The following is a 276,136-nucleotide window of genomic DNA, read 5'->3' as shown; positions in this document are numbered from 1 at the left end:
CTGTATATTTATATTTCTCTGTCTAATGCAAGAGGGTGGAAGATTTAACACCCAGGGCAGCCAAATATACCCTTGTAAGGTATGCACGAGAAAAAGCCAGGTTTTGAGGCTGCTGGTCATTTTCTGACTTACCCCTGAACTATTCCAGGGGAGGAGGCTGGCGAAGCCTCAGCTGCTGGGCATTTGACATCTGCTGCCCGCCAGAGGAGAGCTAAGGCAGCAAGGGCAGGCCTGCCAGTGGCTGTTTGCTGTGGTACCAAGCAACAGGAGTCAAGGGTGGCATTCAGAGGAGCTGGCTCTGCCCCTCCAACCCCCAGCCCAGGACCTGGTCTTGGGCTCTCCCCAGGACTGAATTTCTGACCCCCTTCTACCCTCCTGCTCAGAGCTTCTTTAGGCTGAAACCCTGAATTCCCCAGGGTCCCAGAAACTTCCCCACCTCCAGGCCTTTGTTGTTGTTGTTGTTGTTGTTGTTGTTGTTGCTGTTGTTTCTTGCAGTCAGGGTCTCTGTCATCCAGGCAGGAGTGCAGTGGTGTGATCATGGCTCACTGCAGCCTCAACCTCCCAGGCTCAGGTGATCCTCCCATCTCAGCATCCCGAGTAGCTGGAACTACAGATACACACCACCACACCTGGATAATTTTTGTATTTTTTGTAAAGACGAGGCCTCACTGTGTTACCTAGGCTCATCTCAAACTCCGAGGCTCAAGCAGTCCTCCTGTCTCAGCCTCCTAAAGTGCTGGGGTTACAGGAGTGAGCCACCACACCCAGCCAGGCCTTTTCTGCTACTCCCTCTGCCTAGAAAACCCTTTCCAGCTCTTCCCAGCCCACCTTTTACTCTCCTTCAGGTCTCAGCTCACATCTCACAGAGCCTTCTCTGATGCCTCCCCACCCCCTGCCCATGATGTCCATCCATTTACTGTTTGTTGTGGGCTTTTTTTTGGTTTTGTTGGGTTTTGTACAATTTTATTTAATAGAGATGGGGTCTCACTATGTTGTTCAGGCTGATCTCAAACTCCTGGCCTCAAGGGACCCTCCAGACTCAGCCTCCCAAAGTGCTAGGATTACAAGCATGAGCCACCATGCCTCATCTCATTTACTGTTTATCCCCGTCACCCTGTTTATCTTCTGTGTAGCACTTATCAATCTGCAACAATACTGTTCATTTTCAATTCTTTTCTTCTCTGCTTCCCCCACTAGAATGGAAGCCCCCTGAGGGCAGAGACTTTCTGTGTCTTGTTTACTGCTGTGTCCCCAGAGCCCAGCACAAGACCTGGCGCATAGTAGGACCTTAAAAAAATTTGTTGTTTGTTTTTGTTTTTTATAACAGTAACAATCATTTATTTTACCCACAGATCTGTGATTTGGGCATGGCTTGGTGGAGGCAGCTCATTTCTGCTTCACGTGGCATCAGCTGAGGGGCTTGCCCAGAGGCTGCAGAACTTGCATCCAGGACAGCTCACTTATGTGGCTGGCAAGTTGATGCGGTCTGTCAGCTGGGAGCTCAGCAGGGAATTTGCCTGGGGGTCTTGGTTCTCCTCCACATGGGCTTTTCCACGGGTTGCTTGTGCTTCCTATGGCATGGTGGCTAAGTCCCAAGAGTAAATGTCCCAAAAGAACAAGGCAGAAGTGAAAGGCATTTTTTTGAGTTAGCCTTGGAAGCTACACACTGTCACTGCTGACCTATTCTGTTGCTCAAGGCAGTCACAAAGACCCGGGCCTCTAGCTCATGGGGAGGGGACATAGATGCCACCTTTTAATGGAAGGGTGTGTCAAAGTCACAGTATGTAAGAAGAGCTTGTGGAATAGGATATAGTATTGCCTTTATCTTGGGAAAATACAATCTACCAAAGATGCAGACTCCCATCTTGGTCTTCCACCATCTCCAGATTGTGGCCCTAAATCCACACCCGTCCAAGACCAGTCCAAGCTCCCTTCTGATGCCTCATTCTATCCAATGAAAGTAAAAAGGAAGGGTCGCTCACCTCATACCACTTATGATTGTGTCCCATGGCCAGAGCTCAGTCACATGGCCATATTTAGCTTTAGTGGCTTATTATAAAGGATATTGAAAAGGATACAGATGAAGAGATAAACAGGGCAGAGTTACGGAGGAAGGGGCATGAAGCTTCCATGCCCTCCCTGGGCACACCATCCTCCAGGAACCTCCATATGCTCAGCTATCTGGAAGCTCCAAAAAAATAGTTGAATGAATGAAGGGAAGGAGGATGGTTTTACTTAGGCTAATTTAGGTAATATTTGATGCCTGCTGTGTGCTAGGCCTGGGTCACTCACCTCTCAGGAGCCCCAGTCTACTCAGGGAGACAGACACACATGTGCCCAGATTGCATATAGCAAGGCAGAATGAGGTATATTTGAGCCCATAAGATTCAGCTCACTTGGCAAACATTGGCACCTGGGCTGTGCTGGGCCCTGTATCAGAGCAAACAGCCTTATTTGGCCCACGCCTGCAAGAAGCTTTCAGTGTAGAGGAAGCTAGAACCGTCTCCTGGGGAGAAAAACCTATGCAGAGAATACTGCCAAATCACTGGGCTGAGTGATGTGATAGACACTGAGAACCAGGGAAGCCAGGGATGCATGGGAGAAATTAACTCCAGGACTGGGGATGGCCTCTTGAACGAAGTACCTGGGCCTGGAAGGATGAGCAAAGCTGTTCTGGAATCAGGAATCAGGCACAGACTCTGCTTTGAAGGACAAGCGCAGCCACTCTTATCTCTCAACCCCTCCGCAAAGCCAAACACGGAGGAGGAGAGAGGCCCCTGGGCTGGCTACTCTTTGCCTAACCTTCCTTCTCAGAGCTGCATGTCCTGGAGCTGACTCCTACGGCCAGCCTCTCCTGGGCCCCCTTGCCTTCTGGTTTCAGGTGGGGTTTGGCCAAACTGGGGACCCTGGCAGGAGATTAGAGAGGGAGGAGAGTGAGATCAAGATATTTATTTATTTTTATTTTATTTTTTATTTTTGGTGGGACAGAGTCTCGCTCTGTCACTCAGGCTGGAATGCAGTGCCATGATCTCAGCTCACTGCAACCTCCGCCTCCTGGGTTCAAGTGATTCTCATGCCTCAGCCTCCCAAGTAGCTGGGACTACAAGCATGTGCTACCATACCCAGCTAATTTTTGTATTTTTAGTAGAGGCAGGATTTTGCCATGTTGGCCAGGCTAGTCTCAAACTCCTGACCTCAGGTGATCCACCCACTTCAGCCTCCCAACGTGCTGGGATTATAGGTGTGAGCCATCACACCTGGCCTAGATCAAGATATTTATTATGCTCTGTCCCTGCCTGTGACTTTGGCAGCAGTAACTATATTCCTCCGCCAAAAGCCATGGCTCCTGTTGGGTGGCTTGTACCCATGGGTACAGCTCGGGCCAGGTGCCTTAACAAGGCTCCCTCCCCTGCTCCTTCAGGCCCAGGGGTAATGATTCCATCCCACCATTGTGAGTCCCAGGTGCTCTGCCATTCCTGCCCACACCTCTGTGAATGGTCTCTTCATTAAATCCTCTTTTGGCAAACACTGAGTGTTTGTGCCCCTGTTTCCTGCTGAGACCCCTAAGATAAGAACTGAACCTTAGAAAGCTGGGCCTTGGACAGATAACTTAGGGAGACTGTCTTTCTGAATACCCCCCACAGCTGGGTGTAGTGGCTCACACCTCTAATCCCAGGTGTGAGGGAGGCCGAGGCAGGAATATTGCTTGGGTCCAGGACAAGGCTACAGTAAGCAATGATCACACCGCTGCATGATGCCCTACTGCCTGGGCAACAAAGTGAGACCCTGTCTCCAAAAACATACATAAATAAATCCCCACCGGCTGGGCTCCATGGCTCACGCCTGTAATGCCAGCACTTTGGGAGGCCAAGGCGGGTGGATCACCTGAGGTCAGGAGTTCAAGACCAGCCTGGCCAACATGGTGAAACCCCATCTTTACTAAAACTACAAAAACTAGGGCCAGGTGCAGTGGCTCATGCCTGTAATCCCAGCACTTTGGAAGGCTGAGACAGGTGGATCACCTGAGGTCAGGAGTTCGAGACCAGCCTGGCCAACCTGCTAAAACCCCGTCTCTACTAAAAATACAAAAATTAGCTGGGTGTGGTGGCTCATGCCTGTAATCCCAGCTACTTGGGGGGCTGAGGCAGGAGAATTGCTTGAACCTGGGAGGTAGAGGTTGCAGTGAGCTGAGATTGTGCCACTGCACTCCAGCCTGGACAACAAGAGCGAGGCTCTGTTTAAAAAAAAAAAAAAAATCCCCACCAAAAACCAGAATCAGAAAAGTTGTGAACAAATTTCATCCCAAGTGAAGACTTCTGGGCGCCACTCCAGGTAGGGTCCCCACCCAAGGGGTCCCTCTGTCTTAGGACTGTAGTTATTGTGGCTTGTAGAATGGGGCAGTCAGGGGGCTGTGAGTGAGTGGACATGTGCGTGGGAGGAATGGATGGATGAGCTGGGAAGTGGAGAGGCACCAGAGGGCAGCAGGGGAGGCATGGCCTTGGCAGCTATCTCTATCAGACCCCAGAGCAGATCCTATAGGACCCTGGGAAGTCAACCTCCCTGAACCTCAGCTCCCTCTCAGCAAAATGGGCAATTAACACCCTCTTCACAGCATTGTTGTGAAATGCAATCAGATGTGAGGCTCAACACATGAGCCACTAGAAGTGACTTTGCTCTCCACGCTGAGAGAAGCACATTCCCCATTACTACTGATGCAGGTGGAGGCCATTCTGCTCACTGTTTTTGTTTTGTTTTGTTTTGTTTTTTGAGACAGTATTCTTGCTCTTGCCACCTAGGCTGGAGTGCAATGGCACGATCTTGGCTCACTGCAACCTCTGCCTCCTGGGTTCAAGAGATTCTCCTCCCTCAGCCTCCTAAGTAGCTGGGATTACGAAACCTGCCACCACACCTGGCTAATATTTGTATTTTTAGTAGAGAAGGGGTTTCTCCATATTGGCCAGGCTGGTCTCGAACTCTTGACCTTGTGATCTGCCCTCCTGGGCCTCCCAAAGTGCTGGGATTACAGGCATGAGCCACTGTGCCTGGCCTCTGCTCACTTTCTTTGTGCCAAGAGCTCCAGCAACCCATCTAGAGGTGGGAGGAGGGTGGTACAGAGATGCCCTGGCAGGGCCCTCAGACCCACCACTTCGGTTTTTTGTTTTGAGACAGAGTCTTGCTCTTGCCCAGGCTGGAGTGCAGTGGTATGATCAGTGGGACCACAGGTGTGTGCCACCCCACTCGGCTAACTTTTTAAATTTTTTGTACAGATCAGAGCTGAATGGGGGGATATCTCACCATGTTGCCCAGGCTGGTCTTGAACTGCTGAACTCAAATGATCCTCCAGCCTCAGCCTTCCAAAGTGCTGGGATTACAGGCATGAGCCACCGCACCCGGCTTGACCTACTACTTCTAGAGAGCCAGGGTGTGAATCCAAGCTTTGGAGTGCTTACTTGCTGTGTGACCTTAGGAAAGTCACTCCACTTCATGGAAATTGTTTTCTTCTCTGTAAAATTAGATAACATGTCCAGGCACGGTGGCTCATTCCTGTAATCCCAGCACTTTGGGAGGCTGGGGTGGGTGGATCACCTGAGGTCGGCAGTTCGAGACCAGCCTGAGCAACATGGAGAAACCCCATCTCTACTAAAAATACAAAATTAGCTGGGCATGGTGGCACATGCCTGTAATCCCAGCTACTCGGGAGGCTGAAGCAGAAGAATCACTTGAACCCCGGAGGCAGAGGTGCGGTGAGCCGAGATTGCACCACTGCACTCTAGCCTGGGCAACAAGAGCGAAACTCCGTCTCAAAAAAAAAAAAAAAGAACACAAAGACAGTAAGTCATTAAAGCAAGACCTCCCTAGGTTTTCAACAAATAGTGGCCAAATGATGTGTTCACAGTATATAGTAACGAACAAGACAAATAGAAGAGAATAAAGAATGAAAAGAAAAAACAAATAGTGGCCAAATTAGTAAATGATGTTAGCTATATTCTTGAGCCCCTACTGCATGCCAGATGCTAAAGTGGCCTTTTTTTTTTTTTTTTTTTTTTTTTTTTGAGACAGAATCTCACTCTGTCACCCAGGCTGGAGTGTAGTGGCGTAATTTTGGCTCACTGCAGCCTCCACCTCCCGGGTTCAAGCAATTCTCCTGCCTCAGCCTCCCAATTAGCTGAGATTACAGGTGCCCACTACCATGGCTGGCTAATTTTTATATTTTTAATAGAGAGGAGATTTCACCATGTTGGCCAGGCTGGTCTCAGACTACTGACCTCAGGTGATCTGCCCGCCTGGGCCTCCCAAAGTGCTGGGATTACAGGCCGGAGCCACTGAACCTGGGCTAGAAGGCATTTTATCTGCTTTAATGCAATATATCTTCAGAACAGCCCTGTAACACGGGACCTGTAATAAAGCCCATTTACTAATGAGAAAACTGAGGCTTGGAGAGGTTATGCAACTTAGTTGACCAAAGTCACACAGAGAGGAAATGGTGGCACCCAAGATTCCATACACTGCCTCCACGAATAAATGATGTGTTATCTACATCATTGTCATTAACCTTGACTTCCAGAGACTTATAGTCTAGTGGGAATCTGGCAGCCTTTCCATCCTCAGACTTAGCCTCGAAGGGCCCAGGCATGGCCATAAACTTGTTTTGTGTCTCTGGGCAAATTAACCTCTCTGGTTCTGCTGCTTTTTTTTTTTTTTTTTTTTTTTTTTGAGATGGAGTCTCACTCTGTTGCCCAGGCTGGAGTGCAGTGGCGCAATCTCAGCTCACTGCAAGCTCCACCTCCCAGGTTCACGCCATTCTCCTGCCTCAGCCTCCCGAGTAGCTGGGACTACAGGCTCACACCACCACGCCTGGCTAATTTTTTGTATTTTTAGTAAAGACGGTGTTTCACCGTGTTAGCCAGGATGGTCTCCATCTCCCGACCTCGTGATCCGTCCGCCTCGGCCTCCCAAAGTGCTGGGATTACAGACGTGAGCCACCGAGCCCAACCGCTTCTTCTTCTTCTTTTTTTTTTTTTTGAGACAAAGTCTCACTCTGTCACCCAGGCTGGAGTGCAGTGGCTGGATCTCAGCCCACTGCAACCTCTGCCTCCCGGGTTCAAGCAATTCTCCTGCCTCAGCCTCCCGAGTAGCTAGGACTACAGGCACCCGCCACCACACTGGGCTAATTTTTGTATTTTTAGTAGAGACAGGGTTTCACCATGTTGGTCAGGTTGGTTCCCTGAACTCCTGTCCTCAGATGATCCACCGTCTCAGTCTCCCAAAGGGCTGGGATTATAGGCGTGAGCCACCGCGCCCGGCCCCCTGATTCTGCTTCTAGGAAATTAGATTAAGTAAGCGTTAAATGAGAAAATGTGCAGGAAACGCCCAGACCTTTGCCCAGTATACAAGATACACTTGATAAGTGTTCTCTTCATTTCCTCCTTTCTCCCTGCCTTCTGGGACCGCTATCTGGGAGACATTGGGGCCTACCCGGTGCTGACCACTGGCCACCGCTTCAGAGGACGCTGCGTTCAGGGTCGTCCCTCCCCAGGTCGGGCAATGCCGAGCACTGCCTCCAGGGGGCGCCGCCACACCGACCCCGCGCCCCAGGGGTTGTCTTTTCCGCCGCGGCCGCGCGGGGCCGCCCGGGCCCTGAGTTTTCAGGACCGACGACGCGCAGACAGTGGGGAGGTCGGCGTCCCAGCTGAATCAAGGACGTCCTTTAGCACCGCAGTGATAATTAACACACAACAACAATAATAGCCGCAGATCCACCCACAGCGAGCTGCTGGAGTTCAAAGGACGCATGCGCGTGATGGAAGGCTGTGGAACTCAGGGAAGGAGCCAGGCCTTAGATCCTGAGCTGGGTTCGAATCCAGGGCAGTGTCTCACGTTTCCGCTCTGTACCCTTGGGCTTTTCTGAGCTTCTGCTTCCTTTGTTTTAAAATGGGAAATGTATTACAGTTCTTGAGAGGAATAAATGAGCTCCTGGAGAGCTCTTTGAAGAGCAACTTAGGAGAAGTGCATGTACCATAATTCCCTCTATCCTGTGAGGGAGCTCTGATTGAATTCCTTTATCGAATGAGAACGCTGGGGACCCTTTCCCAGGCTCACGGGCCTTCATGGGTCTCTCTCTCCCCTAGCACAGCCCAGAGGCCAGTCCAGGAGCTCTTTCCCTAAACCCCCTCTTCGGAGCTTCCCCACTCCTCTCTCGAGTTGCCGGCACCTTAAGCTCCTTGGGCTCCTTTGGGCACTGCCCCTCGGTCCCCAGGTGCAGGCCCAAGCCTGCAAGCTTCCTCTGGCCAATCCCACTACATCCCTCAAACTGAAGCACCGCCCCCTCGTTCTCCTTACCTCTTCCAAAACCCCATCCAGCCACGTTCTCCAGAAAAACCTTTCCCAGTGCCCTCTCCCAGGTCCACAGGCTTTGCACATGCCACTCCCTGTATCTGGAACATCCTTTCCCCAAGCCCTAAAGCTTGTTATTCAGAGCACAGCTTAAATATCACTTCTTCCAGGACTCACTGCAGCCTCCACCTCCCGGGTTCAAGCAATTCTCCTGCCTCAGCCTCCCAATTAGCTGAGATTACAGGTGCAGCCTCCCAATTAGCTGAGATTACCCTGTGGTCTTATGGTTGCCTGAGTTTCTTCTGCATTTCGTTGTTTTTTTTTTTTTTTTTTTTTTTTTGAGAGGGAGTCTCGCTCTGTTGCCCAGGCTGGAGTACAGTGGCGCGATCTCGGCTCACTGCAAGCTCCGCCTCCTGGGTTCACACCATTCTCCTGCCTCAGCCTCCCAAGTAGCTGGGACTACAGGCGCCCGACACCACACCCAGCTAATTTTTTTTTCTTTCTTTTTTTTTTTTTTTGTATTATTTTTTTTTTTTTTGTATTTTTTTTTTTTTTTTTGAGACGGAGTCTTGCTCTGTAGCCCGGGCTGGACTGCAGTGGCCGGATCTCAGCTCACTGCAAGCTCCGCCTCCCGGGTTTACGCCATTCTCCTGCCTCAGCCTCCCGAGTAGCTGGGACTACAGGCTTGAGCCACCGCGCCCGGCCTTTTTTTTGTATTTTTAGTAGAGACGGTGTTTCACCATGTTAGCCAGGATTGCCTCGATCTCCTGACCTTGTGATCCGCCCGCTTTGGCCTCCCAAAGTGCTGGGATTACAGGCGTGAGACTGTTTTGTTTTGTTTTTGAGACGGAATTTTGCTCTCGTTGCCCAGGCAGGAGTGCAATGGTGCGATCTTGGCTCACCGCAACCTCCGCCTCCTGGTTCAAGCGATTCTCCTGCGTCAGCCTCCCCAGGAGCTGGAATTACAGGCATGCGCCACCACGCCCAGCTAATTTTGTATTTTCACTAGAGACAGGATTTCTCCATGTTGGTCAGGCTGGTCTCCAACTCCCGACCTCAGGTGATCCACCTGCCTCAGCCTCCAAAAGTGCGGGGATTACAGATGTGAGCCACCGCGCCCGGCCTTGTTTTGTTTTTGTTTTTGTTTTTGTTTTGTTTTTTTGAGACGGAGTTTCGCTCTTGTTGCCTAGGCTGGCGTGCAATGGCGCAATCTCGGCTCACCGCAACCTCCGCCTGCCAGGTTCGAGAGATTCCTCTGCCTCAGCCTCCCAAGTAGCTGGGATTACAGGCATGCACCACCACGCCTGGCTAATTTTGTGTATATATATATTTTTTCATAGAAATGGGGTTTCTCCATGCTGGTCAGGCTGGTCACCACCGCCTGCCTCGGCCTCCCAAAGTGCTGGGATTACAGGCGTGAGCCACCACGCCCAGCCTTATTTTATTTTTTAAGATGGAGTCTCACTCTGTTGCCCAGGTTGGAGTGCAGTGGTGCGATCTCGGCTCACTGCAACCTCCACCTCCTGGATTCATGCAAATCTCTTGCCTCAGCCTTCTGAGTAGCTGGGAGGGACCACAGGTGTGTGCCACCATGCCTGGTTACTTTTTGTATTTTTACAAAACTACTATATTGGCCAGTCTGGTCACTATATTGGTTTCACTATATTGGCCAGGCTGGTCTTGAACTCCTGACCTCAGGTGATCCACCCGACTCGGCCTCCCAAAATGTTGGGATTGTATGTGTGAGCCACGACGCCCAGTAGGATTTTTTGTTTAGTGCCTAATCTCCCCTCATTACAGAGTGAAGCCCTCAAAAACAAGAACTGCATCAGTCAAGGGCTCCATGTTATGTCCAGGGCCCTGCCCTGTGAATGTTCACTAAATGTGTGTCTAATGAATAAGCAATTCCACCCAACTGGGTCCACACTCACTAAGCCTTCTCAATAGCCTGGGCTCACAGGCACATACACAGTCAACACAGCCATGCACACAGGCACACACATGCACAGAGTCACAAATGCTGCACAAATAAACAACAGGCTCACACACAAAGCTAAATTCATTTGTGCTCACTACTCCTCTTTGTCCTAGGTCTCTTTTCTTTTGTGACTTAGGATCCCTGAGAACAAGAGTGTTTTTTTTTCTCTCTCTCTTTTTAGACGGAATTTCGCTCTTTCTTTTCTTTTTTTTTTTGGGGGGACGGAGTCTCGCTCTGTCACCCAGGCTGGAGTGCAGTGGCGCGATCTTGGCTCACTGCAACCACTACCTTCCAGGTTCAAGCGATTCTCTCACCTGAGTCTCCCAAGTAGCTGGGATTATAGGTGCTTGCCACCACACCTGGTTGATTTTTTTATTTTTAGTAGAGACGGGGTTTTGCCATGTTGGCCAGGCTGGTCTCAAACTCCTGACCTCAGGTGATCCGCCTGCCTCAGTCTCCCAAAGTGCTAGGATTACAGGCGTGAGCCACTGCACCCGGCCAAGTTTCACTTTCACATAGGCTGGAGTGAAGTGGCATAATCTCAGCTCACTGCAACCTCTGCTTCCCAGGTTCAAGCGATTCTCCTGCCTCAGCCTCCTGAGTAGCTGGGATAACAGGTACCCACCACCACGCCCAGCTAATTTTTGTATTTTTAGTAGAGACAGGGTTTCTTCATGTTGGCCAGGCTAGTCTTGAACTCCTGACAGGTGATCCACCTGCCTCAGCCTCCCAAAGTGCTAGAATTACAGGCATGAGCCACTCCGCCTGGCAAGAGTTATGTTTTTTGTTTTTTGTTTTTTTTCCAAGACAGAGTTTCACTCTTTTGCCCAAGCTGGAGTGCAGTGGCACAATCTCAGCTCACTGCAACCTCTGTCTTCCAGTTTCAAGCAATTCTTCTGCCTCAGCCTCCCGAGTAGCTGGAATTACAGGCGTCCGCCACCATGCCTGGCTAACTTTTGTATTTTTAGTAGAGACAGGGTTTCACCATATTGGCCAGGCTGATCTTGAACTTCTGACCTTGTGATCCACCCGCCTCAGCCTCCCAAAGTGCTGGGATTACAGGAATGAGCCACCGCGCCCAGCCATTTTTTTTTTTTTTTTTTTGAGACAGAGTTTCACTCTTGTTGCCCAGGCTGGGGTACAATGGCACAATCTCAACTCACTGCAACTTCCGCCTCCCAGGTTCAAGTGATTTTCCTGCCTTAGCCTCCTGAGTAGCTGGGATTACAGGCACGGGCCACCATGCCCGGCTAATTTTTAGTAGAGACAGGGTTTTTCCATGTTGGACAGGCTGGTCTCAAACTCCCAGCCTCAGGTGATCCGCCTGCTTTGGCCTCCCAAAGTGCTGGGATTACAGGCGTGAGCCACCGCGCCCGGCAAGAGTTGTGTTTTTTACTAGCCTAGGAGCCCCTAGGAGAGGAAATTTGCTCCCATCAGACTGGGAATCCCAGGCGAATGCTCTGTCTCCCCAACTAGTTTGGGGACCTGGGCTCAGGAGTGTCTCCCTTACCAGCCCAGGAGCTCCTGGACCAGAATGCTTCTACTTCGGGCTTTGGAGCCCTTGGGCCATGCTAGATATGTTCACTAACTAGCCTTGGAGCCACAAGAACAGAATGAGCCTTCCTTGCTTCAGCCAGGTACTCCAGGAGCAGAGTTGAGCTAGATCTCCCCCAGCAGGCTGGTGGCTCCCACAGGCATGGCTGTGTCTCCCTGACCCCTCTCCACCCCTGCCACTGTCCACCGGCCTGACCCTTCTACCTTGATACAGCAGTTAGGGCTGAGCTGGGCTGGGCTGCCCAGGTTTTGGAAGCAGTAGCAAACCACACTGTGAGACTGGTCCTCTGGGATCCCCTAGGAGGTAGTAGGATCAGCGAGGCTGCAGCAGGGGTGACCTCGCCCGCCTCAATATGTTGGGCAACTCATCCATATATCTAGTCACTCACCAAACCAGTCCAGAGTTCCTGGGCCTGGGCCTGCAGCACTCTATCTGTATTATGTAGTTAAATTGTCTCATCAATCCTGTGAGGTGGGTGTGATCACACCTCATTTACAGATGAGGAAACTGAGGCTCAGAGAACAGGAGTGACTTGCCTTAAGTCACAGAGCTGGGAAAAAGCTGGCTGGTTGCCTACTGCATCTCCTACCCAGGTTCAGGAAATGTTTAGGGATAGATTCCACAGGTAGAGAGAGGTGTGCGGCGGGATGCCCAGGTTTCTGGCTTGGGTGGCTTTCAGGAGAGTGCTGGCTCCTGAGACAGGGACTGCAAGAGGGTGGGAGTGCCTGTCAGGGAGCTGAGGAGCAGTGGGGAGGCGTAGGTTGCCAAGCAGCCAACCAGGGCAGGCAAGAGGTGGGTCTGGAACCCAGGCTTCCCCATTCCCAGCAGAAGTGTCCCCTGCCTACTCCCCACCCAGCTCTTGGCACTGGAGTCCTGGGTTCAAGTCCCATTCTCCATTTGACCCCATCTGAAAAACATGGGCACAGATCCTGTGAGGTCAACACCTGGGATTCCTGCTCCTTTAAGCCTTTCCCAGTGGAGGGTGTGGCCCTGGCTGCAGGTGAGCGCTGTTGCCACATCAGCTGGGTGAGCCCTGCCCATCCCCTCCCCCAGCTCCGGAGGGAGGCCCTAGAGGCCCCAGAGGACGGTGGGAAGTGAGTGGGGAGAAGAGGCGGAGCCTACTCAGCTGGAGGGAAGGGGACGGCCCTAGGGGTGACTGAAGGCACCTGAGTGTTGAGAACACCTGACTGTGCTAGCCTCCGTGTGTCTGTGAGGGTGTCTGTGAATGTTCCAGAGTGCACAGGAGTATGTACAAAATAAACGTGCACTTTGACTGTGAGGATACAAGGTTGTATGCGAGACTGCATGAATATCTCAAATACCTCTTTCGTGTGCCTTTCTGTGTGGCTGTCCCTGGGTGTACAGGAGTAAGTATGAATGTGTTTGTGTGTCTCCAGGGTGCCTTTGTGTAGCCAAATGTGTGTGTGACCCTCTGAGTAAGTCTCAGAATAAACCTGAGCTTTTGTGAGTACACATCTAGAAGTGCCCCTCCAAATGGCCCCAGGCTGATGGAGGCATAAAGCCTGCCCCATCCTTTAGAAAAGCCCAGCCCCTGTGCCCTGTCTCCCTTCCTGGTGACTCACGGCCCCTCCGCACCTGTCCCCAACCTCCAGAGCCTCCTGCCTTAAAGAGCAGTCCCTCTCTTGCCCAGCTTGTCCTCTCAACAATCAGGAAGTCTCAGTCCCGTCCTCTAAGTGGACTTCTGTGACCAGGGAAGGGGGGTCTAGCATTATTTGCTAGGCATCTTCTATTGTTCCCCCATTTGACAGATGATGACACACAGCCCAAAGCAATGCAGTGACCTGCTGCAGGTGGGCACCTGTGTTTGATTCCATGACTCTTTTTTTTTTTTTGAGACAGGGTCATGCTCTGTCACCTAGGCTGGAGTGCAGTGGTGCAGTGTTGGCTCATTGCAGCCTCAGCCTCCTGGGATCAAGTGCTCCTCCTGCCTCAGTCTCCCATGTAGCTGGGACCACATGTGTGCACCACCACACCCAGCTAATTTTATTTTTTTGTAGAGACAGGGTCTCACATTGTTGTCTAGGCTAGTCTCAAACTTCTGGGCTCAAGTGATCCTCCCGCCTCAGCCTCCCAAACTCCTGAGATTACAGGTGTGAGCCACAGCGCCCGGCAATTCCATGACTCTTAAAGCCCCTGGTAGGATCCCTGGTCGTGTCCAGCCCCATCAGTGTCCCCAGCTCAGGGACTTTGAACCTTGGAAACAGAAAGGAAGCTGACATTTAGTGAGCCCCTCAGCTGCTTGCTTGGCTTTTCCCATGTTGTCATTTTATTCCCTTCAGGCTTGCTCCGAGAGGAAGGCAGCTTGCCTAGGGTCACATGGTCAGAAAGTAGCCGAGCTAGGATTTGAACCCAGGTCTTTCTGGCTCTGGAGCTCATGCTATTAGGTGTAGGGGGAGGTTGGGGATGGGCTGGTCCAGGGCTGACTGACCTCTAGCTGCAGAGAGAAAAGAGGAAAGTATGACGAGACATGGGTGGAAATGCAGAGAAGGCTGAGGTGACACAGTGTCATGTGAGCCCCTCCAGCAGCCCCAGCAGGACTTCCTGTTCTAACCAGAATCCAGCTACCTGCCCATTGCCCCTCTCCCCTAGACGGAGGGGGCTAGGTTGGGGAAAAACGTGACTAAATCAGCCCAGGCTTGAACAACCTCTCTACTGGCTAGTCGCAAGTGTTTGGAATTCCACCACTCCAGTGACCTCTGTCCCCTTTCAGTCTTCTTTCAGAACCACAGGCTCCCGGGATGTGTCTAGTCCCCAGCCCTGCCTGGAGAAGTCTGGCTAGAGCAGGGGGCACCAGATTGATGGAAGTCCTGGATGCTTTTCTGGAATAAGGGTGGAGGCAGTGGCGAAGGGACAGGGTGCCAGCAGGGAGTGGGAAGGGCAGGCCTCTGGGAGGCAGATCACAGCAAAAGCAGGACTTGAATCTCACCTTTGGACTTCAGGTCCAGGGTTCTTGCTACCATATGTGGCTTCCACTGGATACCAGGGCTGACTTTGGCTGGTGGAAGAGGCCAGAGAAGCAAAGATGTGAGATCCAGCGTTCATTTGGCTCTTCTGGGTGACAAGGACAAAAGAAATGCTCATCCAAGGGCTTCGGGAGATAGGGCCTTGTTGTGAGGATGTTTGGAGGCAGGCAGGGATGGTGCCCCTCACCTCCAAGCCTCAGGGAGTCCTCATGGATGTTCACAAAACAGAATAGCTCTGCTCTACCAATCTGGATGTCTCCTCTTTGCCTCGGCTGCAGGCGCCTGATGCTCCTGAATCTGAGGATTAGCGGTCACAGAGACTGTCACGCTGAGACATTGCTTCTGTCCTTCCTGCACATCTTGCCTGACCAGCGTCCTTGCTGCCCTTGGCTCCTGCTGCCTCATGGTCCTACCCACAGCCTTCTCTGGATACTCCCTCCTTCCTGACAGAGGATCTACTGTTGGGGAGGAGGATCTACTGTTGCGGAGGAGGACCCAGTGGATCTGATTCTTAGGGGGCAACTTCAAGCCAGACCATGTCATGGGCCACTGGCCAGCTGAGAGAGGGCCAGGCCCTAGGTCAGGTCCACCTCTAGTCTAGTTAGTGGCAGGCCAGTTGGGTCACCTGGCGACCTAAGAAATCCTTAGAAAGGATGGTGGGCAAGGTGGGCACTTAGAGCAGAAACCACTCCCTTAAATCCAGACCCCGATTTCAGCCATTTCCGTGAAGTATCTTTTGGTATCTTTGCCCCTATGCCCAACACAAGGCTGGCAGAGTTAAGCATCAGTGACTGTGTTCATGAACAACCAGGTGAGTGAAGTCCGCCAAGGAGCCCTGAGGCTCTCTTGAAGGCCGAGGCTGTGCAGTGGGACCTGGGACTCCAGTGTCCTTGTCCAGGGCTCTCCAGGATCACCATCATCCTGAGCCTTTCTGCCTCCAGGCCTGTGGGCTTGGGTCCCTCACATGGGTCTGCCTCTCTGTGTCCTGGAGATGCCAGGGCACTGGAGTTCTCTGGTGCCACTCTTGCCACGCCAAACTCTGGGGTGTAAACACACAGCCTCTCTCTGTTTGCAGGTCTGACTATACTATACATCCCTGACCCTGGATCTCACAGCCTCTCTGCCTTGCTCCCTCACTGCCTGGGTGTCCTTCTATTTCTGCCCTTTATGGGTGACCCTGCCTGACCCCCTGACCCATAACCAGGCCTCAGGGGCGGGGTGGGTGGTGGAAGGAGGGTGCACAGTGCAACTCTTGTGCAGGGGATCAGGGTGGGGCCAGTCCCTGCTCTGTGTTCCAGCCTGGCTTGAGTCCTGGCAGGCCGGAGGGTGAGCTGCTGCCCGCCGCTCTGCCCATGGCATCATCTTAACATCCGTTCCGCTGAATGGGTCTGGAGCTGCTATGGAAGCTGCCCAAGAAAGCCCTTGGCTGGGCTCTCCTTCCAGGCTATTACTGATCCCTTTGCCTCTGGCTCCTCCATCTCTCAGCCTGTGCCCTGGGCCATGACAATGACAAGGATGTGACTGGTATGGCTATGGCCGGCCATACCAGCATGTGAACGCAATGCTGGTTCAGGGCTGCAGTTCAAAATGCTTCATCTGGGAACTGAGGTTAATACTAATGAGGCTTGATGAGGGAGGTGGGGAAGCAGCGTGGGGACAGGGCTAGCTGAAGGGACCAGAGTGAGTGAGGGGATTGGGGCTGAGTGAGAGGATGGGGACTCAGTGAGGAGATGGGGACCTAGTGAGGGGATGGGACTGAGTGAGGGGTTGGGGCTGAGTGAGCGGATGGGGCTCAGTGAGGCGATGGGGGTTCAGTGCAGAGTTGGAAGCTCAGTGAGGGGATAGGGGTTTGGTGAGGGGATGGGGCTCAGTGAGAGGATGGGGCTGAGTGAGGGGATGGAGCTCATTGAGGGGATGGGGCTCAGTGAGGGGATAGGGCTCAGTGAGGAGATAGGGGTTTGGTGAGGAGATGGAGGCTCGGTGAGGGGTTGGGGCTGAGTGAGGGGTTGGGGCTGAGTGAGGGGATGGGGCTCAGTGCGGAGATGGAGGCTCAGTGAGGGGATGGGGCTCAGTGAGGGGTTGGGGCTCAGTGAGGAGAGGGACTCAGTGAGGGGATGGAGCTCAGTGAAAGCTTGAATTAGAGAAGGGGTAGACAAGCCTCTGGAACTCATTACCCTAAAGATCTCTTCCTACCCCAGCTCTGGTGCTGGAGCCTACCCTAGTCTATATTCAGCTTGACCCAAGAGGGACATGGCTGTGCATCTTGGTATAAGTGACCTGTATCTGGGACCAAGACAGGCAACACCAAACAGTCCTGAGTGGCAAACTGCGAGACTTTAGGGGTTAGGGGACCAGGGCTGGGAGGGAGCCATGGAAACCAGTGAGAGGGAGGCCTGGTCTTGGGTCCTGGAGGGCAAGGAACCTCTTATTTTCCAAAAGGTTCCTCCCACCTCTAGGGTCCTGTAGGCTGGAGGCAGCTTCCAGAGAGGCATTTGGAATGCTGGGAACAGAGGTGGCCCTATCCTGGTTCTTGGGACGCCCCTTCCCTCCTCATCACTAAGCCTCCATCTCTTTTTTTTTTTTTTTTTTTTTTTGAGACAGTCTCTCTGTGTCACCCAGGCTGGAGTGCAGTGGCACGATCTCGGCTCACGTCAACCTCTGCCTCCCTGGTTCAAGTGATTCTCCTGTCTCAGCCTCTGGAGTAGCTGGGACTACAGGCAAGTGCCACCACACCTGGCAAATATATATATATATATTTTTTGTACTTTTTGTACAGACAGAGTTTCCCCATGTTGGCCAGGCTGGTCTCTAACTCCTGGCCTCAAGTGATCTGCACGCTTCAGCCTCCCAAAGTGCTGGGATTACAGAGGTGATCCACCGCACCCAGCCAGCCCCCATCTCTTTTTACTAATAACCTCCCCTTGATTGAGCCCACTCTTTACCATAGAGTCCCCATTCTCTCTGTCTTTGTCCTCTTACTGAGCCAAGGTGCCCCTCGAAGAACCCTCAGACCAGAACTGAGACTGTCTTTCAGCTGAAATGTTCAGGCACTGCTCTATCTCACCTTCAGTGAGGGCTGTCTACACTCGTCCCAGAAATTCTGACTGGGCTAAGGCCTTATTGCCCAAAGAACTCACTGCTCATTTGCATTCATTTACGTCTGATCGTTTAACATTCAAATACCCAAGCCTGGACTGGTGAGGAATGGCTGCATATATGCATGCTATTTGTATATTCCCTTTTAGTGAGAAAATACTCAAATCCTCTTCCCTCCCCAGCTCCCCAAGGTCACCCTGCTTAGAGTCTGAGTTGAGGAGATCCTTGGTTGGGCTCCGCAGAGAAAGTACAACAGTACACAATGTTACATGGGAGCTAGTTTGTGTTCAGAACCCAGAAGTGCACTGAGAACATGGTAGCTACGCAGCATATGTGTGCTACCACTACTCACTCCTGTATTCATGGCAGACAAGATTAACTGATCATGGCACTCTCTGCCTCTAACCCAGAACCATTTTAGGGGCATCAATTGGCATGTGAGATTAAATCTATTCATCTCCCCTGATTAGTCCAACCATTTCCTTTCCAGACAGGGAAACTGAGGCCCAGAGAAGCTGTAGAAAATACAGATCATATCCACCATCAATGCCACTTTCCAGCCTGGAAACATATGGGCCATTCCCTTGGAGAATGGGGGAGGGCAGTTCTACTCGGTGTAATAAAATCTCCTGCGTCAGCACAGTGGCTCATGCCTATAATCCCAGCGAGGTGGGAGGATTGCTTGAGGCCAGGAGTTCAAGGCCACAGTGAGCTATGATTGCACCACTGCACTTCTGCTTGGGTCACAGAGTGAGACACTCCTCTCAAATAAGAAGAAAGAAAGAGAGAAAGAGAGAGAGATAAAAAGAGAGAAGGAGAGAGAAAGGAAGGAAAGGAGAGAGAGAATGGAAGGAATGCAAGGAAAGGGAAGGGAAGGAGGAAGGAAGGAAGGAAGGAAGGAAGGAAGGAAGGAAGGAAGGAAGGAAGGAAGGAAGGAAGGAAGGAGAAAGGAAAGGAAGGGAAGGAAGGGAAGAAAGGGAAGAAAAAAATAAATAAATAAAATTTCTCCTAGGCTAGATGTGGTGGCTCATGCCTGTAATACCAGCACTTTAGGAGGCCAAGGTGGGCGGATTGTTTGAGCTGAGGAGTTCTAGACTAGCCTGGGCAACATGGTGTAACTTCATTTCTACAAAAGATACAAAAATTAGCTGGGCATGATGGCAGGTGTATGTAGTCCCAGCTAGCCAGGAGGCTGAGGTGGGAGGATCACCTGAACTTGGGAGGTTAAGGCTGCAGTGAGCTGTGCATGACACTGCACTCCAGCCTGGGTGACAAAACGAGGCCCTGTCTCAAATATATACATAAAAGAATGAAAGAGAAAGAGAGAGAGAGAGGGAAGGAGGGAAGGAAGGAAGGAAGGAAGGAAGGAAGGAAGGAAGGAAGGAAGGAAGGAAGGAAAGAAAGAAAGAAAAAGAAAGAAAGAAAGAAAGAAAGAAAGAAAGAAAGAAAGAAAGAAAGAAAGAAAGAAAGAAAGAAAGAAAGAAAGAGAAAGAAAGAGAAAGAAATCACAAAAAGGTACTTCTGGATGGAATTAGAGGTGACTTTTATTTATGACTTTGTGTTTGTCTGTAATCCCAGCTACTCAGGAGGATGAAGCAGGAGAACTGATTGAACCCGAGAGGCGAACTTTGCGGTGAACCAAGATCGCACCACTGCACTCTAGTCTGGGCGACAGAGCAAGACTCTGTCTCAAAAAAAAAAAAAAAAAAAAATTGTTCCAAGATCACACAGCAAGTGATAAGGCTGTGACATCAGCCACATTGCATACAATTTAAACCAGTCAAAAGTTAATATCAGGAGCTGGGTATGGTGACCTGTGACTGTAATCTCAACTACCGATGAGGCTGATGCAGGAGGATCACTTGAGCCCAAGAGTTTGAGTCCAGCCTGGGCAATATAGCAAGACCCCATCTCTAAAATAAATAAATGAATTATAAATAAAATTACAATTGGGAGGCCAGGCGTGGTGGCCCACAGATGTAATCCCAGCACTTTGGGAGGCCAAGGTGGGCAGATCACCTGAGATTGGGAGTTCGAGACCAGCCTGACCAACATGGAGAAACCCCGTCTCTACTAAAAAAAAAAAAAGAAAAAGAAAATACAAAATTAGCTGGTGTGGTGGCGCATGCCTGTAATCCCAGCTATTTAGAAGGCTGAGGCAGGATAATCACTTGAACTAGGGAGGCGGAGGTTGTAGTGAGCCGAGATTGTGCCATTGCACTGGGCAACAAGAGCAAAACTCCGTCTCAAAAAAAAAAAAAAGCAAAGCAAAATTAACTGGGCGTGGTGGTGCACACCTATAATCCCAGCTACTTGGGAGGCTGAGGCAGGAGAATCACTTGAACCTGGGAGGCAGAAGTTGCAGTGAGCTGAAATCACGCTCCAGCCTGGAGCAAAACTCCGTCTCAGAAAAAAAAAAAAAAAAAAAAAAGCCCAGGTGCCGTGGCTCATGCCTGTAATTCCAGCACTTTGGGAGGCCGAGGCGGGTGGATCACGAGGTCAGGAGTTCAAGACCAGACTGGCCAAGGTGGTGAAACCCCATCTCTACTAAAAATACAAAAATTAGCCTGGCGTGGTGGCAGGCTCCTGTAATCCTAGCTACTCGGGAGGCTGAGGCAGAGGATTGCTTGAACCTGGGAGCCAGAGGTTGCAGTGAGCCAAGATTACACCACTGCACTCCAGTCTAGGCGACAGAGTGAGACTCTGTCTAAAAAAAAAAAAAAAATTACTACTGGGGCTAGTCTGGCCTAGAGAAGAACAGTGATTTGCACGCTCTCATGTATGATGTATGTGCAATACCCCATCCTGTGGGGAGTGAAGTGACTTGCCCAACGTCACACTGTATGTTGTATGAGAAACCAGCCTGGGCCCCAGAGAAGGCTGCTTTGCAGCCTGGGAAGAGGTGACAGGCCCTGGCATGATCTGCCCTGCCCTCTCCAGGACCTGAATGCCCCTCTCCACTCAGGACAATGGGAACGCCTCCTGCCAAAGTCACTGCTATTCCTCTCAGCGGGGAGGAGTGAGGAGACAATGAAAGAGGCTGTGGAATGAGGGGTGTGGGGGACTCCAAACACAGCCAGCAACAAATGGGCAGGGCATGGAGTGGGGCGATGGTCCTCTCTCTACTGGGACTTTGAGAAGGGGCCGTTTTGGCAGGAGGATGGGCCCAGTCTGCCTACTGGTATGCATGAGCCCCCGGGCAACTTCATTCACTGTCTCTGCACATCACTCCCTCCTGTGTGCCCAGAGCATAGGATGGGGACACCAATGCACCAGCACGCCAAATCTGTGTGACCTCGTGCAAGCCACTTAGTCTCCTCACCTGTGAATTGGAGGTAATCGGCCCTACTTCCCAGGGCTGTTTGGAGCATTAAAGGCAATCACAGAAGTGAAGGACCCCAGCTGGAGTGGGCGAGGCAGTCCAGCAAAGGCTAGTTGTTACAGTGGCAGAGGTGATCCTTTCCCAGCCTGCCCTACACAGTTGGCAATGGTGGGGACTGGCCAGGAGAGCTTGTGGGGGAGGAGCCCTCTTCCTTCCTGCCCCTTCCAACTGGGTATCAAGATCTGAGACCAGATGTGTTGGTAAGTGACTCAGCGCTTTCCTGCCTGGAAACTCCTCCCTGCCTGTCTCACCAGGCTGGGCCAGGGAGGGTGAGACAGCAGACTGGGGGTGGGAGTGGCTGGTTCTGAAAAACCTCAGGGGAGTCATGGGGGCAGGAAGGGAGAAGGAAGGAGGAATGAGAATAGTGTGCCTTGGCCTGCAAGATGGGGATGGGATGAAGGAAGTGGGACACTTCCAAGGCTGTCAAGGAAAAGCTAGGTTGAGGGTGTCCTTGTCTGTCTAGTCCACCTAAAATGACCAGGTGGGAGGAGGAAAGCTCACCCCTTCCTCCTCCCACCTGCATACATCCTAGCCCCAGTATTTCCAGGCCAGCCCAAACCCATTTGTCCTGCCCTCCTGGGCCGCATACCCACATGATGCTCCCTTCCTTCCCTTTCCTCTCCTCTTCCCAGCCAACCACCTCCACTTCCCCATCTCCCACTCCATTGGACCTGTTACTAACTCCTTGGTGTCCACGCTCTGTGGAAGGTTGTCGTCTATTGCCTAATCCCTCACCCTGACAGCTAAATCTGTCAGGGACAGTAAGCATGGTTGACCTGGTCCTTCTGGACCTTCTTGAAGCTTTTTGTTTTTGAGACGGAGTCTCTCTCTGTCACCCAGGTTGGAGTGCAATGGTGTGATCTCAGCTTACTGCAACCTCCGCCTCCTAGGTTCAACTGATTCTCCTGCTTCAGCCTCCCAAGTAGCTGGGATTACAGGTACGTGTCGCCACGGCTGGCTAATTTTTGAATTTTTAGTAGAGATGGGGTTTCACCATGTTGTCTAGGCTGGTCTTGAAGTCCTGACCTCAGGTGATCTGCCTGCCTCAGCCTCCCAAAGTGCTGGGATTATAGACCCGAGGCACCATGCCTGGCATCTTCTTGGAACTCTTTTCTTCACCTCAAATATCACCCTGCTGGTTTCCCTTCTATCTCTTGGACAATTCCTTCTCTACTCTCTCCTTCCCACTCTCCCTCTTTTTTTTTTGAGATGGAGTCTCACTCTGTCGCCCAGGCTGGAGTGCTGTGGCGCGATCTCAGCTCACTGCAGCCTCCACCTCCCAGGTTCATGCCTTTCTCCTGCCTCAGCCTCCTGAGTAGCTGGGACTACAGGCGCCCGCCACCACGCCCGACTGATTTTTTGTATTTTTAGTAGAGATGGGGTTTCACTGTGTTACCCAGGATAGTCTCGATCTCCTGACCTCGTAATTTGCCCGCCTCGGCCTCCCAAAGTTCTAGGATTACAGATGTGAGCCACCGCACCTGGCCTTTCTTTTTTTTTTTTTTCTTTTCAGACAGAGCTCTCTCTTTTTTTGTTTTTTTGAGACAGAGTCTCATTCTGTCCCCCAGGCTGGAGTGTAGTGGCACAATCTCGGCTCACTGCAAGCTCCGCCTCCCGGGTTCATGCCATTCTCCTGCCTCAGCCTCCCCAGCAGCTGGGACTACAGGCGCCCACCATGCCCAGATAATTTTTTTTTTTTTTTTTTTTTTTTTTTTTTTTTTTTTTTTAGTAGAGATGGGGTTTCACCATGTTAGCCAGGATGGTCTCGATCTCCTGACCTCGTGATCCGCCTGCTTCTGCCTCCCAAAGTGCTGGGATTACAGGCGTGAGCCACTGTGCCCAGCCAAAGGTAGAGTGTTTTCTAAATTCAGTCCTTTGTTTTTCTTTTCTTTTGTTTTTTCGAGACAGAGTTTTGTTCTTGTTGCCCAGGCTGGAGTGCAATGGCATGATGTTGGCTCACTGCAACCTCCGCCTCCCGGGTTCAAGCAATTCTCCTGCTTAAGCCTCCCGAGTAGCTGGGATTACAGGCGCCCGCCACTATTCCCAGCTAATTTTTGTATTTTTTAGTAGAGACAGAGGTTTCACCATGTTGGCCAGGCTGATCTTGAACTCCTGACTTCAGGTGATCCGCCAGCCTCAACCTCCCAAGGTGCTGGGGTTACAGGCATGAGCCGCTGTGCCCGGCCCTAAATTCAGTCCTTTCTAGTCTACCATATGGAGGAAGGATTAAGTGCATGGACCTTGGCATCATATAAATTTGGGTTCAAGTCCTGGCTCTCCTTTTTACTAGCTGTGTAACCTTGGGTAACTCCTCAGCTTCCTCCTCCATTAAATGGGTTGATCCTACCTACCTCCTGGGGATCTAATGCAATAATGCACATAAAGCATTCAGCACTGGGTCTGGCGCATAGTAAGTCAGGTAATGGCACCTGTAGTTAATATCCTCTCTTTCTGGTCAATTCCCCCCACCTCCAGCTCCTACCTCCTGGGCATATTTTGCTGGATGTCCAAGTCAAATTCTAAATAGCCAAAAGCAAAATTTCATCTCTTCTTTTTCCTCCCTAAACACCAGCTTCTCTTGCTGCCCTACCTCTATTAATGCCTCACCATCTTTCACTGAGGCCTGAGGCCTAGCCCTCAGGGATGTTGTACAAACAAGTACCAAAGCTATGTGCAGGGGAGGCCTACTTGAAAAATCATTGTCTTTGCCCTTAAGGACTCACAAGTTGGTGAGAGAGTTAGACAGACAAACAAACATAATAAGGTAATTGCTCTACTAGAAGTTCATATGGAGGACTTTCCATGCTTAGAAGAAATGCTGAGCTGGGCGCAGTGGCTGACGCTCGTAATCCCAGCAATTTGGGAGGCCGAGGTGGGCAAATCACCTGAGGTTGGGAGTTCAAGACCAGCCTGACCAACATGGAGAAACCCCGTCTCTACTAAAAATACAAAATTTGCTGGGCATGGTGGTGCATGCCTGTAATCCCAGCTACTTGGGAAGCTGAGGCAGGAGAATCACTTGAACACGGGAGGCAGAGGTTGCGGTGAGCTGAGATTGCACCATTACCCTCCATCCTGGGCAACAAGTACAAAACTCCATCTCAAAAAAATAAAAAATAAAAAAAAGGAGTGCTGAAGTGTGACTGGATCAATCCAGGAAGACTTCCTGGAGATGATAGCATTTGGGTTGACACCTGTAGGCTGAGTAGGGGCTTGAGAGGCAGGCAAGTCAGGGAGAGCCAAAAAATGTACCCACAGACAAATGTGTGGCCACAAGAAGGCAGGGACCAGAAGCTTGCATGTGTTTTAGAGAGCTTCTCTGGGGCAGCATGGAGGATGCTGGAAGGGAGAAAAGCTGAGGCAGCAGACAGATCCAAGAGGAAGATTTAGGATCTGAAAGTTTACTCCTGCTTTGCTATGAAATGCTGTGCAAACTTAGGAAAGTCACTCGAGCTCACTGAGCTTCCCTCCCTCATCCGTCAAATGGAGAGAATAATAGGTACCCATGGGGATGCTGGGGAGGGCTAAGTGAGCTAATGGAAGGGAAAGTGCTGGATAAATGCAAGCTGTTGTTATTGTAGAGAATCCACCGGGGCAGGCTGTGTTTCAGCTGCAGCACCACCTCAAAAATGGCCTCCCTGAGCCTCCTCCAAGTCAAGTCCACATCCTCTCAGGCTAGGGGGTAGGGTGGGGTGCAGGATGCAGGGGAAGGATGCACACACACCTAACTATGGATCTTGGCTAACTGGCTGTGTGACCTGGGACCAGTGTCTTCCCTCTCTGAACCTCATTTCTTAGAGCTAAGAACCCAACTTACAGGGCTTCTGTGAATTCTGTGGGACCAGGTAAGTGATCATTAATTGTAGACAATTAGTTCCCTGTCCCCTGCTCTCCAATTCCCTCCTCCAGGGCCTGGCACCAAGCTGAGCAGAGTGGGAAACAGTAAAAAGGTTTTTTTTTTTTTTTTTTTTTTTGAGACGGAGTCTTACTCTGTCGCCCAGGCTGAAGTGCAGTGGAATGATCTAGGCTCACTGCAAGCTCCGCCTCCCAGGTTCACGCCATTCTTCTGCCTCAGCCTCCCAAGTAGCTGGGACTACAGGTGCCCGCCACCACACCCGGCTAACTTTTTGTATTTTTAGTAGAGATGAGGTTTCACCGTGTTAGCCAGGATGGTCTCGATCTCCTGATCTCGTGATCCACCCGCCTCGGACTCCCAAAGTGCTGGGATTACAGGCATGAGCCACTGCGACCGGCCGAAACAGTAAATATTTAATAACAGATGGGCTGAGAGCTCCTAACTGAAGGGAGATCTGGAGGAGCTGGACGACACTTGCTTCCTCAGCAGGGGCAGCTGTACAGACAGGCCGACCTGGGCTTCAGGGCTAGTGGCAGCCGGATCCTGAAGGAGCTCTTGCCTCCAGTGACTTCCTGAGGGAGCCGCATTGGTCTTCCCAGGGTACCATAGCCCCACAACACATCTCTCCTATTCTCTCATTCTGCTGCTCAGGTGAACATCAAACGGATGTGGACCCCACTCAGCAACCACCCACTGAGTCCTTCTCCACTGTGCCAAGCCTCTCCTGGCACTACAAATTCAGAGAGGAAGGAGGCCAGCCCTTGCTCTTCAGGTCCTCCCATCTAGCTGCGACAGTGATGGAAAACATGTTTGCTAAAATGTGATAGCTATCCTGTGCAACATAGGGAGACCTTGTGTCTATGAATAATTAGAAAAATTAGCCGGGAGTGATGGCACGTGCCTGTGGTCCCAGCTACTCGGGAGGCTGAGGTGGGAAGATGATCGCCTGAGCCTGGGAGGTCAAGGCTTCTGTGAGTTGTGATCATGCCACTGCACGCTATCTTGGGCAACAGAGCAAGACCCTGTCTCAAAAAAAAAAAAAAAAAAAAAAAAAAGGCTGGGTGGCCGGGCGTGGTCCTGGGGGCTGCAGCCGTGCATGTCATCACTTAGTCACTTGCCTGGTAGTCACCTATGAGTCAATGATTCAAAGGTTTCCATCCCAGGGATACGTCTGCCCCTTAGTAGGAATTTACAGCGACAACACCTTTGATCAGGGGAGCCACTAAGGGACTGAGACTTGAGTCCCAGAGCAATCAGGCAGAGAGACTGTGCAGCTTCCTTTCCCTTCCTGCCCAGAGGTGCTGCCCCTCCCTATGGTCCTGGGCCTCCCCTTTGTGAATTTATGTCTCTGTGGTTGTCTGTGGGCTGAGGCAGCAAAAAGAACATTTTGGAGTGAGCCAGAGGTAAATCCAAATCCTGGTTCTATTACTAACTAGCTGTGTGACCTTGGTCCAATTTCTTATCTGCTCTGAGTCAGTTTTGCAGAAAATGTTCAAATTTGCAGTATCTTTACGTACTTGTATGCAAATTAGTAGGAAAAGGCCAGAGGGCGGTCAGGTGTGGTGGCTCACGCCTGAAATCCCAGCACTTTGGGAGGCTGAGGTGGGCGGATCACCTGAGGTCGGGAGTTCAAGACCAGCCTGACCAACATGGAGAAACCCTGTCTCTACTAAAAATACAAAATTAGCTGGGTATGGTGGTGCATGCCTGTAATCCCAGCTACTCGGGAGGCTAAGGCAGGAGAATCACTTGAACCTGGGAGGCGGAGGTTGCAGTGAGCCGAGATTGCACTATTGCACTCCAGCCTGGGCAACAAGAGTGAAACTCTGTCTTAAAAAAACAAAAAGCAAAAAAAGGGCCAGACGTGGTGGCTCATGCCTGTAATCCCAGAACTTTGGGAGGCTGAGGCAAGCAGATCATGAGGTTAGGAGTTGGAGATCAGCCTGGCCAACATAGTGAAACCCCGTCTCTACTAAAAATACAAAAAAATTAGCCGGGCATGGTGGCAGGCGCCTGCAATCCCAGTTACTTCAGAGGCTGAGGCAGGAGAATCACTTGAACCTGGGAGGCGGAGGTTGCAGTGTGCCGAGATTGCACCACTCTTCTTCAGCCCAGGAGACAGTGCAAAAAACAAAAACAAAAACAAAAAGGCTGGAGGGGTTTATACTACCCTTCTCATTAATAGTGGTTGGGGTAGGGTGGGAAAGGGGTATGTGATAGGGAACTTTTACATTGTATCCTATTTTCTCCTGTATTATCTGGGCCTTTATAAGCATGTATATTATTGCATTTGTAAGAAGCGGGGATAATCCTACCGACTTTATAGATTATTGGAAGGATTTTGAGAAGATCCTACAGATAAAACTCTTCTCATGCTGTCTGCTGCAAAATTGGCTCTCACCAAGTATTAGTTCCCTTCTCTTCTCTTCCCCTTGCCTGGAACTGTGTTTCTATTTGTAAGTGTTTGCCTCTTTACATCTATGTTTGTTTACAGGGCCTGGTTGAATCTGTCTGTGGTTTATGGGCTGCTAAGCATCTGTGTGTATTCTGTTATTATATTGGTGAATGTCTGCACATCTGGAAATGTGTGCATTTGTGTATGTGTGTCTGTGTGTCTCTGTATAAGTGAGTATATGTTGAGTGGGCGAGGCGGCTCACGCCTGTAATCCCAGCACTTTGGGAGGCTGAGGTGGGCGGATCACGAGGTCAGGAGATGGAGACCCTCCTGGCTAACATGGTGAAACCCCATCTCTACTAAAAATACAAAAAAATTAGCCGGGCGTGGTGGCGGGCACCTGTGGTCCCAGCTACTAGGGAGGCTGAGGCAGGAGACTGGCATGAACCTGGGAGGTGGAGCTTGCAGTGAGCCGAGATCCTACCACTACACTCCAGCCTGGCGGACAGAGCGAGACTCTGTCTCAAAAAAAAAAAAAAAAAAAAAGTGAGTATATGTTTGGGTATATTGGTGGTGTGTGGGGTGTAGCTGTGTATCTCAGCTTCTGTTTGTGTCTGTTTATATGTGTTTATTTTATTTTATTTTATTTTTTTTGAGACAGAGTCTCACTCTGTCGCCCAGGCTGGAGTGCAATGGCATGGTCTCAGCTCACTGCAGCCTCCACCTTCCGGGTTCAAGTGATCTTCCTGCCTCGGCCTCCTGCATAGCTAGGATTACAGGCGCCTGCCACCACACCAGGCTAATTTTTGTATTTTTAGCAGAGACGGGGTTTTCACCGTGTTGTCCAGGCTGGTCTCTAACTCCTGACCTCGTGATCCACCCACCTCAGCCTCCCAAAGTGTTGGGATTACAGGCGCGAGCCACCGTGCACTGCCTATATGTCTTTATTATTATTATTATTATTTTGTTTTTTTGAGACAGAGTTTTACTCTTGTTGTCCAGGCTGGAGTGCAATGGTGCAATCTCGGCTCACCGCAACCTCCACCTCCCAGGTTCAAGCGATTCTCCTACCTCAGCCTCCGAGTAGCTGGGATTACAGGCGCATGCCACCAAGCCCAGCTAATTTTGTATTTTTAGTAGAGACAGGGTTTCTCTATGTTGGTCAGGCTGGTCTCGAACTCCCAACCTCAGGTAATCCACCCACCTCTGCCACACAAAGTGCTGGGATTACAGGCATAAGTCATCGCACCTAGCGTGTTTATTATATTTTTAATGCGTATATATTTTTGAGACAGGGTCTTTGTTGCTCAGGCTGCAGTGCAGTGACACAGTCATGGCAGCTTTAACCTCCTGTGCCCAAGTGATCCTCCCACCTCAGCCTCTCAAGTAGCTGGGACTACAGGCATACACCACCACACTCAGCAATTTCTTTTTTTTTTGAGATGGAGTTTAGCTCTTGTTGCCCAAGCTAGAGTGCAATGGCCCTATCTCAGCTCACTGCAACCTCTGCATCCCAGGTTAAAGCGATTCTCCTGCCTCAGCCTTCCAAGTATCTGGGACTACAGGCACGTGACCACCACACCCAGCTAATTTTTTGTATTTTTAGTAGAAATGAGGTTTCACCATGTTAGCCAGGCTGGTCTCAAACTCCTGACCTCAGGTGATCCACCCGCCTCAGCTCCCAAAGTGCTGGGATTACAGGCGTGAGCCACCGTGCCCAGTCCAGCTAATTTTTAAATTTTTGTAGAGATGGGGGTCTTCCTATGTTGCCCAGGCTGGTTTCGAACTGCTGAGCTCCAGCAATCCTCCCACTTCAGCCTCCCAAAGTGTTGCAAATACAGGCATGGGCCACTGTGGCCAGCCTATGTGTGTTTAGATGTCAGTCTGCCTCAGAATACCTGAGAATTTACGGGTATCTAGGTGTGGCAGTGTGTATGTGGGTTTGTATATGGGTATGTGTACCCACATATTTGGATGTGCCACTGTGAAGTGGTGTGTAGGTAGGTTTGCCAACCTCTGTCTGTGTCTCAGTGTGTTTGTGTCTACATCTGTGTAGATGTGGGGATGGGGGCTGGGGTCTCTAAGAGTCCACATCCAGTTGTTCTCCTGTCTGTGGGCAGAAAGCTCTGCCCGCACATTTCAATCCCTCTCCCGCTTCCAGAAGGCCCCGAGTGTGGGTGTTTCCCTCGTAGCCCCGCCCTTGGACACAGGGCTTGCTGCCCAGGACTGGTGGAGGGTGTGTCTGCAAACACCTAGAGAGGGGTTCCAGCCAGCAGCCCCTGACATGTAGCCTTCCCAGCTGGCAGACCAGACTGATCATTTTCCTATTTCTGAGAAGAACCAAGCCCCTCTCTTTGGAGAGCAGAGAGCCCTCTGTATCTTGGGGTCAGGAAATCCCTGCTCTCTCAGCCTAGGTCAGTGTCCATCTGGCTGAGCTTTTAGTGTTTGTCAGATACAGCCAGACAGTTGGGGAAACAAAACGTGTCTCCATGGCAACCCGCCTCCGCCTTCGAACTTGGGCAGTTCAGTGGTTTTGCAGGGCCCCTTTTGGGCCCAGTGCTGGGATGGGGTGGGTGAGGATGAGTTAATAAGGCTTTTGCATATGTGCACTGCATCCCCACACCCCAACATACTCAAATACCTCCACACACACTCCTTCCCTAGGTAACACTGGATGTTCAGAATGGGAAAACTGGTTCCCAGAGAGGGCAATGTCTTGTTGTCCAAGGACACTCTTAGCAAGTTAGTGGCAAGACAAAAATAATAAGAACCAGGTTAGCTGTAGGGCTCCTTTTGCTGCACGTAGTTTTCTCATTCTAGGATTCAATAATTACTTTAGAATATACATATGCATGTATGTTTTATGTATACTGTATATTTATAAAAACATTTTTTTTTTTGAGATGGAGTTTTGCTCTTATTGCCCAGGCTGAAGTGCAATGGCTCGATCTCGGCTCACTGCAATGTCCGCCTCCCAGGTTCAAGCAATTCTCCTGCCTCAGCCTCCCAAGTAGCTGGGAATCTAGGCATGTGCCATCATGCCCCGCTAATTTTGTAGTTTTAGCAGAGACAGGGTTTCCCCATGTTGGTCAGGCTGGTTTTGAACTCCCAACTGCAGGTGATCCGCCCGCCTTGGCCTCCCAAAGTGCTGAGATTACAGGCGTGAGCCACCACCGCGCTGGCCAAAAACATTTTTTTTTTTGAGACAGAGTCTTGCTCTGTCGCCCAGGCTGGAGTGCAATGGTGCAATCTCGGCTCACTGCAACCTCCACCTCCTGGGTTCAAGCGATCCTCCTGCCTCAGCCTCCAGAGTAGCTGGGATTACAGGCACATGCCACCACGCCTGGCTAAGTTTTGTATTTTTAGTAGAGATGGGGTTTCATCATGTTGGTCAGGCTGGTCTCAAACTCCTGACTTCATGATCCTTCTGCCTCGGCCTCCCAAAATGCTGGGATTACAGGCGTGAACCACAGCACCCAGTCCCCAAAACGTTTTCTAAAGTAATGAAAAACATGTACACACATACAGTTGGGTTCTACGCTAATTTTTTTATTTTTTATTTTTTTTTTTGAGGCGGGGTCTCACTCTCTCCCCAGGCTGGAGTGCAGTGGTGCAATCTCGGCTCACTGCAACCCAATCTCCGCCTCCCGGGTTCAAGCCATTCTCCTGCCTCAGCCTCCTGAGTAGCTGGGAATATAGGCATGTGCCGTGACGCCCAGCTAATTTTTGTATTTTAGTAAAGACAGGGTTTCTCCATGTTGGTCAGGCTGGTCTCGAGCTCCTGACCTCGTGATCCGCCTTCCTAGGCCTCCCAAAGTGCTGGGATTACAGGTGTGAGCCACCGGACTCGGCTGATAACTTGTTTCTTTGCAGACCTCAGAATAAAGCTTCTCCTGACATTTTTATGAAGTTGTTAAAACTCTTACTACTGGCCAGGTGTGGTGGCTCACGCCTATAATCCCAGCACTTTGGGAGGCTGAGGCAGGTGGATCACGAGGTCAGGAGTTCAAGACCAGCCTGGCCAAGATACTGAAACCTTGTCTCCACTAAAATACAAAAAATTAGCTGGGCGTGGTGGCACGCGCCTGTAATCCCAGCTATTCGGGAGGTTGAGGCAGAGAATTTCTTAAACCCGGGAGGTAGAGGTTGCAGTGAGCCAAGATTGCGCCACTACACTGCAGCCTGAGCACAGAGTGAGACTCCGCCTCAAAAAAACAAACAAGGGCCAGGTGTGGTGGCTGATACCTGTAATGCCAGCCCTTTGGGAGGCCGAGGTGGGCGGATCACGAGGTCAGGCGATCGAGACCATTCTGGCTAACACGGTGAAACCCCATCTGTACTAAAAATACAAAAAAATAGCCGGGCGTGGAGGCGGGCGCCTGTAGTCCCAGCTACTCAGAAGACTGAGGCAGGAGAATGGCGTGAACCCGGGAGGCAGAGCTTGCAGCCAGCTGAGATCGTGCCAATGCACTCCAGCCTGGGTGACAGAGGGAGACTCTGTCTCAAAACAAACACACAAACAAAAAGTCTTACTACTTACTCCTGCTTACCTATGAGACAGTATTTTCTAAATACCCACTAACTAAAACAAACTGCTGCAGGAGTAAATTGAATGCTGGCATTCAGATAAAACAATTACCACCCCCATAACTTAGGGTTTCAAATTTTTAGCCCATTAAAAATGTCATCATAGGCCAGGCGCAGTGGCTCACACCTGTAATCCCCTCACTTTGGGAGGCCAAGGATGTGGATAACATGAGCTCAGGGGTTCAAGACCAGCCTGGCCAACATGGTGAAACCCCATCTCTACTAAAAATACAAAAATTAGTTGGGCATGATGGCGGGCACCTGTAATCCCAGCTACTCAGGAGGCTGAGGCACCAGAACTGCTTGAACCTAGGAGGTGGAGGTTGCAGTGAGCCGCGATCACGCCACTGCATTCCAGCCTGGGCAACACAGTGAGAATCAGTCTCCAAAAAAAAAAAAAAAAAAAAGTCATCACTGCTCTCACTGATTTACTTTATTTTTATTATTTAATTTAATTAATATATTTATTTTTGAGACAGAGTCTCACTCTGTCGCCCAGGCCAGAGTACAGTGGCTCAATCTCCGCTCACTGCAAGCTCCGCCTCCCAGGTTCACACCATTCTCCTGCCTCAGCCTCCGGAATAGTTGGGACTACAGGCACCCGCCACCACGGCCGGTTAATTTTTTGTATTTTTTTTTAGTAGAGATGAGGTTTTACCGTGTTAGCCAGGATGGTCTCGATCTCCTGATTTCGTGATCCTCCTGCTTCAGCCTTCCAAAGTGCTGGGATTACAGGCGTGAGCCACTGTACCTGGCCTTTATTTTATTTTTATTTATTTATTTTTTTGAGATGGAGTTTTGCTCTTGTTGCCCAGGCTGGAGTGCAATGGCACGATCTCTGGCTCACTGCAAACTCTGCCTCCTGGGTTCAAGCGATTCTCCTGCCTCAGCCTCCTGAGTAGCTGGGATTACAGGCATGTGCCACCACACCTGGCTAATTTTGTATTTTTAGCAGAGATGGGGTTTCTCTATGTTGCTCAGGGTGGTCTTGAACTCCCAGCCTCAGTTGATTCACCTGCCTCGGCCTCCCAAAGTGCTGGGATTACAGGTGCAAGCCACCACGCCTGGCGTATTTTTATTTTTATTTTATTTATTTATTTTGAGACAGAGTCTCACTCTGTCACCCAGGCTGGAATGCAGTGGCACCATCTCTGCTCACTGTAAGCTCCACTTCCCGGGTTCAAGTGATTCTCCTGCCTCAGCCTCTCGAGTAGCTGGGATTACAGGGGTGTGCCACTACGCTCAGCCAAATTTTGTCTCAAACTCCTGACTTTGTAATCCGCCTGCCTCGGCCTTCCAAAATGCTGGGATTACAGGCGTGAGCCACTGTACCTGGCGTGATTTACTTTATTTATGTATTTTTAATTTTTTTTTCCTTTTTCTTTTTCTTTTTGAGACGGAGTCTTGCTCTGTCGCGAAGGCTGGAATGCAATGTTGCGATCTCAGCTCACTGCAACCTCTACCTCCCGGGTTGAAGCGATTCTCTTGCCTCAGCCTCTCGAGTAGCTGGGACTACAGGCGCACACCACTACACCTGGCTAATTTTTGTATTTTTAGTAGAGATGAGGTTTCACCATGTTGGCCAGGCTGGTCTCAAACTCCTGACATCAGGGGATCCGCTTGCCTCAGCTTCCCAAAGTGCAGGGATTACAGGTGTGAGCCACCATGCCTGGCCCCACTGATTTACTTTATGGTATGTAAAAGTTATAAGTTTTGATTTACAAAATTTATACTTATATTGCTTTTATTCACCAGAATTTGGATGGATTTTTATCTGAGGGAGAAAAAAGTTCCACTGCTAAAATAAAAAGTTTGAAAACCACTTTTCTACACTGTGGACAGCTAAGAGAGGGACAATCTGATCACTGAATATCTGTGGTCAATCTCTGGAAGCTGGAACACAGAACTGGTGCTCAGGAGATACTTGTTGAAAGAACGAAGGGAAACACAACCCGTTGCACACTAGAGACTGGGTGGTGGCAAAAACTACCTCTCTGCTCTCTCCCTTCTCTCTTCTTTCCTCCCCCTGCACCCTCACCTCTCCTCTCCCCCCTCCTCTCTTTTCTTAGGAGCTGGCATCAACTTCAAGTTGGGAACCCATAAGACTCCATTTGTTCTGGCCACACACCACTAACACCCTACGCAACCCATTTCTCTTCTCAACTCAGCGGGAGGAAAAATGGGTGGAATTAGGCTTGGGGCTTGATTCTAAGAGATGCCTAGAGGATCAAAGAAGACCTCAGCAGGGAGGTTGTTTGAAATGTTAAGACGGCTGCCACAGATGCCAAGAGCCACGGATTAGGGGACAGAAGAATGCTGGCTGGGATCTAAATCTCCCCCCTCCCAACTTTCAACTATGCAGGACTGCTCTGCCCTCTGGTACAATTCTGGCCCCTGCAATTGGTCTAAGAACTGAGGGAAGCCACAGGTGCTCCCATCCTGAGGCTGTCTGTCCCTTCCTGGTCTTCCCTGTAAAATGTAAGAGGTTCAGCCACAACTTTTGGCTTGGCTGCCCAGTCTGGAGTGAGGAGTCTTTGTGGTAGGAGGCCAGGCCCAGCAGAGGACAAAGCTGGGTCCTGTGGAAGGCAGGTCTCCCAAGTGGAAAGGGGGATTGGTGTGTGTGAGGGCAACATCAGGGTGGTCCTGGGCTTTCCCCAAACAGAGGGGCAAAGCTGGAGGGCCCTTGGGATGCTGCCTTAAGCCTGGTTTTTTTGCTGTTTCCTTCCTGGGGACAGGTTGGAAGTTTTCTTCCTGGTCAGGTGACAGCCTGGCTCCAGGTTGAACTTTGGGCCCTATCCACAGGGACTGCTGGGAAATCAGCTCCCTCAGCTGCCTGAAAGGCCAGCAAAGACATGTAGCTGAGCTGAGCAATCATTAATCCAGGGAGCAGGATTCAGCTATAGCTGAGACACAGGCTAGCTCTTCCTAGGCTAGCTCTCCCTGGGTGGCTCAGAAGCATGTCTGTCCATTAGGCCAGGAAGCAAGAGGGAAAGCTGAACTGCTGGTCTGAGCGTAGTCCAGACTAGGGATGAGAAGTGAGAATCTCTGGGTGCTGGAGTCAGGAGCAGTGAAGGGAATAAAACTCTGACCTCTCCTCATTTCCCTTCTTCCTCTCCCTACCTCCAAATCAGAGGATCCAATCTGTGGGTTGATTCCCGGAAATTCTAGCTTGAGGGGAATTTCCCTGAGGAATTATATGAGACACTGGCAGGGCTATCTTCAGAGGCATGCAAACTGTATTTACACATAGCCCATGCTCAGAAAGGCTCTGTGATTGGTTGAATGTTTTGCTGTTGCCCCCCCCCCCCCTTTTTTTTTTTGAGACAGACGCTTGCTCTGTCACCCAGGCTGGAGTGCAGTGGCGCAATCTCGGCTCATTGCAACCTCTGCCTCCCAGGTTCAAGTAATTCTCTGCCTCAGCCTCCCAAGTAGCTGGGATTACAGGCACCTTCCACTATGCCCGGCTAATTTTTTTTTTTTTTTTTTTTTTTTTTTTGTGTATATATATATATATATATATATATATATATATATTTTTTTTTTTTTTCTGAGATGGAGTTTCGCTCTTGTGGCCCAGGCTGGAGTGCAATGGCACAATCTACACTCACTGCAACCTCCACCTCCCGGGTTCAAGCAACTCTCCTGCCTCAGCCTCCAGAGTAGCTGGGACTACAGACATGCACCACCACGACCGGCTAATTTTTGTATTTTTAGTAGACACAGGGTTTCTCCATGTTGGTCAGGCTGGTCTCAAACTCCCGACCAACCTCAGCCTGCCTCAGTCTCCCAGAGTGCTGGGATTACAGGTGTGAGCCACTGCATCTGGCTGAATTTTTGTGTTTTTAGTAGAGATGGGATTTCACCGTCTTGGCCAGGCTGGTCTTGAACTCCTGACCGTGTGATCTACCCGCCTCAGTCTCCCAAAGTGCTGGGATTATACAGGTGTGAGCCACTGCACCCAACCTGTTTTTTTTTTTTGGGAGACAGTCTCGCTCTGTCACCCAGGCTGGAGTGCAGTGGCAGGATCTCAGCTTACTGTAACCTCTGCCTTCTGGGTTCAAGCAATTCTCCTGCCTCAGCCTCCCGAGCAGCTGGGACCACAGACAAGCACCACCATGCCCTGCTAATTTTTTTGTACTTTATTTATTTATTTATTTATCTATTTTATTTTATTTTATTTTTCTGAGACAGAGTTTCGCTCTTGTCACCCAGGCTGGAGTGCAATGGCATGATCTCGGCTCACTGCAACCTCCGCCTCCCGGGTTCAAGTTATTCTCGTGCCACAGCTTCCTGAGTAGCTGGGATTATAGGCACCCTCCACCATGCCTGTCTTTTTTTTTTTTTTTGAGATGGAGTCTCACACTGTCGCCCTGGCTGGAGTGCAATGGCATGATCTTGGCTCACTGCAACCACTGCCTCCTGGGTTCAAGTGATTCTCCTGCCTCAGCCTCTCAAGTATCTGGGATTACAGGTGCCTGCCACCACACCTGGCTAATTTTTGTGTTTTTAGTAGAGACGGGTTTCACTATGTTGGCCAGGCTGGTCTCGAACTCTTGACCTTGTGATCCGCCAGCCTCGTCCTCCCAAAGTGCTGGGATTACACGCATGAGTCACCTTGCGCAGCCTGCTATTGCCTCTTGAAATTCTTTTTTTATTTTTTATTTTTTTATTTTTATTTTTTTGAGATGGAGTCTCGCCCTGTTGCCCAGGCTGGAGTGCAGTGACCGGATCTCAGCTCACTGCAAGCTCCGCCTCCCGGGTTCACGCTATGCTCCTGCCTCAGCCTCCTGAGTACCTGGGACTACAGGCGCCCGCCACTTCGCCCAGCTAGTTTTTTGCAGTTTTTAGTAGAGACGGGGTTTCACCATGTTAGCCAGGATGGTCTCGATCTCCTGACCTCGTGATCTGGCCATCTCGGCCTCCCAAAGTGCTGGGAATACAGGCTTGAGCCACCGCGCCCGGCCAAAATTCTTTTTTTAAAAGACAAAGTCAGGCCAGGCGTGGTGGCTCATGCCTGTAATCCCAGCACTTTGGGAGGCCGAGGCGTGTGGGTCATCTGAGGTCAGGAGTTCGAGACCAGCCTGACCAATATGGTGAAACCCCATCTCTACTAAAAATACAAAAATTAGCCAGGAGTGGTGGCGGGTGCCTGTAGTCCCAGCTACTCGGGAGGCTGAGGCAGGAGAATCGCTTGAAACCGGGAGGCAGAGGTTATAGTGAGCCGAGATCATGACACTGCACTCCAGCCTGGATGACAGAGCGAGACTCTGTCTCAACAAAACAAACAACAACAACAACAAAGACAAGGTCTCACTCTGTTTTGCAGGCTGGGGTGCAGTGGCGCGAACATGGCTCACTATAGCCTTGACCTCCTGGGCTCAAGGGGATCCTCCCACCTCAGCCTCCCGAGTGAGTAGCTAGGACCACAGGCACGTGCCACCACACCTGGCTAATGAAAATTAGTTTTTTTTTTCTTGTTTTTTTTTTTGAGAGAGGAGCTGTCACCATGTTGCCCAAGGCTGGTCTCGAACTAGGCTCAAGCAATCCTCCCACCTCGGCCTTCCAAAGTGTTGGGGATTACAGACATGAGCCACTGTGGCAGGCAGGCCTTGAAATGCTTAATAAGCTTTTTTTTTTTTTTAAGACAGAGTCTCGCTCTGTTGCCCAGGCTGGAGTGCAATGGCGCAATCTCGGCTCACTGTAACCTCTGCCTACCCGGTTCAAGCGATTCTCCTGCCTTAGTCTCCCAAGTAGCTGGGACTATAGGCATGCACCACCAAACCCAGTTAAGTTTTTGTATTTAGTAGAGATGGGGTTTCACCATGTTGGTCTGGCTGGTCTTGAACTCCTGATCTCAGGTGATCCACTTGCGTGGGCCTCCCAAAGTGCTGGGAATACAGGCCTGAGCCACTGTGCCTGGCACCTGTAACACTTTTCCCTTGAAAACTGCCTTCCCTACATTCCCTTTCCTCACCAACTAACAGAGGAAGAGGCTAGGTTCTTAGGATTAGTGCTAGGCTGGGCCAAGAGCACTCAGAGTACACGCTGGTTCCGGATCCAGAACGGGTGCTCTGGGATTGTGGGCTGGATCTGAATGAATGGTGGTTAGACAAGAAACGGAGGCCCAGCATGGACACGGGGGTGGTCTGTCCCAGAGCCCCCAGGTTCACCACAGCTGAGCCCCTGGGGACTCAGGGAGATCCCACTGCACTCTAGTGCAATCCTGCAATGTCACGGTGAGTGCTATCTACAGTGTGCTGGGGCTGACTGCGCTGGGTGACCCAGACAAATGGGTCCCTGCCCTCGTGGAGACCAGGACCAAGAGAAAGCCGTGTGACCACAGTCAGATTAGGTGATTCTGGTCACCCCACCGGTATGGACATCACAAGGCTCTTCTGGGGACTGAGGGAGGGGGTTCAAGGGTACTGAACCTACAGCTGGCCCTCAGTGCAATTTCTGGCCCTTCGGGTTTGAAGCCTCGGACCAGGCTGAGACAAGACCCAGATGCCCATCTTGGCTCCTCTGCCGCTGACCACCTGTGTTCTTGGGCAATCACTGTCCCCTTCTGGCCTCCATTTCTCTTGTTGTGGGATCAGACGATATAAAAGGGCTTGGTCAGCTGTAATAGAGGCAGAGGCCTGAAGGCAATGAGCACAGCAATTTCAGGATTCTTCAAGGCTTTCTTTCCTACCAGCCTCCCAGTCACGCCTCTCACCTGCCCAGAGTTCAACCCTAATTAGTGTTGAGCATCTCAGTGGGAACTCCTGGTCCAGGCAGGAGTGCCCTGGGGCCTCAAAGCCTAGTCCAAGGGTAAACGGAGGAAGGACTATCCTCATCCCTGCTACCAAAGGGTGAGGCAGGAATACCGGGCGCCTGGGCCCCCGCTGCACACCGAAGATGGTTGGAGCCTGGGGGGAAGGTGTAGTAAAGAGAGAGGAGGCCACTCTAGTCAGCAGATGTGAGGGAAATGCCCACTACGGGTCACACGTCTTGGACGTGTCGGAAGCCTCTACTCTTGGCGCAAGCCCCCCAACACTGTCGGGGCTTGGAAGGAGTTCTCCAAATTCCCTTATTCCAGGAAAAAATATTCCAGAATCCCCTGTCTGTTCCCAGTCCAAACTTGGGATACCAAGGCTCCTGGGGTCCGACCCCAGCCTCTCACTCCCCCTTTTCTGCGCCCTTCCCCTTCCCGTCCCCACCCCATACCACCCTCTTCCGAACGGACCTCCCGCGGTGCCCCCTGCGGGACTGAACCTCAGTGCCGCCCTCTCCCGGGCAGCCCCACGACCCGCCCTCTCGGGCCCCGGCGGGGGGCACGACCCCGGGCTCCCGGGACCCTCTCCTCGCGGGACCAGACCTCGCCCTCCGCCGGGCCAGGGGGAGGCGGGGAGGGGCCGCAGGCAGCGCCGCTCCCGCCCCGCGGCCGCTCCCGCCCCGCTTCTTCCCTCCCCGCCGGCCTGCGCCCCGCCCGCCGCCCGGCCGGCCCCTCCCGCGCCGCTCTCGCCGCCCGCTCTCCGCGCCCGCTCGGCCTCCGCCGCCCAAACTTTTCTCCGGGCGCGCATCCCCGGCGGCCGCCCCCGGCATGGGCGCCGCGCCGCAGGGGGCCTGACCCGCCGCCCGCTCCGCCCCCGCCTGCCATGGCGGCCCGCGCGCCCCCCGCCGCACCTGCGGCCGAGGAGCCGGGGAACCCGGGCGGCCCCCCGCGCAGGAAGAAGTCCCGCTCCGGCGCGTCCGGCCTCCGCCGCGCCTTCAGCTGGCTGCGGGGCAAGCGGCGCAAGAAGAAGGCGGCGGGGGCCGAGGGCGCCGAACCGGCCGCCCCCCGGGCCAAGAAGGCGGAGGACAAGGCCAAGAGGGCCAAGGGCAAAGGCCGAGGTAAGGCGGTCGGCACCTGGGCTGAGCGCGGGGGGGCGCCGAGGGTGCGGCCGCGGGGGCTCTGCCGGGGGTCCGCGCGCGGCGTGTTGGAGGGGGGTGATCCCCAGGAACTGGTGCTGGGGAGCTAAGAGGCCAGGGCTGAGTCCGAGCACCTCCACCCTGCGCTGCCTTCCGCACTTTCCAGACCCAGTCTTGCCTCGCTCTGAGGGGAAGGGACCCCCGGCCGGGCCAGGGATCTCCTGGCAAAGCAGGAAGTGCTGGCAGCCCGACTCCAGGGCGGTGAGGCGATTCCCCCTCCCCCAGGCTCACCCAGGTTCTGCCCTCTGCTGAGTCAGGGGGTCAGACTTAACGCTGGCCTGTGGCCAATGGGAGAGACAGGTGGCCTTGGGTCTCTGGTGGGGACCCTCTGGGTCTGGAAAGTCAACCGCACTCACAAAGAGTTTCAGCTCCAGCTGGATCCGGATTTCCAGCCCCACAAAGGACCCCGCATGGAGCACAGTGTGCCCTGCCTTAGCTTCTTAACAGTGCTGGCTTTTCCCACCCAGGCCAGTTTCCTCATGCTCACCTGGGCCAGGCCACAAACATCACCTCCTGGGGTAGTGAGCTCTCAAGGTGAACCAACCCGTCCCTCACCATCACTCCTTCTTCCAGCCCTGGAGAAACATGCCAGTGTCAGAAGTGTGCTTACAGATGGGGGAAACTGAGGCCCAAGCTCAATGGAGAGGCTGTACCTGGGCTGGGGTGGGTACTTAAAATTCAACAGCTAGTTCTCAGTCTTTCTGAATTTGAGCCCCTGGGCTCCTCTGGCCTTAATGGGCAGCCTGAAAGGCGGGGAAGCCGACCTGGCCCATCCCTGCTGGGGTCACTTTCCGCTCCTTTCTTGGGCCTTCCCTCATTTCCCTGTTTCTGTCTTCCTTTTGGTGGGGAGGGCTTGAGTCTTTGCAAGAGGGTGGAGCTCCCTTGGGGTTTGCCGTCCTGGGAAGTCCATCTTTCCTAGACTGCTGCTGCAGTGCTGGAGGTGAGGAAATGGCCGGGTGTGCGGGCCCATCCCATTCTGCCTGTGTTTATCCTCCCAGTGTCCTTTAACCACCTCTTCTGGGAGAGTTAGAAGGAACACTTTAGGGGTCAGGAAGAGGGTGGAAAGCCTCTTGTGTGATTGTATCCGGCCTGATCTTCCTTTTGGATAAGGGCCCTGCTTCCCTGCGGCACAGCCACAAATAGAAGTGAGGGTGCTGAGGCTGGGGTGACTCGGCCAAACCCTGAGGGAGGATTGGATTTGGGTGAGAGATGTTTCCAAAGGCTCTGCAGTCCCAACAGGACATGGAGTCTGTCCCAGGGCTGCCCCACTGGGATTCAGTCTGAAGTCATCCCCATCTCATTCAAGAGGGCATTGCAGCAGGATGGATTGTGGTCAGACTGTCAGAATTGGCAGGCAGAAGCCTAGTGGACTAGCAGTGTATACTCCAGGGCAGTGGACCTTTTTCCTCTGGGAGACCAGCCTGGGAGGCAGGGGGCCGGAAAAGCTGAGCTTGTAGGTCACTGCTCCAACAACCTGGGTTTGGGGTCATTGGGTCAGTGGCCAGGCCTCCCTCTTGCCTTGTGTTTAGTATCAGGTGGCTCTGGGCTTTCTGGGCAGCATGTTGGCCTGATTTGAGCCCACGTGCATGGGCAACACCTCCTTGCCCCTGGCTGTTGTTTCCCCAGGTCTGGAGGTGGCCCCCGGTACAACTGGAGGAAGTCCTGTTCCCTTTTACTCCAGCCTCCTATTATTGCAATTGTTTCCTTGTCACCTGCCTGGCCCAACTTCTTTTCTGTTTATTAAGAGAAATAAATCTGATCCCTCTAATCTCCACTGGCAACGCTGGCCAGGAAGGGGAAGCCTGCAGAAGGCTTAACTCTTTCACGGAAAATGTTCAGAATGGAGATTGGGAGAGGTGGGGAGGAGGGATACATAGGAGATTCCTAGGAGGTCAGGGATTTTGCTGGGGAAGTAATTATTTCCTCCATTCTAATCTCTGGCTCAAAGACCTACAAGAGGCAGGTCTTGATTCCTCTAATCTGACTCTCCTACTATAAGATGGAAAAACTGAGCTTGTCATGGAGTTTTACCAGTCTTCCACGATTCCCTTGCTGACCTCACTACCCTGCACAGACTTAGAAGAAGAGAGGAAGTCTGACATTTATTGATCAGTCTGAATATGTCAAGATCTCACTTGCCGATGAAAAAATTGAGGCTCAGGGACAGTGAGTGACTGATTTGACCAAACTGGGATTTAAACTCAAATCATCTGCCTCAAAAATGGGGACTGTTTTCATGACTCTCCCAAGGACATAGAACAGCAGGTAAGACTGGAAGATCTTCTCGTTCAACTCACTTTACAGATGGGAAATGGCCCAGAGAGAAGTGAGGGAACTTGATAGAGTGGGGAGAGTATCAGAGTCAGGCCGATGAGAGTTTAAATCCTGGCTCAGCTACTATCAAGCCCCATGATGTAGGATGAGCAACTTCTCTGTGGGCTCCCTGACTCCACCACTGTCTTGTGGGGAAGAAAGGGGGAATCCTCTGGCTGGACATTGCCTTGATGGGGCTGTGACCTTTCTGTCTCACCCAGATTCTCCCAAGAGAGCATATTAAAATTATATTAAAGCCTGGGTGTGGTGGCTTACGCCTCTAATCCTAGTATTTTGGGAGACCAAGGCGGGCAGATTGCCTGAGCTCAGGAGTTTGAGACTAGCCTGGGCAACACGGTGAAACCCCATCTGTACTAAAATACAAAAAATTAGCCGGGCGTGGCGGCATGCACCTGTACTCCCAGCTACCTGGAAGGCTGAGGCAGAAGAATTGCTTGAACCCGGGAGGCGGAGGTTGCAGTGAGCCAAGATTGCACCACTGCACTCCAGCCTGGGCAACAGAGCGAGACTCCAAAAAAAAAAGAAAGAAAATTATATTAAAGAGAAGTCACCAAAGAAATGCAAGGGGTTGCTATGACTATGTTATAAGTTTAGTCACCTGAGCTCTAAGGACCCAGTCTGGAAGGAATGGGCTCTGGGCCTAAGAACAACTTTGCTTGGCTGGGCGCAGTGGCTCTCGCCTGTAATCCCAGCAGTTTGGGAGTTCAAGGTGGGTGGATCACAAGGTCGGGAGCTTGAGACCAGCCTGACCAACATGGTGAAACCTTGTCTCTACTAAAAATACAAAAATTAGCCAGGCGTCGTGGCGTGTGCCTGTAATCTCGGCTACTCAGGAGGCTGAGGCAGGAGAATCGCCTGAACCTGGGAGGCGGAGGTTGCAGTGAGGCGAGATTGCACCACTGCACTCCGGCCTGGCAACAGAGTGAGACTAGGTCTCAAAAAAAAAAAAAAGAAAGGACAACTCTGCTGCCTGGTCTGCCCCTCTCAAGCTACAAGATGCTGGCAGGTTATTCTCCCCTCCAAGCCTCAGTTTCCTTATCTGTAAAATAGGCATAATAAATCCTGGCTTTATAGGGGCCTTTCCAGGATCAAATAACCTAACAGACATGCAACTGCGTTGTGAACTGTGGAGCATGGTGCAGCTGGCAGCAGGTTTCTGCTGTTGTTATGCTGCTGAGGACTTGGGCATTAGTTAAGTTCACCGTGATCCATGTTTGGAAAACAGCCCGTGATGATGATGATGATTGAGGGGGATTCGTAGAGGGTAGAGTCTCACCCTTGTCCCACAGGAGGACTCAGACATAAGAAAAAGTTCAAAAAAAACAAAAACAAGAATCCATATCTTCCAGAAATATCACCTGGACTCTAGACAAGTGTGTGGGTAGGAAGTGTTTCTGGGACAGATGCCAGGACTGGAGCCCAGCAGATAATCAGGGGAGGCTTTCTGGAGGAGGCATGCAGCCTATGGAAGGAGGGCAGGGTCCTGGCTAATCTGAATGGGAAGAGAAGTAATAGGAAGGCTGCTATGTGCTATATATACCCTAGACAGGCATTTTCATCAAAGTCTTCCTATGTCCTTACAGCTACCTGGGAGGTGGACAGTTATTACCATTTGTAGGTGAGAAAAAAGGGGTGAGAATAAGTAGCCCAAGGTCACTCAGCTTCATTTATTTGAAGAAGGCATATTCTTTACTCTGTAGTGTCAGGCACTGTTCCAGGTGATGCGAATGCCGGAGGACCAGTCGGGCAAGGTCCCCATCTATGTGGAAGTGAAGTTCACAGTGTTACAATGACGGAGCCACTCAGTCTGCCTCCAGAGGCCACGCTCTACAAAGAAAATTATACGATGATGGCTGTGTTTCTGACTCTGGAGGGGGGTGACCTCTCTAGAGTCTTAGACAAAACCAGTTTTGGGGAAAGGGGTATATAGTCCTCTTGAGGGTTTCTCTTGTGCAGTGGGCAGCGGCTGAAGGGTGGGAGTGGGCATGGCTCTGATACTGAGAATTTGAGAGCCACCCTGCCAGACCTAGCTGACTTAGCCCTATGTTAACTCCAGTCAGTTCACTGTGGCCTCTCCAAGTTCCCTCTGGCCACTCAGGGAGGACGGTTCTTTCATGGCGTGGAGTTGTGGAGAGAACCCTCAGTTTGAGTTCTGCTCTGTTGTATGACCTTGGGTAAGTCCTGCCCCTCTTTGGACCAGACATGCCCTGTCTTGACAAAGATAGTTTTTTGTTTATTTGTTTGTTCGTTTGTTTTTGCGAGACGGAGTCTCGCTCTGTTGCCCAGGCTGGAGTGCAGTGGCAAGATTGCGGCTCATTGCAACCTCTGCCTCCCAGGTTCAAGTGATTCTTCTGCTTCAGCCTGGGACCACAGGCGCGTACCACCATGCCTGGCTTTTTGTATTTTTAGTAGAGACAGGGTTTCACCATATTGGCCAGGCTGTGGTTTCACCATATTGGCCAGGCTGGTCTCAAACTCCTGACCTTGTGATCCGCCCGCCTTGGCCTCCCAAAGTGCTGGGATTGCAGGCGTGAGCTACCGCATCTGGCCAACAAAGTTGGGGTTTAATGGCCTCTGAGACTCTTGCTAGTTCTAGGATTCTGTGGGTTTGAGAATGGGCTGAGGGAGTAAGCCTGTAGGGGCTGGGGGCTAGGCATGGGGATGGGAGCTGTGTCCCTGTGTCCAGGAAAGGAGAGCTGACCTCCAGCCAGCCAGATAAGACACTGAGACCCAGTGGCCTGGATGTAATAGGAAGGTGGGTAAGGTGACCGGTGCAATGGCTCACACCTGTAATCCCAGCACTTTGGGAGGCTGAGGCGGGTGGATCACTTGAGGTCAGGAGTTCAAAAACAGCCTAGCCAACATGGCGAAACCCTGTCTCTACTAAAAATACAAAAATTATGGCCGGGCACAGTGGCTCACACCTGTAATCCCAGTGCTTTGGGGGGCCGAGGCGGGCAGGGATCACCTAATGTCAGGAGTTCGAGACTAGCCTGGCCAACATGGCAAAACCCCATCTGTACTAAAAATGCAAAAATTAGCTGGGTATGGTGACACGCACCTGTATTCCCAGCTACTCGGGAGGCTGAGGCAGGAGAATAGCTTGAACCCAGGAGGCGGAGGTTGCAGTGAGCTGTGATCATGCCATTGCACTTCAGCCTAGGCAACAAGAGCAGAAAGCTCCGTCTCAAAACAAAAAACAAAAATTAGCTGGGCGTAGTGGCAGGCGCCTTTGGGAGGCTGAGATAGGAGAATCACTTGAACCCAAGAGGCAGAGGCTGCAGTGAGCTGAGATCACGCCACTGTACTCCAGCCTGGGCAACAGGAGTTCAACTGGGCGACAGTTTCATTCAAAACTCAAAAGGAAGGTGGGTAAGAAGAGTCCATTATGAACAATGTCATTTCTGTCTGCTGAGGAAGGGGCCTAGATAGTTCCAAAGCAAAGTGAGAGTCAGGTCTCTGGGGTCGTGGGCACCTTGCCCTTCTGAGGTCAGGATGGTGTCTGTTTGCCCGTCAGTCAACACTCCATGTGTTTTCCCCTTCTGTGTCAGTGCCCGTGCTGCTTCTCCTGCCTGGGATATGCTCCCCTTCAGTTTGCTATCCAGTGAACTCCTATTCAGCCCTCAGGGCCTGGTGTCAGTGTCATCTCTGTGATACTCCCAGGGGAAATTATTGTCCCCAGACCCTAGAGCAAGGTGCTTAGGAGAGTTGGGGTTGGGCAATATATGCTTTTCCAGCCACTTTCTTCTTGGGTAAAGGGCACCTCAGTGTCCTTACCTGGGGCCTGGACCGATGTAATAGGGGCTGAGTTCCCTCTGCTATGGGATACCTCCGATAGGGGAGTGGTTTCCCCAGAGGAGTTTGGGGTTTCTCAAGAATGTGACATTTTGGCTTCCCAGAAATGTGAAAAATAAAGAGTGTGACAGGGTGGCTGCTCTGTCTCCCTCGGACCCCTGTGAGAGGATAGACATTGTTTTCTTAGAGTCCAGACGGGAGAGGGAGCCTCACTTACTTATTTCACAAATATTTCCTAAGTGTTATATACCAGGCACTGTCCTAGGGATGAATAAGAGACAAAGTCCTGGGCCTCATGAACCTCACGGGTGTGTGTGTAGGGGGAAAAATATGCCGAACAAGTAATTAAGGGTTAAAAAGTGTGATAAGAGGAAGCACAGCAATCTCTAAGGGAGGTCAATGATGGCTTCCCCAGGGAGGTGGCACTTGAGCTAAAATGGAAGGATGAAAGGAAGCTGGGATTGAAGGGTTTGTGGCACTGGCGTCAGGCAAGGCACATGCTAGGGGCTTGGGACCAGCTGGCTATCTGGGGTTCCATGGGATCCAGGGATTGCTGTACCTCACTATTTTGAATACCCGAAGGGCAAAGACTGGGTTGACAGACACTTCCCTCTGCCCTGGCCAGCACAAGGCCTGGCTAAGTGGCCTTGGGTGATAGGTAATGCTCCAGTATGGGCCCCCAGAGATGGGCATCTCTGGATCCTAGACTCTCAGAGCTCATGGCCCGAGATGTCATAGGGAGCCCTCATGGTACGTACAGATGGGGCAGCTGAGGCCCAGAGGAGGAAGTGACTTGCTCAAGTTCACATGGCCATCTAGTGTCAGAGGCAGAAGAAAAGCCCACACTGTCAGGCCTTCAGCTTCCTCACTCCTTTGTTCAGAGTTCAAATGGAAAATCCCATCCCATAGAGGTGCCTCTGCCAGGGGTGGGAAGAGTTGAGAAGGAAGCAAGGCCAAGGGAGTCTCCCCTGCCCTCCCCTCAACATCTTCAGGGGCTCCTTCCAGCTGTCTCGCCCTCACCCTTCTCTTGGAAATTCCCCTTGGGCCTGAAAGGGGCTCTCAGTCAGTGTGCTCTCTCCACACTGTACCCTCCCTGCAGTCCCTGAAGCATGGCTCCTAGCCAGGGTTGAACTGTGGTGGCCAAGCCCTGTGACCCCAGAAATCTGCATTCTCTTGTCAGCAGAGGGCAGAGTGAGAGCCTCCCCTCAGCACCTGCTCCTTGGAAATCTCTCTCTCTCCAGACCCTCAAAGCTGTTTCAGCTGCTCATGGCCTGTCACATGCTAAAGAAAACGAATAAGAGGGAGCATTGTATGTTATTTGGGCCACAGTGAACATGGCGGGGTTAGAGGAACAGGGACACACACCTTCCTTGTGCAGACCCCAAGGCCACCTCCAGCCCGTTGGCAGACTTGGGGAAGTCAGCCAAGTTCCTGCAGCTTCCTTGGGCAGGAGGAGTGAAATCTCTGTCCGCCTCCCCCCTCATTAGTTATACCCCACTGTACTCTATGCCCTTGTACTCTACTGTCCTGAGGGGCTGATTCATTAAAGGACTGTCAGCCCACTCACAGGGTGCCCAACTCTGTGCTTGGCATGGAAGGGGCGATAGAGACAGCTCAGCCCACAAAGGATTTAAACCCTGAATCTTGTAGCAAAGTGCGTGATTCCCAGGAGGCTCCTGGTGGGGAGAATACTAAGTGAGGCCTCCTGTCTGCTTAGGACACCCCGTCCTCCAAGTCTAGCCAAGTAAGGTCTTCCCCAGCATTTTCTTTTTTGTTTTTTGAGACGGAGTTTCGCTCTTGTTTCCCAGGCTGGAGTGCAGTGGTGCAATCTCTGCTCACTGCAACCTCCACCTCCTGGGTTCAAGCGATTCTCCTGCCTGAGCCTCCCGAGTAGCTGGGATTACGGGCGCCTGCCACCATGCCCAGCTAATTTTTGTATTTTTTTCTTTTTTTTTTTTTTGAGACAGAGTCTCGCTCTGTCGCCCAGGCTGGAGTGCAGTGGTGCGATCTCGGCTCACTGCAAGCTCCGTCTCCCGGGTGCATGCCATTCTCCTGCCTCAGCCTCCCTAGTAGCTTGGACCACAGGTGCCTGCCACCACGCCCGGCTAATTTTTTGTGTTTTTAGTAGAGACGGGGTGTCACTGTGTTAGTCAGGATGATCTCGATCTCCTGACCTCGTGATCTGCCCACCTTGGCCTCCCAAAGTGCTGGGATTACAGGCGTGAGCCACCGCGCCCGGCTTAATTTTTGTATTTTTAGTAGAGATGGGGTTTCACCATGTTGGCCAGGCTGGTCTTAAACTGCTGACCTTGTGATCTGCCCGTCTCAGCCTTCCAAAGTGCTGGGATTATAGGCATGAGCCACTGCGTCCGGCCCCTTTTATTTATTTATTTTTTTGAGACACTCTTGCTGTGTCGCCCATGCTGGAGTGCAGTAGTGTGATCTCGGCTCACTGCAACTTGCGACTCCCAGGTTCAAGCAATTCTCCTGCATCAGCCTCCCAAGTAGCTGGGACAACAGGCACCCGCCACCATGCCTGGCTAATTTTGTATTTTTAGTAGAGATGGGGTTTCACCATGTTGGTCAGGCTGGTCTTGAACTTCCGACCTCAGGTGATCCGCCCGCCTCTGCCTCCCAAAGTGCTGGGATTACAGGCGTGAGCCACTGCGCCCAGCCTTCCCCACCATTTTCTAAGAGGGTCACGAGGCATTCCAGCTCATTCTTGTGGTTCCTGGAGTTCTGGTCCATATGTCTTCCATACCACCTACTTCTTCCCACCAGTCCTAGCCTAGCCTCTCCTGTGTTCTTGGCAGTGGGCAGTACTCCTCCCACAGGATCCTGGAGCTAGCACTGACTGCAGTGAAAGTGTTTATGCGCTATCATCACTACCTCCGTCAGTATGCAAGCGTCACTGTTGCTACTACAGCTAATCTACAAGCCCCACCATCTCCACCTCCACCAGTTTCTATTAAACACATAGGTGCACCTACTATGTGCTGAGCCTGGGGTTACTAAGAGGAGTCAGACAATCCCTGCTCTTGAGGAAACTGTTCTGGTTGGAAAGGCAGATACTGAAACTCTTGTCTGAAGGCAAGTGCCGGGATGGTGAACATGGGGTGCAGGGGAGCCCTGGGGTGTGATCAGTACTGTATCAGAAGGCAGCACTAATGTCTGTGGGGCCTTCAGTACGGAATCACTGAGCTGGGGGAAGAAGGGGTACAAGGAAGACTTCATGGAGGAGCAGGGCATTGAGAATGAAAAGGCACCTTTCAGGCCAAGGTGGAAGAGGGGATGGCAGATGTGAAGGCCTGGAGTTGTGTGCTGGAGGGTGACAAGCAGTTTTGTGTGGTTGTAGCTCTGAGAAGGAGGAGATTCTCATCTCAGAGATGAGGTCCGAGATGAGGCTGAACTGGTAGGCGGGGGCAGCTCCTCCAAGGCTTCCTGTGAAGGCCAAGGTACCTGCCACACTTCAGACATCCTTTGAGCCTCTTCACATACCTGTCCTCACTTAATTCATGCCAAGAAATTTAGACTTTACCGTGGGGTATTCCCTCTGTGCCCCCTTACTAACCGTCCTTTTTATGGGCTCCAGTTTCCCTATCTATATAAATTCAGGGAATTGGCTAGCAGATAGCTTTGACACTAGAACAGTTTCCTCTGTGCAGAGTACACGCAGCTTGGTACACATTGTATGCTCAATGAATATTTTCTATGGGTGAATAACTTGCCAGCCTTTCAAGGACTGCACTGTTGTCAACCTGAGACTCTAGCAAGAGAAGGGCCTCAGAGAGAGTTGGGTTTAGCTTTCATTCTCCCACTTTGCAGGGAGGGAAGAGGGTGTGCTGGAGCCATAAGAGGCAGCACAGTGTAGTGGAGGGGCTTGTTCCAGTGGCAGGAAGGATAAGCCAGTGGCAGGAAGGATAAGCCATGTGGGGCCTACAATGGAGGGCTCTAGACTTCCAGCCCAGTGCTCTCTCTGCTGTACCATGCTGCCTCTAGTTGGAGAGACAGGGCAGAAGTTATGGTAAAGAAGAGTCATAGCCCAGGCAGTGGGGCCCTGGGCAGGTCCCTCAGCACAAGGACACCTGTGATGAGGACACAGAGGTGGGAGCCCCAGGCAGTCTAGAAGGTTTTTCATCTCTCTGTTTTTAATTTTTCACCCTGTCGCCCAGGCTGGAGTACAGTGGCGCAATCTTGGCTCACCGCAACCTCTGCCTCCCAGGTTCAAGCAATCCTTCCACCTCAGCCTCCCAAGTAGCTGGGATTACAAGCATGAGCCACCATGCCTGGCTAATTTTTTGTGTTTTTAGCAGAGATGAAGTTTCACCATGTTGTCCAGGCTAGTCTCAAACTCCTGACCTGAAGTGATCTGCCTGCCTTGGCCTCCCAAAGTGCTGGGATTACAGGTGTGAGCCACAACACCTGGCCTTTTTAAAGAAACACACACACACACACACATACACACCCACACACACACATATTTTGAGACAGAGTCTTGCTCTATCTCCCAGGCTGGTGTGCAGTGGTGTGATCTTGGCTCACCGCAACCTTCACCTCCTGGGTTCAAGCGATTCTCCTGCCTCAGCCTTCTGAGTAGGTGGGATTACAGGTGTGTGCCACCATGCCTGGCTAATTTTTGTATTTTTAGTAGAGATGGGGTTTCACCGTGTTGGCCAGGCTGGTTAAAAAAATATTTAACAGGCCGGGTGGGGTGCTCACACCTGTAATCCCAGCACTTTGGGAGGCCAAAGCAGGCAGATCACCTGAGGTCAGGAGTTCGAGACCAGCCTGACCAACATGGTGAAACCCCATCTCTACTAAAATTACAAAAATTAGCTGGGCGTGGTGGCGCGCGCCTGTAGTCCCAGCTACTTGGGAGGCTGAGGCAGGAGAATCGCTTGAACCCGGCAGGCGGAGGTTGCAGTGAGTCGAGATCGTGCCACTGCATTCCAGCCTGGGCGAGAGTGAGACTTGGTCTAAAAAAAAAAAGACCTACCTTACACAATTGTCTTGTGGATAAAATGAAGTAATGCACGAAAGCGGTTAGCACAGAGCCTGGCACATAGTAAACACTAAGTAAAAGGGTGCTACTATTTTGAACACTGTAACTGCAGAAATACAGTCAGTTTGATACATTTGTACACACAGGCACGTGACACTCATGGGGAGGTGGCTCGTGGACTCTAACTGCAGCAGGGCTCCGGATCGGCGTTGTCCCAGCTCCATTGCACTCCTCAGAGCGGTAGCCTCTGGGCTGAGAGAGCGGGCAACCCACCTGCCCCACCTGGACTGGCCCGGCTTTCCCTTGTGCGCCCTAGGCTGGGCGGCTCAGCAGGTCTCCCAGGTCCTGGGAGGGCGGAGCCAACGGGATGCGCGCCAGGCCCCGCCCCTCCTCCGGTCCCGCCCCCTGTCTGGCCATTGGCCGCAGAGCTCGGGGGCGTGGTCGCGCTGGGGCTGGGGGCGCCCGCGGTGCCCGCCCGCGAGCCTCGCTGCCTCCCTCCCGGGGCTGCGGGCCCGGCGGCCGGGCTGGCTGGGCCGCGCTTGGGTTCCCGCGCCGGCTCCCGCGCCCGCCATGGGCAACTCACACCACAAGAGGAAGGCCCCCAGCGGTCCCCGGGTCCGCAGCTTCTGGCGGTTCGGGCGGTCGGCGAAGAGGCCGGCAGGTAGGGGCCGGGGTGGGGGCGGGGCAGGCAGGGAGGAGGGTCCCTGCTGCGGCCGTCGCCACCGCCGCTGCCCTCTCCCGGGGCCTAGAGTGAGTGTGGGGGGTTCGGGAATCCCCGCGCAGACCCCACCCCTCACAGGCACACGGAGATACACGTACACGGTAATACCCACCGGCGGGCACACGTACATGTTCGCAGTTTACACAGTCACACGCACAACACCCACTCAGATGTACGGACACGCAGACACAGGATCACATACACCATCACACCCACACCCTCGTACCATCGCAGTAGGACGCACAGAGCCTAAGACACAGGTACATGTATACCTATGCATGCGGTTTACACAGCCACACGAGCTACACCCACGCGCAGATCCAGACACAGGCACAGTCGTTCACACACATCGGTCATGTGGGTACAGTTGCCCAGCGTCTTAGGCACACAGATGTACACACAGATTCGTAACTGCACAACCAACCGGACTCGCACTCAGGCTCACAGCAGACCCTAAGGCACTCGAACACACACGCTTATTCCCCAGATCTTAGCCCCCAACAGGCTGAAGGCTGAAAGTTTGTAGGAGGGAGGGGAGACAAAGGTGGAAGGGAGAAGCTGGAAACCCAGGGCTGGAGGCTCGGGACCGCCTCCATCTGGCGCGATCGGGAGTCGGACTGGTTTTCTTGGCTCCCTCCCTGCCCCCACCCGCGCCACCGCGATTTCTCCCCGCCTCCCCCGCCCCCCGTCCCCGCAGTCCCCGAGGTCGCCGCCGCATCTCCCCCTTTCAATGCAGCCACCCAGCTGGAACGCAGCCCTTGCCGGCTGCTGCGGGATCCCTCCGCGGGTCACATTCCAGGCTCCAAGGGGGAGGGGAGGGAATGGGGAAGGCCTCCAACCCCAGGAGATGGGATTCCTGTTTCCCCCAAGTGCGGCAGTTCAGGGTATCCCCGAGGGGTGCTGAAGGAGGGGCTATCGAGAGTGCCTAGTTTTCTTACTGGTGAATCCAGAGATGGGGGAAGGGCAGTGTGATGGTTCCATTCCCCTCTCCCCGAGATAGAGGGTCTTCAACATAGGCAGGCACCTGAGGGATACCTGTTGGTCTGGGGGAGTGAGGAAATCCCAGAGGAGGTGGGGTGAAGGGGGCCCTGCTGTGGTGGGAGAATCTAGGGGTGTATTCCCAGGATGGCCCACATTCCTAGAGATTCCGAACCGGAGCTTGATGATCTCATCGCTCCATGGAGGGGGTGGTGGAAAGAGCCTGGGCTGGGAAGTGGGGGACCTCTCCTCTCAATGAGGCTCTGGAATAGGCCCTGGTGACCTTGAGCAGATTCCTTTCACTTCTCTTGATCACCCTGGCTCCTACAGGGGCCCTGTCTATGAAATCAGGGGCCCTAGGTGACTTCTTGGGACCTTTACCGTTCTGGCTATCCATTTCCTGGATGAAGAGACTGAGGTCCAGGAAAGAGGGACTTGTCCAAGGTCATTTGCCTATGGTGGTTTGAGGTAGTAATGTAATCAAAATGACAATAAGAAAACGGTTAACTAAGTTCAGTTAGGCTCTTTGAGGATTTCTCAGAAGGTAGAATCTCTAGGACCTTCCAGCACTCTTCCTGCCCCAGCAGTCCTGAAAGTCCTAACTGTGCCTACCTGTCTCATAGAATCTGCACTGAGGGGGCAGGACTGGGGCTCTTCATCTGTCCTCTGATGGTGGCTCCGATCTGATGGTTTCCTAGGAACTAACTGTGGGCCCAGACTTGTGACCATTTGTGATGGAGGAGAGAGAAGATAAGAAGGCTGTGTTTATAGTCTCTTGCCTACTGGCCCTTGAGGAAGTGGCCTGGGGCTTCCAGCAACACTTGTGAGCTTCTAGCTCCTGCTGAAACTCATGGCTCAACTCAGGCTTTAAGGCGTTCTGAAAAAAATTAGAAAGCAATGTCAAGACAACACAGAAATTAAGTGTGGGGGCTAGGAAATATTCTAGGCTATATATCAAAAGCCTCTGGGTTGGGGTCAGCTTTAGAAAACTGAGGAGATGGCCAGGCGCGGTGGCTCAAGCCTGTAATTCCAGCACTTTGGGAGGCCGAGACGGGCGGATCACGAGGTTAGGAGATCGAGACCATCCTGGCTAACCTGGTGAAACCCCGTCTCTACTAAAAAATACAAAAAACTAGCCAGGCGAGGTGGTGGGCGCCTGTAATCCCAGCTACTTGGGAGGCTGAGGCAGGAGAATGGTGTAAACCCGGGACGCGGAGCTTGCAGTGAGCCGAGATCCGGCCACTGCACTCCAGCCTGAGCGACAGAGTGAGACTCCGTCTCAAAAAAAAAAAAAAAAAAGAAAAAAGAAAACTGAGGAGATGGTCCTAATTGGTATTTGAAGTAACCACAGGATTGAAATTAGTCCTAAATTGTTGGTTAAATGAGATAACCAGGGATTTGTTTCAGCTGTGGGGTATGGTTGTGAGCAAAGGCATGGAGTTGAGGTCAGGTGAGGTGGCTCATGCCTGTAATCCCAGCATTTTGGGAGGCTGAGGTGGGAGGATTACTTGAACCCAGGAGTTCGAGAGTAGCTTGGGGCAACATGACGAGACCCCCCCCCCCCATTTCTACAAGAAATAAAACATTATCTGGGCATGGTGGCACGTGTGCCTTTGGTCCCTGTAGTTTGAGAGGCTGAGGTGAGGGGATTATGTGAGCCTGGGAGGTCAAAGCTGCAGTGAACCGATCGTGCCACTGCACTCCTGTCTGGGTGACAGAGTGAGACCCTGTCTCAAAAAAAAAAAAAAAAAATGAATGGGCTGGATGCTCACACCTGTAATCCCAGCACTTTAGGAGGTTGAGGTGGGTGGATCACCTGAGGTCAGGAGTTTGAGACCAGCCCAGCCAACATGGTGAAACCTTGTCTCTACTAAAAATACAAAAACTAGCCAGGCATGGTGGCAGGCACCTGTAATCTCAGCTACTTGGGAGGCTGAGGCAGGAGAATCGCTTGAACCCAGGAGGTGAAGGTTGCAGCGAGCCGAGATTGTGCCACTGCACTCCAGCCTGGGTGACAAGAACACGACTCCATTTCAAAAACAAAAAACAAATGGAGTTGAGACTGAACATGGAGGTGGGAGGGAAAAGTAGCCGAGGGTCCTTTTCTTGAGGTTCCATTGGGAATGTAGACCTCAGTACCTTTGGTTTTACTTGTGCTGAGGATCCTAAGTCATCCTCGGCGTCAGCCTCTGCTGTGACAGGCCTAGGTGGGGACTGGAGCTTGAGTATAAGTACTCAAGTGCCAGTATAAGTAATCATTTCATTAGTCTGTGAGAGAAGGAGGGAGAGAGTACAAGGCAGGGAGAGAGGTCTGGAGTCTGCAGGCCATAGGGAGCCAGTGAAGGTGTTTGAGCAAGGGGGAGGAGTCTACAAAAATGGGGTGTTAGGAAGATGGCTCTAGGGTGGGGGCAGGTGCAGGCAAGACAGGTTGAGGGGTGGGGTGCTGAGAGTGGAGGCTGAGAGACTGTTGCAGTAATCCAGGGGAGAGGTGATGAGGTGAGGGCTGGGGACAGGGTGTGGGCTGTGGGAGTGGAGAGGAGTGGCAGCTGCAGAGACTTCGGAGTGAAGTGACTGAATTGATAAGACCTGGGATTAACCAGATGTTGAGAGTAAGGGCCAGAGGGAGCTGTGTGGGCTTCTGTGCTTGAGGCTGCTTGGCTGGGAGATGGTAGCAAAGATAAAAATAAGGCCCTATGCTGTCCCTTTACATCAGTTAGTTCATTTGTCCTTTGTCCTCCAACAGTCCCACAAGCGACAGGCTATTCTCCCATTTTAGAGATGAGGAGGCTGGAGTTCAGAGAAGTGAAGTCACTTTCTCAAGGCAACAGCAAGGAGATGGCTGAATCTGGATTCAAACTCAAGCCTGTCACATTACAAAGCCTATGCCCTTCATCCGTTTAGGAATAGAAGGGTGTCATCTTATGATGGAGGTGCCTGCACGTCCTCTGGGCAGAGAAAGCCTGCAGCCCCCAGGGATTAGGACTATGTAGAGAGGACTAGTGGAGGAAGCACTGTGGGGAGGGTTATGGGTTGAGGACTAAGCATTAAAACCTCCAAGCGCTTAGAGAGGGAGCAAGTGGGAAGGGGAAATCAAGACTCAAGGAAGGATTAATCCCTCGGATCAGATGCCCTTGGAAGGTAGAGAAGGGTGAAGGTGTATGAGGTGAGGCCTCCTGACTGCTGGAAAGACACTGTAACCTGCCAGGAGTGTTTGGTCTTGGCATTCAGGGATCCACCCAATTCTCCCCTCCGAAGGCTAGCTGGGCACTTGGTTCTGGGCGGGTTGGGAAATGGTGGTGGGTGTGAATTGGTAGTCTAGGAAGACCTGCCCTCTTCCTGTTCCCACGCATTGCACGGTCAAGCTTACACACGTGGCACTCCTTCTGGTTGGATTTATTGTTCGCATCGTGCACATGGGGAGTGAAGGGACTGCTGGAGTCAGAACATCTGGAATTCTTTTCATCCCTCCCCTTGCCTGTAGACCTGGAGGTTTAACTTCTTGGAGTCTGGGGTCTTTGGTAGGTTCCACAGCTGGAGAAGGCTCCCTCCTCCATTCCCCCCATGTCTCCTCCCCTTTCTTGTGGGGAGACTTGTGACCAACTGCTTGGGTGACTTGCTTGTGGGAGCCCTGGGCTTCCAGATAAGAGGCTGGTCCAGCTGTCTTTGATCTGAGGGATCTGAGATAAGCAGAATCTCCTTGCTGCCCCAGGCCCCAACTCAAAGCAGGGAACCACTGACCCCCCATCCTTCTAGGGGCAGAGTCATCCATGGTGAGAGCTCTTTGGAGATCATCTCTCCAACCCCCACCACATCTCAGATGAAGAAACTGAGGCCCAGAAAAGCACAGTGCCTGGCTCGGGATCATGTTGCAATTAAGGGGAAATGCAAGCTCCAACCTAGGACTCCTCACTTGAGGGCAGTGAGATCTGGTCTGGGCCTGGAATTCCCTTCCCTCCCAAACTGAGGGGTTAGGGCTGCCAGATGGAGGGGTATCACTAAGGAGAGATAGGGAGCTGATGTCAAGTCTTCCTTATCAGACCTTATCTTAATGGCCCTTAACCCTACTTGAGATTTGAAGAGAGTTGGAGTAGAGGGGAGAGGAGGCTGCTGGTGGCATGGGAAGAACATGAGTCAGAGTTGGGCTCACATCCTGCCTTTGCCATTACTGGCAGTGTGACCTTGGGCAAGTCTCTGACCCTTGGGGTCAGGGTTTACACTAGATTGTGTGGCTTTCTTTAAGGTTCCCAGGCACTCTGTGAGGTGGGTATTAGTCCCACATTACAGATGAGGGGACTGAGGCCCAGAGAGGCCAATTCATTCATCCAAGGCCTGGAATCCAGACCTCCTGATTCCCGCTCTTTCTTCTCCCTACTCTGTGGTGGCTGCCTCTGGCATCCATAAGATGGGGATAATCATGCCTTGAGGGAACTAAGGAAAGGGCTATGGAAAGTTAGAATTGTGCCTTGGCTGAAAGGGATTATTATGTCATTGCTGGGAGCAAATACTAGCCCAGAAACTCATTAGGACATTCATTAATATTATTGTAGCTAATTCCTCCGTGCACTACTGCCTGTTCCCCCAGGGCACCCCGTGGGATACGCTCCTCCCCTCCCTGCTCTGGGCACTCCCTGCCCCCCATTATTTACCTTAGAACCGGCCTGTCAGCTCTGTCCCTGCTGGGGTGGGGCTGGACACCAAGGGAAGGAAGGAGGGGGATTCCCGCACAGGTGGGGTACAGTGCCCCCACTTTCTTTGGGCAGGGATTGAGGTCGTGCCCCCACCACTCAACCTCCCTTACCCATTAACTTTCTCAAACTTAGGATCACTAAGGTTGTTGGAGTGAGACCCAGGTTCAGCCACTCCCTGGTTGGATGACCTTGAGCAAGTTAGTCACTTTCCCTTGAGCGTCCTGGTGCTCATTTGTAAAAAGGAAACTACTCCTGCCTTTTAACTTTCTTGTTAGGTGTTCTGTGATACAGTAGAAGAGAAAGTGTTTTGAGAACCATAAAGCGCCTCCACCTGAAAGTTTGTTATGCTCGTTTTCCTTTATCTTGCCTCTTTGGGAATAAAATCTACAAACATTCTGGCTTCTGCTTCTGCTTCTAGAATGTGTAACAGCGGGGGGGCAGGGACCCTTCATTTGTCCACCTGTACAGTGAGGGGTTGAGGCTAGGGGCCTCTGAACACCCAGGATTCTGGCTCCTGGGCTGGCCAGGGACAGTTCGGACAGGAGTAGGGAGTTGGGGGCTGGGTTGGCTTTGGAGGGTTCAGCCTCCTGAGCAAGGCCACCTGGACAGCTGTGCCCTCCCCCCTCATTCCTCTCCCCTGAGTCAGGCCTGCCTGGCTGTGGGCGCGCCACCACCCCCGCCCCTTGCTCTGGAATGGGGCAGGTTGAGGCCTCACCCCATGGAGGATGTTGCCAAGACAGTGTGTGCGCATGTGCATGGCCTTGGGAGGCAGGGGCTCCCTCCCCATTCTGCCCTTTCCCCAGGCTTTGGAAAGCCCCTGAGTAGGGGCTACACACACCTGTTTTTCTGTACACACAGCCCCTTGGCAGGCCCTGTGTGGGTCTGTGCAGTCACTCATGGGTGAGGAAGGCAGGGACTAGGGTGGCTTAGGTGTGCTTTATGGGTGTTTATTATTGTTTGTTTGAGATGGAGTCTTACTCTGTCACCCAGGCTGGAGTGCAATGGCGTGGTCTTGGCTCACTGTAACCTTCACCTCCCGGGTTCAAGCAGTTCTCCCGCCTCAGCTGGGATTTCAGGAGCTTGACACCACACCTGGCTAATTTTTGTATTTTTAGTAGAGTCGGGGTTTCACTATGTTGGTCAGGCTGGTCTTGAACTCCTAACCTTGTGATCTGCCCGCCTTGGCCTCCCAAAGTGCTGGAATTACAGGTGTGAGCTACGGTGCCCGGCCATGTGGGTGTGGTTTTGAGAGTGCCCACCTGTGCAGGGCACCCGGCTAAGTTTTTTTTTTTTTCAAGATGGAGTCTTGCTCTGTCACCCAGGCTGGAGTGCAGTGGCATGATCTAAGCTCACTGCAACCTCTGCCTCCCGGGTTCAGTGGGACGCTGCCTGCTGCCCGAGTCTCTGCCCTGGTAAACTGTCTGAGTTGAGGAGCCCGCAAGTGTGCTTCCCGGTGTGCCCTGCGTGCTGGGGACGTGGCCACCAGAAGCAGTGTCTTCTCAGATCCAGGAAGCCTCCTCCCCCAGGCAGGTTGGGGATGGAGGTGCTATATGGGGTGCTTCCCTCATGGCCTCAGCCCTAGGCTGCACCTCTGGATTGCCAGGACAGAAAGCCCTGGAACAAGGACTCTAAGCGTGGCTGTGGGCAAGGTCTTCCCACTCTCCGGACCTCAGTTTCTTTGTGAAGTACCCTTCCCAGTCACCTGAGACTCAGGTTGTTGAGCCCCTCCCCAACCAAGCCACAGGTGTATATATCTGGGGTGACTCGGAGAGGCTGCGGGCTCTGACTTGGGTGGGGAGGGGGAGGGGTGTTGCAGGGGCAACCAGATGTTATCGAATGTAAGCCCTTGGATTTCTGGGAATTTGCAGCTGTGGCCCTGACTGCCAGCTGTGGGCTTGGGACCTTGATGAGCTGATGTTCCTCTACCCCTGTCTTGACAGGAACTCAGCCCTTAGTTTCCCTGCTTAGAGGGTAGCTGAGGATGACTGTCCTGTGTGGTGAAAGGCTCCAGTTTTAGAGCCAGCCAGAGTTTGGGAAGTCACCTAGCTCTCTGAGCCTCATAGGCCCATGATCAATTACTAGGAAAGTACCTTCCAGTACCTGCCTCGAAGAACTTTTGTAAGACCCATGAGGACAGAGACTGCATTTTGCCTTTCACCAGGACCTGGCATGGTGCCTGGCATGAATTAATCACCCTGCAAATGTCGGTCTACTGGTCTTTTCTGTTTGTGTGAGACTGATAAGAAAGGTGGGTGGGTGGGTGGATCTGGCCTAAGAGGGGAAGAGTGGGGACAGTAGGTGGTCAAGAAACCTCCAATTTGTAGAGTCCCATGACCCTTTTTCAGAGGGGAGATCAGGTTTGTAGCTGGCACAGCGCACAGAACATGACTTTTGGATTCAAGTTGTTCTGAGTGAGAATACTGATTTGCCATTTATACCGTGGAGGCCAGAGAGGGCAGCTTTATAATGCTTGCTCCCTCTGGTCTCCATTCCCTCTTCTATAAAATGGGAATAAAAGTGCCTACTTCTTAGGATTGTTGTTTAGATCTCATTGATTTGTTGATGTGACGATTCAGCTCCACAAATGTTTGTTCTCTGGAGAGCAAGACCTCAGCTTGTACTTGAGTAGTCTCAGAGGCCAGTGCTAGGGTGGCAGCAAATGGGGAAGGAACTGCAGGGGGGTTATGTTGCTTGGGAGCCTCTGTGAATTTTTAGTTCCCTAGAGACTCAGAGAGAAAGGTGCTATGACAGGGGGGTGTCCTTAGGCACGGCTGGTGGGATACTGCACAGATACATATATATAGTTCACAGATTCTCTTTCACAGTCTCTGCTGTGCTTTTTAGAGTTACCAGGGGAATCTTTTTTTTTTAAGTTTTATTTTTATATATTTACTCTTTTTTTTAAGAGACAGGGACTTACTCTGTTGCCCAGGCTGTAGTGCAGTGGCACAATTATAGCTCACTGTAACCTCGAACTCCTGGGCTTAAGCCCAGCCTCCCAGGAAACCTTTTTTTTTTTTTTTTTTGAGATGGAATTTTTTTGCTGTCTTGCCCAGGCTGGAGTTCAGTGGTTGTGATCTTGGCTCACTGCAATCTCTGCCTCCTGGATTCAAGAGATTCTCCTGCCTCAGCCTCTGGAGTAGCTGGGATTACAGGCGCCTGCCACCACACCTGGCTAATTTTTTTTTTTTTTCCCCCAAAATGGGAGTCTTGCTCTGTTACCCAGGTTGAGTGCAGTGGCATGATCTCAGCTTACTGCAACCTCCGCCTCCTGGGTTCAAGCAATTCTCCTGCCTCAGCCTCCTGAGTAGCTAGGATTACAGGCGCCCGCCACTGCGCCTGGCTAATTTTTGTATTTTTAGTAGGGATGGGCTTTCACCACGTTGACCAGGCTGGTCTCAAACTCCTGACCTCGTGATCCACCCACCTTGGCCTCCCAAAGTGCTGGGATTACAGGCGTGAGCCACCACACCTGGCCTTTGTGTATTTTTTTTAGTGGAGATGAGGTTTCACTGTGTTGGCCAGGCTGGTCTCAAACTCGAGCTCTTTTTTTTTTTTTTTTTTTTTTTTGAGACGGAGTTTCACTCTTCTTACCCAGGCTGGAGTGCAATGGCGTGATCTTGGCTCGCCGCAACCTCTACCTCCTGGGTTCAAGTGATTCTCCTGCCTCAGCCTCTCCAGTAGCTGAGATTACAGGCATGCGCCACCATGCCTGGCTAATTTTGTATTTTTAGTAGAGACAGGGTTACTCCATGTTGGTTGGGGGGCTGGTCTCGAACTTCCGAGCTCAAGTGATCCACCCACCTCGGCCTCCCAAAGTGCTGGGATTACAGGCGTGAGCCACCACGCCTGGCCCGGTCTCGAACTCTTGATCTCAGGTGATCTATCCGCCTCAGCCTCCCAAAGTGCTAGGATTACAGGTGTGAGCCACAGTGCTAGCCCAGATTTTTTTTTTTTTTTTTTTTTTTTTTTTGAGATGGAGTCTCGCTCTGACCCAGGCTGGAGTGCAATGGTGTGATCTCAGCTTACTGCAACTTCTGCCTCCTGGGTTTAAGCAATTCTGTCACCTCTGCCTCCTGAGTAGCTGAGACTATAGGTACACACCGCCACCACACCCAGCTCATTTTTGTGTTTTTAGTAGAGACGGGGTTTCACCATGTTGGTCAGGCTGGTCTTAAACTCCTGACCTTAAGTGATCCACCTGCCTCAGCCTCCCAAAGTGCTGGGTTACAGACGTGAGCTACCGTGCATGGCCGGAATGTTATTGTTATTATTATTTTTTGAGATGGAGTCTCGCTCTGTCGCCCAGGCTGGAGTGCAGTGGCTGGATCTCAGCTCACTGCAAGCTCCACCTCCCGGGTTTACGCCATTCTCCTGCCTCAGCCTCCTGAGTAACTGGGACTACAGGCACCCGCCACCACGCCCGGCTAGTTTTTTGTATTTTTTTAGTAGAGACAGGGTTTTACCGTGTTAGCCAGGATGGTCTCGATCTCCCGACCTCGTGATCCACCCGTCTTGGCCTCCCAAAGTGCTGGGACTACAGGCTTGAGCTGCTGCGCCCGGCCTGGAATATTTTTTAAGTGTCACTACCCAGCTGAAACCCTCAAGGTCTATGGGGCCTAGCCTGACCTGGCACCTGCTCTCCTCTGATTCTGTCTCCTACCATTCTTTCCATTGCTCAATCCTCCAGCCATACTGGCCTCCTCTGTCTTCCCTGAAACCCACCACTCCTGCCTCAAGGCCTTTCCACTTGCTGTAGCCTGTCTAGAAGACTCTCCCCCAGGTACCTGCCCTGACTGACTCCTCAGTATTCAAGTCTCAGTTCCAATGTCCTTTTCTGTTTATTTTATTGTATTTATTTATTTTTGAGACAGAGTCTCACTCTTGCCCAGACTGCAGTGCAGTGGCGGGATCTTGGCTTACTGCAACCTCTGCCTCCTGGGTTCAAGTGATTCTCCTGCCTCAGCCTCCTGAGTAGCTGGAATTACAGGTGTGCACCACCACACCCGGCTAATTTTTTTGTCCTTTTAGTAGAGACAGGGTTTCACCATGTTGGCCAGGCTGGTCTCAAATTCCTGAGCTCAGTTGATCTGCCCGCCTCGGCCTCCCACAGTGCTGGGATTACAGGCGTGAGCCACCACACCTGGCCAATTTTATTTTTTTTGTTGTTGTTGTTGAGAGGGAACCTCGCTCTGTCGCCCAGGCTCCATTGAGTGCAGTGGTGCGATCTCAGCTCACTGCAAGCTCCGCCTCCCGGGTTCACACCATTCTCCTGTCTCAGCCTCCTGAGTAGCTGGGACTACAGGCGCCTAGCACCACGCCCGGCTAATATTTTTGTATTTTAGTAGAGACGGGGTTTCACCATATTAGCGAGGATGGTCTGGACCTCCTGACCTCGTGATCCGCCTGCCTGGGCCTCCCAAAGTGCTGGGATTACAGGCGTGAGCCACCGCGCCCGGCCTGATTTTATTTTTTAAAGATGCCTGTCACCAAGGCTGGAGTGCAGTGGCTGGAACATGGCTCACTGCAGCCTCAACCTCCTAGGCTTAAGCAATCCTCCTGTCTTAGCCTCACAATAGCTGGGACCCCAGGTGTGTGTCACCATGCCTGGGTAATTTTCGAAGTTTTTTGTAGAGATGGGATCTTGCCTTGTTGCCCAGGTTGATCCTGAATTCCTGACCACAAGCCATCTTCCTGCCTCCCATAGTGCTGGGATTACAGGTGTGAGCCACTGTGCCCAGCCTATTCTTTTCTTAGAGGGACTTTTCTTGACAACCTAACTAAACCACTCTCCCCTCCGGCCCCACCAAACCTTCCTGTCACGGCTCTGGAGTCTTCACTTCCCAAAATTACATTGTTAGTTTACCTCATCCATGTATTCATCAAATATTTTTTGAAGTCAACTCATAACATGTTCCATGGCCGGGCGTGGTGGCTCAAGCCTGTAATCCCAGCACTTTGGGAGGCCGAGACGGGCGGATCACAAGGTCAGAAGATCAAGACCATCCTGGCTAACACAGTGAAACCCCGTCTCTACTAAAAAATACAAAAAACTAGCCAGAAGAGGTGGCGGGCACCTGTAGTCCCAGCTACTCGGGAGGCTGAGGCAGGAGAATGGCGTAAACCCGGGACGCAGAGCTTGCGGTCAGCTAAGATCCGGCCACTGCACTCCAGCCTGGGCGACAGAGCAAGACTCCGTCTCAAAAAACAACAACAACAACAAAAAATAAAACCTGTTCCAGGCACTGATTTTGACTCTGGGGATAAACTGGTGAGCAAGATAAAGTTCTTCTCCATTAACTATAGTCCCTAGTACTAGGTTAATACATGTTTGCTAATCAAATGAATGGATACAACCATCTTTTTTTTTTTTTTTTTTTTTTCCTGAGATGGAGTCTCGCTCTGTCATTCAGGCTGGTGTGCAATGGTGGGATCTTGGCTCACTGCAACTTCCGGCTCCCGGGTTCAAGAGATTCTCCTGCCTCAGCCTCCCGAGTAGCTGAGATTACAGGCATGCACCACCACACCAAGCTAATTTTTAATTTTAATTTTAATAGAGACAAGGTTTCACCATGTTGGCAAGGCTGATCTCGAACTCCTGACCTCAAGTGATCTGCCCGCCTTGGCCTCCCAAAGTGCTGGGATTACAGGTGTGAGCCACAGCAATCTTAAAAAGAGGAGTTATTGGCCTTGTTTTCATATGAGGTCATGACTTGTGTGATGGAGCTGGATTTGAACCTGGACCTGACTTCCTTCCCAGTACTTCTCCACCTCACCTCCAGTTTACTGCCTTCACTCATAGGCTGTTTCTTGGCTAATTCTGTTCTCCCTGCCTGGTGATCCAGGACAGAATCACTGACAGAGTGGGGCCAATGTGAAGAATTCCAGGCTAGGGGAGAAGGAGGTCTGCTTTGAAGTCCAGCCTCTGCAAGATTAAGTGTGATCTTGGAGAGTTCACTGTGTTTCTCTGGGCTTCTGATGTCACATTGCCAAAGTAGGAAGAAAGTCCTGTGGAAAGTGTGGGGCTGAACATATGTATGAGGGGCTGTACCTCCAGCCACTGTGGTTCTGCTCTGGGCATCTCCCTGGCTTCCCAGGACTGTGTCCTGGGACTGACCCCTGCCCCTCTGGGGGCCTCTGCCCACAGCCTTGCCATCCCACTAGCAGCTCTGGGCTCCTGCCTGGCTGCTACAGGCTCTGAGCTCTTTCCCCAGGGAATTACTCTAGCCAGCCAGGAGGCTTACAGGTGGGCACTCTGCCAAGTCTAGTCTGGTGGCCCCTCCACCTACCATCTGGCAGCTGGGACCCCTGCCTTAACTCTGGACTTGGGGGCAGGGTGAGTGATCCGCTACTGGATTGAGTATCTTCGGTTCTCCTAATCATACTCTACTGGAGCAGAACACCCACGGACTTCTGGCCGCAGTTTCCTTTCTGTGCCTCTGCACCCCATTTGAGGGGCGGGGTCGGCAGATGGGCGGGATCAGTGGCGAAGGTGGGAGGAGGACCTGGAGAGCAGCCCCTCCCCCTCCTCTGCCTGGAGCCGGCGCTCTGCGGCTGGGCGGGAGGGCTCACATCCCCATAGTGCTGGGTTACAGTGAAGGCACGCCCCGCGCTCTGCTCTGGAGACGCTGGGTGGGATAGGGAACATCCCGAGTGGCGCCCGCAGTCATGGTGGTGTTCGTGGGCCGCCACCTCCCGGCGCTCCTAGGGCTGTTTAAGAAGAAGGGTGAGTGGGTGTGGCTTGGGGGGAGGGGAGGGATTCTCGATGCCTCCTTTTGCCAGACCCTTATGTAGAATGGGGGAATCAAGACTGGGCAAGAGTAATGGGGTGGGGGCTGGGGGCTGATAATGAGGTCAGAATCTCCCGTCCGGCTGTGCTTTTGTCCAGCCGCTTTGTTGCTGCCTTTGTCTGGGCCCTGCTTGTGGCTTGGGAGGATGGATCCAGGTGTCTCTGACCTTGAAGCCTGCAGCCCTCCCGCTAGACTTGCCTTCCTGCCGGGGTACCCACACTTTACTGGGTACAGCCTCCCAGTCAAGATGTACTAGCCTTTTCTAGTGTGCTGGGGAGGACGGGACGTGGACAGCCCAGAAGAGAGGAGAGTAGTACCACTGCAAGTTGGGGAGCCTGCTCAGTGAAATCTTGTTTAGAGGCCTGGGAATGGAGAAGTTTTGGAGGGAGGGGCCTGTTCCTCCTTCCTTCTCCTAGGAATTGGGCTTTCAGTCCTGGATTAAGACATAGGGATCAGAGTTTATTGGACTTTTGAGGGTTGGGGGCCCCCAGTCTGAGTGTGATCCATGAGTCCCCTCTGGAAACCTGGAGTTGAGTCCAGGGTCTGACTCCTATTGCTGGGTGACCCTAGGCAAGGCCTTGCCCCTTTGAACCACTTCCCCACTGGCAAAATCTGGGGATCTAGGACACTGCTCTGGTCAGATCTGTTGGGGGCCTCCTAGCTCTGACCTGTGGGATTTCTGCAGACTCCCTGGGGCAGGAGCTGTGGCTGTTGATGAATGGGCTGAGGGAGGATGAAAGGCAGGTTTCTAAACTGAGGACCCTGCTCCTGGGGCATGGCCCTTTAAAGGGCTTGTTTTGTTCCTGTCGCTTTATAAGGTGCTACCAAGGTCACATGACCCTTCCAGTGCTTTTGCTTATGTTGTGGGTTTCATTTAAAGGGGGGCTGGGGCTGCAAAGTGCTGACACAGCCCCCCATCCCCAGGATTAGATGGCCAGCCCCTCCACAGGCGGGGCTTGTAACAGGATCCTTTGTAATGGATCCCTGGCTCCTCTGCAGCAGGGGCCAGGGCCAGGGCCAGGGCCTCCAGGAGAGGGGGATACCTGGGACTATTTCCCCAAGAGAGACTGGAGCTCCCTTGGGCGGGTGGAGGGGCCTGGGTCTTTCTTCTCCCCTCCCCTGCCCATCTTTCCACTAAGGGGCAGATACATGGGTGAGTAGGGGACCCAGGAAGTTATCTCCCTGGTCTGCATCCCCCCTAGGATTTTCTGGGAATCTGGTTGTAACTCATGCCAGCTCTCTCTCCCTCCTGATTTCCCATGGTGTCTTCTTCCTGGACCTGGGTCAAGCGGTGGCATGAAAAGGGTGGTTTGTTTTCCTGTGAAGTGGGGTTTTGGGTATGGAGGTGAGAGCAATGTATTTGCTATGGGCTGTGTGTATACTCGGGATGTCTTTTGTGGGGCCCTGAGTGATGTGTGAGTACACAGTCGTGTATATACTTGGTTACTGTTTGTGTATATATAGAGCAGGGACTGTGGGTGTTGTGTTTATGTGTGGGCTGCGTGTGCTCAGTGTGCGTACCTACGTGTGTTTATACTCAGATGCCCTTTGTTTATATACATGAACGACGTCTGTGGGTGCTGTGTACATACACAGTAGACCTGTGTACCTGTGTGCCCTGTGTGTGGTGCCTTATATGGGGCCCTTTGTGTGGTATGGGTACTTAGATTTATGTACACTTGGGTGTAGTTTGTGTATATGGGGGCTGTGTGTGTTGAGTGTTTACTGCAGAACTGTGGGTTATGTGTCCAGACTGGGGGAAGGGGGCATTGCTTGTATATGCAAGGGCTGTGTGCAGTCTGGGGACCATGGGTGCCCTTGCCATGGTACCTGTGCACCTGCAGGGCCCAGATGCCTTTGCCTCATTTCCCTTCCTCCTCCCTCCCACTAGGCTCTGCCAAGGCTGAGAATGACAAACGTCTAAGTGTAGGGCCCAGCCAGGGGCCAGGGTCTGTAGTGGATGAGCACCAGGACAACGTCTTCTTCCCCAGTGGGCGACCCCCACACCTGGAAGAGCTGCACACTCAGGCCCAGGAGGGGCTCCGCTCCCTACAACACCAAGGTAACCTTCCTCTCCACTCCACTCCCCTCTCCTCCCTCCAGTGCTGCATTGTCAGCTCTCAAGGTCGGGGGCCTAACTCAACAAACCCTTCTGGTGTCTTCCAGAGAAACAGAAACTGAACAAGGGCGGCTGGGACCATGGAGACACCCAGAGTATCCAGGTGAGCCCTGTCTCCAACTCAGTCCTGACTCTTCTCTAGCTGCTTGACCCCTGGCAAGGATATCTTGGAACATTTCTGGGTCTCAGTTTCTTTCCTCTATCACAAAAGGCTACACTAAATGACCCCTGAGGGCCAGTCCAGGGTTTCTCAGTGCTAGGTGATGCTGGAGGGGATCTGTGACTCAAAAGTTCGAGTGGGAGGCTAGACATGGTGACTCACACCTGTAACCCCAGCACTTTGGGACACCAAGGTGGGTGGATCACTTGAGGTCAGGAGTTCGAGACCAGCCTGGCCAAAATGGTGAAACCCTGTCTCTACCCAAAATACAAAAATTAGCCCGGCATGGTGGGAGGTACCTATAATCCCAGCTGCTTGAGAGGCTGAGGCAGGATAATCGCTTGAACTCAGGAGGCGGAGGTTGCGGTGAGCCAAGATTTCGCTACTGCACTCCAGCCTGGGCGACAGATTCGTCTCAAAAATAAAAAAAGTTCCACTGGGGAGCCTTGAGGAGGCAGCCCCACCCAGATCAGGGCCTGATCTCCTTCTACCCTGATAGTCCTCACGGACGGGGCCGGATGAAGACAACATCTCCTTCTGCAGCCAGACCACCTCCTATGTGGCTGAGAGCTCCACAGCAGAGGACGCGCTGTCCATCCGCTCGGAGATGATCCAGCGCAAAGGTGGATTCACGGGCAGGGGAGAGGGACGGGGGGCACCACTGGGTCCCAGCATCTGTAGCTTCTTTTCCTCCTTATCCAGTGTTTCGCCAGGCTCTCTGATTCAATGAATTCGGGAAACACGGTACCCTGTGTCCTCTTGCACATTCATGATATACACTAACTATAAAGCAGTTTAAGAGTTAGAAAATCTTAACTGTTGGAGGCCTGGTGTAACTACATGCCAGCTGTGTGACCTTGGGAAAACCCTTAACCTCTCTGAACTTCTGTTTGATATTCTCTAAAAATGAGGATAAGTACCTTATTGGAATGAATGCCAAATGTTTAGCATGCTGACTAACACATAATAATATGTTTACTAAATAATAAGCTATCACTAAAGGGAAATTACCATCGTTGACTTAGTAGCCTTCCAGACGTCTTACAGAAAAGAAGCCTCTAGCTTTGTTTTACCTAGCCTTGCCCATACCTACTTGACTGCGGAAACCATTTCTCGCAGAGCTCTTACTACAAAAGTAGTGCCCTGCAGAATGTGCCCTGAGTCCTTTGCTGTAACAGTTTTTCTCCCCCGACCGGCCCCCAGGCTCCACCTTCCGACCCCATGACTCATTTCCCAAATCTGGAAAGTCAGGGCGGCGTCGGCGGGAGCGGCGGAGCACTGTGCTGGGACTCCCGCAGCATGTGCAGAAGGAGCTTGGTGAGGCCTGGTTTAGGAGGGCAGTGGTGGTGGGTGGGGAGCCTTGGTCATCCCTCTCTGCTGACCCCACCTCCTCCCTGTCCCTTCCAGGCCTGCGGAACGAGCGTGAGGCACCAGGCACGCCCCGGGCTCCTGGTGCACTGGATGCTGTACGCATCCCCACAGTGGACGGCCGCCCCCGAGGCACCTCAGGGATGGGGGCCCGGGTGTCCCTGCAGGCGCTGGAGGCAGAGGCGGAGGCTGGTGCTGAGACAGAGGCCATGCTGCAGCGCCACATTGACCGTGTCTACCGGGATGACACCTTTGTTGGCCGGTCCACGGGCGCCCGGCCCCCACCACTGACCCGGCCCATGTCCTTAGCAGTGCCTGGATTGACAGGAGGGGCAGGGCCTGCAGAGTCCCTGAGCCCGGCCATGTCCATCTCCCCCCAGGCCACCTATCTGTCGAAGTTGATTCCACATGCTGTGCTGCCGCCCACAGTGGATGTGGTGGCCCTGGGCCGCTGCAGCCTGCGCACACTAAGCCGCTGCAGCCTGCACTCGGCCAGCCCAGCCTCAGTCCGCTCGCTGGGACGCTTCTCCTCGGTCTCCAGCCCACAGCCCCGCAGCCGCCACCCGTCCTCCTCCAGTGACACCTGGAGCCACTCTCAATCCTCCGACACCATTGTGTCTGACGGTTCCACCCTCTCCTCTAAGGGTGGCTCTGAGGGCCAGCCGGAGGGCTCTATGGCTAGCAATAGCATGGCACCCCCCTCCCCAGGGAGGCAGTGGGAGGGGCTCCCCCAGTGGGGGCAGCACCGCTGAGGCCTCAGACACACTCAGCATTCGGAGCAGTGGGCAGTTGTCTGGCCGGAGTGTGTCCCTACGTAAGCTGAAGCGGCCTCCACCCCCCTCCCCGCCGGACCCACTCCCTCCATCAGCGGGGCTTAGCAGTGCCTGATGGGCCCTTAGGGTTGCCCCCTAAGCCTGAGCGTAAGCAGCAGCCCCAGCCACCTCGGCCACCCACCACTGGTGGCTCAGAAGGGGCGGGGGCAGCACCCTGTCCACCCAACCCAGCAAACAACTGGGTACCTGGCTTGTCTCCGGGTGGCTCCCAGCGCCCCCCACGCTCCCCAGAACGGACGCTTTCACCTTCCAGTGGATACTCGAGCCAAAGTGGTACTCCCACCCTCCCTCCCAAGGTCCTGGCAGGTCCCCCTGCTTCCCCAGGCAAGGCCCAGCCCCCTAAACCAGAGCGTGTCACGTCCCTTCGCTCCCCTGGGGCCTCCGTCTCCTCTTCCCTCACGTCTCTATGTTCCTCCTCCTCTGACCCAGCCCCCTCAGACCGCTCTGGGCCACAGATGTTGACCCCCCTGGGTGACAGGTTTGTCATACCTCCTCACCCCAAGGTGCCTGCCCCCTTCTCTCCACCTCCCTCCAAGCCCAAGAGCCCTAACCCAGCTGCCTCTGCTCCAGCTGCCCCTGCTATGGTTCCTGGGCCTGTTTCTACCACTGATGCCAGTCCCCAGTCCCCTCCCACTTCCCAGACAACCTTGACCCCACTGCAGGAGTCTCCTGTCATCTCCAAAGACCAGTCACCCCCACCATCCCCACCCCCATCTTATCATCCACCCCCACCACCCACTAAGAAGCCAGAGGTGGTTGTGGAGGCACCATCTGCCCCAGAGACTGCTGAGGAGCCCCTCCAAGATCCCAACTGGCCCCCACCCCCACCCCCTGCCCCTGAGGAGCAGGACCTGTCCATGGCTGACTTCCCCCCACCTGAGGAGGCCTTTTTCTCTGTGGCCAGCCCTGAGCCTGCAGGCCTTTCAGGCTCCCCAGAGCTTGTCAGCTCCCCGGCTGCTTCGTCCTCCTCAGCTACTGCTTCGCAGAGTCAGCCCCAGGGTAGCCCAGACCCTCCTCCAGCTCCGCCAGCCCCAGCTCCTGCTAGTTCTGCCCCAGGGCATGTGGCCAGGCTCCCTCAGAAGGAACCGGTGGGCTGCAGCAAAGGCGGTGGGCCTCCCAGGGAGGACGTAGGTGCGCCCCTGGTCACGCCTTCGCTCCTGCAGATGGTGCGGCTGCGCTCTGTGGGTGCTCCAGCAGGGGCTTCCACCCCAGCACTGGGGCCATTGGCCCCCCAGAAACCACTACGAAGGGCCCTGTCAGGGCGGGCCAGCCCAGTGCCTGCCCCCTCCACAGGGCTCCATGCTGCCGTCCGACTCAAGGCCTGCAGCCTGGCCACCAACGAAGGCCTCTCAAGTGCCCAGCCCAACGGACCGCCTGAGGCAGAACCACGGCCTCCCCAGTCCCCTGCCTCGACGGCCAGCTTCATCTTCTCCAAGGGCACTAGGAAGCTGCAGCTGGAGCGGCCCATGTTCCCTGAGACCCAGGCTGACCTCCAGCGGAATCTGGTGGCAGAACTCCGGAGCATCTCAGAGCAGCGGCCACCCCAGGCCCCAAAGAAGTCACCTAAGGCTCCCCCGCCTGTGGCCCGCAAGCCATCTGTGGGAGTCCCCCCACCCGCCTCCCCCAGTTACCCTCGAGCTGAACCCCTTACTGCTCCTCCCACCAATGGGCTCCCTCACACCCAGGACAGGACTAAGGGGGAGCTGGCGGAAAATGGAGGTGTCGTGCAGCTGGTGGGTCCAGAGGAGAAGATGGGCCTCCCGGGCTCAGGTACAGTGGGCAGTGCTAGGGTGGGGTCCCATTGCTGATGATAGGAAGTGGGAATCTGAAGTCCCGTCATGGGGTATTTGCTCTTGGATCTTTAATTTTATGGTCTGAGAATGCCTGGGAAGGGCAAGCTATCACCCTTGCTGGGCCCCAGAGGAGGAGAATGGTGTGTGAGTGTCAGGCCTACTGTGTCTGAATTCCAAGGTTCAATAGCCAAATTCCTGGCTAATTTTGTATCTTTCCCTGCCCTTCCTAGCTACATTGTAAAGTGTGGGCCAGTGACACCTACATTATAGTGTCTGAACATTTGTAGGGTGTCCAGCCCAGTGCTGCAGGCATAGTAAGTCAAAGGGGTAACAAGGTTGGGTGAGGGTATGCCTTGTTGGGCTCTTAGTGCCAGAACTAAGCCAGGAGGCCCCTTGCTAAGTGTCCCTTCTTTTTCTCCCCTAGACTTACAGAAAGAGCTGGCCTGACCACCAGGCACCTCACTGGCACTGCTGACCCATCCCAGAAACACAATCTCAGGGACCCGAGCAGCTCCAAGGACGAGAGGATACAGCAGACACAACCTAATAGAGAGGGCGCCTGCAGCCTTAACCTCCATGGCCTTCGATATTTATGCAAGCCTGGTGTTGCTCCTGTCCTCCGAACCATTCCGCGCTCATGCCTTTTCCCGAATGGGGTCACCTCCGGCAGTTGCCGCTTCAGTCTTGGCCTTAGCCTCATCTTGAAGGAGGTAGCTGGCGGGAGAGGGTGGCTGCGCCCCCTGCTGGCCCTGAAGCCGCAGAGTTGGGAGCAGGACACCTCATCTGAGTTTCTTTTTTTTTCATGTCCAAACCATGCACACACTATAGTCCAGAATCAAAGCACTTTTGAAAAGTGGCTGCATGGCCATCCTCCAGGGCCCAGGAAGTTGCATTCCAAGGGCCTGTTTACATGGCAGCAGAATCCATCCCCAGCAGCCAGCCCATAGCTTGAGACCAGTCTGTGCCCTCCTGCCCAATCCAGTTTACTCCTTCTCTTGCTTGGTTCCTGGAGGTGGCCAAGTTATTTTGTTCCCACAGGCTTCTCTAGGCTGGGGGCAGGGGTGGGGCTGTGGAATTCCAAAGCACAAAAGGTGCAGAGAGGATTAGCCTTCCTGTGCCTCAACTCACCAACCACCCTCCTGCCTTCCAGTTCTGCCAGGTGCTCCATGCTGGGGACAAGTAGGAGACTGCCAGGGCCCAAAGAGATGGGTGAGCAGAAGAGCAGTAGAGTCATCTCGGGGCACTTGGCAGTGTCAAGCACCTGCCCCTTGCCTCCTTGACCACACTGGGGTGGGTGGGCACCCAGCACTTCAGAGGCAGGAGCCTTTGGGCTGAGCAAGCACCGAGGAGGTGGATGGAAGGGAGCATCTGGAGGGGGAGAGCTTCCTTGAGCAGTAGGCCCAGGCCTGGCCCTCCACACTTCATTCTCTGACCTTTCTCTCTACTCGTGTCGGTGGATGTCCTTTCTGCAGCTGCTTTTCAGCACAGGTGGTTCCACTGGGAGGAGCTAATGCCGAGTGACAAGGATGGGAAGCCACAGGTGCATACTCAAGTCTTCCCTAGTCGGTGAGGGACATCTAGTGCTCCTAGGGCAGGCTGGGTCGTGGTCCCCTAGGTATCAGCCTTTCTTACTGCACTCTCCTCCAGGAATGTTAACCTTTCTATTTTCAGCCTGTGCCACCTGTCTAGGCAAGCTGGCTTCCCCACTGGCCCCTGTGGGTCCATAGCAGCGTGGCTGCCCCCCAGGGCCACCCCTTCCTTCTTGATCCTCTTTCCTCAACAGTGACTTGGGCTTGAGTCTGGCAAGGAACCTTGCTTTTAGCTTCACCACTAAACAGAGAGGTTGACATGACCTCCCCGCCCCCTCACCAAGGCTGGGAACAGAGGGGATGTGGTGAGAGCCAGGTTCTCCTCTGGCCCTCTCCAGGGTGTTTTCCGCTGGTCACTACCATCTTCTCCTCGTAGCTAATCAATCAATATTCTTCCCTTGCCTGTGGGCAGTGGAGAGTGCTGCTGGGTGTACGCTGCACCTGCCCACTGAGTTAGTAAAGAGGATAATCGGTGAGCACTGTTCTGCTCAGAGCTCCTGATCTACCCCACCCCCTAGGATCCAGGACTGGGTCAAAGCTGCATGAAACCAGGCCCTGGCAGCAGCAACCTGGGAATGGCTGGAGGTGGGAGGGAGCCTGACTTCTCTTTCCCTCTGCTTCCTCCAACGTTACTGGAACTCTTCATCCTGTTAGATCTTCTGAGCTTGTTTCCCTGCTGGGTAGGACAGAGGACACAAGGAGAAGGGAGGGTCTAGAAGAGGCAACCCTTCTTTGTCCTCTGAGGTAAATGAGCTTGACCTAGAACAAATGGAGAGACCAAAAGCCTCTGATTTTTAATTTCCATAAAATGTTAGAAGTATATATATACATATATATATTTCTTTAAATTTTTGAGTCTTTGATATGTCTAAAAAAATCCATTCCCTCTGCCCTGAAGCCTGAGTGAGACACATGAAAAAAACTGTGTTTCACTTAAAGGGGTTAATTAAATGATTGAAACTTGGCTGTGCCTATTGCTTCTTAATGCGGGGGGGACAGGACAGTGGCCTGGGCCCACATTTAGAAGGGAAAATGTTTTGCCTGCTGCACACATTGGACCCAAGTATGGGCCTCTTCTGCCTAGTACTGCCAAAGGGACTGTCAAGGTCCATCTTATACCCCCCACCCCCCCATTACAGGGTAAAGGAACCCCAGACTAGGTGAGGGGCCATCAGCTGCCTCACACTTGTGTTCTCTCCTGAGATGGTACAGCTTACATCCAGACACCCTTGTTCAGACATTTTATTTGAATTTATGACAATGATGGGGATTGAACTGAGATGCCTTATGGAGAAGTACCCCACCCTCTCTGAAGACAGAATCACTCCCTGCCATTCATTCTGCCTGATGCTAACACGCAGCTGGTTTAGGGAATGTCCCAGGCTAGCTGGATCAAGGGAAATTCCAAGAGCCCTGGGGCAGGCCCTGCCCCCCAGTGCCAAGCCTCAGTGTAAGCAGACGTTGGGAAAGCTGCCAACCACTTGGTAGACCACTAGGTTCTCTGTTTTCCCTTCCCTTTCCTTTTCAAATCCCACAGTTTCCTGTTGGGGAGAAGCTGTAATTAGCCCAGTCCAGGTACTAGATCCCAGCTAGAGGCACAGCTGCTGGGATAACTCCAAGAAAACCTGGGCACCAGTATTTTTCCAATTACAAGGACTGTGGCATAGATTTTTAAGTGAGTTATACTGAAACCAGATTTCTCCAGCTGCCAAGGGAAGAAGGTAGGGCTGGACTCCCTGCTGCGGCCCAGCCCTTGTTAGGGGTCGGTCTCTCACTGTAGCCAGACAGGATGATCCTGGGTTCCGGGGAGGGTGAGCTGCCCATTGCTGATTTCTGCACCGAATAAAGAGTCCAAACCCGCTGCTTCCATGTCCTAAGAGATGGGCAGATGGGTGATGGATGGAGCAGACTGCAGAGAGCAGATGACACGGTGGTGGAAGAAGGGAGGAAGATGCTGGGCTGGCTAGCTAATGTTCCCCCCTTTCAGCGATTTACAGGAAATGGACCCCAGCTTGGTCATGAAGTTGGTTTGCTTCCACTGTGCGATGCACTCCTCAGAAATTTTAAAGTCAGCCTGGACAAGATAGATAAAAATGATTTTAATGATGGTGGTGGGACTGCAAGAAAACCCTTTTTTTTTTTTTTTTTTTTGAGGCAGAGTTTTGCTCTTATTGCCCAGGCTGGAGTGCAATGGCATGATCTCGGCTCACCACAACCTCTGCCTCCCAGGTTCAAGTGATTCTCCTGCCTCAACCTCCTGAGTAGCTGGCACTACAGGCAGACACCACCACACCCAGCTAATTTTGTATTTTTACTAGACATGGGGTTTCTCCATGTTGGTCAGGCTGGTCTTGAACTCCCGACCTCAGGTGATCCACCTGCCTTGGCCTCCCAAAGTGCTGGGATTACAGGCGTGAGCCACCGCGCCCAGCCTGAAAACTCTCTTATATACCAGTAGGGTAAGCTGGCTCAGCTTTTCTAAGAGATGTTTGTCAAAAGCTTTCACATTCATCTTTTGACTCAAGTAAGTTCATTTTAGGGAGTTAGTTTAAGAAAATAAACCTAAGTGCAAAGGCCTATGCACCAAGACATCTGTCACAGTCACATCATTCTAACAGTGAAAAACAGAACAACCTCAATGTCTAGTAAGAGTTTAGATTTTGATAATTATGGTAGAATACTATACAGTGCAACCCCTCGATTTTTTTTTTTTTTTTTTTTTTTGAGATGGAGTTTTGCTCCTATTGCCCAGGCTGGAGTGCAATAGCATGATCTCGGCTCACCACAACCTCTACTTCCCAGGTTCAAGCGATTCTCCTGCCTAAGCCTCCTAAGTAGCTGGGATTACAGGCATATGCCACCATGCCTGGCTAATTTTGTATTTTTAGTAGAGATGGAGTTTCTCCATGTTGGTCAGGTTGGTCTCGAACTCCCGCCCTCAGGCGATCTGCCTTCCTCAGCCTCCCAAAGTGCTAGGATTAGAGGCGTGAAAGAAATCATGGCCAGGAGGCTCGGCGCAGTGGCTCATGCCTGTAATCCCAGCGCTTTGGGAGGCCCAGGTGGGTGGATCACGAGGTCAGGAACTTGAAACCAGCCTGGCCAACATGATGAAACCCCATCTCTACTAAAAATACAAAAATCAGCTGGATGTGGTGGCAGGCACCTGTAATCCCAGCTACTTAGGAGGCTGAGGCAGGAGAATTGCTTGAACCTGGGAGGCGGAGGTTGCAGTGAGCTGAGATTGTGCCACTGCACTCCAGTTTGGGCGACAGAGCAAGACTCCATCTAGGAAAAATAAATAAATAAAATAAAATAAAAATCATGGCCAGGTACAGTAGCTCATGCCTATAATTCCAGTGCTTTGCAAGGCTGAGGCGGGAGAATCACTTGAGTCCAGGAGGTTTACAGGCTTGAGGTTACAGGGAGCTATGATGGTACCACTGTAATCCAGCTTGGGTGAGAGTGAGACCCTGTTTCTAATTAATAAACAGCATTTAGTATGACAAACTGTAAACGTATTATCACTCCAAGCATAGCAAAAGACCAGAAGGAAATAATCACTAATGACATTCTTTAGTATCTCTAGGTGGCAGGACTAGGATATTGTGGTTTTTCTGTTTGTTTTTCTCCTATATTTTAGATGTTTTCTACCATGAAAATTTATTTTATAGCCAGAAAAAAGAGATTCACAAAGTCAGCCTAGAAAACCAGGAAAGGAGGGAGTAGGCAAAGCAAATGGCCTCGTGCAAGAGGATGGAGAGTAGAAACGACTCTCAGTGTCCTCCAGAAGTACTTACCTATCTCACTGAAGAAACACGGTATTAACTAGAAAGAGTCACCCATAAGTGTTAGTTCCATGAGGAGAGTCAACTCCTACTGCTTTATTCATTGAGGTAGGCCAAGCACCCAGAATACTGCCTGACACCTACATTATGGACTCGGTATTCGTTAAATGAATGAATGAATAAATTCAAGGATCACTGGGGCAGGCCAGATCTTCATTGTCCAGAAAGCAAGGAGACGACGAGTGCTCTAAACTCAAGGTGGGCAGGAGGGACCCTGGGAAGGTTTTGATCCAGGCCTTATCATTTCTTTTCTTTTTTTTTTTTTGAGACGGAGTTTCACTCTTGTTGCCCAGGCTGGAGTGCAATGGCATGATCTTGGCTCACTGCAACCTCTGCCTCCCAGGTTCAAGCAATTCTCCTGCCTCGGCCTCCGGAGTAACTGGGATTATAGGCGCCCACCACCAGGCCCGGCTAATTTTTTGTATTTTTAGTAGAGACAGGGTTTCACCACGTTGGCCAGGCTAGTCTTGAATTCCTGACCTCAGGTGATCTGCCTGCCTTGGCCTTCCAACGTGCTGGGATTATAGGAGTGAGCCACCGCACCTGGCCCTGCCCTCATTATTTCTGGTGACCCTATGTGGCCTTGTCAGGTAACCTGCCAGGTAAAATGGGGATAATCTCCTATCACAGACTGAAGATCAAATGAAGAAATGTCTGAAGTCCCTCACACAGGGCCTCAAATGATCTGTCGGAGATGTAATGCAAGGTCCTAAGACCCCCATGCTCCTCAGGCACCTTGAATTCAGAAAGATCTGGAAAGGAGGAGGAAGAGAGGGACTCAAATGCAGGAAGTCCCAACAGAGAGGGGCAGCTATGGCTTCAGTAACAGGACAGTCTGGAGACACAGTCCAGGCAGCCCAGCCAAGAAGAACAATTACAGCTTTTTACCTGCAACTTCTCGAAGACTTTCTTCTTGGGCTTGAGCTCCTCATCTGGTTGGCCCTTTTCATAGCCCTTCACAAACACGCGCTCACCAGGAGCAGAGCCTGCCGGAGGGTCCAGAGGTTCAACCTGGCGGTTTATCCCTTCTCTGGGAAGACACACAGGACAAGGGAAGGGTGAGGTTATGGATGGGTTCCAGTGACTGTGGAGGCCAAAGCAATCTGGGCCTTTACACAGGGGCCTGATGGGATTTAGGGCATCCTCAGTACCAGAGCCCCAGGAGGTCCTCTTATCTTGCTACATCTCTGCACATCACCAGGGTTAGATTAACCCAGGCTATACCAAAATTGTGTGTCAGGAGAGATACCAAAATCTGTGTTTCTAGGGGAGGAAGTATAAAATAACATAGCAAGGACTTTATATAGACATCAAAACTGGGATTTGAATCCCTGCACCACTCCTTACTAGTAGTAAGACTTGGACATGTACTGGTTTGAGCCCTCCATTTCTATTTTAACAAAATTAACTGTAGGTAAAATGCTTCATTCACAGTACTTGTACAGTAAGTCCTTCATGCATCAACTTTTGGCATCAGCGAGGAAGAGGCACGTGTTCTCACAGCTTCCACCTGGTGTGTGGAAGGACTTCATATGGGCTGATTCCCCACTCTTCCTGGCCTCCCCAGGTCCTGTGCCCCACCCCAAGTCCTCACTCACATAGAAGCACACAGAAGCATGCCTTGGGACTCGACTCCTCTCATCTTCTGGGGTTTCAGGTTGCAGAGCACCACTACCAGCCTGTCCTGAAGTTCCTCTTTGGGCACGAACTGTACCAGGCCGCTCACCACAGTCCGTGGTTCAGCTTCCCCCACGTCAATCTTCTCCACATATAGGCTGTCTGCATCTGGGTGCTGCCAGGGAGATGTCAGGAGGAAGAGCATCATTATCCATTAGAAAAGCAGCCTGGTGAACTCTTGGATTCCAGAAAGGAGCACCCACTCCTTACAGAGGCCCTGGAAGGACCCCCTAGAGCTAACTTTCTTTCTGGGTCCCAGACAGCAGACAGGAGAATGGGCTCTGAAGGTATATTCTGCTCTCAACCGAGGCCAGATTTGAGTAAAATGGACCTAGATGCTCGTGTTAAGAGGTGGAAGGATCTCTAATAGAGATTAAACGACCCAGACTGTCTAGATGGCTACCATTATGGTGCACGTGCTGCACCAGACAGGTCCTAGGTGGGCTGGGAGATGGGAGGGGGACAATTGCTGGCCTTGCCATCTGATGCAGGAGCACCAGAATTGATCTCAGGGTGGTTTTGGTGGCTGGGGTACACAGTGAGAAGCAAATCAATGCTGAAGGGAAAAAAAGCCCAGAACAATGGTCCCAGGCCACTGGGTGCATAACCTTCTGTCTCTGGGAAAAAGGAAGTCGTCTTCCCTCTACCACTTTCTGAAGGGGGCAAAGTGGCCCATCCAAGATGAGGCCTGTAGCTAGTCCAGGCAAGCTGATGGGGATCAGATGAGTCCATCAGACCAGATTTAACAGATAAACAAGTTCCCTCTGACTAACATCCGTCCCCCATGCCGAGTTCCTGGCTGTGTTTGGTTGCGTAATGTCCACAGGCAACAATCGCAACAGAAAGCCTGATGCCTGGAATTAGACACCTGCACTCTGACTTGCAATATGACCTCAGGATGTTACTTCCCATCTCCAGGCCACATTTCCTCCGGATGGAAACAGACAAACCTGACCCCATCTCCCTCTCTGAGATGTGGTGAAAAATGAGTACCTTCTCCACAGTGATGATTTTCCCCACACGGATATCCAGCCGGGATGGGATGACCTCCTCTGGTTCTGAATTCTTGGCAGGGCCTTTGGCCATTGGCTCTAGGAATGAGAAGAACCCCATGAGGTAGAATTCTTCCCTGTGGCAGATCAGCTGCTGATCCCACCACGTGAAGACACTGATATTAGGTAAGATTTAGTGTAGAATCCCCAGAGTCTACTGAGTTATAACTTCTTTAATACTGGGTTGGCAACCTTTCAGACATGACAAACCTGATTTTCATCTGTTCTCTCCCTCAATTATTAGACTAGAGGGGAGGGAGCAGTAGTAACTTTGCCTCCTTTAGGTATTTCCATTCATGCATTCTATATAGAATTTGCTGAGTCTTGGCCAGGTGTGGTGGCTCACACTTGTAATTCTAGCACTTTGGGAGGCCAAGGCGGGAGGATTGCTTAAGCCCAGGAGCTAAAGACCAGCCTGGGCAACAGAGCCAGACCGTCTCTTTTTGAAAAATTTAAAAAAAAAAAAAAAAAAAAAAAAAAAAAAATTTTACTCAGTTACTTAGTTTTTTTCTAGAAGGGTCGCATAAAGCTATCAATGCCAGTATCTCAGCATTTTGCATAAGTGGATGGCCAACTAAGAGCTAGGCCTATGCACATAGAAGGAAACTGGGAGAATCTAAAGATAAGCTTCTCTAAGCTCTGCAGGCTCTGCCCAACAGCTGTATAAGAGATTGTCGATACCCTATATACCAGTTGGGTATAATAGGTCTAACCTAATTTCTATCATTTTTCCTTTTTTGAGACATAGAGTCTCAAAACAGAGTCTCAACTCTGTTGCCCAGGGTGGAGTGCAGTGGTGCAATCATGGTTCAGTGCAGTGTCAACTTCCCCATGCTCAGGTGATCCTCTCACCTCAGCCTCCCAAGTAGCTGGGACTACAGGCATGTGCTACTATGCCCGGCTAATTTTTTTTTTTTTTGGGGGGGCGGGTAGAGACTGGGTTTTGATCTCTAACTTTTGGGCTCAAGTGATCCACCTGCCTCAGCCTTCCAAAGTGTTAAGATTACAGGTGTGAGCAACTGTGTCTGGCCCCAGTCACTATCTTTAATGAAGAGGCAGATAATGAAGAGGCAGATTTAGCCAACAGACTAGAAGAACCAAAGTATGCATCTTACACCAGCAGCTCTCAGCAATGCTGGTACAAAAGGATGTGATCACTTCCTGGTGTTCACCAAACCCAAATCAAAATGACTCAAGTTCCATTCTAGGAGCCAGTAGGACGTGACATTCCTGCACTCAGACCCCCTGGGTTGTTTTGCCTTCAACTGAAGACAGGCATTTTTCCAAGGCTCATTGACAAGTTCCCTCTCCTGATGACATCGGCCCCTTTCCGGCTGGCCTTACTCTGCTTCGAGGGATCTGGGTAGGCAGCGCTGGCCAGTTTCTTCAGGGCAGGGGTATTAAACTTTTCCCGGATTGGATCCAGCAACTTGTTCAGCGCGACTTCAACAGAATTCTTCAGGTCTCCAGGATGTACAACCTGCAGAATCAAACAAGACCTAGTGAGATAAGGTCTAGAACAGGGCACAGGACACCTGAATCCAAGAAAGTAGGATCAAGGGAGTTTTTCCCAACAGTCTTATTTGATCCTTGTGATAATCTTGTGAGGCAGGTAGAAGAGAGAAGGGAAAACACATTCAGAAAGACTAACGTGTCCGAAATCCAAGTCTTTTGATTCTGAAATCTATACTAACTTGAGGGTGTTTAGGAGCTGAATGTATTTGTTAGTCTAATTCTTCTAGTCCCTCCATTTATGCTTAGAGTAGGGTCACAGACCAAGTGGTATTTACAAGCAGAGAAACATTCACATAGGTAATCCAAGGCCTAAAGATAACCTGAGGGAGAGAGCTGAGTAAGAAGAAAGAGCAAGGGCTTTGGAGTTCGACAGACCCAGATTAGATTCCCAGCTAGCTGTGTGTGACTCCAAACTAGGCACATAACCCCTCTAAGCTTTGGCTGATTCTTTTTTTCTTTTCTTTTTGTAGAGACAGGATCTCGCTATGTTACCCAGGCTGGTCTTGAACTCCTGGGTTCAGGCAATCTGCCTGCCTCTGCCTCCCAAAGTGCTGGGATTACAGGCACGAGCCAATGCACTCGGCCAGTGTTGGCTTTGTTACTTATAAAGTGAGGCTAATAATAGCTGTATCTCACAGGATGGGGATGAGGGTTAAATCACTGAATGTGGGTGAAAATGATAACACTGCTGGTACATGGTAATAGTTCAGTAATTCCATTTTGTTCCTTGTGTCCTGTGACTGCCCTTTTTTTGAGTCTTGCTCCGTTGCCCAGGCTGGGGTGCAGTGGCGCAATTTCAACTCACTGCAACCTCCGCCTCCCGGGTTCAAGCGATTCTCCTGCCTCAGCCTCCTGAGTAGCTGGGACTACAGTCGCATGCAGCCATGCCGAGCTAATTTTTTGTATTTTAGTACAGACAGGGTTTCACCGTGTTGCCCAGACTGGTCTTGAACTCCTGACCTCGTGATCCACCTGCCTCAGCCCCCCAAAGTGCTGGGATTACAGGTGTGAGCCACCGTACTTGGTTGACTGCCTTTTTAATATCTCAAATCTGGTCTGAAAGAATCTTCTAGATATTCTGAGGGGACATCCCTTAGGAATGAACACTTTTAATACAACAATGCAAACATTTTTGTTTCTGATGCTACTTCTTCATTTCCTTGGGAATATTTAAGTTTAATAAAAAGCTCTAGGGCTGCCGCTGTCCAATATGGTGGTTACTAGCCTTGTGTGGGTATTTAAATGTAAACTGAAATTCCCTTCTTCAGCTGCGCCTGCCACATTGCAAGTGCTCAACAGCCACATGTGGCCTCTGTATCAGGCAGTACAGATAGGGCATATCCACCACCACAGAAAGTACTATTGGATAACGTGGCTGCAGGCCTTTTTTCTGAGGCATTTCATCTATTCCTAATTCCCACAAAAGACTTTTTTTCTGAGACATGGTCACGCTGTTACCCAGCTGGAGTGCAGTGATGCAATCATGGCTCACTGCAGCTTTGATCTCCTTCCTGGGCTCAAGCGATCCTCCCACCTCAGCCTTCCCAGTAGCTGTGACTATAGGCATGCGCCATCATGGCTGGCCAGTATTTTGATTTTTTTTTTTGTAGAGACAGAGTCTTACTATGTTGCCCAGGGTAGTCTTCAACTCCTGAGCTCAAGCCAATTCTCCTGCCTTGGCCTCCCAAAGTGCTGAGATTCACCGCACCTGGCATATATTAACATTTCTAACAGCCCCAATAAATTGATTGGACCTGAATTCAGAATCAATCACAACACCTCCCATTTCTTTTTTTTTTTTTTTTTTGAGACGGAGTCTTGCTCTGTCGCCCAGGCTGGAGTGCGGTGGCCAGATCTCAGCTCACTGCAAGCTCCACCTCCCGGGTTTACACCATTCTCCTGCCTCAGCCTCCCGAGTAGCTGGACTACAGGCGCCTGCCACCTCGCCTGGCTAGTTTTTTTTTGTTTGTTTTAGTAGAGACAGGGTTTCGCCATGTTAGCCAGGATGGTCTTGATCTCCTCACCTTGTGATCCGCCCGTCTCGGCCTCCCAAAGTGCTGGGATTACAGGCTTGAGCCACCGCGCCCGGCCAACACCTCCCATTTCATTCCCTATATATGGTATTATGTCTTCCCTTTGTGACCTGGCCCTGCCTCTCTATCCCACAATACCCCCCCTCACCTTTTAGACTCTAGTCAGATCAAACCACCTGCAATTCCTCATACATCATGCTGTTTCATCCTACCATGTCTTTGTACAATTTATTCCCTCACAGATTTCCTTGTGAACTCCTATTCCTCAAGCAAAATAGTGCTCGGATAGTGTCTCCTCCACAAGCTTTTCTAGAGAGTCAGTTAATCATTTCCTCCTATATTATTTCTGGTATATATATATATATATTCTTTTCATTATATATATTCACATGTAATATATATTTTCACACCTTATATTCACATATATACACACGTTAAAATATATATATATAGATACATATGTAAAATGCAGCCAATGAAATATTTACAAGTCTGCCTCTCCTACTGGACTGAGCTTTAGGAGGACTGAACCCTCTGTGTAATACTAGTCCCTAGCATAGTGCCTAACACATGGGCACCTAGTAAGTCTTTTGTTAAAGTGTCTGTTGAAATGAATAGGAGCCTCTATTCTGTCCTTTTATAATTATCTCTTATTTTTGAACCCTGATTTTGCACCTGTTCCTGAAATACTTCATCTTTGCTGAGTTCAGTCCCTTATTCCAGCCTGCTAAGTCCTTTGGAGAGTGATTAAAGCACCAGTATGTTAGCTTTGTACCATTTGCCCCTCGAATCTGGGAACCACCTGAATCCTCATCGAAGCCATTAACAAAATATGCAGCCCTGGAGAGCACAGACAGAGCCCTGGCTGGGCGCGGGGGCTCACACCTGTAATCCCAGCAATTTGGGAGGCCGAGGTGGGCAGATTACCTGAGGTCAGGAGTTCAAGACCAGTCCAGCCAATATGGTGAAACCCCATCTCTACTAAAAAATACAAAAATTAGCCGGTGTGGTGGCAGGCACCTGTAATCCCAAGTACTCGGGAGGCTCAGGCAGGAGAATCGCTTGAACCTGGGAGGCAGAGGTTGCAGTGAGCCAAGATTGTGCCACTGCACTCCAGCCTAGGCAACGGAGTGAGACTCCATCTCCAAAAAAAAAAAAACAACCCGCAAAAACACAGAAAAAAACCCCTGTAGCATATAACTACAAACTTGGCAGGCCGAGATGGAGAGGTCTGGCAGAGTTCCGTGGGGATTATCTTTCTTTCTTTTCTTTTTGAAACAGAGTTTCACTCCTGTTGCCCAGGCTGGAGTGCAATGGCATGATCTCAGCTCACCACAACCTCCGCCTCCCAGGTTCAAGCAATTCTCCTGCCTCAGCCTCCGGAGTAGCTGGGATTACAGACGCGCGCCACCATGCCTGGCTAATTTTTTGTATTTTTAGTAAAGACGGGGTTTCTCCATGTTAGGCTGGTCTTGAACTCCCGACCTTAGGTGATCCGCCCACCTCAGCCTCTCAAAGTGCTGGGATTATAGGCATGAGCCACTGTGCCCAGTACATTCTTTTCTTTTCTCTCTTTCTTTTTTTTTTTTTTTTTTAAGTATCTCATGTAATTTATTGAATATGGTACAGAAAGTGAAAAATAGAAAGGTTGAATGGTTGTATGGGTACTTGAAGAAGTACGGTTTCTACTGAATGAGTACTGCTTTTGTACATCCTAAAGGGACCACCCGTGTGCATAAAATTACAGACATTTACTGATGAAAAATGTTTCCTGAGAAGAGGTGAGAGAGAGTCCCTGCCAGGTAAGGCCTTAAAGGGCCCTGAGGGATAGAAATCCATCTGCATTAACGAAATTCCTAAATCAGAAAAGCTAACTGACAAGAAACTTTAACCAAAACTGCAGTTTTGAAGGAAAATAGACACTGGTGAGATTACCAAAAGTAGAGAAAAAATACCAGGCAGCTTACTTCTACACAGAACAAGTTGTTCTAAAGTTCTAACAGTCAGCAAAAAATAAAATACAGATCTTCAGGAAAGGATTCCTTTTCCTTTCATATTACCTCAGCAGCAAAGTCCTTTTCCAGGTCCGTGTAAGCTGTGTAGGTTTTGTTTCCACCCCATTTCTCATCTCGTAGGATCACAAACTCTGTAAGGAAAAGGATCCATGTCAGCAAACTCATTGACAGTGGCAGAATCGGCATTCCTAACCCACATGCATGACTATTTGTAGTTTTTGCCATATATTCTGAACTTTATGGTATGGTATTTTATTATTCTTAGATTGGATGAATGGCACTATTGTATACCCAGCTAGCATCTCAGCTGCTTCAGGGGAAGGCTTGTGGCTTATATCTGTTTTGTTGTATTCCTCTAGTTCAACATGTCTGCCCCTACCCTTACTTCTAACACCTCTGCCCACTCCAATATTCCCTCAGAACCTAGCCTGGTAACGAATATATGAACAATTAAATTACACCCCAACATCATTCATACTTTAATATATAAGAAATCAGAGCAGAGAATCAGGGCAGCCAGTCCCTGGAGGAACGGTCTGTGACAAATCACAAGTATGATCACAGCACGAATTTTTCTATTCTAGCTTGGCCTCTAGGAAGAAAACAGAGAGTGTTACCGGACTTAAGGGGAAAAAGGACATGCTTGATGAAGGACAGAACCCCATTGTTCTCCACATTTCCTGGCTCACAGAAGGCCTTCTTCAGTTTTTTCTTCACGTCCTCCTTCCGATCAAGGAGATCAATCTTGGACTCCTAGAAGTCATGGAAGGGAAAAGGACCTCTTGTGGTTGAAAATGAGAATATGCTCAACTGATATGAGCTAAATTTTGTTTTTTTCTTCTCTGTCGCCCAGGCTGGAGTGCAGTGGCACAATCCTGACTCACCGCAGCCTCAACCTCCTGGGCTCAAGAGATTCTCCCATCTCAGCGTCCTGGAAAGCTGGGACTACAGGAATGTGTCACCACGCTCAGTTAATTCTTCTATTTTTTGTAGAGACAGGGTTTCATCATGTGGCCCAGGCAGGTCTCAAACTTCTGGGCTCAAGCAATTCTCCTGCCTTGGCCTCCCAAAGTGATGGGATTAAGGGTGTGAGCCACTGTGCCCAGCTAAAAAAAATTTTTTTACAAAGATTTTAACATTAGGTGCTTGCAGATATTTTCCTGTGGACATGGTAAAAATAAATAAAAAAATATATATGTACATATTTTTGAGACGGAGTCTCACTCTGTCGCCCAGGCTGGAGTGCAGTGGTGTGATCTTTGCTCACTGCAAGCTCCGCCTCCTGGGTTCATGCCATTCTCCTGCCTCAGCCTCCTGAATAGCTGGGACTACAGGCGCCCATCACCACACTCAGCTAATTTTGTTTTTGCATTTTTAGTAGAGACGGGGTTTCACGGTGGTAGCCAGGATGGTCTCGATCTCCCGACCTAGTGATCCGCCCGCCTTGGTCTCTCAAAGTGCTGGGATTACAGGCGTAAGCCACCACGCCCCGGCAATAAAAATATTTTAACATTAGGCTGGGCACAGTGGCTCACGCCTGTAGTCTTATTACTTTGGGAGGCTGGAGGGACGCTTGAGCCCAGGAGTTCAAGACCAGCATGGGCAAGATAGTAAGACCTCATCTCTACTGAAAACAAAAAAATAGCTGGGTGTGGTGGTATGCACCTGTGGTCCCAGCTACTCGGGAGGCTGAGGCAGGAGGATCACTTGAGCCCAGGAGGTTGAAACTGCAAGGCATGATCATGCCACTACACTCCAGCCTGGGCAACAGAGTGAAAAACCACTCAAAATCCTGCCATCTAACAAATTAAACTATTTTATTTTTTGTGTTCTTCTCAGGCTGTTTATAGCACACAAAATTGTTATGAATTTGTAGTTGGAGAATAAATGTCTATCTTTTAAGTATTTCTGAGTGGCTACCTGGTCCTCCCTTATAATTTTTTTTTCTTTTGAGATGGTCTCGCTCTGTTGCTCAGGATGGAGTACAGTGGTGCACTTATAGTCAGTCCACTGTAACCTCAAACTCCTGCCATTAAGTGATCCTCTGACCTCAGCCTCATGAGGAGCTAGGACTACAGGTGTACACAACCATGCCTGGCTAATTTTTTTTTTTTTGAGACAGAGTTTTGCTTTTGTTGTCCAGGCTGGAGTGCAATGGCGTGATCTCTGCTCACCGCAACCTCCGCCTCCCGGGTTCAAGCGGTTCTCCTGCCTCAGCCTCCCAAGTAGCTGGGATTACAGGCATGTACCACCATGCCCGGCTAATTTTGTATTTTTAGTAGAGACGGAGTTTCTCCATGTTGGTCAGGCTGGTGTCAAACTCTCGACCTTAGGTGATCCACCTGCCTTGGTCTCCCAAAGTGCTGGGATTACAGGCGTGAGCCACTGTGCCTGGCATGCCTAGCAAATTTTTATTTTTGTTAAAATGGGGTCTCACTGTGTTGCCAAGGACAGTCTCAAACTCCTGGCCTCTAGCAATCCTCCTGCCTCAGCTTCCCAAAGTGTTGGGATTGATAGGATCTTACTTGCTTTGCCACCCAGGCTGGAGTGTGGTGGCATGATCATGGCCCACTGCAACCTTTGCCTCCCAGGCTCAAGTAGTCCTCCTACCTCAGTCTCCCATGTAGCTGGAACTATTGGTGCATGCCACCATGCCTAGCTAATTGTTAACATTTTTTGTAGTGATGGGGTTTTATCATGTTGCCAAGGCTGGTCTTGAACCCCTGGACTTGAGTTAGCTGCCTACTTTGGCTTCCCAAAGTGCTAGGATTACAGGTGTGAACCACAATGTATGGCCTACTTACAGTTTTTATGCTGTATTATATTCCCAATAATTAGTGGAAACATAATTTAACAAACTCCAAACTCTTAGATTCTATCCTAATTTTTACAAATTACATATAATGCTACATTGGACATCTTTGCAGAGTTTTTTTGCCTTCTCTAGATTCATTTCATTAAGCTGCCCAAAATTGCTAGGTTCAAAATTGGTTTTTGAAAAGTATCCTAATTAACACTGCTGTCAACAATGTGTGAGGCTACTGGTTCACAGCAATCAGCCACATTAGGTATTATATATTATCTACAGTCATTTTTCCTTTTTAGGTAATAGGCTTTGTTTCTTATTTGGAAAGAGTGAGTTCATGGTCATTTGAGTTCAGTGGTTACCAAATTCTAGCTCACATGTGACAGTATATGAATCACCTTTTACTGGGTTCCACCCAAACCTAATGAGTCAAAATCTCGTGGGATTGGGCCAGGCAATCTTTTTTTTTTTTTTTTTTTTTTGAGATGGAGTCTCACTCTGTGGCCTAGGCTGGAGTGCAGTGACACAATCTTGACTCAGTGCAACCTCTGCCTCCTGGGTTCAAGTGATTCTCCTGCCCAGCCTCCTGAGTAGCTGGGATTACAGGTGCATGCCACCACACCCAGCTGAATTTTGCACTTTTAGTAGAGAAGGGGTTTCACCATGTTGGCCAGGCTGGTCTGGAACTCCTGACCTCAGGTGATCCACCCGCCTTGGCCTCACAAAGTGCTGGGATTACAGGTGTGAGCCACTGTCCCTGGCCTGTTTTTTTTTTTTGAGAGGGAGTCTCGCTCTTGTTGCCCAGGCTGGAGTGCAATGGCATGATCTTGGCTCACTGCAACCTCCGGCTCCTGGGTTCAAGCAGTTATTATCCTGCCTAAGCCTCCCGAGTAGCTGGGATTACAGGCACCTGCCACCACGCCTGGCTAATTTTTGTACTTTTAGCAGAAATGGGGTTTCACCATGTTGGACAGGTTGGTCTCGAACTCCTGACCTCAGGTGATTCGTCTGCCTTGGCCTCCCAAGGTGCTGGGATTACAGGCATGAGCCACCACGCCGGTCTTTTTTTAAAAAAATTTGTTTATTCTATTCTATTTATTTTATTTTATTTTTTTCTTGAGATGGAGTCTTGCTCTGTCGCCCAGGCTGGAGGGTAGTGGCGCCATCTCGGTTCACTGCAAGCTCCACCTCCCGGGTTCACGCCATTCTCCTGCCTCGGCCTCTGGAGTAGCTGGGACTACCGGCGCCTGCCACCACGCCCGGCTAATTTTTTGTATTTTTAGTAGAGATGGGGTTTCACCGTGTTAGCCAGGATTGTCTTGATCTCCTGACCTCGTGATCCGTCTGCCTCGGTCTCCCAAAGTGCTGCGATTACAGGCGTGAGCCACCAGGCCCGGCTTAAATTTGTATTTTAAAAAAACTTTTTGGCCGGGTTTATTATTAATATATAATATGTATTTATTATATAATATATATTTACTTTAATATATATTATATATTGTATATATCATATATTATATATATATAATTTTTAAAAAAGGCCGGTGCAGTGGCCTATAATCACGCCTATAATCCCAGCACCTTGGGAAGCCAAGGCAGACGGATCACCTGAGGTCAGGAGTTCGAAACCAGCCTGTCCAACATGGTGAAACACATATATATATAAACTTCTCCATGTGATTCTGATTTGGGAACTACTGCTAGGCCTGATTACCAGGGTGAAGAAACAGCAAATGTCACCAAACAGGATGCGTGATATGATATTTGTCAGAGTAATAAGTGACACAAGGAGCATTTTAATGTGAGAGAAAAGGGAATGAGTATATTCTTTTAAAATATGGTAACAGGGAGGTCAGACGCAGTGGCTCACACCTGGAATCCCAGCACTTTGGGAGGCCGAGGAGCATGGATCATGAGGTTAGGAGTTCAAGACCAGCCTGGCCAAGATGGTGAAACCCCTTTTCTACTAAAAACACAAAAATTAGCCAGGTGTGGTGGCACGTGCCTGTAATCCCAGCTACTCAGGAGGCTGAGGCAGAAGAATTGCTTGAACCCAGGAAGCAGAGGCTGCAGTGAGCTGAGATCATGCCACTGCACTCCAGCCTGGGCGACAGAGCAAGACTCTGTCTAAAAAAAAAAAAGAAAACAAAATGGTAATGGGTTGAGGTTGGAAAACAACAACAAAAACAAAAAAATACAACAGTATACATGCATATAATCACCCATGTCTGATCAAAGTTTGAGATGTCATATTTAAAGAACTAGATGAGTGTCCAGATGTGACTTAAACCAGAATCACCTAGTAGGACTTCAAAGAAAATACAGATTCCTGGTCAGGCACGGTGAGTCACACCCATAATCCCAGCACTTTGGGAGGCCAAGGAGGGCAGATCACTTGAGGTTAGGAGTTTGAGACCAGCCTGGCCAACATGGCGAAACCCAGTCTCTACTAAAAAATACAAAAATTAGCTAAGCGTGTTGGTAGGCACCTGTAGTCCCAAGCTACTCAGGAGGCTGAGGCAGGAGAATTGCTTGAACCCGGGAGGCGGAGGTTGCAGTAAGCTGAGATCGCACCACCGCACTCCAGCCTGGGTAACACAGAAACTATCTCAGAAAAAGGAAAAAAAAAAAAAAAAAAAAAAAGGGAGAGGAAGGAAGGAAGGAAGGAAGGAAGGAAGGAAGGAAGGAAGGAAGGAAATACAGATTCCTGAGTTCCTCCCAGAACTACTTTATCAGAATCTCTGTGGACAAGGTCTAATCAACACTTTTTTTTGTTTTTTGTTTTTTTAATTCCCTAGATGATTCTGAAGATAAGCCATGTTTGGGAACCCAGAACTCAACCTTTCACATCTTTGGATTTCCACGCTCTAATGATCAGAATCAAAGTGAACTTTCCCTCAAGTACATGAGCTCAAGAGGGACTCTTGAATATTAAAAGATATCATAATATTAGTGATATCAAGTATTACCCTAGGAATCAAAATGCTAATTAGTGAAATGCAACCATAGTGCTCTCATTAATAAGGCTGAATTTTATCACAGTTCTATGAACAAAGATATTACTTTTGCTTATATATTTTTTTTATCAGCAGCAAAAACCATTAAGTTATGATTAGATCTCATCAGGACTGCTTTAGGATTGCATTTAGGATCCTTCGATACTAAAGAACCACTGAAAGAATTGAATGGTGTAAGGCACCTTCTAACTCAAATATTGGAGAATTCTAGTTAGCCAGGTCACTGTTCTTTTCAGTCCTCCATCTGTCCATTGAGGCTGAAGATTTCTAAATTCAAGTCTCAGCTGACAACTTACCTCTTCTGAAGAGCTCATTTTGCTGCCTGTTAATCCTGGAACCATAGGATTCATCAGATGGACCCGTTTTGAATAGCCAAGTGCAGGGAGGTACTGAGAGATTAGAGAAACACACAAAAGCAGGTATTAGTCTAAGTTCCTCCTCGGTGCCCTGATCTCATCTAACTTGGCCAGCAACTGAGTAGCTGTTATATTGCTTCCAATCTTCTTATACCAAATATAAAGATTTAGTTTTTGATAGTGATTGTAATTCAAGCAAAGTTTTTTTCCCTACTGCTTTTCTATCGTATTACATTGTGAGGCTATTGGATTTACGTCACCGTAAACAACAATAAAAGATGGAAATACATAAAACAACAGGGCAAGCTGGGCGCGGTGGCTCACACCTGTAATCCCAGCACTTTGGGAGGCTGAGGTGGGTGGATCACCTAAGGTTAGGAGTTCGAGATAAGCCTGGCCAACATGGTGAAACCCCATCTCTACTAAGAATACAAAAATTAGCCGAGCGTAGTGGCAGGCACCTGTAATTAATCCCAGCTACTCGGGAGGCTGAGGCAGTAGGATTGCTTGAACCTGGGAGGCAGAGGTTGCAGTGAGCCGAGATCGTGCCACTGCACTGCAGCCTGGACAACAAGAGCGAGACTCCACCTCAGAAAACAAAAACAAAAAACAAAACAAAAAAACCCAACAGGGCAGCAAATCTTGAGCGAAGGGAAGTAAGGTGACTACACACTCGCCTTGGCTTTCTCACTGAGGGTATTTTTTTGCAAACCAGGTGCTGAGAAAAAGAGACCAAGCAGACAGTAAGAGACTAAGCAGGGGAAATGGCTATTGGAGTTCAGGGCTGCAGGAGGCTAGGGATTGGGATGGGCTCCTCAGCCTATGTCAAAATTCCCCACTGACTTCTTGGCTGACTCATAGCTGTGTATGCACATAGTGAGATACCAGGAAGTCTGGCAGAGAACAGGCTCCGGGAGGCTGGAGACCTCGGCAGAGATTTTGGAGGCTGCACAGTATCGGGGAGACAGAGATGAAAGTTTAGGTGCAATCAAAGTAGAGAGGGCTTTCTGAACACCCTGATATTTCAGTTTGAGTCTCTAGAAAGGCCATGTTCTAGGAACAAGGACCACACCACAGGAGTAAAGGCCAAGCTGAAGTAGATGTGTTCTAACAAAGCCTAAAACCAACCCCTGACAGAACCCAGGTGATAAGTCAGTAATTTAGCAATCTACAGAAAACATAGCATCCTATAAACATAATCCAGAGGGTCTACAATGCATCTATAATCCCTTTGATACTATATATATATATATATACACACACACACACACACACACAAGAAATGGGAAGCAGAGAAAAGTGGTTGACAGTCAAGGGAAAATAGTCAATAGAAACAGATTCAGAAACAATCCAGATATTGCAGTAAACAGGCCATGATGCCAAAATAACTTTGATTGGTATGTTAAAGAAAATAAGAGTACATAGGCAGAATAGGCAGGAAAAACAAACCAAAAAGGAAATAAGAAAAGACAGACAAAAATGGATGAAAGAGAACTGTAAAAGACAATTGGAATCTATAACAAGAATCAAATGGAAGTTCTAAAATGTCACAATGTAATACTGGATTTAACAGAAGACAGGATTGATAAACTTGAAGAAAGTTCAATAGAACATATCCAAACTAAAGCACAGAGGGAACAAGGAAAGGAAAACAACAGAACAGAATATGAAACATGAGTTTTATAAAGTCCCTAGAGGAGAAAGAGAGAAAGAGAGAAGCAGTATTTGAGGAAATCATGGCAGACAATTACCCAAATTTGATGAAAACAAATCCACTGGTTCAAGAAGCTCAGCAAAATCTAAGCAGGATAAATACAAAGAAAACTATAGCTGAAAACATCATTGCTGGTCAGGCACAGCGGTTCACACCTGTAATTCTAGCAATTTGGGAGGCCAAGGCAGGCAAATCATTTGAGCTCAGGAGTATGAGACTAGCCTGGCCAACATGGTGAAACTCCATCTCCATAAAAAAATACAAAAATTAGCCAGGCGTGGTGGCTCACATCCATAGTCCCAGCTACTTGGGAGGCTGAGGTGGCAGGATCACCTGCGCCCAGGAAGTCGAGGCTGCAGTGAGCCAAGATCAATCACTCTAGCCTGGGCAATGCAAGCAAGACCCTGTCTCAAAGAAAACAATAACAAAAACATCACAGTCAAATTGCTGAAAATCAGAAACAAGAAAAAATCTTAAAAGCAGTCAGAGAAAAAACATATTATCTGTAAAGGAGAAACAATAATACTTACAGGTGATTTTTCAGTGGAAACTATGGAAGTCAGAAGCCAATGCAATGATTCTTTAAAGGTGCCAAAAGAAAAATAATTCCAAACTTCAAATTTCATACCCAGTGAAAGAAATAGATGTTTTCAGATAAAAGAAAGCTGAAAGAACTCATTACTGAAAGAACTGCACTACAAACACAAAATACTAAGTGGGGGCTCTTTAGGTTGAAGGAAAATGAACTCACACAGAAGCAAAGAACTGCAGGCAAGAATCAAGAGTATTAGAAAGGGGAAGTAGGGGTAGATATAGATGAAAAGTGACTTAAAAAACAATTATAGGCTGGGTGCAGTGGCTCACGCCTGTAATCCCAGCACTTTGGGAGGACAAGATGGGCGGATCGCTTGAGGTCAGGAGTTCAAGACCAGCCTGGCCAACATGGTGAAACCCCGTCTCTACTAAAAATACAAAAATTTGCCGGGCGTGGTGGCAGGCACCTGTAATCCCAGCTACTCAGTAGGCTGAGGCATGAGAATCCCATGACAGGCAGGCTGATGTTGCAGTGAGCCGAGATCACGCCATTGCACTTCAGCCTGGGCAATGGAGTCTCAGTCTCAGGAAAAAAAAAAAAAAAATTGTAATAATGTCTTTAAGATTTATTTTATTTTTGAGATAAAGTCTCTTTCTGTTGCCCAGCCTAGAGTGCAATGGTGCAATCTTGGCTTACTGCGACCTCTGCTTCCCAGGCTCCAAGAATTCTCCTGTGTCAGCCTCTTGAAGAGCTGAGATTATAGGTGCACACCACCGTGTCCGGCTAATTTTTGTATTTTTACTAGCAATGGGGTTTCATGATGTTGGCCAGGCTGGTCTCAAACTTCTGACCCCAGGTGATCTGCCTGTCTTGGCCTCCCAAAGTGCTGGGATTACAGGGGTGACCCACTGCACCCAGCCAAGGATTTAAAATTTAGGTAAAAAATGAGTTTTGAGGCCGGGCGCAGTGACTCATGCCTGTAATCCCAGCACTCTGGGAGGCTGAGGCGGGCGGATCACGAGGTCAGGGGATCAAGACCATCCTGGCCAATATGGTGAAACCCCGTCTCTACTAAAAATACAAAAATTAGCTGGGCATGGTGGTGGGAGCCTGTAATCCCAGCTACTCAGGAGGCTGAGGCAGGAGAATGGCTTGAACCCAGGAAGCAGAGGTTGCAGTGAGTCAAGATCACGTCGCTGTACTCCAGCCTGGTGACAGAGCAAGACTGTGTCTCAAAAAAAAAAAAAAAAAAAAAAGTTTTGCCGGGCACGGTGGCTCACACCTGTAATCTCAGCACTTTGGGAGGCCAAGGTGGGAAGATCACGAGGTCAGGAGATCGAGACCACCCTGGCTAACACGGTGAAACCCCATCTCTACTAAAAATGCAAAAAATTAGCCTGTAGTCCCAGCTACTTGGGAGGCTGAGGCAGAAGAATGGCTTGAACCCAGGAGGCGGAGCTTGCAGTGAGCCAAGATCGCACTACTGCACTCTACTCTGGGCAACAGAGTAAGACTCTGTCTCAAAAAATGAAAACAAACAAACAAACAAAAAAGAGTTTTACTCCTACTGTTGTTGGAGCAAAAATGTAGTAAAAATGTTTCTTGCATTATTGGACAGTGGTAAAAATATCTAACTTAAACTGTAGTAAGTTGCAAGGCTACATGTTGTAATCTCTAGGGCAGGAATGGGCATACTGTTTTAGAAAGAGATAGTTAATAAAGATTTTAGGGGCTGGGCATGGTGGCTCATGCCTGTAATCCTAGCATTTTGGGAGGCTAGGGCAGGTTGATCATGAGGTCAAGAGATCAAGACCATCCTGGCCAACATGGTGAAACCCTGTCTCTACTAAAAATACAAAAATTAGCAGGATGTGGTGGCGTATGCCTGTAGTCCCAGCTGCTTGGGAGGCTGAGGCAGGAGAACCGGAACCCAGGAGGCAGAGGCTGCAGTGAGCCAAGATCATGCCACTGCACTCCAGCATGGGCGACAAAGTGAGACTCCCTCTCAAAAAAAAACAAAAAAAAAAGAAAAAGAAAAAAAAAAGACTTTAGGCTTTCTAGTCCACATATGCTCTCTACTGCATATTCATCATCTTTTTTCACAATCCTTAAACAATGTAAAAACCATTCTTAGCTCATAAGTCATACAAAAACAAGGTATGGGCCAAATCTCTGCTGTAATAATAAAAGAAGGTCCAACTAAAAAGTTAATCGTGCAGATAAAATGAAATAACAGGCCAGGCCCAGTGGCTCACGCTTGTAATCTCAGTACTTTGAGAGGCTGAGGCAGGTGGATCACGAAGTCAGGAGTTCGAGATCAGCCTGGCCAACATAGTGAAACCCTGTGTCTACTAAAAATACAAAAAAATTAGCCGGGTGTGGTGGCGGGCGCCTGTAATCCCAGCTACTTGGGAGGCTTAGGCAAAGAGTCGCTTGAACCTGGGAGGCAGAGGTTGCAGTGAGCCGAGATTGCACCACTGCACTCCAGCCAGGGAACAGTGCGAGACTCTGTCTCAAAAAATAAAAAATAAAAATAAAAAATAAAAACAATTTATCAAAAAATGTATTTATTTTATTCTTTTTTTTTTTTTCAGAGACAAGGTCTTGCTTTGTCACCCAGTTTGGAGTGTGATGGTGTGATCATGGCTCACTGCAGCCTTAAACTCCTGGGCTCAAGCAATCATTTTGCCTCGGTTTCCTGAGTACCTGGGACTACAGGGACGTGCCTGGCTAATTTTTTATTTTATTGTGGAGACAGGGTCTTGCTATGTGGCCCAGCCTTGTCTCAAACTCCCGGGCTCAAATGATCCTCCTGCCTCAGCCTCCCAATGTGCTGGGATTACAGGCATGAGCCACAGCACCTGGTCCTCAAAAAATTTATATTGTGGCTGGGTGCAGTGGATCACACCTGTAATCCCAGTGCTTTGGGAGGCTGAGATGGGTGGATCACCTGAGGTCAGAAGTTTGAAACCAGCCTGGCCAACACGGTGAAACCCCATCTCTACTTAAAAATATAAAAATTACCTAGGCATGGTGGCAGGCGCCTGTAATCCCAGCTACTCAGGAGGCTGAGGCAGGAGAATCGCTTGAACCCGGGACGGGGAGATTGCAGTGAGCCGAGATCGAGCCATTGCTCTCCTCCAGCCTGGGTGACAAGATCGAAACTCTGTCTCAAAAAAAAAAAAAAAAAAAAAAAAAAAATATATATATATATATATATATATATATATATAGAGAGAGAGAGAGAGAGAGAGAGAGAGAGAGAGAGAAAGCATTTCTGCATTCATTAAATATATCAAAAAACTAAGCCAGGCACAGTGGATCTCACCTATAATCCCAGCACTTTGTGAGGTCAAGGCAGGAAGACTGCTTGAACCCAGGGGTTTGAGACCTGCCTGGGCAATACAGGGACGCCTCGTCTCTGCAAGCAATTTTAAAACTAGCCGAGTGTTGTGGCATGCACTTGTGGTCCCAGCTACTTGGGAGGCTGAGGTGGGAGAACTGCTTGAGCCCAGGCCCACACCACTGCAGTCTGGCCTGGGCGAGAGATCGAGAACTTGTCTCAAAAAAAAGACAAAACAAAGAAAAAGATGCTGGGAAATGCGAACCAAATGCTCTGTGAAAGGACAGTAGTTCCATCTGGTAATGCCTCTCCTTGGAAACTGGGCTATTAGGAAAGGAGTAAATCCAACAGGTGTGGGAGCAGCTTCCTGGTTGTCACCAGGCACATGGGCTTTGGAGTTTGAAAGATTTGGGTACTAATAATTCCTGCTCAGTTACTAACTGTGTGATATTGGACAACTTCTTATTCTTCTATCCTCAGTTTTCTCATCTGCAAAACAAGGAGAATATTTACCATACACTATGACTAGTGGGACTGACCATCATAGTTCAATAAACATAGTTGCATACCGCTGAGGCGCAAGTGAAAAAAGACAGGAAAGCGGACACTCACCTTCTCTGCAAAGGTGAAAATCTTTCTCTGATCAACGCCTCCAAATTGGGCATCTACTTTTAAATACTCTTCATCCAAAGCCTGTGGAAAGAAACACATGAACATAAACATCTACTTTATTTTTTTGAGATAGAATCTCACTCTGTCGCCCAGGCTGGAGTGCTGTGGTATGATCTCGGCTCACTGCCACCTCTGCTTCCTGGGTTCAAGTGAGTCTCCTGACTTAGCCTCCTGAATAGTTAGGATTATAGGCATGCACCACCACGTCCGGCTAATGTTTTGTACTTTTAGTAGAGACGGGGTTTTGCCATGTTGTCCAGGCTGGCCTTAAACTCCTGAGCTCAGGTGATCTACCCGCCTTGGCCTCCCAAAGTGCAGGGATGACAGGCAAGAGCCACTATGTCCAGCCTAAACATCTACTTTATTTCTTCTATATAGGTCTGAGAAAACAGAAACTTTAGGAAATTACTAGATTTTTCAGAAGGTAAAGCCAAGAAGAAAATAAAACAGCAGTCAGCCTCCCTCTTGGTCTCAAAAGGTGCAAAGACAGTTGGTGAGTGCTTGTGGTGAACATTACTCCATGTGGATGTCACGGGATAAAAAAAGTAAGAGTAGTCTCTGCCCTCAGGATATGCAGAATCCTGCAGGGAGGGAGAGAAGAAGGAAACAAACCGTAGTCATGCCAAAAGCATCCTACTGAATAAGGTGGCCTATGACAAATGACATATAGGGGGTAGCATAAAGAAGTCCTATGAGAATTCGGGAAAAAGGTAAGACTGAACTAGAAAATAGTGACTGTCCGGGTGCGATGGCTCACGTCTGTAATCCCAGCACTTTGGGAGGCTGAGGTGGAAAGATCACTTGAGCCCAGGTGTCTCTACAAAAACAAACAAACAAACAAACAAACAAAAATTAGCCAAGTGTGATGGCATGCATCTACAGTCCCAGCTACTCAGGAGGCTGAGGTAGGAGGATCACTTAAGCCCAGAGAGCTCGTGGCTGCAGTGAGCCATGATTGTGCCACTGCATCCCAGCCTGGGAGACAGAAGGAGACCCTGTCTCAAAAAATAAAATAAAATAAATAAATAAAACAGTGACTGTCACTTATGACATGCCAGGCCTGCTGCCAGCTCCGTGGATGGTGAGGTAAATCAGACCCAGACTCTCCCTTCAAGAAGCCCAATTATCCAGCTGGGGAGAGACATGTAACAGATCATTTCAACTCAGTGTGCTAAGGGCTAACCTAGATGTTCATATAAGGAACAGTGTTGACATAAAAGAAGAAATTATCTCTATCTAGTTAGACGGGTGTGGGGAGGGCTTCCTAATATCAGACTGTGGGCTAAGCTTGGTTTTGAAGAACATATAGATGTTTTTCATCATGTAGAGGAAACAGAATGTGAGAAGGCACAGAGGTGTGAAGTGTTTAGGGAAATTCTGAGTGATTCAGTCTGCAAAAGTACAAACTTCAAGGAAGGTGGGAAGTAGTGACTGATAAGGTTAGAAAAGTAGGTAAGGACCATGAAATGTCATGCTAGGGTGCCTAGTGTTATCTTAACCAGTGAAAGGTTTTAAGGAGAGGAGAAATATGACTAGCACTGTAGGAAGATGGCAACAGTAACAGGGCAGGGTAGACTTGAGACCCATGGGTCGGAGACAAAGTGAATGGCTCAAGGGCTATTGTGAAAGTCTAAGTGAGAAATATTGATGAGCAAAAGACGATGAGGACGCAGAGCAAGAATGAATTTAAGACATTTTAAAAAAGTAGAATTGATAAAATTTAGTGCATGATTGGCTGAAAGGAAGAGGAAGAAAAGGCTGAACAAGCAGGAATAATCTAGAACAGCATTATCCAACACAATCTTCTGTAGTGATGAATATGTTATATGTCTGTGCTGTCCAATACAGTAGCTAACCAAGAACTTGATATATAGCCAATGCGACTAGAGAATAAAAATTCCCATTTTATTTAATTTTAATAGCCACTAGCCACATATGACTAGGACTAGAGGCTACCGCATTAGACAGTACAGACCTAGTTCTTTCTTTCCTTTTTCCCTCCCTCCCTGCTTGCTTTCTTTCTTTTTTTCTTTTCTTTTCTTTCAAGAGATGGAGTCTCACACATACAGAATAAGAGAGAGATAGAGTCTTGCTATGTTGCCTAGGCTGGTCTTGAACTCCTGGCCTCAAGTGATCCCCCCTCCTCAGCCTCCCAAGTACTTGGGATTATAGGCATAAACCATGGCACCCAGTCAACAGTGCAGAACTAGCATGTCTCCGGGTTTTCTTTTTTTTTTTTTTTTTTAGATAGGGTCTCACTCTGTCACCCAGGCTGGAGGGCAGTGGTTTGATCTCGGCTCACTGCAACCTTGACCTCCTGGGTTCAAGCAATTCTCCCACCTCAGTTTCACAAGTAGCTGGGACTACAGGAGCATGCCACTAAACCTGGCTAATTTTTGTATTATTTGGTAGAGATGGGGTTTCACCATATTGGTCAGGCTGGTCTTGAACTCCCCACCTCAAGTGATCCGCCTGTCTTGGCCTCCCAAAGTGTTGGGATTACAGGTGCCAGCCACTGCACCCAGCTCCAGGTTTAACCTTGGAAAATGTCTCTTTGAGGTGACAAGGGAAATTTTTATTTTCTCATATCAAACATTATAGAGGGCTAGATGTGTTGGCTCATGCCTGCAATTTCAGCACTTTGGGAAACTAAGGCAGGAGGATCACTTGAGGCCAGGAGTTCAAGACCAGCCTAGGCAACATAGTGAGACCCTGTCTCTACAAAAAATTTAAGAAAATTATACAGATATACAAAGAAAAAGTTAAGTCTATCCATATTTTCATCTTGCCTTCACAAGGTAACCAGTATCAACAGCTTGGTTTGTATTTTTCTTTCTTTTTTTTTTTTTGAGATGGAGTCTCGAAGCATCTGTCACCCAGGCTGGAGTGCAGTAGCGTGATCTTGCCTCACTGCAAGCTCTGCCTCCTGGGTTCACACCATTCTCCTGCCTCAGCCTCCTGAGTAGCTGGGACTACAGGCGCCTGCCACCACGCCCAGCTGATTTTTTGTATTTTTAGTAGAGACGGGGTTTCACCGTGTTAGCCAGGATGGTCTCGATCTCCTGACCTCGTGATCCGCCTGCCTCAGCCTCTCAAAGTGCTGGGATTACAGGCGTGAGCCATTGCGCCGGTCTGGTTTGTATTTTTCTATCCTTTTCCTTGCTCATACAAATATACGTGCACACAAAGGAAACAGAAGGATGTTTCTTTTAAACAAAACATGTATTTGTTTTGTTTAACAGAAAATAGGATCATGCTCAAATTTATTTTCACATATCACTCTGAAGTTTATTTCCTTAAGATTATGATAAAAAGGATTATGATTAACATAAAGGTGTATGAGATAAACAATGTCTTAAAGGACAGACAGACAGCGAAGAAATTATAATGGAAGAAGTAAGAGTATCCCAGGAAGCAGGGGAGGAATAGGAGAGACACACAGGAAGGCCTATAGGTTGGAGAAGAACAGCAAATGCATGTATTTAACTGGTGCCAGGAGAGAGGTTTGTGTACAGTATAGGCATACCTCAGAGACACTCTGGGTTCAGTTCCAGACAGCCACAATAAAGTGAGTCGCTTGGATTTTTTTGTTTCCCAGTGCATATAAAAGTTGTGGTTACACTATACTGTAGTCTATTTAAAGTGTGTAATAGCGTTATGTCTACAAAAATGTACATACTTTAATTTGGTTAAGGTATGGCCAAAAATGCCAACCATCATCTGAGCCTTCAGCAAGTCATAATCTTGCCGGTGAAGGTCTTGCCTCCATGTCTGATGGCTGCTGGCTGATCAGGGTGATGGCTGCTGAAGGCTGCGGTGGCTGTGGCAATTCCTTAAAATAAGACAACAATGAAGTTTGCCACATCAATTGACTCTCCCTTTCATGAAAGCTTTATCTGGTGCAGGTGATGCTGTTTGATAGTGTTCTGTCCACAATAGAACTTCTTTCAATACTGGAGTCCATCCTCTCAAACCCTGCTGCTGCTTTATCAACTAAGTTTATGTAATATTCAAAATTCTTTGTTGCCATTTCAACAATGTTCGCAGAATCCTCACCAGTAGTTTCCATTTCAAGAAACCACTTTCTTTGCTCATCCATAAGAAGCAATTCCTCATCTGTTCAAAATTTATCATGAGATTGCAGCAATTCAGTCACATCTTCAGGCTCCACTCCTAATTGTAGTTCTCTTGTTATTTCTACTCCATCTACAGTGACTTCCCTCACTGAAGTCTTGAACCCCTCAAAGTCGCCCATGACAGTTACCATCCACTTCTTCCAAACTCCTGTTAATATGGATATTTTTACTTCCTCCCATGAATCACGGATATTCTTAATAACACCTAGAATGCTGGATCCTTTTCAGAGGTTTTCAGTTCACTTTGCCCAGATCCATCACAGGAATCATTATCTATGGCAGCTATAGCCTTTTGAAATGTATTTCTTTTTTTTTTTTTTTTTTTTTTTTTTTTGTATTTTTTTAGTAGAGATGGAGTTTCACCGGGTTAGCCAGGATGGTCTCGATCTCCTGACTTCGTGATCCGCCCGTCTCGGCCTCCCAAAGTGCTGGGATTACAGGCTTGAGCCACCGCGCCCGGCCCTGAAATGTATTTCTTTTTTTTTTTTTTTTTTTTTTTGAGACGGAGTCTAGCTCTGTCGCCCAGGCTGGAGTGCAGTGGCGCAATCTCGGCTCACTGCAAGCTCCGCCTCCCGGGTTCACGCCATTCTCCTGCCTCAGCCTCCCAAGTAGCTGGGACTACAGGCGCCTGCCACCGCGCCCGGCTAATTTTTTCTATTTTTTGTAGAGACGGGGTTTCACCATGGTCTCGATCTCCTGACCTTGTGATCCGCCCGCCTCGGCCTCCCAAAGTGCTGGGATTACAGGCGTGAGCCACCGCGCCCGGCCCTGAAATGTATTTCTTAAATAGTAGGACTTGAAAGTTGAAATCACTCTTTGATCCACGGGCTACAGAATGGATGTTATGTTAGCAGGCATGAAAATAACGTTCAACTCCTGAACATCTCAAGCTCTACAGAAGCTCTCCATCAGAGCTCTTAGGTGACCAGGTGCACTGTCAATGAGCAGTAATGTTTTGAAAAGAATCTTTCTTTCTGAGGAGTAGGTCTCAAAAGTGGGCTTAAAATGCTTAGTAAATCATACTGTTAACAGATGTGCTACTATCCAGACTTTGTTGTTCCATTTATAGAGCACAGGCAGAGTAGACTTAGCATAACTCTTTTTTGAGATCGAGTCTCACTCTGTTACCCAGGCTGGAGTGCAGTGGTGTGATCTCGGCTCACTGCAACCTCCGCCTCCCGGGTTTAAGTGATTCTCCTGCCTCAGCCTCCCGACTATAGCTGGGACTACAGACGCGTGCCACAACGCCTGGCTAATTTTTTTTTTTTTTGAGATGGAGTCTTGCATTGTCGTCCGGGTTGGAGTGAATGGCGCGATCTCAGCTCACTGCGACCTCTGTCTCCCAGGTTCAAGCAATTGTCCTGCCTCAGTCTCCCGAGTAGCTGGGACTACAGGTGTGTGCCACCACACCCAGCTAATTTTTATATTTTTAGTAGAGACACAGTTTTACTATGATAGCCAGGCTAGTCTCGAACTCCTGACCTCGTGATTCGTCTGCCTCAGCCTCCCAAAGTGCTGAGTTACAGGTGTGAGCCGCCACAACTGGCCTAATTTTTCTTTTTCTTTTCTTTTCTTTTTTTTTTTTTTGTAGTTTTAGTAGAGACAGGGTTTCACCATGTTGGCTAGGCTGGTCTTGAACTCCTGGCCTCAAGTGATCTGCTCACCTCGGCCTCCAAAAGTGCTGGGATTATAGGCATGAGCCACCATGCCTGGCCTATATAGCCTAATTCTTAAAGGCACTAGGATTTTTGGAATGTAAATGAGCATTGGCTTCAACTTCAAGTCATCAGCTGCATTGGCTTCTAACAAGAGATTCAACCTGTCCTTTGAAGATTTGAAGCCAGGAATCAAGTTCTCTCTAGCTACGAAAGTCCTAGATGGCATCTTCTTCCGATAAAAGGCTATTTCATCTACCTTGAAAATCCATTGTTTAGTGTAGCCACCTTCATCAATGATCTTATCTAGATCTTCCGGGTAACTTGCTGCAACTTCTACATCAGCGCTTGGTGCTTCACCTTGCACTTTGACATTATGAAGATGGCTTTTTTCCCTTTAAACATCATGAACCAATCTCTGCTAGCTTCAAACTTTTCTTGTGCATCTTCCTCACTTCTCTCAGCCTTCATAAAACTGAAGACAATTAAGACCTTTCTCTGGAGTAGGCTTTAGCTTAAGGTAATATTGTGGCTGGTTTGCTCTTCCATCCAGACTATTACAATTTTCTCCATATCAGCGTAAGTGAAAATTATGTCTGTTTCACTTCCTGTTTTTCAGGTATTCACTGGAGTAGCACTTGAATTTCCTTCAAGAATCTTCCCTTTGGAGTCACAACTTGGCTATTTGGTGCAAAAGGCCCAGCTTTCCGCCTGCCTCGGCTTTTAACATTCCTTCCTCACTAAGTTTAATCATTTCTAGGTGTAGATTTAAAGTGAGCGATGTGCGGCTGGGCGCGGTAGCTCAAGCCTACAATCCCAGCACTGTGGTAGGCCAAGGTGGGTAGATCACAAGGTCAGGAGTTCAAGACCAGCCTGGCTAAGACGCTGAAACCCTGTCTCTACTAAAAATACAGAAAAATCAGCTGGGCGTGGTGGCAGGCGCCTGTAATCCCAGCTACTCGGGAGGCTGAGGCAGAGAATTGCTTGAACCGGGGAGGCGGAGGTTGCAGTGAGCCAAGATCGCGCCACTGCACTCCAGCCTGGGTGACAGAGCGAGACTCTGTCTCAAAAATAAATAAATAAATAAAGTGAGAGATGTGTGACTCTCCCTTTCACATCAACACTTACAGTCCATTGTAGGGTTATTGATTAGCCTTATTTCAATATTGTCCTGTTTCAGGAAATAAGGAGGCCAGGAGAGTGGCAAAATGACTGGATGGTAGAAGAGTCAGAACACACACAATATTTGTTAAGTTCGTTGTCTCATATGGGCACAGTTTGTGGTGCCCCAAAACAATTACAATATTAACATCAAAGGTCACAGATCGCATATAACCATGCAGATATGATAATAATGAAAAAGCTTGAAATATTGTGAGAATTACTAAAATGTGGCACAGAGACACGAAGTGAGCACATGCTGTTGGAAAAATGGTGCTGGTGGACTTGCCGGACACAGGGTTGCCACACACCTTCCATTTGTAAAAAACACACTATCTGTGTAGTGCAGTAAAGCAAAGCGCAATGAGATATGCCTGTCATCAAACCAGAGCAGAAAAGGCCATCGGGCCATTCCATCCCACTTAAGTACCTGCAGTCCAGGGTACAAGAGGCCACTCAGCAAAGGGTGCTCCACTTGCTTTACCACCTCAGCTCCAGCCTTCTTGGAATCATGCTGTGTGACTACAGAGGAGAGTCTGTACACATCGAGTGTGTACTCTCTGAAGAGGAAAGGAAGAGAGGACAGCTGTAAACCTGGGCCTAGGCCTCAGTTTCCTAGGGCAATCTAAAGCACATTAATTTACTTCCCTAACCTTAGCGTAACCAGGGATCTCAGTTTTAAAAATATATTTTAATCACCAACTTTCTTCTTCTTCTTTCCCTCCCTTCTGGCAATGCATGCTTATGTAATTATGTTCTTGCTTAAGAAATTCCAGAGAGGGCCGGGCGCGGTGGCTCAAGCCTGTAATCCCAGCACTTTGGGAGGTCGAGACGGGCGGATCACGAGGTCAGGAGATCGAGACCAGCCTGGCTAACATGGTGAAACCCCGTCTCTACTAAAAAATACAAAAAAACTAGCCGGGCGAGGTGGCAGGCGCCTGTAGTCCCAGCTACTCGGGAGGCTGAGGCAGGAGAATGGCGTAAACCCGGGAGGCGGAGCTTGCAGTGAGCTGAGATCCGGCCACTGCACTCCAGCCTGGGCCACAGAGCCAGACTCAGACTCCCTCTCAAAAAAAAAAAAAAAAAAAAAAAAAAAAAAAAAAAAAAAAAAGAAATTCCAGAGAGGAGGGTGAGGATTCAAAAACTACCTACTGGGTATTGTGCTGATTACCTGGGTGACAAAATTGTCTGTACACCAAACTCCTGTCACATGTAATTTACCCAAATCTGCACATGCAACCCTTGAATCTAAAATAAAAGTTGGAAAAAAAGAAAGAGATTCCAGAAGCCAATCTTGAAACAAACTAGGCATGGAGCCCAGACTGCAGAATCCTCCTGCTCAGAGGGAGGCTGGAACAATTAGTCCATCACCATCAGTCTGAAGTCAAGATAACACCAACCATACCTCCTGACAGGCAATTATGCAAGACAGCCATCAGAACAAAGACACACAGACCCTGCATTCTCACCACTCCTGCGTGCCTCCCATACCAAGCCTCCCTTTAAAAACACCATGGTAAAATTTAGAATTTAAGGTAGTACTTTAGTACACTAGTTCACCATCTTCTCAGTTTGTTGGTTCCCTGATTAAACCTGCTTTTCCTCCCACCAACCCTTGTCTCTTGTGTCTGGCTTTCAAGTGTCTGGGCAGCCAAACCTGAGTCCAGTTACATTAGGACATTCAAACAGAGCACTGCCTGGTAGCTTCTAAAATGGGACGGACCTATCCTCTCAACTAAAATACTACTTTATTTATTTATTTCTTTATTTATTTAGAGAGACGGAGTCTCGCTCTGTCGCCCAGACTGGAGTGCAGTGGCATGATCTGGGCTCACTGCAAGCTCTGCCTCCCGGGTTCACGCCATTCTCCTGCCTCAGCCTCCTGAGTGGCTGGGACTACAGGCGCCCGCCACCATGCCCGGCTAATTTTTTGTGTGTTTTTAGTAGACACGGAGTTTCACTGTGTTAGCCAGGATGGTGTCAATCTTCTGATCTCGTGATCCGCCCGTCTTGGTCTCCCAAAGTGCTGGGATTACGGGTGTGAACCACTGCATCCGGCCAATATTACTTTATTTTTATGTTTTTCCTTTAATCTTTTTTTTTTTTTTTTTTTTTTTGAGACAGGGTCTCACTCTGTTGTTGGGCTGGAACACAGTGGTGTGATCAGAGCTCACTGCAGCCTCAATCTCCCTGGGCTCAGGTGATCCTCCCATCTCAGCCTCCAGAGGAACTAGAACTACAGACATGTGCCACCACACATGGCTAATTTTTCTATTTTTTGTAGAGACGTGGTTTCCCCACATTGCCCAGGCTGGTCTGGAACTGCTGGGCTCAAGCAATCTACCCACCCCAGCCTGCCAAAGTGCTGGGATTACAGGTATGAGCCACAGTACCAGGCTTCTTTTTCCTTTTAAAAAGAGGGCTTTAATTAGTATTTTTCTTCACTTCTGGAAAATGTTCTGCCATTATCTCTTGAAATACTGCTTCTCTGCCATTCTCCTTCAGTCTCTTCATTTGGAATGCCTTTTCAACCGATATCAAAATTTCCCAGTCTATTTCCATGTTTTTTTTGTTTTTGAGACAGAATCTTGCTCTATTGCCCAGGCTGCAGTATAATGGAACAGTCAGTCACTGCAGCTTCCATCTCAGCTCAAGTGATCCTCCCACCTCAGCCTCTTAAGTAGCTGGGATTACAGGTGCATGCCATGATGCCTAGCTAATTTTTTTGATTTTTAGTAGAGATGAGGTCTCACTATGTTGCCCACTCTGGTCTCAAATTCCTGAGCTCAAGTGATTCTCCTGCCTTGGCCTCGCATAGTGCTGGGATTACAGGCATGAGTCACTGCATCCAGCGCCCCCACCCCCTGCCAATTTTTTTTTTTTTTTGAGACAGAGTCTTGCTCTGTTGCCCAGGCTGGAGTGCAGTAGTGTGATCCTGGCTCACTGCAACCTCTGCCTTGTGGTTTCAAGCAATTCTCCTGCCTCAGCCTCCCGAGTACTGGGATTACAGGCATGCACCACCATGCCTGGCTAATTTTTGTATTTTTAGTAGAGACAGGGTTTCACCATGTTGGCCAGGCTGGTCTTGAACTCCTGACCTCAGGTGATCCACCTGCCTCAGCCTCCCAAAGTGCTGGGATTACAGGCGTGAGCCACCATGCCTGGCCCTAAAGTCATTTTTGTATATAGAAAAATATCAAGTGACTTTAAAGAAAGATAGCTTTATTTATCCCAGCTTCCCATATCCCAAATTCTCTTAAGTTCTTGGAGAATAAAAATCGTGCCTGTGTTCTTCACAGGTATAACCCCAGTGCCTAGACTAGTGTCTCGCACATAGCAAGAATTCAATACATATTTGCAAGACTCACTCCCTCACCTTATTCAGGTTTCTGCCTAATGTCATTTTAGTAGAGGGTTTCCCTAACCATCTCATTCAAATTGAAACTCCCCGTTTCCCGAAAACTTTCTCTACCCTGGGCTGCCTGCTTTGTTTTAGCTATTGCCATCTGATACACATATAACTTATTATTTACTGTCTGTATTTCCTTGCTGGAATGTAAGCCCCATTAGGATAGGGACTTTTGTTTTGGCTTACTTTTGCATATCCAGTATCTAGAACAGTGCTTATCATACACCAAGGGCTCCATAAAGATCTGTAGATTAAATGTAAAAATGAATAAAATTTCAGGTACTCTACAAAGGCTGTAGATTCAAAGATGTTCATATGCTTTATTTAGTCATTTCTTTTTCTTTCTTCTCTTTTGAGATGGAGTCTCACTCTGTTGCCCAGGCTGGAGTGCAGTGGTATGATCTCCACTCACTGCAATCTCCACCTCCTGGGTTCAAGTGATTCTCCTGCCTCAGCCTCCCGACTAGCTGGGACTACAGACGTGCGCCACAATGCCTGGCTAATTTTTTTTCTTTTTTGAGACGGAGTCTTGCATTGTCGCCCGGGCTAGAGTGCAATGGCGCGATCTCAACTCACTGCGACCTCTGCCTCCCGGGTTCAAGCAATTGTCCTGCCTCAGCCTCCTGAGTAGCTGGGACCAGAGGTACGTGCCACCACACCCAGCTAATTTTTATATTTTTAGTAGAGATACAGTTTCACTACGATGGCCAGGCTAGTTTTGAACTCCTGACCTCGTGATTCGCCTGCCTCAGCCTCCCAAAGTGCTGAGTTACAGGTGTGAGCCACCATGCCTGGTCTAATTTTTTGTACTTTTTAGTAGAGATGGGGTTTTGCTGTGTTGGCTAGACTGGTCTCAAACTCCTGGCCTCAAGTAATCTGCCCATCTCAGCCTTCCAAAGCACTGGGATTACAGGTGTGAGCCACCATTGTCTGGTCCTATTTTTCTTTCTTTCTTTTCTTTTTTTGAGAGATGGGGACTTGCTATGTTGGCCAGGGTAGTCTTGAACTCTTGGCCTCAAGCAATTCTCCTAGCTTGGCCTCCTAAAGTGCTCAGATTATAGACAAGAGCCACCCTGCCCAGCCTATATGCTTTATTTAAAGCCCTAAATGTATCAATAGTGAGGAATGGTAAAGAAAATTATATTAGATGCAGTAAAAAGAGAAATATACTAGTAAGCAAGAGATCTGGGTTCACATCCTGATTCATTTACTTACTAGATATATAAACTTGGGAAAGTTAAATCTGAATTAATTTCCTTATTTGTGAAATAGGACAAAATAATGCTCATTTTAAAAAGTTGTTCTAAGGGTTAAAATGCAAAAGTGACTAATAGAGTGCTATGTACTTATACATGCATATCTGAGGTTTTAAAATTTTTTAAATGTGAAGACAATGAGGTAGCATGCGGGAATTACTTAAGAAACAGTAAGTTAGGCCGGGCATGGTGGCTCACACCTGTAATCCCAGCACTTTGGGAGGCCGAGGCAGGCGGATCACAAGGTCAGAAGATCGAGACCATCCTGGCTAACATGGTGAAACCCCGTCTCTACTAAAAATACAAAAAAATTAACCAAGCAAGGTGGTGGGTGCCTGTAGTCCCAGCTACTTGGGAGGTTGAGGCAGGAGAATGGTGTGAAGTCGGGAAGCGGAGCTTGCAGTGAGGTTAGATCACGCCACTGTACTCCAGCCTGGGTGACAGAGCAAGATTCCATCTCAAAAAATATAAATAAAAATAAAAAAAAAGAAAGAGTAAGTTAGGTCGGGGGCAATGGCTCATGCCTGTAATCCCAGCACTTTGAGAGACCGAGGCGGCAGGGTCACCTGAGGCTGGGAGTTCAGTACCAGCTTGACCAACATGGAGAAACCCTGCCTCTACTAAAAATACAAAATTAGTTGGGTGTGGTTGTGCATGCCTGTAATCCCAGCTACTTGGGAGGCTGAGGGAGGAGAATCACTTGAACCCAGGAGGCGGAGGTTGCAGTGAGTCAAGACTGCGCCATTGCACTCCAGCCTGGGCAACAAGAGTGAAACTCCATCTCAAAAAAAAAAGAAAGTGGCCGGGCGCGGTGGCTCAAGCCTGTAATCTCAGCACTTTGGGAGGCTGAGACGGGTGGATCACGAGGTCAGGAGATCGAGACCATCCTGGCTAACACAGTGAAACCCCATCTCTACTAAAAAATACAAAAAAAACTAGCCAGGCGAGGTGGCGGGCGCCTGTAGTCCCAGCTACTCGGGAGGCTGAGGCAGGAGAATGGCGTGAACCCAGGAGGCAGAGCTTGCAGTGAGCTGAGATCCGGCCACTGCACTCCAGCCTGGGCGACAGGCAAGACTCCGTCTCAAAAAAACAAACAAACAAACAAACAAAAAAGAAAGTAAGTTAAACATCAGAACATGAAATATGTATGCTAACATTCCAAATATGAACAAAACTCACAAAGATAAAAAGCAATAACAATTGTTGGGGTGGTGAAAAACAAGTGAAATATTTTTCTTTTTTTTTTTTTTTTTTTTTTTTTTTTTTTTTTTTTTTTTGAGACGGAGTCTGGCTCTGTCGCCCAGGCTGGAGTGCAGTGGCCGGATCTCAGCTCACTGCAAGCTCCGCCTCCCGGGTTTACGCCATTCTCCTGCCTCAGCCTCCGGAGTAGCTGGGACTACAGGCGCCCGCCACCTCGCCCGGCTAGTTTTTTGTATTTTTAGTAGAGACGGGGTTTCACCGTGTTCGCCAGGATGGTCTCGATCTCCTGACCTGGTGATCCGCCCGTCTCGGCCTCCCAAAGTGCTGGGATTACAGGCTTGAGCCACCGCGCCCGGCTAAATATTTTTCTTTCACTTTTCTTTTCTTATTATTTGCTGAGGCTGGAAGAGAAAGGGAGGCTGAATTGTTCACAATCACTCTCCCATATGCTATGAGTTCTGCAAGGCCAAGGACTTTGTTATGGTTATGTTTGTATTTCCAGCAAATACGACAGTATTAAGGCATTTACTAGTCAGTATACTTCTGATGGATGAATTACAAGGACAATGAGTATAAAGTTTTAAACGGTTCTTAATAGGTCATGCCAGACAGCTTCTAATTTAAATGTAAAGAATGCCTGGACTCCACAGGCCTGTAATTAGCTAGTAGCACCAGAGCCACAAGGAGGGTGGATGATCAAGCACTTACTTGCTGAGCTGGTAATCAGTGCCTTTGATGAACTTGAGCTTCTCCAAGGGCACACCAATGCTCTCCAGCATTGCTTTGATCACATTCTCATAGTAACTGACTCGGAGTTCTAGAAGTTCCCATGGGGCTTTCATGTTATCCAGGTATGCGTGAAGGTCCGCAAACAGAATTGTTACCTGGATAAGAGATAAGGGGCTACCAAAATGTGAATTTGTCCAATTACCTCCAACCTATCTCCTCCAGCCCCACCCTGTCCTTGTTAAGTCTCTCTTGGGTCTCCTTTGGGTCATTCCCCAAGGGCTTATAGCATTAGTTCTTACCTCACATCCTGCCTTCAAGAAGTCTGCAATCTTTGACATGGGCACAAAGTAAGCCACATGTGGTTTGCCCGTGGTTGCTGTTCCCCAGTAAATTTTAAGTTCCCGCTCCTTCAGTATCTCCTTCAGCTTATCTTCCCCCAGAACCTCCTGTTGTGGAAGCAGAAGAGTTAGTTTAATGTCGGTGTCCCACCTTGCTCATCCTTTACCGTGTGACAAGGAAAACAAAAGGATGTGTCACTGGAGATCCAGGCTCAGAGCCATCAAGGAGGTCCAGCCATGCTCTCAGTGTGGATGTGATACCCTACCTTGTTTTAACTCGAATTGACTCTCCCTTCGCTGAGAGAGCCAGACAAACTCCATTTTGGCTCCTTCACTTGCAGCCCCTTGCAGCCTCTTACCACCCCCCTCCTCAAGGACTTAACTTGTGCAAGTTGATTCCCAGCACATCAAAGAACGCAATTAACTGATAAGATATTGTGGCAAGCTATATCGCAGTTCCCAGGAATTCACCCGGTTGATAGTACCCTAAGCCCCCACATTTGTGTCTGGCTGATGGTACCCAAAGCCTCCGCGTCTATCACTTGTGATGGATTTAAAGCCCCTGCACCTGGAACTGTTTGTTTTCCCATAACCATTTGTCTTTTTAACTTTTTTGCCTGTTTTACTCCTGTAAGATTACTTCAGCTAGGCTCCCCCTCCCCTTTTTAAACCAAAGTATAAACCCTTTGTCTTTTTAACTTTTTTGCCTATTTTACTTCTGTAAGATTACTTCAGCTAGGCTCCCCCTCTCCTTTCTAAACCAAAGTATAAACCATTTGTCTTTTTAACTTTTTTTTGCCTGTTTTACTCCTGTAAGATTACTTCAGCTAGGCTCCCCCTCCCCTTTCTAAACCAAAGTATAAAAGAAAATCTAGCCCCTTCTTCAGGGCCGAGAGAATTTTGAGCACTAGCCGTCTCTCGGTCGCAGGCTAATAAAGGACTCCTGAATTCATCTCAGAGCGTGGCATTTCTATATAACTCGCTCAGTTACAACAAAGAGAGCCAATGTAAAGTTGATGCTGCTCCTAGTATCACCCCCGATGCCGGGGAGTGGGGACATGCCCCTAACTGCATCTTTGCCTGTAGCTACCTGTAAACCAAAACTAAACTCTAAGCCCCCCAACTGATGGAATGGACCCCACATTTTGGCCAACGGGATCCCAAAGAAATCTAAAAAACTAGTTCAGGCCAACGCAGGAAGGAAGGGTCTGATTTGCCTCATTATACCCTTCCCCCTTTGGAGTATATTTATTCACTTATTTTTTTGAGACAAGATCTTGCTATGCTGCCCTGGCTGGAGTCCAGTTGTGCAAACACAGCTCACTGCAGCCTCGACCTCCAGGCTCAACAATCCTCCCACTTCAGCCTTCCTAGCAGCTTGGGGCTACCAGCGGGTGTACGCCTGGCTAGTTTTTTTGGTTTAGTAGAGAAGTCTCACTATGTTGCCCAGGCTGGTCTCGAATTCTTGGACTCAAGTGATCTTCTGGCCTCAGTCTCCCAAAGTGCTGGGATTATAGGCGTGAGCCACCCCACCTGGTGATCCTCTGGGGTTTAGACACAATTGACCAGCATGAACATTAAAACACAGATAGTAAGATTGACAAAACAAACTCTCTGTAGCAATAAGATACCAAATTCCAACCTGATTCTGGTATAGCACCACAAGACAGATAGCAGACCCTAAAGGAAATCAAAGTATTTTACCCCAAAAGATATTTATTTGACATATTTTGAAATGACCCTGCAAAACTGTCTCTTGTGGGGGGAAATGTGCGTTCTGTAGAGAAATCTCCTACCCATACTAAGTCTTTTCTGGAGAGTCTGACACCTTTTAAGGTCAGATAACAGACATTCACCATCAATTCTCTCTGAAGCCAGCTACCTGGAGGCTTCATCTATATGACAAGAACCTTGGCTTCAGCTGGGTACAGTGGCTCAGGCCTGTAAATCTCAGCACTTTGGGAGGCCAAGGCGGGCGGATCACGAGGTCAGGAGTTCGAGACCAGCCTGACCAACATGGCGAAACCCTGTCTCTACTAAACATACAAAAATTAGCAGAGCATGGTGGCAGGCGCTTGTAACCCCAGCTACTCAGGAGGCTGAGACAGGAGAATCGCTTGAACCTGGAAGGCGGAGGTTGCAGTGAGCCAATATTGCACCATTGCACTCCAGCCTGGGCAACAAGAACAAGACTATGTCTCAAAAACAAAACAAAACAAAACAAACAAACAAACAAAAAAAAACAAACCAACCTTGGCTTCCACAACCCTCCTTATCTTAACTCAGCTGACTTCAACTCTTCAGGCAAAGTTTAACTCTTTCAATCAATTGCCAATCAGGAAATCTTTGAATCCACCTATAACCTAGAACTCCTACCCACTTTCTGGGTAAACCAATGTATACCTTACTTGTATTGATTTATGTTTTTGCCTGTAACTTCTGTCTCCCCAAAATGTATAAAACGAAACTGTAACCTAACCACCTTGGACACAAGTTCTCAGAACTTACTGAGGCTGTGTCAGGTGCCATGGTCTTTCAACTTAGCAAAATAAACCTCTAAATTCATTGAGACTTGTCTCAGATACTTTGTTTTTTTAAGATGGAGTCTCACTCTGTCGCCCAGGCTGGAGCGCAGTGCTGTGATCTCTGCTCACTGCAACCTCCGCCTCCGGGGTTCAAGTGATTCTTCCGCCTCAGCTTCCAGAGTAGCTGATGTTACAGGCACGCACCACCACACTCAGCTAATTGTTTGTATTTTTAGTAGAGATGGGGTTTCACCATGTTGGTCAGGTTGGTCTCAACTTCTGACCTCAAATGATCCACCTGCCTCAGCCTCCCAAAGTGCTGGGATTATAGGTGAGCCACCACACCTGGCCTCAGATACTTTTTGGTTTACATACCTCTAACTCACTCTCCTTCCTTTCATAGCCAATTTCTTGAAACAGTTGTCTCTTCTTTTGGTCTCCATTTCCTAATCTCCCATTCCAATTTGAATTCCATATCACATCACAAATAAACTTGCTAAGATCACAGAGGACCTTCATGTTGCTAAATTCAATGAGTATTTTTTAGTCCTCACTCCCTCCCAGAAGCACTCTCCTCTTTTGGTCTCCTTTATTTTATTCTCTTAGTTTTCCTCTTCTCTGCCTGCTTAGATTTCTTTGCAACTGTTCTTATTTTTCCTAGTCAATAAATATTAGCAATCCTTGGGGCTCTGGTCTTTTATCTTCTTACTCTACAGTCTCCTTAACTGATCCCCTTCAGTTGCTTCAATTACTACTGTGAGCCAGTAACTCCCAAATCTCCTGCTCACGCCCATATACAGAACGGTGTTCTTGTTATCAATCCAATCATTCAAACTCAACGTGTTCAAAATAAAACTCATGCTCTTGACTTCTTACTTCACTCCCCAACCATCTTTTTCACTGGTAGTTTCACTCCTAGTTCAGTAAATGGTACCATCACTTAGAGTTGTTCAAGGACTCCAAAACTGCTCTTCAACTCTCCTATTTCTCTCTGCCTCTACATCACCACCCAAATCCAGGCCCCATCAGATCACACCAGGATTACTGTAATATTCTCCTAACAGGTCTCCCAAATCTACTCTTACTCCTTCCAATCCATGTTCTTTTTTTCATTTTTTTGAGACGGAGTCTTGCTCTGTCACCCAAGCTGGAGGGCAGTGATGCAATCTTGAGTCACTGCAACCTCTGCTCCCGGGTTCAAACTATTCTCCTGCCTCAGTCTCCCAAGTAGCTGGAATTACAGGTGCCTGCCACCATGCCCGAGAAATTTTTCTATTTTTAGTAGAGATGGGGTTTCACTATGTTGGCCAGGTTGGTCTTCAACTCCTGACCTCAAGTGATCTGCCCGCGTGGGCCTCCCAAAGTGTTGGGATTACAGGCATGAGCCATTGTGCCTGGCCACTCCAATCCATGTTCTAAAAGGTAGCCAGAGATAGTCTTTAAAACTCAAAAACTTCTTTAAAACTCATTTTCCTTTTTACAAACCTTTAATGATTTCTTTTTGTCCTATGACAGTATTGAAAAAATTCTAAGAGGCCAGTGTACCCCTGATAAGAGGCTGTAGTGTTTCCTCAAGTTACAGTTTTGGAGGCTGTTAGAAACTATGATAGACTGCTAGTTTGAATCATGTATTACCAGGACTTGTTAAAATCCTGTGCTCCAAGTCTTTCGGTAGCTGATCCCGCATGCTCAAGAGCACCCCAACTATGTGGACACTTGGAGGGTTCTCACCATCCAGGAAGATGTCACATTACTTAGCCTTTAAAACCTGAGTGAGGCTGGGTGCCATGGCTCACGCCTGTTAATCCCAGCACTTTGGGAAGCCGAGTTTGGCGGATAACTTGAGGTCAGGAATTTGAGACCAGCCTGGCCAACATGGTGAAACCCCGTCTCTACTAAAAATACAAAAACTAGCCCGGCGTGTTGGCACATATCTGTAATTCCAGCTACTCAGGAGGCTGAGGCAGGAGAATCGCTTGAGCCCAGGAGGTAGAGGTTGCAGTGAGCTAAGATTGTGCCATTGCACTCCAGCCTGGGCAACAAGAGCGAAACTCCGTTTCAAAAAAAAAAAAAAAAACACCCCAAAACGAAAAACCCAATTGAGTAAATTCTAATAGTTTTGTGTATTTTTAGTCTCCAACCAGCACTATTTTATGGAGAGAGAATAGGAAACAAAGAATCTAGCTAGGGGAAGCATGCAAAAACCTTTGGATAAGACTAAGTTGTGAATGGAATAACCCAAATGTCCATCAACTGATGAACGGAAAAACAAAATGTATACCCATACATCAGAGTATCATTCAACTATAAAAAGGAATGACGTTCGGCCGGGCGCGGTGGCTCACGCCTGTAATCCCAGCACTTTGGAAGGCCGAAGCGGGTGGATCACGAGGTCAGGAGATGGAGACCATCCTGGCTAACACGGTGAAACCCCGTCTACTAAAAATACAAAACGTTAGCCGGGCGTGGTGGCTGGCGCCTGTAGTCCCAGCTACTCGGGAGGCTGAGGCAGGAGAATGGCGTGGACCCCAGCAGGCGGAGCTTGCAGTGAGCTGAGATCGCGCCACTGCACTCCAGCCTGGGCGACCGAGGAGACTCTGTCTCAAAAACAAAACAAAACTAAAAAAGGAATGAGGTTCTGTTAGGTGCAAATACATGCATGAACTCTGAAAACATTATGCTAAGTGCAAAAAATCAGCCGCAACAAGACACATATTGTAAGATTCTACTTACAGGAAATGCCCAGAATAGGCAAACACCTGGAGACAGAGAGTAGATTAGTGTTTCCCTAAAGCTAGGAGTAGTGGGTAATAGGTAGTGTCTGCTAATGGGTGCAAGTTTTATTAGATTAGTGTGATGGTTGCACAACCTTGTAAACATACTGAAACCCAATGAATTGTACACTTTAAAAGGGTGAATTTTATAGTATGTGAATTACATCTCAAAAAAGAAAAAACAGAGCAGGCTGTGGCCCAACTGATGTATCACTGCTCTTTGAAGAAAGCACAATTTAAAATTGAACAGAATAAGGCCTGCAAGGCCCCCGTGACTTGGACCCTGCCTACCTCTCCTAAACAAATAAACAAATAAAATGTATAGCATGTAGAAATAATAACAGAAAAAAAAGGCAGAGCAAGGGATGGGGCAGTTCTGGTGCCAGAGGGTTTGTTATTTAAATAAAGTGGTCGGAAATCATGCCTCCCTGATAAGGTGACAACAGAAGCCTGAAAAAGTTAAGGGAATAAGCAATACAAATATTTAAGTGCTTCCGCATAACTTTGCTCACTCCACTCCAGCTAAATTAGCCACAATTTCTGTTCCCTCCATCTGAAATGCTCTCCCTCGTCATTCTTCCATTCTTCCTCTGGTTAACTTCTACTCCCGTATTTCTTGGTAACAATCGGAACATATAAGGAGCGGGGGATCCACTACCTTCAAGGTGCAGTTTAGAGGTCACTTCCTCAGGGAAGGCTTCCCTTCTCTTTTTCCTCTTAAAGCTCCCAGTATAGAATCTTCCAGTACTTACTTGAACCGTAATGGGTCATTTTTAACGTCTGATCCCCTTCAGACAAGCTCTGGCAGGCCCTTGACGTATCCCCAGCGACTAAGCACCAGGTCTGGCACTTAATAGGGCGGTGGAGTGGGAGTCCTGGATTCAAAGCTTGGCTCCAACACAAGGTAACTGGACGGAAGAGATGAGCCCGCTGTGCTTTCTGTGGTACTCAGGGAAGGGCTGCTTGATTGACTGACCGACCAGCAGTGAGATCTACAGCCTCTCTCAGAGCTGCCCCAGCGCCGAGACCCCGGCCCCACATACTTAGAACCCCGTAATGGGGCTCAAAATCACTGAACCTCGGGCTCCTAGTCCCCAACGGCGCATTTCCAACCCCCAGGCCTGACCTGCAGGTTCCGGGTGATAAGGTGCAGTTTCTCTTCAGGGCCGGGAGCGTCCCCCATGGCTCCGCTACCCCTGCTTCCCCTGCTCAGCCCGGCACCAGAGCCCCTTCCTGGGTCACCGTCGCCGCCGCGTACCGGGAACTGTCACGCGAGTCCAGCCAGGTTGCATCAGCTGGGCTCGGCGCTCCGCTTGCTCGGCCTGGACCCCTCCCCGCCCGGCAGTAGCCGGAAAAAGTGAGGAGCAGCGGAGAGTCGAGCAGGTCGATGAGACGGGAAAAGGTGGAGCCGGCGGGCACGGTAGGCGGTGCGGAGGGCGGAGCTGAAGCGCCTGCGCGGGGCACAACCCTCCTAGAGGCGGGACGGTTTCCTGCCAATCACTGCTGGTTTGCCCTCCCCCTGGCGTTGGCCCGGCTGACTCGGGGTGGGGGAGGTCGGGGAGGGGGCGATAAAATGGCGCAGGGGGCGGAGTGAGGCGCAGTCGTTCGCCCAGGCTTTGGCCCGGCTTCCGGAGGTGAAGAGCGGGAGGGAAGAGGGGGTCGGCGTTACCCGGCTTGGAGGGGGATGGGGGCGCCTGTTGCTTCTCCAGGGGGTTGCGCACGCCGTCCGCCCTTTGGAGGGATTGGGAGGCCCACGCCCTGCGGCGAGAAGCATTCTAGCTCCTGAGGTGATGGCGAGGGAATGTCCCTGCCCCCCACCTCCAAGTCGGCAGGCGACAGATGCCCCTCACCCCGCTGAGGAAAAGGGAAGCTCCCTGGTCGTCTGAGAGTCGGGGAGCGCCGTCTGCAGTCCCTGCCCAGTGGGGGTGGGGGCCGCCTCTGTCCCGACCGGCTCGGCGGGAGGCTGTTGCTGGCGGGAAGATAGCCGCGGGCTTTTCTGCCGCGTCTCGCGGGTGGGGGCAGGAAGAGGACGGCCCACTCCCCGGGGAGATCTGAGGACGGTGGTTCCCGGGAGAGGAGCGCAAAGCCCAGGCCTGCTGAGGGGCGGGTGTGCCCCTACTGGGGGAGGGGCGGGGAGAAAACCCTCGCTTCTCCCGCTTTCCGCCGGGAGGCGGGAATTCGCGGTGTCTCCGGGGGAGGGAGATGCAAAGGGCCTTCCTGGAGGGCGACACCGTCCTGGGCCGTTGCATTTGTGAGAGAGAGCCAAGGCAGTATCCTCCAAAGGTTGGGCCTGGGCCATCCTTTCTCCGGGTCCTCAAGGGCTGGAGGCGGCGTCACCAGTTACTTCTAGGGCAAGAGGGAAAGCAGCACCTCGGTGGGTCCTGGAAAGGTCCTAGAAGTGGTTGAATTGCCCACCGCCTGCCCTAACCTGATCTCCAGTGTTTTGTGTATTAGGGACTCCAAGCTCTAGCAGACCTGCCTGAAGTGTTTTAAAGCACATTTTCTTTTTTAAAAGAAACCTGTTGCTGCAGCTTAGCAAATCTGTTCTCTGTGCCCATGTGGGAGGAGAATCCTGGCACCCTCATCTAGTGAAATGTTACCTAAAACAAAGATTTGCAGCCCTGGGTTGTTTTTTCCGTCCTGCGGTGTTTTTAATTACTTCGAAGGAATTTGCAAAACTGTTACAGATAATTTGAGTTCATTTTGATTTTTTGTAAATGTTGTGTGTATTTTATGGAGTGATAACAAAGCTTGCTGAGTGCGTTTTGTGCTGTGTGCTTCGCATGTATTGCATTTGGGAAAGGTTGGAAATCAAAGGCCAGCGGGAGGTCTTGTCCGTTGGAAATAGTCTCTGCCCTTGGCTGTACCTGTCAGACTCTGCTTGGTAATGGTCTTGACTTTAGAGCTTGAAAGAGGATGTGGGTTTGCATCTGGTGTTGCAGTTTTAGTGGCCTCAATAAAGTAAGGCTTTGTGCTCGAAGGCAGTAGGTTTTCTGAGGTGAGATAAAAATAGAAAGGGAACCAGTTTCTAAGGTTGCAACCAGGAGGTTCGAGAACAGAGAGGAGGGGGTGGTAAACTGAAGTGTGAAGAAGGGGGTGGACAGGTGAGAGAGATGTGGAAGGACAGAATGGGGTCACAGAAAGGATGGGGTGTAGAGGAACTAAGAGATAGAATTAGGAGATCGGAAAAATATTCTTCCCTTAAAAATAAAGGGATATGGCCAGGAATGCTGGCTTACGCCTGTAATCCCAGCCCTTGGGGAGGCCGAGGCCGGAGGATTGCTTGAGGCCAGGAGTTCAAGACCCGACTGACCAACATAGCAAAACCCCATCTCTACTGAAAATACAAAAATTAGCTCAGCATGGTGGACGCCTGTAATCCCAGCTACTGGGAGGCTGACATATGAGAATCGCTTGAACCTGGGAGGCAGAGGTTGCAGTGAGCCCAGATCATGCCACTGCATTCCAGCCTGGGTGATTGAGTGAGACCCTGTCTCAAAAATAAAAATAAAATAAAGGGATCCCCATATTTTAAGTGGAGGTTACCAGACAAGTGCCAAGAATGGTAGGCAGAGAAGTAAACAAGCCATCTTTTGACAGAGAAGTAATAAGTAAGGCTGTCTTTGGAATTTCACTGAAGAACTTCAGTTTTATCTGAGGATTTCCCCCCTTGCACATTCATTAAATACCAGGTTTTTTTGGTATAGAACTTTTAGGTTTATAGGACTTTCATAAACATCCTCTTTTTTCTCATGATAATCTGTTTGAAGTTAACAGTATTTACCCCTTTTTAGATGTGTGTTCTCATCTGTGTTGAGGTTCAGAGATTTGAAGTGAATTGCTGAGGTCCAGTACCTCTGTAAAAGATAGTTCAGTGAACGTTAATTTGCATAATTTGCCTGATATTTCAGATGTCTACCTAGTCTGGTCTTTAGTGACAATATGATTGCTGAATTAAACTAGATGAGAGTAGAGTATATTTGATAATTTCAGGCAAGGTCTAGGGGAAGTTCCCTACCGGTTTAGCACTCTTTTTTCCTACCGTTCGTATGCTTTTTTTTTTTTTTTTTTTTGAGATGGAGTCTCCCTCTGTCACCCAGGCAGGAGTGCAGTGGCGCGATCTCAGCTCACTGCAACCTCTGTCTCCTGTGTTCCAGCGATTCTGCTGCCTCAGCCTCCCGAGTGGCTGGGATTATGGTCATGCACAACACGCCTGGCCAATTTTTGTATTTTTAGTAGATATGGGGTTTCACCATGTTGGCCAGGCAGGTCTCGAACTCCTGACCTCACCTCAGGTTATCCGCCCACCTCGGCCTCCCAAAGTGCTAGGATTACAGGCGTGAGCCTCCACACCTGGCCTTATGCTTCTCTTAAGACACCAGGGGTCAGGGCAATGATGGTGGTGGGGTGAAATAATAACTATGGCCGCCAGTTATTTGTCTCTTATATCATGCCTCTAGTGTGCTAAATTTATGTTCATGATCTCATTTAATTCTTGCCACAACCCTATCAGGTAGGTACTGTGATATTTGAGGACATTTGATACTTCACAGAGTATAATCATTGTATCTTTCCCATTGACTTCATAATTTTAAAATGTTTTTATTGTTTCAAGCATATCAAAAAGTATAGTGGCTGGATATGGTGGCTCAATGCCTGTAATCCCAGCACTTTGGAAAACCTATGCAGAAGAATTGCTCGACTCCAGGAGTTCCAGACCAGCCTGGGCAACATAATAAGACTATGTCTCTACAAAAAATAAAAATAAAAAATTAGCCGGGTATAGTGGCATGCACCTGTAGTCCCAGCAGCCCTGGGGTTTAAGGCTGCAGTGAGCTATGATCACGCCACTGTTTTCTGCCTGAGCAACAAAACTGAGACCCTGTGTGAAAAAAATAACAATAATTTAACAGTATAAAAGTAACATAATAGTGAACATTATTATACCTACCATACTGCTTTATCTTAGGTTGCCATCTTTGTTTCAGGTCTCTTCTTGCTATTTTTTTTTCCTTATTTATCGTCATGTAGCCTAAGATGAGATATTGTTTTCTTAAGAAATAAAACGTTGGTGGAGCGTGGTGGTTCACGCCTATAATCCCAGCACTTTGGAAGGCTGAGGTGGGCGGATCACAAGGTCAGGAGATCGAGACCATCCTGAACTCTGGCCTTTCATGCATATTATAAAATTTTGTGATAAATGTATCCATACATAATACCATAAATAATACGTGGTATTGTGATTTTTTTGTTGTTGTTGTTTTTTGAGACTGACTCTTGCTGTGTTGCCCAGGCTGGAGTGCAGTGGCGTGATCTAGGCTCACTACACCCTCCGCCTCCCAGGTTCAAGCAGTTCCCCTGCCTCAGCCTCCCGAGTAGCTGGGATTATAGGCTCACGCCACCAAGCCCAGCTAATTTTTGTATTTTTAGTAGAGATGGGATTTCACCATGTTGGTCCAGATGGTCTCGAACTCCTGACCTCGTGATCCGCCCTCCTTGGCCTCCCAAAGTGCTAGGATTACAGGTGTGAGCCACCACGCCTGGCCTGTTTCTTTTTTCTTTTCTTTTATTTTGAGATAGAGTTTCACTCTGTCACCCAGGCTGGAGTGTAGTGGTGCGATCTTTGCCCATTGCAACCTCCACCTCCTGGGTTTCAGCAATTCTCCCGCCTCAGCCTTCTGAATAGCCGGGACTACAGGCCCATGCCACTATGCCCAGCCAAATTTTCTTTGTAGTTTTAGTAGAAATGGGGTTCCGCCATGTTGGTCAGGCTGGTCTCGAACTCCTGGCCTCAAGTGATCTGCCCAACTTAGCCTCCCAAAGTGCTGGGATTACAGGCGTAAGCCATCTCACGTATTGTTTCTTTAATAAAGTAATTGCAGGGGGAAAAGATCTGAAATCTTTAGATTAAAATACACATAAGACATTATCAGCCAGTCACATTGTATGGACCTTATTTGGATAGTGATTATTTTTTAGCCTTAAAAAAAATATGACATAAGATAATTGGAAATCTGAACTGTTTATTTTATGATAAGGGGTTCTTGTTATTTACAGATAAAATGATATAATGCCTGGGATTTGCTTCAAAATAATCTGGTAAAGGTGGGAAGTGGATGGGGCAAGATTAGCTATGAGTTAATAGTCGTTGGGGTTGAGTGGTGGGTATGTGGGGTTTATTATACAATTGTGTTACTTATGTATATGTTTTACATTCTTCATAATAAATACTTTTGAAAATGAGGAAATGGCTGGGCGCGGTGGCTCACGCCTGTAATCCCAGCACTTTGGGAGGCCGGCGCGGGCAGATCACGAGGTCAGGAGATCAAGACCATCCTGGCTAACACGGTGAAACCCCGTCTCTACTAAAAATACAAAAATTAGCCAGGCGTGGTGGTGGGCACCTGCAGTCCCAGCTACTTGGGAGGCTGAGGCAGGAGAATGACCTGAACCCAGGAGGTGGAGCTTGCAGTGAGCCGAGAGCACACCACTGCACTCCAGCCTGGGCGACAGAGCTAGACTCCGCCTCAAAAAAAAAAAAAAAGGAAATAACATCAGAAAGAGAATGATTTGTAAAAATTAAAATTATCTCTTCCTCTCTCTATATACCTTATATATGGTGGTGTTTTGTATGCTTTTGTTCCCAGATCTGTTGGAACATAAGCTCAGAAAAGCCCATCTTTTTACATCTGGATGTCATGTCGTGTAGGAATTTATTATTGCAATGGTTATGAAAGATATTGGTCCTATTAAGGTGGCTTAAAATATTTTTTCCAAGAGACCAAAAACCCTCTTTAGTCTTTACTCTTGCACAGTTTGTTATAGATTATACTGAATTTCGAAAGCCTGAGTTTGGATTCTAGCTCTGCCATTTGTTGACCAATCCTGTGCAAGTCTGTCACAGACGTAGTGGGAAAAACATTGCATTTGGAATTAGACCTGGGTTTCAATCCCTGTTCTAACATTATTAGCTATATGTACTTGGTTAAGTTACTTCATACTTCTGAATTTTAATTTCCCAAGAGGGAAAATCTATTGAACTCTCCATTTGGCCAACCAAGGGCTTGAACTAGACATTTTGTAAGGAGTCAGAATTGGGGGCAGTGGCTCAGAAAGGGCATCTAAGAAATGTCGCTGCTTAACCCCAGTGCCTGTGATACCTGTGCCTGACAACCATAAACTTTAAGTCAAAGAACGTTTTCCAAAAGTAAACTTTTTTCCTAACTGCTTCCTAAAGAAATAAAATAAATAAAATAACTCAGTCACTAATGCAGAGAAATTACTTTTCATAGAGGCAGCTGCTTCAACACCTAGAACTCTCACAATTGCTGGAATACAGTATTGGTAAAATAAAATAAGTTTTAGCAGCTCTGAGTTTAAATACAACAGAAAATGGTTTATTTGATAAGATTAACTTTACAGAGTTGTGTTGAGAGGTTAAAGAGTTATAGAATGTGTCTCAGAGCACCTGTTTTATAATAGGTATTTAATATTTATTTTTCTCCCATTTCATTTCTGATATGAGTACGTTTAACTAGGTCCCTTCTAGTTCTAAAATTCTGTAATCCCTCCCTTCTCTTTCTTTAGTACTTTACTGTCCATACCATTTTATATTATCTCATATTGGTGCTTAATTTTCAGTGTTATTTCCCTAGCAAGATTATACATTACATATTATACATTATGAGAGTGGGAGCTATATCTTGATTTCTTGGAAATCATAAAGAGACATATCATGCAGCTTGTGCTGTGTGATGATTGTACCTCAAAAAATATCTTCTAAAAGAATGCGTGAACTAGGCTGGGTGCGGTGGCTCACGCCTATAATCGCAAGTACTTTGGGAGGCCGAGCGGGTGGATCACAAGGTCAGGAGATCGAGACCATCTCTACTAAAAATACAACAGATTAGCCGGGTGTGGTGGCGAGCGCTTGTAGTCTCAGCTACTTGGGAGGCTGAGTCAGGAGAATGGCATGAACTCGGGAGGCCGAGCTTACAGTGAGCCGAGATTGTGCCACTGCACTCTAGCCTGGGCAACAGAGCGAGGCTCCGTCTCAGAAAAAAAAAAAGAATGCATGAACTAAAGTTAAAACTCAGGGTGTGGCGTGGAGGGTCAAGGAGTAGGGGAAATTTTACAGTTAACAAGGCTACAAATACTTTTCCAAATTATTGAGTTCAGTATTTAAGCATTTCTTATACTTCTCAGATATGTGAAATACTAGCATTTTATCACCTTTCCCATCTGGAAAATAATTATAGATTAGGTCTATCATTAGCTGTTTAAAAACTAGGTTTTTTTTTGTTTTTTTGAGATGGAGTCTCGCTCTGTCGCCCGGGCTGGAGTGCGGGGCTGGAGTGCCGTGGCCGCATCTCAGCTCACTGCAAGCTCCTCTTCCCGGGTTTACGCCATTCTCCTGCCTCAGCCTCCCGAGTAGCTGGGACTACAGGCGCCCGCCAACTCACCCGGCTAGTTTTTTGTATTTTTTAGTAGAAACGGGGTTTCACCGTGTTAGCCAGGATGGTCTTGATCTCCTGACCTCGTGATCCACCCGTCTCGGCCTCCCAAAGTGCTGGGATTACAGGCTTGAGCCACCGCACCTGGCTAAAAACTAGGTTTTAATTGTACAACTAACTAACTATTCAAGTAGAAAAGTAAAATGATACAAAGTCTGACCTTGACCTACCTTTATGGTCCCTGCAAGTTATAGTAGTCATCAATTTTTGTTTGTATCTTTTTTTTATTTTTCTTTTGAGACAGGGCCTTGCTGTGTCACCCTGACTGGAGTGCAGCAGCACGATGACTGCTGTCTGCAGCCTCAACCGCCCATCCTCAAGTGATCCTCTCACCTCAGCCCCATGAGTAGCTGGAACTACAGGCATGTGCCCCCATGCCCCGCCGATTTTTCTGTTTTTTTGTAAAGACAGCATTTCACCTTGCTGCCCAGGCTTGTGTTTGTGTCTTTAATGACCTTTTTTTTTTTTTTTTTTTTTTTGGCGTTTTTTCTATATATATATTTGAAGAATTGTGTGTGTGAGGTCATGATTAAGTTTTAGATTTTGGTGGAAACTTAGACATTGCCTAGCACTCCTTTTCCATCCCTTTCCCATTTTGTAAATGAGGAAACAAGTCTAAATGGTCAAGTGGCATACCCAAGTTATTGGAGCTGGCTAGTGATACAACCAGGACTACACCCCAGGTCTTTGGACTCCCACACCAGTATTCATCCTACTAAAGTAGATGATAGTCTTAAAAAAGTACAAATTGTTGGGAGGAACAAAACTAGTTCTCTTAGTTGCATAATTTTTTTTTCTTTGAAGATTTTTTTCTTTGGTGTTCTTGACTCAGAAAATCCAACTTTCTGGTATTACAAAAAAATCAAGATTAAAATTAATACATCGAGCACCTTAAAGCATAATACAGTTGACTTTGTAATTAGCAGAGTTGAAAGTGATGAGAAGATCCTCTAATTTTCTTTTTGCCTGCAGGAAGGTGGGAGTCAATCATTTTGACAAGTCTCCTGAAAGGAACAGCTAGCAGGAACTGAAACCTTTTTCCATTTGGTCTCGTGGCAAAGGCAGAGACTGCTCCAGCAGCTCCACACAGTATGGAAGACAGTTATTTACCTTCTTGTGTTCTCGAATTTTGTTTTATTTCAAAAGTAATACATATTTGTTTTGTGTTAAAGTGTAAACTGAATATTCAGACATTTTACATAATATACATTTATTTTGTTTGTATGTTGTAGATATCATTCCATGATAGTACATACAGGTCTACTTCATTGTATTTTTAAATAATTGAAAAGTACTCCATAGCACAAACATACCATGATTTACTGAACAGTTCTCTTGGTAATGGACATTTAGGTTGCCTCCAGGATTTGGCTACTTTGAACATCCATGTATATATATATATGAAAGACAGATTTCTAGAAGTGAAATTGCCAGGTCAAATGGTATAGTCAAATTACTCTTCACAAAATACCATACTGACTTACGCTTTTACTGATAGTGTGTGAATGCTTGTTTCTCCACATCCTCACCAATCCAGATTATCATGGCATCTTAATTATTGCCATTTTGATAGGCAAAAAGTATCTCATTGTTCTAACATGTATTTCCATGTTTCTGCTAAGGTTAAATATCTTAAAATTATTTCTTGGCCAGGCGCGGTGGCTCAAGCCTGTAATCCCAGCACTTTGGGAGGCCGAGACGGGCAGATTAGGAGGTCAGGAGATCAAGACCATCCTGGCTAACCTGGTGAAACCCCATCTCTACTAAAAAATACAAAAAACTAGCCAGGTGAGTTGGCGGGTGCCTGTAGTCCCAGCTACTCGGGAGGCTGAGGCAGGAGAATGGCGTAAACCCGGGAGGCGGAACTTGCAGTGAACTGAGATCCAGCCACTGCACTCCAGCCTGGGTGACAGCACGAGACTCCGTCTCAAAAAAAAAAAAAAAAAAAAAAAAAAAAATTATTTCTTATGCTACAAGTCACAGTGCAAAGATTTTGAAATACTAGAATATTACCCACATATAGTGGACTGGAGTTGGTATAAGGTTATTTTCTCTTCCTCAGTGAAACTGTCTTATTTATTTCTCCAGAAATGATGTGCTCACGGGTGCCCTCTGAACAGTCTTCTGGTACCGCTCTGTTGCCTAAAGACAGTGCCCCATTTTCTTGGGGTTCCTTGGATGAGGATGGATTGGATGACTCCTTGCTGGAGCTGTCAGAGGGAGAAGAAGATGATGGTGATGTAAATTACACAGAGGAAGAGATTGATGCACTGTTGAAGGAAGATGACCCATCATATGAGCAGTCTTCTGGGGAAGATGACGGTGGGCATGTTGAGAAGGGAGAAAGAGGGAGTCAAATTCTACTTGATACCCCCCAAGAGAAAAACTCATCCTACAGCTTGGGACCAGTAGCTGAGACTCCTGACCTCTTCAAACTACCTCAGCTAAGTACATCAAGTGGTCATGGACCAACTCCCACTAAACCATTAAACAGACGCTCTGTACTAGAAAAGAATCTTATAAAAGTAACTGTTGCACCATTTAATCCAACAGTTTGTGATTCTTTGCTTGATAAGGACGAGACTGATTCATCCAAAGATACTGAAAAACTCTCTTCCCTTGGAGAAGAGATGAGAGAAGATGGTCTTAGCCCAAGTGAAAGCAAACTTTGTACTGAATCTGAAGGGGTCAGCCCCAATAACTCTGCCTGGGATGGGCCCCAGCTCTCTTCTTCAAACAATAACTTTTCACAAGCTGTCTCTGATAAAAATATGCCTGACAGTGAGAACCCTACGTCTGTATTCTCTCGGATCTCAGACCATTCAGAGACTCCTTCTAATATGGAGTCATCCTGCAGAAGTGGTGGTTCACACAAGTCAAGTTGTGAGATGAGATCTCCAGTTGTTTCCAGCTCATCGAACAAAGTAAGTACATTTTTTTCAAGGTGAAGAGAAAAATGAAATTATTTTTATTCAGATGTATAGTAGAGTTTCCATATACCCGCTATCTCCACACATACACAACTTCCCCTGCTGTGGGCATCCTACTCCACAGTGGTACATTTGTTATAATCTGGCAGAGCTTTGTATTCAGACAAATTGGGGTTTTAATCCTGACTAGCACTGTGACCCTGGGCTAATTATTTAGCCTCTATGTTTCCCCACATTTCTTATCTAAATTGCAGTAAATAATACTTCATAGTATAATAAGGATTAATGAAATAATGTATTTATATCACCTAGTACATAGTATTAAATTACCCTCTGTTGAATAATTACTAAGATGGTAATTCTATTATTTTTCCTGTCTTTGGGTTTCAGCCTATGTCTCAATCTTTATTGCCATGCTATATATTAAGATACAGCACTATCTCTGAGTCAGCCATGAAAGAGCTGAAAAATCTTGGGCAATTTACCTAACTTTTTTGAACCTGATTCCCTATCTGCCAAATGGGTGTAATAATCCCTGCCACATACTGTTTCTTTTTTTTTTTTTTTTTTTTTTTTTTTTTGAGATAGAGTCTCACTCTGTCCCTCAGGTTGCAGTACAGTGGCATGATCTCAGCTCACTGCAACTTCCGCCTCCCGGGTTCAAGCAATTCTCCTGTCTCAGCCTCTTGAGTAGCTGGGATTACAGATGTGCACCACCATGCCCAGCTAATTTTTGTATTTTAGTAGAGACTGGATTTCACCATGTTGGCCAGAGTGGTCTCAAACTCCTGACCTCAGGTGATCCACCTGCCTTGGCCTCCCAAAGTTTTGGGATTATAGGTGTGAGCCACTGCACCTGGCCAGGGTTTCTTTTTTCTTTTTCTTTTTTTTTTTTTTTTTTTTTAAGATTACAGTTGTTATTTAAAGCACTGCTGTCATACGTGGTGCACAAGTAGTGTTCATGAATATGCTTTTGTAAGCTTTGGTTAAAAAATATTTCCATAAATAGTCTTGTTTTCAGTGGTTTTCTTATAACTGAGAATCACCTTTCCTTTTGCATTCCTTTTCCTCAAAAAAGCAGGATATTCTTAACAAGGATTTTGGGAAGATAAAAGGCCATGAGAGAAGACTAGGCAAAGTCATTCCTGTTCTACAAACCAAGACCAGGTAATGTAAATTATAATTAAATATTCTGACTTCTTTTGATTCTCTTCAATTTCTTTCTTCCCCTCCTGTTTCCTCTTAGTGTAGGGGAAAAAACCCTGCTCCAGGAGTAAGCAAACTTGAAGTTTCAGCACTATCAACTATGTGACTTTTGGCAAGTCAGTTAATCTCTTACCTCAGTGTTTATGTATAAAATAAGGCTAATGATACCTCCTCTACAGGGTTATTTTGAAAGCAAAATAGACATATTAGTGAAAACACTACAAATGTAAGATATCTTCTCCTATGCATGGGGCAGCCTGGTCACATATATGATAAGAGGTTAGAATAATTTTAACCAAAATGTTAAAATACGACTAGTAGAAAATCATTTTGTCGTCTCTCTCAAGTCGCATACAACTGCCCTCGCAAAAAAATTCTAGTAGGGGTTGCAAATTTGTGTCATCTTTTCAATTTATTCTCTTGTTACCAGGAGATGGCAGTGTCTCTGCATGGTCCTTTTAAACTGAATCTACTAGAGAAGCTTTTTTTTTTTATGTTGAATCAGATTAGCTTCCTTACAGTGAGATTTAAAAAAATTCTTTTGCTTATACATTTATTATATTTATTTTGCTTATACATTTATTATATTTATTTTGCTTAAAAAATTTAATTAGGCCGGGTGCAGCGACTCACACCTGTAATCCCAGTACTTTGGGAGGCTGATGTGGGCCAATTGCTAGAACTCAGGAGTTCAGTACCAATCTGGGCAACATGGCGAGACCCCACCTCTACTAAAAATAAAAAAAAATACCCAAGTGTGGTGGCACACACCTGTGGTCCCAGCTACTAGGGAGACCGAGGTGGGAAGATTGCTTGAGCCCAGGGGACAGAGGTTGCAGTGAGCCGAGATCATGCCACTGCACACCAGCCTGGGAGACAGACCTTATATAAAAAATAAAATAAATATTTAAATTGTTACAAATAAGGCTAAAGTTTCCTTTGACTACGACCCTGAATCCCAGTTTCCTGGTTTTTTATTTTGTTCACATAATTGAGAGAAATCTTGTGAATTGCTTACAATGTAAGTGATATCAAAAACTCACAACTCAGGCTACTTGGGACAGTAATAAATTTGCAATCTCAATATTCTTATCCACTGACTCTTTAGTACAGTCAGTCAGTATGAGTATGGGCCAGAAATTGCTTTCACCAAGGTCACCGTTGCTGATTGCCAGATATGGTGATTCTTTTCAGTCTTTATCCCATTTAACTTTTCAATTTCACTCTAGAAAGTTAGCTATTTTCTGACTAACCTTGAATTACTCAACAAATACTTTCTTTCTCTAGGGACTAGGTAATCTTCACCTTTCTATTCCTTGTTAGCAGGAGGTTGTATCTATTTCCTTCAAGCTGGAATGCAGTGGTGTGATCATAGCTCACAGCAGCTTGAACTCGTGAACTCAAGTCATCCTCCCTCCTCAGCCTCCTGAGTAGCTCGGACTATAGGCACATGCAGCCATGTCCAGCTCATTTAAAAAAAAAATTTATTGAGTTTCGCTGTGTTGCCCTGGCGGGTCTCAAATTCCTGGCCTCAAGCAGTCCTCCTGCCTGAGACTCCCAGAGTGCTGGGATTACATGTGTTAGCCACCACACCCAGCTTCTCTTCTTTTTTCTCGATTCCATACTCCATTTAAGTTGTTTTGTTTTTTTTTTTTTTTTTTTTGGCAATACTGTCCTCTGTCTCTTGATCATAAAGATAATTTTGCCTGTGAAACTTAGTTCTAATCAATCAGCAGTATATCACTTCTCTCTACAAAGCTCTATATTCCTGTTTCTAATGGGCTGTTTTTCTTTTTTCTGGTTTGCTTTATTCAAGGACTAATGTTCCGACGTTTTCACAATCAAATCTAGAACAGCAGAAGCAGCTTTATCTCAGGAGTGTCATTGCTCATATAGAAGACCCAGAGGACACTAACCAAGGTAACATGGTAACCAAAGAAAGGCATAAAAACATGTGATGCAACTTTCTCTTTCCATTGTAACAGCTTAAACTGACTGGGAAATTGTTTAGAATTTTCTTAAAATCTTGAGAAAGATAACTTCCTTACTCAAAGATTTTCGTTTAAAGGGATTGCCTAAATAGATAATTCTCAAAGTGGTTAGGTTAACCAGTATTAGAGAGGGGTCTAAGCATGCTTACAACAGTACATGAAAGGTGCCTCCCTCATGGCTGAGGGCTTTAACCCAGACCTGTACATTTTTGCTAGGGATTTTTTGTCTGAAAAATGATGGAAGTGGATGACCAGGTGCTGCTTACTAATCAGTGGTTTTTTAAATTTGCAATATTTTATTTTCCCTGTTACCTTCAAGCATTTAAATGTAAAAGCAGGCATTTCAAATACCATTCTGCATTTTGGCTTCTGAATAAAAGCTCTTGAAAGGTTTGGCTACCTTCCAGATCCTTCAAGTTGTGTTCTCCCCTCTTCATTAGAAGATAATTGCAAACCAAAGTGATTAGATTCTTTCTCCAGCTCTCAAGAGACTACAGTCTATGTTATCATTCAGCCTGAACTGTTGGCTGATGGGAAAGCTCCTAAAGGGGAGACTTGTGGGAAGAACTGAAGGTGAAGGGGTTAGAGAGGTTTTATACTGATAAAAGAATCACTTCTTAAAAAGATCACTCCAGGCTAGGCGTGGTGGCTCATGCCTGTAATCTCAGCACTTCTGGAGGCAGAGGCAGGCAGGTCACTTGAGGCCAGGAGTTTAAGACCAGCCTGGCCAGCATGGCAAAACCCCATCTCTACTAAAACTATAAAAATTAGCTGAATTGTATTCTTTTGGGGAAAAAAAAAATTAGCCAGGTGTGGTGGCACATGCCTATAATCCTAGCTACTCGTGTGGCTGAGGCACAACGATCACTTGAATCCGGGAGGCAGAGGTTGCAGTGAGCCAAGATCATGCCATTGCACTTTAACATGGGTGACAGAATGAGACTCTGTCTCAAAAAAAAAAAAAAAATCCATGTTCTGTCATCTTTATTCATTCTGCAAACTTTTCTCGAGTATTTCAGTGGTGGTAGGTAGGAAGAAAAGGAATTAGAAATGTAAAGAGGAGTAAGATAGGGTCTTGGCCCTCTGGGAATTCATAGCCCAGAGAAGAAGATAATTACACTGCAGTATTGATTAGTGTTCTGATAGAATTACATATAAAGTACAGTAGAAGCAGGGAAGGAGCCCTTCTGCTTGTGTTTGGGAAAAGTGGAAGATGAGGAAGGAGGATGCCCTAGGTGAGCTCCACAGAGAAGATAATTAGTTTAATTACTCTAAAATCTATTGTAAATCACTAGGGAGCATTTTAGGAGAATTTTTGGTCCTTTTGCAGACGAGACTCTTCTTTCTTTTGACAAATCCTGAATTATATAGTAGTTTTTCTTGTTTGTTTTATAAGACTATGAGTGAAAGGTTTAGAACTCAGAGACATCAGTCAGAAGAATTTTTTATCCCCTATCCTTTTTTCACTGAATATTTCATAAGCAACCAAATATTATACTGATTTATTAGCCCTCTGCTTGTGAGATCCCTTTGCTAGAACTATTTTAGGTCTGGTAGAAGTAGAGAAACCTCTCCTCTCCACCTCTCCCCCCACCATTGAAGGGGCAAATTTAAAAGAAATCTGTCGAGGCCGGGTGCGGTGGCTCAAGCCTGTAATCCCAGCACTTTGGGAGGCCGAGACGGGTGGATCACGAGGTCAGGAGATCGAGACCATCCTGGCTAACATGGTGAAACCCCGTCTCTGCTAAAAAATACAAAAAACTAGCCGGGCGAGGTGGCAGGCGCCTGTAGTCCCAGCTACTCGGGAGGCTGAGGCAGGAGAATGGTGGGAACCCGGGAGGCGGAGCTTGCAGTGAGCCGAGATCCAGCCACTGCACTCCAGCCTGGGAGACAGGGCGAGACTCCGTCTCAAAAAAAAAAAAAAAGAAATCTGTCTATATTCAAGCTCTGTGGAAGAGGCCTAGTCATGTCATTGCTTTTCCCTCTGTGAGCTGACTCCTTTTTTTATATCCTAGGCAGTTGACACTGATGAAATCCAGTTACGTTTTCTCTCTCATTTGGAGCATTTAAAGAAAATTTCCCAAGAAAAGCAAAGAGCAGCTGTTCACACTATAACATCATTTTTAGTCTTTTTCCCCATTCAGCAGTTCCTCTCCCAGTATTACCACAACAATCTATATCGCATAAAGAATAGCTAGAATAACTATAGTGAATAGGCAGCATACTTCAGTGGTTGAGAAAATAAAGCCTAGTCTAGAGTTAACATCTGGGTTCACATCTTGGCACCACTGCTTACTGGCTGGGTGAGCCATTAAAAACTCATTTGTAAAACGGGGATAATATCAAATCTTAGCTTACATGAAAATTGTACGGGTATAAGGCATAGAACAGTACCTAGCTCTAGCAACTAACATTTATTGAATAGTTGCTGTTATCAGCAAGAAAGGATATTTTTTCATACTGAATTTTTTATAGGTAAAATAGCCTTAAATCTAGTGTTTGTTTTTAAATCACAGACAAAAAATACTGGAAATAGCTTTGATAAAATGTTGATAAATGAAGGTGAGTGGTGAGTCCACTTTCTACTTTTGTGTATATTTGACAATTTCCATAATTAAAAAGTTGTTTTTTAAGCACGTCTTTTAGGGCATTCATTTTTTTCAACATTACAAATTACTCTAAAAATTTCACAGACCTCTGGCACTTCCTTCTGCCTTCCAGGAACCCAGTATAATAAGTTTTTCTGTCACTTCCATTGCCCAGTGTTCCTACATCCAAAAGCGTAAGATTTTTATATACCATATTGCAAGGGTAGGAGTGCTGTATTCTTCACCTTTCCTCCATTTGTATGTGAATTATAGTGCAGCCAGAAGCACAAAAGGGGAGCATAGTACTTCCTGTCCTCCTTTTTGAGATGTTTATTGTATTTAACCTTAAAAAGTATAATTCTTCAGGTTCTTATCAGACACAGAGAAATTAGTAAGGAGTAGATTCAAATGTAGTTCTTGCCAGTTCAGTTTGAATCCTCTCCATGGGATTAGTTATCTCTTTTCACTTTATCAATAATGTATATGTTATTGATGTAGAATGTAACAAAGTAAATCATCCTTCAATTCCATTATTCTAATGTAAGTATAATGTCTTTAGTGCCGCATTTTTTTTTTTTTAAATAATAACACTTAAAAAGAAATACCACTTCCTTTCTGGTATCCTTGCAAGTGGAAAACTTTCTGTGAAACTATATGTACTTAAAGTAGAAAAGGACAATTAAGAGCTTCTCTTTAATCTCCTAAAACATAAATCTGTTCTGTGTATCTTTGCCAAGTGACCATTTAGCCTTTGTTTAGAGTTCTAATAATGCAAAACACATTACCTCATAAGGCAGGTCATTCATTGCTTAGAAAATTCTAGTTGTTAGAAAGTTATTCCTTACGTTGAGTCAAATGTGGCTTCCCTGTAACTTCTAGTGGTAGTTTCTAGTTCTGCCCTCTAGCATTATGAAAAATAACTTCGTTCTGTCTTTCATTTTTTATTCTTTTCTTTTTTTTTTTGGAGACAGAGTCTTATTCTGTTGCCCAGACTGGAGTGCAGTGGTGTGACCTCAGCTCACTGCAGCCTCTGCCTCCCGGGTTCAAGCAATTGTCCTGCCTCAGCCTCCCAAGTAGCTGGGACCACAGGTGTGGGCAGCCACACCTGGTTAATTTTTGTATTTTTAGTAGAGACAGCGTTTCACAATTTTGGCCAGACTGGTCTCGAACTCATGGCCGCAAGTGATCCACCCACCTTGGCCTCCCAAAGTGCTGGAATTACAGGCATGAGCCACAGCACCTGGCCCATTTTTTATTTTCAGACGTTAGAAATAATGAGTCTCTCTCCTACAAAGAAAAAAACTTAAAATCACCTATAAATCCATCCTGCCACCTAGAAATAACAAAATTAACATTTTGATAATTATCTTTCCTGTAAGGTAGAATATATACAGGGAAATTACATATTAATAGTTTATAATCTGCTTTCTTTGTACTTAATATGTTAAGGAACTTTTCATGTTAAATATTTGAAATTAAGATTTTTAATGATTACAAAGTATTTTATTATATAATTTATTTCATCTTGGTAAATTAGATTGTGTCCATTTTCACTAGTAATGCTGCAGTGAACATTCTGGTCAATAAATGTTTATGTACAACTCTTATTTCTATAGGATGAATCCCTAGAAGTGGAATTGCTGGGTAAAGTATATAAACATTTAAAAAACTGTTACATGTTACCAGATGGTCCTGCCCCAAAAAATTGTATTAGTTTTTAGTGTCACCAATTTGATAGGTAAATTTTAACATATTTTGTTTTAATAATTGGTAAGGTTAAACTTTTTTGTTTATTGGTAATTTATATTTAATCATAACTTTTAAAAAATCATCTAATATATATTCCATATTCCAATTTCCATAGTTGTCCCAAAAATGTATTTTTGTAACTTTGGTGAAATAGCATCTAATCAGAGTTCACATGTTTAGTTTTTGTCTCCTTACTCTCTTTTAATTTAGGTCACTTGTTTTATAGATTGTCCCACTTTCTGAATTTTGTCTGTTTCTTAATTTGTTCCTCCATTCTCTGTATTTCCTGTAAACTAGAAGCTGGGTCCAGAGGTGGGATTAGATTCGAATTAAGTGTTTTTGGCAGAAATAATTCCTAGGTGCTATCGTGTATTCATCCTACACTATATCCTCCTAACCAAATTAGGAGGCATATATGACACTTAATGACAGGTTGTTCCACAAATAGTAATACTAAGTTTGTTAAGGTGTAAACTGCCATATCTATCCATTGTAAAGTACATTTACTCCTTTGTAATTAGTAAATTAAATGTGGGGTGATGCTTTGGTACCATGTGAATATCCTATTCCCCAACAACTAACTCTTCACCTGATTGCTTGAGCATTTATTGATGATCCTTGCTTGAATGAGCTATTGCACTGGGAGTTACATAGAAAATGTTCTTTTTTGGCTGGGTGTGGTGGCTCGTGCCTGTAATCCCAGCACTTTGGGAGGCCGAGGCAGGTGGATCATCTGAGGTCAGGAGTTCGAGAACAGCCTGACTGACATGATGAAACCTGTCTCTACTAAAAATATAAAAATTAGCTGGGCGTGGTCGTGGGCACCTGTAATCCCAGCTGCTCGGTAGGCTGAGGCAGGAGAATCTCTTGAGCCCAGGAGGCAGAAGTTGCAGCAAGTGAAGATCACGCCATTGCACTCCAGCCTGGGCAACAAGAGCAAAGTTCTATCTCAAAAGAATGTTCATTTTCTAAATGTATAACTTCTACAGTTATTAACTAGCATTCTTTTATAAAGATTTTCTATTATTTTAGTATTACTATAACCTCATGGATTTTTTTAAAGAATCAATGTGTTGTAATCAATTATAGCTACTGTTCTTTTTTCTTTTTGATGCTCAGTTTGTCTCAAATTTGATAAATGGGAGCTCCTTCAAGATGATTCTTGTTCCTATTGACATGATCCCATTAATCTTTTTTTAATTGTAAAAAAATAACATAAAATTTACCATCTTAACCATTTTTAAGTGCACAATTCAGTAATGTTACATATATTCACATTGTTGTGAAACATATCTCCAGAACCTCTTCATCTTGCAAATCTAAAACTCTATACCTACACAACAGTTCCCCTTCTCTCCCCTCAGTCTCTGGTAACCACCATTCTACTTTCTTTTCTTTTTTTTTTTTAATATGACTACTTTAGATACCTTTTATAAGTGGAATCATACAATATTTATCTTTTTGTGACTGGTTTATTTCATTTAGTATAATGTCTTCAAGGTTCACCCGTTGTGGCATGTGACAGGATTTCCTTCCTTTTTTAAAATTTTTATTTTTATTTTTTTCTATTTTTCTCACCACTCAATTTCCTTCCTTTCTAAGGCTGAATAATATTCCATTGTATATATACACACCATTTTGTCTGATCCATTCATCTGTCAGTGGACATTAGGGTTGCTTCCACTTCTTGGCTATTGTGAATAGTGCCACTATGAACATGGGTCTACAACTATCTCTTTAAGACCCTATTTTTAATTCTTTTGGATATATATGCAGAAGTGGCATTGCTGGACCATATGGTAGGTCTGTTTTTAATTTTTTGAGAAACTTTCATACTGTTTTTCACAGCAGTTGCACCATTTTGCAGTCCTACCAACAGTGCACGAGAGTTTTAATTTTTCCCCATCCTTGCCAGCACTGGTTTTTTTGTGTTTTGTTTTTTTTTTTTTTTTTTTGTAGTCTGGAGTCTCGCTCTGTCACCCAGGCTGGAGTGCAGTGGTACAGTCTTGGCTCACTGCAACCTCTGCCTCCCACGTTCAAGCCATTCTCGTGCCTTAGCCTCCCAAGTAGCTGGGACTACAGGCGCACTCCACCACGTCTGGCTAATTTTTGTATTTTAGTAGAGATGGGGTTTTGCCATGTTGGTCAGGCTGGTTTTGAACTCCTGAGCTCAAGTGATCTCCCCATCTTGACCTCCCAAAGTGCTGGGATTGCAGGTGTGAGCCACTGCACCTGGCTTGTGTTTTTGTTTTTGTTTTGTTTTGTTTTTTTTATAGTAGCTTCCTAAAGGGTGTTAAATCAGTATTCATTGTGTTTGTGTCACAACTAAGTATTGTTCACTGAAAAGCCAAGTAGTATATTATGGTTTCATTTTCTTTCTTGAATTGTTTATTTTTGTAGAGTTGTTAATTGCTTCACTTTCTTTCATTGAATTTTTTTTTCAGGAGAGCTTTTTCCTAGAGCCTTCTGTTCTACTGCTCCAATTTGTACTGCTTGTTCTTTAGCCCTGCAACAGAGCTGTCATCCCAGGATTTTCCTCTGCTGCCCTCCTGGGTTGAATCCTGTTTCTTGGATCCTGTATCTTCCTCTTTCTTATTTTTGGTTTTAGTAGAGGACATCCTCTGAGAATATCTAAGAAAGGATGCATAGATTTTTTTTTGTCTCTGCATATCTGAGCATGTCTTTATTCTATCCTTATACTGGATTGATAGTTTGATACAGAATTCTAAATTTAAAATCAATTTTTGCTCAGAAATTTGAAGACATGGCTGGGCGCGGTGACTCACACCTGTAATCCCAGCACTTTGGGAGGCTGAGGCAGGTGGATCACAAGGTCAGGAGTTTGAGACCAGCTTGGTCAATATGGTGAAACCCCATCTCTACTAAAAAAAAAAAAACATACAAAAATTAGCTGGGTGTGGTGGCGGGCGCCTGTAGTCCAGCCTGGTTGACAGAGCAAGACTCTGTCTCAAAAAAAAAAAAAGGAAATTTGAAGACATTCAGTACTGCTCTTAAGAAGTCTGTTATCAGGCCAGGCGCGGTGGCTCAAGCCTGTAATCCCAGCACTTTGGGAGGCCGAGACGGGCGGATCACGAGGTCACGAGATCGAGACCATCCTGGCTAACACTGTGAAACCCCGTCTCTACTGAAAAATACAAAAAAACTAGCCGGGCGTGGTGGCGGGCGCCTGTAGTCCCAGCTGCTCCGGAGGCTGAGGCAGGACAATGGCGTAAACCCGGGAGGCGGAGCTTGCAGTGAGCCGAGATCCGGCCACTGCACTCCAGCCTGGGACAGAGCAAGACTCCGTCTCAAAAAAAAAAAAAAAAAAGTCTGTTATCAGTTTAACTTTTATTTATTTGTATGTGATCTGTCTTTTTCTCTCTGGAAGTTCTTTTTTTTGTTTGTTTGTGACAGAGTCTCACTCTGTTGTCCAGGCTGGAGTGCAGTGACATGATCTGAGCTCACTGCAGCCTCTACCTCCTGCGTTCAAGCAGTTCTTCTGCCTCAGCCTCCCAAGTAGCTGGGATTATAGGCACCCACCACCTGCCTGTAATCCCAGCTACTCGGGAGGCTGAGGCAGGAGAATCGCTCGAACCCAGGAGGCGGAGGTGGCGGTGAGCCAAGATCGCGCCATTGCACTCCAGCCTGGGCAACAAGAGCGAAACTCCGTCTCAAAAAAAAAAAAAAAAAAGATAATAACCATATTGGACTAAAAACTTTCTTTGTGCACCTTTGTAATTCCTCCCTTCTGCCTTTCTCTGCCTCCTCTAATCCCCAGGCAAGATTTACCACTGATCCAGTGTCTACTGCCGTTAGTTTGCATTTTCTAAAGTTTTATGTGATGGAATCATATGCTATGTAGTCTTTTGAGTCTGGCTTCTTTGTCTCAACATGTTTGTTTATTTTTATTGCTGAGTAGTATTCCATTAAATAGATTTATCCCTAAGTGAATGTTTACCCATTCACTTAGATGGGCATTTGGCTTCTGTTCAATTTTTGGCTATTACAGCTAAAGCTGTTAGGAACATTCATGCACAGATCTTTGTATATTGACTGGGTCATATGGTAGGTGTGTGTTTAACTTTTTTTTTTTTTTTTTTTTTGAGACGGAGTCTTGCTCTGTGCTTTAACTTTTTAAGAAACTGCCAAACTGTGTTCCAAAGTAGTTGTACCATTTTTTATTTCTATTAGCAGTTGTATGAATTCCAGTTGTTCCCAGCCTTACCAGTAGTTGGGTGTGGTCACTATTTTTAACTTTTTTGCCAAGTTTTTAATTGTAAAAAACACATAATATACACATAACCATCTTTTTAAAACCTTTTTATAGAAACCTTTTGGCTGGGTGCAGTGGCTCACGCCTGTAATCCTAACACTTTGGGAGGCTGGGGTGGGCGGATTACCTGAGGACAGGAGTTCGAGACCAGACTGGCCAATTTGGTGAAACCCCGTCTCTACTAAAAATACAAAAATTAGCCAGGCGTGGTGGCGGATGCCTGCAATCCCAGCTACTCGGGAGGCTGAGGCAGGAGAATCGCTTGAACCCAGGAGGCAGAGGTTGCAGTGAGCCGAGATCATGCCATTGCACTTTAGCCTGGGCGACAAGCAAAACTCCGTCTCAAAAAAGAAAAAGTTGTAAGTGTACAGTTCAGTGGTATTAAGTATATTCATATTGTTGTACAGCCATCACCATATCCATTTCAATAATTTTTTAGTCTTGTACATCTGAAGCTTTGTTTTTTATTTTTTTAAAGATGGAGGTCTTGCTACATTTCCCAGGTTAGGCTCAAATTCCTAGGCTTAAGCAATCCTCCTCCTCAGCCTCCCGAGTGTCTGAGACTATAGGCACACATCGCTATACCCACTACAAATCCAAAGCTCTATACCCATTAAACAATAACTCCCCATTCCCATCTCCCTTTAGCCCCTGATAACCACCATTCCACTTTATGTGTTTATGAATTTGACTACTGTAACAGGAACCTCACATAAGTGGAGTCAGACAAAGTGGTATTTGTCTTTTTGTGACTGGCTTATTTCATTTGCCATAATGTCCTCAAGGTTCATGTTTGTTGTAGCATGTGTCAGAATCTCCTTCCTTTTTAAGACTTAGTAATATTACAGTGTATGGATGCCACATTTTGATTATCCATTTATACATCAATGGACACTTGGTTTTCTTCCACCTTTTAGCTATTGTGAATAATGCTGCTATGCATATGCGTCTACAGATATCTTTTTGAGACCCTGCTTGCAATTCTTACGTACTGAGAAGAGGAATTGCTAGATCATATGCTAATTATATTTTTATTTTTATTTTATTTATTTTATTTATTTTATTTATTTTTTTGACATGGAATCTAGCTCTGTCACCCAGGCTGGAGTGCAGTGGCACAACCATAGTGCAGTGCAGCCTCAAACTCCTGGCATCAGTCTCTTGAATAAGGTTAAACTACAGGTGCACACCACCATGCCTGGCTAATTTTTTTTTTTTTTTTTTAATTTTTAGAGACAGGGTCTCACTGTGTTGCTCAGGCTGGTTGTAAACTCCTGGTCTCAAACTGTCTTCCCACTCCACCTCTTTAGTAGCTGGGATTATAGGTACATATCACTGCACCCAGACTATTTTCTTTTACTTATTTGTTTTTTGAGACAAAGTCTCAGTCTGCCACTGAGGTTGGAGTACAGTGGTGTGATCTCAGTTCACTGCAACTTCTGCCTCCCAGGCTCGAGCAGTCCTCCCACCTCAGCCTCCCAAGTGGCTGGGACTACAGGCTTACCACCACACCTGACTAATTTTTTGTTTTTTGTTTTTTGTTTTGTTTTAAGATAGTCTTGCTCTGTTGCTGAGGCTGGAGTGCAGTGGTGCAATCTCAGTTCACTGCAACCTCTGCCTCCCAGGTTCAAGCAATTCTCCTGTCTCAGCCTCCTGAGTAGCTGGGATTACAGGCCTGCGTCCACCACACCTGGCTAATTTTTGTATTTTTAGTAGAGATGGGGTTTCACCATGTTGGCCAGGCTGGTCTTGAACTTCTGACCTCAAGTTATCTGCCCACCTTGGCCTCCCAAAGCACTGGGATTACAGGCTTGAGCCACCGCACTCGGCCTAAGTTTTTGTATTTTTGGTAGAGACCATGTTTTACCATGCCACTGCACCTGGCCACCTATTTTCTGTTTGTTAGTTTAGTTTAGTTTAGTAGTTTAGTTTAGTTTACTTTAGTTTACTTTAGTTTGAGACAGAATCTTGCTCTGTTGCCCAGGCTGGAATGCAATGGCGTGATCTTGGCTCGCTACAACCTCTGCCTCCTGGATTCAAGCAGTTCTTCCTGCCTCAGCCTCCCAAGTAGCTGGGATTCACCCACCACCACGCCTGGCTAATTTTTGTATTTTTAGTAGAGGCGGGGTTTCGCCATGTTGGCCAGGCTGGTTTCTAACTCCTGACCTCAGGTGATCTGCCTTCCTTGGCTTCCCAAAGTGTTGGATTACAGGTGTGAGCCACCACGCCCAGCCTATTTTCTGTTTTTTAATGGGAGTCATCCTAATGGCTGTGAAGTGGTCAGTTTTTATAATTTTAGACATTCTAATGTATGTGTAGTGATATCTCATTGTAGTTTTCATTGTAGTTTTCGTTTGCATTTTCCTAATGAGTAATAATGTTGTGCTTATTCGCCATCTGTATATCTTTTTTGTGAAGTATTTTTTGCTCATTTAAAAAATTGGATTATTTTCTTATTATTGAGTTTTGAGAGTTCTTTAAATATATATTCCAAATGCAAGTCTCTTTGCCAGATAAGTAATTTGGAAATATTTTCTCCCAGTGTATGCTTTGTCTTTTCATTCCCACGAGTGTCTTCTAAAGAACAGAAATTCTGTCGGGTGCAGTGGCTAATGCCTGCAATCCCAGCACTTTGGGAGGCCGAGGTGGGCAGATCACAAGGTCAGGAGATGGAGACCATCCTGGCTAACATGGCAAAACCCCATCTCTACTAAAAATACAAAAAAAGCTGGGCGTGGTGGTGGGCGCCTGTAGTCCCAGCTACTCAAGAGGCTGAGGCAGAAGGATGGCATGAAACCGGGAGGCGGAGATTGCAGTGAGCCGAGATCACACCACTGCACTCCAGCCTGGGTGACAGAGTGAGACTCTTTCTCAAAAAAAAAAAAAAAATTCTTAGTTTTGATGAAGTTTGTTTGTTTATTTTTATTTATTTATTTTTCTTTGTAGTCACTGGTTATAGCAGATGAGGTAAGTTTTAATCAGGTTTTTAAAAATTTCGTGGGTCAGGAGCGGTGGCTTACACCTTAATCCAGCACTTTGGGAGGCTGAGGCAAGCGGATCACCTGAGGTCAGGAGTTCGAGACCAGCCTGACCAGCATGGAGAAAGCCCATCTCTACTAAAAATATAAAATTAGCTGGGCGTAGTGGTGCAAGCCTGTAATTCCAGCTACTCAGGAGGCTGAGGCAGGAGAATTGCTTGAACCTGGGAAGCGGAGGTTGTGGTGGGCCGAGATCATGCCACTGCACTCCAGTCTGGGCAACAAGAGCAAAATTCTGTCTCAAAATATATATATATATATGGATTATGCTTTCATGTGGTATCTAAGAAATCTTTGCCTGAAAGAAAAGGCCCCCAAAATTTTCTCCTATGTTTTTTTTCTAGAGATTTTATAACTTTAGGGATTACATTTAGATCTGTGATCGTTTTAAAATATATTCTGTATGTAGTGCAAGATATGGATTAAAACATGTAATCCCAGCACTTTGGGAGGCTCAGATAGGAAGATTGCTTGAGCCCAAGAGTTCGAGACCAGCCTGGGCAATGTGGTGAAACCTTGCCTCTACCAAAAAAAATTAAAAAGTTAGCCGGGTGTGGTGACACACACCTGTAGTCCTAGCTACTCAGAAGGGTGAGGCAGGAGGATTGCTTGAGCCCAGGAGAGGGAGGTTGCATTGATGCACCACAGCACTCCAGTCTGGGTGACAGAGTGTAAGACTGTCTCAAAAAAATACATATATATATATAGAGAGAGAGAGAGAGGAATGTAAGGCTTATCTTCTTGGCACATGGATATTCAGTTGCTTCTTTACCATTTATTAAAAAGACTGTCCATTCTGCATTGGATTGCCTTTGTACCTTTGTCAAAAATCAGTTGTCTCTAGAAAAATCAGGTTTCCAGGAAAAAAAAAAGACTAACGTGTTTCCACTAGTGTTCTTATTTTTCAGTTGTGTTGGCTTTTGTAGATTCTTTGCATTTCCATATAAATTTTAGGATCAGTATATCAATTTCTTAAAAAAGGCCTGCTGGGATTTTGATTGGGATTGTATTGAGTCTATATAAATAAATAAAACAGAGAGAGAATTAACATTTTATTTTATTTTTTTGAGATGGAGTCTCGCTCTGTTCCCTAGGCTGTCGTGCAGTAGTGCGATCTCAGCTCACTGCAACCTCTGCCTCCAAGATTCAAGCAATTCTCCCGCCTCAGTCTCCCAAGTAGCTGGGTTTACAAGTGCCTGCCACTACACTCAGCTTAATTTTTTTATTTTTAATACAGACAGGGTTTCACCATGTTGGCCAGGCTGTTCTCAAACTCTTGACTTCAAGTGATCAGCCCTCCTCAGCCTCCCGAAGTGCTGAGATTACAGGTGTAAGCCACCATGCCTGGCTGAGAATTAAAACATTTTAATATTAAGTGTTTCGATTAAAGTCTTCTTTAATTTCCTTCGGAAATGTTTTGTAGCTTTTGTACAGTCTTGCACATCTTTTATCCAATTTATCCCTGAGTGTTTCATATTGTGATTATTTCATAAAATGATTTAGTTTTTAAAATTTCAGTATCTGTTCATTGCTATTATATAGAAATGTAATTGATTTTTGTGTCTTGATCTTATTTTCTATAACCTTCCTAAATTCTTTTATTAGTTTGATAACTGTTTAATAGATTTTATCAGGTTTTCTCTATAAGTTATATTGTCAGCAAATAAAGAAATTTTTCCTTGTTTCTTTCTGACTTGGATGCCTTTTATTTACTTTTCTTGTGCTGCCTAGAACCTCCAGTTAAGTGCAAATGAGATCTTTTCTTTTTGTTGTTGTTGTTGTTGTTGTTGTTGTTATTGTTGAGACAGTGTCTCACTCTGTTGCCCTGGCTGGAGCGCAGTGGCATGATCTCGGCTCCCTGCAACCTCGGCCTCCTGAGTAGCTGGGATTACAAGCGTGAGCCACTGCACACGACCTAATTTTTTGTATTTTTAGTAGAGACAGGGTTTCACCATGTTAGCCAGGATGGTCTCAATCTCCTGACCTCATGATCTGCCCGCCTTGGCCTCCCAAAGTGGTGGGATTACAGGCATGAGCCACCATGCCCGGCTGAGATATTTTCCTGTTGTTGACTTCTTTTTTTTTTTTTTTTTTTTGGGATGGAGTCTCGCCCTGTCACCCAGACTGGAGTGCAGTGGCTCGATCTCAGCTCACTGCAATCTCTGCCTTCCAGTTTCCAGCAATTCTCCAGCCTCAGACCCCCGAGTAACCGGGACTACAGGCACTCACCACCATGCCTGGCTAGTTCTTGTACCGGGTTTCACCATGTTGGCCAGGCTGATCTTGGACGCCTGACCTTAGGTGATCCGCCCACCTTGGCCTCTGAAATTGCTGGGATTACAGGTGTGAGCCACTGCACCCAGCCAATTTTTTGTATTTTATCAGAGGTGGGATTTTGCTATATTGGCCAGGCTGGTCTCAAATTTCTGACCTCAAGTATCTGCCTACCTCTGCCTCCCAAAATGTTGGGGTAACAGGCATGAGCCATTGTGCCCGACCCTGTTACTGATTTTAGAAAAACATTTAGAACTGGGCACGGTGGCTCATGCCTGTAATTCCAGTGCTTTGGGAAGCCAGTGTGGGAGGATCACTTGTGCCCAACCTAGGTGACAGAGCGAACCCTGTTTTGTTACTAATTTTTTTGAGATGGGGTCTGGTTGTGTCCCGCAGGCTAGAGTGCAGTGGGGCCATCACAGCTCACTGCAGCCTCAACCTCCTTAGCTCAAGTAATCCTCTTACCTTGACCTCCAGAGCAGCTGGGACTATAGGCATGTGTCACTATGCCTATCTAATTGTTAAATTTTTTTGTAGAGATGGTTTCCAGCTTTGGCCTCCCAAAGTACTGGGATTATGAGCATGAGCCACCATGCCCAGCCTGTGTTCTGATTTCTATTCCGAGATAGATAGATACATAGATAGATTGATCGAATTTTTTTTTTTTTTTTTTTAAAAGACGAAATCTCGCTCTGTCACCCAGGCTGGAGTGCAGTGGCATGATCTCGGCTCACTGCAAACTCCGCCTCCTGGGTTCCCGCCATTCTCCTGCCTCAGCCTCCCAAGTAGGTGAGACTCCAGGCACCCGCCACCACGCCCAGCTAATTTTTTTGTATTTTTAGTAGAGACGGGGTTTCACCATGTTATCCGTGTTAGCCAGGATGGTCTCCATCTCCTGACGTTTCTTTTTTAAAAAATAGAGACAGTAGCCAAGCATTGTGGTGGCACATACTTGTAGTCCCAGCTACTTGGGAGACTGAAGTGGGAGGAACCCTTGAGCCCAAGAGGCTGAGTGAACCAATGTCGTGTCACGGCACTCCAGCCTAGGTGATGGAGTGAGACCCTCTCTCTAAAAAGTTAAATAGAGATGGCGTCTTGCTGTTACCCAGGCTAGTCTCAAACTCTTGGCCTCCCAAAGTGCCACAATTACAGGCATGAGTTACCATGCCTGGCCTTGTTTTCTAGCTTTTTAATGTGGAAGATCAGATCATTGATCTGAGAACTTCCTATTTTCTCTAAGCGTTTTAAGCCATAGGCTCCCCTTTAGGCACTGCTAGCTGCATCCCACACATTTTGATATGTTTTCATTTTCTTTTTCTTTTTTTCTTTTTCTTTTCTTTTTTTTTTTTTTTTTTTTTTTTTTTTTTGGTTGTTTTTTGAGATAAAGCCTTGCTGTGTACCCAGCCTGAGTGCAGTGGTACAATCACGGCTGACTGTAACATCAACCTCCTGGGCTCGTGATCCTCCTACCTCAGCCTCCCAAGTGGCTGGGACTATAGGTGTGTGCCGCCCAGCCTGGCTAATTTTTTGTATTTTTTGTAGAGATGGGGTTTTGCCATATTGCCCACACTGGTCTCAAACTCCTGGGCTCAAGTGATCTACCCACCTGGGCCTCCCAAAGTGCTAGGATTACAGTATGTGAGCCACTGGGCCTTGCCTTAATTAATTAATTTAAAAAAATTTTTTTTGAAACGGATTCTCACTCTGTCACCCAGGCTGGAGTGCAGTGGTGTGGTCTCGGCTCACTGCTATCCACACTTCCTGGGTTCAAGCAATTCTCCTGCCTCAGCCTCCTAAGTAGCTGGAATTTCAGGTGCATGCCACCACACCCAGCTTATTTTTGTAGTTTTTTAGTAGAGATGGGGGTTTCACTGTGTTGGCCAGGCTGGTCTCGAACTCCTGACCTCGTGATCTGCCTGCCTCGGCCTCCCAAAGTGCTGGGATTATAGGCATGAGCCACCGCTCCTGGCCTCCTTAACTAACTTTTATGTTTAAAGTAGATGTCTTATAGACAGCATTTAATTGGTGGCTGGGTCTTGCTTTTTTTTTTTTCCCCCCAGTCTCACAATCTCAGTCTTTAATTGGAGCATTAATCCATTTACATTTAATATACAATCCCATATGGCTGTATTAAAATCTACCATCTTGTTACTTGTTTTCTATTTGTTTTCTGTTTCCTCTTTCATCTTTTCCTGACTCATTTAATTTTTGTAGTATTTTTTAGTATTCCATTTTATCTCCATACTTACTGCCTATACTTATTTGTTGTATTTTTGTTATTTTATTAAATTTATTATTGTTATTATGGAGATGGGATCTTACTCTGTTGCCTAGGCTAGAGTGCAGTAACGTGATTAGAGCTCACTGTAGTCTTGACTTCCTGGCCTCAAGCAATCCTCCCACCTCATCCTTCAAAATGCTGGGATTACAGGCATGAGCCACCATTCCCGGCATGTTATTTTTACGTTAAACAGTAAGTTACCTTTTTTTTTTTTTTTGAGACGGAGTTTCACTCTTGTTGCCCAGGCTGGAGTGCAATCTTGGCTCACCGCAACCTCTGCCTCCCAGGTTCAAGCAATTCTTCTGCCTTAGCCTCCCTAGTAGCTGGGATTACAGGCATGTGCTACCACACCCAGCTATTTGTATTTTTAGTAGAGACAGGGTTTCTTCATGTTGGTCAGGCTGGTCTTGAACTCCCGACCTCAGGTGATCCGCCCACCTCTGCCTCCCAAAGTGCTGGGATTACAGGCATGAGCCACTGCGCCAGGCCATAACAGTAAATTATCTTTTAAAGACATCATCTAAATGGGAAAAATAGCCTTTTATATGTACTCACATACTTACCATTTTCAGTGCTTTTGATTATTTTCTATAGATCCAAGTTTCGATCTGGTATTATTTTCCTTTTTCCTAATGAACAACTTTTAACGTTTGTTGTAGTGCACATCTACTGATGATGAAGTCTCTCTGCTTTTATTTAGAACGTGTTTATTTTGCCTTCATTTAAAAAGCTTTTTATTTTGAAAAATTATAGACTTATAAGAAGTTTCAAGGCTCACGTCAGTTGTTTCTCTTCCCTCAGGGATCGCAATTCTCAGTAGTCTGAAAGCGCTTGTTTGATATATTTTGCCTAGTTTCTAGTAGCTTATAATGAGAGGTTAAGTCCCCCATTCATCTTAGCTAAAAGTGGAAATATCTGCTTTGGTTTTTATTGAAGATCATAAACAGCAATGGTTATATAAATTGTGATTCTGAATTTCCCAGTACTGTTGAAGACATTCATATATCATTCAGTATCCCCTGTATCACTTCATAAATGAGTTATATAATAACTCCTGTTTCTTTTACTTTTTGCCTTGCCTGAAAGGAAAATCAGTCAAGATTTCTACTAGATCATCGCAGTTTTGTTGACCTAGAGGTGACACATTTGCATTCTTGCCTTCTACTTATTTTTTTCTTTTCATTTATATTTTATTAATCTATTTATAAAAGCAGTAGCCCATGTCCCCTGTAGCACATTTTTTCTTTCCTTCTCTCTCCATTCCCTCCCCTGTACTAAATACTTTACATTGCATGGAATAGAGACATTATGATTGCCTTTAAGTAACTAAGCTTAAGGATTTACAGGAAAAGATAATTAGATGAGACTCTTTTCACCAGGCCTCGTAGTGAAAAGATTTAACCATAGAGCTGAATTACACGCTCCATCAGAAATGTGTGCCTCTGACCAGGTGGGACAGCTCATACCTGTAATCCCAGCGCTTTGGGAGGCCCAGGCGGGCGGATCATGAGGTCAGGAGTTCGAGACCAGCCTCGCCAAGATGGTGAAACCCCATCTCTACTAAAAATACAAGAATCAGCCGGGCATGGTGGTGGGCACCTGTAATCCCAACTACTCGGGAGGCTGAGGCAGGAAAATCGCTTGAAACTGGAAGGCGGAGGTTGCAGTGAGCCAGTATTGAGCCACTGCACTCCAGCCTGGGCTAAAGAGTGAAACTCCATCTCAAAAAAAAGAAAGAAAGAAAAAAGAAATGTGTGCCTCTGTTCCCTATTGGGATTTTCCCTAATCTAATCTGTTTCTGTGACCAGTACTTTTGCTGCTATTTAGCTATCTCAAGTAACTGTTTTTCCTTCTTAGAGCCCTGCGAGTGTGCCGTTCTCTCTATTGTTCTCATTACTAAAGCTCACATTAACATTTCAAAGAAGAGTATTTGACTGGTTTACTTAATGACTGCTGGTACCAGGCAGCCTTCTAGGTCATTAGGTCATTGGCCAGCTGAGAGAGTCTCTGTTCTTTGGTCATGTGCCACACTTGATTGAGTTAGAGTCATGTGGGTGGTAAAAAGTGTTATGTCCTATAAAACCTGTCAGAATTGGCATAGCAGGTACTCAGCATTATCCATCCTCTTCCATTATGATATAAAAATTGATTCACTTTAAACTTATTAAGAACAGTTATTAAACTGGATGTTTCCCCAAAACCATTCACCTTCATATTTATAGATTAAGATTTAGATGAATTGTTGACTTCATTCCTGAAATATTGGGGGTTTTTCCCTTCTTTATTTCATTCATAGTCACAAAACAAAGGACAGTCTTTACCACCTTTTAGCCACAACTTAAAATAAAACCATGGTACTGATTGTTGGTCCAAGAAAGTCCATCTGTTAGAGACTATGAAGAGAAGAGAAAATTCAAATGTTCCCATTCTTGTTAGCATCTCTAAATTTGGAGGAAGATGAGGTTGAAACTATAAGCTAAAATGAGGCTTTTGGATTATTAGCCCCACCTGGGTTTGAATCCTGGCTTTTCTGATTTACTAGATGATAGATGAGTTTTGTTTTTTTTGTTTTGTTTTTGTTTTGTTTTGTTTTGTTTTGAGACAGTGTCTTGCTCTGTCACCCAGGTTAGAGTACAGTGGTATGATCATGGATCACTGCAGCCTCCACCTCTTGGGCTCAGGTGGATCCTCCCACCTCAGCCCCCTGGAGTAGATGGGACTACAGGTGTGTACTACCACACCCGGGTACTTTTGTAGAGACGGGATTTCACCATGTTGCCCAGGCTGGTCTTGAACTCCTGGGCTCAAGCCATCCGCCTGCCTTGGCCTCCCAAAGTGCTGGGAAAGAGTATTTTTTTATAAGCTTCAGTTTACTTGTGAATAAAATGGAGGTTATATAGTTTACCATCTGTGACTGTTAGAATTAAATTATAGGATACATGCAAAGCAGTTAGCAAAGTGCCTAGCACGTAAGAAGTACTTGATAAATGTTAGCTCCCATTATCTCTAAATCATTAAGTCTTACTAATAATAAGAGTTAGACTAGTCTAACAATAAGTTAGTTACTAGTGCTAGGGAAAATTAAAATTTTTTGGTACATAAGCTGAGATCTGATTATTAAGCCCTTAGACATATGGCTATATGATTTTTACTTTCTAATCTCAGCTATGAAATGTTGGTCCCAGAAAATGTTTTAAGGAAAGTCAGTCCTGTGATAGTTTTATATTGTTGGAATTCTGGCTTTGTCACTAGATATGTGACCTTGGGCAAATTAGTTAACTTTTCTGTGCCTCAGTTTCTTTGCAGTTTTATATACTTTTGTCTGTAAAATGGGGAAAATACCTTAGAGGATTGTTATAAAGAATAAATGAGTTGATATATATAAACTAGCACTTAGGACAGTGCCTTTATTTATTTATGTAAACAGGCTCAATATATAGTGTTATATAAATTGCTGCTGCTGGATTTGACGCCTAGAAGTTAAATATTTGAATATTAGGCCCCTTTGGCCTAACTGGCTATTCTTCTCATCATTTAATGTGAATAGATATGTTTGCAGGAGATTTGTTATCTTTAGTTTCCATTGCCAGATTAACTTTCTAAAATGCAGGTGATAAGAGATGAGTGAGCTGAAGGACATGTTCTATAGATAATCTTGTGGTTCCATTTTGATGGACACAGAATTTCCATATATTGCTAGTCCTCCTTTGTGAAGCTTTTGTAGGGAAAATGTATCTTGAAATTTTTATAAAGCTGATTCTCCCCTCCGCTGCCTCCCATTGAAATGTCCTTTTTGGGTGATCACAGGGAGTGGAGTCCTAGCAAGGTGAAAGTGGGGTATTGGAAAGGCAATTTGAATTGAGACCTTTGATTTTAGCTTTACAAATCCAGCAAGTAAGAAATTTTCTAATCAAGAGTTACTTCCCTTCACGAGGAAACTCATTTCTGATTTATATTTCCTTCTCAAGGAGTGACAGTAATGCCTTTTCTTTCCATATGAGTAAGATTGAACATTGTTTTTGTCATGTTTATTGATCATTTGCGAGTTGTATATTCATGCGCTTGACCTTTTTTTTTTAAATAAAGAGACTGTAGATAAAGGACATTAAACTTTTGCCAAGTATGTTTCAAATATATTTTTCATTTTGTCAGTTATCTTTCATTTGGTCGTGCTTTTTTAACAGTAGAGAAACTTAATGAAATCTATAAATTTTTCCTAAAAAGTGTTATGGTTAGAAAAATATTTGAGTGCCACAAAATGTCATAGTTTGTGTGTGGATGGATCCATTTAATAAAAGTTTTTCCTTAAAATTTCACAGGATTCAGAGACTTTGCAAGCTAACATAGGCCTGAGGCGCTAACATCATAATAGCTAGCATTCACTGCACACATGCTGTGTGCCATAGCAGTGTGCAAGGTCTTGTATGTACAATATTCCTAAAACTCAGCTTCAAGGTAAATTGTATTATCTGCTTTTCATAGATGAGTAGTGAGCCCTGAAGAAGTGAAATAATTTGCCCAGGGTCACAGAGCTAATTGATGGATTGGAATTTTAACTCAACTCTGCCTAACTCCAAAGTATATAGTATACTTTTTCTACAAAGCTTTACTTTTTGAGGCTTCGGATAAATTATATTTATCCTAAAAGTTACATTACTTTTACTAGAACTTGAAAATATGAGTCTATAGCCTACTGAGACTGCTCTTGATTCCCGAAAGCACAGTAGATAAAGTAATGAAAAACATGTAAACTAGCTGAAAAGTCTCCACTGTCTAGGGCTTTGATTTTCAAAGTGTGGTTCTCAGCCACACTTAGTGACTCACACCTGTGATCCCAGCACTTTGGGAGGCCAAGGCAGTGGATCACTTGAGGTCAGGAGTTCAAGAACAGCCTGGCCAACATGGTGAAATCCTGTCTCTACTAAAAATATAAAAATTAGCCAGGCGTGGTGGCAGGCAGGATCCCAGCTACTTAGGAGGCTGAGGCAGGAGAATCACTTGAACCTGGGAGGAGGAGGTTGCAGTGAGCCGAGATCACACCACTGCACTCCAGTCTGAGTGACAGAGTGAGACTCCATCTCCTACCCCCCACCACCCCCACAAAAAAAAAAAAAAATGTGGTTCTCAGACCACCATCATCAGCATCACTTGGGAATTTGCTTGAAATGTGAATTCTCAGGCCCTACCCAGATCTGCAGTTTTCTGATTATGTATAATCAGAAAGTCTGTAGGCTAGGCCCAGCAATCTGTTTTATAATACCTCCATTTGGTTATAATGTATGTTAAAATTTGCGAACCACTGATCTAGGGAAATTGTTTCCTAACTAGTGTTTTATTTCTGCTTCTATTGAGTTTTAGCCTAAGTCTCAACGGTTGAGTGCAAAATTAGCATTATTGCATAGTGGCAAGGACATGGAGTCACACAGGAGCTAGTTGAATCCTGGGTCATCAAGAATTTCAGGGCCGTGCATGGTGGCTCATGCCTGTAATCTCAGTACTTTGGGAGGCCGTGGTGGGTGGATCATTTGAGGTCAGGAGTTGGAGACCAGCCTGGCCAACATGGTGAAACCCCATCTCTACTAAAAATACAAAAATTAGCTGGGCATGGTGGCAGGCACCTGTAGTCCCAGCTACCCAGGAGGCTGAGGTAGGAGAATCGCTTGAACCCAGGAGGCAGAGGTTGCGGTGAACCGAAATCACGCCATTGCACTCCAGCCTGGATGACAGAGCAAGACTCTCTCAAAAAAAAAAAAAAAAAAAAAAATTTTCAGGCAAGTTCACCTCCCTGAGCCATAGTTTCCCATCTTTGAAATGATATTAATAACATCTATCTCCATATAAGATTTTTTTTAGAATTAAGTAAGATAATATGTAAAGTGTCTAGTACATTGCCAGGATCCCAGGTGTTTGAGAAATTGCATCTAGCAATTTTTCTTGTTAGCAAAGAGCGCCCACCTCCATCTGTTCTAAACTCCTCTTGTTTCTTGAATGTATTTACTGTCTTTTGTCTCTGGGGCTTTGTATTAACTTATCTCTTGGACATCTAACCTCCTACCCCTCTTTGCCTCACTAATTTTATACATCCTTTAGATCCCTGCTATAGTTACTCCCCTTGGAGGGGGCTTTCCCTAACCCCTATCCCCCAGTCTCTATAGCAGTCTGTATTTCTATCACTGCATTTATCACACCACTTTGGAATCATCTGTCTCCTGTATAAACTTCATTGAGGCAGTGTCTTGTTCACTGCCATATTCCTAGGGACAAGTAAAGTTCCCTGTATATTGTAGGAGCTAAGTGTTGAATGAATGAATGGTGGCTGCCATTATTGCTTCACCTTCACCCTCCAAGAGCAATCTCCCCATTCTGGTTTATAGTTTCTGTGCTCACTGCTTGTGATAATCATAAGTATATATTGTTGAGAACAGTGCCTTTTTTCTCTTTCCCTGAAAGCACATACTTTGATGTTGGCTAACATAGTAGTTCACTCAGCTGTTTCCTAACCACTGATCCCTCTGTATCACAGGTATCTCCGGGGAGCTTTGTGCCTTGATGGATCAAGTTCATCACATGCAGCACTCAAAATGGCAGCATCCTTCGGACCTCACCACACGGTGAGTGGGTGATTAGAAGAAGATGGAAAAGGGTAGAATGGCTGGGCACGGTGGCTCACGTCTGTAATCCTAGCACTTTGGATGGCCAAGGTGGGTGGGTCACTTGAGGTCAGGAGTTTGAGACCAGCCTGGCCAACATAGCGAAACCCCATAACTACCAAAAATACAAAAATTAGCCGGGCGTGGTGGCGAGTGTCTGTAGTCCCAGCTACTTAGGAGGCTGAGGCAGGACAATTGCTTGAATCCCGGTGGCAGAGGTTGCAGTGAACCAAAATGGTGCCACTGCACTCAAGCCTGGGTGGCAGAGCGAGACTCTGTCTAAAAACAAAAGGGTGAAATTTGGCTGCAGGAGAAACATAGTAGGGAGTAGGGGTTGGAATTGCTTAATTCAAGAGGCGGGGTGAATACAGTGATGCAGTATAATGGAATAAGAACTGGACCAAGGCTGAGCACAGTAGCTCACGCCTGTAATTCCAGCACTTTGGGAGGCCAAGGCGGGAGGATTGCTTGAGCCCAGGAGTTCGAGACCAGCCTGGCCAGTGTGAGACCCCATCACTACAAAAAATACAGAAACTTAACGGGGCATGGTGGTATGTGTCTGTAGTCCCTGAGAGTACCTGAGAGAGGAGGATTGCTTGAAGCCCAGGAGCTTGAGGCTGTGATGAGCAGTGATTGTGCCACTGCACTCCAGCCTGGGCAACGGGGCAAGACCCTGTCTCAAAAAACAAAACAAAAACTGGACTGAAATTCAGGAAACCTGAGTTCTAATACTAGCTTTGCAACTTGGTGTCAAAGGACCTTCCTAATTCTGAAATCTTCTGGAATTTTTTTTTTAAGACTCAGATTTAGTATTACAGTTCTCTGGATTCTTGATGCAGTGTGGCTGTACAAATTTATTCAGTTACTTTGATTCAGATACTCAGAAACCTTGGAATCATCTTTTACTCTTTTCTCTCTCACCCCATATTCAGTCTACCAGCAAATCCCATAGGCTCTGCATATACAGTTGTCCTTGGTATTCCAGGACCCTCTTTGGATACCAAAATCCCCAGATGCTCACATTCCTTATATAAAATGCCATAGTGTTTGCATAACCTGTGCACATCCTTCCATATACTTTAAATCATCTCTAGATTACTTATGATAACTAATACAGTATAAATGCTATGCAAATAGTTGTTATACTGTATTGTTTAGGAAATAATGACAAGGAAAAAATGTCTGTACATGTTCAGTACAGATGGAAGCATCCATTTTTTTTCTTTGACTATTTTTGACCCATGGTTGGTTAAATCCATGGATGTAGAACCCATGGATATGGAGGGTCAGCTGTATATCCAAAGCCTAACTATTTCTCATCATTTGAGCTGGATTGTTGCAAGTCTTCTAAATGCCCTCCTTGCCAGTGCACTGGTCACAACTCAGCAGCCAAAGAAAGAGATTCTTTTAAAGCATCAGTCAGATTTGCTCAATATTTCCCAGTGGCTTCCCATCTCACATCTTCCCATTCTCGTAAACCCCTACAAAAGCCTATATGCTTTGGCCTATGCTCACCAACCTCATCTCCTAATACTCTTCCTCTTGCTTTAGGGCCTTTACGGTCATGTTCCCTCTGTAGTTGTCAAAATTATATCATTTCTCAGAAGGAAAGGCAGTATAGTGTAATTGTTATTAGATAAATTCTGGAGTCAGATGTGAATTCAAATCTAGGCCCTTCTACTTACTTTACTGTATGACCTTGGGTAAGTTATTAACCTGAGGTTCAATTTCCTTACCTATACAAGGACTTAATGAAAATACTAGTAGGATTGTCACAGTATTAAGTGAGGAGAGGTATTTAAAGAATTCAGCAAGTACTTGCATATAGGGATAGATAAATGTCAGGTACTGTTACAGTTATTTTCAACCCTGGCTACTACTCATAATCACCTGCGGAGATATCTAAAAATAAAGATGTTCGTATCCTGATTCCAGGTATTCTAAGTCATAAAGTCTGGGAGGAGGGAGAGGCCAAGAATCCATATCTGTATTTGTTTGTTTTTTCTTTTTCTTGTTTTAAATTTTAGAATCCATATCTTCAGAAAGTTTCCTAGATTGTTATTAGGAGCACTTTTAGTCGAAAATGCAATCAAATTATCTTAGAGTGTCTTGCTCAGAACCCCAGCCCAGCACATAACTAAGAAACTTTACTTTGAGTCTGTGCTGTTAATTTTTCAGTCTCAACTTGCAATGTGATACTCACATGATGACTTACCTTTCTGGGAATTTATTCTAATTTTAACTGCCGTGTCCTGAGCAACCTTGAGCTATGTCAGACAATGAGGTCCTTCTGGAGGTACAGGTCTGATGCAAACAATGAAATATAGATCCTATCCTAAATTCTTCTGGAGGAAGAAAATGTTTTTGTTTTTTTTTCCTCCCCTACTTAAACATTATTCTACATTAGTTTTCCTTAGAGCATTGTGTATATGGCACCTATCACCATACTGCCTATGGGAATTAGGTGGCTTTGGGAGTTGCAAAGAAATAGCACTTATGGTGTGGTGTTCATATAAATAAAATAGTATAAAATTTCTAAAATTGCGAGAATTGAAATATAAAATTAATATCTGATTTCCAGAAGTAAAGATTTTCTTAAAATTGTTGTGCTGGCCTTTTTTTTGTGCACAAATAGCCATTCTAGTTGAAATAGCCTTCCTGTTTGTACTCTCCCTCTCTTGATAGAAACTACGCCCGCCGACAGAAACATCTGCAAAGATACAGTCTGACTCAGTGGGTTGACAGGAACATGCGAAGCCACCATCGGTTCCAGCGTCTCCCAGACTTCTCGTACAGTTAATTTGTCTCATCCCATCAGCAACGAAGGTCCCTATCCAGGGTCCTACTTGGAGCAGCATTTCATGTTCTTTTGCTGTTTTGTGCTTTGCCGATTTTGAATTTTATTTTTCACAGATTTTTATTTAAAAAACTTGTCACCTTTTGGAAATGCCCATTGCTGACTTGAATTTTTTTGTATGAAGTCCCTCCTGATATTTTGTGTGTGTGTGTGTGTGTGTGTGTGTCTGTGTTTAAGCAAATGTTTGGTTGGTATAGTTTTTTTGTTTTTTTAATTTAAATTGAAGGTAGCTGCCTCCTGAAAGCCAGCATTAAGCCAGAACACCCAGGCTCAAGCAAAAGACCCACCTCTCTGCAAAGGCAAAGTGGCAAAGTCTACTTCTGATACCTCAAAGAAATCATTGTTCAGTCTCCCATAAGGAAGAGATTCTTTACCAGGCTGTGAGCCAGTGTTACATGACTTGTGAATGGATATAAGTTACTTTTAACAACCCCTCTTACTTTTTTATTTGAATCCTCTGAATACCTGTCAGTATTTTAAAGTTGGCAATCCAGGACATTATAAGTAGGATGGAGCAGGAGAAAAATCCTATTGAAAGGACAAATTAAAATAGTAAATCCTCTCCTCTCCCTTCTGTATGTACTAGCTGCCTTGATTTTTTTTGGCGGGGGGGGTATTTTTTTCATTCTTTATTGAACTTATTTTGCACAATAGTGTTTACAAATCTTATACCTCTTACTTTGACAGAAGACTTATAATACCTTGTGGTTTTGAGACTGGTTGTCTCCTTTGCCTTTCTTCAAGGATTTTCCTTTTTCTTTTTACCCCACAGTGACCACTCTGCTCGTTAGGATTCTAGTGGCAGTATTTTTGTAACCTGTTAGACATGGATATGCCTCTTCACGATGGCCTTGCTCTCTTTAGAGCTGCCCACCCAGAGTCTTGACTCTAGGGCAGGCTAGTGCTATTGTGGTATCAGTTGGTATTTAGTTTCATTTGCTGAACCCCAACTTTAAGTATGAGTGTTAGTTAGGGAGCCTCCATTCTGTGGGAGAGTGTGGAAAGGCACTCTTTTGTCTCCATTATTAGTTAACAAGAGGTGTCTTTAGACCCTAGATGTTACCATCTCATTTGGTCAAGCCCCTGATACCTAGTTTCACATAGATGCTAACGTGGATGTAATATAGTTGTGACTAAGCCTATGCACAAAAAGCATTACCTGATCTTAAGGTTTGGTATTCTAACCAAAGTTGACAGACTGCATCTGTCTTAATGGATATCTTAGGAGTTGGTTATTCTTTTTCTTTTCTTTTTTTTCTTTTTTTTTGAGACGGAGTTTTGCTTTTGTTGCCCAGGCTGGAGTGCAATGGCGCGATTTGCACTCACCAAAACCTCTGCCTCCTGGGTTCAAGGGATTCTCCTGTCTTAGCTGGGATTACATGCATGTGCCACCATGCCTGGCTAATTTTGTATTTTTTAGTAGAGACGGGGTTTCTCCATGTTGGTCAGACTGGTCTCAAACTCCTGACCTCAGGTTATCCGCCCACCTCGGCCCCTAAAGTGCTAGGATTACAGGCATGAACCACCGTACCTGGCTGGTTATTCTCTACAGATAGCTGTAGACATCATTTTGGGAAGTTTTGCAGTCTGGCATTTGTGCTGTTGTTCATTCTCTGTGGAGGTTGTTCATAGTTGCTGTAGCCTCTGTCTGGTTTTGTGGTTTCATCAATCCCATCTTTCTGTGTGAGTAACGCATTCTAAACATCCTACCCCACTTTAGAAACTGACTTGGGGAAAGCTTGGTCATTTAAGCCAACAATAAATTTGGGTGAATGTCCCTAAGTGTTTACTGTTTTTATCCAGTCAAGGATTTGCTTTTCCTTGAACATTTGGTTTAAATTCTGGGGCCAAAATGCAAAGGAGAAGTTCTATTCAAAGGCAGTTGTCGAAATCTATTATTTTAGTTAGCCTACTTGGCATTTACTACATCGGTCACTTCTCCAGGCTGTCCTAAATTAGGTTGGTGGAGTGAGACATGCCAAACATCCACCTTTGGGACCACAGCATAGTTAAAATTAAATGTAGTTGGAATAGCTAGCATTGCAGCTGTCTAGTTCCCTACAGAAAACCCAAGGAATGAAGGGACAGGATTTTGCTTAGGCAAAAATCTAAGACTCATGTTCTTACCCTCCTGGTACATGTGGTTTTGAGACTGAATGTGTAATAGGAGCACTGCCTTTGCCAAATCAAATGAGTGACAGGTTAACTAGAAAATGTGACAATCACATTTCCTCTTAGCTCAAATAATTCTGTTTTTCCAAAGCTTTAGCAGCTTAATTAAATCTGTTGGACTGGGGGAGGAGAGAGCTGTTCTCTAGTGGTTAACATGGTATTCTTTAAGAAGAAAAAACAAAGCCAAAGAAAACTTATTATCTGGCATGTTCGCCTTAAAGATGGTAGTGGGTAGAATCTGGAGTTTTCATCTCTTTTCAAAACTGGATATCTCTTACATTTGGTGTTGGCCTCTAAGTCTAATATTACAGTTGGAATTCTTGCTGTATTATTTTTTAAGTAAGTGTTATGTGCATTTAACTGCTTTCTTCATCCATGATGACATTCCCACCATGGGGGTCTTGACAAAGCAGAGTAAAAATATGCTGTTTACATTGTTTACTTATAAGTAAGGAGCCTGAAATAACCTGTAGTTTCTAATGCAGGCCCTGATTTACTTGCGTTGTCAGTTTCAATTATGAAACTGAAGTTTGGTGCCTCCTCTTTATCATGTTTTTTCTCTTGTAGCAGTTGTGTTTAATGTCATTAAAAAGAAATAAAAGTTCTTCGTCAGTGACATATGTACTGTGGCGGTCTGTCGTAGGCTTCGATGGAGGGTTATTTGCCTTCTTCCTTTGCGTAGGTAGGTTAGTGGGGTGGGGAGGGGGGCGGCAGTTAGTAGAATGTGGTACTGGGAAGGCGAGGGTGCTTGCTCCCTATTCTTTTGAAGGTAAATTACAGTGTTGAGAAAGGTGTTCTAGCAGTTAAGAAGTGTTGAAATTGATTGGGATTTGCAGCTACATATGGTGCATGTCAGGAACCTGACATAGGGAGAGCCTGAAATATCATTATGCCTCAGTTTTTGCAGAGGGGGAAGATGGCTCAGCCCTGATCAGGCAGGCATTGCCTTTTATTCCTTCCCATGGCTGTGTGGTTGGCCTCCCTATTTCTGCTGCTTCAGAGCTAGCACTGATTAGGGAAGAAGCCATGCTATCCCAGAGCATTATCTCTTTGAAGGGGATGTAAGAAACCAGAATCAGTGATACAGAATTGATGGTTGTTCATAACCCAGTTTCTCAAGAAACTGCGGCTCCTAAAAACTGGGTGAAGGTTGGATAAGTGTGGGTAGATGTGGGAGACATAGTGTTCCTTAGATCCTTTTCGTGAACCAAAGCTTCTTAGACTTACCCCCAGAAGCAAGGAGAAAAGGGAAGGTAATAATAACTTGTCACCTATGTTAGCCAGTGCTTTAAAAATCTGAGTTCATGCTGACAGAACAAGTAACAACATGTTTAGCCATGCTGTCTGGCCTGCTGTGCTATAAGTTTTGTCTATAAATTCTAGGTAAAATATAGTATTGAGTCCATGCAAAAGACTCAATATAAGTTTGCTAAGTACTCAGCAACTTGACATTCTTGTCTCAATCTGAGGTACTCTCCTTAACCTATGCATATCTGTTTTGTTCCTATCAGGTGTAGATAGGATCTTTTGTTCATTTTACATTATGGAAAAGTGAAGAGGAAAAGGAGAAATGGACCTTCTCCAAGAGGAAGGGGGTCGTTCTCTGATTAGCCTATTTTGAGCTTTTATTGGAAGAAAAAACCCAACCACCTAAAGCTAGAAAGTGGAGTTCCCTGCTTCTCTTAGTATTCTGCTTTTCTAAGAGAAAACAATTATTCCTAAGCTGATTTTAGTGTATGCTTGGTTTGTATGCCAGAGCACCTGTCTGGAAAAAAAAAAAAAATTCCACTTGTCACAGGAAGTATCAGCTGGTCAGTGGTGGAATTCCTAAATGAACAGGCTCCCGCCTTGTCCTTCCTCCCCACCTGTCTTCCCCCTGTGACAACTGGGACATGCCATAGATGGAAAATCTGGCCCTCCCCAGCACCCATTGAGAAGGGGGTGGAATATAATATTTTGGATAACCTTTAAAGCAGTCTAAGTGATAGTCCTGAAATATATCACTAAGGAACTATTTGTTTTGAAAAAGCGCCTCGTTCTGTTGCCCAGGCTGGAGCACAGTGGCGCGATCTTGACTCACTGCAACCTCCGCCTCCTGGGTTCAAGTGGTTCTCATGTCTCAGCCTCCTGAGTAGCTGGAATTACAGGTGTGCGCCAACACTCCTGGTTAATTTTTGTATTTTTAGTAGAGACAGGGTTTCACCATGTTGACCAGGCTGGTCTTGAACTCCTGGCCTCAAGTGATCTGCCCCACCTTGGCCTCCCAAAGTGTTGGGATTACAGGCGTGAGCCACTGCACCTGACTAGGAACTATTTGTATACAAAGTTTTCCTTCAACTTCAAGTCACATTTGAAGGTTTGGTAATATTTTGTACCGATGGAGCTTGATGGAGCTGGGCAAGGGAGGAAGGTGAGTAGGGTGTCCCATTTATAGAAGCAATTTGTTCTTGGAGGCTACTTCTTAAATGCAAATTCCAGTAACCGTCACATAGGTTTAAAGAGAGTCAGAAATAAATCAAAAGCATCATATTAATGGGTTGGTGAGATTTTGCACATTTTTGTTAAGGGTTGAACCAAAACTCTTAAAAATGGATTCTTGAGAAGGCCCATTCTGAAAAACTAGGGGACAAGAGTAGGAGGAGAAAAGGACTCTTGCCTCATAGAAACACTCACCAGTCTATCTTCCTCCCCTCAGACCCTGAGGTTTCCCTCATGCTCCTAGGAGGATGCACCTTGGCTCCTATTGTAGGAAGTAGGTAGAGTCTGGGAATCTTCTAAATTCTCTGTTTTTGGCAGATAAGGACACCAAGACCTAACCTCAGAGAATTAACTTGCCTGAGGTGTTAGGTGATTACAAGGCAGGGTCTCCTGCTTCTCAGACCAACATTTCTCCCACAGGCCTGCTGTAGTCTGCAAGTGAGGTCTCTTGGTCTCAGAGACCTGCCTGTGCCTTTCCACAGTTATGAGAAAATGTCCGTGGATCTAGTGATGGTGGTGAAAGGATCACATCCCAAGTCTAGCTGTGTAGGATTCGACTTTGCAACTACAGTGATTCAGGGAAGGCTCAATTGTTACACAATTGGGAGTTTAGGGAGGTAATTAAAGGTAATGGAGTTTTATCTAAGCCAAGAGTGTTACCTCTTTTTCTGTCATACCCTTTATGATGTACCACAGGCACAGATTAAGTTGAAGACAGGAAACCCCCATTAGCAGAGCTCCCTGAGCCCCACTGACTATACTATACCTAGTGCTGACTTCGGGGCTTTTCCATCATTTGGCACTAGATGGGTACAGAGGGCCTAGGAAATACCTCTTTGAGGTTTGGCTTAGAGTTTGGTGTGCAACTCAGTTTCCTACTTTGCTGTGCAGCCTCTAAAACCTTTTTTCCCTCTGCTTTCAGAACCTTCTAAAAGTCAACTCCAAGCCCTGCTCACCGGACATTTTCTCTCCAAGCTCTTCCTGGCTCTGGACAGGATATGTTCGAGGTGCCCCATTTACTGGTTTTTGCTCCTTGGCTAATATCATCATTACTCTTTCAGTCTGCTGTTGGGATCATAATGGTGTTCCTTTAACAGCCTAGAACAGCAGGCTGTGAATACTGAGCTGCAGAAAGCAGCTTTTGCTATTCCCCTTCACTCCTTCCTTACCCTAGGGAGAAACAAGAATTGCATTCCTTTGGCCAGGAAAAGCACCCAGCCCCATCCAGTGGGGAAAACCCTTTGTTTTAAAAACTGAGTACCAGCCTGCATACCTATCTAGTGAGGCAGCCCAAGCTTGGTTTGGGGGAGCCTCAGTCATAGGATGATGGAGCAGCTATTTTCTTCTCCTACACGTGCACCCCCATCTGTTTGAGATTTCCCTTCCAACTCCAGCTTGGCTGGCAGGCATGTCCCTAAGAAGCTGCAGGCCAAAATGGAGAGAGAGAACTGACTCCCTCCTCCACACATCCTGACTTGCTGCCAATTGCCAGAAAAAGAGGGCAACATTTGGGCATTTACCAGAAGACAAGGATGTGCCTTTTCATTTGTCTTTTTATTTTACATTTAAAAAGTGGTTATTGCTCTAAGTGGATCAGAGGTAAGGACCTCTCCCCTAAGGAGCCTTGGCCTTGCAGCCCCATTCAGCAGGGATGGAAGTCACAAGACAATGAGTGGAGCCTCATGCCCTCCCATGAGGAAGCCCTTAGTATTGCTGACATCTGCCCTTTATCCTGTCTCTCCTCCCCAGTGCTGCCACACTTGGGCAAAGCAGAGTGGTGGCAGACCCAGCCTTGAGAGCTCTTGTAGACCGGAAGGAAGGGGCGGTCATTGGGTGATGGCTTCTGGCGCTCTGGCTTGGGGACCGATGCTCTTACTCATTTCAACAAATATTTACTGAGTACCAGGCTTGTGCTAGGTGTGGTTCACCCACACCCATCCTTGGCCGCCAGTGGAAGATGCAGAGGTCCACCTCTTCCCATGCAGGTATCTGGCAGCCATAACTCGTCAGTCCTAGGGAAGAGTCTACCTTCCCTCATCAAGCACCATTTTTTTAAGCCAGAAAGGGGCAGTGGGGAGAGAGACCTGTCACCTCACACCACTCAGGCTCTAAGGAAGGACATGAGGACCCTGGGTAACTTTCACAGAACCCTGGATGAGATGGCAAGATATGAAGACCCCAGAGGCCAGTGGTGATAGCCAGGGCTGCTCTTCCTGTCTGTGGTGAATGGCTCAGGCCTGCCTTCCAGCAGCTTCCACTCCAGAAGGGGTGTTTTAGTAACCCCCAGAATGCCAGATGTGATGTGACTTTTCAGTTGTCCAAGCTAGCATTTCTCAAATTCCAAGAGATACTTCCTAAATAAATTAGACCAGTACCTTCCAGGTCTTCCTAAGATCCCAAACTGATGATCTTACAGTCATAAGGGTCAAAGAAGATAGAGGATGCAGGCAACCAGCTCAGTCTTCGGGGGAATCTCTCTGCCCTCTAGAGTGCGGCCTTCTGATTTTTGTTTTCCAAAAGAGACAAACCAGGTAACATCTTACACACTTGCAAAGGTGTGTATCACACCACAAACATGTCCTTGATGGCTGGATCCAGAAAAGGCTTGATGGCAGCCATGATCCTGCATGGCAGGCAGCCCCACAGCTTCTCTGATGTTCCTTGGTCTGAAAGACACAGCTTGCGTCAGTCCTCGTGCTTGTCATCTCCCAGGGCTTTGTGCATTTTCTCAAAGAGGAAGCCAGTCCAGGAGAGGCGAGGAGGCAGAAGGCTGTGTCTCATGCAGCTTTGCCTTTTCCAGAATGGGGCCAGGCCTTTTAGTTTGGTGGCTTATTTTTATTTTATTTTATTTTATTTTTTTTTGCAGAATTTGGGTTTGTAGTTCAGCCTCCTTCATCTGACTAGGGCAAGGAGAAAAGAAAACTGCAGCTAGCTGTGCCTCCCTGCTGCTGCAGTCGTCCTGCTCCCTGTGCCCGTGGGCCCGGGGACCAGCTGAGAAGAAAAATGGAATCCTTCTCTCTGCAGACAGGCAGTCACGCTTCAATGATGTTCACTGAGGGCTTGTTTGGAAACTGGGAGGAAAAAAATGAGAGAAGCGGCCAGGACTAATTGAATAGACTTCTTGCAAGGCTGGAAACAGAGGACAGAAGAAGGAAGGGAGGAGCAGCAGGGCTGCAGCCTAAATAAGCCAGGCTCTTGTCCCTTGTGGAAAGAAAAGAGAAGCCCTGCCTGGATGTCTTGTCTTTCTGCCTTTTCAAACCCAGCCTTCAGCCTCACTCAACTGAATGGCCAAGACTGGGTCCTGGGCCCATGGCCCCTGGCACCCAGTTTACCCCCAGCAGTCATCCCTCTGAGTGCAGCCTCAGCCACTGACATTGTTGAGGTGCTTCTGGAGATGGGGGTTAATAAAAGGCTTCAGGAAAGTGCTCCAGAGAGAGGACAGTAAGCCAGAGGGTACAAGGAGATGGAGGGAAGAGGAGATGTAGAGAGGGCCAGATGTTTGTTGGATAATCATCATCAGAACCATGAGATCATGAGATCCTCTCACATTCTCTACTGTCTGTCTTCTTAGCTGCTCAGGGCAAGCACTGAAAAGGTTTTCATATCTGTTTTACAGAAGAGGAAATGAAGGTACAGCAGTAAAGCACCTGCCCAAGGTCACAAGGCACAGCAGGAGCAGGAATGAGCCAGACACCCCATTCCTGTTGTCCCACGCCAACCAAGAATTCTGCCCTCCCCATTCACTGCTTTTTTTTTTTTTTTTTTTTTTTCCAAAATCACCACTGGCCCCTGGCACCCTGCAAAAGGAGAGGATCCAAAATCAACTTGCAGTGTCCCTGTGTCACACAGGCAGCAGCCAAGTCTGGCTCTGCCCAGCTGTCGCCATGCCAGGCCCTGAGCTGACCCCCTCTTCAGTCCAGGGATTACCAGAGCACAAGGCACAGGGTGGCCCACCCAGGCCCAGGTCTTGCCCTCACCTTGCTGCGGAGAAGCCCCCCGCCCTGGTGCTCTGGTGTGCTGGTTTCTGATGCACTCTTGGTTTTTTCCTTGTTGTTATTGGGTTCATTGTCCTTGATGATGTCATACTGGCGGCAGAAGAGGGCGATGACACCTGAGGGGGACAAGTGAGCAGTCAGAGGCCAGGGCCTGGGTTCCTGCCTCCCCTGCTTCTTTCCCACTAGTGCTTGCCAGTGGTCTCTCCTGATTGTGCCTCACCTGCACTACTGTAGCACCCTCCCTCTGCCCTCTGGCTCCTGTTTTCACCTGTGCCCTCATGAGCCACCCCTTTCACTGCTGCTAGGCTGATCTTCCTACAATATGCGTCTGATCATATCTCCTCCCCTCCTTTCCTTTAAACCTCTGACAACGGCCAGGCGCGGTGGCTCACGCCTGTAATCCCAGCACTTTGGTTTTGTTTTTTATTTTGAGATGGAGTTTCACTCTTGTTGCCCAGGCTGGAGTGCAATGGCGCCATCTCGGCTCACTGCAACCTCCGCCTTCCAGGTTCAAGTGATTCTCCTGCTTCAGCCTCCAAAGTAACTGGGATTACAGGCATGAACCACCACGCCTGGCTAATTTTGTATTTTTAGTAGAGATAGGGTTCCTCCATGTTGGTCAGACTGGTCTCAAACTCCCGACCTCAGGTGATCCACTCACCTTGGCCTCCCAAAGTGCTGAGATTACAGGCATGAGCCACAGTGCCCGGCAATCCCAGCACTTTGGGAAGCTAAGGTGGGCGGATCACGAGGTCAGGAAATAGAGACCAGCCTGGCCAACACGGTGAAACCCCGTCTACTAAACACACAAAAAATTAGTTGGGCATGGTGGCAGGTGCCTGTAATCCCAGCTACTCAGGAGGCTGAGGCAGGAGAATAGCTTGAACCTGGGAGGCAGAGGTTGCAGTGAGCCGAGATCACAGCACTGCACTCCAGCCTGGGCAACAGAGTGAGACTCTGTCTCAGAGAAAAACAAACAAACAAACAAAATCTCTTAACAGCTCTGGTTTTCCTTGAGGGGAAAATAGAAACAATAATAGCATTTGTTGAGCTTGTGCCAGGCCCTGTGCTGTGCCCTGACATATTCTATCTCACTTAATCCTCACAACTCTGTGAGGATACCTATTATTATCATTCCCAGGGTACAAGTGAGGACACTGATATAGAGAGAGTTTCACTAACTTAACTCAAGGTCACACAGTGGCAGAACTAGGACATAAACTCCAGGGCCTGCAGTCTGTTAAATGCTTAGTTTTATCAAACTAATAATACATGAACAGAATGTTTTTTGAAAGTCAGACAGTATTAAGGCAGCCAACTCCAGTCCTTCTAGGTGTTTTCCCAATTTTACCTCTATATTTAGAATGTTATTTCTTGATCTATTTTAGAAATCTGTTGACTTCCAACCAGGGCAGATAAAGCATCACAACTTCCTCTACTTCCCTCCCTATTATCCTAACAAAATTACATCACAATTTTGGGTTAATTCACTATGTTTATATTGTTATGATTATATAAATACTGTCTGTGCCAAATCTAATAACGCACCATAAGCAAACCTCCTCTTTTGTACAACCCTTTGTTTTTGCCTCATTTTTCCAAGTGCCTGTTATTCTGTGTGCCTAAGGAACATTTTTTTCCAAATGCTTCTACAATACAGCCTGCCTTTTCAACCACCATGCTAATAAAGCTTTAGCATAGTATTCAAATCCCTCAAAAGACTCCAGTCTACAGCCTCGCCATCCTTTACTCCCCCACGTTCCACCTTCTCTCTTGGACTGCAGCTGCCCTGAACCAAACTGAACTTACTTTATTTCTTGAACATACCATGCCCTGAACACTATTCTTCTTTTGGCTGCCTGGTGAACTCCTATTTATCCTTCAAAGCTCAATTCCCATGTTATCTCGTCTGTGTTTTTCCTGATTTCTAACCCACAGTTATTCCCTCTGCTCTCCTACACGATACTATCATAGCATTCATCACATTGGATTATAGTTAAATTCAGCCCAAGAAAATGAAAAAGAAAAATTTACAAGAGTAAACGAGAAGAAAAGAAGTAAGTTCGGGCCTAACTTCGCCCAGACAGTTCTTTGCAGGCACAGGGGTCTTCTTAGTCATGATTGTAGCACTACTGTTTGGGCTAGAGTGATTGTTCAGTAAATGCTGGTTGAATTGAGTACAAAGATGAATTAAACTTGGCCTTTACCAGCCTGGGCAACATAGCAAGGCAAGATCCCATCTCTACAAAAAATAAAAATTTAGCCAGGCATGGTGGCACATGTCTGTAGTCCCAGCTACTCAGGAGGCTAAGGCATGACGATCACTTGAGCCCAAGAGGTCAAGTCTGCAGTGAGCTGTGATTGCACCACTGCACTCCAACCTGGGTCTCAAAAAACAAAACAAAACAAACAGAAAGCTTGGTCTTCATTCTCAGGGAGCTCACAGACCACAGGTAAAGGAAAGAGACAAGAGCCCAACTAACTTAACATATGAAAGGCTAAAGAGAGGAGTGAACAGTATGCCGTGGGGGTGTAGAAGCAGGAGGGCCATTCTAATGGACGGATTGAGGGAGTTTTTACCGTGGCTGTCTTGCAGCCATGATGCCTGGGTCTAGAAGGGTAAGTAGGTTAGGAGAATGTCCCAAGGCCAGGCAATGACTTCCCCTGAGCTTCCCAGGCCTGGACCCCTTGGAGGCACAGCACCCCAGAAGAGGAAAAAAGGGCTGTGGCCATTACCAGAGGTAAAGGGCCTGTGGAAGTGTCCAGCCCCAAGAAGCTGAACCTCTTCTGAGGGAGGGCAAAGGCAAGTACTCATTTAATCCTATAAGGCAGCTAACAATATGCTGGTTTTTTGGTGAAGAGTGAGGTAGAGGAGGGGTCAGATCTGGTTCCCAGAACTGTCGTTGGCAGGACTTGGAGACTTTTCATCTTAGAGATGTCCAAACCCCTTACCTTTTGTATTCATGAGAGAAGGGGCTGGTCAGAGTTTTCCATTTCTCAGAGGCTGAGGGAAGAAAAAGGGCCCGGGGACCAGACTCACCTGCCCACATGAAGAGGACCACGACAATGATCAGCACCTCGCCTGTCCGCAGCTGTTGGTTCCTCCCCATCTCTTTCATGGTTACCTCATCTGTCGGGAGAGACACTAGGTCCAGTGCTCCTTTCCTCCCTCAGCCACTCCTCTAGGGCCAAGCCCAAGACAACAGTGCTGATTTCTACAGGTGCCCACACATCTAATGTACATTCCAGAATGCACTGATGGCTAATTGGGGTGGCAGTGATAGGACCGAGTCTAAAGGGAGTTTATATGCCCAGCATCTTGTTGGGGACTAGTGTGAACCCTCTCTCTCTCAGGTACTGCTTTACTTGCCAGCAGGGGGTAAGGGGAAGGAGACAGAGCTTTCCTCAAGCCACCCACTGGTCTGGTCCTGACCACCCCTCACCCCACCCCATCCCTCTTAACAGTGACCCAGGCCTGCCTTTGTTCTTGGAGGCCATCTTCTCAGCCTCACGCGGGGTCTTGAAGAGCACAGGCTCACTGGCTGGGCTTTGGCCCTGAATGGAGATGGCCTGCACATGCACTATGTACTCCGTATCCTCCTCCAGGTCCCAGAGGGCACACGAGCGGGTGGTGGTGTTCACCTCCTGGATGAAGCGCAGCATCCGCACATCCTTCTTCTGCAGACAAGCGCCGGTCACTGCTGTCAACACTCGGTGACCAGCCCCGCTCCTGCCCACCTCCCAGTGGTGACAAAGCCTTTACATATACAATCTTCATTCCATCACCTCCGCTATCAATATCTCCATTTTACAGGGAAGGAAACAGGTTCAGAGAGGTTAGGGAAGTTGCCCAAGGCCACGTATCTAGTAAGCACTGGAGCTAGGTCCTAAACGCAGATGTCTCCGAGATCAAAACCATGCCCTTAATTTCTGTGTTCCACTTGAAAGTTCTCGAACCCTCCCTCACTGACTGATTCTCTTCTAGAGAATTTTCAGACATATGTCTGAATGGGGCCCCAATTTTCAGACATATGTCCAAATTGTTCATCTTCCTTGCCCCAAGTTCCTATTTCCTTTCTGTTTCTCCATCACCACCACTGCCACACTCCTACCCCCATCTGCCACTACTATCCCGATGTGTCCTTCCCCCCGAGGACAGTGGAGCATTACCTGCTGGGAGATGGCAAATCCGATGACAACTTCATCCTCCAGAACATCCCAGCTCACCACTGCAGAGTTGGCCTTGAGGTGCCTGACGGTGACGTTCACTGGGGCTGAGGGACTGTCTGGGGGATGGGGAGGCACCTAAGCCTGAACATCCCCTGTCGTGAGGCCCAGACCCACTGTCTCATAAGTAAGAAAGGGAAACCTGGGGAAGGCCTTGCAGGAGGGGAAGGAAGAAACTAAGGCCTCAATTGGGTCCAGTGACATGGCTCTCAGCTCTTCAGTGGGTTGAAGAACCAAGCCCAAGAGGCCCCAGGCTCCTCATGACTGGGATGGAAGCCCCTGCTGGCCACAGGCCGGCCCCACCAGGGGTCCAAGGCTCAAAGTGATGGGCCTGGGCCGGGGCCCTATCTAAGGGATGGGCGGTTAGAGTTGAGAGAGTCATGGAGGGGACATAGGTGGACAGAAACTGAAGGTTAGCTGATGAAAAGCAGACCAAAGGACTCCCAGTCCAGTGCTCTTTTAACAATACTGCCCTGTCCAATGAGTGACCTTGAGCGAAGGAGAAAGACCCAGAGATCAAGAAGTGTCAGGCTGGGGTGAGCCCTCGGCTGGGAATGAGGAGAACAGAAGTATCCCCAGAATTGTGGTGGCCCAGGCAGAATGAAGCCTGGGGAAGTCTGTGTGAGCCTCTTCTCCACTCCCTTCCAGCCCCAAGAGGCAGGTGAGAGGTGGCAGGAGAAGATGGGGTCACTCAGAGCAGTGACCCTCCATGGAGAGTGGAGAGGAGAGAACAGGTAGGGGAAGAGAATCACTCCAAGAGACAGGAGGTAAGTGGGGGTGAGAGTGATGGGAATAGTGGGGGTCAGTGAGGAAAACCATCCAGGAGAGGGGCAGTGCAGTCACATAAGCCTCTATCTTCCAAGGGGCAGGTGCAGCATGGGGCAGAGCTGGGCCTGAGCAGTACCCCTCGCCCCACAGAGAGTGAACTTGAGGCCCAGGGAGCTGGGCCTAGCACCTGAGGGAGACAGAGCCAGACATGGAGAGGGAGGTGGAGAGACAGGACACAGACAGGTGGCGGCAGACACAGAACCAGAGGACAGAGAAGTGGGGCATCTGAGAAAGACAGATGCGAGAGAGCGCGCCCCGAACCACGGAGGGAGAGATGAGCCGGGCAGCGGCAGCCAGGAGGGACAAAGACAGAGTGGTAGGAGAGGCTGGGCAAGGACGTGCCGGCCCCATGGGGCAGGTCAGACACTGCACCAGCTCGGGTGCTGGGGCCCACCCCACGCCCTGCACTGCGCCCTCAGGTGCCAGCCCCCATCCCCTTCACACGTGCTCCTGCACAGCGGGACCCCATCTGCCCCTGCAGAGTTGGCCAGCAGGGCTTTGAGAGATCTTGGGGACACGGAGAGAGGCCCAAGGTGGGAGAACTGGTGTCCTCAGCTGCTCCCTGGGCCAAAGAAGGGAGCTAGGGAAGCTGAGGCAAAGACCTGGGGCTAAGGGAATGGGATTAGGGGACTGGGGACCACAAGACCCTAAGAAGCCCAGGGCTGAGGTGACAGGGGAGGTTAGGAAACTGAAGGACAGGTCTGGGGGTCAAGGAGGTAGGGAGATGCTGGGGGTTGGGTTAGGGGAGCAGTGTTTCGGCGGAGACAGGAGATCCCTAGGGGGCAGGGAAAGGACCAGGGGACTCCCAGGTAGAGGAGTCTGCCCCGGCGCCGGCCCGCCGGCCCCCCGCCCCGGGCCCCCTTACCCGCCTGCACCAGCGCGAAGCAGACGCAGCCCAGCCACAGGCGGAGCGCGGCGCGGGCGCGGGGCGGCCAGGCGCTCGGCGGCCCGGGGTGCATGGTGGCTCCTCCGGCCGGCAGGCCCGGGGCGGCGCAGGGGGACGTGGCTCCGGCGCCCGGCGGCCGCTCGCGCTCGCGCTCCGGCCCGCGGCCCGGCCGCCCCGGCCGCCCCGCGCCGCCCCGCGCCGCCTGCATGTCGGCTCCGCGGACAGCAACTCCCGCGCGGCGGCGGTGGCGGCGGCCGCGTCCACGTCGGGCGCCCGGGGGGCGGGGCGCCCCCGCTGCGGGGAGAGGCGCGGGGGCGGGGTGAGGACCGGAGGGCGCCCTCACTCCCGCCCCCGCTGCCTATTCGGTCCGCTACAGGGGAGATACGGGCTTCGTGGACCCGCGGCTCCCACCCGCTCACCGAGCGGGAGCCCAGCTGGGTTCTCCGCGCTCCCGCCGCGGTCACTCTCTCGCCTGCACACAGCCCTGACTCGGCTGCCGCTTTCTGCCCTTTCCCAGGGTAGAGGGAGGGCAAGTGCCACGGAGATGCCCGTTTGTGCCCCCACCCCGAAGCGCGCCTCCCATTCCTGGGCCTAGGGATCCCTTCACTCCACTCTAGACCCGAGGCCTATGCAGCTGGGGTAGACGGGAGCAGAGGGGAGAGATCACAGTAAGACTAGGTTAAGCAAAGAGTGCTAAGTGGACACTAGGGCTTCGTGTTCCAGTGGGGTTGGGAAGAGGCTGCTCTGACTCACTGGACTCAACTCTGTGACCCCAGGCCAGTCCTTTTCCTTCATTTTCATCCCCATAGTGAGGGCAGTAATGAGCGTCTACCAGGGGCCAGATACTATGCTGAGCTTTCTTTGCATTATGTGGCTTAATTCTCAGGGCAACTCTGTAAAGTCATACTCTATGCACACTTTGCACAAGAGGATCCTGCAGCTTGGACAGGGACTTGTCCAGGGACCCACAGCAGAGCCAGGATTTGCGCACAGGCTGATCTGACTCCCAAAGCTGTGCTTAACTGAACTGTCTCCCCACCCAGAGTGACTTCACCCATCCGGAGATTCCTGAGATTCTAGAATTGGCCGGGGTCAGCTCCTCCCCAGGCAGAAAAGAGTCTGCAGCAATCTCTCTAAGAGCATCTCTGAGAGGGGGAGTGGCTGCAGCCCCCCTCCCTCATCCCAGCCAGAGAAACAAAGTGGAGGAGAGGCATGGACCAGGGCTCAGGGCCTTTTGTCTCAACAAGAACCCCTGAGCCCCCTCCCACGACTATCCGAAATTCCACCATTAGTGGGACTTTCCTTTGGGTCTTAAAGGTTTTCAAGAAGCCCTGGAAGGGCTAATTTTCTTTGGAAAGGGGACATCTTGCAAAGTTCTGCCATAGAAACCTCTCCATCCACCTGGTTTTACATTAAGGAAGTGGGGTCTTGCGATGGGAAGAGCTTGGTGAAAATTCACACAGTGGGTCAAGAGCAGCGATAGACAACCCTCCTCTCCTAATGCCCACCCAGGACTCCTTCGCTGGCCCTGTGTTCCTCCTTGGTCACCTTGGCAGGGGTGAGATGGAAGCGAGCTTAGGGGCTCTTGTTGAGCAGCAGAATTTTCCTGCCCATCCCCTCAGTGCCCCCAGGCCTGCCCCACTGGGCAGGGTGACACTGCCCAGCCCCATCATTTCCTCCACCACATACCTTGTCCTGGGAGAGCCTCAGCTGGGACCTCGACCCGTTTGGGAGAGGAGCCCCGGAGCCAGAGCACCTCTCTCTCTCTCTTTTCTCTTTGCTCTCTCCTTATTATCTTCTCTTTCTCTCTCCCCGCAGCAGCTGCCTGCCCCACCCCACCCGGCACCGCCCCGCCCCACCAGCTGCAGCTTAGCCCCTAGGGACCCCCCACCCCCCATCCATCAGACGAAGACATCCAGGAGGCCCGCAGGAGCAACTGGAGCCTCTTCAGGCCTCCATCGCAGGAACCAGCAGGAAGAAGAGGGTTCAGTTAGAGGACACAGAATCTACTCCCGTCCCTGCAGGGCAGAAAAGGAGGGAGGGTCCTGGTGGGATCTTGGCCTCCAGTCCAGCGCTGGGGAAAGGGGGGCCTTGGCGCCATCTGCTGGCCACTTTGGGTAAAACCTGGATAGATGTAGGGCGCTGGGAGGGAGGAGATGGCAGTGCCTGAGGGCTGGAGAGAGAAGGCGGCAGAAGGAAGGGGCTTGGAGGACTGGGAGGATTTGGAGAGCTGTGGATATGGGGATACAGCCTTCCCAGGCCTCATGATGCATGGGGTGCTTGGGCCTTAATTCTGGGGAAAGTCCTGGTGCCTGGAACCTGGCAGCCAGTGGGAGCTGGCTGGGAGGATTTAGTGGAGCCCTGGGTGAGCTTGGGAGGGAGCTCTCAGAAGTAGCCACTGCAGGCTGGGGCGCTGGCTCACGCCTGTAATCCCAGCACTGTGGGAGGCCGAGGTGGGTGGATCGCCTGAGGTCAGGAGTTCGAGACCAGCCTGGCCAACATGGTGAAACCCCATCTCTACTAAAAACACAAAATTAGCCGGGCATGGTGGTGCACACCTGTAATCCCAGCTACTCGGGAGGCTGAGGCATGAGAAGCATTTGAACCCGGGATGCAGAGGTTGCAGTGAGCTGAGATTGTGCCACTGCACTCCAGCCTGGGCAACAGAGAAAGACTCTGTCTCAAAAAACCCAGCCACTTTATGTATCCCATCCCTTAGCACAAGGCTTACAATGCAGTAGGGGCTCATTAAATGATTGTTGACTGTATGGAAAAAAATCATTCTTCCATCGTATGTTTATTGAGCACCTATTATGGACCAGGCCCTGTATAATATTCTGGAAACACAGCAGTGAAAGAATGAATGAAACCATAAATGAGGATCTAGGTAGGGACTAAGGGTTGGCCTCTGTCCTCCCAAGTTGCACTCACTGGGCTTCATGTGGAGGACTCCACAGACATACCCTTGAGGGCTGGCTGGTCACTTACACATTGACACCTAATGGAGTCACCAGCATTGGGACCCTCCTGCATGTCCAGTCTCAGCACCTAACTCAGGCTGCAGGTACCCAAGCCAGTCCAGGTACCCATTTAGAATAAGAAGGTTCCTATTCATAGCCTAGGATGGTCATGGCCCCAGTCAAGGGTGGTCGCTAGACACCCCTTCACCTGCCCTGCAAATCACAGGAAGAATCAGGAGGTCAGGAGTTGCTTTGGGGATATAATAATTGAGCACCTACTTTATCCATATTATTATTTTATTTTATTTAGACGGAGTCTCGCTCTGTCGCCCAGGCTGGAGTGCAGTGGCACAATCTCGGCTCACTGCAAGCTCCGCCTCCCAGGCTCACGCCATTCTCCTACCTCAGCCTCCCAAGTAGCTGGGACTACAGGTGCCCGCCACCACGCCTGATTAAATTTTTGTATTTTTAGTAGAGACAGGGTTTCACAGTGTTAGCCAGGATGGTCTTGATCTCCTGACCTTGTGATCCGCCCGCCTCGGCCTCCCAAAGTGCTGGGATTACAGGTGTGAGCCACCGCGCCTGGCCTATTTTATTTTATTTTATTTTAAGACGGAGTTTTGCTCTTCTGCCCAGGTTGGAGTGCAGTGGCGTGATCTTGGCTCACTGCAATCTCCACTTCCCAGGTTCAAGCGATTGTCCTGCCTCAGCCTCCCGAGTAGCTGGGACTACAGGTAGCCACCACCACGCCTGGTTAATTTTTGTATTTTTAGTAGAGACAGGGTTTCATCATGTTGGCCAGGCTGGTCTCGAACTCCTGATCTCAGGTGATCCACCCGCCTCGGCCTCCTAAAGTGCTGGGATTACAGGTGTGAGCCACTGCGCCCAGCCTTAATCCATGTTATTTTGAGTCTTAGGCTGGTATGTGTCATTAGCTTCCACTCCACATCAGGAAGCTGAGGATCAGAGAGGTAAGGGGACTTGCCCTGTGTCACACAGCCAGTGAACTATAGAGACATGTCTCAAATTAAATTATGTGGCTGCAAGTTGAGAGCTTGATCCAGTCTGCCTACCACCTCCCCTTACCTCTAAGGACCTCTGAGGACAAGGATCCAGGGCTCAGGGCTCACCACAGGACATCACATCAATCTGCTTCCCTGAAGGGCTCAAGGGGACTTATTGCTCACAGAGGCAGTCACTAAGCCCAGGGCCAAGACAAGGGACCCCTCACTCACCCAACACTTTACCCGTGCTGACACATTATGTCCATAAGGGAAGCCTCTTTGAATCCTCAGAGGAGTTGGAATTATACCCATTTTACAGATGAGGAAACTAAGGCTTGAAGAGAAGAAGGGGCTTGCCATGGGTCATACAACTGGGAGACACTGATCTAGCCTCTCTAATCCTCAAAATTCCCATCATGGCAATGATGAAGTCAGGCCAGTTTAGTATTTCCTGAGTGCTGGTGGTGCTGAGGACATAGTGATGAACCAGACTGGTCCTAGTCCTTAAAGAGTCCTTATGGTTGGGGAAAAGGAGAGAGATGCTCTTAAAATACAAAGAGGGGACTGCCTTCTGGAATAGGAGGCACCTGGGGCCTCCAGGGACAGAAAAGGTAATTAACTTGAGAGGAAAGCAGGAAGGGCTTCTGGGAAGAGGTGATGCTTGAGCTTAATAAGTACTGACAGCCAGGTGGAAATTAGCCAAGTGAGAGGAAAGAGGCAGAGGGAAAGAGGAATCATTAGCTCTGAGGTCTGGAAAAGCAGAGTGTTTCTGTGGAGGGAAAGCAGGAGAGGCAGCATGTTTATGTGGGCATTTGCTATAGGCTCTGAGCTGTGACACTGGGAGCAGGAAAAGTAGAACTAGATTGGAAAGATTGTTCCAAGCTTGCAAGAGTAGCTGGGGCTAGGAAGGGCTTTATTTATTCAACAAACATTTATTGAGCACCTACTAAGTGCCAGCAGCATCACAGCTGTGACCAAGACAACAGGGTCCCTGCTCCATGTGAATCTCATATTCCAGGGGGAGAGATAAGCAATAAACAAGTGAGCTGCTGACCAAATAAAATATCTTTGGAGACCGAGAGTGGCTATGAAAACAAGGAAGCCATGTGGTGGAGAGTGTCTGGGTGGGGTGACATTACGTGGTTTGGGTTGAGGGGGAGTCATCTGAACTGACACCTGAAGGCAAAGGAAGCAGTAGCACACAGCACAGGACGGGAGATCCGGCCCCAGTACAGCATGTGCCAAGGCCCTGGGGCAGGAGCAAGCTTGGCATGTTGGGGAAACAGAAAGAAGCCGGTGAGTCTGGAACTTTATAAGCAAGAAGGAGGCAGTGAGGGCAGGTGGGATTGGATAGCACATGGCCTCCAGGTGTGGAAGGGAGGTTAGGTTGATCCCATTCACAATGGGAAGCTTCGAGGGGAGATGAGATGGGATGTGATTTGCATTTTAAAAGGCTCACTTTGCCCACTCCAGTGTGCAGGCTGGATGGCAGAGAACAGGAGTGGGGGGCCAGGTGCCCTGTGAGGAAGCAAGGAGGGTGCTGCGGTCTCACAGCCAGAAAGGATGCGGTGTTGGCCCGGTTGGTGGCAGGCGACAGAGAAGTTGATGGAGGATTTTGGATGTTTTTCTTTTTTGTAGGAGGAGCTGATGGATCAGACATATAGGAGGAGATGAAAAGGAAGCAGGGCAGAGGTCAGCCCTCCAAAGTCCAGATTCTGAAGCCAGAAACCCCTGGCTGGGTGACATACGGCCAAGTAATTCCAGCTTTCTGAGCCTAAAATGCCTCCTCTGGTCAGGGGAGGAGAAGAGGCAGAGAGAAAGAAAGAGGGAGGAGGATGGAGAGGAGGAGGAGGAAGGGGAGGGGAGGGAGGAGGAGGAGTGGTGGAATAGAGCCTTCTAATCAGGTAAAGGAGACCTCCTCAAATCTCTTCAGTTCTTCAGAGTCTACACAGGAAGGCTGCCATCCAACAGCACTCAGAGAGATTGAGAATCTCCCCCAGTATCACAAAGCCAGTCAGTGGCAGCTCTAGGCCCCAAACCCTGGACCCTGGCTTTGCCTTTGGAGGCAGATTATCAGCTGCACACCAGTCACCCAGATTCCTCAAAAACAGTGGGACAGAGGCCCTATTTTAGGGGCCCAGACTGGAAGGAAGGAGGTGGAGGCAGCTAGGGGAAGACAAGGGAGGGGTAGAAGGACAAAAGCCTGGGAGTGAAGACTGCCTTTACATTCACTCCTCAGCTCAGCCCCAGACTGCCGGAGTGACCTTGGCATCTGTTCTCACTGGCGAATGGCTGCCATCTGCAGTGAAGGTCTGACCCTGAGGCTCCAGGGTCAGTTCACCTCCCACAACTCAAGTCCACGGAGGGCCTCCCTCGTGGCTCTGCACAGCCTGGGCACAGCCAGCAGAGGGCGCCACCTCAGCCACCGTGAAGCCCGCGTTGCCCCAGTGCAGGAACAGTCCGAGGAGGAGACCCCACCTGGCAGAGGCTGCCTTGCCTGCTGCTTAGGTCTCAGGAGGCCAACTCCCAGGTGAGCCGACCACAGACGCAGCAGCCAGGTAGAGCCTGCATCTTGCTGCCCCTGCTTGTAAACATGTCTCTGAATCGCTCTGAGCCTCAGTTTCCCTATCTATAAATGGGTCTAACAATAGTGCCTGCCTCACAGGATTCTGTGAGGAGTCAATGAAGATCAACCACATAAGCGCTGAGTTCCTAGTAGCTGCCATTTTTATTAGCAGTAGTGGAAGTTGTATCCAGGCTGGAGTGCAGTGGCACAATCTCGGCTCACTGCAAGCTCTGCCTCCCAGGTTCACTCCATTCTCCTGCCTCAGCCTCCCGAATAGCTGGGACTACAGGTGCCCGCCATCACACCCAGCTAATTTTTTGTATTTTTAGTAGAGACGGGGTTTCACCGTGTTAGCCAGGATGGTCTTGATCTCCTGACCTCGTGATCCGCCCGCCTCGGCCTCCCAAAGTGCTGGGATTACAGGCGTGAGCCACCGCGCCCGGCCAGTTGTATCATAGCTTGAAGTGCCTGACACAAAGGGTGTCCAATCAGTGGTAGCTATGATGATGACAAAGATGACGACGAGGATGTTGCAGGGACTTGGTCATTGCTTGTCTCAAATTTCCTCACCAGGTGTATCCAGTCTCTACCAACCCGGATGCCTCTAGTGAGGGGCATCGCTGCCTTCCTGGCAACACTGCCAGACCATCCTTTTCCTGAAAACTGCCTCCTGGAAGCCATCCCCCCATCTGGCCCACCCAACTCCCTGCTCAGGGTGACCCAGCTGGCCCAGCCTCTGGCCTCCGGCCCCTTTGTTAAAAGTCTGCATGAGAGGTCTCAGAGAAGGCTGGAGGCCAGATCCAGCTGCTGGACTTCTCCCTTTGCCAGAAGGGAAGGGAACCTGGGTGGCTTCCTAGGCAGGAGATTCTCAGTGAGTCTTGTTCTTGCTGCTCAAAGTTCCTTTTCTGCACACTGAGAAGAAATAAGTGGAAGAAAAAATCCCTGTGTTGTCTAAACCTCCCCTCATACCTCTGACACAGGAATGGCTGGAGGCTGAAGAGGGAATATGATGGCCCAGAGTGACAAGCCCAGGAATCCTGGCATTCTAGTTGACTCTGGTCCCACCTACTGCCAGGCACGCCCATCTGTGTTTGTGGGCCCCAGGGTGAGTGCTTGTGGGTCTGGCATCAAGGGGTCTGGTGAGGAAGGCAAGAGTCCAAGGCTTGGAGCCAAACAGTTTGGGCTCACACACTGGCTCAGCCCCGCACTACAGTGTGACCTCTGGCAAATCACTCTGCCTCTCTGAGCATGTTCACCCTCCTGGCATCCATCCCAGAGTGGTGTTGTGGAGAACACAGGAGCTGTTACATGTGAAGAGGAAAGCGCAGGACCTGGCACGTGCTAAGTATCTATAAATGTTGCAGTGGGTATTATTATAAAGCGCAAGTCCCTCATTTCCCCGAGATGCTCTCTGCATCTGAGTGGGCCAGGGTGGCTGTGGGAGTGGGTTATGTCAGGCAGGATGACGTTCTGACCCACTTCTGGGTCAGCAGGCCAGGGCTTGAAGCTCCATGCCGATGCCTGCATTTGCAAGGGTGTGCGTGTGTTTGGGAGGAGGAAAGGGTGTGCACTGGGTGTGCATGTGTGCAAAGGTGTGCATATGCTTGTGTGCATGCACCAAAGGCTGCCCCCATCCCAGGCATTCCCAGGGCAAATGCATACTTGCAGGTACCAGTGCAGTCTCCCTGTAGTGATTCAGGAGGCCCTGCTGTTCACTGTTACTATGGAAACAATGAGGCAATCCTCAGCCTCCAGGAGATCCTAAGGTGCCAGGAATGAGAGCTGGCCTGGTCTTCCCAGGGAGGGAGACAAATTGGGAGCACAGGGTTCCTGGCATAGGGCAACCTCGGCCTCTGGGGTGGGGTTCTGGAACTCTGGGTACCCCTGGACCCTCTGGGAAGTCTCCTCACTCCTCCAAGGAAGCCTGGCCCACTGGAAAGAGCTCAGAGGCAGAGCTAGGTTCTAGTTTGCCTCTGGCTCTAACCCTATGCATAGTCTCAGGGAGGTAACGGGTGCCAGCAGCAGTCTAGAGCTGGGGTGTGACCTTTCCTCTCACTAGGGCACCTGCCGGCAAGGCTGTGTGAATGTGTATCCCGGAGCCCGGAAGTGTCACGGAGCAGCCTCCTTCATGTGCACTACCCTCCACAGTGTCTTGTAGGTTCCCACAGCAGCTCTGCAAGGGAGGCAGGGCTCAGCTACATGCACAGTCCCTCCGCTCCCAGAGCCACACCACACGGGTCGCTGGGAATTCCCACCACTTTTTTGGGTTATCAGGAGCAGGCTGGGAGGAGAATCCCCCAGGGCTATAGGCACTGAATGCGGCGTTCAGCCTGGACCACCCAAGCAGAGCTGGGCTGCTGGAAGGCTTCTGGGAGGCAGATCCCAGTTTAGGGGGCACTTTTTAAAATTTTTATTTCACTTATTTATTTAGAGACAGGGTCTCGCTCACTGCAACCTCCACTTCCTGGGCTCAACAATCCTCTTGACTCAGCCTCCTGATTCCACACCCAGCTAATTAACAAATTTTTTTTTGTGGAGATGGGGTCTTACCATGTTGCCCAGGCTGGTCTCAAACTCCTGGACTCCAGCAATCCTCCTGCCTCGGCCTCCCCAAGTGCTGGGATTACAGGCATGAGCCACCATGCCCACCAGGATGTTTCTTTTTTTCTTTTTTTTTTGAGATGGAGTTTCGCTCTGTCACCCAGGCTGGAGTGCAGTGGTGCAATCTCGGCTCACTGCAAGCTCCGCCTCCCAGGTTCACGCCATTCTCCTGCCTCAGCCTCCTGAGTAGCTGGGACTGCAGGCGCCCGCCACCAGGCCTGGCTAATTTTTTGTATTTTTAATAGAGATGGGGTTTCACCGTGTTAGCCAGGACGGTCTCGATCTCCTGACCTCATGATCTGCCCTCCTCGGCCTCCCAAAGTGCTGGGATTACAGGCGTGAGCCACTGTGCCTGACCCCAGGAAGCTTCTTTTAAACTCTTAATTTTGGGCTGGGCTTGGTGGCTCACGCCTGTAATCCCAACACTTTGGGAGGCCAAGGCGGGTGGATCACGAGGTCAGGCGATTGAGACCTGCCTGGCCATCACAGTGAAACCCCGTCTCTATTAAAAATACAAAAAATTAGGCCAGGCATGGTGGCTCACACCTGTAATCCCAGCACTTTGGGAGGCCGAGGCGGGCGGATCACCTGAGGTCAGGAGTTTGAGACTAGCCTGACCAACATGGAGAAACACTGTCTCTACTCAAAGTACAAAATTAGCCAGGCGTGGTGGCGCATGCCTGTAATCCCAGATAATCAGGAGGCTGAGGCAGGAGAATCGCTTGAACCTGGGAGGCAGAGGTTGCAGTGAGCCGAGACCACACCATCTCCAGCCTGGGCAACAAGAGCAAAACTCCATCTCAACAAACAAACAAAAACTAAAAAGCCAGGCATGGTGGCGCATGCCTGTAATCCCAGCTATTTGGGAGGCTGAGGCAGGAGAATCACTTGAATCTGGAAGGCGGAGGTTGCAGTGAGCTGAGATCGCGTCACTGGGCTCCAGCCCGGGCAACAGTGCCAGACTCCATGCCAAAAAAAAAAAAAAAAATTGGCCGGGTGCAGTGGCTCACGCCTGTAATCCCAACACTTTGGGAGGCCGAGGCGGGCGGATCACGAGGTTAGGAGATTGAGACCATCCTGGCTAACACGGTGAAACCCCGTCTCTATTAAAAAAAAAAAAAAAAATTAGCCGGGCGTGATGGCGGGTGCCTGTAGTCCCAGTTACTCGGGAGGCTGAGGCAGAAGAATGGCGGGAACCCCGGAGGCAGAGCTTACAGAGAGCTGAGATCAAGCCACTGCACTCCAGCCTGGGTGACAGAGCGAGACTCCATCTCAAAAAAAAAAAAAAAAAAAAAAAAATCTTAATTTTGACTCAAGTCTCAAATATCCTCCATATCCAGGTTTTAATACATTCAGACAGAAGGGAATATAAAGTTGCAAGTGAAGACTCAGCCTCCTGCCCTCCGCTCCACTTCTAAGAAGTGACTGGTCCCTTTGCCATAACCCAGGAATGATTTTCAAATGGTCCCGTCCAAGCTAGACCAAGAGAAGTGGCAGGATTGAGTTCCCCAGCAATGGACCTGTGGAAGAAAGATCTCAATGTTTTGATTATAGAGGCTCTGAAGGGGCCAGTTCTGATTGAGGGGAGCAGAAACAGGGCAGGCCTGGCTGGGTGATCTCAGGCAAGTCACTGTCCCTCTCTGGTCAACACCTGAGGCCCTTCCAGCTATGAGCTGCTTTCACCAGCAAAAGGAAAAGCGATTACTCTCCTGGGCAAGTGTGGCCTGGATGTGACCCCAGATGCTGGCATTACTTCACCCATCCACCAAAGCCAACTCCCATATGGGAGAGATTAGGGTTGGGAGACGGTCACGGAGCCCCTTCATCTGGTGTGGGGAAGATCCTGGTCATCTGGGGCAGGGGTTGCTGGGCTGGTGGGACATTATTAGGGGAAAGGAAGATGGAGGGAGAAGAGCTGGGGTGGGAGGGGAGAGTTCAGGCTTGTCTCAGAGAGTCTCTGGTAGGCAGTGGGGAGCATGGAAAGTTATTAAGCAGGGAGGAAGGTAATCAGATTTAGAGAAATTGATCAGAGCAGGGAAGCTGTGGGAAGGCCAGAGCCGTAATACTGGGCAGATATGACCAGGAAGTGAGTGGCACTGGGGAGAAGAGGGCAGGTCTGAGACCTCCTCTGCCACAATGGAAGAAAGCAGGTGTAGGAGTGAGGAAAAGGGAGGGGTCCCAGATGGGGTGGGGCCTCGGCCTCCTTTGGTGGGTGGAGGGCACCCAAGGGCAGGACAGGCTGAGGGAGAAGGTGATGGGGTGACCATTGGCAGGCTTACATCAGGGTGTCTGCGGGCTTCTGGCAGCAGGTCCCGGAAGTGGCCAGCAAGGCAGGTTTTACAGAAAATGGACCAGAGGGGTTGTTTTTGCCAACTTTCCCCAAAAGAAAAAAGGCCATGCCAGGATTTGAACCTGGATCTGTCACCCTGGGAAATCTGTACTCTCATATTGAGGAACCAGCTAAGATGCAGCACTTTCTCTATCTCTTGGGCTCCCTGACACTGGACTTGGCATGCAGCTCAGTGCTTTTACCCAGGAGTCGGGGCTCTTCTTGGGGACCCATTGCAGCCATCTCCATCTTGCAGAGCTCAGCAGTCTCAGGGGTTCTGCCAGCAGGATCTTCAAGCCCAAACTTCTGTTTGGAGAAGGGCCATCTCAAGCAGCCCCAGCCTTCCTGGTCTCCCAACACCAGGGGTTGCCTAGAAGCCACGCGGAGCCCTGTGAGTACTGACAGCCAACATTAGCTGGGCACTGACTGGGCGCAGGCGCTACGCCAGGCACCTCGCAGGCTCCCTCCCTCTTAATCCTCACAGCAGCCCTTCCAGTGCTATTATTATTGTTTCCATTTACAGACCAGGGAACCAACTGAAGCTTCCAGAGGTCAAGGGCCTTGTCCCGCTCCACCGTGGGGCGGGTAACGCTGCTGTGTGACCTGGGCCCCACATATAAAGTGAGGGACTTTGCTTGAGGGCCCCCAGAACCTCACACCCCATCCCTGACTTTGGGTCTGCAGTTCCAGCTCCCAGGACTTTCCCACCCCTTGCCCCAGCATGCTGTTCCTCAGGGCCCAGCTCCCTTGGGAACAGCCAGGCCCACCCCCTCCCCCTCCCGGGCTGTGCTCCTGGCAGCTCTGCCGCCCTAGGCTTTGGTCCGGGGGTGGTCCCTGGCAGAGAGGGGGCCGGGCAGAAGATGGGATGCTGGGGCTGAGATGCAGGGTATTCGGAGACCCCCAGGCCCCCACCTCAGAGTCCACTGTGCTCTAGGCTGGGGTGGGCAGGGCCTTTTGGAAAGGGGTGGCTTGGGGTTTTAATCACTTTTTCAATGTTTGTTTGTGTAATTCAGCCCCGAAATGCTTTTCCCTCCATCTGTCCCACCATCTGCTCCCGTCAGGATTTTCCAAACCGTTTGGGACCAAAGAGGCAACAAGGTGGGGGATGGGGGGTGGGGGGTAGGGTGGCTGGGCATCTGAGGGGGCTGGGGAGGGGCCACCTTCACCCACTTCATTGAGAGGTTTCCAGAGAGGGCCTGGGCTCCTGAGTCACACAGAACTGGGTCTAGTTTTTTCTTTTTTTAGAGACAGGGTCTTGCTTCGTTGCCCAGGCTGGAGTGCAGTGGTGCAATCACAGCTCAAATTCCTCAAAATTCCTGGGCTCAAGCAATCCTCCCACCTTAGCCTCCCAAGTAGCTCAGACTACAGGTGCCTGTCACCATGCCCAACTAATTTTTGCATTTTTTTTTTCTTTTTTTTTTTTTTTGAGAAGGAGTCTCGCTCTGTCACCCAGGCTGGAGTGCGGTGGTGTGATCTCGGCTCACTTCAAGCTCTGCCTCCCGGGTTCACACCATTCTTCTGCCTCAGCCTCCTGAGTAGCTGGGACTACAGGTACCCATCACCACACCCGGCAAATTTTTTTCTATTTTTAGTAGAGACAGGGTCTCATCATGTTAGCCAGGATGATCTCAATCTCCTGACCTCGTGATCTGCCCACCTCGGCCTCCCAAAGTGCTGGGATTACAGGTGTGAGCCACGGTGCCTGGCCAATTTTTGCATTTTTTGTAGAGACGGGATCTCGCTACATTGCCCAGGCTGACCTCAAACTTCTGGCCTTAAGTGATCCTCCCTCCTCAGCCTCCCAAAGTGCTGGGGGTACAGATGTGAACCACCACACCTGGCCAGACCTGGGTTCAAATTCTGACACTGTTGCTTTCTTGCTGTGTTACCTCAGACAGGTGACTTTACTTCTCTGAGCCCCAGTTTTCCTATCTGTAAAATGGCAGTTAACATTATTGATTCCTGGGGATCACTGCAGATCCAGTGAGGTGACATGTGCAGAGCGCTCTGCACACTGTAGGCGCTTGAGATATTGCGTCTGTCTCTCTGGTATCCCAGGAGCAGTTCTGTCCCTCCCTTGTTAGTGGTAGAGGAGGGTAGTCGGCCCTGATTTATGTGCCCCTCTCCTCCCTCCTCAGATGCTGGGGAAGTCCCCTCCCCTGGAACTTGCTCGCCCTTCCATGGACCCTGCTACTGCCTGGCTCTCTCAATTACCTGCCTCTGCTTCTACCCCACCCCTGCCTCTCCCTCCTCCTGGGTGCCTCAGTCTGAGGTAGGAGGGACTAAGTATAACCCGCAAGGACACCGCCCCACACACAAGAGGCTTCCAGGGTCAGGAGGCCTCATCCATTCATGCTTACATCACCTGTCTGACCTCTCTGCTCAGAAAGGGGAAGAGACTTGCTCCAGGTTGTCCAGAGCGAGGGACCCAGGGCTGCTGCCCGGCTGCCTCTCGGCCCCCCTTTTCATGGCCATATCTTAGGGCACTAGGGCTTGGACCAAGTGCCGTGTTGTGCAGTGTGGGGATCCCTGAACCTTTTTCGGCTGTTGGGGGGTGGGCTTCCAATGCTTCTTGGTCCCCCTGGAAGGTGCAGGTGGCTGATGGGAAGTAGCAGCAGAACCCACTAGGGTCCACACTCTGCCTCCAGAACCACTCTACACAGTTTAGGCGCAGGGAAAGACAAAGGCAGGAGGGGGTTCGTGGGGAGGCGAGACATGGCCTTGCCTTCCAAAACCCCTATCTACCGGGGAGACAGAATGCAGACTGGGGGTCCTGAAGGCAGGGCACCAGAGTCACCCTCAAAGGAGAAAGGTGGTTGGTGGTGGGGGTGCTGGTGGTGGGAAGAAGTCAGCCCCTGAGGCGGTGAGCCTACAGGAGACTGAGATGGGAAAGTGGGGAGAAGGCAGAGAGGGAGCTGAGCAGCCCAAGATGGGGATAAAACGAGTCCCCCAAGGTTAAAGGATCCAGACCACTCAGGAGAGAGAGGAAGGGGTGATTGGGGAGGGGGTGAGGCAGGGCAGGACAGTCTCCCTGACCCCAGCACAGCTGGCCCCCCACGCCTGGTGGGGAAACAGGAGGGAGCTTGCCACTGGAGGGCCCTGGGGTGGGGGCTGAGCAGTGAGTCTCTCCCAGCCCCCGGGTCCTCACGCAGGAGGCAGCTGGGAACCACCCACGCTCATCTGGCGTCTCTCACGCCTCCACTGGGGGTCCCAACATCAGAGCCAAGGCACACAGTGGAGCCGGTGTTCCGGAGAGCCCAGCTGTCCCCACCCCACCCCAGCCTGGCTCCTCAGTTCCTCCAGCTGAGACCTCCCCGCCTGCCTCCAAGCAGAAGGGACTAAGGCTAGACTCTGAGGACTTGAGAGGCTTGGTGTGGGAGCCTGGAGGCGGAGCCCTGGGGAGCCAGAAGGGGCTGAGCTGTGGATGCTGAAGAAACTCCGGGCTGGGAAGGGCCCTCCGGGCAGATGGCTAATGCTGCCGGCTTTACCTGCAAAGTAAATCCAGAAACCAGACTCACCCCAGCCATCTCTCAACCTGAGATGGCCCCCTGCTCCCACCTTGCCCCCAACTCTTCAAAGTCTGTTCTTGACATAATAGCCCAAGGAAGCTGACCACATAGAGGTCACACCCTCTCACTCTGCTCAAAGCCTCCAGGACTTCCCATCTCATCTGGAATAAAAAGCCTAAAGTCATTATCATAGACCCCTAGGCTCTAGATGGCCCCAATGGCAGTTACCATTCTAACTGCCACACCCCAATCCCAACGTTTAAAAACACATGTCTAATATCGACATGAATATTGTGTCCATTGTTTGTCTGTGTTTGTAGTCCCATTACCTAGATAGAACAATGCTGGCTGCAGAACTAGTGTTTTATACGTATTTGTGGAATGAATGGATGAGGGTGCACACATTGGAAAAATTACTTAAACCCTCTGAGCCCATTTCGTCATGGGGACAATAAGGACCAACCTCTAGAAATGGAAAAAGGACAAAATCTCAGTCCAGCATGCGGAGATTGTTGCTGAGGCTGGGGGCAGGAGGAGCTGGGCTGCGGGTCATCGACTCTGGAGAGGAGCTGTGCGCTCGGCAGGCAGTGGGCAGGTGCCACAGGATCCCCAGGCAGAAGATGTTCTGCTCTCCTGTCATGGCCTGCATAGTCAGAGGCTGGGGAGGGAGGAAGGGAGGGGGTTTCCTTGATTGGAGGGGGGAGTGGGAGGAGCAGCTGATACCAAAGTTGGGAGGTGGGATTAATTCTGAGAGGGGGTCGGGGTGAGGTCTGGAGTGGTCCAAGGTGGAGGTGGGGAAGGGGGCGTGTCTGGCCCTCTACCCCGAAGACCTCAGTAGCTGGAGGAATGGGCGCTCCACCCTTCCCGAAGAGCTCCCAGCTCCCTTAGTTGAGAGTTGAGGCGCAGGAGCAGGGAGGGTGCCCAGGGTGCCGATTCGGCCCTCGAAGCGACGTGCGGCTCAGAGCCCAGGTGGGCATGGGGAAGGAAGCGGGGGCAGAGTGGCCGGGGATCGCCCCCGGCTCAGTAGAGAGGCCTCTTGGCACTACCCTGTCCCTCCGTTCCGGCCACCAGAGCTGAGGTGCCGAGAGGGGCGCCGTGGTCCTCCTCCCCGGGCAGGCTGCTCCCTCGAGGGGGGCCGGGGAACCGAGGGCGTCCCCTTCTCTCTCCGGGGCGGGGGGGGGGCGGAGCCTAGCGCGCCGCTCCCCCACCCCCAGGGCTGGCGGGGACCCCCTCAGGGGAGGGGCTCCGGGTGAGCGCTGCGGGGCGTCTCCCTCGCAGTCCCGCCCGCCCCTCCGGCCGCCCCTGCCGCGCGCGCCGCAGCAGCGCCGCCTTCCCTGCGCAGTCGGTGTCTCCGCGTCGCTGGGTGAGTGGGGGCAGCTCCAGCCGGGGCCAGGGGATGAGGGCAGGGGGTTCCCGGAGCCGGGGGCCCACGTCCAGGGCTTCCCAACACCGCCGCTCCCGGGCTTCCCGGGAATCCTTGTCCCGGGGTGCCGGGGGGCGCAGGGGACCGGGGAGCGCGTGGTGCTCTCCAGGGTCCTGAACGCCGAGTGGCCGGCCCCGAGGAGCCCCGTTCGACCGCCCGGGAGCGCCCCCTCCAGGAGGGGCCACGCGCCGGGCGCTGTCCTAGTGCTGAGCGGATGGAGGCGGGGGCTGGGGGCCAGAGCTGAGGGAGGTTTGGAGCTGGTCCCCGGGCTGGCTTCTCAGGTCGAGCTGAGGGGGGTCTTTCCATATGGGGGACTTGAGGTCTTTGCAGATAGCTGAATCTTCTTCCAACCGGGGGGGGGGGGCAACTCCGAGAGTGGCAGGGCCGAGGGGGCACTGGAGGAGCTCTCCTGCTCTGCGCATCTCTCTGCCCCCACCCCGGTGACCCAGTTCCTTGGACCTTGAGGAGGGCAGTGAGGGACATGCCCCAGCCCTTCTCATTTCCTCAGCCCTTTCCCACTCGCTTGTCTGGTGGGTCCTTAGCCTGGGCCATAGAGGCTGGTCTAGAAAGGAGGGGGACCAACTTACAGAAACATGCATGTGACACACCGCCGAGGACACACACAGGTCCTCCAAATGACCACACGGGCTCATTCCCTCACGCTGTGACGGGTGCATACCTGATCACATGCACATCTGAGGCACATGCAGGGACATAGATGGAAAGACACAGCAGGCGAATGCAATACAAAAACCAGCGGCACACATTATGCATGAGCATATGCACTCACAACACACCCATTCACATGTGTGCAGAGCTTCATGCACATGTATGCACAAATAATCCCCTCCTTGCCCCAAGTGGGTGGGGGTCACCTGCACACACCCCTGCATTCCTGTGCAGAACTGGCTGGCTGTTTCCTCTTCATTGCCTTCTACTCAGTCTCCACAATCTAACCTGCACTCAGGGGGCCTTTCAGGACTAGATGAAAGGTAAGTGTTGGGGAGGCTTGGATGGGCTTGGGGGGTCTCCTTGGAAAAGGGGCCCCCAGCAGGTCTGGGAAGGTTTGCAGTTCCCTCTCCTGGGACCTGGCAGCACCCCTGGGAAAACTGAAGGAAAACAAAGAAAAATGGCAAGGGTGCCTGAAGGTCCCACGTGCAGCTGGCCATGTGAGAGGTGTCGGCATGCGAGTTGGCGTGTGATGGCATGTGTGAGACATGTGGGGTCGTGGGCTGGTGTGTCTTGATGCACAGGGTATGGGAGTTGTGCGTGGTGCCATGTGTCGATTCGTGTGAGTTGCGGAGCAGAGGGAATGTCGTCATGTGTGGAGGCATGCTGACCCATGGGTGGGCGTGGGCTGGTACGTGAGTGGCATGGGATCCAGGGTGTGGATCTGGTGAGCTATGAAGCATATAGTTATCGGTATATGTTTGTTTGCACAGTTTTTGCATGAGTTTTGTGGCACCTGGGTATATGTAAGTCATTTTTATTTATTTAACACTTATCTAGCACTTATCTGTGCAGCCATGGTTCTAAGTGCTTCCCACTTATTAACTAATTTAATCCCCACAACTATCCTCTTAGGTAAGTACTGTTATTACCCCACTTTAAAGATGAGGCAGAGAGAGTTTAAGGAACTTGCCCAAGGTCACATAGCTGGTAAGAGGAGGAGCTGGGATTCAAACCTAGGTGATCTGACTCTGGAGCCCACAGTAACACCTCCCTCTGCTGCCTCTTGTTGGGCACACCTGTCAGAGGGAGAACAGGGCAGTGTCTGGGCTGCGGGTATGTTTTGTGCTGAGCAGGCACATATGAAGCAATGAGAAGGCAGTGGGTAGGACGGAGGAGGATCAGAAGGTTTTTCTGCACCTCTGTGGGCAACTCTAGGAGTCAGCCTTATCATGCCATGGCTGTGTGACCTGAAGCAGCCACCTCACGTCTGTAAGCCTGCCTTCTCATCTGTAAAATGGGGAAAGTCCCCATACCACCTGTTGTGAGGGTGAAATGGTGTGCATTTGTGAAGGCTTAGTGGCTGGCACCGAGAAGGGCCTCAGTAAATGTGAACCCCCCCTTCCCTTCCTCCCTCTCCCAGGAAAGTGTATGATCCAGGGAGATGGTGTGGAGCATGGCACAGATACAGGATGCCTGGGTCTAGGCTGTGTGACCTTGGGCCAGTTCCTCTTTTTCCCTGGGTCAAACAAGAGGTGGGGATGGCTGTTGGCAGGGGGAGCCATCTGGAGCAGTGTCTAGTATCCAGGAGGGCCTGATCACTCCTCTCTGCCCTTGACCCCCTTGGGGACCCAGGTGGGACTTGGCTCGGCGGCCATGGGCAAGCAGAACAGCAAGCTGCGGCCCGAGATGTTGCAGGACCTGCGGGAGAACACGGAGTTCTCAGAGCTGGAGCTGCAGGAGTGGTACAAGGGCTTCCTCAAGGACTGCCCCACAGGAATCCTCAACGTGGATGAGTTCAAGAAGATCTACGCCAACTTCTTTCCCTATGGTGACGCCTCCAAGTTTGCCGAGCACGTCTTCCGCACCTTTGACACCAACAGCGATGGCACCATAGACTTTCGGGAGTTCATCATTGCGCTGAGCGTGACCTCACGCGGCCGCCTGGAGCAGAAGCTCATGTGGGCCTTCAGCATGTATGACCTGGACGGCAATGGCTACATCAGCCGGGAGGAGATGCTGGAGATCGTGCAGGTGGGCCCCTGGGCCCCTCAGAATGCCAGGCACAGGGCCCGGCAGCTTGCACCCACCACCCCTTTTGATCCTCTCAGCAGGCCTTGTAGGCAAGTGGTGGCAGGGGCTATTCTTGCAATCCCATTTAAAAAATTGTTTATTAGAAAATATTTCCCATTTAAAGAAAAGTTGAGAAAACTCCCCTATACCCTCTACCCAGATTCGCCAATTAACATTTTGCCACAGTTGCTGCATCATTATCTGTGTGCGTATGCATGTGTGCACACTAGTGTGTAACATTTCTTGTTGTTCTGAACATTGGCCCTTTACCCCGGATACATTAGGATATATTTCCTAAAAATAAGGACATTCTCTTATATAACCCATAATATGATTACCAAAGCCAGGATATTTAACATAGAAACAATGCTATTATCTAATCTACCAACCATATTCCAATTTTGCCAACTGTCTCCATAATGTTCTTTATAGCATTTTTGGCCCTGACCTGGGGTCATGCATTGCATCTAGTTCTCATGTCTCTTTAGCCCCCTTTAATCTGGAACAGCTCCTCATCCTTTCTTTATCTTTAATGAGTTGACATTTCCGCAGAGCACAGTCCAGTTATGTCTAATTGATCTTCATTTACACCAAAGGAAACAGATGCTCAGAGAGATAAAGGCACTTGCTTGAGGCCACACAGCCTGTGTGAGAGGGCCATCTGGCACTACTGTCCACATTCCATCTGGATACCCAGCTATCTTCTAATTGATTGAGGGCCCACTATGAGCTTAGCATTGAGTGAGGTGCTTATGAGTTCAGTGCATGCTTACAGCAGCCCCATGAGGCTCGGAGAGGTGAAGTGATATACCCAAAGTCACCCAGCAAATAAGTGGAGACAAGCTCTGGCTGGCCACTACTCAGAGCTGTCTACTGAGAGGGCTCTGGACTCATAGCCAGGAGGTCTAGCTTCCAATTCTGGACGTGGCCTTCACTCTTAGGCTGCTCATCTGTATGGTGATACTGACTTCACAAGGACATTTAAGGACCACATATAAAAGCCCTTTGTTAGTACAAGTTTAAGTGTGCTACATGTTAGCTTTATTTCAGAAACCTCCCAGAGCACCCATCCCCTCAGACCAGCGTTGAAGATGGCCAGGGTTCTGGTTCTATTTTACCAGTCCACTTCCTTGCCTGCCTTTTTCCTAAGCCTTTATGGGTTTTATTCACCTGTAAAGTGCGGGTGTTAAGCCCCTGCCTCACAAGGCTATTGCAGGGATAGAGTGAGATAAGGACTTGAGCAGAGGGCTTGGCATATAATTGGTACTTGGTAGACATTAGCAATTGTCTGTTATTATTTTCTCCTCTGTACATCCTCTGCTCTAGCCAGAAGGGCCTTTTCAGCATCTTTGAAATGTGCCCTGACTAATCCTGTCACGCAGCTTTGCACAAGCTCTAGCCCCCTTTCCTTCTGCATCTCTGAATCCTTTCCCTTCTGGTCCCTCAGCTCCACAGACTGCTGCCCCAGCCACTGCTGGACTCTTGACTTTGGCTTCTCCTCTTGCTAAGGTCTGGGCCTGCTCTCTAGGTGGAGATGTGAAGCGCTCCCCATACCTATGGCTAGAAGGGGGAAGCCTTAATGTTTGCCATGGACTCCTGTGGGTCAGACATTTGACTCTTTAGTTGCTTGATGGTAGGGGGTTCTGGGGGTTCTGAGGGTAGGGTCAGGTGGCCAGGATGGTGAAGGATCACCCGGACATGGACAGCAGCTGGGTACTGACCAATCTGGAGGGACGTTTGCATTTTACCACTTAGTGTGTTGCAGTGGTATGTACTGGTAAACCCCAGTCCTGCTGGAGTACCATGCCCAGGGCATCAGTCAAGCTAGACCCATTCCCTGGGCATCCTCAGGACCCCTTTCTGGTGGCCTCTGCTATCCAGGCCCTGGCTTCTCTTCTGGTAGCCCAGTGGTCCCAGATGGTTGGTACCCACAGAGCTCTGCAAGCCCCAGTACCTGATTAATAACAAGTCGGCTCCCATGAAACCATGAGTGAGCAGCAATTCCAGACAATTAGTTAGCAGGCCCAGGAGAAGGCTGTCACAGAGGTAGTGGTCACTGGCCCAGTTCTTCTCTAGACACAGCCCTGTGCCAGCTAGTGGACACACTGGAGAGGAAGAGACTGCGCCCCTTGGGGCTCCCACTCTGGTGGGGGAGACAGATGTGTAGGTCACACTGACAAGCTCAGTGACAGGGGTTTAAAGGTGTCATCTGGGAGCCAGGGGACTGAGTGGCAGGGAAGACTTGAGGATGTAGAGGATGAATAATGACTGTAATATAAGCTATTTACTGACCACCCACTCTAGCCAGCCACAGTTCCTCACACATAATCTCATTTAATCTGAGGAAACTGAGGCTCACAGAAAAGTATGTGTCCAAGGCTACACAGTTAGTGAGTAGTGGAACCAGGACACCACTCCAGGTCCATCTAACTTTAGAAACTTGAAACTACCAGACCCCTCTATTCATGTGCTCATCAGACAGGTACTGATATCCAGTCACAACTGTGGCTACCATTCATTGAGCAGTTACTACAGACTGGGTCTAACGCTACAGGCCCTGCTGACTGTCACCACCCCACACTGCCCAAGCATCCCTCCAGCAGCTAAGAGGGAACAGGTACAAATTGAGTCTCCGCCATCAATTTCCTTTCTGAGCCAGTTTCTTATCCGGAAAACAGGGATCATGATACCTGTTTTTCAGGGCTTGTGCGAGGTTTAGAAATAGTGCGTGTAAAGTGCCTGGCACAGAGCAGGTCTCTGATAAGTGGTAGTTAGTATTGTTATTCCAGGCAAAGACTGTAAATGCTGCAGAATCTGAAGGGTCAGGGGTGTTTGGCTGTTGGCAGGATCACCCAGCCAGGGGAGGCCTGATGGAGGAGGGTAAGCAGTGGACAGATTGTAAAGCATCTTAAATCCCAAAGGCCGAATGGTTTGAACTTGGAACAGAGGGCAGTGGGAAGTGCCAATGGCTTTTAAACAGGGAAGTCCCTGCCTGGCGCCAGGTTCTGGGGATATGGACATTAGCTAGACGTCCACGTTTGCAGGAACAACCCTGCAAAGACAGAATTTCTTCTGGAGAGATGTTTGCAAAGGAAAAGTCCACCAGGCTCTGGGCCCATATGCACCCTGACCTAGCCTGGGTTGGAGAAGACTTCGCTAAGAAAACAGCTTGTAAACTGAGTCCCAAGGAGGAGTGGGAGGCAGCAGAAGGAGCTGGGTGCAAGGCGAGCCTAAGGGGAGCCCTATGTGTGACGGGAGTGAGGGAGTGGTGTGCGGGCTGGGGACGTAACAGTGGAGATCTGTGTTTGGAAAGAGTTTTCAGAGGCAGCATAGGGGACAGACCCGAGGGACAGGCTGGAAGAGACCAGTGTGGAGGCTGAAGCTGGATCTGAGACAGCAGAAGTTTATGGGAAGGGAGAAGGGAGGCTTCTTGCAGGAAGTGTCGGCCGGGTAAAGCTGGAAGATTGGGGAGACTGGTTCGGTCCTTGAGCTCCGGGGCACTGTGACCCAGGCTACAGGCCAAGCCCTACGTGCTTGCTCTGTACATTTAGCGCAAGAACTCTCTTTCATGTCACCTCGGGAGCTACTGCACGTGGCGGCTGCCGCCCTCTGCCCAGCCCAGCCCAGCCAAGCCTGGCGGTCCCTGCCCGCTGCAGATGCACATTTGCATTCATTTGCATACTGTTCCCCGCCCCTCTGGCCCTCCAGCCCGCGCCGCGCCCCCTGCCGGCCGCAGACCGCCCGGCAGCGCAGTGACGCCCCCTTGGCCCGGCGCCCCCTTTCGACCACCGAGCGCCGGCCGCCCTGGGCCCGGGTGCCAGCCCGGTACTTACCGCCGACTCGCGTCCCGGGCACGCGCTCCTAAGCCCGCCGCTCCAGGCCCTTCACTGTAGGGCCCCGGTGTCCTCCAACATCTCTCCTGACCCCCTGCGCCCCCAAATTCCCGGCGCCCGCTCGGAGCTTTCACCTGCGGCGTCTTTGCGCCTTTCCCACCCAGCCCTCCAAGGGAGCGCGGCAGGGCCCGCCCGACAGCCCCCTCTTCTGGGAAGTCTTCCCAGACACGCCTTCCCGAAGCCCCCGGCTCCCCACGCCTCCGTAATTCCCCACTCCACCTTGCCCAGGCGGGGGCAGCAAACGTCAGCGAGCCCGGGGGCGCCTCTGAATCTTGCGGGTGGGGGCTCGGGCAGGCTCCTCTCACTCCCCGCCTCCCCTCCCGCCCCCAGGCCATTTACAAGATGGTTTCGTCCGTGATGAAGATGCCGGAGGACGAGTCGACCCCGGAAAAGAGGACTGAGAAAATCTTCCGCCAAATGGACACAAACAACGACGGTGAGGGGCAGGGGCGGGACGGGGTGGACGGGGCGGGCGCCTCTCCCTCCCTCCCTTTCCGCTCCGCCTCCCCTCGCTTGGCTGCCGCCTCCTCCCCCATCACCGCTCCCCTCGCCCTGCAGGCAAGCTGTCCCTGGAGGAGTTCATCCGCGGAGCCAAAAGCGACCCGTCCATCGTGCGCCTGCTGCAGTGCGACCCCAGCAGCGCCTCCCAGTTCTGAGAGGAGCCAGTTCCCCCTTCCTCCTTCCCTTCACCGTCTCCCTCCCGGCTCTTAGCTTCCTCTCCCTTGTGTGTATTCTGGCTGGGGGCCAGATTGGGGAAGCCCTTCTCCCCGGGTCTGCTCTGTGGGGGGCTTCCGGAAAAGGGAACCCTGCGGTACCCCCAGGCCAAAGCAAGTAAGCAGTTAGCACCCCCCAATCCCAGAGGCAACAATAGAGACACAGGCTGGGTTGGTCTGCCCCTCAGTCAGGTCCCCTTACCCACCCACCAGCCCCGAGGCCAGACACCTCTCCCAAAGGGGCAGTCTCCTCGTCTTGCAGATCTCAGCTTGGGGGATGGGGGGAGTCATGCCCAGGGGAGGAGCCTTTTTATCTGGAGGGGAGAGAAGGATTCTAGGGGTGTGGAGTTGGAGAAAGAGGGTTCCTTGAGCCACCCTTTCCACCCCAGCCCTTGCTGGTCCCCAGGCCAAGCCACCAAGTGAAACCTTCCAGGATACTAGCCCCGCCAGCTGTGGGTCCCAGAAAGCCCGCCTGCCTTTTAGCACTTGGATACACACAGACCCACGGAGCTCTCTGTGTTTTGCCTCTCACACACATACAGGCCCACAGACAGATGGGCAGATGCACCCAGAGCCCCATGCACAGCGTCCTGCGTGAGAAAGAGACACGGCCCCCTGGCTGAGCCCCTGTCCTCCCCTCTGTCCCCCCAATCGCCCCCCCCCCCCCCGCATGCAGCCAAATGGAGCATCTCTGTTCTTTTTAATAATTTCAGAATAAAGTCTCATTTCAGTGCAGTGGGCTGGATGGTGGGGGAAGGGGTTGAAAGCCCCACTTGGGTCCCCGAGGGTCCATTGAGCCCTCTCAGGCCAGCTCCAGGAATCCTGGCCTGGTCACAGAGCAGAGTTGCTTGCAGGGTCCTAGTGGCCATGGGGCCTGGGCAGGACATCATCTCTCAGAGGGTCAGAGGCTCAGAGCTGGTGCAGCTCAGCAGGTCACGGCCCTCCACCAGCTCTGGGTTCTCCCGCATCTGCAGAGACACAGGAGACTGCCAGACCCACTGGTTCTCAGCCTGGGTCTCCCCCTCCAGGACATCCGGGAAATGGAAGGAGGGGAGGGCTGGAAGGCTCTCTGGGGGCAAAGGGGCATCACTACCCACTCCACTGCAAGAGCCAGGCCAGACCCTTGGAATACCCCCAGTGTGAGCCCAGACACCCCTGCCCCTCCCTCAAGACTCATCCTGGGCCCTAGGAGAGCCAGGTGTCAGCTGTGTGACTCTGCTGGGAGATCTCACCTCTCTGAGCCTCCAAGCCTCCCCCTTTGCTCCTGGGAAGAAAACTTTTGCCCCATTTCTCAAGGTGGGGGCCCCTACATAGGGGTGGGGCAGAGCAGCTTTGGTACCCTGGCAGGGGATCCCAGGAAATTCGGGGAGTCAGGGCTGTGGAGGGAACTTACCACGTGGTGGCTGCTTTTCCCCCACCAGGGCCTCAGCTCCAGCAACTGGTGGGTGAGCTGAGTGCAGCGCACAGCAAACACATTCTCCACCACGCAGAGCACTAGGGCGATGCCCCAGAGGCACAGGCTGGAGCTCTGTGGGGCATGGGGCAGAGATGGCTGGCTGGAGTTGGGGGTGGAGGGTGGACTCCAAGAACCTTTCCCACCCCTGCGAGGGCCTGGTGCCCCACCTCAGGCCTAGATACTCACATAAATGCGTGTGGGGTCGAAGGGACAGTCAGGTGCGAGGGCCAGTAGTTCAGAGCTCCCAAAAGTGCAGGCAGCCAGCAGTGCCTTGCCCTGGGTGGCAAAGGTCACGGCGATGGAGGCCAAGAGGCCAAGGGCACAGGTCAGAGAGAGGAGAGCACAGGCCACGCTTGAGCTAAACACTGTCCAGCGCTGGATGGGGGAGGCCACTGGTCAACAGGTGTTGTGCTTGGCCCCCATGGGCAGCTCTGACCTCCCTGAGGGTCAGCCTTACCCCTTCAAGGAGGCCAGGCCCTTGGTGGGTGGCTGCTGCCCCTACCCTTCCCTCAAAGCCCTATCCCAGGAGGCAACACGTACCAGGGGGATGCTGGGGAGGTAGCGTGATAACACGATGGCTGCGATGCCTGAGGTGATGACCTGTAGGGAAGGCCCAAGTCAGCCTTGACTCCTTGGCTGGAGGAGCAGGGGCAGGGGATCAGGGCCACTCTGGGATAATGATCTCACCGGCGCCAACCATTGCCCTCCAGACTCCCCCACCCCTCACCCACTGCTTAGCCTGGGCTTCACATCTCCATCTGCCTCCTCATAGTCCAGCCTGACATGATGTTTCTAAAACTGTCACTCCCTCTCTACAACCTTCCACGAGTCCCCACTGCCTACGGCTGTGTCTCAAGCAGGTTCACGTATCCTGGGGCCACCAGGGCCTGCCAGGGTATGAATGGGACATATCTTTCTGGAATGGAAAAGATTGTGGAAGAAACTAACCCAGTTAGCAAGGAACTAAAATCAAAATTGTTATATTGAAACAAACCAAGACATGTTATAGAGTAGAATTTTAAATCCCTGGGGGTATTTTCAATGATTCCAGGTTCTCAGTGACTAGACCCCAGCCCCAACCCTGTTGGCTTCTCAGCCCCACCTGGGGTACTGTCCTCCCTCACTGCTCTGGATGTGGATGCCTATACACAGCCTGCTCAGGACGCTGCCCACGCACCCTCTCACCAGGAACACCCTTCCTGCTCCTCTGTCCCTGCGGATCCTGCAAGCCCTGCTCAGGTTTGCACACGTTTCCCTAACCAGCCTTGATGCCAAGGGGTGGGGCTACCCCACAGTTCAGCCCAACAGCCGCCCTCTGGATCTTTGGGGTCCACCCATCCAGTCTTCCTCCTGATGTTCCTCACTGGACCAGGCTTGGGCTGGACCCATCTGAGGCAGGTGGTATGACGGGGTCCTGGGTTCCAGGCCCAGCATGTCTTTAGTTTACATGAGAGCCACAACACAGTACCTCAATCTCTGTGGGCTTAGCCCCGCTCTGCAGGATGAGCTGACAGAAAGGACACTGGCTTTGGTGTCAGACACAAATAGGTTCCAATCTGGGTTGACTTCTGTGTATCAGCAGGAAGTTGGGTGAATCCCTGAGTCTTGGTTTCCTCTTTTGTGAAATGGGGATAATAATGGCCCCCAGTTGCTGGGAGCAGTGAGGATTAACTAAGTGAGGGGAAGGCTGAAGTGGTCCAGCTCAAAGCCCATTCTGGTGGACCTCCTCACCCTGAGCCCACTGCCTTCCCTGACTTCCTCACAACAGTATTAGTCAGAGGAACTCCAAGGACCCTGCACACATCCGCCCAGCCCAGCCCTGTCCCACCAACAGAGCCTCTCCTTCTTGCTGGGACCTATGACCCCCATTCTCCCAAGCCTTGAGGCCAGCAGGCTGTCTGAGCTTTATTTTGCAAGGGAGGAACAGGCCTAGAGACAGAAATAAGTCTCTTAGCCAGGAGGAGGCAGGGATGGAACTCAGACACTGATGTGCGGGAAGATCTTCCCCCGAGGCTGTGGCCACTTCTGCTGACCGGCAGGAAAGAGCTTTAGAAACTCGAGACTACCTGACCCCTCCATTCATGTACTAGTCAAACAGGTACTGATATCCAGTCACAACCATGGCTACCATTCACTGAGCAGTTGCTACAGACCAGGCCTAATGCTAAGCTCCTGCCAAATTGGTTTTCTTAGAATCTCCAGAACAGATCTTAGCCATTTCCACCTCCAGCCTTCCCGTCTCCCGTTCTCTGTACTTGGAATGCCATCTCAGCTTCCCTTCCTGCCTCTGCTAGCCTCAACATGCCACATACATAGGTTCTGGTCATGGCAGCCTGTCTGTGAACTCCTGCTCATCCATCAATACCCAGGTCAGCGGCCGGCACTCCGTGCAACCCTCCAGCACCCTCCCAAGCTCAACTCCTGCTCCTTTCTTCTGTCCAGTGGTGCTGTGGATATTTCTCGATGTAATAATCATCTTAGCTCACAGTAGCGGGCGCTAACAACATGCCAGACACTGTGCTAAGCACTTTCTGTGGATTACCTCATCAGTACCCATCAGGACCCTCAGAGGTAAACACTGTTACCATCTCCATTTTATAGATGAAGAAGTTGAGTGACTTGGGCAAGTGGTAAGTGGCAGACAAAGGGTTAGTCCTTGAGGTTCTCTGCTTACCACCACAGGCTCTGGGTGGGGACCTGTTGAAGACCCTTCAAGCCCCCTCCAGCCTCCTCCCACCAACCACCCTCCCAGCCTGGCCATACCACGATAGCACAAGTGACAGAGAGGATGTTGACCACGCAGTACTGCAGCGCCACAGCATCTTGGGGGGTGCCCACATAGCGCAGCACTGTGCCATGGAGCAGTGCGGCCGTGATGAAGCTCACATGGCCCAGCACCACCAGCACCAGGCCTGTCTTCATCAGCACCTTCCGAAAGTCGCCCACACTCAGGCCTCCTGTTGGGGACAGCTATGTCAGGGCTGTGCGTGGGGCTTATCCTGCTGGGCAGAAGGGGAAGCCAAGGCCCTGGCCCTAATGATGCACACTGGGTTCTAAATGTATTTCTGGATGACTTGGAGCCAGTAACTTGTCTTCTCTGAGCCTTGGTCTCCTCATCCATAAAAGGGGTTCAGGATGCCTTTGCGAGAATCCTCGGGACTCTGAGGCTGGACAGGCATACAGGTGACTCTTAGCAGTAGCGCTTGTTAGTGCTCAAGGTCATGAGTGGGGGGGCGCTAGCTCAGTTTTCTAGCTCTAGACTTTGAGATCCTTCCACTAAGCTCCCCATTCACTGATTCATGTGTTCATTACACATGTTCACGGAGTGTCTGCTCTGTGCCAGGCCCTGGGGTACCACGGTGAGCTCCACAGTCACTCTCCAGGCCACAAGGAGCCAGAGTTCATTGGGCAGGAAGTGGGCCCTGCTTGGTACTCAGTTTGGTGGATAGGGCCTGGTACACAGCAGATGCTGACACTGCTGCTGAACTGAACTGCCCAGAGCCAGGTGACTTGCGGCAGGGAACTCAAGGCTCTGAGTCTCCATGTCCCTGTCTGCAAAATGGGAAGAAGAACCTTGCCTCTCAGTGGGTCCATGAGGAAGTGGATGGGAAATTGTGGCATACCCTGAGGGTACTGGGAAAAGCAAGCTCTCAGTGCAGGGGGAACTGGGCAGGATGGAATGAGTAGGGGAAGCTGGGATCAAAAGAACTTTGGGACTCATTCAGGTGCTCTCAGTGGCCAAGTGGCTGCCCAGCCCTACCTGCACATGCCGGCTCCCAACCTGCTTTCTGAAATTTGCCCATAAGTCCTAGCTCTGCCCTCAAGGAGACACACCACACCAGCCCCCCGGCCCTGCCAGCCCCTCACTAGGGCCAGTTCTGAGACTTGAAGACTGTGGTTAGGCCCCAGAACTAAACATTTCCTTCTTTAGCTGCTTCTGATGGGATGTGACTGAGTCCTTTCCTAGACCTCTGTCTCCCCATCTGTGGTAGAGCGGTTTGGTCATATTTAATATATGGGAGCTCTGCAGCTGGAAAAAAAAAAAAAAAAAGAGGCTAGGCACAGTGGTCATGCCTCTAATCCCAGCACTTTAGGAGGGCAAGGTGGGAGAATCACTTGAAGCCAGGAGTTCAAGACCAGTCTGATCAACATAGCAAGACCCCATCTTTACCAAAAGGATAAAAATAAAAAATTAGCCAGGCATGGTGGTGCATGCCTCTAGTCCCAGTTATTCAGGAGGCTGAGGCAGAAGGATCTTTTGAGCCCAGGAGGTGGAGGCCACAGTGAGCTATAATCATGCCATTGCACTCATGCCTGGGCTATAGAGCCAGAGACCCCATCTAAAAAAAATGAAATCTCTACACTGGACGTTCTCTGGGATATCTGTCTGAAGCTGTGCCAAGAGACAGTCCTCAGGGAGCAGGAAGGGATGGGGCTGTTCAGTCACAGACTTGCTGTGTGACCAGGCACCAGTCCCTCCCCTCTCTGGGCCCCAAGTTCCACATCTATAAAATGGGGAGGCATTGGTCCAGCCGGTCTCTGAGAACCCTGGAGCCTGCAGGACCCTCTGGAGCTGAACCAGGTCTAGGAGAAGCAGAGGGCAGATGATGGGCTGGACAGGCACCATGAGACTAGAATAGCATTGTGAAGATGGAATGCCAGCCAAGCAGGAAGGGGCACGGCAGCTTCAGCGCAGGAGCCTGACCCACCTCACCCCATCCACCCACCTACCTGGGAGCTCAGTGTCTACCTTCCAGCTCAGGGCTGGGCTCAATAACAAGGGCATCCCAGGACCAAGACTTTGGTCAAAGAGGAGGCACGGTGCCAGCATGGGGCTGTGCCTGGAGCACTGGACTGAGTCTGGAGCAGTCCTTGACTTTTTATTTATTTATTTATTTGTTATTTTATTTTATTTGAGATGGAGTCTCGCTCAGTCGCGCAGGCTGGAGTCCAGTGGCGTGATCTCGGCTCACTGCAAGCTCCCCCTCCGGGGTTCATCCCATTCTCCTGCCTCAACCTCCCAAGTAGCTGAGACTACAGGTGCCTGCCACCATACCCGACTAATTTTTGTATTTTTAGTAGAGACGGGGTTTCACCGTGTTAGCCAGGATGGTCTCGATCTCTGACCTCGTGATCTGCCCCTCTCGGCCTCCCAAAGTGCTGAGATTACAAACCTGAGCCACTGCAGCGGGCTGACTTTTTAAATTAAATTAATTGAGACAGGGTCTCATTGTGTAGCCCAGGCTGGAGTGCACTGGCCTGATGAAACCTCCTGAAACCTCCTGAAACCTCCGCCTCCCGGGCTCAGGTGATCCTCCCACCTCAGCCTCCTGAGAAGGCGGGCTAATTTTTTTTTCTTCTTCTTTTTTTAAATATTTTGTAGAGACGGATTTCACCATGTCGGCCAGGCTAGTCTCTAACTCTTGGACTCAAGCGATCCGCCTGCCTCGGCCTCCCAAAGTGCTGCCTCCCAGATGAAGCCCAGCCGGCTTCATTTCTAACTTACCACTGTGGGAGCGCTAAGCAGCGCAGCTGGCAAGGTGCTAAGCGCTTTACTCTTAGAAGCTGCCCTCATCCTCATAGTAGTCCTAGGAGGTGGGAACTACTGTCCCCCTCTTACAGACAAGGAAACTGAGGCTCACAAGGTCTCTCGGCTAGACAGCAGGGATGCTCCAGGACTCTGCTGCCCACGAGCGGCATCACCGTGCCCAGGCAGTGGAGGGAGGGGGCACATTAGTCCCGCTCCCTCGCTGCTGATCCTTTTTGCCCATGGCTTTCCTTTCTGGCCTCAGGAGAGTGGAGAGTATGTAAGACGGAGCCCCTTGCAAGGCTGGGGAAGCTGAGGCCTGGCCTCGGGGTCCCTTCTGGGTAAGTGTGGGGCTGCTCTCTACAGCGTCTCCTCTGCCGCCCACCCGGGGATCCCCGAGGGCAGTCGTGTGCCTCGGCAGGAAAGGCAAGAAAGGGCGAGGGGAAGAGAAGCTACAGCCACATCGAGAAGACACCCGCAGCACTCCTCCCTCCATTTCACTGCTGGGGAAACTGAGGCCCAGAGAGGAAAGTGACCCGCTCCCGGCCGCGTAGTAAGTTAGAGGCAGAGCGGGCGCCCTGGCCCCCTGGGGTCTCGGGCTCCAGGCTCAGTGCTCCGCTCCCGTAGGAGGGTTGGGGTGGTTCGGGGCCTCCCGCGCGCCCCCCGCTGCTCACCAAGGCGCAGACACATGTCGACTCCGCGCTGGTCCCGCCCCCGACTTCAGCTTGGCTCCCGAGGCTGCGGGCCGCGGAGGGGCCCCGCTCCCATCCCGCTGGCCAGTCGCCCGCGCGCCCCGCACCACCGCGCTCGCCCACTTCCCGCCCGGAGCCCGGGGCTGGGCGGCGCCGGGCCGGCCTCCCTTCCCGTCACCCCCCGGGCCGCCCGGCCCCGCAGCGCCCCAGCGGCTCGTGCGCCTCCCGGCCGGTTGGACCGGCTGAGCAGCCCGTGGCCCGCCCGCTGAGTCAGGCGCCTCCCCGCCCGGCCCGCCCGGCGCCACCCGCGGCGGCGGGCCCGCTCTACAAAGGGAAACTGAGGCTCTGAGGAGCCGCCCGCCCGGGCCCGCGGGCAAGCTGGGGACTGCACGCGTAGCTGTGGTTACCGTGACCTGGGTGTGGCGCTTGGGCGGAAAGCCCCCGGGCCCAAGGCTGGGACGGAGAGGGGCTGCAGGGGCGGTGAAAGAGCTGCTGGGGACTGGGGACTGGGGTCTGCCCCTACCTGCTGTGTGACCTCAGCCAAATCGCCTCTCCTCTCTGCGCTTACCTTTACCTCCTGCTAGTCTTGTCTTCTACGCCGAAAAAGGAGCTTTACGGCTCCTTCTTGGTCGGGAGGGCCTCAGTTCCCTCCTTGGAAAATCAGGGATAATAATTCCTGTCCCCTAGGGTCGTGTGACACAAGATAGGATACAAAAATGAGGTAAGAAGCTCTTTCGGCCAGGCGCGGCGGCTCATACCTGTAATCTCAGCACTTTGGAAGGCCTAGGCAGGCGGATCACCTGAGGTCAGGAGTTGAGACCTGTCTGGCCAACATGGTGAACCCCCCGTCTCTATTAAAAATACAAAAATTAGCCGGGTGTGGTGGGGCACGCCTGTAATCCTAGCTACTCTGGAGGCTGAGGCAGGAGAATCGCTTGAACCTGGAAGGCAGAGGTTGCAGTGAGCTGAGTTCTGCCACTCCATCTCAAAACAACAAAACAACAACACACTTTGGAAACTCTCCAAACTGTCTTTATGGACAAAGTGTAGACCTAGCAAGAGCACATAGTAGGAGCTTTATTAGTACTTCTCTGGGTTATGGAACCCTTTAATGTGCCAGGATGGACCCCAGTGAAGTCCCTTGTTAGTCTCAGCATCCTTTGGGGGAGGTACCATTCCTGCACCTTTGGGTTCAGAGACCACAGACCACTCACCCAAGACCACCAGCTGGAAGTGGTGGAGTAGGCAGGAGCCTGGAATCCCCCTGGGTCTCTGTGCCCAAGTTCTGTAGAGTGGCCGCACTGTGGCCACCTCCCTGGACTCTCTCAGTCCTTGGAGCGGGCCCATGAGAGGCACTTACTGTGGGATCTGGGCAACATCTGTTGATAGCTTGCCCCACTTACCCCCCTGGGCAGTGGCCCAGAGGCTAGGGGCTGGCCGACTGTCTCTGGGTACTTGGTTGGAGCCTGGCCTGGGGGCTGTCCACTGACTGTGTGTCTTTCTGCACACCTGTGCTGACACCTGCGGCGCTGTGCATGTTGGGCAGTTGGGTCAGATGTAGAGCCTCTGGAGTTTGGAGAACACATTAACACCATGGGAGGGAGTGGAGCCATTTCTCCTAGGAAGCCCCCCAGGGCATCCCATCTGGTAACCCCCCAGTAGGACTGCTTCCCTGTCACCTGCTGTCTGAAGGGGGATAATGTGCAGGGGATTTGGGTGGGGAGACAGATTTGTCAGGCGGAAGGGAAGATGGGGGCAGTTGATGAAGGCATCAGGCTGGCATCGGAATGTTGATGTCCTCAGACAATCTTTTATTAGGGCAATTGGGTAGTACTTACTCATATTAGAAATGTTCAGACACTTGTGGCCAGGCACGGTGGCTCACACCTGTAATCTCAGCACTTTGGGAGGCCAAGGCGGGCAGATCACGAGATCAGGAGATTGAGACCATCCTGGCTAACATGGTGAAACCCCGTCTCTACTAAAAATACAAAAAAAATTAGCCAGCATGGTGGCGTGCGCCTGTAGTCCCAGCTACTCAGGAGGCTGAGGCAGGAGAATGGCGTGAACCCGAGAGGTGGAGCTTGCAGTGAGCTGAGATTGGGCCACTGTACTCCAGCCTGGGTGACAGAGCGAGACTCTGTCTCAAAAAAAAAAAAAAAAAAAGTTCAGACGCTTGTAACTGTGGCCCAGAAATTCCATTTGTAGATCTTTATCCTATGCACCAGAGTGCAAAGATATGCATGCATTTAATGGTGTTTGTGGACAAACTGTTCCTAATAGCAAGCAATGGCGCCAAAGTGATAACCAAGATTGGTGCAGGAGAGTCAGGGGAAGGATTTTGCTTTTTATTTTACATGTGGCTGTGTGGCTGAAGTTGGAGTCTTACAATGAATTCATGCCTTGTTTTGGTGAAAAGACAGGAAGGGCCAGCCCCGCACAGTGGTTCATGCCTGTAATCCCAGCACTTTGGGAGGCCAAGGCGGGTGGATCACTTGAGGCCAGGAGTTCAAGACCTGCCTGGCCAACATAGCAAAACCACCATCTCTACTAAAAACACAAAAATTAGCTGGGCGTGGTGGCGGGCGCCTGTAGTCCCAGCTCCTTGGGAGGCTGAGGGAGGAGAATCCCCTGAATCTGGAAGGCGGAGGTTGCAATGAGCCGAGATTGCTCCACTGCACTCTAGCCTGGGCAACAGAGCGAGACTCTGTCTCAAAAAAAAAAAGAAAAAGAAAGGAAGGGCCCCTTCACCACCACTGCCCTGCCCCCATTCCACCAACAGCTTGTGATGCCAATGCCCATCTCCCAGGGACTGCCCTGGAGAGCACAGGTGGTCACTGCAAAGCCAGTGTCAAACCTCGTGTGTGCATAGATGTGGCTTCTCTATCAGTCAGTGTCAGGCAGTCCACTTGACTCACCCCTGCTGGAGCCTTCTGGAATTAGGTTGGGGACCTTGTAATGCTTTTGCTTCCAGATGCATAGATGATGATTCTCTTTTATCCTTGGAACTACACAGAATTAAAGATAATCACTCCATTTTACAGATGAGAAAATTGAGGCCTAGAGAGGTAAAGGACTTTTTAAAGACCCTACAACATATATCAGAGGTAAAGCTGAGACTTGAACCTGGACCTGTCTGACTGTGAGGCTGCTCCTGACTTCTGAGTGTGTATGTGTTGGGGGTGGGGAGAGTCACAGTCCCCAGGAGCATGCCTGCCCTCTGGGACCTCTGAAGAGGGAAAACTTGCCACCTGCTTCTCTCCAGACCATAATTTCCCAGCCATCAGCCAACCTCAGTGGTCTGAAGTTATTGCAACTTCTTTTCCTTATTGCCATGTGGCCAAAGTCCATCAGAAAACCTTGGCCTCTGCCCCACCCCTCTGCACACTGGCCTGAGGTTCTAGAAAGAACTCCAGGTCTGAGCTCTAGTTCCTTATCCTGCATCAACTCACTGTGATATCCTGGCAGCTCACTGCCATTTCCTGGACCTCAGTTTCCCTATCTGTCAAATGGGGATAATGATTTTCTTTCCAGGCTTCTCAGATTTTTTGAGCCATAAATGACTTGTGAGATATGAAAGTGCATGGAACCTAGCCAGAGAAATACAAATAGCAGTTATCTTCCTGGTACATTTAACAACCAGGTGTGGCCCGTGCACTTAGCTGGGAGCTGGATCTCCCCAGGGCATGGGCTCCCATGGGACTGCTTAGCTGGGGAGGTGGGTTCAGGCTGCCAGTCCCTGTGCATCCCCTCCTCAATTTAAAGAAGGTTGCCATCCCTTCCTGATTTTAAGAACCGTTCCTCCATGTAAGTAAAGCCATCACACACAACTGTACCAGATTCTAGTTTATGTATATACCTGTGTAAAACTAAAAACCAACTGACCATGCTTGTCCAAGAGAAGAAGAGGCAGTTAAAGGAGACTTTCACTATAGCTCTAAAGTTGTTTTTTTTTTTAAAGCAAATATGACATATTTACAATTATGGGTTCTAGATGGTGTGAATAGGACTGTTTGTTACATTAACTTTTGTATTCTTTTACATGTCTAAAAAAAAAAAACTCATTGTAGAAAAATTGAGAGAAAAACAAAAAGTATAAAGCAGAAATCAGGCCGGGCACGGTGGCTCATGCCTGTAATCCCAGCACTTTGGGAGGCTGAGGCAGGTGGATCACTTGAGGTCAGGAGTTTGAGACCAGCCTGGCCAACAAGGGGAAACCCCATCTCTACTAAAAATACTAAAATTAGCCGGCATGATGGTGCATGCCTGTAGTCCCAGCTACTTGGGAGGCTGAGGCAGGAGAGTCGCTTGAACCTGGGAGGCAGAGGTTGCAGTGAGCTGAGATCGTGCCACTGCGCTCCAGCCTAGGTGTCAGAGCGAGACTCCGTACCTCCATTCACAGTTTGGAAGTTTTTTGTGCCTTTCTTTCTTTCTTTTCCCCCTCCCTCCCTCCCTCCCTTCCTCCCTTCCTTCCTTGCTTTCTTTTCTTTCTTTCTTTCCAGAAGGAGTCTTGCTGTATCACCCAGGATGGAGGGCAGGTGCCATCTTGGCTCACTGCAACCTCTGCCTCCTGGATTCAAGTGTTTCTCCTGCCTCAGCCTCCCAAATAGCTGGGACTACAGGCATGAGCCACCATGTCCGGCTAATTTTTGTATTTTCTAGTAGAGACGGGGTTTCACCACGTTGGCCAGGCTGGTCTTGAACTCCTGACCTCAGGTGATCTGCCCGCCTTGGCCTCCTAAAGTGCTGGGATTACAGGCATGAGCCACCATGCCCCCCAACCCTTTTTTATTTTATTTTTTTGAGACAGGGTCTCACTCCATCACCCAGGCTGGAATTCAGTGGCTCAGTGTCAGCTCACTGCAACCTCTACCTCCCAGGCTCAAGCAATCCTCCCACCTCAGTCTCCCAAGTAGCCGGGACCACAGGCATACACCACCACACCCACCTAATTTTTTTTTTTTTTTTCTTTTTGAGAAGGAGTCTTGCTCAGTCGCCCAGGCTGGAGTACAGTGGCGCGATCTCTGCTCACTGCAAGCTCCGCCTCCCGGGTTCACGCCATTCTCCTGCCTGAGCCTCCCGAGTAGCTGGGACTACAGGCGCCTGCCACCATGCCTGGCTAAATTTTTTTTGTATTTTCAGTAGAGACGGGGTTTCACCGTGTTAGCCAGGATGGTCTCGATCTCCTGACCTCATGATCTACCTGCTTTGGCCTCCCAAAGTGCTGGGATTACAGGCGTGAGCCACCATGCCCGGCTTCACCTGGCTAATTTTTTTATTTTTAATATTTTTTGTAGAGACAAGATCTTACTATATTGCCCAGGCTGGTCTGGAACTCCTGGCCTCAAGCAGTCCTCCCACCTCAGCCTCCCAAAGTGCTGGGATTATAGGGATGTGCCCGGCTTTCTGTTTTGTTTTGTTTTTGTTTTTTCTATGTGCATATGTTATCTTTTTCTTTCTCCTCCGAGACTTCTGCTGCCTGGCTCTACTCTGATGTGCCTCCCATCACCTTTTTCATCTTCACTGCATCTTCCATCTTCCCTGTCACCTCCCTTCATCCATCCAGGACTTGGGTTTCTGTCCTAATGTTGTGCTCATCCATGTGAATGTCCTCCGGGGCCCTTCCTTGCCATCCTCAGTGGCCTTCATCATGACTCTAGCTATTCTCTCCAGAGCCACGCCTGGAACAGCCTTCTCTGAAATCCCAACCTCAAGCATCACCAAGTCCTGCCCAGCAGCATGCTCGTAATCGGACTCCTCGCGCCAGCTCCTTCTGTTTTCTTCCATTCAGTTAACCCTGTCCTGGCCTCTTCACCACCAAGCCTAAACCACAGGGCTGAGCATCTGAAGTCAAGCTCAGTTGTCCCAGTGAGAGATGAGGCCTGTAGGGGGACTTGGACATAGACCAGAATGGTCTAAAAAAAAAAAATTTTTTTTTTTTTTTCTATGAGATGGTGCAGTGGCACCATCTCAGCTCACTGCAACATCCACCTCCCGGGTCTAAGCAATTCTCCTGTCTCAGCCTCCCAAGTAGCTGGGATTACAGGTGCCGGCTACCATGCCTGGCTAATTTTTGTATTTTTAGTAGAGATGGGGTTTTGCCATGTTGGCCAGGCTGGTCTTGAACTCCTGACCTCAGGTGATCCACCCACCTTGGACTCCCCAAGTGCTGGGATTACAGGTGCGGGCTGCTGCACCCGGCCCATATAAAAAATTTTTAAAAATCAGTATAGAATCAAGCAGGGTTACAAGAAAAATAAAATCGATCCTCTCCCTCCTTCCTCTTCCCAGTTCTACAAGGACTCTCCATCCCTCATCCTCTCCCTTTCATCTGCTTTCGTTCCTCAGCCTATAAACTCACCCAAGTCTCTTGTCCTAAAAAGCGTGACCTCCTCTTGACCCTCTTTACATTCCCAGTTGCTGCTTTTTCACTTCTTTTCCTTTGCCCCTGCAAAGCAAGGAATGAGTTCTCTTTATTTGCTGTCTCCACCTTCCCAACTCCCACTTCCTCTTCAGTTCACAGCAGCGTGGCTTCAGCTTCAGCAAAAGAGTCGTTGCCAGGATCACCAGTGACTTCTAATTTGGCTAGTTCCGATGGAAGCATTTCAGTCCTTAAGTTGTTATTATTAGCCACTCTCCCTGCATCTCTTTCTGGAGCTTCCTCCTGCCTCTCTGGTTGTTTCTTCTCAGTCTCCTTTTGTGGACTTTCTGTCATCAGCTCAACCTTGGAATTCCTAGTTTTTCTGTGCATCCTTTCTGCTTCCTTTACTTTTCCCATCCGTTGGCTTGTGCCCTCTCACGGCTCTCCTTTTATATGATGAGTCTCAAATCACTATTCCCAGACTAGATTCTCCTCTTAGCATTGGACTCGGATATCCAACTACCTTACCTTTGCGCCTGGGTGTCCCATCACCACCTGAAGCTCAGCAGGCATTAACTGATCACTTCATCTTTCCCCCAAAACTATATTTTCCTATCTCAATTGGTGGTGTCGTGATGTACCCAAGCCAAAACCTGGGAGTTGTTCTTTACTCTTCCCTTGCTTTCTACATAAAGTCAATCACCAAGTCCTGTCCATCTATGCCCATAAATATTTATGTAATGAGTGACTTCCTCTTTGTCTCTGCCCTTGTTCATGTAGCATCTCTTTGCCTACCAATTATTTTTCCATATTACTGAGTAATCTTCCCTTTTTTCTTTTTTCTTTTTTTTTTTTTTGAGACGGACTCTTGCTCTGTCACCCAGGCTGGAGTGCAATGGCATGATCTCGGCTCACTGCAACCTCCACCTCCCGGGTTCAAGTGATTCTCCTGCCTCAGCCTCCTGAGTAGCTGGGATTACAGGTGTCCGCCACCACGCCCAACTAATTTTTGTAGTTTTAGTAGAGACGGGGTTTCACCATGTTGGCCAGGCTGGTCTCGAACTGCTGACCTCATGATCTGCCCGCCTCAGCCTCCCAAACTGCTGGGATTACAAGTGTGAGCCACTGTGCCCAGCCAGTACTGAGTAATCTTCTTAAAGTATAAATCAAATCATGATATTCTTCTGCTTAAAATGAGTAACATGAAAGAAATGAAAGGCCAGGCACACTGCCTCGTGCCTGAAATCCCAGCACTGTGGGAGGCCAAGGTGGGAGGATCATTTGAGTTCAGGAGTTTGAAACCACCCAGGGCAACATAGCGAGACCCCATCTCTACCCTCCCTCCCTCCCTCGCAAATTAGCTGGGTGTGGTGGCACCTGTGGTCCTAGCTACTTGGGAGGCTGAAGTGGAAGGACCGCTTGAGCCCAGGAGTTCACAGGGAGAAACAGAGTGAGATCTTGTCTCTTAAAAAAAAAAAAGAAATTAAAGAAGACCTAAGTAAACAGAAAGATATCCTAAGTTCATAAATTGGAAGACTTAATATCATTAAGATGGCAGTTCTCCCCAGATTGATTTACAGATTCAATGTAATCCCTGTCGAAATCCAAGCTGCTCTGGAGGGAGGTTGAGAGAGGGGTGAGAGTTGAAAAATGACCTATCAGGTACAATGTTCACTATTTGGACACTGGATACAATAGAAGCCTGATCCCCATCAGTATGTAACATACCCACGTAACTACAAGCACATGCACCCCCTGAATCGAAAATAAACTAGTTTAAAAAAATAAAAACTGCCTTTTTTTGCAGAAATTGGTATACTGATCCTAAATTTATATGGAAATACAGAAGATACAGAATAGCCAAAACAATCCTGAGAAAGAAAATAAGTTGAAGAACTCACACTTCCCAATTCTAATTTACAATAAAGTTAAAATAATCAAGACAATGTGGTACTGACATAAGGATGGACATATGGATCAATGGAATAGAACTGAGAGTCCAAAAATAAAGAAACTAGAAATAAACGAGGAATAAAAATACACATATAGTCAATTGATCTTTTTCTTTTCTTTTCCGTTTTTTGGAGACAGGGTTGCTCTGTTGCCCAGGCTGGAGTGCTGTGGCTTGATGATAGGTCACTATAGCCTTGAATTCCTGGGCTCAAGCAAGCCTCCTGCCTCAGCCTCTCAAGTGCCTAAGACTACATTTGCATACTACTGCGCTCAGCTAATTTAAGCAATTTTTTTTTTTTTTTTCTAGAGACAAGGTCTCATTATGTTGCCCAAGCTGGTCTCAAACTCCTGGCTTCAAGTGATCCTCTTTCCTTGGCCTTTCAAAGTGCTGGGATTACAGGTGTGAGCCACCACACCCAGGCTTGGTTAATTGAGTTTTGACAAGGATGCCAAGATGATTCAAGGGAGAAATAATAGTCTTTCAACAAATGGAGCTGGGACAATTGAGTATCCCATGCAAAAGGACCCCTAACTCATATCATGTACAAAAATTCACTCAAACTGAATCAAAGACCTAAATGTAAGAGCTAAAACTATAAAACTCTTTTAAGAAAACATAGACATGGCTGGGCGTGGTGACTCATGCCTGTAATCCCAGCACTTTGGGAGGCTGAGGTGGGTGGATCACGAGGTCAGGGTCAGGAGATCGAGACCATCCTGGCTAACACAGTGAAACCCTGTCTCTACTAAAAATACAAAAAATTAGCTGGGCATGGTGGCGGGTGCCTGTAGTCCCAGCTACTTGGGAGGCTGAGGCAGGAGAACGGCGTGAACCCGGGAGGTGGAGCTTGCAGTGAGCCGAGATCACGCCACTGCACTCCAGCCTGGGCAACAGAGCGAGACTCCGTCTCGAAAAAAAAAAAAAAACAAAACAGAAAACGTAGACATACATCTTTGTGACCTTGGATTAGACAATGATTTCTTACTTATGACAATAAAAGCGCAAACAACCAAAGAAAAATAGGTAATTATGATTTCTTTGAAATTAAAAACCTTTGTGCTTCAAAGGACACTATCAGGAAAGTGAAAAGATAACCCATCAAAAATACTTGCAAGTCATACATCTGATAGAGGTCTAGTATCCAAAATGTATAAAAAAGTCTTACGATTCAACAAAAAAAGGACAAATAACCCAACTGAAAAAGAGGCAAAGGATTTTAATAAACATTTCTCCACACAAGAAACATAGATGGCTAGTAAGTACAGGAAAAGATGCTCAACATCATTAGTCAATAGGGGAATACAAATAAAAACTACATTAAGATACCACTTCATATCCACTAGCATGACTATAACCAGAAAGACAGATAATAACAAGTGTTGGTGAAGATGTGGAGAAATTGGAACCCTCATGTACTACTGATGAGAATGTAAAATGGTGCAAGCACTTTGGAAAACCATATGGCAGTTCCTCAAAAAATTAAACATAAATATGGACAACGTAGTGGACACCCCATCTCTACAAAAAATTAAAAAATTAGCCAGGCATGGTGATATGCACCTGTGGTCCCAACTACTTGGGAGGCTGAGGTGGAAGGATCACTTGAGCCCAGGAGATCAAGGCTGTAGTAAGCCGTGATCACACCACTGCACTCCAGCCTAGGCGACAGAGTGACCCTGTCTCCAAAAAAAAAAAAAAAAAAGAAAAAGAAAAAACGAACAAACAGAGTTATCATATGACCCAGCAATTTCGCAATTTCATTCCTAGGTATATTCTCAAGAGAACTGAAGATATATTCATACAAAAACTTGTATATGAATGTTCGGAGCAGCATTTTTTACAATTGTATTACCACAACCAGACAGGAACCCACACTCTCTGCCTTCTTCCCTGTTACCATAAATGAAGTCCTCTTGCTACTTTCTAAGGCTAACTCTCACCTTGTCAAGGGCTTTGCTTTTGCAATTACATGCTTTTTCTCCTGCAACACCAGATAATCTCTCTCTCCAACAGAGCATTCTAATCAACACAGAAACATGTTATATATTTACATCTTAACTACACAGCACTAAACAACAAAACCTCCCTTGACTCTACTTGCCCTCCAGCTACTACTCGTTTTCCCCCCTTCATTCCTACTTCCTTAAATCTCATCACTCATCAACTCACTCTCTTTAAGCTCCCAACCTTACCACTCCACTGAAACTGCTGTTATCAAGAATGCCAACATCTTTCATGCTGCCAAATCCAGTGGGCACACTAGTCTGTTGTCACCTTAACCTGTCAGCAATGGTCAACCAAAACGACCACTTTCTCCTGCTTAAAACATGCTTCTTTTGGTTCTATGACCCCACACCCGTCAGGTTTCCTCCTACCTTTGTAACCATTCATTCTCAGTCCCTCTAAGTTGATTTCTCCCTCCTGGACCTCTAAGTCCAGTCCTCAGCGGCCCATTCTAAGGTCAAATCTTTGACCTCATTATCATCAATAACTATACTACTTCTAAGACCTTACATTTCAGCACCCTACTCTCCAACATCCATCTTCTATCTTTCCAGACCACTTACTCTAGTATCTTAACCATTCTTCGGCTTCTTGACATCTCTACTCTTCGACCCTTCATGATGGCACACTTGAGAATTTGGTCAAAGTCCTCTTCTTTTCTCATCTATACCCGCGTTCTCAGTGATCTCATCCACACTCTTGGTTTTTATATTATCAACGTGTCAGTGATTCTGATATACAGTCGCCTCTCAGCATCTGTAGGGGATTGGTTCCAGGAACCCTTCAGATGCCAAAATTTTTGGATGTTCAAGTCCCTTGTATGAAATGCCATAGTATTTGCATATAACCTATGCACATCCTTCCATATACTTTAAATCATCTCTAGATTACTTGTAATACTTATTACAACATAATGCTATTTAAATTGTTATACTGTATATTAAAACTGGTATTTTTTTATTGCTGTATTGTTATTTCAAAAAATATTTTTGGGCTGGGTGCAGTGACTCACACCTGTAATCTTAGCACTTTGAGAGGCTGATGCGGGCAGATCACTTGAGGTCAGGAGTTCGAGACCAGCCTGGCCTACATGATGAAACCTCATCTCCACTAAAAATACAAAAATTAGTTGGGCCTGGTGGCTTGCACCCGTAATCCCAGCTACTCAAGAGGCTGAGGCAGGAGAATCGCTTGAACCTGGGAGGTGGAGGTTGCATTGAGCTGAGATGGCGCCACTGCACTCCAGCCTGGGCCACAGAGCGAGACTGTGTCTTTAAAAATATATGTATGTATGGATAGATAGATAGATAGATAGATAGATAGATAGATAGATAGATATAGATTTTTTTTTGTATCCACAGTTGGTTGAATCCACAGATATGGAGGGCCAACTGTATGTATCTCCAGCTCTGACTTCTGTGTTCCAAATGTGTGTACCCAACTGCCTACTTGTCATCTTTACTTGAATGCCTGATGGCCACCTAAATGTAAAACCCCCAAGAAGAGCTCTTAGTTCCATGCCCCTGAATTCATTCTTCCTCTTTTCATTAAATGGCACTATCATCTATTTAGTTGCTCAAGCCAAAGGCCTAAAGGCCATTAGTGATTCCTCCCTTTTTCTCATTCTTTACATTCTATCCACCTGCAAGTCCTGCTGTTCTAGTTCCAAAATACCTATGAAATCAAACAGCTTCTCTCCATTTCCATCATCACTCTCTTCATCCAGCAGCCTCCTGACTGGTCCCTCTGCTTCCACCTCTGCAATTCATTTTCCATGTAGCAGCCAGAGTTCACCTTTTATTGGGCTCTGTAAGTGTTCACCAAGGCCCACAATTTCCAGCATGCCCTGGCTCCCACTCACCTCTCTAATATCGTAGCCCTCCTGTTCCCTCTTTTATTACCACACTTCGGCCACACTGTCTCTCTTTTTCTTTCAACACATCCACGTGGTTTCCATCTTAGGATTTTTGCCCTTGCATCCCTCTGCCTTCAATACTCTGCCCTCAATCCTCACTGAGTTTTTTGTCTCACACAGACTCAATCAGTGCTGTTCAACAGAACTTTCTGTAATGAGGGAAGTGTCCTTTATCTGCACTGTACAGTATGGTAGCCACTAGCCACATACGGTTATTGAGCACTTGAAATGTTGCTAGTGTGACTCAGAAACTGAATTATTTGATTTAATTTAAATTTAAATAGGCACAAGGGAGAGTAGATATCTTATTGAACAATTGAAGATAAATTGCCCACAAGTCATTCTCTATTAAATTATCCTGTTTTATTTTCTTCAAGGCACATTTCTACAGATGAAATAATCTTATTCATTTATTTATTCATTTTCTGCTTCTATCTACAAGAATTTTTGGTTCTCTGAGAGCAGAGGCCTTATGGATCTTGTGTACAGTGCATTACCCAATACTCAGAGCCTGGAACAGTGTCAGGAATGAGGTAGATGCTTGATAAATAAACAATAAATTAGCAGATGAATAAAGCATTACATCAGCAGTTCTCCACATGTGATCTGTAAATTCCTGAAGGTTCCAGGACCTCCAGAGGGTCTGTGAACTCAGTTTTTTTCATAATAATACTAAGACCTTATTTTGTCTTTTTTATTTTTTTTAAGGGATGGAGTATCGCTCTATCACCCAGGCTGGAGTGCAGTGGCGCGATCTCAGCTCACTGCAAGCTCCGCCTCCCGGGTTTACACCATTCTCCTGCCTCAGCCTCCTGAGTAGCTGGGACTACAGGTGCCTGCCACCACGCCTGGCTAATTTTTGTATTTTTAGTAGAGACAGGGTTTCACTGTATTAGCCAGGATGGTCTCAATCTCCTGACCTCGTGATCCGCCCGCCTCGGCCTCCCAAAGTGCTGGGATTACAGGCGTGAGCCACTGCGCTAGGCCTTTTTTTTTTTTTTTTTTTTTTTTTTTTTTTTTTTTTTTTGAGAGAGAGAGTCTGGTTCTGTCGCCCAGGCTGAAGTGCAGTGGAGTGATCTCAGGTCACTACTGCCTCCACTTCCCCAATTCAAGTGATTATCTATTTATTTATTTATTTATTTATTTATTTATTTTTTTGAGATGGAGTCTCACTCTGTCACCAGGTTGGAGTGCAATGGTGCAATCTCGGCTCACTGCAACCTCCGCCTCCCAGGTTCAAGCGATTCTCCTGCCTCAGCTTCCTGAGTAGCTGGGATGACAGGCGCGTGACACCATGCCTGGCTAATTTTTGTATTTTTAGTAGAGACGGGGTTTTACCATGTTGGTCAGGCTAGTCTCGAACTCCTGACCTCATGATCCACCTGCCTCTACCTCCCAAAGTTCTGGGATTACAGGCGTGAGCCACCACACCTGGCCCCATTTAAGTTTTAATCATGAGACTGAAGCAATTCGGTTGCATCTCAGTCCCTGCTTCTGGTTGTCTTGCTATTTCCACTCCATCTGCAGTGATTCCTTCCTCTGAAGTCTTTTTTTTTTTTTTTTGAGATAGAGTCTTCCTCTGTCACCAGGCTGGAGTGCAGTGGCATGATCTTGGCTCACTGTAACTTCTGCCTCCTGGGTTCAAGCCATTCTCCTTTTTCAGTCTCTCAAGTAGCTGGGATTACAGGCACCCATCGCCATGCCCAGCTAATTTTTGTATTTTTAGTAGAGACAGTGTTTCACCATGTTGGCCAGGATGGTCTCAATCTCCTGACCTTGTGATCCGCCCGCCTTGGCCTCCCCAAGTGCTGGGATTACAGACGTGAGCCACCGAGCCCGGCCACCTTCCTCTGAAGTCCTGAACCCACAAAGTCATCATGACAGTTGTCATCAACTTCTTCCAAACTCCTGTTAATGTGGATTTTTTTTTTTTTTGAGAAGGAGTTTCACTCTTGTTGCCCAGGCAGGAGTGCAATGGCACGATCTCGGCTCACTGCAACCTCCACCTCCAGGGTTCAAGCAATTTTCCTGCCTCAGCCTCTTGAGTGGCTAGGATTACAGGCATGCACCACCACGCCCAGCTACTTTTTGTATTTTTAGTAGAGATGGGGTTTCTCCATGCTTGTCAGGCTGGTCTTGAACTCCCGACCTCAGGTGATCTGTTCACCTCAGCCTCCAAAGTACTGGGATTACAGGCGTGAGCCACTGTGCCCGGCCAATATGGATATTTTGACCTCCTCCCATGAATGATGAATGTTCTTAGTAGCATCTAGAATGGCGAATCTTTTCCAGAAGATTTTCAATTTACTTTGCCCAGATCCATCAGAGGAATCAACATCTATGGCAGCTATAGCCTTTTGAAATACATTTGTTAAATAATGAGACTTTCAAGTCTTATTTGATTTTCAAATTTGATTTTCAAATCAAAATTACTCCTTGATCCATGGGCTGTAGAATGGATGTTGTGTTAGCAGGCATGAAAACAACATTACTCTCCTCGCACCTTTCCATCAGAACTACTGGGAGACCAGGTACATTGTCAATAAGCTGTAATAGTTTGAAATGAATTTTTTTTTTCTTTCTGAGCAGGAGGTCTCAACAGGGGGTTAAAATACTCAGTAAACAATGCTGTAAACGGATGTGCTGTCACCAGGCTTTGTCATTCCATTTATAGAGCACAGGCAGAGTAGATTTAGCATAATTTTTAAAGATCCTAGGATTTTTGTAATGGTAAATGAGCACTGACTTCAGCTTAAAGTCACCAGCTGCATTAGCCTCCAATAAGATAGTGTGTCCTTTGAAGGTCTGAAGCCAGGCATTGACTTCTCCTCTCCAGCTATGAAAGTCCTATATGGCATCTCCTTCCAATAAAAGGCTGTTTGTCTACACCAAAATCTGTTGTTTAGTGTAGTCACATTCATCAATGATCTTAGCTAGATCTTCTGGATAACTTGCTGCAGCTTCTATATCAACACTTGCTGCTTCACCTGCACTTCTATGTTATGAAGACGGCTTTTTCCCTTAAACCTCATGAGCCATTCTCTGCTAGCTTCAAACTTTTCTTCTGCAGCTTCCATACCTCTCTCGGGCTTCATAGAATTGAAGAGAGTTAGGGCCTTTCTCTGGATTAGGCACTGGTTTAAGGGAATGTTTTGGCTGGTTTGATCTACCCAGTCCACTCAAACTTTCTCCATATTAGCAACAAGCCTGTTTCACTTTCTTATCATTCATGTGTTCATTGGAGTAGCCCTTTGAATTTCCTTCAAGAACGTTTGCTGTGTATTCACAGTGGGGCTGTTTGACGCAAGGGGCTTGCCTACCTTTTGGCCTGTCTCGGCTTTCAACATGCCTTCCTCAGTAAGCTTAATCATTGCTAGTTGTGTTTTTTTTTTGAGACAGAGTCTCCCTCTGTCGCCCAGGCTGGGGTGCAGTGATGCGATCTCGGCCCACTGCAGGCTCTGCCTCCTGCGTTCAGGCCATTCTCCTGCCTCAGCCTCCCGAGTAGCTGGTACTACAGGAGCCCACCACCACGCCCGGCTAATTTTTTGTATTTTTAGTAGAGACAGGGTTTCACCGTGTTAGCCAGGATGGTCTCGATCCACCCTCTTCGGCCTCCCAAAGTGCTGGGATTACAGGTGTGAGCCACCACACCTGGCCAATCATTGCTAGTTTTTGATTTAAAGTGAGAGAAGTGGCCGGGCGCGGTGGCTCAAGCCTGTAATCCCAGCACTTTGGGAGGCCAAGACGGGTGGATCACGAGGTCAGGAGATCGAGACCATCCTGGCTAACACGGTGAAACCCCGTCTCTACTAAAAAATACAAAAAAATAGCTGGGCGAGCTGGCAGGCGCCTGTAGTCCCAGCTACTCGAGAGGCTGAGGCAGGAGAATGGCGTAAACCCAGGAGGCAGAGCTTGCAGTGAGCTGAGATCTGGCCACTGCACTCCAGCCTGGGCGACAGAGCGAGACTCCATCTCAAAAAAAATAAAAAATAAATTAAAAAAAAATAAAAAATAAAGTGAGAGAAGTGTGATTCTTCCTTTCACTTAAACACTTAGAGGCCAGTGCAAGGTTATTAATTGACCTAATTTCAATATTGTTGTGACTCAGGGAATAGGGGGGCTCAAGGAGAGGAAGAGAGCTGGGGGGACGCTGGTCAGTGGAGCAGTCAGAACACACACGATATGTATCAGTCAAGTTCTCTATCTTATATGTGAGTGGTTCATGGCCCCCAAATGGTTACAGTTATGTGCTGTGTAATGATGTTTCAGGGAACAATGGACCACATAGTGGTCCCGTGAGATTCTAACACTGTGTTTTTACTGTACCTTTTCTATGTTTAGACAGGCAAATTCTTACCATTGTATTACAACTGTCCACAGTATTCAGAACAGTAACATGATGTGCAGGTTTGCAACCTAGGCACAATGGGCCATACCATACAGCCTAGGTGTGTAATAGGCTCTACCACCTAGGTTTGTCTCTATGATGTTGGCACAACAACAAAGTTGCCTAATGATGCATTTCTCAGAATATATGACCATTGTGAAGCAACACATAACTGCACGATAGTGACGTCAAAGCTCACCGATCACAGATCACCATAAGAGATACAATAATAATGAAAAAATTTGAAATATTGTAAGAATTACCAAAATGTGACACAGAGAGACATGAAGTGAGCATGTGCTGTTGGAAACATGGCTCAGGTAGGTTTGCTTGATGAAGTCGCCACAAACCTTCAGTTTGTAAGAAATGCAATATCCGTGAATAAAAAAATAAAGTGGAATGCAATCAAAGGGCATTAGCCTGTGTGCCCGCCTTTCCAGTTATCCGCGTGAGACTGAATCTTCCTCATACACTTCAACCAAACACCACATTTCAACAGATCAAATGAAGAAGCAGATATGGAAATGTAGCTGCATTTCATTAACCCAGAATTAAAGAGATTTGCAAAAATGTAAAACGATGCCATTTTTCTCACTAATTATTTTGTTGGGAAATGTAGTTTTTTTTTTAAATTTAACAATGCTTTATTTATGTTAACATGAATTTAATGGGTCTTTTTATTTTAAAATAAATATTTTAAAAATTCTTTTTTTGTTTTTTGTTTTTTGTTTGTTTGTTTTAATGAGTGGAGAGTTTAACAGGCAAGAAGGAAGAAGGCAGAAGGAAGAAGCTCCCCCATACAGAGACAGGGAGAGGAGGGCTCCAAAGCTGAGAGAGGGAACCCCTAAAAATTCTTAATTTTAACTTTTTTCTTTTTAAGACAGGGTTTCACTTTGTTGTCCAAGCTGGAATGCAGTGGTGAAATCATGATTTACTGCAGCCTTGACCTCCTGGACTCAAGAGATCCTCCCACCTCAGCCTCCTGAGTAGCTGGGACTACAGGTGTGCACAACCACGCCCAGCTAATTTTTATATTTCTTGTAGGGACAGGGTTTCATCATGTTGCCCATCCTGGTCTCAAACTCCTGGTCTCAAGTGATCTGCCCACCTCAGCCTCCCAAAGTGTTGGGATTATAGGTGTGAGTCACCATGCCCAGCCAATTTTAATTTATAATATGGCAAATATCAATAATAAAACCCACATAAACAAAAGCTCTTTTAAGTCTTCAATAATTTTGTTTTGTTTTGTTTTGAGACGGAGTTTCTCTCTTGTCGCCCTGGCTGGAGTGCAATGGCATGATCTCAGCTCACTGCAACCTCTGCCTCCTGGGTTAAAGCAATTCTCCTGCCTCAGCCTACTGAGTAGCTGGGCTTACAGGTGCCCGCCATCACGCCCAGCTAATTTTTTGTATTTTTAGTAGAAACGGGGTTTCACCATGTTAGCCAGGCTGGTCATGAACTCCTGACCTCAAGTTTTCTGCCCACCTCGGCCTTCCAAAGTGCTGGGATTACAGGCGTGAGCCACTGTGCCTGGCCTTCAGTAATTTTTAACAGCATAATAGGGTCCTGAGATCAAGAAGTTTGGGAGACACTGCTATAGATAAATACTAAAGTTAATCAGCTTAAAATACCTCGGTGCATTGGTGGGGGGAAAACAAGTTAACTACAAATAAGCAACCCCATTTGGAAAATGGTTGAAGGAGAACACTCAGTGGCCCATGGTGTGCATTACATCAAGAACAGCAAGGATTTCCTGCCACAGTACAGCAGGGCCAATCTGGCTGCTCTACCTTGGTGGAGGAACTCCCCTACCCATTGTAACCCTGTGGCCACACCTTAGAAGGATTTTGAGGATTTCCTGTGGGTACTTTTTGGGGCCAAGACATTGCCTTAGCAGTTGATCAGTCACAGGCTTCCACTTGCCAGGATTGGGGTTTCTCTGGCATATCACTCTATTAAAAGATGTGTAAATTTAGCCGGGCACAGTGGATCACACCTGTAATCCCAACACTTTAGGAGGCTGAGGCAGGAAGATCTCTTGAGGCCAGGAGTTCAAGATCAGCCTGGACAACGTAGTGAGACCCTGTGTCTACAAAAAGTAAAAAAAAATCTGGCGTGCTGGCACACACCTGTAGTCCTAGATACTCAGGAGGTCAAGGCAGGAAGATTGCTTAAAGCTAGAGGTCAAGGCCGCAGTGAGCCATGATTGTACCACTGTACCCAGCCTGGGTGGTAGAGCGAGACCCTGTCTCTAAAAAATTTTTTTAAATAAAAATAATAATAAAATAAAATAAAAAGACATGTAAGGTTTCTGACTTCTTTGCATTTGGATAAGACCATGGGCTAATAACTGAGTCAGAAGAATTGTAAATTATGGTCCCTGAATCTAGACTTTGATCTTGATTTGCTAGGGAGAGGGAGGACGTCTCTCTTAGCAACGGAAACCTCCCAGTACTCAGATCCCTAAGGTCTCTGTCTTCACCTCTGCCTTGGAGCAATGTGAATACCAGGCATGGGGGTGGGGGCACAACTGGCCTGCCTCACTATGTGGAAGGCTCTTTACATAAGGATCATTGTCCTCTTAGTGGGACAGGTCAGAAGGGGTTGGGAGGGGTGTGGTTCCTGCCTCCCTGCCTTTGTTCCCATTCACTTTAACTTTGACTTAAAGAGATGAGCAGTTTTTTTTTTTTTTTTCAAGACAGAGTCTCCCTCTGTCACCCAGGCTGGAGTGCAGTGGCACGATCTCGGCTCACTGCAACCTCCACCTCTCAGGATCAAGCAATTCCCCTGCCTCAGCCTCCCGAGTAGCTGGGATTACAGACAACTGCCATCATGCCCAGCTAATTTTTCTATTTTCAGTAGAGACGGAGTTTCACCGTGTTGGCCAGGCTGGTCTCAAACTCCTGACCTGGTGATCTGCCCACATTGGCCTCCGAAAGTGCTGAGATTACAGGCATGAGCCACTGTGCCTGGCCAAGATGAGCATTTTCAATCCTACAAAGCACATGACCATCTGACACTGAATCGGCTTGGATTGTTGGCTATGGGCAGCCTCTCTGAGTAGAGCTGTGGGAGCACAAGCTGAGGGGCCAGGCTGCCTGGGTTCAAGTTCGTAGCTCAACTGCCATCTAGCTGTTAAGACTTTGGGCAATTATTCTGTGCTTCAGTTCCTCAAATGTAAAATGGGAAATAAAATAGTACCCACTTATTTATGTTATTTTAAAGATTAAATGGCCCGGGTATGGTGGCTCATGCCTGTAATCCCAGCACTTTGGGAGGCCAAGGTGGGAGGATCACTTGAGCTCAGGAGTTTGAGACCAGCCTGGCCAATACAGCGAGACCCCCATCTCATTTTGTTTAAAAAGAAAAGAAAAATAATTAACGAATTAATATGTGTAAAGCTCTTAATACAGTGTCTGGCACATAGTGAATGTCTCATAAATGTTAGGTTTGTTTTTTTGTTTTTTTGTTTTTTTGTTTTTTGTTTTTTGTTTTTTTTTTAGATGGAGTCTTGCTCTGTCGCCAGGCTGCTGGAGTGCAGTGGTGCAATCTTGGCTCACTGCAACCTCGGCCTCCTGGGTTCTAGCGATTCTCCCACCTCAGCCTCCTGAGTAGCTGGGACTACAGGCACGCACCACTACGCCCAGCTAATTTTTTGTATTTTTAGTAGAGACAGGGTTTCACCATGTTGGCCAGGATAGTCTTGATCTCCTGACCTCGTGATCCACCCACCTCACCTCCCGAAGTGCTGGGATTACAGGCGTGAGCCACCATGCCCGGCCAAAGGTTAGCTTTTATTATTCATTATTTTGTCTGCAAAATTTGTCTATTTCTGGACTCTGAATTGAAGATTTGGGAAAATAGCCAGCACATCGACATATTTCTATGAAGCCCTCTGAAGTTCTCACCTCTGTTGGGTGCATGATCTGAGTTTCAGGACCCTCTGGCTATGCAGCTGCATCTCAGGGTACACCTGCCTCCCAGCCTGGGACTGGGAAATCCTCACCATTCTACAACCCACCTCAACTTAGCCGACTCCAAGTGTGAGGGGCAGGCGCTAGGAATATCCCACTTCCTGTATTAGTCAGAACTTCTTCAGTACGGATGACAGAATTTTAACTGAAATGGGCTTTGGATAAGGGGAAAGACATTTGTTGGATTACATTACTGAAAAGTTCAGGGGCTTTAGGCATGGTTAGTTCCTGGCATTAAAATGATGTCATTTAGTGTAATCAAATGATGTTTCTTTCTCTTTCTCTTTCAATTCCTCAGCTCCGCCTTCCTCTGTGAGTTGCAATATGAGGTAGTCTCTGTTCTCTGGAAGATCCAGGCTTACATCTGCTCAGCTTAGGAACCCCAGGAGAAAGCCGCCTCTACTCATTCGGAATTCCAGGCAATTCAGGTTTGCTTTGATTGTGTTCTTTAGCCTTATAACATCTCAGAGTGATGTTACATGTGGCCTCAAAGGACTGAAACTGCATAGCAAGGAAGAGGAGGAGAAGATTGATATTTATCAGCCATCTGTTTTGGAACAGGCATTTTATATCTTCTCATTCTGAAGACCATCCCTTTTTGAGAAGGAAACTCATTCTTTTGTTTGTTTGAGACAGAGTCTCACTCTGTTGCCCAGGTTGGAGTACAGTGCCTCAATCTCAGCTCACTGCAACCTCCGGGTTCAAGCAATTCTCCTGCCTCAGCCTCCCGAGTAGCTGGGATTACAGGCGTGCACCACCAAACCCGGCTAATTTTTGTATTTTTAGTAGAGGCGGGGTTTCACCACGTTGGTCAGCCTGGTCTCGAACTCCTGATCTCCAAGGCCCGCCTCAACCTCCCAAAATGCTGGGATTATAGGCATGAGCCACTGTGCCGGCTGCTTCTTCTTTTGATCCAGCTATGTGATTCCCAGAAAAATCAAGGGCCATGTTTGGTTATGTTCTTGAGCTCCTTTAGGTATGCAAGGAAGAGGCAGGCTGGGAGGACTTTCAGTAATGGGGGCTACAATAAGGAGACAGAGGAAGTGAGGTTATTGGGGAAGCCCTCTCAGCAGCGTCCAGCCGGTCCCTGGAGAACAGGAACTGGGATAGGCTTGTTCTCTGGCGCCATGCCCTCTGGGCATGTTCCCAGCATTGATGTCTCCCATACCAGACAGTCTCACACAGGCATTGGCCTCCATCACATCCAGCTTGTCCATGGCAGCAAATGGCTCAGGCCCAAATCCTGTGTCCAATCAGCTACAGTGAGTTTGGCAGGGCTGGCCTCATTGGATTTACGTGACCTAGATCACAGCGATTTCATGAAGCAAGGTCAGCTCAGGTCCACTTGCCTCAGGAGGAGGCTGAGGGAGCTGTAGGCAATCAACCTTATGGTTTTTATGTCTTCCTCCTTGTGCCTTTGTTTCCTTCTTTGTCGAATGAAGGCGTTGGACTGGTAAAGCTCAAAGGTGCTTTCAATTCTGGCTTTCCAGGAGTGTATTATTATTTTAGTTTGGCTGCACATCAGCTCTAGCAAAATGACATGCCATAGCCTCTCTTCGAGGACACTGCATCACATGGTGCTGTTTATCATCAGGGATCAGTCACAGGAAACAGAAGTCACTCTAATCGAGCAGAAAGGGATTAAATACAGGGAACTAGATGCTTAAAAAAATGGGGCCAGGCGCAGTGGCTCATATGCCTGTAATCCCAACACTTTGGGAGGCTGAGGTGGGCAGATCACCTGAGGTCAGAAGTTCAAGACCAGCCTGGCCAACATGGTGAAACCCCATCTCTACAAAAATACAAAAATTATCTGGGCATGATGGTGGGTACCTGTAATCCTAGCTACTCAGGAGGCTGAGGTGGGAGAATCACTTGAGCCTGGGAGGTGGAGGTTGCAGTGAGCTGAGATCACGCCATTGCACTCAAGCCTGGGCAACAGAGCAAGACTCTGTCTCAAAAAAAAAAAAAAGTTGGGCTGGGCATGGTGGCTGACAACTGTAATCCCAGCACTTTGGGAGGCTGAGGTGGGCAGATCACTTGAGGTCAGGAGTTTGAGACCAGCCTGGCCAACACGGTGAAACACTGTCTCTACTGAAAATACAAAAATTAGCCGAGTGTGGTGGTGGGCGCCTGTAGTCCAAGCTACTTGGGAGGCTGAGTCAGGAGAATCGCTTGAACCAGGGAGGCAGAGGTTGTAGTGAGCTGAGACTGTACCACTACACTCCAGCAAGACTCCATTTCAAAAAACAAACAAAAAAGAAACCAACTTGGAAGGACTGGAGGAGTGGGCTCTAGAACGTTTTCAGGAATCAGACTCTGGAAATTGGGCCCCAGAATAGCTACTAACTCTGGCACAATCGGGAAGGTGATGAGTCAGGAAGTGACTACTAGAATTGTTGCACTGAAGAACACACCAGGTAAAAAGATGGACCACAGATGGGAGAAAATATTTGCAAATTATATATTTGTTCAGGGACTTACATCCAGAATATGTAAAGTCTTAAAACTCAACAACAAAGACAAATAACCCAGTTAAAAAGTGAGGAAAGGAGGCCAGGTGTGGTGGCTCACGCCTGTAATCCCAGCACTTTGGGAGGCCAAGGTGTGCGGATCACAAGGTCAGGAGATCGATACCATCCTGGCTAACATGGTGAAACCCTGTCTCTACTAAAAATACAACAAATTAGCTGGGCGTGGTGGCAGGTGCCTGTAGTCCCAGCTACTCGGGAGGCTGAGGCAGGAGAATGGTGTCAACCAGGGAGGCGGAGCTTGCAGTGAGCCAAGATCACACCACCGCACTACAGCCTGGGCGACAGAGCGAGACTCCGTCTAAAAAAAAAACAGTGGGGAAAGGATTCAAAGAGACATTTCTTCTAAGAAGACATATAAATGGCCAATGAACACAGGAAAAGATGCCCACCAACATGTCGTAAGGGAAACATGAATCAAAACCACAATGAAATATCACTTCATACCTACTAGGATGGCTACAATAAAACAGACAAAAACAAATATCCATGCTTACATCTTCTCAGCTTAGGAACCCCAGGAGAAAGCAGGGGTTGGAGGATGTGGAGAAACTGGAACCCTTATATGTTGCCGGTAGGTAAAATGGTGCAGCCGCTGTGGAAAACAGTGTGGCAACTCCTCAAAAAGCTAAACATAGAATTAACACAGGATCCAGCAATCCCATTTCTGGGTATATTCCCAAAAGAATTGAAAACAAGGATTTGAACACCAATATTTATAGCAGCATTATGTACAACAGCCAAAAAGTGGAAACAACCTAAATGTCCATGAACTGAGGAATAAACAAAATGTGGTATATCCATACAATATCCATGCAATATACAATGAAATATTATTCAGGCAGGCACAGTGGCTCTCGCCTGTAATCCAAGCACTTTGGGAGGCCGAAGCAGGTGGGTCACGTGAAGTCAGGTATTTGAGACCAGACTGGCCAACATGGTGAAACCCCGTGTCTACTAAAAATACAAATATTAGTTGGGCGTGGTGGCATGCACCTGTAGTCCCAGCTACTCAGGAAGCTGAGGCAGGAGAATCACTTGAACTGGGAGGACGAAGTTGCAGTGAGTAGAGATGGTGCCACTGCACTCCAGCCTGGACAACAGAGCGAGATTCCGGCTCAAAAAACAAAAACAAAAACAATACAATGAAATATTATTCAGCCGCAAAAGGAAATACTGATACATGCTACGACATGAACTTTGAAAAACACTTGCTAAATAGAAACCAGACACAAAAGGCTACACATTGTATGATTCCATTTATACAAAATGTCCAGAATAGGGAGATTTATAGAGACAGAAAGTATTAGATTAGTGGTTCTGCGGCTGGGGAGAAGGGGTAGTTAGGACTGATTGCCAGTAGGTTTCTTTTTGGAGTAATGGAAGTGTTCTGGAATTAGATAGTGGTGACAGTCGCACAACTTTGTGAATAACTAAAATCTACTAAATTTTACAGTTTAAAATGGTAAATTTTCTGTTTTACAATTTTTTTTTTTTTGAGACAGGGTCTCACTCTGAATAAACAAACAAATCCAGAATCACTGTGTCTAGCACTGGTTCCACAAACAGATAAAACTTTGAGCCCTTTCCTATAACTTACTCCCTCCTCACAATTGTTTTCTTTTTTTTTTTTTAGAGACAAGGTCTTTGTCACCCCAGCCAGAGTGCAGTGGTGCTATTAGAGCTCACTGTAGCCTCGACCTCCTGGGTTCAAGTGATCCTCCTGTCTCAGCCTCCTGAGTAGCTGGGACTACAGGCACACACCATCCCACCCAGCTAATTAAAAAAAAAATTTAGTAGAGACAAGGTCTTGCTATGTTGGCCAGGCTGATCTCAAGCTCTTGGCCTCAAGTAATGGAACCCCCACCTCAACCTCCCAAAGTGCTGGGATTATGGGTATGAATGAACCACCTCACCTGGCCCGTCATACAAACTTTATCTCAATTTTAAACACTAGTTTGGTTAAACACACACACACACGCCCCACTTTGCCTGCAATCTAAGGATCAGAAAGTCACCCTTGCTGCTGCCAGCCCTGCTTTTCAGCCTCCACGAAGCTAGTGAATGGACGCTAGAATTCGTAGCTCAACTACTGCTGCTATTGCACCTGCCTCTTGACACCCACAAAACCAGTGAGTGGACACTGAGCTACGGCTGAAGAGTAACCTAAGGTTGTCACAAACCTGCAGCAACAACCGCACAGCTGAGAGAGATGTCTTTGCTCTCACTTTCTCTTCCCAACTTTTATATAAATGGATGCAGTTGGTCAAGCTTAATTTTTTTAGGTTTAATTAAATTAATTAATTAGGTCAGGTGTAGTGGCTTGCACCTGTAATCCCAGCACTTTGGAAGGCTGAGGCAGGCAGATCACTTGAGCTCAGGAGTTCAAGACCAGCCTAGGCAACATGGCAAAACCTTGTCTCTACAAAAAAAAAAAAAAAAAAAATTAGCCAGGTATGGTGACATGTGCCTGTAGTCCCAGCTACTTGGGAGGCTAAGATGGGAGGATCACTTTGAGTCCATAAGCTGAGTTTGCAACCCTGGCCCTCTGGCCTGGGCAATAGAATGTTAAACCATCTCAAAAAATAATGATTTAAAATTTTCATTGTGAATAGACAAATTATAGTTGTATACATTTATGGAGCATAAAGTGATGCTACAATTTTGAATACAATGTGGAATAATTAAATCAAGTTGATTAATATATCACCTAAATACTTATCATTTTTGTGGTGAGAACATTTGAAATTTATTCTCAGTGATTTTGAAATGTACAATCATATACTATTGTATTAGGCCATTCTCAAATTGCTATAAAGGAATACCTGAGACTGGATAATTTATAAAGAAAACAGGTTTAATTGGCTCATGGTTCTGTAGGCTGTGCATGCATGGTACCTGACATCTGCTGGGCTTCTGGGGAGGCCTCAGGGAGCTTTTATTCATGGCAGAAGGCAGAGCACTTAAGAGCAGTGAAAGCAGGAGCAATAGAGAGGTGGGGGAGGTGCCACACCCTTCAATCAACCAGATCTCCAGACTCACTATTGTGAGGACAACATCAATCCGTGAAAGATCCACTCCCATGATCCAATCACTTCCCACCAGGCCCCATCTCCAGCACTGGGGATTACAGTTTAACCTGAGATTTAGGTGAGGACAAATATCCAAACTCTATCAACTATTATTAACTATATTCAGCATGCTATGCAATAGATCTCAAAACAAACAAACAAACAAACAAATGTATTCCTCCTGAGGCCTTGTACCCTTTGACTATCATTTCCCCTATTTCCCTCAGCTCTCAGCCTCTGGTAACCACCATTCTACTTTCTGCTTCTATGGATTCAATTGTTTTAGATTCTACATGCAAGTGATAACATGTGGTATTTGTCTGTGCCTGGCTTATTTCACTCAGCATCATGTTCTCCAGCTCCTTCCATGTTGTTGCAAATAACAGAATTTCTTTCTTTTTCAAGGTTGAATAGTATTCCATTGTTTATAGATAAATTTTCTTTATTTGTTCATCTGTCAATGGGGTAGACTCCAACTTGTATGTGGAATGTTAGCTGCATGGGAATCTGGGAAATAGAGTGCTTATCTCTGCAGCCTCTGCAATATGAGGAAGTGTTTGGAATGGATGCTGAAAGTCAGTTCACCATGTCTACACCAGTCTATCTTTTTGGACTTTTAGGGACCTAAATCCGCTCCTTAAAATAAGAGACCCCAAATCCCATTAGTCACACAACTGATCCACCCTGGGTGATTATCATTCTAGTTCAGTTACAATTCTACCTTAACAGCATATAATCTAAACACTAAATTAACAAGTTACCAACAAGAATACATCTCATTATACTAGGGAAAATATGGGAGGGGAAAATGAGTTAATATCTGTAAATTAACACAATAGAGCAAGGAAGAAAATATGAAATGCTAATATAACGCCCATTTCTCAGCTTTTCATGAGTTAGTTGTTTATATTTATATATTTCTTTCTCCACTATCCAGTCCATGATCTTTCTTCCTCAGCCAGTACATGAACTAGATTAAGTTCTTTTTTTTTTGTTTTCGAGACAGACTCCCTCACTCGCCCAGGCTGGACTGCGGTGGTGTGATCTCTGCTCACTGCAAGCTCCACCTCCTGGGTTCACGCCATTCTCCTGCCTCAGCCTCCCAAGTAGCTGGGACTACAGTCGCCTGCCACCACGCCCAGCTGATTTTTTGTACTTTTAGTAGAGACAGGGTTTCACCGTGTTAGCTAGGATGGTCTCGATATCCTGATCTCATGATCCACCCGTCTCAGCCTCCCAAAGTGCTGGGATTACAGGCGTGAGCCACTGCGCCCATCCAGGTTAAGTTCTTTTTCTGGTGGGGTGACCCAAATCACAGAGGTAGACATTCTCTTAATTTCCACAGGGATTATCTCCTATCTTTAGAACACATGTTTTTCCAGGGCATTTGAATAACCTGCTACTTCTTGCTTACGAGGTTCCAGAACATGTAGAAAAATGTTCCGGGAGATGTGAGATCATTAAAGTGCCTGCAGATTAGATTGCGACAGAGCTGCAAGGGTGGTATAACCCAGACGCAGGGCAGTGTAATGGACTGTTGACCCTGACAAGTGAAAGCAATCTGTTTTTGATGCTTTCTGCTATTTGGGCTAGAGAAAAAAGCATATTCCAGGTCAGTACTCATATTGTTGCCTGACTGCAGGTGCCAGGGGCAGGTGTTGATTTGCTTCATAAAGAGATTATATCTAAAATCACAGCTACAAATCAAGTCCTGCATAGGCCAAACAAGTAAATTAAATGTGGATATGATAGGAACCATCATTCCTGAAATTTCTGTCTTTGATGCGGACACTAATATCCATCATTCCCTTAGGGATGCACTATCACTTTTGGTTTATGTTTTTGGTGGGAAAGGGCAATTCCAAGGGTTCCCTTTGATCTTCTTACCACAATAGCTTTCAATCCATGAGTCACTCAATGTGCAGATTCTATCAGTCGCCGAGTGCGTCTACTACAACTGTGCCTACAGGAACTGGGAATGAGTATGTGAGATTGATGCAGGCCAGAACTCCTTTTTATCACCTGACCCCCATATATTAGTTTGCTAGGGCTCTCATAAACTGTACCATAAAACTGGGTGCCTTAAGTAACGAAATTTATTATCTCACAGTTCAGGAAACTAGAAGTCCTAGATTTTGGCAGAGTTGGTTCCTTCCGTGGGTGTTGGGGAGGATCTGTTCCTTGCTGCTCCCAGCTTCTGATGGTTTGCTGGCAATCCTTGGCGTCCCTTGGCCTCTGCTGTATCACCCCAGTCTCTCCCTTCATCTTCACGTGGTGCTTAGGCTACGTACATGTCTTTGTGTTCAGATTTCCCCTTTTTATATGTACAACAATCGGATTAGGGGGCCACCCTTCTTCAACATGACCTCATCTTAATTATATCTGCAACAACCCCATTTTCCAAATAAGGGTGCATTTTGAGGTACTAGGGGCTAGGACTTCAGCATATGATTTTTGGTGGAGGGGACACAATTCGACCCATACCACCACGACAGCCTCTATTCTAACTAGTGGACCACAAAGGCTTTTTAGGTCTTGGGATTTGTGCTGGCTTAGGGCCAATCTCCAAGTAATCCCTGAAGGCCTGGGTATTTCCATTTCCCTAAACACACGTGGGTAGTTAAATGGCTTGAGATCCCTTTGGGAAAGCTAGAAGATTTATGGTATAGTTACGGTGGTGCTGCTGGGTGCTTCCTCCAGGGTATCCTGCATCCCCTTTTTCAAGGGCTTCAGCTCTGAGAATTGTGTGTAAATCTTCATTTTGGTGACTCAAAACAGGCCTCTATTTGCCAGACCTGAAGCTTTGTTTTGTGTTCTATAAGCCAAATAGAACCTTGGTAGGTAACCCATATATTTCATCACTCTAGCTTTGTTGCCTTGGTACTAGCCCTTGGCCCCTGGCACTGCAGGATTCCATCATCCCTACTGATATCAGGGATTCCTTCACAATGGTAACATCTCTTAGCTTCATTTCCAGCCTAGGGAAGGTATACACTACACACTTTTCAAGATAAGGTGTTTCCCTTATTTAATGTAGTTTTCAATTCCTTGCTGAAAGGAATAACCTCTTGGCAACGCTGAAGGGCAAAATTAGGACGTAAGCGTATCACACCTATGATAAATCTACAAATCAGTGTTTTCAGCATCATATTTTGAAATTAATTAATTTATTTATTTGAGAGAGTCTTGCTCTGTCACCCAGGTTGGAGTATAGTGGTGCGATCTCGGCTCACTGCAACCTCTGCCTCCCGGGTTCAAGAGATTCTCATGCCTCAGCCTTCTGAGTAGCTGGGACTACAGATGCGCACCACCACGCCCGGCTAGTTTTTGTATTTTTAGTAGAGATAGGACTTCACCATATTGGCCAGGCTGGTCTGGAACTCCTGGCCTCAAGTGATCCACCCACCTCAGCCTCCCAAAGTTCTGGGATTACAGGCATGAGCCACCATGCCCAGCTGATTCTCTTTTTTGAGATGGGGTCTAGCTCTGTTGCCCAGGCTGGAGTGCAGTGGCACGATCATAGTTCATTGCAGCCTCAAATCCCTGAGTTCAAGGATCTTCCCACTTCAGCCTCCTGAGTAGCTGGAACTATGCAGGTACACACTACCATGCCCAGCTAATTTTTAAACTTTTTGTAGAGATGGGGTCGGGTCTCGCTATATTGCCCAGGCTAGTTTCAAACTCCTGGCCTCAAACAATCCTCCCACCTCAGCCTCCCAGAGTGCTGGGATTACAAGCATGAGCCACAATGCCTGGCCTTGATTCTTCTTCTAATGCTACACTAAGGAATTTTTGCCATCTCTGTATAGGCCACTTTTAAGTCCAGGTTTCATCCAACAACCTGTTAAGAGCCATTCTTGGCTGGTCGCAGTGGCTCACGCCTGTAATCCCAGCACTTTGGGAGGCCGAGGTGGGCAGATCACCTGAGGTCAGGAGTTCAAGACCAGCCTGGCCAACATGGTAAAACCCTGCCTCTAGTAAAAATACAAAAAGTAGTCAGGTGTGCTGGCATGTGTCTGTAAATCTAGCTACTAGGGAGGCTGAGGTGGGAGGATTGCTTGAACTTGGGAGGCAGAGGTTGCAGTGAGCTGAGATTGCGCCTCTGCACTCCAGCCTGGGTGACAGAGCAAGACTCTGTCTCAAAAAAAAAAAAAAAAAAAAAAAAAATTCTTAGCTGCTAAGGCCAATATGCTGAGTCCAGAACCTCTAGTATCCCCATATTGATAAATTCAACTCAAGTGAAAATAAATGTATATTCCTACCTTCCTGGTCCAACATCTTTGGAATACACTCTACACATTTTCCTCTTGTTTCTGCTGATACAAATTAGCAAAGTCCTACAACTCTTCTGTAAGTCTTCTCTCAGATCAGACTTTGGGTTTGCCTTCCAGAAGCATACTGGGATCTGACTCTAGTTAGAGCTGGTAGCAAGGAGCGGTAGGGGGTGGGACATAAGTAGTATTAGTATTCCCTTTTAGGACAACTACCCCAAGATCTTCAAGCGGCAGAACCAGCCATATGTATGAGGGGAAGAAGGGCTGCTTCTGCTGCTTAAGAGAAGTGGAGTCTGTGAGTTGACAGCACTCGAATTTATCCAAATCCACTCAAGGGTCCCCATTGCTCATTTCAGGGCCCCACTTTCACATAAGAGGCCTGGTAAAGCTACGAATTCAACTTATGTTGTATGTAATTCAGTGATCCAGAATCTCCCTTTGATTTTGATGTGCATGAGCCTTGCAGCTACAAAAGATAAAATTCTTTTGGGTCTCTCCCATACTATGCCTTGAGCTGAAAATGTCAAACTTTTGAGCTTTTCATCTTTTTCCTCTAACCCCTCTAGTGTAGTCACCATCATTTGTCCCCATTTCTTACATGATGATCTATTATGGCAGCCCTTTGAGATGCCAATGTCTTTTCTTCAAAAGACATTTCATTTCAGGTGACCACAGGTGTAAGCAATTTGCCTACCAGTTTATCATTTTCCAGTGGCGACTAGATCTACATTTCCTTCAAATGCAGCTTAGTCATAACTATTCTAAGAGGCCCATCTTTGAGGTCCTGTTGCTAGTAACCACTTTTGGAACCAAATATATTAGCCAGGATTCAGTAACTGCAGAAAACAATACCCCTTTACCAATTTTAAGTAGAAAAGGATTCAATACAGGTCAATTAGGTGCTTACAAAAGCGTTGGAAAGCCTGGGGAACATGGCCTCCAGGAGATTCCCAGACCCGGAATTAGCCTTCCATGTGAGCTGCTACCTCTGCCACCAAAGGGGAGATGAGGAATTAGGAGGCCACTACAGGTTGACTACAAGAAAACATCACAAACTGCTATCTATGCATCCAGACACCCTTCAACACCCACAAAGCTACTGATGGATATTAGAATGCAGTTAAAGAGAAACCTACATCTTGCAGGAGCAATAGCCAAAGTAGCTAAATATAACCCCTGAATCACTCCTTCTTCCACATCTTGTTTGTGCATCTAATTGGCAAAACTCAACCTTAGGTTACCTTCAGAACCTTGGTTTCAAGGAAATCTAAGACATGAAGGTTTCAGTTTTCCAGCCTCTGCAGCATAAGAAAGTACCTTAGGTGAAAATAAATAAGTATTCATTTACCATATCCACAAGCTTCTTCACATTGGCCTGTCCAAGTAGTACTAGTGATCAGACATGCCCCCTCCCAGTTTCAGCCCCTTTGAAAGCTGGCTGCAAGCACTGCATCTGTCTGGCGTTGAAGACTACCTCTTCCTGGCCCAGAGAAATCTAAAATTTCCTTGTCTTCAGAGTTGTTTGGCTAATCTACACAATCTTGCCCCAGCCACATCTTTGACCTAATCCACTCCTCTCCCCATCTTGGTCCACTTTGTTCCAGCCATATAGGCCTCTATACTGTGCTTTTTTGGAAACAGACAAAGGATGCTCTACCAAAGGGCCTTTGTACTTTATTCCTCATGTCTGGTATGTGCTTCCCCTAGATATTCACATAGTTGTATCTTCCTTGCTCCATTAAAGGCTCTAATAATAACGGAACCTTATCAAGGAGGCCCAACCTGGTCATGTCAAGTAGCACTATCTACCACTCTGTCTTCCGTTTTTCTTCAGAGTACTTATCCTCAATCCAGATTATATATCTGATTGCTTTCCCCCACTAGAGTCTAAGTTCCATGGGGACAGGAACTTGGAATTTTAGTCATTGCTACATCTTATACCTGAAATGCCGTAGGTATTTCAGAATGAATGCAGGCTGTATGAAGAGGAAATTAAACTTTCCCCATTTTGTAAGCTACTATAACTTTTCTAATGCATTACTTGTGTTCGCCTCTAGGTGGTGATGATGGGCCTTTTCTTCTACTAATGTGTTGCTAAGGATTAGAATGAATTTAAATGTTTTATAGCCTCTGGCCTAGAGGTCTAGGCTTCCTTTCTTATTTGATATCTAAAATCTCCTTTAACTCATTTCTTCTTATTCCTGCAGGAGGAAAAAACATGGGCCTTTACCAAAACATTTTCAGTATACCATCTCAGTCTTCACAACCCCATAACTAGGATCATCACCTCCATTTTGGCTAATTGAAAACAGACTGAGAGTAAACTGCCCAAATCTCACAGCCGTAGTAAGTGGAACCCAGATAAGAAATACAGGTTTGGCCATAAACTACTGCCCCTCCAACAGACTTCTTTGATTTATCAAAGAAGTGAATTGTTCTCTTGAGGCTTCAAGAGAATTCCAAGTTTTGAGTTGATAATTTGCGTTTCAGAGATCTCCAGGCTGTCTGCCTCTTTTTCCAACAAGTTCTCTTTTTCACACAAGTACACGCCCCCTTCAAGGAACATTCTTCCAGAAATCCAAAGTCCACTAACAGCATTTCCTGTCCTAGGTGCAGGGAAACGTGTGAAGTCTGGCTGCAGTGCCCAAGAGATAAGAATCTTCCAAGCTGGCTGTTGTCCAGACTTGCCCTCCTCATTGTAGTAAAACACTGGCCAGGAAGACAAAAGTGCATCTGTGAAAGGAAACAGAAAGCCATCTGGTCCTCAGGGAAAGGAGGGTTTCAATTTTTCCTCTGGGCCCAGGGCTAAGGTGATAGAGGTCTGACACTGGAAGCTCTTTAAATGCAATCTGAGGGCTGGGTGAGGTGGCTCATGCCTGTAACCCCAGCACTTTAGGAGGCCGAGGGCAGGGGAATCACTTGAGGTCAGGAGTTCCAGACCAGCCTGGCTAAAATGGCAAAACCCCGTATCTACTAAAAATACAAAAATTAGCCGGGCGTGGTGGCACGCACTGGTAATCCCAGCTACTCGGGAGTCTGAGACTTGAGAATCACTTGAACCCAGGAGGCAGAGGTTGCAGTGTGCCAAAATCATGCCACTGCACTCCACCCTGGGGGACAGGGCCAGACTCCGTCTCTAAATACATAAATAAGATCTAAAAGTTGGGGAAGTTAGGGGCATGAAACGGACTCATATAGTCAAAGTAAGTCACTGCAAGATTTGGAATCTGACATCAGGTTTCACGAGTCTTCTAATTTTCTTGCTATAGTGTATATAAGCTTTAATTTCTAAGGACATTATTTTATTTTTTCAGATGGAGTCTCACTCTGTCGCCCAGGCTGGAGTGCAATGGTGCGATCTTGGCTCACTGCAACCTCTGCTTCCTGAGTTCAAGTGATTCTCCTGCCTCAGCCTCCTGAGTAGCTGGACTACAGGCACCTGCCACCATGCCCAGCTTATTTTTGTATTTTTAGTGGAGATAGGGTTTCACCATGTTGGCCAGGATGGTCTTGATCTCCTGACCTTGTGATTCACCCGCCTCAGCCTCCCAAAGTGCTGGGATTGCCCGCATGAGCCACTGCTCCTGGCTCATTATTTTTGTATTTTATTTTATTTTTGAGATGGAGTCTCCCTCTGCCGCCCAGGCTGCAGTGCAGTAGGTGATCTCAGCTCACTGCAACCAGCACCTCCCAGGTTCAAGCGATTTTCCTGCCTCAGCCTCCCGAGTGGCTGGAGTTACAGACACATGCCACCAGGCCTGGCTAACTTTTGTATTTTTAGTAGAAATGGGGGTTTCACCATGTTGACCAGGCTGGTCTCGAACTCCTGACCTCAAGTAATCTGCTTGCCTCGGCCTCCCAAAGTGCTGGGATTACAGGCGTGAGCCACTGTGCTTGGCCAGGACATTATTTTATACAGAGCCAAAACTCCTCGTAGTACAAACTTAGCTCAATTTTGACAAATTTGTAAGATCAGATAAATATGTTTAGAGATTTTGAGGGCATATCCCCTCCTTTCATTACAAATTTCACATTCCTTAGTCCCTTTTATTTAAACCAGATTAGAAAACCTGAGAAAGGTTTTTAGAACATGGAGTGGTATACCTGAGAGCACAGCAAACACCTATGTCATTGCTTTGTGATTATGTGCATCAGTATATTTCTTCCTCCAATAACAGAATATTCTGTTCTCCAACTTGTAACCATGCAACATTCACTGAGAACTCTTTTTTTATGAGACAGGGTCTCCGTGTCACCCAGTCTGGAGTTGCAGGGATCTCAGCTCCCTGCAACCTCTGCCTCCCCAGGCTCAAGCAATTCTCCTGCCACAGCCTCCTGAGTAGCTGGGATTACAGGCGTGCACAATGACTGCCTGGCTAATTTTTGTACTTTTAGCAGAGGCGTGGTTTCACCATGTTGGCCAGGCAGGTTTCAAACACCTGACCTCAAATGATCCACCTGCCTTGGCCTCCCACAGTGCTCGGATTATAGGCGTGAGCCACCGTGCCTGGCCACTGAGAATTCTCTTAAGAGCTACCTGGACTGCCACTCCTTCCCCCCTCTGAAGCATATGACTAATAGTGACTATAATGAAGAAAAGGGTAGATAAAGCTTTAAGAGTAAATTGCACAGTTGCCTCTAGAGGGCAAACAAGGTTAGTTTTAATCTACTGCTTCCCTATTCAGCTGACTCGGCTAATAATTCTTCAGTCTGACTACAAAGTCCAAAACAAGCCTAGCTTTGCTTCCTGTCATGCTAGGAGTCAGGTTTATAGATGACTACTGTGGTTGGATTTGAATACAATCCTTCTTCCCTGGGATTAGAAAAATTCAGGTCTAGAGACTGTCAAAGATGGTGCTCTGTTTCAATCAAACACTTGGCTCTGTGGGACTATCCAAGCCAAGGAAAATGAGTTAAGTTGAATTATGACAGAAATCTTTATTAAAATGTGTCTTTCAGTAATATGTTTAGCATTCAATATACACACATACATATGTACACTCTTTGACACACCTCACGGATTGCTGCCATCAGTTTAACCAATAAATTAAAACTAAAAAGAGGGAGGGGAGGGGAGGGGGACTAACGCCAAACTTTTCATGTTTTAACTGGTAAGAAATTGTGAATTTCTCAGAATTTCCCTGGGTGAAAACCTGTGACCAGAGAATCTTTGAAATTAAATACATAAATCCCTACCCCTTGCAAAAAATAAAATAAAATAAAAAATAAAAAAAAAAAAATCCAAAAGATGCAGTTACAAGTGTGCTTCTCAGAACAGGAGCATACATTCCACTTCATACTCTGGCTTCTCCACCTTCTGGCTTCAAGACAGTTTGTCCCTCGGCTAGGGCAGAGAGGTTCATATGGGCACTTGGGCTTGGTGCACCTTGGGCTCTGGGGGTTGAGGGGCAGGCTGCAGTATGGGAGCGGGGGGAGCCACACTCATCTGAGGTGATGTCTGGCACATCGTCTGACTGTGTATCAGAGCTCTCTAGGTCACTGCGGATGCTTTCAGGCTGGGCCAGGCTGATGTCCCAAGGTTTGCTGGCCAGGCAGTCTTTCTGTTCACAGCTTTGGTGTCTGCAGGGGGGATCCTCTTCACTGCCTCCGCCACCACTACCTTCTTCTTCATTCTCTGCCATCTGAGCATGAACATGGAGCGAGTCCTCTGTGCTGCTTCCACTCACCAGCTGATAGTGGCTTGGTTTGGCTTCAATGTCCACTTGGATTTCCATATTGTTGCATTCTCTGTGGAGACAAAATCCACTTTGCTGAGTCATGCATGGGTCATGCTAAACCTGTTGGTAAAAGCAGTTTGTGGGTTCAGGATTAGGAATTTCAAAAAGATAGGTAAACAGTGAGCTAGAGCTCACTTTTAACAAAAATAACATTTTAATCTAACACTCAAATGAAATGGAGGCTGGATGCGGTGGCTCATGCCTATAACCCCAGTGCTTTGGGAGGTCGAGGTGGGAGGATCGCCTGAGTCCAGGAGTTTGAGACCAGCTGGGGCAACAAAGTCAGACCCTGTTTCTAAAATGAAAAAACATTAACTGGGCATGGAGGCACATCCTGTAGTCCCAGCTACTTGGGAGGCTGAGTGGGAAGATCACTTGAGCCCAGGAGTTCAAGGCTGCAGTGAGCTATGATTGTGCCACTATACTCCAGCCTGGTTGACAGAGCAAGACCCTGTCTCTAAAAAAATAAAAATAAAAATAAATTACATGGAGAAGAGGAATTAGGTCCTTTTTGCTGATTTAACTATATATGCACACGTGTACTCAGATGCACACATACATATATCTCAGCCAATCTCTTTTAACATATAGAAAGAGCTGCCAAAATTCAACTAAGGGTCAGAGCCCCACGCTGGCTTACTCAAAATAGAAAAGTAAAAGTTTTTTACTACCATGCCACAAGTAGAAGAAGCCAGAATACCTACCAGTGGGAGTACCACAATCACACCATCCCAGATACACTAGTTTCTCAAAATGAAAGAGAAAGAAGCTATGGGAACCCTATCAAGCAAAGGGCAAGCAGAAACCCTAGACTCGAAGACATCAATGAACCCCAATCTAGCTCTTTAAGTTCCATGTAATTATACACTGTTGCAATAGCCAAAAACGACAAAAAAAAAAAAAAAAAAAAGAATGAAAAAAATATATAAAAGGAAGAAAGAAATCTCTAAAAATCAAGTACTAACAAGAAGGATCAAGAGATGCCAAACACTCTAGTACCAAGAACTTGCTCAAATGAATTCACAGGTTACACTATATATCCCACGATATGGTACACAGAACTCTAACATGAGGCATTGAACTTCTAAAGACCTAGTACCCAACCAAAAAATGCAACCTCTCCTGGACATCTGACTGTTCACATACCTGTCCTGTGGATTGTAGGAACTGATTATGGAACCGGCCATAGCACGAGTGCTTGCGTTGTCACTAATTGCACCAAGACTGGCTGTGTCTTTGGGGAAAATTTCCTTTTGGACATCGGCTTGAACTTCTAACCTGTGTAAAGACGGGACGTTCAAGTTAATATGAGACCTGAGTATTCCAAGACAGTCTGCTTCCTGGCACACATCTCTTCCATTACTCTCTTGCAAACTCTGGTTGTCTGATCTCCAATTGTCAAACAGCGCAAATAGATGCCCATACATTTTTTCTCTTAAATATCTATTGAAATCGTCCCCTCCTTTCTATCCCCACAGCTACTGCTTAACTTCAGGTTTTCATCATCTCCTGCCTGGATGACTACAATTGGGCTCCCTCTCCAGTAACCCTTAAGTCCAAGTCAAACAACCTCTAGAACAGTGCCAGTGTGAATAAAGAACCAATCACTCTAACAATTCTCTAACTCTTGGCTCCCTACTGCCAACAGGCATTTAAGATCTTCCTGATCTGCCAGGAAGCTCTCTGTCCAGTTCTATTACTCCCTATAGATCCGAAATCATAGTCACTCTGAATTTTTTCTTTCTTTAAATACCTATACATTTTATACTTCCATGACTTTGCACACACTATTCCGTCTCTCTAGACATTTCCTTTCTCTACCAGACAAACTTATACTCAGTCCTTAACAACAAAGAAAACATCACTTCCCCTTTCATCCCAGCAAACCATTCACTTCTTGCCAAGTACTCCCACAGCACCTGCCTACTTACTATTTTTTTTAGAGGGAATCTCACTCTGTCACCCAGGCTGGAGTGCAGTGGCACGACCTCGGCTCACTGCAACCTCTGCCTCCCAGGTTCAACCGATTCTCCTGCCTCAGCCTCCCAAGTAGCTGGGATTACAGGTTCCCACCACCACACCCAGCTAATTTTTGTATTTTTAGTAGAGATGGGGTTTTACCATGTTGGCCGGGCTGGTCTTGAACTCCTAACCTCAGGTGATCGCCCACCTAAAAAAGGTGCTGGGATTACAGGCATGAGCAGGCCCTGCCTACTCATTATTATGCATCTCTCACTCCTCTGTTAACTCCACAAAAGGAGAAACCACAACTCATTCATACTTTACCTTCCCTGCCTTGCACATAATAGCAAATCAAACATTTAACAATCAAATTACCGCCAGGGAATGAGACTGAAGGACATATAGGAGCCAACCTCTTCCCTCCTCTTGGAGCAGCAAACTTTCCCAGTAGTATCTCAGAGCCCATAACTATTTCCTTTCTTGGCTCCAACACCACTTTGTTGCACACTTAAGTATTTCCTCATAATGGGTTTCACAGTCAAACCCATCTGACTCATTCATTTCCTATAAAATAAAGGCTTTCACAGAACTAGAACAGCTGGACTGGCTAAGCTGCAGTTTCAGCAAGTCAGTCTCCAATTATGTCTGTCTGCTTATTTACAGGGGTGTTGGTTTTAAGAAAGCACAGCAGTGAATACGCCAGCATGTGGGGGCGGGATCCCCTGACAAGAGACAACCAGAGTCATGAGATGCACAGACGGGTCAGTAGCAGCCTGCAGCTGCACATTCAAGCAGCTTCCATCCTACTGCCTGAGCCTTTGCTCTGCTGCTCCAGCCTCAGGTGCCCTTCAAAAATGTGCCAAGGCCCAGGGAAATGAGGGAATGCATGGAAAGTGCATAGTGTCAGAGACCTGGGGTCTAGTTTCAGGTCTGCCACAGAATCACTCTGAGTTGGAAGAGTCTTTCAGAAAGGCCTCCTACTTACATGGTTCTCAGATGCTGGTTCATGCAACGGCTGTGCTAGAATTACCTGGGGAGCTTTTTCAAAACACAGATCACCCTCTAGGTGCCACTCCAGGAAATTCTAAGTTATTAATTCTGGGATGGGGCCCTGAAGTCTATTTTTAAGAGGCTCCCAGGTGACTGACAGGCACTCAGGTGTGAGATCCAGTCCACCTGCCATCTGTTGCTTGAATCCTTCTTATAGCCAAATGGCCATCTGGTCTCACTGTAAACACTTCCAGGGATAGGCAGCTCAGTATCTACTAAGGTAGCCTTTTTCCTCTTTGGGCTTTCTTTTTTTTTTTTTTTTTTTTGAGACGGAGTCTCGCTCTGTCGCCCAGGTTGGAGTGCAGTGGCCGGATCTCAGCTCACTGCAAGCTCCGCTTCCCGGGTTTACGCCATTCTCCTGCCTCAGCCTCCCGAGTAGCTGGGACTACAGGCGCCCGCCACCTCGCCCGGCTATTTTTTTGTATTTTTTAGTAGAGACGGGGTTTCACCGTGTTAGCCAGGATGGTCTCGATCTCCTGACCTTGTGATCCGCCCGTCTCGGCCTCCCAAAGTGCTGGGATTACAGGCTTGAGCCACCGCGCCCGGCACTCTTTGGGCTTTCATGTTGCTTTTCCCTATATTCATTATACTGAACAAAAATTAGTTTCCCTTTAGCTTCTGTCAAGTCATAAATATACATGACTATAATCTACCTTTTGGTATGAGGCATAGAAGTCTAATCCTTTTCACAGTTGAAGGTCCTTCAGATAGCTGAAGGCAACCATCTCCCTCTTCCTATCCTGCTTTGTTCTACCTTTACCCCCACCAGGCCTTTCTTCTCCATTGCATTCAACTAACTGCTTCTCAGGCAACATGTTATACTCCTCTGAAAATATATACTCTGGTCTGCCTAACTAGTGAAATAACCAAGCAAGTCACAACCTTTTTAGTTACAAAGCTTTACATATTTTCAACACAAGTACATAGAATTGATTTCCCTTACCTAGCAAATGGAAACAGAAAGGTAATAAGGATTGCAATATCAATAAACCAGCTGGGCGCAATGGTTCATGCCTATAATCCTAGCACTTTGGGAAGCCGAGTTGGGAGGATGGCTTGAGGCCAGGAGTTCAAGACCAGCCTGGGCAACAGAGCAAGACCCCATCTCCACAAAAAATTTAAAACATTAGCTGGGTGTGCTGTGTGCACTTGTAGTCCTAGCTACTCAGGAGGCTGAGGTGGTAGGATTGTTTGAGTCCAGAAGGTTGAGGCTGCAGTGAGCCATGATTGTGCCACTGCACTCCAGCCTGGATTACAGAGTGAGAAAAAAAACAAAAAAATACCCCCAAAGCCCACTATCAATAAACCACGATGGGCTGGGCACACTGGCTCACGCTTGTAATCCAAGTACTCTGGGAGGCTGAGACAGGTGGATCACAAGGTCAGGAGCTTGAGACCAGCCTGGCCAACGTGGTGAAACCCTGTCTCTACTAAAAATACAAAAATTAGCCGGGCATGGTGGTGCGTGCCTGTAGTCCCAGCCTCTCGGGAAGCTGAGGCAGGACAATCACTTGAACCCAGGAGGTGGAGGCTGCAGTGAGCCAAGATCGCGCCACTGCACTCCAGCGACAGAGCAAGACTCCGTCTCAAAAAATAAAATAAAATAAATAAGCCACGATACAGCATAAATGCTACTGAAAGTGAATGACAAGCCTAATGGAATTCTATAAAATTCCAAAATTCCACAGCTTTAGGAATTCTATAAAAATGCCTACTCTCCCTTCCTGAAGCAGTCAGCCTCGGGCAGTCAAGGGAGAATCCGAAGTCAGGATTATTCTTTATACAGAGGCAGCTATGGTGCAATGGAAAGAAAATTGAACTTTGCATAACTGACGTAACCTTTTTTTCTAAGCTTGTTTCCTATTTGCAAAAGTAAAAAAAAAGGCTGAGTGCGGTGGCTCACGCCTGTAATTCCAGTGCTTTGGGAGGCAGAGGCTGGTGGATCACGAGGTCAGGAGTTCAAGACCAGCCTGGTCAAGATAGTGAAACCCTGTCTCTACTAAAAATACAAAAAATTAGCTGGGCGTGGTGGCGGGCGCCTGTAATCCCAGCTACTCAGGAGGCTGAGGCAGGAGAACCGCTTGAACCCAGGAGGCAGAGCGTGAGGTGAGCTGAGATCGCGCCACGGCACTCCAGCCTGGGCGACAGGGCGAGACTCCGTCTTAAAAAAAAAAAAAAAAGTAAAAACAAAACAAAACAAAACCCATCAACAATGAAATCAAAATAAGATGATATATGGCACAAGCCTGGCACAGAGAAATGGCTCAATGCATTACTTCTTATAATTCTAACCATTTCTGTCAGAAATTATCTATTTGTTTACCTGCTATATTTTCCCTTGCCACTGGAGAGAATGCCGCCACTTAGCGTGCCCCCTGAGAGGGCTGCAAAGCTGGCTGTTTCGCTGTAAGGACCTTGCATAACACTGAGTCCATCTGTAGGGCTTCCACTAGTGCTCAACACACTAGTCAGGCCTTCAATGCTGCTTTCCCCAATGCTGGGATTCTTGAGGGCTCTCCAGGCATCTGCCACTGGGGATAGAACCAGACATCTCAAATCAAGACAGCAGAGCATCCAAACAGTGGGCATTTTCCTGCAATGACTTTTCAGAGTACTAATGTATTCACTTAATGAACAGGTACTGTGTGCAGTCGCCACATATCGAGTGTTTTAACATATGTTCATATTTAATCCTCCAAATAACTAGGCATTAGTAGCCTCAATTTTAGATGAGAAAACTAAAATTTAAAACTAAATGACTTGTCCAAGGCCATGGCAGTTACACGAAACTATAACTCTGATTCTGAGTCCACTATTCTTTCCACTACACTGTTGCTTCCATGTAACCAAATGTGAAGATTTAAAAAATATGTTTGGGTCATATGCTGATTTTAATAGGATGCTTCCAGTAGAAAGCTAGAAGAACCTTTGGGGATCTCTGTGCCCTACGTTAGTTACTACGGTAAGTAGAAACCACGTTAAAGTAAAAGTCAGTCAAGCCTGTAATCCTAGCACTTTGGGAGGCCGAGATGGGCAGATCGCAAGGTCAGGAGATCGAGACCTGGCTAACACGGTGAAACCCCGTCTCTACTAAAAAACACAAAAACTAGCCGGGCGAGGTGACGGGCGCCTGTAGTCCCAGCTACTCGGGAGGCTGAGGCAGGAGAATGGCGTAAACCTGGGAGGCGGAGCTTGCAGTGAGCTGAGATCCGGCCACTGCCCTCCAGCCTGGGTGACAGTGCGAGATTCCGTCTCAAAAAAAAAAAAAAAAATTATAATAATAAAGTAGAAGTCAGAAGACTTGCTCTAGTCTCAGCTCTGTGAAGCTCTTAACAGATAGTGAGACAAAAGCTTAAAAAAATTCCCATTTAGGCCAGGTGTGGTGGCTCACGCCTGTAATCCAGCACTTTGGAAGGCCAATGTGGGCGGATCATGGGGTCAGGAGATTGAGACCATCCTGGCTTAACACGGTGAAACCCCAAACCCTGTCTCTACTAAAAAAAAAAATTGGCCAGGCATGGTGGCACATGCCTGTAGTCCCAGTGACTTGGGAGGCTAGGGCAGGAGAATCGCTTGAACCTGGGAGGCGGAGGTTGCAGTGAACAGAGATCGTGTCACCGTACTCCAGCCTGGGTGACAGAGACTCTGTCTCAAAAAAAAAAAAAAAAAAAAAAGAAATTTCCATTTAAATGGGGATAATAGTCCCATCCTCCCTAGTCAGAGAGCTGTTTGTTGTAAAAAGCAAGTGAGATAATTGTGTAAAATACTCTGAAAATTATCAAATACTGCGCAGATATAGAGACGTTATTATAATCACTACTACTACCAGCATACTTGGAGTTACTTGGAATCCTACTAGTTTGTACCTGCCACACAGAGGCAAGTACCAGGGGAATTAACCTAATAACTTTGGAACAAAGAAATGAAAAGCTAAAAATACTTTACCCCCTATAAAGCTCATTATCCAAAGTAATCCAATGACAATCTCCCTGTAAAATGTGCTGAATTTTACTGATTTTTATCTTGTATATCATAAATTCAAATGACAATAAACATCCTGCTTTTTACCTGTGATTGGACCATCATCTTCATCAAATTCAATTTTCACTCCTTTTCCGTTGGCTGTGCTAACTCCACAGCCACCTCCACGACAAAGAGAAATGGGCACAACCCCATAGACATATGCCAGCATAATGGGGACACCAATACCTGGGGGAAGAGAAGGAAACATGTCAGCTGGCTATTAGGTTGCAAGTGCCCTGAATTCTTCTTCCCAGTCCAGGCACGGACAAACTACTTTATAAAGAAAAAAAGACAGAAAATGGCTATCCCAAAAAGGTTGCCTGGTGTAACCGAATGATGATCAGGCTAGAAATCAGAAAGGTCTGGATTAGATTCTTGGCTCCATTTACTAGCTGTATAACCTTGGACCTATCTTCCAGGGTTGTCAATAATCAAACGAGAATGTTATGTACTGTGCCTTGCACAGTAAATATATGTTGCTTTCATTTTCCCCTCTTCTAATCACTGCTGAAATGCTAACCCAATCAAGAATCAAATATTAAATAAGTGACTACTGCTTGGAGTTTAGGATCTCCTCAGGATGTTAATTCCAAAATCTTACTGCTGTGTGAGGTAGAATGACTTACCCGTTAAGAGCACAGGATCTGAAGGCAGATTAACTTGATTCATGTCCCAGCTAAGTGACCTTGGGAAAATTACTGTACCTTTCTTTTTTTTTTTTTTTTTGAGACAGAGTCTCACTCTGTCACCCAGGCTGGAGTGCAGTGGCATGATCTCGGCTCACTGCAAGCTCTGCGTCCTGGGTTCACGCCATTCTCCTGCCTCAGCCTCCCAAGTAGCTGGGACTACAGGCGCCCACCACCACAGCCGGCTAATTTTTTGTATTTTTAGTAGAGACAGGGTTTCACCGTGTTAGCCAGGATGGTCTCGATCTCCTGACCTCGTGATATGCCCACCTCGGCCTCCCAAAGCACTGGGATTACAGGCGTGAGCCACTGCACCTGGCCAATTACTGCACCTTTCTATTAAAATTGTGCTTCCTTTTATGAGGATGGTGAGGATTAAATAAATTAATATATGCAAAATTCTCAGAACCACTCCTGGCACACGAAGAGCCACATTAAATGTTACACTACTATTATTCTAAAACAAACTCTTAAGCCTCCCAAAGTAATGTGAAGCATTAAACAAATCAAAATAAAAGTAATTTTGTTTTGTGGATTTCATGGCAAGTAGAGAAGGAAGATGAAAGGTGAAAACTAGGGCTTAAAATAAGTTTATTCAACCTTTTCTATGTGCCAAACGCAGTTCTAGGCATTAAGTTAAGAACAAAAGATCGCACAATCTGATAATTTAGTGTGGCTGAAAAACTTAAAAATAATCATAATCATGGTGCCTAATAGAATTAACTATCAAGATGGGTTGGCATAAAATGTAGGAGTCTTTGAGAAACATCTGGCCATCTGGCTAAACTGCTATGGTCAGAAAGCTGAGAGAGAAGAGGTGTGTGGTCCTGACCAGCTTACCAACACTAACTGCAGCAATAACTGGGGATGCAATGACAGACAAAGTCACTCCTCCAGTGATAGCCAAATTCCTCTTGTGTTTGGAGGTTTTCCTTCCCTCATACCTGCTGTGAATCTAAGAACAAAAAAAGAAAATCCAGGTCAGCAGGTTAGGACATCAATCTTTTGCCAGAGAAAAAAAGGACAGGTGACTGTTCATTTGTAAGTTATCTATATATTAAAACATATCCTCTACCCCAAATAGGCATCTTTCTCAAATTTTAACCTAACTCAGACCTGGAAGATATAAAACAATACAGACAAAGTTAAACCAAAAAGAGACAAAATAACTCAGGGGAATGAAGTAAGCATTTTACCTTCTTCTTCTTTTTTTTTTTTTTTTTTTTTTTGGAGTCTGTCACACAGGCTGGAGTGCAGTGGTGTGATCTTGGCTCACTGCAACCTCTACCTTCCTGGGTTCAAGCAATCCTCCCACCTCAGCCTCCCTAGTAGCTGGGACTATAGGCACATGCCACCATACCTAGCTAATTTTTCTATTTTGGGGGGCAGAGATGGGTTTGCCATGTGCCCAGGCTGGTCTCAAACACCTGGGCTCAACCGATCTACCTGTCTTGGCCTCCCAAAGTGCTAGGCCATGTATTACAAACGTGAGCCACCATGCCCAGCCCAGCATTCTACCTTTAAGTCACTGAGACAAGTCAGGCTCAGGATGTTAATCAGAACTTTCAGATCTCATGGGGGTTTATGAAAATCAATTTAAGAAAGGAAGGTTATTTTTATCTAAGAACCAGCTGGTTTTCAGGCAGCTCTGAAACACAGCTCCTTCCCATTTCCCTCAAACCTTTACCAATGAACCTAAAGTTGAAACAAGCACAGAAACCAGCATGTCTTTCTTACCTTCCTTCCAACATAAACAGGAATGCCAATGACCATGGCAGGAATGGCAATGCCAGCAATGAGAGAAATCCCCACTGGAGCACCAATCAACGTGCCCAGCTGCCAAAGAATTTTCTTCTTACGGCTCCATGGCTTCTTGCCCCAGAACGTGCAGCCAGAGGGGCTGCAAGGGAAACAGACTGAAGTTAATGTCAACATTACAAATGCAGCTATTGTTATCAGAGGGCCTGATAACAGCAACAGCCTTCTTTTCAATAAGAGTGATTAACAGAAAAGTTTACGGGAAATGAATATATTACACAAGGGAGAGCAAAGGACAAGGCCAGACTATTAGAGCTCTGGGCTCTTTAACTTTTTGGTTGTTGTTGTAAAGATGGGCTTCCAGACTTGAAACTCCTTTTCCATTCTTCTCTGCTGAATTCTGTCTTCCCTAACCCACCAAAACTGATCTAGCTTCCGTGACTGACAATACTTGGGATGCTGCATAGCCTTATGAACTTGACACCCCATCCAGACACACTGCACCCTTCAGCTAATGAACACTCTGATTTGTGTAGTTTTCTTGGCATATGTCCTACCACACCTAATAGACACTGCAAACCATGTTCCTGGGAGAGGATATAAAAAGACCTCATCATAACCTTTGTATCAGTTTGGTATTCTGAGGTTTGGCTACTTTTACATTCAGCCCTTCTGTGCCCAATCATTTTTGCCCATTCTCTTTGTGCTATCTTCTCTATTAGAAGGGATAAGAAATTTTGAAAATAGGGATCATGTCTTATTCACCCGTATGTCCCCAATGACTAGTACACAGTAAGTACTCAAATGTTTGAAAAACTGGAAATGAAGGTGTTGTGTTTCATTTACATGATGAATGTTTGTAAATATTAACACTTTTTTTCTGTAAATATTAGCAAACATTTTGCTTGTAAATATTAACTCCTCCAAAACAATATTTTAATATTCATTCAATGAGGCTGGGCACGATGGCTCACACTTGTAATCCCAGCACTTTGGGAGGCCGAGGCGGGCGGACCACCTGAGGCTCGAGTTCGAGACCAGACTGGCTAACATGGTAAAACCCCGCCTCCACGAAAAATACACAAATTAGCTAGGTGTGGTGGCGGGCGCCTGTAATCCCAGCTACTTGGGAGGCTGAGGCAGAAGAATCACTTGAACCCGGGAGACGGAGGTTGCAGTGAATCAAGATCTAGCCACTGCACTCCAGCCTGGGTGACAGAGTGAAACTCTGTTAAAAAAAAAAAAAAAAAAAAAAAAAAAAGAAAATTCACTCAATGAATTCCTTGGGAACTCACTAAATGCAAAAAACTGTAAAAAGGTCACAACTCTAGCCTCAAGATATTTACAGTTTAGTAAGATAAGACATGTACATGAAGTATAAAGTACTGATGATATTTATGACAAAACATAAAACAAAGTCAAAGAATGAGGCAGAAAAAGGTGAGGCATCATGGATGAAATGGCATTTAAGTGGCTCTTAAAAGACAAGAACTGAACAAGTTGAGATAAAAGGAGGATACTGGCAGGTAGGCAGAAAGCATTCTAGGCAAAGGAAAGAACATGAACAAGTATGGAAGCAAGACAGCAAAAGGGGAAAAGCAAATCCAGACTACCTGGAATATGGCACGTATAAAAGCAAAGAAAGATAGAAAGAACTAGAATAGTAGCTGGTGAAAACATAAAAGGAGCATATCAGAAGAACTTTTCATAGCTTCCTTAATCTGTAATGAGAGAAGGGCTGTGTCTTTTTGACATCCTTTTCCCTAAATCAGTAAAGAATAAGACTACGAAAGGAATGGATGCATTTCCCATCTTACCTGAGGTAATGCAAGTCTGAGATCTCTTTCATACAAAGCCAGCAGAATTCACAGCCACACACTGCACAGGTCATGTGATTACAGCTTCCATCATTCATCTTGATAATATAAGCACTGCATCGTGGGCATGGCTTGATGTCATCTGCTATGAGTGGGGGAGGAAGAATGGGTAGAAAAACACCCCTAGTTAAATCCAGTTTGATTTAATTATTCCTAGGAGTATACATAAGAAATGAGGCAGCAGTCAAGCACTCTTCACTGAACACTCCAAAGTGTACAGCCCACTTTACTGGAAGGTTGGCTATGTCTAGACCTCAGGAATTTTCATAAAACAAATCCTATCTCTCACTGAGCTGCCTATCCCAACAACTGGCATCTTACACAGCACTTGAACCACATTCTAGCAAGGAGACTTCCTTAGGGAGAAAGATGTTTCCAAGAAAAATGAAATTTCTACCAGTCGATAGGCTGGCAGATTTAAAAGAAGAATCCTACAGAAAGAATAGCCTGCAGCCTGGAATTAGCTTCACATTTTTAAAAACTTTAGTTCAGGAAATTTATTTTTCAGGTTCAACATGTATCACTGTGATTTGCTGTTAACATAGCTCACAATCCCTTCCCCTGATACTTTCAAATTCAAAACCTAAAAACAACTGGGTATGCTATGTAGCATATACACTGGTAATTTTCAGAGCAAGTTATGAACTATCCTAATAAAATGACAATTTAGGAAATTATGCTGTGCCAGGAAAAAGTGAATGGCAAAATCTTTCCTACTAGCCTCTCCCAAATGACATCAGTAAAATAAAAGTACAAAGCAATAAATCCACTGACATTTTAAAATAGGTTTACTCTGGTCAATGTTGGAGCTGAATGTGTGACATTCCTTCTTTTAAGGTTAATCATTAATCTATACTAATATTATTTCCTTTTCTTCAATCTGTACTCTACTTCCAAAGGCAGTGAGGCACTTAAGCCAGCTTGAAGGCAAACAGTACAGGTTTAATACTAATTAAATGTCTTTCTGTTCACAATGAAAGTTTTGAAAAAGCCCCTAGCAAAACAAAACAAACTAATTGCTCTCCAATCTGAGACATATTACTAAGAAAGTAGGAACTACATAATTCAATTTTGTTGCATTTTAATTTTATATGGGTTGGATAACCCATAATGGTCAGAGAGGGAAGTGCTATCTCTTTTATAATATTGAAAATATTACCAAATGATATTTTCTGCTCTCTGATCCTTTGGAGCACTTGGGTTATACGACAAGATAATCTCTTTCAGCTTTGGGCTCACATCATGAAATACCAAATAAAGAGACAATGAGATAATGTCAACTTATACCTGGTCCAGATTCTTGCCCATAACTTAGACCTGAAGTGTGTTTGGTCCGAACTCGTAAACTCTGGGCCCTCTGTTGACGGGCCATATCGCATGTCTGATTTGGATGCCATATCTGCTTGCAGTGGTAGCAGAACTCAGTCTGGCAACCTTCCCTCTCACAAGTTAGCTTCGGGCAGCTGGCACAGCCATAGGCAATAACAGCATAACTAGGTAAGGAAACAGTAAGAGATACCAGTAAGGTAAGAATGATCTAACCAAAAGAGACATTATTCATCAGAGTTAACAATGTTTGGCACTACCCCACTATCACATATGATACAGAGAAAAGAATACACATATACACACAAGCACATTTGACCAACTGTAAAATATATCCCATGTGAGAAAGTAAATTTCTTTCTTTCTTTTCTTTTTTTTTTTTTTTGAGACAGAGTCTTGCTCTGTCACCCAGGCTGGAGTGCAGTGGTGTAATCTTGGCTTACTGCAACCTCCACCTCCCAGGTTCAAGCAATTCTCCTGCCTCAGACTTCCAAGTAGCTGGGATTACAGGTGCAAGCCACCACACCCGGCTAATTTTTTTTTGTATTTTTAGTAGAGATGGAGTTTCGCCATGTTGGCCAGGCTGGTCTCAAACTCCTGACTTCAGGTGATCCACCTGCCTCGACCTCCCAAAGTGCTGGGATTACAGGAGTGAGCCAACATGCCCAGCTGTAAATTTCTTGAGATTCCAAAAACACAAATCATTTATTTCCTTTAAAAAGTGGAGGTGGAGTATCATATTCATCCTGGATTTCTAGCATTCATTCAATCATAGCTGAAGCTGCTTTAAGGAGTAATTTGTCGGCCGGGCGCGGTGGCTCAAGCCTGTAATCCCAGCACTTTGGGAGGCCGAGACGGGCGGATCATGAGGTCAGGAGATCAAGACCATCCTGGCTAACCCGGTGAAACCCCGTCTCTACTAAAAAATACAAAAATCTAGCCGGGCGAGGTGGCGGGCGCCTGTAGTCCCAGCTACTCGGGAGGCTGAGGCAGGAGAATGGCGTGAACCCGGGAGGCGGAGCTTGCAGTGAGCTGAGATCCGGCCACTGCACTCCAGCCTGGGCGACAGAGCGAGACTCCGCCTCAAAAAAAAAAAAAAAAAAAAGGAGTAATTTGTCATAGTAAGTTTCATAAATAACAGGGTACAAAACTATTTCCTTTTGATAGTTTGCTATATTTAGAGAGATTAGTATTCGTTTGTACGAAGGAACAGAACATTAGTGAAATAAAGAGCTATGGCAAAAACGAAAGTTTATTTTTTAATTCTTTTTTTTTTTTTTTTTTTTTTGAGATGGGGTCTCGCTCTGTCACCCAGGCTGGAATGCAGTGGTACAATTTTGGCTCACTGCAACCTCTGCATCCCAGGCTCAAGCAATTCTCTTGCCTCAGCCTCCACAGTAGCTGGGACTATAGGTGTGCACCACCACACTTGGCTCATTTTTGTAATTTCCTTAGAGATGGGGTTTCACCCTGTGCCCAGGCTGGTCACAAACTTCTGGGCTCAAGCAATCAGCCTGCCTCGGCCTCCCAAAGTGCTGGAATTACAGGCATGAGTCACCATGCTACCTTTTCATTCTTTTCTTTTTTCATTTTTTTTTCTTGAGTCAGAGTCTCGCTCTGTTGCCAGGCTGGAGTGCAGTGGTGCCACTCGGCTCACTACAACCTCCGCCTCCCGGGTTCAAGAGATTCTCCTGCCTCAGTTTCCTGAGTGGCTGGGACTACAGGCGCACACCACTACGTGCAGCTAATTTTTGTATTTTTAGTAGAGACAGGGTTTCACCATGTTGGCCAGGATGGTCTCGATCTCTTTTATTTATTTATTTATTTTGAGACAGAAGTCTTGCTCTTTCACCCAAGTCGGATTGCAGTGGCTTTATCTCGGCTCACTGCAAGCTCCGCCTCCTGGGTTCACGCCATTCTCCTGACTCAGCCTCCTGAGTAGCTGGGACTACAGGCGCCCGCCACCACACCTGGCTAATTTTTTATATTTTTAGTAGAGACGGGGTTTCACCATGTTAGCCAGGATGGTCTTGATCTCCTGACCTCGTGATCTGCCTGCCTCGGCCTCCCAAAGTGCTGGGATTACAGGCGTGAGCCACCATGCCCAGCCTTTTTCATTCTTAAGTTCCACAGTGAAGCCAGTCTGACCATAGTCACAGAGACAATAACCCTAAATGGATTTATGATCAGCATCCCTCTTGAAAGTTCATTTTATCTTTCCATACTTTTTCAATTCAAATCAATACCTCGAATGTCCTGATAGGCTCCAGAATCCAAGAATACCATGCCTCTATCTTATAAATTAATACAGCATTAATGCCATACCTCCCTTTCTCTCTTCTGACACATATTCTTTTTTTTTTTTTTTTTTGAGACGGAGTCTCGCTATGTCGCCCAGGATGGAGCGCAGTGGCGTGATCTCGGCTCCCTGCAATCTCCTCCTCCCAAGTTCAAGTGATTCTCCTGCCTCAGCCTCCCGAGTAGCTGGAATTATAGGCGCCCATCACCACGCCTGGCTAGTTTTTTTTTTAAGTAGAGATGGGGCTTCACCATGTTGGCAAGGTTGGTCTTGAATTCCTGACCTCTGGTGATCTGCCTGTCTTAGACTCTCAAAGTGTTGGGATTACAGGCGTAAGCCACTGCACTCAGCTGTGACACATATTCTTCATGTAAAGATTCAGAATTTATCAGCACTAACATCGACCATTTCTTGTAGTTCATGTTGATTTACCAAGAATTAGTCTCACACAAACAATCCAATATATTTATATAACTATTAGCCTTTCTGATTAATTCCAAATATATCAATTAAATGCTCAGATTACTCTAATAAAAAAATATAATACTTGTATAAAATAAAATTTTAGCCAGGTGAGGTGGTTCATGCCTGTAATCTCAGCACTTTGGGAGGCTGAGGCAGGAAGATCACTTGAGGCCAGGATTTTGAGACCAGCCTGGGCAACACAGCAACAAGACCTTTTCTCTAAAAAAAAAAAATCAGCCAGGCATGGTGACACATACCTGCAGTCACAGCTACTTAGGAGTCTGAGGTGGGAGGATTGCTTGAGGCTGGGAGGTTGAGGCTCCAGTGAGCCACATATGCACCACTGCACTCCAGCCTGGGTGACAGAGTGAGATTCTGTCTGAAAAAAATAATAAATAAATAAACTGAAAGTTATGAAAGTTCATTGCATAATTTTTTTTTTTTTTAGGAGACAAGATCTCACTCTGTTGCCCAGCTTCTAGACAGTGGTGTGATGATAGCTCACTGCAACCTGAAACTCCTGGGCTCAAGTGATCCTATCTCAGTTCCCCAAGTAGCAGTGCATACCACCATGCCCAGCTAACTTTTTCATTTTTTTTTTTCTTTTGTAGAGACAGGGTTGGTCTTGCTATGTTGCCCAGGCTGGTCTGGAACTCCTGTCTTCAAGAAACCCTCCCACCTTAGTCTCCCAAAGCATTGGGATTATAGACGTGAGCCACCAAGCTTGGTCTATCACACACATTTTTAAAAAGATCAGTAACTGCAGGTTTCCGTGTTGCCATCTGCACTCTGTCCTCCATTCCACACTCTCCTGCAATATTCGAAGACCTCAAATAGCTTGTGCAAAAAGCTAATAACATTTTCTGGGATTTATTCTTCAGTTTGCTTGTTTATTTGAATGTACATGAGATGTTAATTATAGCAACTCAAGTTCTCACGTTTATCATAGATTCTGCAAATTGATTTGAGAATGACACTGAAAATATAAATGACAATGTATCCTCTATGTTATATAATACAGGCTGTATTAAAACTCTTCTCAGAAAGAACAAAGTGAGAATAGGTCAACCTATGAATGCAAATGATTCATATCCTGTAGGAGTTCTGAGCAAATTTACTCCACCTAGCTGCAAAATAACTACTAAAGATAAACAACTGTCTCCTCAAGACAGTGACTAGCTTGTTATTTTGCATTAAATGGGAAAGTTACTGGATGACCTCAGAAAAGCATTAAGTCAACTTCTAAAGATACAAATTAAGTGGACAGCCAGTAGGGAGTCTTGAATACTTCATCATCCATTCCTACCTTATATGGCAGAAGTAAATGTTTATTAACATTCCTCCAGTCCCCACCTTTTTTTTTTTTTTGAGATGGAGTTTCACTCTTGTTACCCAGGCTGGAGTGCAATGGCTCAATTTTGGCTTACGGCAACCTCTGTCTCCGGGGTTCAAGAGATTCTCCTGCCTCAGCCTCCCAAGTAGCTGGGCTTACAGGCGCCCACCACCATGCCCAGCTAATTTTTTTGTATTTTTAGTAGAGATGGGGTTTAACCATGTTGGCCAGGCTGGTCTCGAACTCCTGGCCTTCAAGTGATCCACTTGCCTCAGCCTCCCAAAGTGCTGGGATTACAAGCGTGAGCCACCGCGCCTGGTCCACTTTTTTTTTTTTCTTAAAAAGAGTGTTGGATAGGATTGACAATGTCAATTTTGAGTGTTTAATTTGGTGCCAAGGAAGTAAAATAACCCCAAATACTCATGAATCCACAGCAATCTATTACTACGACACAGAATTATTCAGGGCATGAGATTTGGCATTCCTGTTTTTGGGTACCTGGTCTGAGCTCTTGCCTGTGACTCATACTGCATGACATGGAGCTATTAAAATCTCTAAACCGGCCTGGCACAGTCGCTCATGCCTGTAATCCCAGCACTTTGGGAGGCCGAGGCAGGTGGATCACCTGAGGTCAGGAGTTCAAGACCAGCCTGGCCAACATGGCGAAACCCCGTCTCAACTAAAAATACAAAAATTAGCCAGGCGTGGTGGTGCAAGCCTGTAATCCAGCTACTCGGGAGGCTGAGGCAGAAGAATTGCTTGAATCCAGGAGGTGGAGGTTGCAGTGAGCCAAAATCGCACCATTTTACTCCGGCCTGGGCAACAAGAGAAAAATTCCATCTCAAAAAAAAAAAAAAATCTCCAAACCTTAACTTCTGTTCCACCAAATGGAGGTATAGGTGCTTGTCACATTCAAACGTAGCTAACAAGTTCTAAAACTGCATGAGAGACCTTGTCCTGAAAGATGTATGGTGTAAAAACATCGCACACTATGTCCTACCTCCTGGCCTTTACATACTCTATTCCTTCTACCTAGAAATGCCTTGTCCTTACTTCTTGCTCTGACAAGTACCCATTTAAGAACCAACTCAAGTGTCATCTTCTCTGTAAAATATACTTAACCTCTCTAGGCAGCTGGTTGCCTACATCGTGGGTGTGCACAATTATTTTATAACACTTATCACATTATATTGTAACTGTCTGTTTATATGCTTGCCTCCCAAACCACACTGGACTTAAGGAGACATATCATCCACTTTTTAATCTCAGTCTAGTACACTGGTTCATGCTCAAAATAACTGTATTGCATGAATGACAGAGACCCTCTCTTGTTTTGGCTGTTTGACTTTCCCAGAGCATTCTAGGTCTTCTCCTAGGCCATCACTCTGCTCTAAAGCAATCTTTTTAATGTATCCATGTATCTATTGGCTTATTATACACCAGGTACTGTAACCTAATCCTAAAATTTCATATAAACCCACTTTAGTGGTAAACTCCTAAGTTCTGAATAGAGTAATCTTCTTCTCGAATAGTTGAAAAAAAAAACCTTGCCTGGGCATGGTGGACCACACCTGTAATCCCAGCACTTTGGGACACCAAGGTGGGTGGATTGCTTGAGCTTGGGAGTTCAAGACCAGTCTGGGCAACATGGCAAAATGCCATCTCTACCAAAAAAAAAAAAAGAAAAAAATTAGCTAGGCATGGTGGTGCATGCCTGTAGTCCCAGCTACTCAGGAGGCTGAGGTGGGAAGATGGCTTCAGCCCAGAAGGTGGAGCTTGCAGTGAGCCGAGACTGCACCACTGCACTCCAGCCTGGGAGATAGAGCTAGACCCTGTTTCAAAAAAAAACACAAAAAAACAAAACAAAAACAAAAAACAAAAAAAAAGAAAAAAGAAAAACCTCATCCTTGAGACCCAATCTGCCCTGTCCACCTTGTTCCTTCTCTTCCATGTCCCATGCTGGTGCATCTCTCTTACTCTGCTCTTTTAGCTTAACCAACCATTCAGGCTTGCTAATTAGAAACTAAAAGAAAGGTGTAGAAAATTACATGCTGTGAAGAATACAGACACAGCTGGGTGCAGTGGCTCATGCTTATAACCCCAGAACTTTGTCAGGCAAAGGCAGGAGGATCACTTGAACCTGAGAGTTCAAGACCAGCCAGGGCAACATGGTGAAATCCCATCTCTATGAAAGATACAAAAATTAGGCCGGGCACGGTGGCTCATGCTTGTAATCCCAGCACTTTGGGAGGCCAAGGTGGGTGGATCACCTGAGGTCAGGAGTTCGAGACCAGCCTGGCCAATGTGACGAAACCCCATCTCTACTAAAAATACAAAAAAAAACTAGCTGGGCGTAGTGGCATGCACTTGTAGTCCCAGCTACTCCCAGCTACTCAGGAGGCTGAGGCAGGAGAACCGCTTGAATCCAGGAGGCAGAGGTTGCTGTGAGCCGAAATTGCGCCACTGCACTCCAGCCTGGGTGACAGAGTGAGACTCTCTCTTCAAATAACAACAACAACAAAAAGCTGAGTGTGGTGGGATATGATGTCATGTGGTGGCACATGCCTGTAGTCCCAGCTACTTATGAGGCTGAGGTGGGAAGATCACTCGAGTCTGGGAGGTTGAGGTTCCACTGAGCTGAAATCGCACTACTGCACTCCAGCACAGGCAACAGAGTTACAGAGTTAGACCCTAACTCAAAAAAATAAAAAAGAATAAAAAAGAAAGAGACTACAGACCGCCCCCCCGCAGCCCCCACTGCTTAAGTTCATACAACTTTTCCTCATTTTATTAATTTCCTAAAGCTTCAGAAACATCATAAAGTGACAAGCTAGACCACAGCATTACTTAGCTTCAGCCCTGGAAAAAAAGATTTCCATTAGTATAAATTTGATTATGCTCCAACAGACTTCGGTGGTTAAAGAAATGTGTTCCTATATTATGTCTGTAATTTCCATCCCCAAGTCATGCAACATAACTAGGTTACCCATTTACAAATAGACCCCTAGTAGGCATCAGGGTGGTAGACATGCGCCAAGTTGTCACAATGAACTGCACCCTTAACATCTTCATTTTTCCTGCCCATTTAAGACCCATCTCTAGGCTAGACAACTCCAAGAGCCTCCTTATCTGGTCTCCCTATTCCCCACTCCATCCAAATTCCATTCTAGAAGGTTATACTCTTTTGCTTAAAATCCTTCAAAGAAAAAGAAAAAAGAAAAAAGAAGTGCTTCAATCCAAAACTTATTTCTACAGCTTACACAGGCCTATCAACCTGAATCCAGTCCACGTTTTCAGGTTGATCTCTAGTCACTTCCCAGGTATGGGGTCTTGCTATTACCCAGGCTGGTCTCAAACTCCTGGGCTCAACTAATCCTCCCACCTCAGCCTCCTGAGTAGCTGGGACCACAGGTGCACACCACCATGCCTGCTCCTCTGTGAAGTCTTTCTTGAAACCATCATGCAAAATCTACTGTTCTTTCATCTATCTAAGAACACCTGTATTTTCTTTAGTATTTATCACCGACATTTGTATAATTCTCTACCTATCTATGTATCAATCATCTGTCTCCTCTACCAAGTGAAATTTCCTATCAAGAAGACCATGTCTAAGTTCTTTTTGTAATATCCAGTACTCACCCAGAGTTCAACATTGTATCATTCCAAAAGTATCTGTTGAAGCCTGGTGTGGTGGCTCACGCCTGTAATCCCAACACTTTGGGAGGCTGAGGCAGGTGGATCACTTGAAGTCAAGAATTCAAGACCAGCCTGGCCAACATGGTGAAACCCTGTCTCTACTAAAAATACAAAAATTAGCTGGGCATTGTGGCATGTGCCTGTAATCCCAGATACTTGGGAAGGTGAGGCAGGAGAATTGCTTGAACCTGAGAGGTGGAGGTTGCAGTGAGTTGAGATGGCGCAACTGCACTCCAGCCTGGGCGACAGAGCGAGACTCCATCTCAAAAAAAAAGTTGTATGTTGAACTGAATGATCACCTGTCTATCCTATTCTTGCTTACCTCTCTCATCTCTATTCCTCCTCTGAGAACTATGCTGCTTATATTTCTTGTCTTTCTCATCAAAATTCACCTATGTACCACACTCTTCTAGAACCTAATTGAAAGACTTTGTACACAGAGTTGTAGAAATGGTTGGAATATAGATATCCTAGTCTAGAGGCATGAGCTCTCAATCTATTCAGAGCATAAGGTTTATGGTTAAATAAGGACACTAACCAAAGGCAGGCCAGCATGGTAACTTTAGGGAAAGTTTGAGTTAAGCCTTAAAGATGCTACAGAAAAAACAAAAACCTGTTTCCTGGTGATCTAAATTGGGGAAATTATATTATATTAAAGATTTATACTACATATTAGTATATTAGCATGTTTAAGGATTTAAGATTCTTAAAGATTTAAGAAACTCATAAACTTGTTTTATTTTGTTTAACCCAATATTTTCCAAGCTTATTTCCTTACAAAACATTTTTATTTTAAGTAATGCCTATAACACACCTTAGGAAATAGTGATGTGAGTGAAAAATAGGAAATAAAATTAAAAGATAGTTGGAGATGGCAGTGCGTGGTGGCTCACGCCTGTAATCCCAGCACTTTTGGAGGCCAAGTGGGGTGGATCACGAGGTCAGGAGATCGAGACCATCCTGGCTAACACGGTGAAACCCCGTCTCTACTAAAAATACAAAAAATTAGCCAGGCATGGTGGCAAGTGCCTGTAGTCCCAGCTACTTGGGACGCTGAGGTAGGAGAATGGCATGAACCCGGGAGACAGAGCTTGCAGTGAGCTGAGATCGCGCCACTGCTTTCCAGCCTGCCTGGGCAACAGAGTGAGACTCTGTCTCAAAAAAAAAAAAAAAAAGATGGTTGGAGACTGTAAAGGAGCTTAAATGATAAGGATAGATCAAATAAGTTCTCAAAGACATAATGAGAAGTCATCTTATAGGTTAGGTAGTCAATGAATAGTTTTAAGCAGAGGAGCGATACAGATGTTCTCCTTTAGTACAAGTACTTTAGCAAATCTGAGACAGATGTATTGGGCTGGATGGAGGATGGTGTACGTGCACAAGAGGAGGGGGTGATGTGGAGTTGGGGAATGCAGGGAAAAGTTGTGGAACAGGAGGTATGGAGCCAAATCAAGAGAAGAGGTTCAGGGAGGCTTCAGAAAGCAAAAATCCTCCTTCATCTACTGAAATTTGTCTTGTTCAAAGAGCTTGCTTGCTCTTCCCTCATAAATGTGCTAGGGATGAACAAAAGCTTCCTGTTTATGGAATGGTCCAGTCTAGTTGTCTGAAAAAGCCAATAGCTGATACTATTTCCTGGGATCAGGTGGGAGGAAGGATTCTGCAGGGGACAGAGGCAGCAATGAAAGGCTGGAGTGGTGGACCTGCACAAAGAATTTAGGTTGGCTGGGCGCGGTGGCTCACTCCGGTAATCCCAGCACTTTGGGAGGTTGAGGTGGGAGGATCACCTGAGGTCGGGAGTTCGACACCTGCCTGACCAACATGGAGAAACCCTGTCTTTACTAAAAATACAAAATTGGCCGGGTGTGGTGGCACATGCCTATAATCCCAGCTATTAGCGAGGTCAAGGCAAGAGAATCGCTTGAATCTGGGAGGCGGAGGTTGTGGTGAGCTGAGATTGTGCCATTGCACTCCAGCCTGGGCAACAAGAGTGAAACTCTGTCTTAAAAAAAAAAAAGAATTTAGGTCAAGACAGCCTTATCCCTTCTTATTCATCTGTACAGAAGATCTGACCCTGTATACCAGGAAATTTTCTGTTGCCTACTTTGCTCACCAGCAGTCTCCTAAAGATTCTGAAAGGGTTTTAAGATTAGCAACAGGACACTTGAGAGGAAAACATTACAGTTACATGATTTGGGGGTTTCTGAAGAGACATACTTGGGCAGAGACTCAAAAGGGTAAAAGATCAACTACATCAATTATTAGCAATGAAACACCAGGCCCCATATTTAAACTTCTCTGAACTGGTTTCTCGTATATAAAATGCATTTGTCAACATCTACCTGGATGAGACTAAAATGAAATTATGTCTGAATGAGATTATAGTCTGAAGATTATAAAGAACTATAAAAAATCAGTTATTTGTATTTTGAACTAATTTTATCTCATTTGACAGCTTGTTTTAAGATTATACTAGGCCATATTGTTCTTAGTATATTAAATAATAATGTGAGGCTGGGTACGGTGGCTCACGCCTGTAATCCCAGCACTTTGAGAGGCCAAAGTGGGCGGATCACGAGGTCAGGAGATAGAGACCATCCTGGCTAATAAGGTGAAACCCCATCTCTACTAAAAATACAAAAAACAAAAAAATAAAAAAATTAGCTGGGTGGTGGCAGGCGCCTGTAGTCCCAGCTACTTGGGAGGCTGAGGCAGGAAAATGGCACAAACCCGGGAGGTGGAGCTTGCAGTGAGCGGAGATGACGCCACTGCACTCCAGCCTGGGCAACAGAGTGAGACTCCATCTCAGAAAAAAAAAAAAGAAATCATAATGTGAATGTTTTCCCACTGAAATTGGTTCCCTTATTTATGAATAAAATAAAATCATATTTGAGTATAAGAAAAGAAAAATCCGGCCGGGCGCGGTGGCTCATGCCTGTAATCCCAGCACTTTGGGAGGCTGAGGCGGGGGGATCACGAGGTCAGGAGATCGAGACCATCCTGGCTAACACAGTGAAACCCCGTCTCTACTAAAAAAATACAAAAAATTAGCCGGGCGTGGTGGCGGGCGCCTGTAGTCCCAGCTACTCGGGAGGCTGAGGCAGGAGAATGGCATGAACCCGGGAGGCGGAGCTTGCAGTGAGCCGAGATCACGCCACTGAACTCCAGCCTGGGTAACAGAGCGAGACTCCGTCTCAAAAAAAAAAAAAAAGAAAAATCCAAATTTGCTCTATCCTACAAATATTCTGTAAACAAACCATGAATCTCTGAATGCATGGTGTTCTTGTTATTATGAGTAATTACAGTAAAACTAACGATCAGAACCTGTAAGATTGCTCACATGCCCCCCTCACCCTACCAAATGCACATACAAACAAGGCAGAGGGGAGACCTGATCAATTTGGCTGGCAAGAACTTTATCTGTGGGCAGTAAAGATGGTCAAGTATGGGAATAGGAGGTGACTGGGACTTGGACTTCTCTTCTAATGTTTATCCGTGACCTTTACCAGCCCCAGAAGAATAAAATAATTTGTTTAAAAAGTAAAACAAAGAAGCTGCGTGCAGTGGTTCATGCCTATAATCCCAGTTACTCAGGAGGCTAAGGTGGGAGTGAGTACTGCTTTAGCCAAGGAATTCGAGGTTGTAGTAAGCCACGATTATGCCACTGCACTCCAGCCTGGGTACAGAGTTGAGACTCCCTCTCTAAAACAAAACAAAACAAAACAACACTGTTCAAAACAAAACAAGGGAACTATGACATCCCGTAAGAACACAGAAGCTATTTTTTTTCCTGGCATTAAAAAGAGGCAGCAATAATCCCAGCACTTCGGGAGGCCAAGGCGGGAAAACAGCTTGAGCCCAGGAGTTCAAGACCAGCCTGGACAACACAGGGAGACTCTGTCTCTACAAATAATAATAATAATAATAATAAGAAGAAGAAGAAGAAGAAGAAGAAGCTAGGCTTGGTGGCATGCACCTGTGGTCCCAGCTACTTGAGATGCTGAGGCAGGAGGATCACCTGAGCCCAGGAGGTTGAGGCTGCAGTGAGCCATGATTGCACCACTGCTGCACTCCAGCTTGGGTGACAGAGCGAAACCCTGTCCCCCCCCAAAAAACAAAGATGCAAAGCAACTAGCCACATCCCAAGGGAGAACTCAGGCATCTATTTGGCAACTAACAGAATTTTAAAGTTACTCCCTGTAACCACTTTCAACTGAAGATCTCAAAACACTGTGTAAACATTAATTAAATCTCTCAAGTCAGGAAAGAATTAGGCCTATTTCAGATAAGAAAAATAAGGTAGGTAGGAGGCTGTTAACAACAGGAATCAGAAAGGAAACTAGACTCTAGTATCTTTGGCTTTCTCAATGTTGTCCTCAGGCTACACTTAATGAAATGCACCCAAGCAGCAGCATCCTCAATAATGGGGCTATGTTGATAAGCCAATGCTTTTTAAAACAGGCGCTGAGTGGAAGGAACATTGGCCTTGGTTGGAATTAAGACCCCTGTTCTAAGCCTGGTTTCACCACTTACTAGTTATATGACCCTGAACAAGTCATTCAATTTCCTTAAACTTTGGTTTCCTCATTTGTAAAACTATATCAAACCTATCTCACAAGGTTGTGAGGATCAAATTAAATTATATATGCCTGGCGCACAGGTATTGAGAGGCCAGCTTTCTTTCTTTCCCCAAACTCCACCTTAAGTCTGTAGATGATACATATTTAAAAATACATAGTTTATATATATGACTATACATATGATTATCATTCTTTTAACTAATTAAGAAATAAAATCTGGACGATACTAAAGTAATACTTGACTAAAATAAGAAATGGCCTAATTTTTTAATAACTTCCAAATAGTTGAGAGTTGTCACTAAGCTTGAAAATTATTTTCTGTGCATTTTTATTGATGTGAGCAAAGACAGAAACTGACTTTAGAAAAATTAAAAAAACGGCCCTTTTCCAGAAAGATGATCTGCCACATTTCTTAGAACTCAAGGAAACATCTCAGAAACGAGTTAATGTACTATTCCAAAATTAACTATGCGGTGTTTTTTTTGTTTTGTTTTGTTTTTTTTTTTTTTGAGACGGAATCTCTCTCTGTCACCCAGGCTGGAGTACAGTGGCCTGATCTCGGCTCACTGCAACCTCTGCCTCCTGGGTTCAAGTGATTCTGCCTCAGCCTCCTGGGTAGCTGGGACTACAGGTGTGCACCACCACCCCGGCTAATTTTTGTATTTTTAGTAGAGACAAGATTTCACTATGTTGGCCAGGCTGGTCTCGAGCTTCTGACCTCAGGTGATCCGCCTGCCTTGGTCTCCCAGAGTGCTAAGACTACAGGCGTGAGCCACCGAGCCTGGCCTGTGTTCTCTTAATATTCGTTTGGTTAAAAAAACAGATCAACAGTATCTGTAAAACTTTAATATCATATAAATTAACTGCAGAGGGCCAGTAAGATCACCAGACATAAACAGTTCCATGAACCTAAAAGGTCCTTCCTGATACGCATTAACTGAAAGTGAAAGTTAGCCACCATAAACACCACTCCTTTGACCACAACACTTCAAAGTAATTTAGAAACCCCATCTCAGTGAGGTTAAATAACACACCCATTTCTAAACAAGTCTGGCAGAATTAAAAACAGAAGTTAACTCTTCTTACCCTTCTAGACAGTCTAAGACAGCTCCTTTTGAAAGGAGACAACCAGCAGGATCATGGAGATCTCAAAACAACCTAGATATATAGGCTACAATTAAAAGTCCTTAACTCCTTTGAAGCTAAAGATCACACAACTTTTTACTAGCGTTACATTTACACACTGCAAGGAGTCCCTAGCATCTTTCTGTCGCCAAAATACGACACACAAGAGTAAAATTATCTGCCCAAGGTCACAGAGCAGGTAATGGCTGACTCCCAACTACTTAAATGAGCCCCTCTTCCTGTGTGCAACCATTCATGGGATATACCGACAGTAACAATCAGTTAGACTTCTAAAAGTGGGGAGGGCGAGGAGGGTCTCCATTGAATGCTTCAGATAGGAAAATCTGGTGTATTATGTCTCTGGAGATACTGCATATTTTAATTCACTGCCCTTTAAAATTCAGCATACATGGTGCATTAAAAAGACTGTCATCAAGAACTCAAGATCAAAGGGGTTCAGAAACACAATTTATCCTACCACACCAACCTCTGGACATTCTTCTTCTCAGTGCCCCATTGAGTCTCTGGACAAAGAACATGTCTGTCCATCCCTCACCCTACCCAACGCAGTAAGGTAAGAACGACAGAGTGCCTCCCGATAACGTGGCACAGAACACACAGTGCTCAGGGTACCCCAGAGCCTATTCCCTGGTCACCTCCATCCCAACTTTCTGGGAGAACACGCCTTCTTCTGCAATGCTGCTAAGTCTGCCCCTAGCCAAGTAGACACACCCCTCCGATGCGCTGCCCCCCTCAGAATATTCTCATTCCCTCCTTGGCCAAATATCCCTTCCCCGCTCTTACTGAGAGATACTCCCCACCTTGGCTGGGAGCGGTGGCTCACGCCTGTAATCCCAACACTTTGGGAGGCCGAGGCAGGCAGATCACCCGAGGTCAGCAGTTCGAGACCAGCCTGGTCAACATGGTGAAACCCCATCTCTACTAAAAATACAAAGAAATTAGCTGGGCGTGGTGGCGGGCGCCTGTAATCCCAGCTACTCGGGAGGCTGAGGCAGGAGAATCGCTTGAACCTGGGAGGCGAAGGTTGCAGTGAGCCGAGATCGCGCCATTGCACTCCAGCCTGGGCAAAAGAGCGAGACTCTGTCTACCCGCCCCCCCGCAAAAAAAAATAGAGATACTGCCCCCACCTCTGGACAGAGGGCATTCCCCCAACAAAAAAAACCGCCTCTCCCTGTATCCTAACTTGATGGACAGCTCCCTTCCCCTCACCGAATGCTCAGCAGCCACCTCGAGCCCTGGGGCAGGGGGCGGGGTGTCGGGTGCGTTCACCCTACTAGTCTGGGCTTGCCTGATGGTTAGTTACGGGTTACCACCCCGCCGAAATTGCCGCCTTGCTGGTTTCCCTGCTTCGGACACACACGCAGCGCCAAGGACCGGCCCTGGAGGCCAGCCCCACGCGGGGTCCCCGCTGCCCCAGCCACGCCCCTCGGCCGCAGCCCGCCGCCCCCCGCGCCACGCCCCCGCGCTCACCCGCAGTCCGGGGCCGGGCACCAGCGGCAGTCGGGGTCCGAGGCTAGGTAGCGACGCAGCATGAACTCCTCGTACTTGTGCATAAGCGGCGGGTCGGCGAGCAGCAAGCGGATGTCGTGCGGGTTGAGTCGCTCGCTGCACTCGGGGCAGCTGATGGGCACCCTGCTCTCGCTTATCTCCAGGCGCAGGTAGTGGCGGAGGCAGTCCCGGCACGAGCGGTGCGGACAGCTGAGGAGGCGCGGGGCCAGCTCGGGCGGCAGCCGCACCAGGCACAGCGGGCACTCCACCTCCTCCGCGCCTGGGCCGCCGCCCTCCGCCGTCTCCTCATCGTCGAACCCCGGCTCCGCCGCCGCCGCCGCCGCGGCCTCCACCTCGGCCTCGGCGGCCGGCTCGGCGGGCAGCGCCTCGGGCGGCGGGGCCTGGGCCGCGGCAGGGGCCGGGGCGGGCGGCGGCGGCGCGGCCGGGGGCGGCGGCTCGGCCTGCGGCTTGGCCCGGGAGCGGCGACCGCGGGCCGAGGCGGAGAAGACGCTGTGGAAGGTGAGGCGCCGGCGCCGGCCGCTGTTGCGGCACTTGGGGTCGGGCGCGGCCGCATGTAGGGATGTGGAGCGCGGCGACTCGGAGTCCTTTTCGGAGCCCATGGCCCGCAGAGGCCGAGGGGCCAGGGGCGCCCAGCGCCGCCACAGCTCCCGCCTCAGTGCCCCTCAGCCAGCGCCCGGCCGCCGCCGCCACCGCCTCAGCCGCCCTCCCGGAGATAGAAGCCGAGCAGCAACGACGAAGTGGTTATAAAGCCTCCGCCCCGCGCGCCGCTGCCCTGCGCAGGCGCTTCGCTCAAACACCTCACAACCCTCGCGCCCCGGTCGAGGGGTGCGCTGGGCGGGGCCGAGCGGGGTGGGGCCGGGCGAGCTGGGGCGGAGCTCCGCCTCCTGCAGGTCAGCTGGTTCCAGGGCCGCCATGTTGCGGAGGCTGTGAGCGATCCTAGCCCGCTGCTCTCCCTCGTCTCCGCCCCCAATTCCATCATGTCGACACTCAAGGTGGACTTTTTCGTTTGCGGTTCCTCACAGGTTGATTGCCACTTCCAGTAAATGATGGTTCAGGTACATTATTTATAAAAAGTACACAGGGGTTGTTCAGATGGTGACTCCCAACTGGTTCGCCTTCCAACATTTCTGTTTATTAAGCAGACATCAGTAATTAATAAAGAATACATACATTCATTGAGCTTCTGCAAAATGCGAGGCATTACTAAATGAAACAGATAAGGTCACCCATTGCAAGGAATTTACAGAATAAAGTCCAAATTTCTTAGTCTAGCAGTGTTCTCTATTTAATAAACTCTATGTATATAATAATCTATTTCTAGGCTTACTTACCATTCAATCCTCCTGGTATCTTGCTTACTTAACCAAACTTGTGGAAGGAGACCCAGCGTTTTCTTGCCTGGCAGTGCCTTTGACTTTCTTTTTCTAGTTCCCCATTCCTCTGACTGGGGGAGGATCTGGACCCTTAGGCTTCCTAGTGGGAGGCAGGCAAACAGATTCCACAACAGGAATGTATCAGGATTACATTCAGTTGCAAATAACAATAGAAAAAAATAGCTTACGATTGAAATTTATCCTTTTTTTTTTCCCCCGAGACAGTTTTCCTCTGTCACTCAGGTTGGAGTGCAGTGACGTGATCACAGCTCACTGCAGCCTCAACCTCCCAAGCTTAAGCAATCCTCCTACCCCAGCCTCCGGAGTAGCTGGGAGCACAGGTGCGCCACCAGGCCTGCCTATTGTTTTTATTTTTTTCGTGGAGATGAGGCCTCCCCGTGTTGCTTAGGCTGGTCTGGAACTCTTGGGCTCAAGTGATCCTCCTACCTTGGCCTCTCAAAGTGCTGGGATTACAGGCATAAGCCACTGCACCCAGCCAGAAATTTCTCTCTTTCCATGAAATTTAAGTCCAAAAGTAGGCAGTTCAGGGCTGTTCAGCCATCCTCAGTATTTGGCTTCCAATGTTAAGGTCACCTCACTATGGTCCATATTCCAAACAGTGGGAAGGAAAAAGGGAAGAAAGATGCATCCTCTTCCTTTTAAGAAGACTGCCTTGGGGCTGGGCGCGGTGGCTCACGCTCATGCCTGTAATCCCAGCAGTTTGGGAGGCCGAGGCAGGCAGATCACGAGGTCAGGAGATCGAGGCCATCCTGGCTAACATGGTGAAATCCCCTCTCTACTAAAAATACAAAAAATTAGCCGGGCGTGGTGGCGGGTGCCTGTAGTCCCAGCTTCTCAGGAGGCTGAGGCAGGAGAATGGTGTGAACCTGGGAGGCGGAGGTTAAAGTGAGACGAGATCGTGCCACTGCACTCCAGCCTGTCCGGCCTGGGCAACAGAACGAGACTCTGTCTCAAAAAAAAAAAAGAAAAGAAAAAAAAGAAGACTGCCTTGGAAGTCCCGCACATTTTTGCTCATATCTCATTGGCCAAAACATATTCACATGGCCATACTCAGCTGCAAGGGAGCCTGGGAAACATTCTCTTAACTGGGTACAGTGTGCCCAGCTAACAATGACTGTTCTGTTATTAATAAGGAATGGTAAGATGGGCCAGGCACTGTGGCTCACACCTGTAATTACAACACTTTGGGAGGCCTAGGCAGGTGAATTTCTTAAGCCCAGGAGTTTGAGGCCAGCCTGAGCAACATGGCAAAACCCCATCTCTACAAAAAATAGAAAAATTACCTGGGTGTGATGGAGTGTGCCTGTAGTCCCTGCTGCTTGGGAGACTGAGGTGGGAGGAATGCTTGAGCCTGGGAGGTTGAGACTGCAGTGAGCTGTGATTGTGCCACTGCACTTCAGCCTAGGTGACACAAAAAGACACCGTCTGAAAAGGTGGAAACCAGCTGTGATATTTAAAACCAGGTCTCCAGAACTTCAAACTTTTGACATAAAACAAGAAGGGGAGCCAACAAAGAAAACTGAAAAGCAGGGGCCAGTGACATAAAAGAAAAATTAAGCAGGCATGATGTCACAGACACCAACATAATATGTTCCCAGAAGGGAGTGGTCAATTGTGACAAATGCTGCTGAGAAATCAAGAAAGATAAAAACAGAGATGTGACCACTGGATTTGGCAACACCAAATAGTCCTAAAGGAGGGGGAGAGTTTAATCCTTAAATAGGAAGGAGGTTTGATGCTGGATGGCTAAAACAACAATTAGTGTCCATATTTATCTGGCAGAATAGGGTAGACTTGACTATGGTAACAAACGAGCCAAATCTCAACGGCATAACACAACAATGGTATATCTTTTCCACTCATGCAAAGCTGGCTATGGGTTAAGGCACTCTCCAGGGTAGCTGTCCTCAACTCTCCTGGGTAACTCAGAGATCCAGACTACTTCTGTCTTGGGCTCCACCATCTCAATGCAAAGCTTTCAGTATTGCCTCAAAAAGACAGCTGGAGGCCGGGCACGGTGGCTCACGCCTGTAATCCCAGCACTTTGGGAAGCTGAGGTGGGTGGATCACCTGAGGTCAGGAGTTCGAGACCAGCCTGGCCAACATGGTGAAACCCCATCTCTAAAAATACAAAAGTTAGCTGGGCATGGTAGGGGTGCCTGTAATCCCAGCTATTCAGGAGGCTGAGGCAGGAGAATTGCTTGAACCCGGGAGGTGGAAGTTGCAGTGAGCAGAGATTACACTACTGCACTCCAGCCTGGGCAACAGAGCAAGACTCTGTGTTAAAAACAAACAAACAAACTAACAAAAACAAACTGCAAGGGAAGCTGGGAAATGTAGGAAGAAACCATAAGCCATTTAGTAAGCAGTAGTATCATCTCTGCCACAGTTCTCTATAGTCATATTTGACTCTGTTCTCAGTGTGCAAGGTCCTAATCAATTGCAGATCCCCCTTAGAGGAGGTATATATGGTGGGAATGGAGGGTGGGAGAGAGGGCTGCCTGGTTTCTTGGGTCAGATTGTGCTAAAAGATATGGGGACCCCCAATTGCAGGTAGATCCAGATGCATTTTAGATGCTTCTCCTTGTGTAGCTGACAGAAACAGCTGTCAGAATCCCAGCTTGCTGGAAGGCTCAACACTACCAAATGTTTGCTTGTCTTGGCTCTGGCTTCCAAACAAATTCGGCCTCAGTTCAAAGCTGCCACCATCAGTGCTTTGGGGGAAATCACCTCTCTTAAATGCCACTAGACTTTGCAATGGCCCCAATTCGATTGGGTTTTCTTCTTTCTTGAGACTATCACCCTTGAATAAAGGGACTAAAGCAATTCCTCCCACATTTCCTTATGTGTCTCTTCTTGATGGAAACTGAGTAGTGACTCAGAGATGGCATGAGGGAGAAAAAGATTCTCACTCATCTGTACACTCATTCAGTAAAGATTTCTTATACTTACTTTGTGCTAGGCTCTTTGCCAGCTACCAGGGTCATGGATATGAAAAACATAATCTACTGGGGGTTGCAGACAAGATGGTAGATCACTGAGATACCAGGTGATGAGGACAAATACAAAAAAGCTATGACAGACCAACAGAGGGCATGGCAAGCTCTGCTTAGGGTGGTCAGGGATGGCTTTCCTGAGGAGGAGCCCTTTGAGCTGGATCTCAAATGATGAACATGAGTTGACAAAGTCATAAGAAGGGGAAAGGACATTCCAAGCATGGAGAGCAGGGAGGAAAGGCAGAGTGTGTATAAACACAGGCTAAGTCTGAGGAAGTATGAGCAGCAGGGTTGACAGGAGAAGAGAATGTTTGAAAGGACATGAGCGAGAAATGAAAATGGAAAAGTTCTGGCCGGGCACAGTGGCTCACGCCATAATCCCAGCACTTTGGGAGGCTGAGGTGGGCAGGTCACTTGAGGTCGGGAGGTTCGAGACCAGCGGGGCCAACATGCAGAAACCCTGTCTCTACTAAAAATACAAAAATTAGCCAGGCGTGGTAGCACTCACCTGTAGTCCCAGCTACTTGGGAGGCCAAGGCACGAGAATCACTTGAACCTGGGAGGCAGAGGGTGCAGTGAGCCAAGATCGTGCCACTGCACTCTAAGCCTAGGCGACAGCGTGAGACTGCGTCTCAAAAAAAAAAAAAAAAAAAAAAAAAAAAAAAAAAAAAAAAAGAAAAGAAAAGAAAAGAAAAAAGAAAAAGAAAAAACCAAAAAAGAAAATGGAAAGTTTCTGTATTATGGCTCCATTGGATGCAAGAACCAGAAGCCTAACTTGAATGAGGCTAGGCCAAAGGAGTGATTTTTGGCTTCTATAACCTTTTGAACCCTATGTACCATAGCAACTGCACCCAGGAAAGCCCCCAGATCCTGCACTCCATCATTCATCTTTGCTTCTCTGCATACTAGCTGCTTCTTTTTTTGTGTGTGGTAAAATATACATTTTAACCAATGTATATTTTATATACATCTACCATTTTAACCAAATGTAAGTGTACAGTTTGGTAACATTAAATCAATTCATATTATTGTGCAGCCATCACCACCATCCATCTCCAGAACTTTGTCATTTTCCCAGCTTGGAATTCCGTAGCCATTAAGCATTAACTCCCTCTTCTCCCCACTTTATTTTTTCAGTCTACTTTTCTCTCTTGCTGGAACTGTAGAATCCCTAGCTAACGCGTCTTAGCTTCCTCACCAGAGAGGAGTAATTATCTTCACTGTGTTCCAGATTCTCAAAATTCTTCAGAACAAGTCTGATTGATGAGGTTTGGCTGCATACTCACTCACATCTGTGGTCATGGGGGATGGAATACTATGATTGATAGGCCGTACCTGAACCATACAGCTGGACCAAAGGGAGGAGCAATTCTCCAAAAGGAAGGAGCTACTCTTTCACAAGGAAGGAGGGAGGGGCCAAACATGAGTAGATGAAATATGAAATGTTCATCAGAGATAGGGTGAGACCCAGCTACAGGAAGCCTTGAGTGCCAGGCTGAGGAGCTCAGCCTTTAGGAGGTATTATGGGACAGTTTAAATCAAGGAGAGCCATACATACAATGAAATTGGACTACAAAACCTGCTTTTTTTCTTACTTGAGGCTCTACTTTTCTTTTTTTTTTTCTTTTTTTTTTTTTTTGAGACGGAGTCTTGCTCTGTCGCCCAGGCTGGAGTGCAGTGGCCGGATCTCAGCTCACTGCAAACTCCGCCTCCCGGGTTCACGCCATTCCTGCCTCAGCCTCCCGAGTAGCTGGGACTACAGGCGTCCGCCACCTCGCCCGGCTAGTTTTTTGTATTTTTTAGTAGAGATGGGGTTTCACCGTGTTAGCCAGGATGGTCTCGATCTCCTGACCTCGTGATCCGTCCGTCTCGGCCTCCCAAAGTGCTGGGATTACAGGCTTGAGCCACCGCGCCAGGCCTAGGCTCTACTTTTCTACTTTTGAGCTTTCTCTTGTTTTTTTCAAGGTGTTTTTTTTTTGAAACAGGGTCTCGCTGTGTTGCCCAGGCTGGAGTGCAGTGGTGTGATCTCGGCTCACTGCAAGCTCTGCCTCCTGGGCTCATGCCATTCTCCTGCCTCAGCGTCCCAAGTAGCTGGGACTACAGGCGCCCGCCACCATGCCCGGCAAATTTTTTGTGTTTTTTTTAGTAGAGATGGAGTTTCACCGTGTTAGCCAGTATGGTCTTGATCTCCTGACCTTGTGATCCACCCACCTCGGCCTCCCAAAGTGCTGGGATTATAGGCATGAGCCACCGCACTTGACCTTTTTTTTTTTTTTTTTGAAACAGAGTCTTACTCTGTCACCCAGGCTGGAGTGCAATGGCGTGATCTCAGCTGACTGCAACCTCTGCCTCTGGGGTTCAGGCGATTCTCGTGCCTCAGCCTCCAGAATAGCTGGGACTACAGGCGCTCATCACCATGCCTGGCTGATTTTTTTTTTTGGTATTTTAGTATAGACGAGGTTTCGCCATGTTGGCCAGGCTGGTTTTGAACTCCTGACCTCAAGTTATCTGCCCACCTCTGCCTCCCAAAGTGCTGGGATTACAGGTGTGAGCCACCAGGCCCAGCCTTTTTTTTTTTTTTTTTGAGATGGAGTTTCACTTTTTCGCTTTTGACGGAGTGCAATGGCGCGATCTCAGCTCTCTGCAACCTCGTCTCCCAGGTTCAAGGAATTCTCCTGCCTCAGCCTCCCAAGTAGCTGGGACTACAGGTGTGTGTCACCACACCCAGCTAATTTTTTGTTTTGTTTTTTGGTTTTTTTTTGAGACGGAGTCTCGCTCTGTCGCTCAGGCTGGAGTGCAGTGGCCGGATCTCAGCTCACTGCAAGCTCCGCCTCCTGGGTTCACGCCATTCTCCTGCCTCAGCCTCCCGAGTAGCTGGGACTACAGGCGCCTGCCACCTCGCCCGGCTAGTTTTTTGTATTTTTTTAGTAGAGACGGGGTTTCATCATGTTAGCCAGGATGGTCTCGATCTCCTGACCTCGTGATCCGTCGTCTCGGCCTCCCAAAGTGCTGGGATTACAGGCTTGAGCCACCACGCCCGGCCAGGCCCAGCTAATTTTTGTATTTTTAGTAGAGATGTGGTTTCACCATGTTGACCAGCTTCATCTCAAACTCCTGATCTCAGGTGATCTACCCGTCCTAGCCTCCCAAACTGCTGGGATTACAGGCGTGAGCCACAGCGCCGGACTTCAAGGTTGCTTTGAAAGCTAATTTTAATTAGATGTCACATGAATATTGAGGCTCCTAGCTCCTTCCTCTGGCTTCAGGAGTCACCTCTACCTGATGTGATCTCCATTTTTCCCTCTGGATCATGAGCTTCTGTGCCTAGTCAGCCTGATCTGGGTCACCTCCTATTTTCTGGGTCTCCTGGCCTGTCCTCTCTCTGCCTGCCTCAGGGAGTGGCCTCTTTATCCATCTGGAAGTCTTCCTGCCTCTGACCTGTCCTCTGATGCTCACATCGAAGTCCTATCTGTTTTATCTCCAAAATGCTTATGGAATCTCACCTTTCTCCCTGGGCTTACATGCACTGCCCTGTTCAAGCCTCATTATCTCTTCTGCTTCAATTTTGACCCCAGCCCTTCAATTGGTCTCTTTTGTGAAGCCATTGGCTCATGTCTACCCCTACTCAAAAACTTTCTCCAATTCTCACTGCAGAAAGCCTCATCTTCTTGCATGCCTCCTGGACTCAAGCCATTTTGCCTTCTTTATGTGATATCTAACTAAGTATGCCCAGGATTGTTAAGCCTTGCTTCTTTGCAAATGCTGGTCCCTCTGCTTCTTATGCCCTTCCTGTCCTTCTTCACTTGGTGTAATCCTTTGCATATTTCAGGCTCATTTCCATGGTTACCATCCACCTTTCTACAGTCAGACCCACCTCCCTCCATCCTTTGTGTCCCCAGGGGACAGTGTAGATAACTCTCAGAGTTACGTGTATTACTAGCGTATCCACATACTTTACTGTCCAAAGCAGGATATTTGGAAGGAAGAAAGGGAATGCTATTAATTTGCGCTGGTTTAACAGGTGTCAATCGATCTGTTCCAGGTAAACTGGAAGATATGATAACCCACCTACACCCGACATCGCTGTAAAACCCGCAGTTGGTGCTTTCATTTATCTAATTCATTGCTCTCAACAGCCCTGTGAGCTTGGTATTGCTATCCCGTTTTCAAGATGAGACGATGGAGCCTCAGAGAGAGAAGACTTGTGGTCACACAGTCAGCTCATCAGATTCTAAATCCTGGACTCTGACTCCACCCTTGGCACCTCCAATACCACAAGGTCTTGTCTGGGTTAGTGACATGTGAACTCTTAAGACAAAGAGGGAAGGTAGAAATGGAATCTTACTCATTGCATGCACTGGTCTCTGTCCAGGGCCTTGTGTAGCAAAGACCTCAGGACATGTTTGTTGGATGGATGACTTCTTTTTTG

General features: G+C 48.0%; 7 protein-coding genes across 23 annotated transcripts; 3 read left to right on the top strand and 4 right to left on the bottom strand.

The window, feature by feature from the left end:
- Window positions 1-39,644: 39,644 nt before the first annotated feature.
- Window positions 39,645-74,251, top strand: NHSL3 (NHS like 3). Its single transcript, XM_007979554.3, is given in 9 exon segments — window positions 39,645-40,039; window positions 67,317-67,487; window positions 67,592-67,647; window positions 68,204-68,327; window positions 68,908-69,021; window positions 69,112-69,767; window positions 69,769-69,906; window positions 69,908-71,675; window positions 72,123-74,251. Coding segments are annotated over 9 exon segments (3,285 nt in total). The 5' UTR covers window positions 39,645-39,804; the 3' UTR covers window positions 72,146-74,251.
- Window positions 74,252-74,514: 263 nt separating this feature from the next.
- YARS1 (tyrosyl-tRNA synthetase 1) lies at window positions 74,515-118,406 on the bottom strand. Of its 2 annotated transcripts, none has more exons than XM_007979540.3 (13): window positions 118,177-118,406; window positions 111,713-111,859; window positions 111,393-111,568; window positions 105,250-105,379; window positions 97,808-97,888; window positions 91,544-91,636; window positions 86,042-86,177; window positions 85,470-85,555; window positions 81,206-81,341; window positions 79,803-79,900; window positions 78,731-78,924; window positions 78,021-78,162; window positions 74,515-75,361 (listed from the first exon to the last, which is right to left on the bottom strand). In XM_007979540.3, the coding sequence occupies exons 1-13, from the start codon at window positions 118,231-118,233 to the stop codon at window positions 75,251-75,253; spliced, it is 1,587 nt and encodes a 528-aa protein (XP_007977731.1). In that variant the 5' UTR covers window positions 118,234-118,406; the 3' UTR covers window positions 74,515-75,250. The 2 variants fall into 2 exon arrangements, with proteins under 2 accessions (XP_007977731.1, XP_072863640.1); XM_073007539.1 differs by lacking the exon at window positions 118,177-118,406 and adding an exon at window positions 117,803-117,962.
- Window positions 118,407-118,580: 174 nt separating this feature from the next.
- S100PBP (S100P binding protein) lies at window positions 118,581-160,188 on the top strand. Of its 11 annotated transcripts, XR_012089735.1 has the most exons (9): window positions 118,581-118,684; window positions 126,536-126,652; window positions 127,186-127,351; window positions 127,652-128,487; window positions 129,572-129,660; window positions 131,516-131,619; window positions 148,980-149,030; window positions 154,417-154,504; window positions 157,229-160,188. XR_012089735.1 is itself a non-coding variant. In XM_073007541.1 (8 exons), exons 4-8 carry the CDS (start codon window positions 127,654-127,656, stop codon window positions 157,341-157,343), a joined length of 1,230 nt encoding a protein of 409 aa, XP_072863642.1. In that variant the 5' UTR covers window positions 118,581-118,684; window positions 126,536-126,652; window positions 127,217-127,351; window positions 127,652-127,653; the 3' UTR covers window positions 157,344-160,188. The 11 variants fall into 11 exon arrangements, 10 of the variants coding, with proteins under 10 accessions (XP_072863642.1, XP_072863646.1, XP_072863641.1 ...); XM_073007541.1 differs by lacking the exon at window positions 148,980-149,030 and having other exon boundaries at window positions 127,217-127,351; XM_073007545.1 differs by lacking the exon at window positions 148,980-149,030 and having other exon boundaries at window positions 129,575-129,660.
- Window positions 160,189-163,585: 3,397 nt separating this feature from the next.
- On the bottom strand, window positions 163,586-172,217 carry FNDC5 (fibronectin type III domain containing 5). Of its 3 annotated transcripts, none has more exons than XM_007979552.3 (6): window positions 171,966-172,217; window positions 170,216-170,331; window positions 169,525-169,723; window positions 169,086-169,175; window positions 166,028-166,161; window positions 163,586-165,655 (listed from the first exon to the last, which is right to left on the bottom strand). In XM_007979552.3, exons 1-6 carry the CDS (start codon window positions 172,192-172,194, stop codon window positions 165,650-165,652), a joined length of 774 nt encoding a protein of 257 aa, XP_007977743.1. In that variant the 5' UTR covers window positions 172,195-172,217; the 3' UTR covers window positions 163,586-165,649. The 3 variants fall into 3 exon arrangements, with proteins under 3 accessions (XP_007977743.1, XP_007977742.1, XP_037852460.1); XM_007979551.3 differs by having other exon boundaries at window positions 163,586-165,121; XM_037996532.2 differs by having other exon boundaries at window positions 163,586-166,161.
- A 16,003-nt stretch (window positions 172,218-188,220) lies between these two features.
- Window positions 188,221-196,461, top strand: HPCA (hippocalcin). 2 transcript variants are annotated; one of them, XM_007979537.3, is made up of 4 exons: window positions 188,221-188,318; window positions 190,683-191,081; window positions 195,344-195,449; window positions 195,572-196,461. In XM_007979537.3, exons 2-4 carry the CDS (start codon window positions 190,704-190,706, stop codon window positions 195,667-195,669), a joined length of 582 nt encoding a protein of 193 aa, XP_007977728.1. In that variant the 5' UTR covers window positions 188,221-188,318; window positions 190,683-190,703; the 3' UTR covers window positions 195,670-196,461. The 2 variants fall into 2 exon arrangements, with proteins under 2 accessions (XP_007977728.1, XP_007977727.1); XM_007979536.3 differs by lacking the exon at window positions 188,221-188,318 and adding an exon at window positions 188,784-189,370 and having other exon boundaries at window positions 195,572-196,406.
- On the bottom strand, window positions 196,410-203,579 carry TMEM54 (transmembrane protein 54). The gene is made up of 6 exons (XM_007979538.3): window positions 203,384-203,579; window positions 199,946-200,139; window positions 197,723-197,782; window positions 197,369-197,557; window positions 197,120-197,254; window positions 196,410-196,694 (listed from the first exon to the last, which is right to left on the bottom strand). The coding sequence occupies exons 1-6, from the start codon at window positions 203,397-203,399 to the stop codon at window positions 196,620-196,622; spliced, it is 669 nt and encodes a 222-aa protein (XP_007977729.3). The 5' UTR covers window positions 203,400-203,579; the 3' UTR covers window positions 196,410-196,619.
- A 35,211-nt stretch (window positions 203,580-238,790) lies between these two features.
- On the bottom strand, window positions 238,791-268,268 carry RNF19B (ring finger protein 19B). Of its 3 annotated transcripts, none has more exons than XM_073007535.1 (9): window positions 267,279-268,268; window positions 252,254-252,459; window positions 250,907-251,048; window positions 249,069-249,231; window positions 248,172-248,286; window positions 246,691-246,831; window positions 244,946-245,153; window positions 240,757-240,888; window positions 238,791-239,670 (listed from the first exon to the last, which is right to left on the bottom strand). In XM_073007535.1, the coding sequence occupies exons 1-9, from the start codon at window positions 267,914-267,916 to the stop codon at window positions 239,649-239,651; spliced, it is 1,767 nt and encodes a 588-aa protein (XP_072863636.1). In that variant the 5' UTR covers window positions 267,917-268,268; the 3' UTR covers window positions 238,791-239,648. The 3 variants fall into 3 exon arrangements, with proteins under 3 accessions (XP_072863636.1, XP_072863634.1, XP_072863635.1); XM_073007533.1 differs by having other exon boundaries at window positions 238,791-239,620; window positions 250,907-251,051; window positions 267,279-268,265; XM_073007534.1 differs by having other exon boundaries at window positions 238,791-239,620; window positions 267,279-268,262.
- Window positions 268,269-276,136: the final 7,868 nt, after the last annotated feature.

Source organism: Chlorocebus sabaeus, chromosome 20 (genome assembly GCF_047675955.1).
Source record: "Chlorocebus sabaeus isolate Y175 chromosome 20, mChlSab1.0.hap1, whole genome shotgun sequence".
NCBI lineage: Eukaryota > Metazoa > Chordata > Mammalia > Primates > Cercopithecidae > Chlorocebus > Chlorocebus sabaeus.
The sequence above is the reverse complement of the archived record's forward strand: the minus strand, read 5'-3'. Positions and strand labels throughout refer to the sequence as shown.

Excerpts from the sequence above, each read along its gene's own strand:
- S100PBP (XM_007979541.3), top strand. The coding sequence starts at position 127,654 with ATGATGTGCTCACGGGTGCCCTCTGAACAGTCTTCTGGTACCGCTCTG. Across the intron at positions 129,661-131,515 it reads GTTCTACAAACCAAGACCAG|GACTAATGTTCCGACGTTTT; the intron begins GTAATGTAAATT and ends GCTTTATTCAAG. Across the intron at positions 131,620-154,416 it reads CCCAGAGGACACTAACCAAG|GTATCTCCGGGGAGCTTTGT; the intron begins GTAACATGGTAA and ends TCTGTATCACAG.
- FNDC5 (XM_037996532.2), bottom strand. The coding sequence starts at position 172,194 with ATGCAGGCGGCGCGGGGCGGCGCGGGGCGGCCGGGGCGGCCGGGCCGC. Across the intron at positions 170,332-171,965 it reads CTTCGCGCTGGTGCAGGCGG|ACAGTCCCTCAGCCCCAGTG; the intron begins GTAAGGGGGCCC and ends CCCATCCCCCAG. Across the intron at positions 169,724-170,215 it reads GATTTGCCATCTCCCAGCAG|AAGAAGGATGTGCGGATGCT; the intron begins GTAATGCTCCAC and ends GCTTGTCTGCAG.
- TMEM54 (XM_007979538.3), bottom strand. Across the intron at positions 197,783-199,945 it reads CTGTCACTTGTGCTATCGTG|GTCATCACCTCAGGCATCGC; the intron begins GTATGGCCAGGC and ends CCTTCCCTACAG. Across the intron at positions 197,255-197,368 it reads TCGACCCCACACGCATTTAT|AGCTCCAGCCTGTGCCTCTG; the intron begins GTGAGTATCTAG and ends CATGCCCCACAG.
- HPCA (XM_007979537.3), top strand. The coding sequence starts at position 190,704 with ATGGGCAAGCAGAACAGCAAGCTGCGGCCCGAGATGTTGCAGGACCTG. Across the intron at positions 191,082-195,343 it reads AGATGCTGGAGATCGTGCAG|GCCATTTACAAGATGGTTTC; the intron begins GTGGGCCCCTGG and ends TCCCGCCCCCAG. Across the intron at positions 195,450-195,571 it reads AATGGACACAAACAACGACG|GCAAGCTGTCCCTGGAGGAG; the intron begins GTGAGGGGCAGG and ends CTCGCCCTGCAG.
- YARS1 (XM_007979540.3), bottom strand. The coding sequence starts at position 118,233 with ATGGGGGACGCTCCCGGCCCTGAAGAGAAACTGCACCTTATCACCCGG. Across the intron at positions 79,901-81,205 it reads CCCAGATCCCTCGAAGCAGA|AGCCAATGGCCAAAGGCCCT; the intron begins GTAAGGCCAGCC and ends TCTCATTCCTAG. Across the intron at positions 75,362-78,020 it reads AAGTCTTCGAGAAGTTGCAG|GCTGACTTTAAAATTTCTGA; the intron begins GTAAAAAGCTGT and ends TATCTTGTCCAG.
- RNF19B (XM_073007533.1), bottom strand. The coding sequence starts at position 267,916 with ATGGGCTCCGAAAAGGACTCCGAGTCGCCGCGCTCCACATCCCTACAT. Across the intron at positions 251,052-252,253 it reads TGGGCAAGAATCTGGACCAG|CAGATGACATCAAGCCATGC; the intron begins GTATAAGTTGAC and ends CCCCACTCATAG. Across the intron at positions 240,889-244,945 it reads GGCAAGGGAAAATATAGCAG|GTTAGAAGTTCAAGCCGATG; the intron begins GTAAACAAATAG and ends GTCTTTACACAG.